Source organism: Saccopteryx bilineata, chromosome 11 (assembly GCF_036850765.1).
Source record: "Saccopteryx bilineata isolate mSacBil1 chromosome 11, mSacBil1_pri_phased_curated, whole genome shotgun sequence".
Classification (NCBI taxonomy): Eukaryota; Metazoa; Chordata; class Mammalia; order Chiroptera; family Emballonuridae; genus Saccopteryx; species Saccopteryx bilineata.
The window spans coordinates 45310454-45598811 of record NC_089500.1 but is presented as its reverse complement, the minus strand read 5'-3'; the positions used below and the strand labels follow the sequence as shown (position 1 = coordinate 45598811).

The 288358-nt window shown below is 38.8% G+C and overlaps 1 protein-coding gene across 5 annotated transcripts; it reads left to right on the top strand.

Annotated features, from left to right (window-relative positions):
* Window positions 1–122121: 122121 nt before the first annotated feature.
* Window positions 122122–240764, top strand: RBBP8 (RB binding protein 8, endonuclease). Of its 5 annotated transcripts, XM_066246874.1 has the most exons (21): window positions 122122–122286; window positions 130129–130167; window positions 143102–143185; window positions 145527–145734; window positions 159141–159183; window positions 168396–168491; window positions 189935–190047; window positions 195532–195598; window positions 203636–203811; window positions 206575–206679; window positions 215689–215786; window positions 217705–217814; window positions 218909–219797; window positions 219880–220006; window positions 222577–222665; window positions 223537–223654; window positions 226410–226553; window positions 231147–231216; window positions 235634–235730; window positions 239252–239393; window positions 240666–240764. In XM_066246874.1, exons 4-21 carry the CDS (start codon window positions 145626–145628, stop codon window positions 240761–240763), a joined length of 2691 nt encoding a protein of 896 aa, XP_066102971.1. In that variant the 5' UTR covers window positions 122122–122286; window positions 130129–130167; window positions 143102–143185; window positions 145527–145625; the 3' UTR covers window position 240764. The 5 variants fall into 5 exon arrangements, with proteins under 5 accessions (XP_066102971.1, XP_066102969.1, XP_066102972.1 ...); XM_066246872.1 differs by lacking the exon at window positions 130129–130167; XM_066246875.1 differs by lacking the exons at window positions 122122–122286; window positions 130129–130167 and having other exon boundaries at window positions 142864–143185.
* The last annotated feature ends 47594 nt before the right edge of the window (window positions 240765–288358 follow it).

Sequence of the window (288358 nt, the reverse complement as noted above, 5' to 3'; positions counted from 1 at the left end):
GGAGAGGGGAAGGGAGGAGAGGGAGAGGGTGGTGGGAAGGGAGGGGCATAAAGAAAACCAAATGAAGGGTGACAGAGGACAATTTGACTTGGGTGATGGGTATACAACATAATCAAATATCAAAATGATCTAGAGATATTTTCTCTAAATCTATGTGCTCTAGTTGACCAATGTCACCCTGTTAAAATTAATTGTCTAAATAAAACTATATAAAATAATAATAATAAAATAAAATATAAGCACCATCTGAGATATTTTTATATGCATAAATACACATAGGCAGGCCAATTAGATAAATGATATGTACATAAGTAGATTGATTAAAATTTATTAAAATAGAATTACAGTATACATGCAACATTTTCATAAAAGGTATTAATTAAATCTACCATTGATTTTAAAAGAAAAAACTTGAAGCACACTAAAATAATTGCTGAACTTCAGCTAAATGTTTTTATCACTGTAAAATATGTTGTTTCCTAAAGGACTGTTCCTCTCTCTCTAAAGTTACAAAAAAAAAAACCACAAATTCAAAATGTCAGAATTTTTCCCTCCAGCTCCTCTTGCCTAAAACTAATGTTTCCTCTGGTTCCAAATCTCTCTTCCTCCTGCCTACTCAGGAACCTCAGCCTTTCACCTATTTCCTGTCACTCACAAAACTTAAAACTCTTTGCCCTTTTTTTACAATAAGTCCTTCCCATCAAGACTAGGCTGTCCTGTAAAAATAAACATATAATCTCCTTTAGTGTCACTTTCCTTTTCCTCCTTCAAAACCAAGTTTCTTAAAGATCTACCTAGACTCAACAATCTACATTTACTCAATTCTGACAAGCCCCTTAACCACTTTAATGTTTCTGATCTTAATGTTCCAACAAACACTGATCACGGCAGGTCACCAATGATTTCTTATTGCTAAACACAAAAAATTTCAGTCTGACGTGTGGTCTCACCAGCATTTGTGGTGGTTGATCACTATTCCTCTCAACAGTCTTCCATTGACTTCCATTAGGACACACCAAATCGGTTTTCCTTCTAGCTCTATGATTACTTCTTTCTTAATATAGTTGGCAGTGTTTGCTTCTTTAGCCTGTCCTTTAAATTTTCTGTTCTATGAGGATCACTCCATATACTCTCAGTGTAGGAATCTATTCACTCCATAGCTTCTATTGCATCTATCTGCTATTAGCTTCTAAATTTATAGCTTGATAGTTAAATGTCTTTCACATATATCAAATTATTATTGAATATCTCAGTTTGGATTTGTCACAACCAACTCAAATTCCTCAGATTCAAAATTGAGCTCATAATCTTTTATTTCAAACTTGTTCTTCTTCTGGAGTTCTCAGCTTCTCTAAATGTTGACACCAGTTGTTCAAAGTCAGATACTTGGAAATTCTCTTTAAATGTGTGTATTTCTTCTAATTCAAAGCAATATACGCACCCTATGTTCATTGCAACATTATTTACAATAGCCAAGATAAGGAAGCAACCCTAATGCCTATCAATAGATGAGAAGATAAAAATGTTGCAGTACATATATAAAATGAAATATTACTCAGCCATAAAAAGAATGAAATCTTACCATTTGCAACAGCATGGATGGACCTAGAGAGTATTATGCCAAGACAAATCTCATATAATCTCACTTATATGTGGAATCTAAAGAACAAAATAAACAAACAAACAAAATTGAAACAGACTTGGAGAATGGACTAGTGGTTGCTAGAGGGGAGGAGGGTTAGGGGACTGGGTGAAAAAGGTGAAGGGATTAAATACAAATTGGTAATTACAAAATAGTCATGGGGATGTAAAGTATAGCATAGGGAATATTGTCAGTATTGTGATAACTATGTAAAATGTGTTGGGGAGTATTGCTTCTTCTTCTATTTTTCAGAAAACTTTGAGAAAGATAGGTACCAAATCTTTGATTGTTTGGTAGAATTCACTAGTGTAACCATCTGGTCCTGGACTTTTGTTTTGGGGGAGTTTTTGATAGTTGTTCCTATTTCCTTTCCACTTGTAGGTCTACATAGGTTTCCCACTTCTTCATGACTCTGTCTAGGAAGACTGTATAGTTCTAGGAATTTATCCATTTCCTCTAGGTTGTTGAATATAGTGGCATATAATCTTTCATATTATTCTACTATGATGTTTTATATATCTATGATGTCTGTAGTAATATCCTCTTTCATTTTGGATTTTGTTTATATGAGTCCTTGCTTTTTTTCCTTAGTGAGTCTAACCAATGGCTTGTCAATTTTATTAATCTGTTCAAAAAACCAGCTCTTTGTTATATTAATTTTTTCTATAGTTATTGTGTTCCCTATTTCATTTAGTTCTTCTCTAATTTTTACTATTTCCTTTCTTCTGCTGACTTTGTTCTTCTTTTTCTAGTACCTTAAGGTGTGATGTTAGGTTGTTTACTTGGGATCTCTCTTGTTTCTTGATATAAGCCTGTAATGATATGAGCTTCCCTCTTATTACTGCTTATGCTGCATCCCAGAAATTCTGATATATCATGTTGCCATTTTCATTTGTCTGTATATATCTTTTGATCTTTGTTTTTATTTCTTCTTTGACCCAGTCATTTCTCAGAAGTATGTTGTTGAATTTCCACATTTTTGTAGATTTCTTTATTTCCTTTTTTACAGTTTAATTCTAATTTCAAAGGCTTATGATCAGAAAATATGCTTGGTATAATTTCAATCCTCATGAATTTGTTGATGTCAGTTTTGTGGCCCAACATATGCTCTATCCTTGAGAACATTTTATACATACTAGAGAAGAATGCATAATCTTACATTTAGGGATAAAATATTCTATAAATGTCTTTTTTGTCCTTTTGGTCCAGAGTGTCATTTAAGGCTGATATTTCTTTATTGATTTTCTGTTTGGGTGATCTATCTAAAGCCATCTCCAAATATGATTGTGTTTTTGTCTGCTTCTATTTTTAGATCAGTTAGTAGATGTCTTATATATTTTGGTGCTCTCTGGTTCGGTGCATATATATTAAAAAGTGTTACATCTTCTTGATACAATCTCCTCTTTATCATTATGAAATGTCTATCTTTATCTCTGATTACCCTTGTTATCTTGAAGTCAGCATTGTCAGATATGAGTATGGATGGTTAAACCTGCTTTTCTTTGGATATTATTTGCTTGGAGAATCATTTTCCAATCTCTCACTTTGAATCTACTTTTGTCCTTGCAGCTTTGATGTTTCCCTTGAAGGCACCATATGGTTGGGTTTTGCTTTTTGATCCAATCTGCTTGTCTGTGTCTCTTTATCAGTAAGTTCAGTCCATTTCCATTTAGGGTAATTATTGACACTTGAGGATTTTCTTTTTTTTTTTTTTTTAATTTTATTTTTTTAATGGGGTGACATCAATAAATCAGGATACATATATTCAAAGATAACAAGTCCAGGTTATCTTGTCGTTCAATTATGTTGCATACCCACCACCCAAAGTCAGATTGTCCTCTGTCACCTTCTATCTTGTTTTCTTTGTGCCCCTCCCCACCCCCTATCCCTCTCCCATTCCCCCCTCCCCCCCGTAACCACCACACTCTTATCAATGTCTCTTAGTTTCACTATTATGTCCCACCTACGTATGGAATAATACAGTTCCTGTTTTTTTCTGATTTACTTATTTCGCTTCGTATCATGTTATCAAGATCCCACCATTTTGCTGTAAATGTTCCGATGTCATCATTTCTTATGGCTGAGTAGTATTCCATAGTGTATATGTGCCACATCTTCTTTATCCAGTCATCTATTGATGGGCTTTTTGGTTGTTTCCATGTCCTGGCCACTGTGAACAATGCTGCAATAAACATGGGGCTGCATGTGTCTTTACGTATCAATGTTTCTGAGTTTTGGGGATATATACCCAGTAGAGGAATTGCTGGGTCATAAGGTAGTTCTATTTTCAGTTTTTTGAGGAACCACCATACTTTCTTCCATAATGGTTGTACTACTTTACATTCCCACCAACAGTGTATGAGGGTTCCTTTTTCTCCACAGCTTCTCCAACATTTGCTATTACCTGACTTGCTAATAACAGCTAATCGAACAGGTGTGAGGTGGTATCTCATTGCCGTTTTGATTTGCATTTCTCTAATAGCTAAAGAAGATGAGCATCTTTTCATATATCTGTTGGCCATTTGTATTTTTTCCTGGGAGAAGTGTCTATTCATATCCTCTTCCCATTTTTTTATTGGATTGGTTGTTTGTTTGTTGTTGAGTTTTATGAGTTCTTTGTATATTTTGGATATTAGGCCCTTATCTGAGCTGTTGTTTGAAAATATCATTTCCCATTTAGTTGGCTTTCTGTTTATTTTGTTATCAGTTTCTCTTGCTGAGCAAAAACTTCTTAGTCTGATGTAGTCCCATTCATTAATTTTCGCCTTCACTTCTCTTGTCATTGGAGTCAAATTCATAAAATGCTCTTTAAAACCCAGGTCCATGAGTTGAGTACCTATGTCTTCTTCTATGTACTTAATTGTTTCAGGTCTTATGTTTAGATCTTTGATCCATTTTGAGTTAATTTTTGTACAGGGGGAGAGACTGTAGTCCAGTTTCATTCTTTTGCATGTGGCTTTCCAGTTTTCCCAGCACCATTTATTGAAGAGGCTTTCTTTTCTCCATTGTGTGTTGTTGGCCCCTTTATCAAAAATTATTTGACTATATATATGTGGTTTTATTTCTGGACTTTCTATTCTGTTCCATTGGTCTGAGTGTCTATTTTTCTGCCAATACCATGCTGTTTTGATTGTCGTGGCCCTATAATAGAGTTTGAAGTCAGGTATTGTAATGCCCCCAGCTTCCTTCTTTTTCTTTAGGATTGCTTTGGCTATTCGGGGTTTTTTATAGTTCCATATAAATCTGATGATTTTTTGCTCTATTTCTTTAAAAAATGTCATTGGAAGTTTGATGGGAATTGCATTAAATTTGTATATTGCTTTGGGTAATATAGCCATCTTGATTATATTTATTCTTCCTAGCCAAGAACAAGGTATATTCTTCCATCTCATTATATCTTTTTCGATTTCCCTTAACAATGGTTTATAGTTTTTATTATATAAGTCCTTTACATTCTTTGTTATGTTTATTCCTAAGTATTTTATTTTTTTTGTTGCAATCGTGAAGGGGATTATTCTTTTGAGTTCCTTCGCAGTTGTTTCATTGTTGGCATATAGAAAGGCTATTGACTTCTGTATGTTAATTTTGTATCCTGAGACCTTACTGTATTGGCTTATTGTTTCTAGTAGTCTTTTTGTGGATTCTTTGGGGTTTTCGATGTATAGGATCATATCATCTGCAAAAAGTGATACCTTTACTTCTTCTTTTCCGATATGGATGCCTTTTATTTCTTTGTCTTGTCTGATTGCTCTGGCTAGAACCTCTAGTACCACATTAAATAAGAGTGGAGAGAGTGGACAACCCTGTCTTGTTCCTGATTTAAGGGGGAAAGCCTTCAGTTTAGTGCCATTTAATATGATGTTAGCTGATGGTTTATTATATATGGCCTTTATCATGTTGAGATATTTTCCTTCTATACCCATTTTGCTGAGAGTCTTAAACATAAAATTGTGTTGTATTTTATCGAAAGCCTTTTCTGCGTCTATTGATAAGATCATGTGGTTTTTGTTCTTTGTTTTGTTGATATGGTGTATTACATTAACCGTTTTACGTATGTTGAACCATCCTTGAGATTCTGGGATGAATCCCACTTGATCATGATGTATTATTTTTTTAATATGTTGTTGTATTCGATTTGCTAGTATTTTGTTTAGTATTTTAGCATCTGTATTCATTAGAGATATTGGTCTGTAGTTTTCTTTTTTTGTGCCATCCTTGCCTGGTTTTGGTATGAGGGTTATGTTGGCCTCATAAAATGTGTTTGGAAGTATTGCTTCTTCTTCAATTTTTTGGAAGACTTTGAGTAGAATAGGAACCAAGTCTTCTTTGAATGTTTGATAAAATTCGCTGGTATAGCCATCAGGGCCTGGACTTTTATTTTTGGGGAGGTTTTTAATGGTTTTTTTCTATTTCTTCTCTACTGATAGGTCTGTTTAGGCTTTCTGCTTCTTCTTGACTCAGTCTAGGAAGGTTGTATTTTTCTAGGAATTTATCCATTTCTTCTAGGTTGTTGAATTTAGTGGCATAAAGTTTTTTATAGTATTCTACAATAATTCTTTGTATATCTATGGTGTCCATGGTGATTTCTCCTCTTTCATTTTGGATTTTGTTTATATGAGTTCTTTCTCTTTTTTCCTTGGTAAGTCTTGCCAAAGGTTTGTCAATTTTGTTGATCTTTTCAAAGAACCAGCTCCTTGTTCTATTAATTTTTTCTATAGTTTTTCTGTTCTCTAATTTATTTATTTCTGCTCTGATTTTTATTATCTCCCTTCTTCGGCTGGTTTTGGGTTGTCTTTGTTCTTCTTTTTCTAGTTCCTTAAGGTGGGAAGTTAAGTGGTTCACTTGGGCTCTCTCTTGTTTGTTCATATATGCCTGAAGCAATATGAACTTCCCTCTTATCACTGCTTTTGCTGCATCCCATAGATTCTGATATGTCGTATTGTCATTTTCATTAGTCTGTATATATCTTTTGATCTCTGCACTTATTTCTTCTTTGACCCATTCATTTTTTAGAAGTATGTTGTTTAGTTTCCACATTTTTGTGGGATTTTTTTCCTCTTTTTTGCAGTTGAATTCTAGTTTCAAGGCTTTATGATCAGAAAATATGCTTGGTACAACTTCAATTTTTCTGAATTTGCTGATGTTGTTTTTGTGGCCCAACATATGGTCAATTCTTGAGAATGATCCATGTACACTGGAGAAAAATGTATACTCAGTCACTTTGGGATGAAATGTCCTGTAGATGTCTATCATATCCAGGTGCTCTAGTGTTTTGTTTAAGGCCACTATGTCTTTGTTGATTCTCTGTTTGGATGACCGATCTAGAGCCGTCAGCAGTGTATTGAGGTCTCCAAGTATGATTGTATTTTTGTCAGTTTTTGTTTTAAGATCAATAAGTAGCTGTCTTATATATTTTGGTGTTCCTTGGTTTGGTGCATATATATTAAGAATTGTTATGTCTTCTTGATTCAGTGTCCCCTTAGCCATTATGAAATGGCCATTTTTGTCTCTGAGTACTTTTCCTGTCTTGTAGTCAGCATTATCCGATATGAGTATTGCTACACCTGCTTTTTTTGGATGTTATTTGCTTGGAGTATTGTTTTCCAGCCTTTCACTTTGAATTTGTTTTTATCCTTGTTACTTAGATGAGTTTCCTGTAGGCAGCATACAGTTGGATTTTCTTTTTTAATCCATTCTGCTACTCTGTGCCTTTTTATTGGTGAGTTTAATCCGTTTACATTTAGTGTAATTATTGATACTTGTGAGTTCCCTATTGCCATTTTATATCTTGCTTTCTGTTAGTTTTGTGTCTTGTTTGATCCTTCTCTTTCGTTTTTCTATCTTTTGTTTTTATTTGGTTGTATTCCATACATCTTTCCTCTGTTGCTATCTTTTTTATCTCATGTGCTTCTGTGGTGGTTTTTTTAATGCTGGTTACCTTTGAGTAATGAAAAGGGTCCCTACCCTGTTCATTGTAGCAAACTATTTTGTGAGTACTTTTGCACTCCATCGTCCTTTGCTACTGTTAATCTCCATCTTCTCCCCCTCTTTCTTTTTGTTGTTGTCACAGTTTAAATTTGGTTTTATTGTGTTCTTCTTGGAGCTTTTACTTGTGGCTCTGTTTTTTTTTTGTTCTTTGTATCTGATTGGAGAACCCCCTTTAGTAATTCCTGGAGTGGGGGTTTTCTGATGATAAATTCCCTCATCTTTTCTGTATCTGTGAATGTTTTTATTTCTCCTTCGTATTTGAAGGATAGCTTTGACGGGTATAGTATTCGTGGCTGAAAGTTCCTCTCTTTCAGGACTTTAAATATTGGGGTCCACTCTCTTCTAGCTTGTAGAGTTTCTGCTGAGAAATCTGATGATAATCTAATGGGCCTTCCTTTATATGTTGTATTCTTCTTTTCCCTGGCTGCCTTGAGTATTTTTTCTTTGCTGTTGGTTTGTGTCAATTTCATTATGATATGCCTTGGAGTAGGTTTGTTGGGGTTAAGAAAACTCGGAGTTCTGTTTGCTTCTTGAACTTGAGGCTTTAGTTCTTTCCACAGGCTTGGGAAGTTCTCATCTATTATTTGTTTGAGTATGTTCTCCATTCCATTTTCTCTCTCTTCTCCCTCTGATATACCTATTATTCTTATGTTATTCTTTTTGATGGAGTCAGATAATTCTTGTAGGGCTATCTCATTTTTTTTTAATTTTTGAGTCTCTTTCTTCTTCTCTCTGTTGTGCCTCAAGTTGCTTGTCTTCTATTTCACTAATCCTCTCTTCTATCTGACCTGTTCTATTAGCTAAGCTTGTTACTTCGTTTTTCAGCTCGTGAATTGAGTTTTTCATCTCTGTTTGATTTGTTTTTATAGTTTCAATTTCCTTGGACATATATTCTTTGTGTTCGTTGAGTTGTTTTCTGAGCTCCCTAAATTGCCTTTCTGTGTTTTCTTGTATATCTCGGAGGATTTTTAGGATTTCTATCTTGAATTCTCTGTCATTTAGCTCCAAGGTTTCCAATATATTAAATTTTTTCTCCATAGATTTTTCCTCATCTAGCTGTGTTACCTCTCTTTCTTTTGTATCCATGATATTCGATTTTCTCTTCCTTAATGGCATCTGAGGGTGGTTTTGTTGATAGTATTAATGAGATTTAATAAAGAATAAAAAGTTTTAAAAAAATAAAAAATATAAAAAATCGAAAAGAGTTGTTTTTTAAAAAAAATATAATAATGAAATAAAGAAAAATAAAATAAAATAAAAATTTTTTTAAAAAAAGGAAATTATTCCCCCCCCCTCCTTTTTTCCTCTCCTCTCCTCTCCCCTCTTTCTTGAGAAAATCTTGTGGTGGACTGTGAATTATAACAAACAATGCCTGTAATGGAGGGCCTGAATTGGGGAAAAGTAATAAAGGGGCAAAAAAAAAAAAAAAGGAAAAAAAAAAGAAAAAAGAAAAAAAAAGAGCGTATGGACCCACAAAAAGCAAATAAGGAAAAAATTTGGGTCAAGAATAAAATGATTTGCTTTCAGGTGTTGGTTGTCTAAGAGTTATGATGAGAGGAATAAGAGGAAAATGGAAAAATGGGGGGACAAATTAAAAAATTACTATTGTATTTAGTGGAACAAGAACTAGATAATATGGAGAGCCAGGGATGGGAGCACTGCTAGTGAGTTAAAAAGGTGAAGTAAAAACCCCCCAAAATGCCACAAACATAGGTTTGAGTCCCAGATAAGATAATTTGTTTGTTATTGAGGTTTGAATGAGAGGAGATGTAAAGGAGAAAGGAAGAAACTAATATAGAGGGAGAAAAGAAAGAGAGAGAGAGAAAAAAAGGGGGAACCACTAAAAGAAGAAAAAAGAAAGGAGAGAGAGAGAGAGAGTTAAGGGTTTTGGAGTGCAACCCTCATAGAGAGAAAGGAAGAGAAGAGAAAAGATAATGGGAGATGTAACACTTATGGGTAGTGTAGTTCAAGGAGAGGAGAGAGTAAGACCGGTAGAGAGTTAATCGGCCAAATGGGAGGAGGAAAAAAAAGTATCAAGAATGAAGATAAGAGAAACAAACGAACAAATATAATAAAATGGGATAGGTTATAAAGTCTGCAGATTATTCTTGATTTTGAGAGGTTATCTTCTTGCTTTTTCTTTTCTCTCCCTCTTCCTGGTCCGTGACTCTGTACCCCGGGTTCTGCCCCTTTGGCACGCTCAGGTAGAGGTTTGCAGTTGATAAGTCTCTATGGCAATGTCATGTATTGTGCTTTAGTCTTATTGGCAGTCGAAGCTCATTAGCATTTATAGGCTCTGACAGTGAGAGAGTCCGTGTTCCTGGAGCCTTTCTCCTAGTCTTTCCTTCCTCAATTAGTTGCCTGAGAATCCAGCTATGGGGTTGCTGCTGCCTCTGCCTGGATAGTAAGAGGCTCAAAGAGCTGGCAACTCCCCACTCTATTTCCACTCAGCACAGGGCTCTGGGTAAGGCTCAGTCAGTCAGAGCTGCTAGCATAATCTGGCGGGCTTTCCGCCCACTCAAAGACCACTGGCTCTGCCACTCTGTCCAGTAACACAGGCGGGCGCCCACTTCCGGGGCGCTTGGAGGAAACTCTCACTCACTGTCTGCGACCAGGATATCTGGCCAGCAGTCTCACGCTCTGAGTGAAACCCCCAACCGCAGGGAAAAGTTGCAGCGTTGGAATTGAGTCTCGCTCCGTCCCCGTGCGCGGCTTTTGCAAGGCACTGGGGCGGCTCGAGATTCCGCTTTGGCCCACACAAAGGCCCCTGACTCTGCCCCTCTGTGCGATAACACGGGCGCGCACTGCCGAGGTACTCGGAGGAATCGCTCACTCCTTATCTGCGCGCGCAAACCAGGATATGAGGCCGGCCGCGGTTCCCTCTGAGTGAAACAGCCTCCAGCACGGAAAATCTCCACCGTTGGGATTAGTTCTCACTCCCTCCCATGCGTGGCTTTCCCAGGGCACTGGAGCTGCCCAGAGACTCTGCCCTCGGCCCACAGAAAGGCCTCTGACCCTGCCTCTCCGTGGGGCAACACGGGCACCACACTCTAGGAAGAAATTCTCGCCCACTAACTGCGTACCGACCAGGAGACCGGGTAAAATGGCCGCTCCGCTTGTCTTTCTTTGTTTGGGTTTGGCGCGAGTGTTAGCTTGTATTGCCCGGGTTGCCACAGGATCAGATTTTCCTCGGCTTGGATCTGTGTGCCACAGCCTGGTTCGGCCCTTTGTGCCGTGGCGGCCTGGATCTATTCACCCCGTTTTCCCGCCTCAGTTTCTATATTCACAGTTACCAGAGAAAGCCGCCCTGTTTAGGTTAGTGAGGAAGGCGGAGCATTTCTTACTCCCTATTTCCTTCGGGGTTTGGTTATATATTTAACCAATTTTTCACTCAATCATACCTTTGGGTGTCTTGCGAAGCATCTGGAAGCTCCAAGTATAGGTTTTTCTGTTTCTGGTTGAAGATCTTGTTGAGTTTTGGGGGAGATTTATCGGTATCGCTTCCTACCCCGCCATTACTCTGACGTCATCTCCTGAGGATTTTCTATAGCCATTTTGTTTTGTTTCTGGTAGCTCTGTGTCTTGTTTGGTTCTTCTCTTTTTTGTTTCTGTCAGTTACTTTTGTTTGGTGATATACTATACTTGTTTCCACTGTCTCTTCTTTTTTTTAACTGTGTATTTCAGTAGTGGCTTTATTGTGGGTGCTTATCATTAGGTTAAAAAAAATGTTCATATGTATAAGAGTCCTTGTCTTATGAGTGATTTTGCACTCCATCCTCCTTTGCTACTGCAGTTTATCCTCTCTCCTTTTATGTTATTGTTGCCACAGATTATCATTGTTTTTATTGTGACCTTGTTGGAGGTTTTACTTGTAGTTTTGATTTGTTTTTTTCTTTGTGTCTGGTTGAATAACCCTCTTGAGTATTTCCTGCAGTGGAGTTTATCTAGTGATTAATTCCCTCAGCTTCTCTATGTCTGTAATATTTTTTTTATTTCTCCTTCATATTTGAAGAATAACTTTGATGGATATAATATTCTTGGCTGGTGATTCTTCTCTTTCAGTACTTTGAATGTTTGAGTCCAGTCTCTTCTGGCTTGTAGAGTTTCACTGAGAAGTCTGATGATAACCTAATGAGTTTTCCTTTATGTGTTATGGTTTTCCTTTCCCTAGCTGCCTTGAAGATTCTTTCTCTGTTATTGATTTTGACAATTTTATTACAATGTGTCTTGGAGTAGGTCTGTTTGAGTTATGCTAACTTGGCATTCTGTTTGCTTTTTGGATTCAAAGCTCTCTTTCCTAGGCTTCAGAAATTCCCATCAATTATTTGTTTGAATAGGCTCTCCATTCCCTTATCCCTCTCTTCTTCTTATGATATGCCCATTATTCTTATATTGCTCTTTCTGATGGAGCGAGACAATTCTTGTAGAGCTGTTTTTGTATTTTTTTAAATCATGAATCTCTCTCTTCTTCTCTCTATAGAATCTCTAGTTGCTTGTCTTCGATGTCACTGATTCTTTCCTCTATTTGGCTTGTTTTATTACCTAACCTTGCTACCTCAGTCTTCGATTCATGTATGGAGTTATTCATCTCTGTTTTTAAAGTTTCGATCTCCTTAGTGAGGTATTTGTTTTGTTTATTAATTTGTTTTCTGAGATCTTTAAGTTGCCTGTTGTCTTCTCGCATCTTGTTGAGTATTTTCAGAACTTCAATTTTTAGTCCTCTATCATTTAACTCCAAGGCTTCCATATGATTGAGATTTTTTTTTTCTAGAGATTTTTTTTTCTTTCTTAAATACATTTCTGTCTTGGTAGTAATGATATTCAATTTCTTCTTCCTTGATGGCATTTGAGAGTGGTATTGTTAAGAACCCTAACAAAAAATAAATAAAAAATTTGAAAAATTAAAAAAATACTATAAAAATATAAACATTTAAAAATTAATGACAAGTAAAGAGTAAAAATGACAGGAAAGAAGATCAAAAACAAAAAAAGAAATAAAAACAATACACACAAAAAATAAAAATATAAAAATTAAAAAAATAAAATTCAAAAATGAAAAAGAGAAAAAAGAATAAAAAGGAAAAAAGGGGGTAAAAGAAAAAATAAATTTGGTTTAGAGAGGTTTCTTCAAATAGGTGTCACTGTATTGCAACTTTTAATTCTGTGAGGTTCCTGGGCTATCTGCTGAGATGTTCCTGTCGCAATGATGTAGGCAGGGCCACAGTCACATTGGTGAGCAGGACATGTGAAGGCTTTACGGCTTCAGCCTTATGGCTTCTACTTTACTGCTTCGGCCTTCCTGTTTTACGGCTCTAACTATGGTGACCTCGGGCTTCCAGGCACTCCTTCCCACATCTCCACAGATATGAAGACTGAACATGGAGCACCTCTGTTCTTCATGGGAGAGAGCTGCTCTGGAAAGCTAGCTGCAGGGTTAGTCTCTGCCCCTCTCCCTACTGAGATGTGAAGGAGGTAGGATCTGGGAGGCTGGGGGGTTGCACTTTAGCTTTCTCTCTCTCTGCCGAGTGCAGGCTGCAGGCAGACCACAGAAACACTGGCCATGACCCCACACATGGGGCTCTTTGGTTTAATCTCCCCCTCTGCCCCTCTGTCTCACCACTCCTCCCAGAAGAAGAAGCCCTAGTCACTCTGAGTTTCCTTCTCCATACCCCTCACCCAAAATCCAGAGAGCCCAAGCTTCCATCCTCCCCATAGTCCAACAGAGAAAAAAATTCAGTCACTGTAGGTTTGTTTCCTCTCCTCTCCAAAGCCCACCATGATTGCATTTTATCTTCTACCCCCCTTTTCACCTGTCCCACCTTTAGTCCATTCAGTGTGTGGATCTTTCAGGCACACCTTTGAGCCCAGCTGGGGTTCCTTCACTGTGTTATAGTTGTTCAATTTGTTGAAATTTCAAGAAGAGAGAGCAGGAATATCTCTCACACCACCATTACTCTGACATCATCTCTGTTTTGGTTAGTTCTTGATAGAAAATATTAGGTTTAATCATTTGGGATAAGCAATATATAAACTTTTTTACCTACAAAAGGACAATTTTATATAGGTCAACTTAATACATTCTAGTGGTTTGACACATGTTTAAAAAACTATCAGATCTGTAGAGACCAGTATCCTGATACTGATAAAAATTGGGTGGAGCCACATCACTGAACTTTAACCTCCTTCTGTGGCCTTTAATCTGCTAATTTTGAAAAATCAATTGAGTACATATCTCCATCAATAAGATATGACTGAAACAATTAAAGTTGAACCACTTTTAGACAAAACATGTACTGCCCAAGTACAGCCCTACTACCAGTCTAGAACCTTCAAAGCATTTGAGTTTGAAACCCTCAGGAACTATACTTGCTTTTTCCTGCCCCAGAAAAAAAGTAGACTGGGTTGGTCTAAGCTCTAAGATAAGTGTTTCTGGTTTCCAGGTGCATGGCCAGAGGGTAAGCCTGATAGTTTCCTCTAAAAGCTACCCTTAATTTTTGATGAGTATCTTAGAAGGGAGGCATCTCTGGGACCACAAATAGTGACTTATTAACATACAGAATGTTCACCAAAACCTCATATGAAAACTGGTATTTAATAATTACTTTTAAAGCTATTCACAGTGACAGAAACAGAACGATTTAGTTTCCTTATGTACATAAGCAAGTCCAGAGTCTATGGCTTCTTTATTAGAGGTTGCTGTTCTCACACCATGTATATTGAGAACTGCAAGAAATACAGAGAGGATTAAGATATGCTTTATTTCATATTTACCTGTAACAAAACCACTAAATTGAGTGAAACTAGAATTGTCATTAATTTTTGAGCAATCAAATAAGTTTTATGAAGTTAAATATTGGGCCTGAATTTTCTCCATTCATCTCTTATTACTAATATGGTTGATCTTGTTTCATACAGGTAGTATATATTAAAGAATAAACTGGACTGCTGAGGGAAAAAAGCTAGGAAAATTAGGTAATAACCAAACTGGATCATATATGTTTCAAATGTTCCTTTTCATCCACCAATGGTTTTCCACCTGAAATGTTCAGATATAACCTTCCCTATAATTGGAGATTCATACTAATTTGGCACAATTCCAATACTACTAGTTGGTTTGGACAACTAGTTTTACTAGGGTAAAACCCAGTCATTTGGGACTATTTAATGAAACAACTGATTGAGCTGATTGATCGAGTAGTCATTTTAATTGGAATGTAACATTGTTATATCATCAAATCAAGTATAGAAAGAATCCTTCCTTATAAGAAAGAGAGAGAGAAAGTATGTGTGTGTGTGTGCGTGCGTGCGTGTGTGTGTAATATTTAACCAGAATGGTCTCTTGTGAAACAGAACTCTTTTCTGTTTTATTCACTATTTGTCTAGTGCCTAGACTGTAAGCACTCAGAAAATATTTGTTGAAAGAATTAATTAATGAAAAAATTATCAGTTGCCTGTCTATCCAGATAAAACATTTGTCTATAGAAAATTTGACCAGTCACATTTGATATTTCAAGTTTCTTCAACGCAAAGATTCCTAGGTAATTACAAGACTGAAAAAGTCCTGTTGGCTCCAGTATTGATTTGGGCTTACGACAATGGTTTTCAAACTTTAGCATACTGCATCAGAATCATCTGAAGGACTGGTTAGAATGTAGACTGCTGGGCCCCAGCCCTAGCATTTCTGTTCACTAGGTTTGGGCAGGGCCTGAGGATCTGCATTTATAACATGTTTTTAGGTGAAGTTGATGTTACTGGTCCAGAGACCACATTTGGAGAATGATTATTAAGAGTACCAGACTGCTTGGTAAGAATAGCTTTTTATTTTGTTGACTGATATACTTCCTGCAAAATCATATTTACAAGCAGATTTCTTGTACATGTAACATAATCGTATCAGTTCTGGAATTTACATTGTCTCTATCATTTTGTATGTTATCCAACAGTAAATCTTTCTGGTCCAATTAGAACCTGCAATTAAGTAGCAAGAAAAAATTCTGCAAGCACACCATTTCTTCCTGATACTACCAGATTGTCAAACATTCCCACTTTTAATGTGCTTTGCTAGGCATTAGTTCTTAGACTAAGTTTGTCCTCTACATTAGCAGACCCTGTCTAAATAACTTTGTCAGTAAAAGCATGAACAAACTACAGTTGCTCTTTTTCAAACTGAGGTGCACTGATAGTTAATACCTCCAAAGAGTAACAAGCCATATGGACAAAATGCTTGCACATTGGTAAAAACTACACTTGTATTAATTTTATTAAAGTTTCTAGTTTCCTCTTTGGAGCCTAACCAGTAAGACATACTAATCTTTGTTAAAGATTTTGCAGATGCTTCAAAAAGGCTGAATAATACTCCTCTTTTAACAAAAGCATGACCTCTTACAGGTTTTAGAAGTATGAACCTATTAATGCTTGTTTAACAAATGTAGTGTTAAATACACGATAAGATCCTTAGCTGCTTTAGCGGGAAGTTTAACAAGAATTAAAGAACAAAAGCCTAGTAGATTTACTAATCCATACCTTTCTTTCAAAGGTATCACTTTCCTTAGAAGCTTTACATATGTCAATAGACAAGTAAAATAGAGAAGTGAACATTTAATCTGGTTATTCAACAGCACCTTCAAAATTGTTCATGGTGGGAGTCAGGGTGGGAAACGGTATGACAGAAGAAAATCACTCTGCTTTTCTCCTCAAAACACTCCCTGGAAGGGCCATGGGTCTGCATTAGCCATGCCTGCACCTGCTCCTGAATGTCCTCCCTTCTACACCTGGGGAAAGTGCTAAGCAAGAAACGATTTACTTCAAATGCTGCCAAGGTCAAGTATCCAAAGACTGGTTTGAGTTGCACATAGGAAGTAGGTTTAGGGCAAGTGCAAGCATCTGAGGACAGCACAGGAAGGCTCTTTGACAGCCTCCAGGTTGGAGATTTTCTCAAAAGCTTTGCAAGATGCCAAGCTAATCTTGAGGTTTCTTGCTTCACCTCCTTTTATGTCCTTCCCTAAGCATTCCTGTGTAAACTTGTCCTCAGGATGTCTTTTTGCCTCTTATAAACTCCCACCTCTGGGTAGCCTTGGCACCCCTGCCTTACCCTGAGGCTCTTGAAATACTTGTTCATTTCCACATTTCTGTGATTAAAAACTTCCTTTTGAGGCAGGACTGCACGATCTCTTTCTGGGTCCAGCAGAGAAAGTGGAAATTACCAGGCCAAGTAGATTTTCACTCAGGCTGTATGTCCTTTGTCCCAGAAGACTTCCACCCCTCCGGACATGAGAAAATGAACTACCTTGACAATTAATTACCTAACAAAGGCCAAGTGAGGGATTCAATCTTTTGAAGAACCAGTTTCCATACCATTTCAATTCAGAGAAAAACCCTGAACTGAATCCAGAGAGAAAAAGAGCCAGCACACGAGGCTGCACAGTGCATCTCTCCAGGTGTTCCTGGCTCCCAGCATCTACCTTTGTTTGCTTGGAGTGCTCAAACAACAGAAATTTATTTCTCATTTTTTGAAAAATAGATAGGCTAAAATTTTCCAAACCTTCAAGTTCTGGTTGTGCAATTTTTTAACAATTCCTTCTTCGATCCATCTCTCTCTCCTCTCTTTTTACTACAACAACGCACTCTTTCAACACTTTGCTTAGATCTCCTCAGCTATAAATATGCAGTTTAATTGCTTATAAGTTCTGCCTTCCATAAAACACTAGAAAGTGAACACATTCAGCCAGTTCTTTGCCACCTTTATAATCAGGATTGCCCTTCCTCCAATTTCCCATAAGGAGTAACTCATTTCTGACACCTCACCAGAATGGCATTTAATGTCCTTATTTCTACCATCATTATGTCCATGATTATTGATGCATTCTGTAAGAATATGGAAGCTTTCTCTCCAGTTCTCCTTTCTTCTGTATGAACTGTCATCAGAATTTCCCTTAATGTTCATATTTCTCTCATGCACCTTGGAACTCTTCTGGTCCCTACCCATTGTCCAGTTCCAAAGCCATGCCCACATATTTAGATTCTTGTTAAAGGGGTCCCTCACCTCTTCCTCCATCCACCACCAAGAACCCCCAGTGCCACCTTCTCCCTCCATGCAAAGTCCTACCAGCTAGATTGGGATTTTATACGTATTTGTTCCTCTTTCCATGGCTCCAAAATAACAAAAGTTTCTCAATTATCCTTGTCCTTTCCTTTTTCCATCTAAATACTTTTCTGCCTTTCTCTTAACTCTTTAGCTTGAAGTATTGCTTCTGTTGGCCTCATAGATTCCTATTGCTTTCTCTTTATTAATTCTTGACCTCCTCATCAAGACCTTTTTCTTGCTGGCCCCTTAAATGTCTCTATCTACAGGTGTCTTTTCTTGGCTCAGATCTTTTCAGTCTAGAGATTAACGATTCTACCCTTTAAGCACTTAATAAGAAAGAAAGGAAGCATTCATTTCAGTCTGTTGGTATCTTGCCTCCAGGTATATCCTCTTTTTGGCTCAAATAAATTTTTATTAAAGAAAAAGAATAAATAAAATAAAAGCTACGGAAGTCTTTTCAGAACATATATTTATTAAATAGCTTTTTAAAGTCTCTTGTGTCCCAGGCACTGTTCTAGTTGCTGAGTATTTAAGAGAGAATAAAACAGACAGGATCCCTATTCTCATGGGGAAGACAGACAATAAGTAAATAAGCATAAATATATGTATGATTTCAGACCATGATAATTGCTATGAGGAAAAACAAGGCAGAGTAGGAGACTCCTGGAGAAGAAAGACCTGCCTGGGACAGATATTTGACCAAATGCTATTTAGAGCCATGACTCCAGATGAGATCACCTAGGGAGGAGAGCAAGTAGCGTAGGCAAGCTGAAGACTCAGCTCTGGGGCATGTCACCCTTTCCATTTCAGTAAAAATAGAAAGACCCAGTGAGGGAGACTGAGAAGGGAGCAGCTGGCGAAGTAAGAAAGCCAAGACAATATGTGGTTCTGGAACCCAACAACTATAAAAAAAGTGTATCAAGAAAGAGAGTGTAATCAACTATGTCACACACTGCTAAGAAGATGACTAAGATGAAGTTTAAGAATTGTATATTGAATCTGGCAAGAAAGAGATCTTTGCCAATCATAAGATTGGTTTTATTGGAATCAGAGGAAAAGAGCCTGGCTGGAGTATGTTCCAGAAATAATAGGAGGTGAGAGAGTAATTATAGACAACTCGTTCAAGAGAACTGCAGTGAAGGAGAGCAGGGAAATGGGAGAGGGGCAGTGGACTGGGAATGTGTGGTCACAAGAGAACTTCTTCAGACCAAACACATTATACAGCAAGAGGATGGGATGAGTAAAAAGTGATGCATGCAAAAGAGAAAGGGCATGATCTCAAAAGCAAAATCCTTGAGTGGAAGAGAGGGGACAATCTAAGACTTAGATTCTAAGTGGAGGGAGACAGGAGCTAGAACAGTTTGCCTGTTGAAAAAGGAATAGACACCAAGTAACTAGTAGGTTTGATGGTGAGAATTTGAAGTAGTTCCTGGTCCCTCAGTCAACCAGAGGCCAAATCTTTAGCTATGTGTAAAGAGAGGTGAAGGGTTATGAGAAGTTTGAGAAATAAGAGCTCTGCACTGCCATGGAAAGATGCCCTGAAATCGTGTGGGCATAGATTTATGGTAGGACCAGTCAGCACAGCAGGGCATCTTCCTCTAGCTCCATTTAGTGGAACCTCTGAAATTAAGAATTTCTGATCTACAGCCCCTTCCTGAGTGACTTCACCAGACCCATGACTGAGCCAATACTTGTCTCATGATTCCCAAATCTGCATCTTCAGTCCAAACCTATATTTGGAATGACGAACTCATGCCTTTGAAATTTCTCAACTTAAAATCTGCACGTATTTCTTACACTCAACATACTCAAAACTAAAATAGCAATTTAAAAGCTACTCCTCTGATCATTCGCTTTGCGAATCATCCAGCACCTATCTAATACCTAAACAAAGAAATGAAAGTCCCACTACTTTCCTTCCTTGCACTTGCCATTTCTTGACCTCCAAACAATCAGAGAATCTTATGGATCCAACCTTCCTCACATCTTGCACATGTGTTCCCTCTAATTTCACTTCCATTTGCCTAAATTCAGTACCTCATCCATTTTCACCTAGGGTAGCCACGGCTTTGGTGTCAATCTATCCCCACTTTGCTCTGTCTTCACACTGCTTCCGGGCTTCTCTACAAAATATAAAAATTAAAAAAAAATGCAAATCTCATTACCTCACTCCCCTATTTAAAATATTTCAAAAGTTCTCCTTTTCTCAAAAAGTAAAATTTACTTCAAGGTGTGAGCCTGACTGCCCTTTAGCCTAATATCCCACCAATTTGCCTCATAGTCTTTTCTTTCAGCCATTCCAAACTCCCTGCAGTTTGTGTACAGTCATGTACCTTCAGACATAGCCCTCATTTGAAACATCTTCTCATTTGCTATTATTATGAGCTCCAGGGCCTTCCTCTAAACTCCATACTAACATCTACTGCAAGAAAATGTTTCCCACAGTGCCCTCAATACACTTATCACACTATTTCACATGACCCCATGTCTCTTCCAGCTTCCTCCCTGTTTCTCTGTGCCCCTTTGTAGCAAAACCCCATCAAAAATTGTCAATACTAATCACCATCCTCCCTTATGGTCTCCCTTTATCTCTATAACACACTTAAATTGGTCTTTTTCCTCTTGACTATTCTAGCAAAATAACTCTTCACAAAGTCACAGATGTCTTCAACATGGTCATAAAAAGTAGACTGTCCTTAGTCCGCATTTTACTGATCTATCATAGTTGTAACACTTGATACAATTAATCTCTCCTTCCTTCCTGAAAGACTTCTTCCTTTTGGTTTCTAGGCAGTACTTCTCCTTGGTTCTCCTCCTATCTCACTGCAGCTACTTAGTACTCTGTCCTCTTTGCTGCTGCTTCCGATCAGCCGATCTCTAAAGCCTGGAAAGCCCTTTTCTATGGTCTATCTACTCATTTTCTAGGTAATATCATCAATTTCATAGCTTTAAATACCACCTATAAAGATAATGGTGCCCAAATATGCATCCTAGCCCAAACTTCTATCCTGAACTCTAGAGTAGAGTACTCAAGTGCCAACTTAACATATGCACTTGACTGTCTAATAGGCAGCTTACCAAATTCCTTCAGCAATCTTACCCTTTCCAGTAAATGGCAATTTCATTCTTCTAGTTGCTCAAGCCAAAAACCTTGGAGTCATCTTTGACTTTTCTCTTTCTCTGACACCTCACATGCAATCCAGCAGCAAATCTTGTAAAATCTATCTTCAAAATATATCCACAATCCAACCACTTTCTACTCATCACCCTGGTCAGTCCCATTTTTTCTCACCTGGATTATTGTAACAACCCCCATTACAGAGGCCATCCTTGTCTCCCTTTATACAACAGCCAGAGTGATTTATGTCTCTTCTTGTCACAGAATCTCCAAGTTATCTCCTTATACAGGCATTGCAATGGTTTACAAGATTCTACACTATTTATTCCTCTTCCTACCTTCTTTAAACTCATCTCTACCAACTCTCCCCAACACTGCTCCAATTACACTGGCCAACCATAATCCTGCCCCAGGCCCTTTATACCTGATACTTCCTCTTCTGAGTATGTTCTTCCTTGGGGACAGCCACATGCTCACTCCCTCTCTTCCTTTGCATCTCTGCCACTATCTCAAAGGAGCCTTGTCTGACTGTTTTCAATTATACTTAGCACTATCTCTTATATTATTTATTTACTGGTTTATCTCTGGCTCACTCCATTATAATGTAAGCTCTATCAGGACAAGTACTTCATTTTATTCATTCCTAAATCCACAGCACTAGAAAAGTGCCAAGCATTAGACAGATGTTCAATAATAAATCAAATGGATTTAAATATGAATTTACTTATGTGCCTCCCCCACTAGAATCAGTTCTTAAAAAAAAAAAAACAAGAACCATACCACATTCAACTTTAAATCCCCTTTCCTTAGTAAAATGCCTAGTAAGCGTTCAGTCTATTCATAAATAAATGAGTGAATGAGTATATAACTGAAATACAAGCATGAGAATGACAAATAGTTCTTAGGAAAAATGGTTAACAAAAAGTTGACACTGTCAGCCAAGTAAAAAGAGAAAATCTACTCTTAGGAGAACCTGGGCTCTAGGGATGGCCAGAGACTCAGGCTAGCTACTTGGATCTTTGCACCTCGTGGCCACGGTGATGATTCAGACATGGATCTCCATCAGAGCCATGGCTTCCAGGACAAAGACAAATGTTCTGCTTACTAGAATACAAAGTGAGGATGTAAGTTCTGATGTAACCACCTTGCTACCACATGAAATTTTAGACTGAAGACAATACCTCAGAAGACAGAACCAGTAAATAGAGAAACCAAATCCTGAAGGCTTGCTTGAGCTCTGCATTCAGTACTTGAATACCTATACTCCCTAGAGTTTTAAATTATATGAGTAAATACATTCCTTTTATTTTTTTAAACTGGTTTAATATTGCTTGCTACAGAAAAAAAAAACTTAATTGATTTAGGATAATTAAAAAATTAGATTCCTGAAAAGAGATTTCAAGATGGTGATGGAGTGGGTGGATATTCCAACTGCCACCTCCCAGGACCAAATTGGATTACAACTTAATTTAAGAACAATCATCTTGAAAAACCAACTTTGGACTATATGAAGAGGAATCTACAACCAAGGATCACAGAAGAAACCACACCAAGACCAGTAGGAAGGGTGGAGATGCGGAAAGGGCTGCTCCGCTCCCAGGAGCACGCTGTGGCTAAGGGTCCGGAGGGACTCTCACTGCAGGAAGGGTCACCCTGAGAGGTGTGAGTCCTCAGCCCCAGGCCTGGAGCCCCAGCCTAGAGTCCCAGAGCCTAGAAGAGGCATCCACACTGCATTTGGCAGTGATAAGAGCAGGGTTTCTGTCTGCGAGAAAGAGACAGAAGCTCTCAGAAACACAGGCTCCATTTTAAAGGGCCAGCACAGAAAATCTCGTTCACAGCCACTTACCAGGGGATCCAGCATTGGAGGGCTGAGAGAACTATATTTGCGTGAGCAGAGTGTGAAGTTGGAGGTCCAGGGAGAGACACTGTGGGGGAAAGTCACCAGAATCCCTGTGCTGAGTCATTCTCCAATAACACAGACACCATCTTTCTTGGGGAGAGTAGTCCCTTCTGAGCTGCATCAGCCTGGGGAGAAGCAACTGCCTCACCCTCAGGAATTACTCTTGCCCACCCCATAGAGACCTGGCCATTCTAAGAATTCAGTCAGGAAGCAGAGGGTGTGTCATTGACTCAGTTTTCTTGTGTTGAGGCAGGAGCTTTCCTCATACACTCCTGAATCTATGACTGGTGCTTTTGACCCAAAGGAGACTCAGTTTAAACTGTCCAGACTGCCCACAGACCATACCTCTGGGTCTCAGAGGCCAGACCCACCATACTCCTGAGGCCACAACTGCTGAGGTCTGTGAAAAAATTCTGGACAGACTGACACCTGGGGCCTAGGGGTGAAGTCACACTCACAACCCTTCCTAATCCCTGAACTGCCACAGGCTCTAGACTCTACCAGAGGATTTTCCAGTGGCCTAGCCCAACAAGCAGCCACCTGACAGAAACTGCAGGAGGCAGGACTCAAGGAACCTTGGCCTTTTAAGTGGACCTTCCCCCAGACCCAATGTGGGTAAAAGCCAGCCTTGGTGTGCAGCTTGGTATTTCCGTGTGCACCTGGACCCAGCAGAGGCATCAACAAACTCTATATTACTTGTAGCTCCAAGAAGATTGCTGAGGGCCAGTCACAGGCAGTGTCTCCTGCTGGTCTGTGCTGGGTTCCCTCCAGAGAGGCCCAGGGATGACACATCTGGTGGCCAGCTGCAGAGAGCATCAGTTTAGGACCTAACAACCCCTGCTAGAGTGGTATCCTAAGGAAGGGCTCCTCACAACTGACCCCACTGAGGTGAGTTCTACTTTTTGTGATCAGCATCTGCACAGCAGCTCATATGCATTGGATAGGGTGGAGCTTCACAATCATCAGGCATGGGTGCTAGATATCCTGCCCTACTGGGCTAGATTTTATAGGGGGAAGGGAGAAAGACTTGGAGCATGGACATTTAAAGTGTGGGACCCTGTGAGCCTATTGTTGGGTCTGGTCAAGGGACTTACCCACTTTCTGAAGGGGTCACAGTCAGCCCCAGAAGAGGACTCCCTCAGTCTTCCTCCCTGAGACCAGAGCCTTACCAGCTGTAAGAACTTATACAGAGGGAACTGTCAGCTCCACTCGATCTGAACCTGCTGCTCACCTTGCTGGGGAAAAATAAAATTTGAGTATCCAGCAATGGCTGAGAGATAAGGCTCTGAAGTAGAGGCCACTTTCCCCATACTGAGCTCCTGACCAAGAGACCCCTGAAGTAGGGGGTCCCACTAAAGTTGTATTCCGAACCTTAGCTGCCCTAACCCACCAAGTTTGCAACCTGTGGAGGAATTGGTTGAGTGAGGCCAGTCTGAGCCCACACTTCAGTCTTTTTACAAAAGACTCTGGGAAAACCAGGCAGCTGCAAGAGGAGGTGGAGCAGCTGAAAAGTGGAGGCAAATCTTAAAGAACTTGGGGTTTTTATGGAGCTGCTTTAATCTCTAAGCAGGAGGAAGCTGATCCTTATACAAAGGTTAGTCCCTTCCACACTACCCAGTCACAGGAAACAGACACAAACAGGAAACAGTAGCTCCAGACAGGTAGTCCACAGAAAGTTACAAACAATGGTTGATGCCAACCCAAGAAGACCTGGAACCAACACAACCAACAGTGGGTGGCAGACAGCACCAACCCTAGACTCAGTTAACTACACAAGCAGCACACAAAAAGGAGGAGTACAGCAGGAACCAGACACTGTGGAGAATAAATACACCCAATAGGCAGACACTGCACAGTGTGTAATACACATGATCAAGGTTGACCCTTAGAGCCAGCCAGCCTGAAGGGATAACCACTCTCATGAAAGGATCAACTGTATTCAATACATACATACAACAGGAGGGAAAATACTACCTTAAAGAAGCATTCTTAGAGGAAGGAAATAAGGTGGCCTGGAAGTGGTACCACCGAGCCCATCTTCCACATAAAGATACCACAACAAATTTCAAAGTCAGACAGCACTACCTAATACGCAGACAAAATCGGAGACAAAGAAATATGATCCAAATAAATCAACAAGAGAAATCCCCAGAAAAAGAACTAAATGAAATAGAAGTAACCAAACTACCAGACATGGAATTTAAAATAATGATTTTTAGGATGTTCAAGGATCGTAAAGCAACAATGGATGGTCATAATGAGCACCTAAATAAAGAGATAGCAAGTATCAAAAAGGACATTGAAATCATTAAAAGGAAACAGTCAGAAATGACAGACTTTATCCAGAAAGGTTAAAGTCCTTTAAAACAAAGACTATATCGAGGGATAAAGAAGGTCACTACATAATGATAAAGGAAGCAATCCAACAGGAGGATATAACCATTGTAAATATTTATGTGCCTAATATAGGAGCACCTAAATATATAAAGCAGATTTTGATGGCCATAAAGGGCAAGATTGACAGCAATACTATAATAATAGGGGATTTTAATACCCCACTAACATCAGTGGATAGATCCTCCAGAGAGAAAATTAACAAAGAAGAAGCAGCCTTAAATGACACACTAGATCAACTGGATTTAATAGATATCTTCAGAAACTTTTACTCTGAAGCAGCAGAATATACATTCTTTTCAAGTGCTCATGGTGCATTCTCTAGGATAGACCACATGTTAGGATACAAAATTACATAAATTTTTTTAAATAAATTTTTATTAATGTTAATGGGATGACATTAATATTTCAGGGTACATATATTCAAAGAAAACATGTCTAGGTTATCTTGTCATTAAATTATGTTGCATACCCCTCACCCAGAGTCAGATTGTCCTCCGTCACCCTCTGTCTAGTTTTCTCTGTGCCCCTCCCCCTCCCCCTAACTCTCTCCCTCCCTCCATCCTGCATCCTCCCTCCCCCCACCCCTGGTAACCACCACTCTCTTGTCCATGTCTCTTAGTCTCGTTTTTATATTCCACCAATGTATGGAATCATGTAGTTCTTGTTTTTTTCTGATTTACTTATTTCACTCCGTATGATGTTATCAAGATCCCACCATTTTGCTGTAAATGATCTGATGTCATCATTTCTTATGGCTGAGTAGTATTCCATAGTGTATATGTGCCACATCTTCTTTATCCAGTCTTCTATTGAAGGGCTTTTTGGTTGTTTCCATGTCTTGGCCACTGTGAACAGTGCTGCAATGAACATAGGGCTACATGTGTCTTTACATATCAATGATTCTGAGGTTTTGGGGTATATACCCAGTAGAGGGATTGCTGGGTCATAAGGTAGTTCTATTTGCAGTTTTTTGAGGAACCACCATACTTTCCTCCATAATGGTTGTACTACTTTACATTCCCACCAACAGTGTATGAGGGTTCCTTTTTCTCCGCAGCCTCTCCAACACTTGCTATTACCCGTCTTGTTGATAATAGCTAATCTAACAGGGGTGAGGTGGTATCTCATTGTAGTTTTGATTTGCATTTCTCTAATAACTAATGAAGCTGAGCATCTTTTCATATATCTGTTGGCCATTTGTATCTCTTCCTGGGAGAAGTGTCTGTTCATGTCCTCTTCCCATTTTTTTATTGGATTGTTTGTTTGTTTGTTGTTGAGTTTTATGAGTTCTTTGTAAATTTTGGATATTAGGCCCTTATCTGAGCTATTGTTTGAAAATATCAGTTCCCATTTAGTTGGCTGTCTGTTTATTTTGGTATCGGTTTCTCTTGCTGAGCAAAAACTTTTTATTCTGATGTAGTCCCATTCATTTATCTTTGCCTTCACTTCTCTTGCCATTGGAGTCAAGTTCATAAAATGTTCTTTAAAACCCAGGTCCATGAGTTTAGTACCTATGTCTTCTTCTATGTACTTTATTGTTTCAGATCTTATATTTAGGTCTTTGATCCATTTTGAATTAATTTTAGTACAGGGGGACAGGCTGTAGTCGAGTTTCATTCTTTTGCATGTGGCTTTCCAGTTTTCCCAACACCATTTGTTGAAGAGGCTTTCTTTTCTCCATTTTGCGTTGTTGGCCCCCTTATCAAAGATTATTTGACCATATATATGTGGTTTTATTTCTGGGCTTTCTATTCTGTTCCATTGGTCTGAGTGTCTATTTTTCTGCCAGTACCATACAGTTTTGATTATTGTGGCCCTATAATATAGTTTAAAGTCAGGTATTATAATGCCCCCAGCTTCATTCTTTTTCCTTAGGATTGCTTTAGCTATTCGGGGTTTTTTATAGTTCCATATAAATCTTATGATTTTTTGTTCCATTTCTTTAAAAAATGTCATAGGAATTTTGATGGGAATTGCATTAAATTTATATATTACTTTGGGTAATATGGCCATTTTAATTATATTTATTCTTCCTATCCAAGAACAAGGAATATTTTTCCATCTCATTGTGTCTTTTTCTATTTCTCTTAGCAATGTCTTGTAGTTTTCGTTATATAGGTCCTTTACATTCTTTGTTATGTTTATTCCTAGGTATTTTTTTGTTGTTGTTGCAATCCTGAAGGGGATTATTTTTTTGAGTTCGTTTTCTAATATTTCATTGTTGGCATATAGAAAGGCTATGGACTTTTGTATGTTGATTTTGTATCCTGCGACCTTACTGTATTGGTTTATTGTTTCTAGTAATTTTTTTGTGGAGTCCTTTGGGTTTTCCATGTATAGGATCATATCATCAGCAAAAAGTGATAGCTTTACTTCTTCTTTTCCGATATGGATGCCTTTTATTTCTTTGTCTTGTCTGATTGCTCTGGCCAGAACTTCTAGCACCACGTTAAATAAGAGTGGAGAGAGTGGACAACCCTGTCTTGTTCCTGATTTAAGGTGGAAAGTCCTCAGTTTTACGCCATTTAATATGATGTTGGCTGATGGTTTATCATATATGGCCTTTATCATGTTGAGATATTTTCCTTCTATACCCATTTTGTTGAGAGTCTTAAACATAAAATTGTGTTGTATTTTATCGAAAGCCTTTTCTGCGTCTATTGATAAGATCATGTGGTTTTTGTTCTTTGTTTTGTTGATATGGTGTATTACGTTAACCGTTTTACGTATGTTGAACCATCCTTGAGATTCTGGGATGAATCCCACTTGATCATGATGTATTATTTTTTTAATATATTGTTGTATTCGATTTGCTAGTATTTTGTTTAGTATTTTAGCATCTGTATTCATTAGAGATATTGGTCTGTAGTTTTCTTTTTTTGTGCCATCCTTGCCTGGTTTTGGTATGAGGGTTATGTTGGCCTCATAAAATGTGTTTGGAAGTATTGCTTCTTCTTCAATTTTTTGGAAGACTTTGAGTAGAATAGGAACCAAGTCTTCTTTGAATGTTTGATAGAATTCACTAGTATAACCGTCTGGGCCTGGACTTTTATTTTTGGGGAGGTTTTTAATAGTTTTTTCTATTTCCTCCCTGCTGATTGGTCTGTTTAGGTTTTCTGCTTCTTCATGACTCAGTTTAGGAAGGTTGTATTGTTCTAGGAATTTATCCATTTCTTCTAGATTGTTGTATTTGGTGGCATATAGTTTTTCATAGTATTCTACAATAATTCTTTGTATATCTATGATGTCTATGGTGATTTCTCCTCTTTCATTTTGGATTTTATTTATTTGAGTCCTGTGTCTTTTTTCCTTGGTGAGTCTTGCCAAGGGTTTGTCGATTTTGTTGATCTTTTCAAAGAACCAGCTCCTTGTTTTATTGATTTTTTTCTATAGTCTTTCTGTTCTCTATTTCGTTTATTTCTGCTCTGATTTTTATTATCTCCTTTCTTCGACTGGTTTTGGGTTGTCTTTGTTCTTCTTTTTCTAGCTCCTTAAGGTGTGAAGTTAAGTGGTTTACTTCGGCTCTCTCTTGTTTGTTCATATAGGCCTGAAGTGATATGAACTTTCCTCTTATTACTGCTTTTGCTGCATCCCAGAGATTCTGATATGTCGTATTTTCATTTTCATTTGTCTGTATATATCTTTTGATCTCTGCACTTATTTCTTCTTTGACCCATTCATTTTTTAGAAGTATGTTGTTTAGTTTCCATAATTTTGTGGGTTTTTCCTCCTCTTTTTTACAGTTGAATTCTAGTTTCAAGGCTTTATGATCAGAAAATATGCTTGGTACAATTTCAATTTTTCTAAATTTGCTGATATTGTCTTTGTGGCCCAACATATGGTCAATTCTTGAGAATGTTCCATGTACACTAGAGAAAAATGTATACTCTGTTGCTTTGGGATGAAGTGTCCTGTAGATGTCTATCATATCCAGGTGTTGTAGTATTTCGTTTAAGGCCACTATATCTTTATTGATTCTCTGTTTGGATGACCGATCTAGAGCCGTCAGCGGTGTATTGAGGTCTCCAAGTATGATTGTATTTTTTTCAGTTTTTGTTTTAAGGTCAATAAGTAGCTGTCTTATATATTTTGGTGCTCCTTGGTTTGGTGCATATATATTAAGGATTGTTATGTCTTCTTGATTCAGTGTCCCCTTAATCATTATGAAACGACCATTTTTGTCTCTGAGTACTTTTTTTGTCTTATAGTCAGCATTATCAGATATGAGTATTGCTACACCTGCTTTTTTTTGGGTGTTGTTTGCTTGGAGTATTGTTTTCCAGCCTTTCACTTTGAATTTGTTTTTATCCTTGTTGCTTAGATGAGTTTCTTGTAGGCAGCATACAGTTGGATTTTCTTTTTTAATCCATTCTGCTACTCTGTGTCTTTTTATTGGTAAGTTTAATCCATTTACATTTAGTGTAATTATTGACACTTGTGGGTTCCCTGTTGCCATTTTATAAATTGCTTTCTGTTAGTTTTGTATCTTGTTTGATTCTTCTCTTTTGTTTTTCTATCATTTGTTTTTGTTTGTTTGTATTCCATACTTCTTTCTTCTGTTGCTACCTTTTTTAAGTCAAGTGTTTTTGTGGTGGTTTTTTCAAGGGTGGTTACCATTAAGTAATGAAAAGGGTACCTACCATATTCATTGTAGTACCCTTTCTTATGAGTATTTCTGCGCTTCATCGTCCTTTGCTACTGTTAATCTTCATCCTTTCTCCCCCTTTTTTTCTTTTGTTGTCACAGTTTAAGTTTGGTTTTATTGTTTTCTTGGTGGAGCTGTTACTTGTGGTTTTGTTTTCTTTTGTTCTTTGAATCTGGTTGGAAAACCCCCTTTAGTATTTCCTGGAGTGGGGGCTTTCTGATGATAAATTCTCTCATCTTTTCTGTATTTGTGAATATTTTTATATCTCCTTCATACTTGAAGGATAGCTTTGATGGGTATAGTATTCTTGGCTGAAAGTTTCTCTCTTTCAGGGCTTTGAATATTGGGGTTCACTCTCTTCTAGCTTGTAGAGTTTCTGCTGAGAAGTCTGATGATAATCTAATAGGTCTTCCTTTATATGTTGTATTCTTCTTTTCCCTGGCTGCCTTGAGAATTTTTTCTTTGTCATTGTTTTGTGTCATCTTCATTATGATGTGCCTTGGAGTGGGTTTGTTGGGGTTAAGAAAACTCGGTGTTCTGTTTGCTTCTTGAATTTGAGGCTTTAGTTCTTTCCACAGGCTTGGGAAGTTCTCATCTATTATTTGTTTGAGTATATTCTCCATTCCATTTTCTTTCTCTTCTCCCTCTGATATACCTATTATTCTTATGTTATTCTTTCTGATGGAGTCAGACAATTCCTGTAGGGCTTTCTCATTTTTTATTATTTTTGAGTCTCTTTCTTCTTCTCTCTGTTGTGCCTGAAGTTGCTTGTCTTCTATTTCACTAATCCTATCTTCAATCTGGGCTGTTCTATTAGCTAAGCTTGTTATCTCGTTTTTCAGTTCGTGAATTGAGTTTTTCATTTCTGTTTGATTTGTTTTTATAGTTTCAATTTCCTTGGTAATATATTCTTTGTGATCGTTGAGTTGTTTTCTGATTTCCCTAAATTGCCTTTCTGTGTTTTCTTGTATATCTCTGAGTATTTTTAAGATTTCTATTTTAAATTCTCTGTCATTTGGCTCCAAGGCTTCCAGTATGTTAAATCTTTTCTCCATAGATCTTTCCACATCTATTTGTGTTACCTCTCTATCTTTTGTATCCATAATATTCTATTTCCTTTTTCTTATTGGCATCTGAAGGTGGTCTTGTTGATATTGTTAATTAGAATTAATAAAGAATAAAAAGGGGGGAAAAAAAGAAAAAAGAAAAACACTCCACACTCAAAAAAAGTAATGATTTATTATTTTCCCCTTTTTCCTTTCTTCTCCTCCCCTCCTCTCACCTCTTTAGGTAAATATTGTGATGATCTGTGAATTATATTATGCTAAATGGAACAAAAACTGCCTATAACAGAGGGCCTGATTTGGGGTGAAGAGTTCAAGGGGCAAAAAAGGGAGTAGGGACCTACTAAATGCAAAAAAAAAAAAAAAAAGGAGGATATCTTAGACAAGCATAAAATGATTTGCTTGTAAGTGATGGTCGACTAAGAGATATAGTGAGAGGGATAAGAGGGAAACTGAAAAAAGGAGAGAAAAAATAATATTTAAAGAAGAAAAAAATAAAAATAATAAGTAAAAATCTGTTGTATTAAGTGGAGTGAAGACTAAATACAATGGAGACTTTGGGTTGGGAGGAATGCTAGTGAGTTAAAAAGCAATGCAAAAAGTACCCAAAATGCCACAAAAACAAACAAACAATGGAAAACGAAAAACAAAAGCAGAAAATAAAAGAAAAAAAAAAAAAAAAAGAACAAGCAAGAAAAACAAAAAAAAACTTGAGTCCCAAATTAAATAATTTGTTCGTGATTGAGGATTAAATGAGAGGAAAAGTAAAAGGAGAAAAGAAGGAACGAATAGAAAGGAAAAAATAAGAAAAAGAGAGAAACGAAGGAAGAAAAAAAGGAAAGGGGAAAAAAACAAAAAAGAACAAAAAGAAATCAAAAGGGGAGAGAGTGAGAGTTAAGGGTTTTGGAGTGTAACCCTAAGGGAGAGTAAGGATGAAGAAAAGAAATAAAATGTAACACTCATGGGTAGTGTAGTTCAAGAAAAGGGTAGCATAAGATGGGCAGAGAATAAAAGGACCGAGATGGAGGAAATACAAATAAAGGCAATAAGAAAGAAGAGAGAAACAACAACAACAAAGAATTAGTGGAACAAGTTATAAAGTCTGTGGATTTTTCTTGATATTGAGAGGTTAACTTCTTCCTTTTTCTTTTCTCTCCCTCTTCCTGGTCGGTGACTCTGTACCCCAGGTTCTGCCCCTGTGTCACGCTTAGGTAGGGATTTGCAGTTGATGGGATTCTATGGCAATGTCATATAATTGGCTTTAGTCTCGCTGGTAGTCAAGGCTTGTTGGCGTTTGTAGAGTCCAACAATGAGAGAGAGTTTGCTTTCCTGGAGTTTCTCCCCTAGTCTCCCCTTTCTGAAATAGCAGCCTGGTGATCCAGCTATGAGGCTGCCACTGCTTCTGTCTGGGGAGTAAGAGGCTCAAAGAGCTGGGAAATCCCCACTCTATCCTCACTCAGCCCAAGGCTCTGGGTAAGGCTCTGGCAGTCAGAGCCTCCAGCGTAATCAGGTGGGGCTGGGAGTCAATTGTTGTCAAGGTGACTGTTCAGCGCCTACCATTCAGTTGGACCACTCAACCCAGGCTTTCCACACTTTGTAGCCTGTTTTGGCTGGAAAGAAGATGCACTATTCGCTGCTTGCTATATAGATCTTAATATCTGCCAAGTCCCTCTTGTTAGGTATATCCCTGAATATGGAGGCTCTGTCAATCAGATATTGCTCCCGCCCCTTTAGCGAAAGGCACTGAAAAATATTATGCCTCTTGTCTTGGATCACTGAACTGGGAGAGATCTTATCAATTAGAGCCCCGTGGGTGCGTAGATTTCGTGGGTTAAGCTAATTTCAGTGATTGGATCTGCAGCTGTGCTCCAGAGAGTATTTCAGGCTGCCTATGCGCCCCTCGCCCAATGCTTGATTGTTAGCTCGAATGGCTGGGTGAGGTGCCCCGTCCACGGAGAGAATCTCCTGACTAGGAAAGACAGGTTTGGCGTCCCTCCCAGACTATGGCACGGGGCCGCGGCTTCTCAGAGCACGCCGGTGGTTGCCGGCACGGACATGGGGGCTCAGGGCGCGCGCGGCTTCTCAGAGCACGCCGGTGGTTGCCGGCACTCCCCGGGACGCGGCGGGGGGGGGGGGGCGCGGCCTCTCAGAGCATGCCGGTGGTTGCCGGCACTCCCCGGGACGCGGCTGGGAGGGGGGGCGCGGCTTCCCAGAGCACTCCGGTGGTTGCCGGCACGGATGTGGCCGCTCGGGGCGCGCGCGGCTTCCCAGAGCACTCCGGTGGTTGCCGGCACAGATGTGGCCGCTGGGGGCGCGCGCGCGGCTTCTCAGAGCACACCGGTGGTTGCCGGCACTCCCCGGGACGCGGCTGGGGGGGGCGCGGCCTCTCAGAGCACGCCGGTGGTTGCCGGCACTCCCCGGGACTCCGCGGCTCGGGGCCCGCGCGCGGCTTCTCAGAACGCGGTTGGGGGGGGGGCGCGTGGCCTCTCAGAGCACGCTGGTGGCTGTGGGCACTCCCCGGGACGCGGCTGCGTGGGGGGGGCGCGGCTTCTCAGAGCACGCCGGCGGTTGTGGGCACTCCCTGGGACGCGGCAAGTGGGGGGGGCGTGCGACTTCTCAGAGCACGCTGGTGGTTGCCGGCACTCCCCGGGACGCCGCGCAGGCAGCTGCAAGCGTGGGTTGACTCACCACAGGCGTATTCCCTCCTCAGCAACAGTCCTTTTGCTTTCAGTGTGTGTGTGGAACTCTAGGATGCTCCGAAGATACGTTTTTCTGTTTCTAGTTGACAAATTTGTTGAGATTTTGGGGAGATCTGTCGGACGCGCTGCTCACAGCGCCATCTTCGTGACGTCACTCTCGGTAGTCAAAATTACATAAATTTAAGAAGATTGAAATCATATCAAGCATCTTCTCTGATCACAATGGTATGAAACTAGAAATCAACTACAATAGAAAATGTGAAAAACATTCAAACACTTGGAAATTAAATAGCATGCTATTAAATAAAATGGATTAACAATGAGATCAAGGAAGAAATAAAAAATTTCCTTGAAATAAATGAAAATGAACATACAACAACTCAAAATCTATGGGACACAGAAAAAGCAGTCCTGAAAAGGAAGTTCGTAGCGTTACAGGCATACCTTAAAAAGCAAGAAAAAACTCAAATAAACAACTTAACCCTGCGCCTAAAAGAACTAGAAAAAGAACCACAAATAAAACCCAGAGGAAAAAGAAGGAAGGAATAAATAAAGATTAGAGTAGAAATAACTGACATAGAAGCTAAAAACACAATACAAAAGATCAATGAAACCAAAAGCTGCTTCTTTGAAAAGGTAAACAAGGTGACACACCTTTAACCAGACTCATCATGAAGAAAAGAGAGAGGACTCAAATAAAAAAAAGTTAGAAATGAAAATGGAGAATTAATAACTGACACCACAGAAATGCAAAGGATTGTAAGAAAATACTATGAAGATCTATATGCCAAAAAATTGGACAATCTAGGCAAAATGGATAACTTCCTAGAAACATACAATTTTCCAAAACTCAATCTGGAAGAATCAGAAAACCTGAACAGACCAATTACAACAAATGAAATTGAAACAGCTATCAAAACACTCCCAGCAAACAAAAGTCCTGGACCAGATGGCTTCACAAGCAAATTTCACCAAACATTCAAAGAACTAACACCTATCCTTCTCATACTATTTTAAAAATTCAAGAAGAAGGAAGACTTCCCAGCTCCGTTTATGAGGCAAACATTATCCCCATTCCAAAACCAAGTAAAGACACTACAAAAAAAGAAAACTATAGGTCAAGATCCTTGATGAACACTAATGCTAAAATTCTCAACAAAATATTAGCAAACCAGATCCAGCAACACATCAAAAAGATCATACATCATGATCAAGTGGGATTTATTTCAGGGAGGCAAGGCTGGTACAATATTCACAAATCAATAAATGTGATTCATCACATAAACAAAAGGAAGGAGAAAAACCACATGATTATATCAATAGATGAAGAAAAAGCATTTGATAAAATCCAGCACCCATTTATGATCAAAACTCTCAGCAAAGTAGGAATACAGCGGACATACCTCAACCTAATAAAGGCCATCTATGACAAAATGACAGCCAACATCATCCTCAATGGGCAAAAATTTTAAAGCAATCTCCTTAAGATCAGAAACAAGACAGGGGTGTCCCCTTTCACCACTCTTATTCAACACAGTACTGGAAATCCTACTACAGCAATCAGACAAAAAGAAGAAATAAAAGGCATCCAAATTAGAAAAGAAGAAGTAAAACTATCATCCTTTGCTGATGACGTGATACTGTACATAGAAAACCCTGAAGTCTCAGTCAAAAAAATACTAGACCTGATAAATAAATTTGGCAAGGTGGAAAAATATAAAATTAATATTCAAAAATCACTGTCACTGTTACACACCAACAATAAACTTTCAGAAAGAGATATTAAGAAAACAATCCCCTTCACCATTCCAACAAAATAAATAAATAAGAAAGAAAGAAAGAGAGAGAGAGAAAGAACCTAGGAGTAAATTTAACCAAGAAGGTAAAAGACTTGTACTCAGAAAAGTATAAGACATTAAAAAAAGAAATCAAGGAAGATACAAACAAGTGGAAGCATATACCGTGTTTATGGATAGGAAGAATAACATCATTAAAATGTCTATACTACCCAAAGCAATCTATAGATTCAATGCAATTTCTATTAAAATACCAATGGCATACTTCAAAGATATAGAACTAATATTCCAAAAATTTATATGAAACCAAAAAAGAACACTAATAGCCTCAGCAATCTTGAAAATGAAGAACAAAGTGGGAGGTATATCAAGTTCCTGATATCAAGTTATACTACAAGGTCATTGTAATCAAAACAGTTTGGTACTGGTATAAGAACAGACATATAGATCAATGAAACAGAACAGAGAACCCAGAAATAACCCACACCTTTATGGTCAATTGATATTTGACAAAGGAAGTAAGAGAATACAATGGAATAAAGACAGTCTCTTTAATAAATGATGTTGGGAAAATTAGGTACATGAAAAAAAATGAAACTAGACCACAAACTTACACCATTCACAAAAACAAACTCAAAATAAATAAAATACTTAAATGCAAGTCACAAAGCCATAAACATCTTAGAAGAAAACATAGGCAAAAGAAAACATAGGCAATGAACTCTCCAATATCTATGTAGCAATGTTTTTGCCGATTTATATCCACTGGCAAGTGAAATAAAGGACAAAATAAACAAATGAGACTATGTCAAACTAAAAAGCTTTTTCACAGCAAAAGAAACCATTAACAAAATAAAAAGACAACCCACACAATAGGAGAACATATTCGCCAACACATTTGATAAGGGGTTAATAACCAAAATTTATAAAAAATTTCTAAAACTCAACACCAGAAAGGTAAACAATCCAATTTAAAAATGGGCAAAGAAACTGAATAGACACTTCTCCAAAAAGGACATACAGATGGCCAATAGGCATATGAAAAAATGTTCAACATCACTAATCATCAGAGAAATGCAAATTAAAACCACAATGGGATACCACCTCATACCTGTCAGAATGGCGCTCATTAACAAATCAACACACAATAAGTGCTGGCAAGGATGTGGAGAAAAGGGAACCCTCCTTCACTGATAGTGGGAATGTAGACTTGTGCAGCCACTGTGGAAAACAATATGGCATTTCCTCAAAATATTAAAAATGGAAATGCCTTTTGACCCAGCTCTCTCACTTTTAGGAATATATCTTAAGAATACCAAATCACTGATTCAAAAGAAGATATGCACCCCCATGTCTATTGCAGCATTATTTATAATAACCAAGGTCTGGAAACAGCCCAAGTGTCCGTCAGTGGATGAGTGGATTAAAAAGCAGTGGTACATATACACAGTGGAATACTACATGGTAGCGAAAAAGAAGGAAATCTTACCTTTTGTGATGGCATGGATGGACCTGGAGATTATCATGTTAAGTGAAATAAGCCAGGCAGAGAAAGACAAATATTACATGATCTCACTTATATGTGGAATCTAATGAACATGGTAAACAGAGGAATGCAACAGAGACAGAATTGGGGTTATGGGGAGCAGAGGGACAGCTGTCAAAGAAATGGGGATGAGGGGATGGGATCAGAGAAGGTGAAGGGATTAGGAATATTTATATATATAACACAGGGATACAGATAACAAACAGGACAGCGAATCTCAGAAGGAAGGGGGTAGGGAGTTAGGGGGAGGGGGGCAAAGAGGGTGTAATGGGGACATGTGGTGGGTGAGGATGTTATATTGAGTGGGACACTTAAATCCCACTCAATTGTGTAAACACAATAAATTAAAATTAATTTTAAAAATTAGATTTCTGTGTCCTTCACCAGGTATTCTGGTTGATTATGTCTAGGCCATAGAATCTGTATTTTTTTTTCTGAAGCTGGAAACAGGGAGAGACAGTCAAACAGACTCCCGCGTGCGCCCCACCAGGATCCACCCGGCACGCCCACCAGGGGCGACGCTCTGCCCACCAGGGGGGGATGCTCTGCCCATCCTGGGGGTCGCCATGTTGGGACCAGAGCCACTCTAGCGCCTGAGGCAGAGGCCACAGAGCCATCCCCAGCGCCCGGGCCATCTTTGCTCCAATGGAGCCCCGGCTGCGGGAGGGGAAGAGAGAGACAGAGAGGAAGGCACGGCGGAGGGGTGGAGAAGCAAATGGGTGCTTCTCCTGTGTGCCCTGGCCGGGAATCGAACCCGGGTCCTCCGCACGCTAGGCTGACGCTCTACCGCTGAGCCAACCGGCCAGGGCCAGAATCTGTATTTTTTTAACACTACATTAGGCAGCTTACAAAATAAATAAAAGGGCTGGAAAGACAAGCAGGAGCTACATGGCAAGGACTGAAGCCCAAAACCATGCTGCCAAACTCATCCAGTGAAGCAGTCTCTGAAGTTGCCAAGAACACAGAACACCATGACTTGCACATCCGCCCCCAGGCATTCACTCTCGGGACAACCACCATCACCTCTAGCATTGCTGCCGCTGCTACACCATAGATTCAGTCCTGTTGCAGCTAACAGTGAAAACCAGCCCGCTGCCTCTGCCAAGCTTGATGTTGCTGCTAATGCTACTAGAAATCCAGAAAGATTTTTCTGTGATCTCCTTTGCAACACTAGTTCTTCCACATGAGATTTTCAAAATCTAGAAAACAGAGTAGGTTCTGCCTTAGAGTTATAGTCATACACTGGGGAAACCTCCAATTATACATTCCCCCCAACTCAGGTTGTGAATGGAATATAGGCACCACCAACCACAAGGAATATGATATTCTGCCAATGAGCAGGCCATAAAGAGTCCCACTCTTCGCTTGGGGGGCTGGAGTTAAATTTATACCATTGATGTTATTTCCCTCTTTCTCATATCAAAGGACATTTTAAATATTTCTGTTCAGACATACCAAGTAAGCCATTTTGATCAAACTGTTAGAGCAATAGAGACAAATAATTTTACTAATATTTTCACCAGATTTTTCATTGAATTTAAAATCCAAACAACCTACTGCTCCAGTGCCCATGCGCTAAAGATTAGAACTACCTGAAAAGAAGTTATTTTAGTCACATGTTCCAGGAATTTGACATAGTATTTAGCATACCTACCAAAAAGCTGGTCAAGAGAATTTTCTATAAAGTTATAGTGGAAATAAACATCAAGATTTTTTCTCTATAGCCCCTTCTTAGTTTATTATGAGAGTGGAATGTTTTTCTATTCTTCAACATGGAAGTTTGTTCTCAGCAATGCTTTTCAAATCTTTCCAGACAAATAACTGGTCTCATCTCTAAGGATCCATTGCTAAGCTCTGCTACCTGTGTTCCCTCGTGGTTTTCACTGTAACTCTGGAAAAATGAGTTATGTGTCTTCAGCAAACTCAGTATGAAGTGTGGTTGGCATGCTCCCTGCTTCTTTCAACATACAACCTGTTACCCACTATTTGCTTTAAGCCAGAGACACAGTGAAAACTCTCAGGTAATGGGTCACATCAAGAATGAAGACTTTTCTGGCTCTCTTGCCACAATAAATTGCTTCTCAGTGTGGTACCTGGACAGCTGACAAACTCCTAGCAGAGAAGTCATCTTCCCCCACCCCTGTTAGGCATGCAGACCTATATGCTGACGAGTAACCTTTAGTCACTTTCTTGAACACTGACAATACTTTTGACTAAGACTTCTACCTCCACCCTATACCTAATTTGTATACTGCTATAAGACCATTGGTGGGAGCTGTTGCAATCCACCTTTTCCCTTCCACAGTTTGTTTCAGTGGCTCCCACACACAGCTAAGGCTCTGAGTCATTGTCTGTCTGTTTTTCCATTATATAACCTCAGGGAAGGGCTTTGCAAGTGTTTGATGATGGGGCTTTTACCTGCACCTTGGTTGGATCCCCTTGGAAAACTGCTAGGAGGTTATCACTGAGCACTGAGCCTGTACCAGCTCTTTGTTTCTTTTCTCATCTCCGCTCTCTGACTTCTAGGCCTTTTCCCCATGGCCTGTTTTGTTCTGTTTAGGTTATATTACTTCATGTGTAATTAGATTTGTAAAGTTCTTTTCTGGTTGCAAAAGCAGTTGTAGGTTTCTTTTATCCAAAGACCTGAACGTCCTTGAAAAACTTACAGGAATCTCTGGATCATAAACCTTGAATTTACTTTACAATAAACACATTTCATATCTTACTTTAATCAAACTGAAGGGTATATCAGATTTATTAAATTGTAGAGATAGAAGCCTCTAAGAGACTTTCTAGCTATTTCCTTCATAAGAAAACAGAGATTCAGAGAGGTAAATTCTTTTTAAAGTAGCTGTTCCTTTCTTCTATGTGTAAACTTTCTTTTAAAACTCATCTTTTCTAACCATTATGTTGTACCTGAAACTAATACAAAATGATATTGGATGTAAACTGTAATTGAAAGAAAGAAATAATGTTTGCATGTAGTTATTTAATGAGTGATTTAATGGGAAGGAAGGAAGGAGGAAGGAAGGAAGGAAGGAAGGAAGGAAGGAAGGAAGGAAGGAAGGAAGGAAGGAAGGGAGGGAGGGAAGGAATATACAACAATGCTTTATGCAATGGTGTCGTAAGATGAATAATGCCCCCCCCAAGATGTCCATATCCATAGAACCTAAGAATTTGTTACCCCACATTGCAAAAGACACTTTATAGGTGTGACTAAATTAAGGATCTTGACATGAGGTGATTATTCTGGATTATCTGGGTAGACCCGATATAATTCCAAGAGCCCTTATAAGTGAAAGATGGAGGCAAAGTAGAATTTGAGAAAAAGATATAATGACAGAAAGAAGCTTGGAGTGGTATAATATGAGAACTCAATCTACCATTGCTGGCCTTGAACATGGAAAGGAAACATGAGCCAACACTGGCAGCTTCTATACCATAGAAAAGACAAGGAAAAGGCTTGTCCACTAGAGCCCCAGGCATCCTGATGACACTTTTATTTTAGCCCAGTGAAACCCATTTTGGACTTCTGACTTCCAAAGATCATAAATTTGTGTTGTTTTAATCCACTAAATTTGTTGTGATTTATTATAACATCATTTTTTATAATTTGTTTACAATAGGAATTAATACAAAGTTTGGTACCAGAAGTAGGGTGCTCCTATAGCAAATATCTAAAAATGCACAAGTGGCTTTGGAATTGGGTAGTGGCCAGAGGCCAAAAGAATTTTGAGAAGTGTGACAGAAAAAGTCTAAATTGCGTTGAACAGTCTGGTAGTGGAAATATGGATGTTAAGAACTCAGCTAGTAAGGGCTCAGATAGAAATGAAGAACATGTTACTAGAAATGGAGGAAAGAGATTTCTTGAAATACAGTGGTAGAAACTTTAGATGAATTCTGTCTTGTAGTTATTTGGAAAGCTATGTTTGTGAATGATGAGCTTGACTATTTAGCTGAGGAAATTTCCAAGAAAAGTTTTAAAGGAGCTGCCAGGTTTCTTTCAGTTGCAACAATAAATGACAGGAAGAAGAAATAGATGGAAGGAAGAACTGTTAAGCAAAAAGGAACTAACTGATGACTTGGGAAATTCTCAGTCTATCCAGATTGCAAAACATGCTACAATTAAGAGAGTCACTGACAGGAAAGTGTGGTCTGGAAAGAAATCTAAGAATGTACCTGGAAAAACTTTTTGGCTAGTATCTTGGATAAATCAAAATGAGTATCACGTCACTCAAAAGGATCTTTGGCCCTGGCCACATAGCTCAGTTGGTTGGAGCATCATCCCGGAGCAGAGAGGTTGCCGGTTCGATTCCAAGTCAGAGCACATACAGGAGCAGCTCAATGTTCCTGTCTCTCTCTCTGCCCCTGCCTTTCTTAAATAAATAAATAAAATTTTTTTTTTATTAAAAAAAGGATCTTTGAAGAGATTGGCCATGTGATTTATAAAGCCCCTCAGCCATCTCAGCAGGAGCCAGGAATAGAAATGAGGTTATCCAGAAAAATTCGTAAAGGATCTTTTTGTATAATGGAGTAAATCTCATGACACATATGGGAAACCCACAGGGTTCTTGAGAATGCCATACCAACAGAAATGCTGCCAGCTTTGACTGAAAGGGGCCAAGAAAGTGTGAAAATCAAAGGTAATGGTCATGCTGCAAAAACTACTCAGCTGCAAATATGTGCTATCTTTTAAGAAAATGAAAGGATGGTTCTAAGGACAGAGATGCAAACCCAAAGGGCATGATCCCAGAGGCACAAGTGTGGACTACAGAGGCTAGATTTTGAAATTATTTAGAATCTGTTCCATTTTCACCTTTTTAAAAGGAGAAAGTATATATTCCTCTGTATCTATTATTCTATCTCTATCCCAATTTGGAAGTAGACAAATTGTTTAATCGTTTCACAGGAACACAGTTGGAGAGAAATTTCTCTCTAGACTGGATCATATCCAGAATTCCATCTATACCTGATTTAGTAAATTTAGTAAATATAATCAGATTTGGGACTTCTGAGGTGATAAAAATTAGATGAGATTTTAGACTTGAATTAATGCTATAAGGGTTGGTATCTTTAGGGACCTTGAGATAGGGTGAATGTATTTTACAAGTTAAATGAATATGAATCCTAAAGGACCATTGATAGGACTATAGTAGGCAGAATTATACCCCCCAAACTTGTCCACATTCTAATTCCCAGAACCTAAAATATATTACTTTATATGGCAAAAGGAATTCTGCAGATGTAATTAAAGATCTTGAACTGGGAAGATTACTCTAAAACATTTGGATGAGCCCAATGGAATAACAAGGTTTCTTATATGTGAAAGACAGAGCCTTTGTCAGATAGCTCAGTTGGTTGGAGCGTCATCCTGGAGTGAGGCAGTTGCAGAGTTTGATTCCCCTGTCAAGGCACATACAGGAGCACCCTGATGTTCCTGACTTTCTGTCTCCCTGCCTGTCAAAAACAGAGACAGAGAGATGAGAGCCAGAATCACAGAAGAAGATGTGACAATAGAAATAATGTGGGTTTGATGGGATGATAGGACTCAAACTTCTATGGCTGACTTTGAAGACAGAAGGTGAACACAAGCCAAGGAATGTGAAAGCCTCTACAAACTGGAAAAGTTAAGAAAATAGATTATCTTCTAGAGGCCTCAGAAAAAATGTTATCTTGACAATACCTTTATTTTAGACTACTTTAGAGTTAAAAGTCATTTTAGAATTCTGAATTCCAGAACTATAACATTAATTTGTATTGTTTTAAGCCACTAACTTTGTGGTAAGTTGTCCCAAGAACAACAGAAAATTAATATAAATGGTTTTTTTTACATAAATTTAACATAAAACAATAATAATGTTTTTAGGATTTTTTATATGTGGCAAGCACTATGCTAAGCTCATGATATCTATTACTGTACCTCATTAAATCCTTGGAACAATTTTACAGGTAAATAATACTGTTATTCTTACATTACAGTTAAGAAAAATGAGGCTTAGAGTTTTCTCATTTACCCAAAGTTATTTGCCTAGTAAGTATTAGAACCAAGAATCTGTTATATTTCCAAGTGCGTATCTTTAACCATCATGTCATATATATATATATATATATATCATTGAAAATATTGTTTTATCTTAAAAAAAGTATCTAAGAATCTAATAATTTTTACTTTTACTCTAGAATACGATGAAGTAACTGAGACCAGATTTATCCTACCACAACCTAACCAAAATATATGAAATAAATGTTTTCAGTTCATTGAACATCAAACTATGCAAGAGAGTGATCTATAAGAAAAGGAACACTAATGAGGATAGCCCTATAATCACCATGGATTTCTGTCTGGAGACAATTTTTTTTTTTTGCTGTGGCATAGACAGTGGGATCCCAAACACAACACAGCAGTCTTTCTGAATTGAGACAGAATCAGAATTCAAGGAAACTGAGGGACAGAGTACCAGAATGGAGTTTTGGTACAGGGTTCATGTACAGAAAGAAATCTTCATGGGGTACCTGGAGTCTGTTTCTGAATACCAAATCACATATAGCTAAAGGTAAATGTCATGAAGCAAGGCAAAAAGTGACAAGAGTTTCAGGAAAGTAAGAAAGTCTCAGAACTCAAAGAGGACTGGAAGAAGTTTGTGTTCTTAGCGTCAGAGTGGAGAGTCTTTGTTAAATATCTGAGAATTCAGTAGAAATGCCATAAAGGTCATACACTAATAGCAGAACTGAACTAAGCTTAGATTAAAGCCTATTCTAAATTCACCCTAACAAAACTTATAAAGAATTCTCAAAAAGGATCATGGTGATATGCAAGTAACTTAAATGGTTACTTGAGCAAATTTCATAAGGCTTTAAAAAATATAACAAAATAGAGCATATCACAATGTAAAAATTACAATGTCTAACATGCTGTCAAAAACCACTAGATACTCAAAGAATAAGAAAAAATGTGACCCATAACCAGAAAAAAAACAAATCAATTAGAATAGACCCATAAATTATAGAAGTAGCAGACAAAGAATTTAAAATAGCTGTTACAAATATGTGAAAGTATTTAAAGAAAAACAGAAATCTCATGAGGAGAGAAATGAATAAGTTAAAAACAAATAAATAAAAAAATACAAATTCTACCATGAAAGACTCATTGTATTAAATTTAAAGCAGAATAGACACAGCAGAAGAAAAGATCAATAAACTTGAAGATACAGCAATAAAAATTACTCAAACTAAAATATAGAAAAATACAAAAACTAAAAGTAAAATATACATAGCTTCATTTATCTTTGTGGCATATTGAGCGGTCTAACATATGTGTAATTGAAGTCCCAGAAGGTTAAGGGTTTAAAAATAGAAAAAAATATTTGAAGTAATTTTGGCCAAAATTTGATGAAGACCTTAAGTTTTATATATGCAAGAGGCTCAAAGATACTAAACAAAATTAATTGAGAGAAAACTACTCCAAGGCACATCATAATCAAATAGCTAAAAAAAAGTGACTAAGAAAAACTATTAAAAGCCATCATAGATAAAGGGACAAATACATACAGATGAATAAAGATATGAATGGAAGCAGATATCTTAATCAGAAGATAACAAAATGAAATGCCACCTTTAAATTAAACTGAGGAAACAAGACAACTACCAATCATGTCTTCTATATTCAGCAAAAATGAAGGTGAAATAAAAAAGTTCTACAAACAAAAGCTGAAATAATTTATATTCAGAAGATCTGCACGATAAGAAACATTAGCACCAAAGGAAATATAATATCTTATGAAACTAATATCTATGAAAACTTGGATCCAAACCAGATATAAAGAATATCAAAAGTCAATAGAAAAGATGTTCTCTTTATTAATTTCTTAAAAAGTTAATTGAACTAAAAAGTAATAATAATTGTGTTTTGGGGATATGTATCATATGTAAAAGTTAATTGTATGACAATAATAGCATAGAGGACAATAGAAAAGAAATAGAATTACCTCATTCTAAGGATACTATATTACAGGAGAAGTAAAGTAGTGCATTATAACTTCAAAGTAGACCATCATAATGTAAAGAGGGATACTGGAAATACTAAAACAACCACTAAAAATTAAAACAGACAATACAGTAAAATGAATATAAAATGGAATTTTTAAAACTATGCAATTAATTCAAAATAAGGCAGGAAAAAGGAACAAGGAGCATATGGAACAAATAGAAAGCAAATAATAAGACAGAGCAATGCACAGCTTCAGAGACCTGTGGAACACCATAAATCATGCCAGCATGCATGTAATGTAAGTTCTAGAAGGAGGAGAGAAGAAAAGGAGCTGAAAGAATATTTGAAGAAATAAATGGCAGAAAACTTCCCAAATGTGATAAAAGATATGAATCTTCAAATCCAAGAGGTTCAACAAACTCCAAGTTTTATAGACATCACATATAGAATAAATTTGACTCCAAGACATGTTAGAATCAAACTGTCGAAAGCCAGAGGCACAGAATCTTGAAAGCAGCTACAGAGAAGTAACTTGTCACATATAAGGGATCCTTAAACTTTCTCATTAGAAGCCATGGCAGCCAGAAGGCATTGGAATGAGTTTTTAAAAGGCTAAAAAATAAACAAACAAAAAAACACTGTCAACAAAAACTATCTTTCAGAAATAAAGAAAAAAATTAAAACAGGTTAAAACCAAAAGTTAAAGGAGTTTGTTATGGGCCCTGGCCTGTTGGCTCAGCAGTAGAGTGTCAGCCTGGCATGTGAAAGTCTCGGGTTCGATTCCTGGTCAGGGCACACAGGAGAAGCAACCATCTGCTTCTCCATCCCTCCCCTTTTTCCTTCTCTCTCTTTTTCCCTCTCTTCTTCTCCTAAAGCTATGGCTCAAATGGTTCAAGCAAGTTGGCCCCAGGTGCTGAGAATGGCTCCATGGTCTCACCTCAGGCACTAAAAAAGCTCGGTTGCTGAGCAATGGAGCAGCAGCCCCAGATGGGCAGAACATCGCCTTGTCGGGTGGATCCTGGCCAGGGCACATGCGGGAATCTGTCTGTCTGCCTCCCTACCTCTTACTTAATAAAAAAATAAATAAATATATTGTTGTTGTTTTTTTTAAAAAAAAGGAGTTTGTTACCAGTAGACCTGCCATACAAGAAATGCTAAAGGAATTACTTCAGACTAAAATGAAAGCATACTAGATACTGACTCAAAACCATATAAAGATATAAAGAACTCTAACAGAGGTACTACATAAGTAAATGCAAAAGACAATATTATTTTATTTTTGCCTTGTAACTTCTTTTGTGTTCTATATGACTTAAAAGCTAAATGCATAAAAACAATTAAACTTTTCTGTTAATAGGTAGACAATATATAAAGATATGGTTTGTGACAATAACACAAAGGAAGCGTAGCTGTATAGGAGCAGAGTTTTCATGTGCTTTAATATTAAATTATCAATACAGGCTAGACTGTTATAGTGTAGGATTGTTCATTGTGATGACTACTATGAGAATAACTAAAAGTCTATACAGAAGAGGAAATTAGAAGAGAATCAAGACAAAAAATCAATTAAACACAATTAAAGGCTATATTAGAAGAACTGGGAAACAAAAAAGATATGATGTATAAAAAACAAATAGAAACTGGCAGAAGTAGTTCTTCCCTATCAGTAGTCACTTTAAATATAAGTGGATTAAACTTGCCAATTAAAAGACAGAGACTGGCATTATGAATTAAAAGAAAAGAAAAATGATCCAACTATATGCTGCCTATAGGAGACTCACTTTTGACTCAAAGACAAAACTCTTATCCTGAGTTGTCAATTAAAATGGGAAAGACTGTGAGTATGAGGAGCACAGAAAGGGTGGAAATCAGGAATTCAACACTGAACACATTAGGTCTGGGGTGTCTATTAGACATTCCAATAAAGACATTGAGGAGGTTGGATACACTAGTCTGAAGTTCATGGGAAAGGTCCAAGCTGAAGACAAATATTAATACACATCATCACAGATTCATTATTATCATTTTTATTTATAATTACAGTTAACATAAATTATTATGTTACTTTCAGATGTACACACCAGTGACTAGACATTATAATAACTTACTAAGCCCTGACCATCCCGATAAAACTCACACACATCTGACACCATACAGTTATTTGAATATTACTGATTATATTCCCTATGTTGTACTTTACATCTCCATGACTATTCTGTTAATAACCAATCTGTACTATTTAATCCCTTTACCTTTTTTATACATTCCCCCAACCCCTTTCCCATCTGGCAACAGTCAAAATGTTCTCTGTGTTCTATGAATCTGTTTCTGTTCTGGGTTTTTTTTCTTTGTTTTGTTTTATATTCAATTGTTGAATATAAAACCTAAATGGGTGGGGAAATAAAGGACAGAGAAAACAAAAAATTATAAATGAGTGCATTTAGAGTAATGGCAATTGAAAGAACTCTTTGGATATAAAGATAATGCAGCTCCTCAATCAAAGCCCCTTCCCCAGCAGTATCACAGCTCTCACCTTCTTGTAACTCTTACAGACCTCTTTCCACATCATTGCTCCTATTAGCCCTATTAGCACTTACCCCTGGTAATAAAAATCTGTTACAATAGGTATTTCCATTTCAAAAGCATGAAGCTTCCACAGGGAATTTGCTTTTCATGTTACTGTGATTGTGAGGGTAGATTAAGTTATATTTGGGGGAGGGGGTGTTGGGAGGCAGGAGGAGGAAAAAGGAATTATAAGACAGAGAGGCTCATGAGATAAAACCATCTGAGAGCCAAACTCTCTGAGAAAGCTAAGTTGGTCAATTCTTTAAGGCAATCTTCGCAACAGCCTCTTTTGACGTGGTGTCTTCAGTATGCCTCCTTGCTTGCATCATTTAGGTTGAGTAATCAAGAAAAAGAAGTATGGAAGGAAGTGCATTAAAAATGTTTTATGATACACTGTCATATCACAGAAAGGGCAGGACAGTCTTAGTTATGTCACAAAAGATAAATGCTCTTCAAAAACTACATATACCATAGTTGATAGCCCTATCTGTTACAGTTTGGGAACTCAAACTTAGTAGTGCTTATCAGCTTACCTGCATGTCCCAACTGCTGACTCTAGCAGAATTTCTGTTTTGACCCTGAGATCATATAACTGTTTATTCACTTAGACTCAGGGAATTCCCACAGCCCTGAACAGAGGTCATTGAAGTTGTAATCGCTCCTTTCTTGGCCTTATCTTGTAAAGTAACCATACCTCAATTTTGCGGGTATATGTAGAGACACCAAATCCAGATGACTTTTGAAGATTTTTATTAAAGGAGGAGATTTATTAAATATGCCAGCCATATATGGCTGACATGGGGCAGTTGCAAACCCAAATCATGTGCACCAAATACATCTCAGGGGCTAGTTATATACCCTTGATCACACACAGGCTGGGGAGAGCATGACATTATGGCACAAGCTTACAACATTTGTTTAGGGGATACACAGAAACATTAAGACTTTCAAGGTAACACAATCAAAGATGTTCACAATCTTTTAGGGTTCATCTTCCCTCCTTTGCATAGAGGTATGTTACTCTCAAGATTCCAGGAAGAGGGGAAGGAACTACAATCAATGCAGGGTGGTATGCAAATTCTGTCTCCCATTGAAAGAGAAGAAGTTTCCCAGTTAACCTTTATTTTAGATTTAAAACTAAATGACCCATTGTTCTTGCAAGCCAGAAACTTCTACATTCTTCTCCTTCCCTTCCCCAAAGGAAGGATAGGACAGGAAAGCCTGATCTTTCCTCCTAGAATATCAATATTAATTTTGCAGCTTTTTGGTACCTTACTACAATCTCTATTATAAATCTAAGGTGTCTTTGGATATGGACAGGTACCAAGTTATCTGACTTAGCTTGGCCTTACAGGCATCTGGGGGAATTTCTCCAAGAACAAAGAAGTCTCCAAAGTACAATGAACATATGCAAAGCTATGCTCCACCATTCATATTTTTTTTCTACCCAGCATCTATTATACTCCAAAAACACCAAAGGAGAGAGAAAATAGAGATACCAACAGAGGAAATAAACTTGGAGAAACATTAGAAAAAAAATGACTTATTAAGATAATAGGGGAAAACAACACACTCCAGCAGTCTAAGAAAGTTACCTAACAGGACACAGGTGAAGATACCTAACAGAGCCGGAGAAACCCCCTGGACTGCCAAACAACAAAGAACATCCTTATTATCAATCTCACTGGTAATTACCAAATTATTTTGTATGGTGTCTGAACTCTAACTTAGGTGGTGAGAAGAAAACAGAGGCAAAAGAATGAATACAGAGCTAATAGATCCTTAGGATAAAAACACGTGTACATGCAGGAGTCGGGAAGCACTCTGCTTGAAGCAATTGCTCTGCATTGCAGAGCAGGAGGCAGGATTTTGACTCTGATAGCCCCTTCAGTAGGTCCAAAACTCCACAGTGGTATTGGCAGTGACCATCCGGATGAGCTGAAACAGTCAGTCAGAGTGAAGCACACCTATCTGCAAAGTGACACCTGAATGTATCAGGCCCAAAAAGCCACAGGGGAACTGGAGAGAACGGACATTTTTGGTTTGAATGGTCTGAATGCTCTAACCCAGGCTAGATTTGTCATTCCACTTAACTATAATGCAAATTGTTCAAATACATTTACTTCCTTCGCCTTCATCTTTAAAATTAAAAAATGGAAACAGCCATCCAAATGCTGCTAAAATAGCTATTCCAGAAGGACCTACTTAGTCTCTCGGCCATTTTAAACAGTAAAACTCAAATATATCTAACCAAGTGAAGACTAGAAATTATTAGCGGCTTAGTTTGCTGTATATCACAGCCATGACAACACTCCTCTTAGATCTCAGATTCTGTCTCTCTGAAGCCGCGTTTCCCCTGAGGCCACACTTCCCCGGAGCTGCTCCCAGGCAACACCAGAGCACAGCAGAGGTACCAAGGCAGGCCCACTCTGGCAATATGCGGAGCTCCTCAGTGACTATGATTTCAGGACTCTATTATCCTTTCTCCTTCTATACTGACAGTCTGATTACTACTCCTCCTGCCTCCCCTTGCTCCCTCCCTCAGTAAATTACTCCATTTTTAATCACACCTTGGCATTTGCCTTGAGTGGATTCAGACTAATACTGTTGGTACAAAGAGTGGTCTGGGAAAACAGGCAGAAAGATGGAGATTTTGGACTGGCTTTCTCTCCAAACAGTAAGTTAAGAGGGTGTCCGGTATGGTAAATAAAGCACTGGAGGTCTCTGACACAAGGTGGGGACCCTATTGCCAAAGATTTCACCAGCAATGACCTGGGGAAATGTTCTGGTGGAAAAGAACATTGAGACAGTTTCAATCATTTAGGCATTTGAAAGACACAAAATAACAAAGACAATAAAGTTGGCAAGCTATTTTGCTCAGTTATATCAACTGAGGACTGAGGACTATTGACAAGCAGTTAAAGGGAATTCTTTCACAAAGAGGCTCTTATCACTTGCACTAGAAAAGAATAAAAGGAGCAGCAGACCACAGATCTGATGGTTAAAGTTGCAGAGCACCAGTGATATTTAATATCAGCCTAGGCAGGTCTGTTATGCTAGGGGTGAGGGCATTCATTAGGGAAAACTGGGACCCAGAAAAGCGGGATGGGAGCATCTGGATGAATGTTCCCCGAATTTATTGGCTGTGCAGATTCTCTCAAGCTCTCAGAGTTCGATGAGATGGCCTACCCATCCTTAGCCAGAGGAGGCACCGCTACTGTGCTGGAAGATGCTGCAGAGGACTGTTCCTGACAAAGAACAGCTGCCACCTCAGGAAATGCCCTCTGGCTCACGTTGCCTACTCAGCTGAAGACCTGCTTGTCCTGATAAAAGAAGAGAGAGAGTCTACACCAAGAAGTTTCAAGAATTACCTATCACGTACTAGCAGGAGCCAGAAGGGTCACCCTGGGATTGAGTTTGGGGTATTAGAGGAAAGCAGCCCAAATATAAGACTGGGTTGGGTAAGCAATAATTCATTGACTTGAAGGTAATTTCTTGAGACACAGGATTTAAAACCTGACAAGGATCCCAGAGTATGGGAGAAATTCACTGCTAGGATGGATCTGAGAAGTCTGATAATGACGACGACCTACACTCAGCAAAGCGGAAACACTTGAATTGCTCTAACAGATGCTGGAGATAAAAATAAAAAGACTAAGAGAAGTGGACAAGGCCAAGATGAGGGTGAAGCAAGAAAGGTACACAGGGGTGAAATTTAAGGAGTCATTCACTCTGAAATTCGGACAAGAACAGCCTCTTGTCTCTCTTTTATCCTGAACCTGGAAGTGGGTATCCTGGAATACACATGAAATGTACGGCCAAGACTTCCCAGGGGATGGTTCCACGGGATAGCCAGAAAGCATCTTTCCCCCCAGCCATCAGGAATGTGCTCAGGGGCAGCAGCGTCACTAAGGAATTTGGTAGTGGATCCTCTGCAGGCCAGGGTTGATAGAGCATGGTTTTCCTCAGAACAAAACAGAAGGGCAGACAGGAAGTTTTCTACTTAACATCTATAAAAGGAGGATCAGGAGGAGGACTGCAAGAACAAGAGAGCAAAAGGCCAACAGCAACACCTATAAAAAGTCACAAACTTTTGCTCAGTTCCCAGACCTGAGCAAATTTTCAAATCCAGAACCCTTTGACTAAATACCCCAGAAAATATATACCGCAATGATTCCTATGAGACCTTCTGAGGCAACTTGGAAGTTGGAGTAAGCCCTACCTGGGCCCTCAGCCTATGGAGTAAGAACTGTCGTAGTACAGAAAGCCTAGTAGACATTTTTGAATTGTCCTTCCTCACAGTCAACATAGTAAGTAAAAAACAATAAACAGTGCCTCTTGGAGATATATGGATATTAGTACTGCCACTAAAGATCTAAAGGTAGCAAAGCTGATGGCTATCAGCACATCTTCATTTAATTCACTAATCTGTCCCTTGCAGAAGCAGTCTTGGAGAATGATTAGAAACCAAGTTTAACCAAGTAGTATCCCTGATCATGGCTATGGTGCCAGATGTGGTACTACTACCCTCTCTTCTAAATTTCCCCTCCGAAAGAGGAGCCCAAAGGGAACTGCACCCAGACCTATAAGAAGAAGTAGATCTGTATGGTGTAAGGAGTAGACTGAGGCAGTCATGAAAATGCTCATCTTAGACCTCTTGTCTTGGGGAAAAAAAATTGACTAACAGCTTCAGATCTAGTCTCTCTGGATCCACCACTGCATTTGTTCCAGGACCACACTTCCCGTGGACTTCTCTCAGCCAAATACAGAGTGCAACAGAAGTATTAAGGCAGGCCCATCTGGCAATCCTCAGGACTCCCCACGACTGTGATTCTGGGATTCCCATCAACCTGGCCGTATCCTTCTTGGCACTGCACTATAGTCTGCAACCTCGCCTGCCCAGTCCTCTGTCCTTCCCTCTGTTCTTCAGAATCTGACGATTCTCACTCACCTTCTCCTGCTCGCTCTGCCAATAAATCTGTTTCTTAGTGGACTGAACTATGTATGTTTCCTGAAAGCCTGAAAAACTGTGGGGAAAGGGATCTGTGTTTCCACTGATAACCAAAATGTTTTAAACTCACCGAAAGGAATTAGAGACTTTTTTTTTTTTACATTTTTCATACATGAAGGTAACCAGTTAAGGAGTTAAGGAAAGCAGACTCTAAAGATGATTAAGAAAATAAACCTAGAACAAAAATGGCTTTGTATCTTAAAATTTGCATGAAAACATAGCCAGAGCACAAGGAGGAAGATGCAGCCTCAGTGCCAAGGTAAATGCTTACTAAACTGTTGGTGCCAGTCACACAAATGGGATCTGTCCAGAGCTGGTCTTACCTGTGTTCCTAACTTGTCTGAAAATGTTTAGAGATTGTCATTCCTGGATCAGCACTTTTAGTTTGGATCTTAATGCCAACAACATCTTTAATTTTGTGGTTTCCATTCATCTGCTATTGAGTTAGCTGTTGATGCATGCAGCCTCACCCATGGAATAATAAATGGTTCCCCACTTCTGGTGAAGTAAACCTCGTTTAGAAGGCATAGTTTGGTGGATTCTGCTCAGATGTGTCAGGTTCTGTCAGGTTTGTGGTCAACATAACCTAAAATAAAGTGCAATAATCACTTTCCAGATATATCCAGGATTCAAGGAGTGGCCCAAGGTTAATTTGGATCCATGAAATGTGTGGCTGGCAGAGTACTGGCTGGGATCTGACAGTGAACAAAACGGACAATTCCTGCTCTTTTGGAATTTGTAGATTGTGCATATAAAGATAAACTATAAATATATTTGCAGGCAGCCATAAAATATTATTTTAGTTGACTATAAAATGAATCAGATAGGCTGTCCAGTACATCCAAATATCTGTGGTGGCTCACTGGATAGAGCATCGACCTGGAATGCTGAGGTCGCTGGGGAATCCTGGGCTTGCCTGGTCAGGGCACATAAGGGAAGCAACTACGAGTTGATGCTTCCTGCTGTCCACTCCCCAAAAATGAATACATAAAATCTTTTTTTTTAAAAGACAGAAAGAAAAAAAATCAGAAATCTGTGGCTAATATTTTTAAACCATATCTCAGTGTTGATTTTCTTTTCAGTAGACATAAAGCAAAACAGAAAGAAAAAATACTTAGCTGAACATTTGAGGTAAAGGTAAGAGCCAAAGTAATTAATCCAAAAGTAAAACAAACAAAAACACATTTAATCTGATTGTCTAGGAAATTGCATCCGTGTTCCCTTTTCACCTATAGGTCTTCGTGGATTGGAAACCTCTGAATATTCTAGGAACAGGATGACTACTCTGGCCCCAAGTGCAATGTCATGTTTCATATGACAGAAAAGCTATAGAAACCAGGGAAGGTAAAGGTGCACAGGATGGCTTCAGTTGAATAGTATGTGTTTATGAACAAAAATGCCAACTGAACACATTTGTCACGAGGAAAAACACCATAAAGAGATTTTCCAAAGAAATCCCGGAGCCAAAACTCTTTCTTAAGTAAAAATATTATCTCATGACACATTCCTCTCCTGTCATGCATCATACATGAGCAGAATGTTTTATGTTGAAAGCGCATTCTGAAAATGAAGTGCAGCCCCATAATAAGTCTAGCTTCTCATGAATGCAGGACACAGTGAACAAAATAATCCTCATTTTGGGTATATTTACTTATTTTAGGTAGTATCTAGAATGTTCAAGGAATAGACTTTGAGGAATTCTGACCCTTTGAAATACAGCCACACCAAGTAAGCTTGGCCAAAAGTTTTTAAATCTCATTTTTTAAAAACTCAGGAGCTTAAAAATAAATTAATCAAATATTTCTTCATAAGGTTCCCCATCTGACATTCAGTGGAAATTATTATCTTTTAACATGATCCAAATGTTCCCTGAACTAAACTGGTGAAGCCACATGCGCAGACATGATCCCTTTCCAATAACTTCAAGTTCAACCCATTTGATGTGTCACTTTTACTTTAGACATTAATTCCTTTCTCCTCATCATCTTTAAGAAGAGCTCTGTCTCGTGATAAGGAATGTACTCTTTGACGGTTTTAGATTGTAATTTTCAATCATTTTTAGCCCAGTAAAACAGCAATTTCACCTGGTTCAACTCAAGCAAGGTTTCATTTTCCTAGATGTCTCTTCACCTGTAACTTGAGGATGTTCAACAAGATAAGCTCAAAGACACTAGTGTAATATTTATGATTCTAAGTGTTACAGGATCAAGTTCATTCATAGACATACAGGGAATGGATGCATCGGTGCCATCTGCTATTGTGATTATGCTACCGAATAAAAACTAATTCATTTAACCAGTATTATACACCTACTTTGGGCAAGGCCTTACTAAATAGATACATTTGTGATATCCAAATGCCAGAGTTTATTGGGCTATTTATGGAGAGAAAATTCTTAAATATATTGGGGGCTTGAATTCCTTGAGCTTTAAACTAAATTTAACTTTGTGTATGTCAAATGCTTGGTCATGTTTAGGAATTTAAAGAGTAATGGTTAATAATTAAAGTCATAATTTTCTCTCAATGCCTTCTGGAGCCCTGGGCTGACTCTGTGAATGAAAAGGAACAAGCTGCTCCATGAGAGTTTTACAACTTCTTTCAGGCACTCAATTAAAAAAGGGTAATTTATGAAATTATAAGTGTGTCAGATTATCCCTGAGGAGGTGCTCATTCCTATGAATAAGCAATAAGCCATTAAAAGTGTATTGATTCGTTAGGCAATCAATCATTCATTCTGCAAACATTGCCCAGGTGTTTATTATGTCAGGCACTGGGCTAAGATTTGAAATATGAAAATAAAAAGTTCCTCTCTGCAAGGAACTCACGTTCTATTGAGTAAAACAGATAAGTAAACAAATACTTGCCCTGCCTTGTAACAAGTATGTGCAAGGTACTGTAATGCCACAACATAGTAGAAGAGGGGCATTGGACACTTATATACTTACTTACAAGGAAGGTGACATCTGAATTGGAAACTGAAAATAAAAAAGTTCACCATGTGTTAAGGGTGTGGGGAGTGGAGCGGAAAATGGATAATGCCATATAATTAACAGGATGTGCAAAACATGAACACCTGAAAAAAAATTCTATACTCAGAAAAAGTTGGGAACACCTACCTATAAGTTATAGAGTATAAAGTAAAGATATTAAAGGAAATAACACCAGTAGGTAGATTGAGACTAGCTTTTGTAGTCCTAAAGGCCAGCTAAGGAAGTGAACTGTTTTGTATGTAATAGAAAACTACAGAGGGGCCTTTAAGCAGTATAGTGGCATGATTAAATTTTAAAATTTTTAAAAATTATCAAATAACAGTGCACATGGTAATTTGAAATGGAATGAGTTGGAGTCATAAAGATCAGCTAAAAGATTATTCTTTTTTTTTTTTTAAGTGAGAGAAGGGGAGATAGACACTCCCATATGGATCCTGACCAAGATCCACCCAGCAATCCCCATCTGGTGCCGATGCTCAAGTCTACTGATCTATCCTCACCACCCAGAGCACAGGCTTGAACCAGTTGAGCCACTGGCTGTGGGAGGGGAAGAGGAAGAGAAAGGGGAAAGGGAGGAGGATACAATTAGATGGTTGTTTTTTTGTGTGCCCTGACTTGGAATTGAACCTGAGATGTCCACAGGCTGAAGCTCTATCCACTAGCCAACTGGCCAAGGCCAAAAGGCTATTCTAACAACATTGAAATAGATAAGGAAGGACTAAATATAATCTAAACTATCACCAACTAGCACCCAGAAACTTAAAATAATTCATGTGCTTCATTCAACCCCGAGTTCATTCTATTCACAAATTGATCAATTTGAATCTTTGTAACGCCAAAATAACCGATTTAGCTGATTTTTTTTCAACTAATTGGCTAGTTTTTGTAACATAGCAAAAGAATCATTATCTGTTCATTAATTGCCATAAAATCATTCAGGCTGGGAGACAAAAAGCAAATTTTTAGCTTATAGAAAGGTTTTTATGATAAAATGGATACCTCCAGCATATTTGTTCTAGGTGAGGAAAAATTCTAATATCACATTTAAGTCCTCCTGTTTACTTATCACATTAATTCATTAAACTAACTTTTAATATTCTATGTAAAGAGGAAGCTGAAGGGATTATCTAACAATAGAGAAACAAAAATTCAGAATTTATTTGGAATCTTTCAGGTAAATAATTCTTAGCAACAACAGTGTCATCTTATGTTTTTGCTTAGCTTAATTTTAAGATTTATTTTCCTTATTTGGAATATGCCTATAAGAGGCAGGACACAAGCATCCTAGGTTATAGCAAACCTGAAATTCAGCATTTGCTACAGATAATACACAAATGCATAAACACATGACACAAATAAAATTTTATTCTCAATTTCTAGATATCAGATAACTGGTTGGTAGTATTCTCATGCTAGTTATTAGACAACTATTTAAGATAGAAAGACTGAGGCGATCAAATGAAAAGAGTTAATTAGCTGCACTCTCATGAACTGTAAGTCAAAAAAACATGCTTCTCATGGCCTAAGGCAGACCTGAGTGAGAGAGAGCTCTTGGGGTCTACCTTTATAATGCTAAGAAGACAACCAGGAGATGAATAAAAACATGTCCTGAGGTCAAAGGGCTGAATTTTAGCACAATAAAATAAAAAAAAAGAAAAAACTGTTACCTATTTAAGTGAATTAGCATATTTTGAATAATTACAAGATATTATCTTTTCATTCTTTTCACAGTATCTTATGCAAAACAATAGTTTTGAATTTTGATCAAGTCTAATCAATCAGTTATTTCTTTTACAGAGTACACTTTCAGTGTCACACCTAAAAATTCTTTGCCTAACCTCAGGTCATGAATATTCTTTCCTATCTTTTCATCTAGAAGCTTTATGGTTTTATATTTTATATAGCACTTCCAGAGTTACGATGCATTTTGATTTAATTTTTGTAGAAGGTATGAGGTTTAGGTGAAGGTTAATTTTTTTTTTTTTGGGCATGTCTCTATCCAATTGTTCCAACAACATTTGTTGAAAAGATGATCCTTTCTTCATTGTCTTAGTAGCTTTTCCTCAATATAGATCCCTTTAACCTCCCCACAACATGTTGTTTTTGTCTTCTGTATTACATCTACATATATTACCCCTGTCCCAGTAGAGCCCAAGCTCTACCTCGATCAGGCATCCCTGATTCAACTTCCCCGTGCAGTGGGACACTCCTGCTCATCAGCAGGACTGGCAGCTTCTTCGAGACTACTCTTGAGGCAACTATGAGGATTCTACTTACCAGTGCCGACAAGAACTGCCACCGGAGGAAAGACACGACCGACACACTAGTTGCAAGAATCACACAGGCAGTTTGTTACTCACAAATATCCTTTTGGATATTTGCCTGGGTACAGCTTAAGGGGGCCCTATTGACGTGTTCCTCTCGGCTGTCTTTGGTCAGAGTAACGTGGAGACAGTCTAAGTTCACATTGGAGTCTGGGCGACTACCGCAGCAGGGGGGCCCCTCAGCTTTAGTACCTTTTCTGGCCAAGGTCTTCTGACAGGTGTCAATCTACAAGATTATCATCTCAAACCATCTTTTTGGAAGTTCCTTGCAGGGAGCCCTTTTTATGTTAATCTACTGAAATGTCACATCAAGTCACTTTTAAGATGTTCCTAGAAAAGACTCCCGTCTATGTCAACCCACAGAGTTATGACATCAAGCCACTTCTTATCTCTATATAACCAAACACACTAACTGAGCCCCGCGTGAAAGGCAGAGTCCGTTTATCATCTCTGTACATACTATATTAATTCCTATCCAGATGGTATAACTTTATTTAATTTCTTTAATTGCTTTTAATATTATATCTTAATTATTTTTATATATCTTCCATATATTTCTATATATTTAATTACTATAACCTTATATTACTGCAACAACCCCTTAGCCCAAATTTCTATTTCACTTGACATTTCACTATGAGAATCATATTTATTTGAATGGATAATTTTCATGCCTTTTAGATTTCTCTTTAAAAATGCAATCTCTTTCCTACTCCCCACTCTGGCAGGGGGTAGATAAAGGATGTTGGCAATGTATCAGTGAAGTATCCTTAGTTATTGTAAGTCCAGGAGCTTCGATCATCACAGCTGCCTGGCTCGTGTAGGTTCACATTAGATTCGAATAGATCATAATGAAACAATGGAGCCAAGAACTGGTGGGCCATTACCTTTATTCTAGATTCGTATCGGCCAACCAGTAAAAAACAAACACATGCCACCAAAACCCATTCCTATATTCTCCAGTTCCACAGCCAGGAGCATCTTTCCAGTTTTTCCTACAAAAGCCTCCACCAGCTCACTCAGTCCTCTCCTTTCCCCCATCTGCACGCCTCCATCTTGGCTGCTTTTCCTCCTGCAACCACGTGGCCTCTGCCCAAAAATGGCCTCCTAGGTCCTCTCTTTTTCTTAAAACTTTTCAGTGAGAAAGCCCTCCTCCAGCACACATTAGCATAACCAAGCCCCTTCCCAAGCATGAAGGTAATTAGCCGTATCACCTGGGTGATGGCCATTCACACGGGCAGCGCCATTTTTAACAATAAAGGTGAGCAAAACCAGAAAATACAGATTTTACAAACTTATTTGCGCAACAGTTATATGTACAGAAACTGAATTTGACTAACTTAAGCAAAGGACATGACATTGGAAGGAGACTGGTGGGTTCACTAAATTGAACAGAAAAAAGAGGTGAACAATTTTTCCTCAGAAAGAGTAGAAAGCTGGGAAGACTTAGGTGGTCAACAGTGGGAACTTACGGAATTTCTCCATTAGTGTCAAGAGTAACCTGGCACTGATGATTTTCTACCCTTCGGGATCTCTAATCTAGAACCAGATCCTTGGCAAAAAAAAAAAAAAATTCCAATCATGCCTGAGCAGGTGCAGTGGATAGAACATCAGCCTAGCATGCTGAGGACCCAGGTTCGAAACCCTGAGTTGACAGCTTGAACATGGGCCCACCAACTTGAATGTGGGCTCACCAGCTTAAGCGTGGGATCATAGACATGACCCCATGGTTACTGATTGGAGCCCAAAGGTTGCTGGCTTGAAGCCCAAGGTCACTGGTTTGAGCCCCAGGTCACTGGCTTTAGCAAGAGGTCACTGGCTTAGTTGGAGCCCTCCAGTCAAGGCACATATGAGAAAGCAATCAATGAACAACAAAGGTGCCGCAACTATGAGTTGATGCTTCTCATCTCTCTACCTTCCAGTCTATCTATCTCTCTTTCTCTCTCTTTCTATCTCTATCTCGCTAAAAAAAAAAAAAAAGTCCAATCAGCCTAGCACAGATCACTGGCCCACCATAGTGCTTAGGAAGAAAGATGTGCTGTGACTGACAGCCCCACCAGAAACATACCAGAAGGAGAAAGGGAAAGCCTTTGAACATAATAAAGATGTTTAGTTGGTACAAGAGGGAGAAATGGTACATGGCAGATTCACAACCTTGAAAAGCTAATTGAAAAATGTTATGGTTTTTATTTTAACAATCAGATATTTTTAAATTTTCCATTGAATTGAGACAAAGAGAGAGAAAGAGGAAGAAAGGCAGGGAAGGGAGAGAGAAAAGTATCAACTCGTGAGAGAAAAGCATCAATCTGTTTTTCCACTTAGTTGTGCACTCATTGATCGCTTCTCGTATGTGCCCTGACTGGGGATCAACCCATAACCTCAGTGCATCAGGAAGATGTTCTAGCCATTGAACCACCCAGCAAGGGCCCTCAAATATATTTTAAAGAACTGAAAAGGATAGGAATTGTATATTATATTATATTATATTATATTATATTATATTATATTATATTATATTATATTTACTTAGATATTTGCCATTTATATTGCTCTGCCTTTGGTATTGATATTCTCCCAATTTCTTTCTGGTGTTATTTCCTTTATGACCTAACAACTTCAATTAGTAATTCTTTTCAAATAGGTCTGCTGGTGATAAATTCTCTTCGTTTTCATATATCTGAGAATGTCTTTATTTCACCTTCATTTCTGAAGGATATTTTTACTGCAAATAGAAATCTGGGTTGACAATTCTTTTCTTTCTGTGCTTTAAAAATGTTCCATTTTCTTCTTTCCTGTACAATTTTTTAATTTAATTTAATTTTTTTTATTTTTTATTTATTCATTTTTTAGAGAGGAGAGGGAGAGAGAGAGAGAGAGAGAGAGGAGAGACAGAGAGAGAGAAGGGAGGGAGGAGCTGGAAGCATCAACTCCCATATGTGCCTTGACCAGGCAAGCCCAGGGTTTTGAACTGGCAACCTCAGCATTTCCAGGTCGATGCTTTATCCACTGCACCACCACAGGTCAGGCACCTGTACAATTTTTAATGAAAAAATTGTAGTCATTTAATAATAAGTCATTTTTCTCTTGCTGCTTTCAAAATATTTAGTCTTCAGTTTTCAACAGTTTAATTGTGATGTGCCTAGGCATAGATTTCTTTGTACTGTCCTGGTTAAGATTCACAGAACTTTTAGAATTTGTAGGTTCATGTATTTCACAAAAATTGAGAAAGTTTCTGCATAATTTATTAAAATAATATTTCTTCCTCGTGCTCTTTCTCCTCTCCTCTGGGATTCTAATCACATGGATATTAGACATGTTGGTATTAACCCACAGATTTTGAGCTCTGTTCAGTTTTTTTTCCCTTCAGTTTTTTCCTGTATTTTACAGATTGGACAATTTTTATTAATCTCCCTTCAAATTCACTGACTCTCCCCTCTGTCATCTTCATTCTATTTTAAGCCAGTTTACTCAATTTTTTTTTATTATAGTTACTACTTTTTTTAGTTCTAAATTTTCTATTTGGTTCTTTTTTCTATTATCTATCTCTTTATTAAGAGTTTCTATCTTTTTATTATTTTCAAGAGTATACTACAGGCAAAACAATCATATATATATTACACACACACACATACACACACTGCTCACAAAAATTAGGGGTTCAGGGAATGTGCAGATATTCCATTACTTTCGGCCTTTTGTATGGTGCATTTTCACCAATAAAATAAAAGTTGGTTTTGCATCTCATTTGCATAATTTGACAGCTTTCTTTGACTTGTCATTTGCTTTTCTGATGTTCTTGTTTAATAAAAAAAAATCAAATGCTTCTTTTTTTATCACTTCATACTCATTTTGAAATATTCCCTAATTTTTATTCCATCCTCTATTAAGATGAATAAACAAATTCAGTAAAGTTTCAGGATACAAAACATACAAAAATTATTTGCACTCCATACACTAACAATTAATTATCTGAAAAGGAAATTAGAAAAACTATACTATTTATAATAGCACTAAAAACATAAAATACCTATGAATAAACTTAAGGAGGTAAAAGATTTACATAATGAAAAGTACAAAACATTGATAAAAGAAATTAAAAAGACACAAAGAAATAGAAACATATCCATATTCCTGAGAGACTTAGTATGTTTTTAAAAAAAATCCAAACACACAAAGCAATCTACAGATTCAGTGCAATCCCTATCAGAATCCTAATAGCATTTTTAGAGAAATAGAAAAGTCAATTCTATAATTCATATGGAACCAAAAAAGACCCTAAATAGCCAAATCAATTCTGAGAAAGAAGAACAAAGCTGAAGACATCACATGGTCTGATTTTAAAATATATTACAAAGTTATAGTAATCTAAACAGTATGTTACTGGCATAAAGATAGACATATATGCCAATGAAATACAATAGACTGCCCATAAGTAAGTCCACATATATATGGTCAACTATTCTTCAACAAGGATGCCAAGAATACACAATAGAGTAAGAATTATCTCTTCAAAAAATGGCATTGGGAAAATAGGATATCCATGTGCAAAAGAATGAAATTGGACCTTTATACCATACACAAAAATCAAGTCAAACTGGATTAAAGTTTTGAATGAAAAACCCAAAACTATAAAACTTCTAGAAGAAAAACATAAGCAATAAACTCTCTGACATTTATCCTAGTTTATTTTTTTCTGATATATCTCCTTGGATAAGGGAAACAAAAGAAATAATAAACAAATGGAACTACATCAAAATATAATGTTTTTGCACAGCAAAGGAAACTATCAACAAACTAAAAGACAACCCACTGAATGGAAGAATATATTTGCAATAGTACATCTGATAAGGCATTAATAACTAAAACTTATAAAGAACTCATACAACTCAACACCAAATAAACAAACAATCCAATTAAAAAATTGGCAAAGGACCTGACTAGACACTTCTCCAAAAAGAACATATAGATGGTCAATAGACATATGAAAGGATACTCAACATCACTAATCATCAGAGAAATGCAAATTAAAACTACAATGAAATACCACCTCACACCTGTCAGAATGGCTATTATCAATAAACCAACAAACAGTAAGTGTTGGCAAGGATGTGGAGTAACTCTCATGTACTGTTGACGGGATAGCAAACTGGTGCAACCACTATGAAAAACAGAATGGGGTTTCCTCAGAAAAATAAAAATAGAACTACCTTATAACCCAGCAATTCCACTTCTGAGTATTTATCCAAAGAAATCCAAAATACTAATTCAAAAATATATATGCACTCCTACACTCATTGCAGCATTATTTACAATAGCCAAGATATGAAAGCAACATAAGTGCCCATCAAGAGATAATTGGATAAAAGAAGATACACAATGGAATTTTACTCAGCCATGAAAGAAAATGAAATCTTGGCATTTGCACCAACAGGATGGACATAGAGATTGTTATGCTAAATGAAATAAGTCAGACAAGGAAAACAAATACCATATGATTTCACTTCTATGTGGAAGCTAAAGAACAAAATAAGTGAATAAACAAAACAGAAACAAACTCATAGATAGAACATTTTGATGGTTGTCAAATGAGAGGGGGGTTTAAGAATGGATGAAAAAAGGGAAGGGATTAAGATGTGCAAATTGCCAGTTATAAAAACAGTCACGGGTATGTAAAGTACAGCATCGGCAACATAGTAAATAATTTTGTAATAACTATATTTGGTGTCAGATGTGTACTAGTCTTATTGGGCAGATCACTTCATAAGTTATATGAATGTTTAATCACTATGTTATATACCAGAAACTAATATAATATTGTATGTCAACTGTACTTGAAATATTTTTTAATTTTTTCAAAAGAATCTCCTACCATTCAATAGCAAAAACTAATAGTAATCCAATATAAAAATAAGCTAAGGAGTTAAATAGACATTTCTCCAAAGAAGACATGCAAATGGCCAAAAATTATGTGAAAAAAATGTTTAACATCTCTAATCATCAGGGAAATACAAATCAAAACCACAATGAAATATCAACTCACACATGTCAGGGTGCTTATATCAATAAAAAAGATGAGACAAGAAGTATTGGCAAGGATGTAGAGAAATATGAACCCTTACACATGGTTGGGAGACATGCAACTGTGGTTGGTACAGCCACTGTAAAAAACAGTATGGAGTTTCCACAAGAAATTAAAAGTAGAACTACCATATGACCCAGAAATTTCACTGCTAAAGGTTTATTCCTTCCTCTAAATGAAATCAGGATCTCAAAGAGACATTAGCCTTCCAATGTTTATCGCAGCACTTTTCACAATAGCTAAATTGTGGAAACTACTTAAATGTCCATCAACACAATAATGAGTAAAGAAAATGTGGTATGTATATATATAATGAAAAACTATTTAATCTTTAAAAAGTAGGAAGTTTTTCAATATGTGATAACATGGATGAACTCTGAGAACATTACGCTAAATTAAATAAACAGCCACAGGAAAAAAAATACTCTATGATTCCACTTATATTAATTCACAGAAATTCACAGTCAAATTCATAGAATCAAAGAATGAAATGGCAGTTCCCAGGGGCTTGGCAAAGGGAGAAATGGTGAGTTACTAATCAACAGTGTCAATTAAACAAGATAAATAAGTTCTAGAGATCTGCTGTGCAACATTGTCCCTATAGTCAACCATAGGTATCGTGCACTTTAAAAATTTCTTAAGAAGGCCTAACTAGGCAGTGGCACAGTGGATAAAGAGCATCAGCCTGGGATGCTGAGGACCCAGGTTCAAAACCCCAAGCTTGCCAGCTTGAGCACGGGCTCACCATCTTGAGTGCAAGGTCACTAGCTTGAGCATGGGATCATAGATATGACCCCATGGTCGCTGGCTTGGGCCCAAAGGATGCTGGTTTGAAACCTAAGGTCACTGGCTTGAAGCCCAAGGTCACTGGTTTGAGCAAGAGGTCACTTGCCCTGCTGTAGCCCCCCAGTCAAGGCACATATGAGAAAGCAATCAATAAACAACTAAGGTGCTAAAATTATGAGTTGATGCTTCTCATCTCTCTCTTTTCCTCTCTCTCTCTCTCTTTCTTAAAAAAAATTTTTTAAGAAGGAAGATCTCATGTTAAGTGTTACCACAATAAAAAATATTTTTTAAAGAAGTGTGTGCTCTTACTTCTCTGAGCACATTTTGTCAGCTAATCCAGCAGCTGTGACACAGTAGCATCTGTCAATTCTTATGAAGTTGAGGCTTTCCTGGTACTCAGTTCTGTTTTGTTTGTGCCACACAATGACCAGTAACTGAGCACTATCCCTATGTTTGGTCTGCTGTTTAGGATCAGATCCATGCATGCATAGCTCAAGGATGAGCCCAGGGGTTCACAGACAACTTTTTGGGTTTTCATGCCAGGCTCCTACTTTCTGTACGCTCTCCCTGGTATTTCTGGTGTCCTGGAACCCCTTTTTCAATTTTATGATAAAAATGCTGAGCTTTTCTCCACACTTCCTGAGACTGGCCCTTCCTTGAGCCTAAGAATTAGGATAACAAAGAGAAGGAAAACAACATGGATTCACCTCAGCTTTTTGGGACCACAGCTGCTTCAGTCATAGAGAAATGTTCCCCTCTCGGTTTCAGTTGCCGAGGCCCCAGCTGTTGCTGCTGTTCTTGCTGCCACTACCTCAGTGTGACTGTCTAAGGCAGTGATGGACAATCTTTTGAGCTTGGTGTGTGAAAATTCGCAAAAAAACGAGCATAACTTGGGTGCTGTGTCACTTCGAGATAAAAACCATAATTTTGCGATATTTGTAGTTTAAATAACAAAAATGTATAATTGTAATATATATAAATATATATATAACTGTATTTAATAAACTAAAAACTAATTATTTAACTTACCTGCTTAGTGACTTCTTTGCTCAATCTTCTCGGCATGTGGCCCCATACTTCTCTCTGGTATGTGGCCGCTTGCGGTCGCGTGTCATCGAAAATGGCTACACGTGTCAGTGCTGACACGTGTGTCATAAGTTCGCCTTCACGGGTCTAAGGACTGGTGCACAAGAGAATGAATGAGAGATTCAAGAGAGGAAACGGAGGAGCAGGACCTCCCCCCCCCCCCCCCACCTTCCTCTGAGTGTTAGCGGACCTGTTTCCAGTTCCTCACACCAGAGCTAGGGGTTTGCTCCTGGAGCTGTCTGTCGTTCCTGTGACTGCGTCTTGATTTGGGGCTCCGTAAGTTCAAACTGCAAGTCACCAGAGGACAGGAAACAGTCATCTTACCCTATTTGGAGGTGTTCTGAATTCTTTTCCTGTGCCATCTGCATACTATTATTTATTTTTCAGTCTTCAAGTATCTGCTCCATGTGTTCTGTCCAGGTTTACAGCTGCGGTCTGTGGGAGAGACAAGATGGAATGGGCTCGCTCCATCGTACTTGGAACCAGAAACTTAATAGACATTTGTTAAAAGTATGCCTGCACTTTGAAAGAATTAAAATTGCTTCCATTAAGCTGTTATCTGGTTCTCCATTTGCTTAAATATATAACCTAGTTCAACTATAATACATGTGAAATTTGATATCCATTGACCCACCAGAGATAGTTTTATTCTTTTTGATAATTTCCAAAAAATATTTGGCCAATATTGTTTCTATTTTCTTCTGCTGTTTCCTGTTTTATTAGGCTGAAAGGCTGAAATACATTTAGTTATATTAAGATAAAATTTCTATTTGGGACAAAAAAAATAGGATAATATATTGCTTGACTTGACAGCAATTTGAATCCTTACATGGCTGAGCCATTTGATTATGCTATTTAAAGCAACTAACAGCAACATAAAGTCCCAACATACCTAAAACTAGCCAACTGAATGGTCAGTGGTACTATTTTTAAAGTTTGTGCCACCATCTAATATTTGGAATTTCTCCACAATGTTGAATAATTTTTCAAAATATTTTTCTCTTTGCATGCCTGGTTTTTCAATGCTAATTACACTTATTAAATCTGAAGACCTTCGTGGTTTTTTACAAAATAAAAAATTTCATGAAAAGTGCATACAGGAAGGTGCTACTTATCCCAAAAGTTACATATCTTGTGCACCCAGATAGAGTGCTCTTTGAGAGCAGAAATCACATTTCTGTGCATATGTGCTATAGGGCTAATAATGCCTGGCAAATGGAACTGCCGAACATAGAGGAAATATGGATTATATGCCGGATATTAAAGAGGGCATATAAAAACAGACCATGCTGAAAGAACTGATAGAAGTAGGTTTCCTATATCTCAAGGCAAAATGGAATTGGCTAGAAGTGTGGAGGAGTTAAATGAAATTAACCTCCTGTTGTGAAGATTATGGCAGGAAAAGAAGAGTGGCTGCAGGTGGATACAACCAGCTTTTCAGATAACAAAGAACAAAATTCATGATTCTGTCTTAGCATGTTAACCTGATGGTAATAGTTTAATAAACTGTGTTTGTTCACAGACTTTTAGACATTAGAAATATGGTTCATTTTTATGATGTAAATAAAGTATCCTTTATCCAACAAAACTTTGATGGATAGCACAGGTTTTCAAAAGAATTTGTATAAACTTTTCCCAAGGCTCCCTCTCACTGCACACATGAAAGGCAAATATGGTTTGAAACAGCGACACCAAATATACAGTGTGTTCGTAAAGTCATGGTGCACTTTTGACCGGTCACAAGAAAGCAACAAAAGATGATAGAAATGTGAAATCTGCACCAAATAAAAGGAAAATCCTCCCAGTTTCTGTAGGATGATGTGGCAGTGTGTGTGCATGCACATATGATGACGTAACACCGTGTATACAGCAGAGCAGCCCACGGCCATGCCAGTCGAGATGTGGATGGTACAGAGGAAAGTTCAGTGTGTTCTGTGGCTCACTAAATTCGAATCCGTGACCAAAGTGCAACGTGAATATTGGCGCGTTTATAACAAAGCAACACCCCATAGGAATAACATTACTCAGTGGGATAAGCAGTTGAAGGAAACTGGCAGTTTGGTGGAGAACCCTGTTCTGGTAGGCCATCAGTCAGTGACGAGTCTGTAGAGGCTATACGGGATAGCTACCTAAGGAGCCCTAAAACATCTGTGCATGAGCCCACATCGAACTGCACTGAATAGGTATGAAACTGGGAGAGTTTTCCTTTTATTTGGTGCAGACTTCACATTTCTATCGTCTTTTGTTGCTTTCCTGTGACCGATCAAAAGTGCACCGTGACATTACAGACACACTGTACATACACTGCTTATTACAATAGATACTTATAGAACTGTAATTAGAAAATGCTGAAAGGGGGAAGATGGGCCTCCACCAGTCACTCAAATTAAAGGTAGGAAAGTGATCACAGCAAAAGATGTATATAGAGGCCCTGGCCGGTTGGCTCAGCAGTAGAGCGTCGGCCTGGCGTGCGGGGGACCTGGGTTTGATTCCCGGCCAGGGCACATAGGAGAAGCGCCCATTTGCTTCTCCACCCCCACCCCCTCCTTCCTCTCTGTCTCTCTCTTCCCCTCCCGCAGCCAAGGCTCCATTGGAGCAAAGATGGCCCGGGCGCTGGGGATGGCTCCTTGGCCTCTGCCCCAGGCGCTGGAGTGGCTCTGGTCACGGCAGAGCGACCCCCGGAGGGGCAGAGCATCGCCCCCTGGTGGGCAGAGCGTCGCCCCTGGTGGGCGTGCTGGGTAGATCCCGGTTGGGCGCATGCGGGAGTCTGTCTGACTGTCTCCCGGTTTCCAGCTTCAGAAAAATACAAAAAAAAAAAAAAAAAAAAAGCATTAAAAAAAAAAAGATGTATATAGAAAGCCTACAAATAACTATGAAAGATGAGATCACAACTCACCAATTTACGGTTTATAGAATGAGCTTGCTACCTGATACACAGATAGGAAGCTAAGACTTAGTAAAGGGGATCATCTGCTTATAAGCAGAATGTTTCTCAGAAAAAAAGGAAATAACACAGATTTCTCCTTGAGAAGCTGTTGAAGATATCTGCTCTCACATCAACCTAGTGATTTGAGTCCAACCATTTTATTTTTAGGATTTTTTCATTATCTAGAATGATGTTCTGCACATTGTAAATTCTCAATATAAAAGAATCAAATTCATTATTTTGTAGTCACATTACGTGTATCTGTTGTTTTTATTCCCTTAAAAATATTACAGTGGATTTTTCCAAAATACATAGGACTAGCATATGAAATTTATAATGCACTGCTAGTCCTAATTACACTATTTTACTCACCACCATAGTGATTTTGAATACGGTGGGCATTCAATAACTGTCTGAAGGATAAGGGTATAAATAAATGAATAGAACAGACCACAACCCTTGCTGAAGGAAAGGAATTGGCCCATTCTTTCTTGTGGCTTCCTGCAAGAAACTTTCAGAGCCAGTGTGCCCACAATGAAGGAACACTATCTGAATGAAGCTTCACAACTGCCTTCTCATTACCACTGGGCTTCTGGCATCCAACATACCTTAGAGTTCTAGTGTTAAGGAATGCATTCTGAGCCTCTGCCCGCACAGGCATGTCACAGTGATGCTTCTAAAACAAACTGGAGCTCATATTTGCTTCAAGTCTTCACTTGTTTTTGATGGAAAGTGCACTGGCAGCTGTTGTCATCATTAGCCTTGTGGCAGTACTTTTCCCCTTAAGTGTCTTATGTCTCATATGAAAGCTTAAAGCTAGTTAAATAGGGAGGGACTTTGGAATACATGCCAATGTCAAACAGTAAAGTTTTTATTTTCTCTTGTTGTAACAGCTTTAAAGGTCTGAATATCCAAATCTCAGTCCCTGAATCCACTCAGGATTTTAAGTTAGTTAATGGAGTAAGAACAGGAGGATCCTAATTCCTTCTCTTTCTTTTATGATCTTTCCCAGAAAACTGGTTAAGATTTAGAGTGTGTTAGGCACTTGGGTATGGAATTCTCCAGTAATCTGGATGTTTAGGGAATGAGTCCATCCATGGTTCTGTAACCTGGAAAGCCGAGATACCGGAATCTACATGAACAACCCAGTACAGTCTTCAGTGGCATTAACATTTCCCAACAGCTGACCCCAGTGGCACACTGGGGAAATCCACAATAACTACTGTTCTCTAGATACTTACCATATGCCAGGCAATATCTTTAGTACTTTATTTACACCATAGAATTTTCACAAAATGCTCTGAAATACATATTGATCTCCATCTTACAGATGAGAAACCTTAGATTAAAGAGGTATGGACCTTGTTTATGTTTTTATCCACTAAAAGGAAGGCTTTTTAAAAAGATTAATTAGCACTACCTAATAGTATGAAAACATCCACTCCACTAGACTGTATAGGTTTTTTTACACAAAAACTATTATTTACTTCTTTGTATCCCCCACAATAACTAGAACAATGTCTCACACATACAAACGTTTTCATTAAAGTTTACTGAGCAAATGAAAGTCCCCAGAGTTCTGAAATGGCTGCATGTTTCTCTCTTCTCTCTTTTCTGTCCCTCTGTTTTCATTTTTTTTCATAATAGGAAATAAGCTTAAGTCCACAACACTCAAAGTTATTCATACTCATACATATTCGTTTATCAAGTTTGCCAGATCCCTTCTTCAAATCCCAAAAGATACAAGCCTCTGGGGCCAAAAGCAACAGCTGCTTAATAGGTGAACTTCAACACCAAGCAACAGGTTGGGACAAGTAATTTAAGGATATAAAATCCATTTGAAATTGCAGGGGAAATTTTGGGAAGTTGAATGTATTTATCAGAGCTGGAATTTGGCCAGGATTCTAAGGAAAACATCAATTACTCTTTGATAATATAAAGTAGCATATAAACACTGCTTAACTAAATTTCTGTCTAAGGTAAGAACTTCAGAGACCCACAGAAGGGACAAATCATCACTGGACAGATTCTTCCATTAAGAAGAGTTCTTTGTACTTTCATAGTAACCTCTCATATCTAACAAAGAAAACCTCTTCAGGTCAGTTGCATAAGTGAGCATTAGTTAATGTTGAAGGAAGTAAGAGGTCATTCCAGCAGTTCAATTTATTGTGCACATTAAATTCTTTTAGATAGCTCCCTTCAGCAAAGTAACTCCAAGTCTCAGATATCTCAATGTGGAAGAGATCTCAAGAGAGATGACCTCATCAAAATTAGAGAGGTCTGTCAAAAATAGGCTAGGTGTGATCTTGCTTGAAGTGAAAGTGAGGGGATGGATTTGGGTAACTTTCCAAGATCTCCAACCACCTTCAAGATAAGACTTCTATTAAAGGATCTAAACCAAAATATAACAAATAAATAAGAGAAGAGGATTGATAGATTTAAGAGATATACTAACTAAGTACAATATGTAAGCATCATTTGAAATTTAGCTCAAAGCAATTATTTTTTTAAAAATTGAACTTATTAGAGAAATTGAACACCAACTGAATGTTTGATGACATTAAGGAATATCTATTAACTTTTAAGTGTAACAATGATAAGTGTGTTTTAGTGATGCATACTGTAGTATTTGTAAATAAAATTATATAATGTCTAAGGTTGTTTCTGACATAATAGAGAAGTTGGTAAAAATATAGATGAAACAAAATTGTCCATGTATTGATAATACATAAAGGTCAATGATGGATATACATGAGGATTCATTTTACTGTTTTCCTTCACATTTGCATGTTTAAAATTCTTCAAATTAAAATGTTTTATAAATTACAATGACTATTCACCATATGTTTGACCAAAGTTTTTAAAAATTTACCCTAAATCAAGCAAATCACATTATTTTTCTAAACTCCACTTGAGCTGAATCCAATCAGTTAATGTTTTATTGACCAACAGATAAAGCCAAAGCACTTTGGTAAAGTTTTTCAGCATTTTTGTTTATGAATATGCAATAAAACAATTCATTGTGTGTTTGTAAACATTCAAATAAAACACTGAATTTCACCTGACCAGGCATTGGTGCAGTGGATAGAGCGTTGGACTGGGATTCGGAGGACCCAGGTTCAAGACCCCAAGGTGGGCAGCTTGAGTGTGGGCTCATCTGGTTTGAGCAAAAGCTCCCCAGCTTGGACTCAAGATCGCTGGCTCGAGCAAGGGGTTACTCGGTCTGCTGAAGGCCTGCAGTCATGGCACATATGAGAAAGCAATCAATGAACAACTAAGGTGTCGCATGATTGATGCTTCTCATCTCTCTCTGTTCCTGTCTGTCTGTCCCTATCTATCCCTCTCTCTGACTCTCTCTCTCTCTGTAGAAAAAAAAACTTACTGAATTTCTACATGCTTTTATTAATATGCTAAAAGATATTGTGAATACCAGAGAAGTAGAAAATGGTATCTGCCTTTGAGAACTTATAGCCAAAGTAAAAAAAAAAAAAAAAAAAAAAAAAATTATATAGGAAATAATTAGAGCACAATACAGGTTTGAATACTCAATAAATTAATTTTCAATGTTAATCAATTAACCTATAGCTTTTTAAATGATCTCTAAACAAATCTGAACCCAACAAATTAACCAGATTCTTATATCTCTCTATTTACTTTACGATTATTTTTATTTTATTACTGCTTCAATTTTTTTTAAAACAGTCTGTTCTGCCTGAACCTCTTTAAGCCTATGTGCAGGCAGACTGTGAGTTGACTCAACATGGTCCCCTTCCTAGTGCTCACATTTTGCCTGATCTCCTCCCCTTGAGTGTGGTCTTCTAACCAATAGAATATGGCAACGATAATGGGATGTCCTATCATTTCTCTGATTGCATTATGTCATATACCACTCTCTCTTGCTAGCAGACTTTAGAGACTCTTCTTTTGGCATTATGAATTAAACAGCTATCCTGAGAAAGCCCACATTGCAAGAACCTGTGGGGAGCCTCAAGGACCTGCAGGCAGCTGCTAGGAGCTGAAGGTGGCCTCCAACTGACGGCCTGCAAAAAGCCAGGACTCTCCGTCCTACAGTCACAAAGAAATTAATCCAGCCAACAAACTGAGTGAGTTTGGAAGTAAATTCTTCCCCAGTCAAGCCTCCAGATAAGAATGCAGCCCAGCCAACACCTTGATTACAGCTTTGGTAACACCCTAAGCCAGTGGTCTCCAACCTTTTTTGGGCCACAGACCGGTTTAATGTCAGAAAATATTTTCACAGACCCGCCTCTAGGGTGGGGCGGATAAATGTATCACATGACCAAGACAAGCATCAAGAGTGAGTCTTAGACCAGGGGTCCCCAAACTACGGCCCGCGGGCCACATGCGGCCCCTGAGGCCATTTATCCAGCCCTGCTGCACTTCCGGAAGAGGCACCTCTTTCATTGGTGGTCAGTGAGAGGAGCATAGTTCCCATTGAAATACTGGTCAGTTTGTTGATTTAAATTTACTTATTCTTTATTTTAAATATTGTATTTGTTCCCGTTTTGTTTTTTTTACTTTAAAATAAGATATGTGCAGTGTGCATAGGGATTTGTTCATTGTTTTTTTTTATAGTCTGGCCCTCCAACGGTCTGAGGGACAGTGAACTGGCCCCCTGTGTAAAAAGTTTGGGGACCCCTGTCTTAGACGGATGTAATAGAGGAAATCTGGTCATTTTTAAAAATAAAACATTGTTCAGACTTAAATATAAATAAAACGGAAATAATGTAAGTTATTTATTCTTTCTCTGCGAACTGGTACCAAATGGCCCACAGACCAGTACCGGTCCGTGGCCCAGGGGTTGGGGACCACTGCCCTAAGCAAAGAACTCAATTAAGCCATGCCCAGACTCTTGACCACAGAAATTATGAGATAATAAGTGTGTAATATTTTAAGCCAACAATTTGTAGGTAATTTTTACAAAACAACAAAAAACTATCATAGTAGAAATTTTTTAAATTGTTATATTCAAGAATACAATTGAATACTGCTATGCTTTTAGAGAGAGAAAAATGCAAAGCCAAAAGATTTGCCTGACTAAAATCAGAATGTCTTTTAAAAAGGACTTCTATTCTACCTGAAGAAAAAAATTTTTTTAGCTTTAGTCAGATTTTTAGAAGGACACAGTAAATTCCAGAGGAAAAAATCTAGGAAAATTGGAATGTGCTATATCTGAATTATAAAAGAAAATGAATATCGCCTGACCTGTGGTGGCACAGTGGGATAAAGTGTCGACCTGGAAGTGCTGAGGTCGCCGGTTCGAAACCCTGGGCTTGCCTGGTCAAGGCACATATGGGAGTTGATGCTTCCATCTCCTCCCCTCCTTCTCTCTCTCTGTCTCTCCTCTCTCTCTCTTTCTCTCTCTCTCTCTCTCTCTCTCTCTCTCTCTCTCTGTCTCTCCCTCTCCTCTCTAAAATGAATAAATAAAAAAATTTTTGAAAAAAAAAAAAGAAAATGAATATCTACTAATCTTTACATTTTAAACCAACTTTGCACTCCTGGGATAGTCATAATTTATACTCCTTTTTTTATATATTGTTGGGTTTAGTTTGTTAAAACTTTAAGAATTTTTTAATTTATGCCTATGAAGAATACTGGTCTGTAGTTTTCTTATACTGTAATGCCTTTATGTGGATTTGGTATCTGAATAATGCTGCCCTCATAAAATAAATTGAAAAATATTCCCTCTGTTTCAATTTTCAAGTCTTCTATATACTTCTTTTCTCTTCTTGTTCTGTCAATGTGTAGAGAATGTTGAAATCTCTGACTAAAATTGTGGACTTGTTTGTCTACTATCCCTTTCAGTTATGTCACTTTTTGCTTTGTGAGTTCTGAAGTCTGTTACTGGCACATAAACATTTAAGATTGCTGTGTTCTCTTTATAATTGAATTGACTCCCTTTATCATCATCAAATGAGCCTCTTTATTCCTGATACTTAATGGGGAATGAACACGCTATACTACTTCAAGTAGTCTAACTAATTATAGAAAAGAATCTACATAAAGCTACCAATATGAATCTTAGTAGATGTTAAACCCAGCTTGTTACTCTAACTTGGTCTTTTCTCTCAAAACTAAAGCTTGAATGTTAAAAGTTTTTTTTGTTTGTTTTGCTTTTTTTAAGTTCATTTTGCAGAAGTCAACAGTTTCAGTTCCTGTGTGAACCTAAAAAAAAGAATCCAACCTTCAGACATTCTAGCTCTGGGAGATTTGCTGACCTTCAACAACTTATCTGAACAGAAGGTGCTGGTCTGCACGTGGAGAACATTTCAACACACTTCCCTTGATTTCTTTGTTCTGCTTTCCCTCTTCCTTCTTATAAAAGCCCCTGCCTGCACTGAGATGTTAGGATGGGCTTTGGGACGAGAGTCTCCATCTTCTCAGGCTGCCAACTCTTGAATAAACCTCCTTTCTATTGCAACAGCTCTTGTCTGTGAGTTCAGTTTTTGTTGTAACAGGAGGTCAGATGTGGATTCAGTAACAATAAGTCTTTGCTCTGAGTTCTACTTTGTTTGATACCATTAGTGCCACTATATCTTACTTTTGATCAGTGTTAGCATGGTATATCCTTTTTCATTTTCATTTTTAAAAGTATGTGTGTCTTTATATCTAAAGTAGGCTTCTTGTAGACCATATGCATTTCATACAAATATTACTGTGGTTGGGTTTAATTTTACCATCTACCCAGCAGGGAAGATATGATGATCATCTTGGTCTATTTCAATTTAGCCAACCTGCTCTTTGTACACTTCACCTTCTTTTTCTGCCTTTTCTAATTTTTGAATTGATTTGTATGATTCATTTTTATCTCCATTAAAGAGATTTTTTTAAAAGAAAAAATGTCCTATATTTGCTACCATATTTACCTTTTCTAATGTTCTTCCCCTCCTTTGCATAGATCCAGATTTTCATGTTACTATTTTCCTCTTGAGCATTTCCTATAATGTAGGTCTCAGTGATAAATTATATCAGTTTTTGTGTGCCTCACATGCATTTTTCCTTCATTTCTGAGAAATATAGTTACGTGGTGTTGAATTATAAGTTGACAGATTTTCATTTTCAGCACTGCAAATGCTGTTCCACTATGTCCTGGCTTGCAATGTTTCCAACAAGAAGTCTGCCATCATTCCAACAGGAAGCCTTGTGTTACTGTCACAAGGATATAAAATATCATTTGCATTCTTTATGTCAATAAATACCTTTATACTTCTGGACATAATATATTTTTTTTACTGAATATTTCTAATATTTTTCCTTTGTCACTGGTTTAATCTTTTGCCCTTATCACTGTTTTTAATATAGTCCTTTTAGTATTGTTTTATTGTGGTGTTCATTCTTCATAAGACTTGTATTTTGACTTTGTTGAGATTCTTGGATCTGTAAGTTTTATGTTTTCAGCTGTTATTTCTTCAAATAATGTTTTTGTTCCTTCCACTTACTCCCCTCCTTTGGCAATTCCAAGTACATACATATTAGGCTGCTTGAAGTTTCCCATAATTCACTAGTGCACTATTAATTATTTTTTAAATACCTTTTGTATATTGTTTCCTGTGGCTGCCATAACAAATTATTTTGAACTGGTGCTTAAAACAACAGAAATTTATTCTTTCACAGTTCAGGAGGCCCCAAATCCAAAACCAAGGTATTATTAGCATGACTGGTTCCCTCTAAATACTCCAAGGGAGAAACTGCCCTATGCCTTTCTCCCAGCTTCTGGAAATTGCCAGCAATTCTTGGCATTTCTTGGCTGGTAGGTGCATCAACCCAATCCTTGCCTCTGTCTTCACATGGCCCTCTTCCCTCCTTAGAGTTTTCCACATTTGCTTCCTTTCTCTCAGGGATTACTGTGCTTCACTACCTGATATCCATTGTCTGAAAACTACCCTTTCACATATATTGTTCTCCCATCCAGGTACTAACCAGGCCTGACCCTGCTTAGCTTCCGAGATCAGACGAGATCGAGTGTGTTCAGGGTAGTATGGCCGTAGCACATATATTGTTGTTTTGTTTTGTTTGTTTTGTTTCAGTTGGAGATTAAATACAGTCTCTGTTTTCTATCTTGTCCAGAGGCAGAAGTCTCCCACTAAACTTAGGGAGTACACAATTGGTGTAAACACCTTCTCCATGAAGTTTAGTATTTCCCATCTTGAAAACTACATGTACGAAAACTACAATATCTCACATGGAATTAAATCGCTAAAGAAAAATCCAGGGTTGTTTATTATGACAAATAATTTGGACAGTTACACACATTCCTCTTTTGAAAAACTGAATGTTTGAGTTATACATATCAGAATTATTGAAATACACACCAACAACTTTGTTCTAGGGATTGATATTTTTACCCTGTAGAATTTAATATTTGTAACCTCCCAGGACCTTTAAAAGAGGGGAGAGATTGAGTAAAAATCATTAAGTATATTCTATCTTTAAACTTTTCCATTTTGGAAAGTTTTCATTAGTGGTTTTGCTTTAGTTTCACAAAAGCCTTTATGTTAGAACATGGCATTTGGATACAAATAATTCTACAAAGTAGATAGAAATTGATGCTAGTGTATCTACCTACATCAAGATTATTTAAAGTCTAGCAAATGACAGAAAATCTTCTATTTGGGGAATGCCCAAATCCCATTTCATCTCAGTCTCTGTGCTTGCAAAGGGTCCACTTTAGTGAGTTATGAGGAAGGAAAGATGTATCATCTACCCACCTGTTATTTTCTTCAAAACATTTGTTGGGCGTTTTCCCCAATGAGAAAATAGATAATAAGTTTGAATGTTAAAAATTTCCCATAGTGAAGTTCTGTCTAGGGATACACAGAGAAAAGTTTAGGTATAAGAAAGCACTGAATGGCAAATCCCTGAGCATTTATTTCTAGATGATGTAACTGAGCACCAATACAAGAAGCCTCACAACACTACCCACACATCATAAGCCTCTAAAATATCTGTCTCTGCAAGCCCAGGCATTCTTTTAGCCTACAGCTGCTTTGGGTAGTGATATTGCTTGACTTGCCATGGCAAAGTTCCGTGTATTATGAATATACAGTGGGGAAAATGATTTGAATGGGCCCGATTGTATACTATGCCATGTCCCACTAGGACTGGTTAGAGTAAAGAGAACGACAGACTGTTCCTTCACTATGTTGGGAAAAGACTATTAATTGGCACATGTAGCCTTTTACAATGGGTGCCAAAAAATGGAAATAATGACAATCTGAGTCATCCGTATGTCAGATGGTAGGTATTTATTCCTTCAGGAACTAAATTTTTAACCAGAAATTAGTTATAATTTCATAGTCTCAACCCTATAGAAAGTTTCTCCTCAAACCCAAGATATTTCTATTTCCAGCAACAATTTTAGGTGAATCGGGGAAGATAGTCCTGTTATTACCTGCTGCTGAGCTACAAAGGACTTTTCTTGTTTCTTATTTTGTTCTCAAAGGAAAACTTCCCAAAGAAAAAGATTTTTCACTTATGTCTGTAGCTTTGAGAAAGTCTTCCTGGTTCGACTGCCTGATGAAATACATAGCAATTAAAGCCATTATTGAGCAGCCTAGGTAAACTGGATCTCATTTGTTCCCTTATCTGTTATATTTTATTAGAATTAGTGATACTATTTTTCAGTCTCTGAGAGGGATATATTTGTTTATTACTGGGAGTGCTGGAGTTTAGCACCTTTCATTTAGAAACCAATATTAATAAAGCAATTATTAATAGTTATATATAATGATGCTAAATATTAGACCCTATTTTTGACAGTGTTCATATTTATTTGGTTACCTTGAACAAACATGAATATGATGGAGCAAAAATCCAGTGCAAAATAAAAATTTGGGGCCTTTGTTCAATTATTTTTTAATTTTTTTTAAACAGAGCATCAAACCAAGCATAAGCCCTTTTGAGTGCAGGGCCCTCTGTGACTACACAGCTCAGACATACATTGAGACAAAAGTCACTCTTTTGCTAAATTTTTTACCTACTTGAATTATTGTCCACATCATTTTATGATACCTTTATACCAATCCGGAGAAGTTTGCAGTAGTATCACTAAGGAAGAGGAAAAGAGTCACTCATGATAAGAAAAAGAAAACATTTATATTTTATAAACCAGATAATAACAACTATTTAATAATGTGTTAAATGGTACTTTGGGTCAGATCATTTTAAATGGATTTTTAATGTTTAACCTACCAGTGATCCCCAAATTGTTAAGCACTTTTATGGGTCTCAATTTCTCATCCTGAAATCAGTTAGTGAATGTGGAAATCAACTTTAATTCTGAGAGCCACAGGGTAGGGGAAGGCAGTGGAGCTGTGGCCATTAGCATTTTGCTATCTCATGACTGCGTTCAGCAAATCGCACGCTGTGGCGCCTCTTGTCTTAGTCCATTCAGGTCGCTCGAACAAAATACCACAGACTGGGCGGCTTGGTGGAGTGCGCAGCTGGAGACATTCCAGCGCGACCACAGAAGCCATTTTAAAAACAACAGACTTATTTATTATCAAGAAAACAGCTGCCTCTGATGGTAGTCCTTTTGTTTTTAGGGTTTTTCCCCCTCATACTTGCTCATTGGTTTTGTTTGTTTGTTTTTGCCTTGGTGTAAACAAAGGGAAGCTTAAAGTATTTTCAACGTCCTCAAATAGCCCCTTCAATGCCCCCAAACTTCAGGCATTGTGTAGTCTAGACTGCCTCTGACCAACCAGAACTGATGCCTACAAGAAGGGTGTCGACAGGGAGAGGGGTAAAGCATCTTGGTGGTGCCTCTTATCCCTGCGTTGAAGAGCCCAGTGCTCTCCGCCAGAAAGGAAAACCTAGAAAATTGACAGCTTCAATACTAAATCTATGACAGATGCTTACAATTTCCTGACTATTGGAAAACACTATTAAGTTTTGGGTGAGTTGATAATCAATCAAGACTTGTCGTAACTGAAATACAAGGCTGAATATAAGGATGGTCTCTCAGCATAATGCAGAGGCAGCTATTACTAACTAGTCTTGATGCCGTTTTCATCAAGGGCCAATAATGAGACTATGCTAAATAAAGACAATGGAATCCTTCCCAGCCAAGGAGAAATAGAACGTAAAATTAAAAGCTAAAATGTCACCCTGTGTTATGTAAAGAATGTAGCGCATCTCAGATTAATGAATAACTTACTTGAAAAAATGTACAGATGAGTGTTTAGTCTATGTTTAATTGTGGAAAGCTTGTATCCATTCTGACAGAGATTTCAAACACCCAATTTATATGAAAAATGAGAAAGCTCTCAAGAAACATACCAACCCCTAATTATTTTATTTATTCCCTCAGCTTTTAGTAGTTTATTTTATTAAAATATATACAGCATTTTTATTTTTTGTGGGATTTTCATTAAATTTGAAAGATATATGCATTTTTTTCTGCTTTATTAGAGGAAAAAGTGATGAGATGTCAGAAATAGATTAGCTTTAGATCAGTTATTTAAATCAGAATCTCTAGCCTAACCAGTGGTGGCGCAATGGATAGAGCATCAGTGTGGGACACTGAGGTCCCAGGTTCAAAACCCCAAGGTTGCCAGCTTGAGCACAGTCTCACCAGCTTGAGTGCATGAGGGCTTGAGCATTGTATCATAGACATGACCCCATGGTCTCTGGCTTGAGCCCAAGGTTGCTGGCTTGAGCAAGGGGTCACTGGCTAAGCTGGAGCCCCTTGGTCAAACCATGTATAAGAAGCAATCAATGAACAACTAAAGTGCTGCAACTATTAGTTGATACTTCTCTCATCCTTCCTGTCTCTCTCTCTCTCTCTATCTCTCTCACACACACACACACACACACACATACACACATACAAACAAAGAAAAAATCAGAATCTTAATTGCTTCATTACTTAGAAAAACGGAAGTGGTCATTGTTAACATGAATATTCTCCATTTATTTACTTATTTATAGGTAAATTTCTAAGGCTATAATCACCTTAGCATTTTAATTCCTAATACCAGTTTAAAAATCAAACCAAAAAATTAATCAACCTAGATGGTCATCAAGTTTCATCACCTTTTTTGGTGTTCATAGTGTTCATCTATGAAATTGGGCATAACACTGTATTCTTCAAAAGTTGGATTATGATCATAATGATGCTATATAAAATGGAAAAAGAATGAATGCATCCATATCCACTAACAAACACACTAAATTGGATTATTTGATCAAATAACAGAAGTTGTGTCAGTCTAAAGATGAACAATTGTAACCCCTTCTTCCCACAATTTTATTTGCCTATTCTTCTGAAAATAGCTGCTTTGCTCTAATTGCACAAAAACAGTATGACTCTAGCCATTGTTTAACTACTATGATTCTCAGACATGAGACCTAAATGGATACTGTGAGTTTGGGAAAACAGACATTTTCAGAATTGCTGGTAGGAATGAAAAATAACATAACCTTTATGGAGAAGACTCTGGTGATATTTAGCAAAATTATATACACATTTTCCCACTAATCCAGCAGTGCCATTTTTAGAAATTTATTTTAAAATATACTTGCAAAAATACTGCAGTTGATTATGTGATGGATTACCCAGATGCCTTCGTTATGACAGAGGCTCTGAAAGATCTATTCTTTTATTTTTTTTACTATGTGAATGGGTTATTTTATGATCATCCAAAGAAAAGGTAATATAACTTATGGAAAGACCCAGTGGTCACTGTCAGAAGATGTGAAATATCCTTTCAGCCAAAGAATACGGGGCATAAGGAAAAGTTTCCAAGAGCAGAAGATAAACAAATACGCCTCCAAGCTGAGGTCCTTCTGAAAGCACCCAGGTTCTTCGCCTGGAAGCACCCTGGTTGTCTCTCTCCTTGGATAATAGTATATTAGTTTCCATACATTTTGCCATTCTTGAAACTTTAAATCCTCTAAGAGTGTTGTCATTTTTCTGACATTTAGATTACTGTTCCATTGAGACAAGAACGGAATTGCCTAATGGAAATTGTAATTTTTAAAGAAAGTTATTTTAGCAGTCTAGGTAAAAGGTAATAAGGTATACTGGGAAGTGTGTTGGGCTAATGAAAAAACGACACATAAATATTAACTCTGTCTAGTTATATTATATGGGGAGACTTACTTAGTATGAAGGGAGATCTTATTTGTATGAGTTTGGCAGCAGATGGCTCTCAACTGAGACCCTCTCTAAGAACCGCCTTTTGCTGAAGAGAGCTGCCTCCCAATCCACATCCAATGACAGCTCTATTCAGAAGCATGAGGAACTGTACCCTTGCTTCCAGAAAGAACAACTTTAAAACCCCATCAAGCCCCCGAGCTCTCTACGGCATTGGCTGAGGCCTTTGTGCAGCTCCACTGCAGTTCAAACCTTCCCAATGCCCAATTCTTCACTCCTTCAGAGGTGTTGATCCCAAGAGTGCTCACCAGTAACTTCCTACATGTAAATCTCTGCCCAGAATCTGTTTCCCAGGGAACCTAATTGGTTGGTGCCAGGGTGATCCAAGAAAGCAGGCACTAAAATGGGATGGAAATGTGGACCTTATCACTGCTAGTAGGTGAAGCACTGGCCATGCTTGACATGCTGTATCGGTGCAACTGCTAAAAGTTTTATGTGTAGTGAACTAGGATAGGACACCAGTGGAAGGGAATGTGTTGACAACTGGGATACCTCAGACTTTTATGGAAGCATTAATTGTAAGGACAACAGAATTAAATCACTGTTGCCGAGTGCCACTGATGAACTGGAAAAAAATAAAACAATCAAAAGCTAGGGATAACTATTAATTTAAATGAAAATGCAGAACTCAAAATTCAGAGATCCTCCTTGGCAGTAAATAGAGAGACTCTTAATTCCTATAGTTAGAGGACAGAAAAATCTGAAGGTCAGTCTCAGGGTTTAGTTATGAGTAGCAGAGTTCCAGAGGAAGGTGAGTTCTCAGTTCTGCAAGGTCTAATATGTCTATGTCAGGCCCTGGTAGGAAAGGCTGTCATAGTCAGAGCCCTTTTTGGGTCTGTGAATATCTGAGTTGATTTTACTCAAAAATCTTAAAACTTCTGATCATCTCCCTGAACGTCCTGGGCCTAGAGAATGGTGTATACCTCTCAGTTAAAAGCTAGCCTTCCACCTCACCACCCTTGTTTGGAGATAAGCATGTCCTCCCCAACCCACTCCAACATTGAACCCCTCTTCTCCTTATGACCCTCACAAATAACTAGGGTCAGACCTCAGTAGAACACAGAAGAAGTGCTGGACCAGCTAAAGGAGGAAAAGGACTATATAGCTGAAGGAACTAGAGGATCTAGCCAACATGTACTGGCAGGAGCTGGAAAAGTACACATCGGAGTGGATCCAGAGACTAACGAATCAATAGAAATGGAACATCATGTTGGACAAGGGAGAATTTTTCAGCATGGGAGCACTCTCTCAGGATATAGGATTTAGCAGCTTGGCCAGAACCCTAAAACTATGTTGACAAGACAATTCTTAAGGATAGAAAATTCAATGGTCTACACCAGTGGTAGTCAACCTGGTCCCTACAGACCAAGTTTCATAGTGGGCGGTAGTGGAGCAACCAAAGTATAAATAAAAAGATAGATTTAACTATAGTAAGTTGTTTTATAAAGATTTATTCTGCCAAACAGCAAAAATCCAACATAAAGTACTTGGTAAGTAATTATTATTATATGCTTTAACTTGCTGTAACTCTGCTTTATAAATTTTATGAAGTAAAGTTACTTCCCTACTTTATAAATCACTATTACTGTAGAACAGGTGGGTGGTTAGAAAATTTTACTAACAGAGATACAAAAGTGGGCGGTAGGTATAAAAAGATTGACTACCCCTTGTAAGGTTGATGGATAATGGGGGATGGTCATGTGGGGGACCCAGACTCGGGAACTTTGGCTAGGACCACCCACAACCAAGCGCGCCAAAAGAAACTTCCCAGGAACCCTTTGGAAAACAGCAACCGTCTGCCAGCCAGTGAGATTTCACCATGTCATATTAGCTCAACCACCCTAGGGACCCTTTAAATATCTCCCACGTGGGTCACCACTTGCAACTTCCCTGGCCTCCATCTTTCCTCAGGGCCAGGGAACCTCGCCGGGCGGGATGCACGCTCTGTACTCAATAAAGCCTTTTACTATTCCACACATTCCACACTTCGTGGCTCCACCCCCTTCCTTCTTCCTCGGCGGGGAAAAATACCTTACACCCCTGGTCTACACTAAGTTAAGTGGAAACACCAAAACTGCCTTGGAAAATGTTGCAAGAAGTAATCAAAAGACTCAGAAATAGGCCAGAATGGTACATTGTATAAAACCAGACACTTAGAACTAAATATGTTCCATGTGAGAGCCTAAAGAACTTGTTTTCCAATGTGGTAAAGAATGAACTAGTAAGACAAGCACCAGAATCTTGAGAAGCTCAGTATTGACTATTTTCTATAGTCCAAAATGGAGTGTAGGAGAAACTGTACTATACAGCTAGTCTTATAGATGGCAATGGGGATGATCATCTGGCAAATTATAAAGGCTAGGTGACAAAGTTAGCCACTAGAAAAAAAGTAGGCACAATTTTCACAGGGAACAGCAAGTTGATTATGGAACTTGGATGTCGTGGGTAGGGGTGGCCTGAACCACAGAAATGGAAAACCTGAGTGACGTCACGGAAATGGCGCCGTGAGAAGCGCGTCCGACAGCTCTCCCCTAAATCACAACAAATTTATCAACTAGAAACAGAAAAATTTATCCTCGGAGCATTCCGGAGTTCCACACAAACTGAAAGCGAAAGGACTGTTATCACTTGAATCTGAGAGACGAGGGTGTGGAGGAAGCTACCGCAGCGACGCTCATTCAAGCCGCCAGGGAGTGCGCCTGCGGTGAGTCAGCCCATATACTTGGGAACCGCGAGCCGCCGTGAGCCCCCCGCCCAGCTGCCGCGAGCCCCCGCGAACCGCCACCGCGAGCGGCCGCCACGAGCCGCCGCGCGCGCCCGGTCCGGTTGAGCACCGCTGACGTTCCCAGCGGCCCGCACACTGCGACTGGGGGTCGCCGGCCACCGGTGCCCGGAGCGCCCCATTCACGCGCGTGTCTTGGGCATTCCACGCGCCCAGGGCGCCCTACTGGCCCGCACACCCAGGGGGCTCCATTATCCTGTGCCTGGTGCGGTCCAGCCGCCAGCGGTGGGGCAAGCGGGAGAGGCTTGGGAGATTCTCTCCGTGGGCGGGGCACCTCACCCAGCCATTCAAGCTAACAATCAAGCATTGGGGGAGGGGCGCGCGCAGGCAGCCTAAAATACCTTCGGAAACACAGCTGCGACCCAATCACTGAAATTAGCTTAACCCATAAAATCTGCGCACCCTCGGTTCTAATTGATAAGATCTCTCTCAGTTCAGCGATCCAAGACAAGAGGCGTGATATTTTTTAGTGCCTCTCGCTAAAGGGGCGGGGGCAACTTCTGATTGATAGAGCCTCCATATTCAGGGATAAACGCTAACAAGAAGGACTTGGCAGATAATAAGGTCTATACTACACTAGTCGTAAGCAGAGACTAGTGCCTCTTCTTCCCTGCAAAAACAGGCTACAAAGTGTGGAAAGCCTGGGTTGAGAGGTCCAACTAAATGATAGGCGCTGAACAGTCACCTTGACAACAATTGACTCCCACCCCCGCCTGATTACACTGGAGGCCCTGACTGTCAGAGCCTTTCCCAAAGCCTTGCACTGAGTGGGGATAGAGTGGGGATTTCCCAGCTCTTTGAGCCTCTTACTCCCCAGGCAGAAGCAGTTGCAGCCTTATAGCTGGATCACCAGGCTGCTAATTCAGAAAGGGGGGACTAGGAGAGAGAATCCAGGAAAGCAAACTCTCTCATCGTTGGACCCTGCAAACGCCAACAAGCCTTTACTTCCAGCAAGACTAAAGCCAATTATATGACATTGCCATAGAATCCCATCAACTGCAAATCCCTACCTAAGAGTGACACAGGGGCAGAGCCTGGGGTACAGAGTCACCGACTAGGAAGAGGGAGAGAAAAGAAAAAGGAAGAAGTTAACCTCTCAAAATCAAGAAAAACCCACAGACTTTGCAACTTGATCCACTAATTTTTTGTTGTTGTTGTTGTTGTTTGTTTCTTCTATCTTTTTGCCTTTATTTCCTCCACCTCGGTCCTTCTATTCTCTGCCCATCTTATGCTTCCCCTTTCTTGAACTACACTACCCATGAGTGTTGCATTTTATTTTTCTTCTTCATCCTCACCCTCCTTTAAGGTTATACTCCAAAACACTTAACTCTCACTCTCTCCTCTTTTGTTTTTTTTTGTCTTGCTTTATTTTGTTTTTTTCTCCTCCTATTTTATTTCTTCCTTCGTTTTTCTTTTTTTCTTATTTTTTTCCTTTCTATTCGTTTTTTCTTTTCTCATTTTACTTTCCTCCCATATAATCCTCAATCACGAACAAATTAGTTAATTTGGGACTCAAGGCTTTTTTTTGGCTTTATTTCTCTTTTTTGCTTTTGTTTTTATATTTTTTTTCTCTTGTTTGTTTATTTTTGTGGCATTTTGGGTCCTCCCAACCCAAGGTCTCCATTGTATTTAGTCTTCACTCCACTTAATACAACAGATTTTTACTTATTATTTTTATTTTTTCTTCTTTATTATTCTTTTTTGGTCCTTTTTTCTGATTCCCTCTTATCCCTCTCATTATATCTCTTAGTTGACCATCACTTACAAGCAAATCATCTTATGCTTGTCTAAGATTTTCTTCCTTTTTTTTTTTTTTTTTTTTTTTTTTTGCATTTAGTAGGTCCCTACTCCCTTTTTTTGCCCCTTGAACTCTTCACCCCAATTCAGGCCCTCCATTATAGGCACGATATTTCCCTGAGGAGGGGAGAGGAGGGAAAGAGAAGAGAGAAAAAAAGGGGGAAATAATAAATTATTACTGTTTTTTTTGTGGGGTGTTTAACCCTTTTTTTTTTTTTTTTTCTTTTTACTCTTTATTAATTCTAATTAGTGCTATCAATAAGACCACCCTCAGATGCCGATAAGAAAGAGGAAATCGAATATTATGGATACAAAAGAAAGAGAGGTAACACAAATAGATGTGGAAAAATCTATGGAGAAAAGACTTAACATATTGGAAGCCTTGGAGCTAAATGACAGAGAATTTAAAATAGAAATCTTAAAAATACTCAGAGATATACAAGAAAACACAGAAAGGCAATATAGGGAGATCAGAAAACAACTCAATGAACACAAAGAATATATTACCAAGGAAATTGAAACTATAAAAACAAATCAAACAGAAATGAAAAACTCAATTCACGAGCTGAAAAACGAGGTAACAAGCTTAACTAACAGAACAGCCCAGATTGAAGATAGGATTAGTGAAATAGAAGACAAACAACTTGAGGCACAACAGAGAGAAGAAGAAAGAGACTCAAAAATAATAAAAAATGAGAAAGCCCTACAGGAATTGTCTGACTCCATCAGAAAGAATAACATAAGAATAATAGGTATATCAGAGGGAGAAGAGAAAGAAAATGGAATGGAGAATATACTCAAACAAATAATAGACGAGAACTTCCCAAGCCTGTGGAAGGAACTAAAGCCTCAAATTCAAGAAGCAATCAGAACACCAAGTTTTCTTAACCCCAACAAACCCACTCCAAGGCACATCATAATAAAGATGACACAAACCAATGACAAAGAAAAAATTCTCAAGGCAGCCAGGGAAAAGAAGAGTACAACATATAAAGGAAGGCCTATTAGATTATCATCAGATTTCTCAGCAGAAACTCTACAAGCTAGAAGAGAGTGGACCCCAATATTTAAAGCCCTGAAAGAGAGGAACTTTCAGCCAAGAATACTATACCCATCAAAGCTATCCTTCAAGTATGAAGGAGATATAAAAACATTCACAAATACAGAAAAGATGAGAGAATTTATCAACAGAAAGCCCCCACTCCAGGAAATACTAAGGGGGGTTTTCCAACCAGATTCAAAGAACAAAAGAAAACAACACCACAAGTAACAGCTCCACCAAGAACACAATAAAACCAAACTTAAACTGTGACAACAAAGGAAAAAAAGGGGGGAGAGGATGGAGATTAACAGTAGCAAAGGATGATGAAGTGCAGAAATACTTATAAGATAGGGTACTACAATGAATATGGTAGGTACCCTTTTCATTACTTAATGGTAACCACCCTTAAAAAAACCACCACAAAAACACTTGACTTAAAAAAGGTAGCAACAGAGGAAAGAAGTATGGAACACAAACAAACAAAAACAAATGATAGAAAAACAAAAGAGAAGAATCAAACTAGATACAAAACTAACAGAAAGCAATTTATAAAATGGCAGTAGGGAACCCACAAGTGTCAATAATTACACTAAATGTAAATGGATTAAACTTACCAATAAAAAGACACAGAGTAGCAGAATGGATTAAAAAAGAAAATCCAACTATATGCTGCCTACAAGAAACACATCTAAGCAACAAGGATAAAAACAAATTCAAAGTGAAAGGCTGGAAAACAATACTCCAAGCAAACAACACCCAAAAAAAAGCAGGCGTAGCAATACTCATATCAAATAATGCTGACTACAAGACAGAAAAAGTACTCAGAGACAAAAATGGTCATTTCATAATGATTAAGGGGAAGTTGAATCAAGAAGACATAACAATCCTTAATATATATGCACCAAACCAAGGAGCACCAAAATATATAAGACAGCTACTTATTGATCTTAAAACAAAAACTAACAAAAATACAATCATACTTGGAGACCTCAATACACCGCTGACGGTTCTAGATCGGTCATCCAAACAGAGAATCAATAAAGATATAGTGGCCTTAAACGAAATACTAGAACACCTGGATATGATAGACATCTACAGGACACTTCATCCCAAAGCGACAGAGTATACATTTTTCTCTAGTGTACATGGAACATTCTCAAGAATTGACCATATGTTGGGCCACAAAGACAATATCAGCAAATTTAGAAAAATTGAAATTGTACCAAGCATATTTTCTGATCATAAAGCCTTGAAACTAGAATTCAACTGCAAAAAAGAGGGGGAAAAACCCACAAAAATGTGGAAACTAAACAACATACTTCTAAAAAATGAATGGGTCAAAGAAGAAATAAGTGCAGAAATCAAAAGATATATACAGACAAATGAAAATGAAAATACGACATATCAGAATCTCTGGGATGCAGCAAAAGCAGTAATAAGAAGAAAGTTCATATCACTTCAGGCCTATATGAACAAACAAGAGAGAGCCGAAGTAAACCACTTAACTTCACACCTTAAGGAGCTAGAAAAAGAAGAACAAAGACAACCCAAAACCAGCCGAAGAAAGGAGATAATAAAAATCAGAGCAGAAATAAATGAAATAGAGAACAGAAAAACTATAGAAAAAATCAATAAAACAAGGAGCTGGTTCTTTGAAAAGATCAACAAAATTGACAAACCCTTGGCAAGACTCACCAAGGAAAAAAGACACAGGACTCAAATAAATAAAATCCAAAATGAAAGAGGAGAGATCACCACAGACATCATAGAAATACAAAGAATTATTGTAGAATACTATGAAAAATTATATGCCACCAAATACAACAATCTAGAAGAAATGGATAAATTCCTAGAACAATACAACCTTCCTAGACTGAGTCATGAAGAAGCAGAAAGCCTAAACAGACCAATCAGCAGGGAGGAAATAGAAAAAACTATTAAAAATCTCCCCAAAAATAAAAGTCCAGGCCCAGACGGTTATACTAGTGAATTCTATCAAACATTCAAAGAAGACTTGGTTCCTATTCTACTCAAAGTCTTCCAAAAAATTGAAGAAGAAGCAATACTTCCAAACACATTTTATGAGGCCAACATAACCCTCATACCAAAACCTGGCAAGGATGGCACAAAGAAAGAAAACTACAGACCAATATCTCTAATGAATACAGATGCTAAAATACTAAACAAAATACTGGCAAACCAAATACAACAACATATTAAAAAAATAATACATCATGATCAAGTGGGATTCATCCCAGAATCTCAAGGATGGTTCAACATACGCAAAACGGTTAACGTAATACACCATATCAACAAAACAAAGAACAAAAACCACATGATCTTATCAATAGATGCAGAAAAGGCTTTTGATAAAATACAACACAATTTTATGTTTAAGACTCTCAACAAAATGGGTATAGAAGGAAAATATCTCAACATGATAAAGGCCATATATGATAAACCATCAGCCAACATCCTATTAAACGGCATAAAACTGAGGACTTTCTACCTTAAATCAGGAACAAGACAGGGTTGTCCACTCTCTCCACTCTTATTCAACGTGGTGCTAGAAGTTCTGGCCAGAGCAATCAGACAAGACAAAGAAATAAAAGGCATCCATATCGGAAAAGAAGAAGTAAAGCTATCACTTTTTGCTGATGATATGATCCTATACATCGAAAACCCGAAGGACTCCACAAAAAGATTATTAGAAACAATAAACCAATACAGTAAGGTCGCAGGATACAAAATTAACATACAAAAGTCCATAGCCTTTCTATATGCCAACAATGAAATATTAGAAAACGAACTCAAAAAAATAATCCCCTTCACGATTGCAACAAAAAAAATAAAATACCTAGGAATAAACATAACAAAGAATGTAAAGGACCTATATAATGAAAATTACAAAGCATTGTTAAGGGAAATCGAAAAAGATACAATGAGATGGAAAAATATTCCTTGTTCTTGGATAGGAAGAATAAATATAATCAAAATGGCCATATTACCCAAAGCAATATACAAATTTAATGCAATTCCCATCAAAATCCCTATGACATTTTTTAAAGAACTGGAACAAAAAATCATCAGATTTATATGGAACTATAAAAAACCCCGAATAGCCAAAACAATCCTAAGGAAAAAGAATGAAGCTGGGGGCATTACAATACCTGACTTTAAACTATATTATAGGGCCACGATAATCAAAACAGCATGGTATTGGCAAAAAAATAGACACTCAGACCAATGGAACAGAATAGAGAGCCCAGAAATAAAACCACATATATATAGTCAAATAATCTTTGATAAAGGGGCCAACAACACACAATGGAGAAAAGAAAGCCTCTTCAACAAATGGTGTTGGGAAAACTGGAAAGCCACATGCAAAAGAATGAAACTCAACTACAGCCTGTCCCCGTGTACTAAAATTAATTCAAAATGGATCAAAGACCTAAATATAAGACCTGAAACAATAAAGTACATAGAAGAAGACATAGGTACTAAAATCATGGACCTGGGTTTTAAAGAACATTTTATGAACTTGACTCCAATGGCAAGAGAAGTGAAGGCAAAGATAAATGAATGGGACTACATCAGAATTAAAAGTTTTTGCTCAGCAAGAGAAACTGATATCAAAATAAACAGACAGCCAACTATATGGGAACTGATATTTTCAAACGACAGCTCAGATAAGGGCCTAATATCCAAAATTTACAAAGAACTCATAAAACTCAACAACAAACAAACAAACAATCCAATAAAAAAATGGGAAGAGGACATGAACAGACACTTCTCCCAGGAAGAGATACAAATGGCCAACAGATATATGAAAAGATGCTCAGCTTCATTAGTTATTAGAGAAATGCAAATCAAAACTACAATGAGATACCACCTCACTCCTGTTAGATTAGCTATTATCAACAAGACGGGTAATAGCAAATGTTGGAGAGGCTGTGGAGAAAAAGGAACCCTCATTCACTGTTGGTGGGACTGTAAAGTAGTACAACCATTATGGAGGAAAGTATGGTGGTTCCTCAAAAAACTGCAAATAGAACTACCTTATGACCCAGCAATCCCTCTACTGGGTATATACCCCAAAACCTCAGAAACATTGATACGTGAAGACACATGTAGCCCCATGTTCATTGCAGCACTGTTCACAGTGGCCAAGACATGGAAACAACCAAAAAGCCCTTCAATAGAAGACTGGATAAAGAAGATGTGGCACATATACACTATGGAATACTACTCAGCCATAAGAAATGATAACATCAGATCATTTACAGCAAAATGGTGGGATCTTGATAACATTATAAGGAGTGAAATAAGCAAATCAGAAAAAAACAAGAACTACATGATTCCATACATTGGTGGAACATAAAAATGAGACTAAGAGACATGGACAAGATTGTGGTGGTTACCAAGGGTGGGGGGGGAGGGAGGACATGGGAGGGAGGGAGGGAGGGAGAGAGTTAGGGGGAGGGGGAGGGGCACAGAGAACTAGATAGAGGGTGACGGAGGACAATCTGACTTTGGGCGAGGGGTTTGCAACATAATTTGATGACAAAATAACCTAGACATGTTTTCTTTGAATATATGTACCCTGATTTATTAATGTCATCCCATTACCATTAATAAAAATTTATTAAAAAAAAAACAAAAAACAAACAAACAAACAAACAAAAAAAAAGAAATGGAAAACCTGACCAGGTCGTAGCACAGTGGATAGAGTGTCGGCCTGGGACCTCAAGGTCACCAATTTGAGCATGGACTCACCAGCTTGAGCGCAGTATCGCCAGCTTGACCATGAGGTCACTGACGTGACTCCATGGTCACTGGCTTGAGCCCCAAAGTTGCTGGCTTGAAACCTAAGGTCACTGGCTTAAGTCCAAGGTTGCTGGCTTTAGCAAGGGGTCACTGGCTTGGTTGGAGTCCCCTGGTCAAGACACATAAGAGAAAGCAATCAATGAAAAACTAAGATGCTGCAACTATGAGTTGATGTTATTCATCTCTCTCCCTTCCTGTCTGTCTGTCTGTCTCTCTCTCACTAAAAAAATTAAAAAGAAAGATAAAAAGCTTTTTAATCGAGCACAGTTTCTTTGAGGCTATATAGATGGGCAGCCAACACAGATATTGTTACATCTAAATGATAAAAAGAAACCAAAGATGGATGAAACAAGAAGCTGAAGGAAACTACTCCAATAAAAAGATACACACAGCCTCTTGCTTGGTTCCAAGACCTTAGCCTTTTCTCAGACCCAAAACTACTGGCTAAGGGAGAAGGCAGCATTCTAAGGAGGAATGATCTTAAAACCCCACAGCAACTGTATACAGGAATAAATTCTCTTATTCTTTTCCAAAGACTAGAAGCAACATAGAACTGGTTGGCTAAGCCATAGTACATCCAAAGATGGAAAACTGTGTAGCTGCAAAAAAACAATGAAGCACCTCTCTGTGTACTTACAGGTAGGAATCTCCAGGAGATATTTAATATAACAAAAACACCCTGTCTGGATAGCTCTGTTGGTTAAAGTGATGTCCTGAAGTACAGAGGTTGCTGGTTCGATCCCCAGTCAGGGCACATAGAGGAACAGATCAATGTTCCTGTTTTTCTCTCTCTTACCCTTCCTCTCTTATTAAAATCAATAAATAAATGTTTCAAAAAAATAAATTTCTAAAAAAATATGAAAGAAACAAGGTGCAGATAAACGTATATAGTATGTTAAAAGAAAAGAAGAAATACTAAAATATACACATGTTTGCTTTTATTTTCAAAGTGAATTAATGAAAAGTTAAACTAAAAAGAAATATAAATGGTACTTTGAGGGTTCACAGAGTGAAAGAAACAAGCATGAGAACACATTTCTCTGAATATACCCATTTTATGGCATCAAAAGGAACAGGACTCCCCTTGAAGGGTTTTTACTGGACAAAGAGGGACAATTTGAGTGTGAAAAATAATACTAACTCCAACTGATTAAAATACCACAAATATATATAAATCCATGAATTCATAATTAAACCAATAAAAACCTTCATCGCCATTTGAGGTTTATTAAGGCACACAAACCTATTCTGAAAAATTAATAAATGAAGGGAAGGAATCAAGTATTTATCCTGCTTTCATATACAAACTATATTTCAGAGTAAAAAAATAATTGATGAGGTAAAGTTTTTCTTTATAGAATTCCAGCTAAAACATTATCATTTTAGAACCCCTAGTGAAATAATGGATGTAAGCAACAATCATCCAATGGGTGCTAAAACCGTAGGTAAATCGTTAATGGAAGCTTTTTAATGGATGGATCAGGCTAACGGCACTAACAATGGAAAAATCTTAGCTATCTCGTGACATCATGTAATAAGAAATACAAGGTACCACCTATGAAATACCCTGCCTCCCCCCCAATCAAACCTGATAATAAACAAGCCTTTATAAACTAGTACCAATTTTTAGGAAATACAGGGTATAGAAAAACAAGTGAAATGACACCATGAGGTAAAAATGAGCAAAGTCCAGAATGCAGGAGATTTTATCGATAAATGACCCAGTTTCTTCTACAAATTAGAAAAGAAAAAGAGTTCAGACTATTACAGATGAAAAGAAACGTGAGAGCTATAATGATCCAATGTAACAATTTTGAATCCTGTATTTTCCTGTTGCTACTATAGCAAATTATCACAAACCTAGTGGTTTAAAAGAGCAGAAATTTAATATCTTATAAAGTTATTATTTTCTGGAGGTCGGAAGTCCAAAAATAGGCTTTACAGGGCTAAATTCAAGATGTTAGGACTGCATTACTTCTGGAGGCTTTAGGGGAAAGTCAATTGCTTGCCTTTTTCAGATTCCAGAGACTGTCCACACTCCTTGGCTAGTGGTCCCCTTCCTCCAATCACATCACTCCACCATCTGCTTCCATAATTATCTCCTTCTCCAGCTCTGATCCTCCTACCTCTGTCATATAAGAACTGTTGTGATTACACTGAACACATCCAAATAATCCAGGATAATGTCCCTAGCTCAAGATCCTTAAGTAAACCATATTTATTCATAGGTTCCAGGGATTAGGTGGAGTTCCAGGGTGTACATTTGGTGGAGGTAGGAGTGGGTTAGAGGAGAATTATTCTGTCTACCACAGATTCTAATTCAAACAAAGCAGTTATAAAAAAAAAAGGTTTTCACAGAATTGGGAATATTTTGCCATAGATTGGGTATCATATATAGGAATTGTTAATTTTCTAAGGTATGATAATGTTATTATAGTTTTGTTTTTTAGTATAGGCCATCTGTTGGAGATGCTTATTGAATTACTTATAGGTAAAACAATATTATATCTGGTATTTGCATAAAAATGTTTAAAAGAATAAGTGAAAAAAAATCGGCAAAATACTAAAAACTGTTAAGTGCTAGATTATGGTCACACTGGATGGGAATACTTTTTCTTTACTATTGTTTGTATTTGAAAATTTTTATAATAAATTTTTTTAAATCAAAGATTATTTAATATGGCTTAAAAGGAAAATAATGGAAGGGAAAGGGAGGTTGTCTAGAGTTTCAATGAACAATTCTTGTCCACATATCTTTCCATACCAGTGTGGATATATGGTAGAATAAATTTTTAGACACAGAATTGCAATTAAAATAGTGATCATAACTGTCTTATATGTATACTAAGTTTGAACTATTAAGTGAACAGATGGTAGATGAGACAGGTGTCTCACAGTCAGAGATGGAAATTACAGGATAAGATGAACCACATGGTGCTGGATTAGAGTCAGATTTTTAAAAATGAAGAAATGTGCGCTTGTTTTTAACATGAAGTTGCAACACTATACAAGACCTCTGCAGAGACCCAGAAGAGAATGACCTGTTTCAAAATTCAGATTAGATACATTTGTTAAATTGGACAAAGAAGCTATAATATACACGGTTGAGTATGTTACATTCTTTTTTTTAATCAACAAAGCATTTAGCACAGTATGCTAAGCAGAACACCACAATTAGAAATAGTAAGGAAGCTAGATTCTTTACCGTTATTCACTATTTTCATATAAACTTTCTACCATAAAACAGAAGCTGAAATTTTAAAAACTCTTAGCCAATAGGAATCATGAAATCCTAAAATATATGCACTATATTTTGCTGAAGTACACTTCAGTAATAGTAAATGACAGAAAATGGGAATTACACAAAAAATCTAGAGACATGAATAGGAATTATAAATTGCTTGTAACTTCGGGTTACACAGCTAGAAAATACCGGTAGAAGCTTTGATAAGTAACATCAATGACGACTTTTTGCACTGAAGAAATTAAGTCTCTAAGTGATTCTGCTCCCCTTTTCCCTTCTCAGCTATAGCTTGCTCAGTGATCTGAGAGTCAGACCATCCTCCTTCCCTAGGGGATAACATGAAAGTGATTGTTTGAAAATAAAACGAGGGATTGAAACACTATACTTCAGAAGACAGAATCAGTTACCTGACATTCAATACCAGTTCTCACTGTGTTAAGAATGTCAGTGTTTCATATGCCCCACTCAGGAAGAGTTCTTTCAATACGTGCTTCTGTGACTTTATTCAGTTTAGTTACACCTCAGGGAGTTTAATTTCATGCAAAGCTTTCAAATAATGCTTTCCAGTGACAGGACCAAGTCCAGGTACCGAAAGACAGCTATTAGAGGTTCAGGGAAAAGGAAAGCAGCTGGGTTGTTAAAGCTTGATCAGAACTTTGGCATTGTCCTGGAGGTTAGCCTTCGAGAACTGAGAAAAAATGTAGTGTTGGCAACTCCCGAGGTAAGCATAGTGAAATGAAAGGTGATCTGGTTGGCCATAAAGGGAAACAGCAATGAGAAGTGGATGTCAGAGATTTAACTAAACTGAATCGATTTCATGAAAGGCTTAAGAATCAGCCTGGCTGGGAAAAGAGAGGCAAAACACCTGCACTACTAGTCCACACATGAACAATGCATTTATTTTCAAACAAAGAACAGATCATGCTCAAGCTTTGGAAGGGGAGATCTATTTTTCAGAGAAAGTATGGACATCTGAAAGAAACACATGGGGCATTGTGTTTAGGAATAAAACATGTGATCTAGGGAAATGCCAGTTTATCCAAGCTTTGTCTGGGTTACTGCTTCATTAAGAGAAGGGACATATTTTTGAAACAACTGTGATTAACTGAGGTTTAATGTACCTTCTTGTAATTGCCTATAATTTTAAAAGATTACATTGTAGCTTGTAAGCCTGGTTTAAAAAAAAAACAAATCAGGTAATTTTTTTAAAAAAAATACAACATCACATGTGTTTTATTGCTTAGAATTTATCCCCAAATACAGAGATATTGTACTAAGAGTAATTTTGTTGATTCAATTTGTCTTCTCTCTACATCTTTGGTTTCTTTTTATTTTCTTTCTTTTTTTTTTCTTTCTTTTTTTTTTTTTTTTTACAGAGACAGAGAGAGGGATAGATAGGGACAGACAGACAAGAACGAAGAGAGATGAGAAGCATCAATCATCAGTTTTTTGTTGTGGCACTTTAGTTGTTCATTGATTGCTTTCTCATATGTGCCTTGACCACGGGCCTTCAGCAGACCAAGTAACCCCTTGTTCAAGCCAGTGACCTTGGGTCCAAGCTGGTGAGCTTTGCTCAAACCAGATGAGCCTGTGCTCAAGCTGGCGACCTCGCAGTCTGACGCTCTATCCACTGCGCCACCGCCCAGTCAGGCCATCTTTGGTCTCTTAACATGGTAATATATGTCATCAATTATTTAATATTTCTCAAAGTTTATGTGATCATGCTAATTGACTGAAAAATCATTCCACGCAAATAGAATTTCAAGTACTATAAACTTCATAATTTCTCTTTAGTATTCCATGTTCTCCTTAATTTAAAGGATAATACCTGAGTGAATTTTTCCTATATCATGTAGAACTGATAGACACAAAAACTCTCTGAGTCACAGACTAGCTCAAAGAATGAACAGAAATTGTTGGTACTGCTCTCTGAGTTTGATATCATTTCTGAACAAGAGGTCATTTCTCTTAGAACTATTCTTCTTTAGCTGTGTGACCACACAAGTCTGATAACTTAGCTGCTCTACTCTTTTTTTCTCTATCTATAGAAAAGGAAAGTCAATTATTTCACAGGGTTATTATCAGTATTGCACTTTATAGTTAGTTTTATAAGAACTTTTCTCCCCTTTTTGCCTTTATCAATATATTTATGAATCTCTTTGGTCAACATTATTTTTTTATATGTCAGTCCTTTCTTCTACATTCAGTTTTCTTCTGACTGAAGTACATCACATAATGTTCTCTCTGGAAAGATATGTGAGCTTTTCTTTCTTTCTTTTTTTTTTTAACAGAGGCAGAGATAGACAGGGACAGACAGACAGGAACGGAGAGAGATGAGAAGCATCAATCATCAGTTTCTCGTTGCGTGTTGCGACTTCTTAGTTGTTCATTGATTGCTTTCTCACATGTGCCTTGACCGCGGGCCTTCAGCAGACCGAGTAACCCCCTGCTGGAGCCAGGGACCTTGGGTCTAAGCTGGTGAGCTCTTTGCTCAAGCCAGATGAGCCCGCGCTCAAGCTGGTGACCTCGGGGTCTCGAACCTGGGTCCTTCCGCATCCCAGTCCGACGTTCTATCCACTGCACCACCACCTGGTCAGGCGAGCTTTTCTCTTAAGTGATATTTTAGTTATTGATGTTTAAGTAACAGTTAATTTACCTCAGCTTTCAGAAGATATTATTTCATTGCTGTACATGTATTATATATTGATGCTGATGAGAAATCTTCCATTCCATTCCAGACTGTCATTCATTTACAAGCAATCAATATTTCCTCTCTAAGATTGGAGGAGTATAATGAACTATCAGAAAGAGAAATTAAGAAAACAATCCCATTTACTACAGAAACAACAACGACAAAAAAAAAGGGTACCTAAGAAAAAATTTAATGAAGGAGGTAAAAGACCTGTACTTGGAAAATTATGTTACTGAAAAAAGTCATTGAAGAAGATATAAATGAGTGGAAGCATGCACTGTGTTTATGGACAGGAATAATTAACATCATTAAAATGTCCATAGTACCCAACACAATCTACAGATTCAACACAATTCCTTGATCTAGAAAAAATGTTCCAATAATTTATACAGAACCACAAAAGACCCAAATAGTGTCAGCAATCTTGAGAGGGAAAAAAAGTAGGAGGTATCACACTACTTAATATCAAACCACACTACAAGGACATAGTAATCAAAAGAGCACGGTATTGGCATAAAAACAGGCATATAGATCAATGGAACAGAATAGAGAGCACAAAAATTAATATTTGTCGATTAATATTTGGCAAAAGAGGCAAAACATACAATGAGGTAAAGACAGCTTTTTCAATAAATGATGTTCGAAACATTGGAGATACAAAAAAAAATGAAACTAGACTACCAACTTACACCATACACAAGAATCGACTTAAATGAACTAATGACTTAAATCTAAGTCACAAAATATAAAAATCCTGGAAGAAATCACAGGCAATAAAATCTCAGACATTTCTTATAGCAATATTTTTGCCAATAAATCTCCTCAGGCCAAGAAAACAAAGGAAAAAATAGCCAAGGAAACAAAGGAAAAAATAAACAAATGGGACTACATACAACTGAAAAGCTTTTGCACAGTGAAAGAAACCATTAACAAAATTAAAAAGAAGCCTTGAATGGGAGAACATATTTACCAATGACACATCTGATAAGGGGTCAACTTTCAATATAAAAAGAACTTATACTACTGAATACCCACTAGACAAAAAAAAAAAAAAAAAAAAAAAAGGCAAAGGACCTGTATAGACACTTCTCCAAAGAGGACATAGAGATGGTCAACAGACATATAAAAAGATGCTCAAAATCCCTAATCACCCAAGAGATGAAAATTAAAACTACAATGAGATATCATCTCACTTCTATTTAAATGGCTATCATCAATAAATCAACAAACAATAAGTGCTGGTGAGGATGTGGAAAAAAGGGAACCCGTATGCATTATTAGTGGGAATGCAGACTGGTGCAGGCGCTGTGGAAAACAGCCCAAGTGCCCATCAGTAAATGAGTGAATAAAAAAGCTGTGGTACATTTACTATTAGCACACTATAGAAATGATCCCTGAAAGTACAGTCTTAGTAGTACATTTACTTAATGGAATACTAGGTGATCGTAAGAAAGGGAAAAGGGTCATCTTTCCTTTTGCAACAGCATGGATAGACCTGGAGATTATTAAGCTAAGTGAAACAAGCCAGTCAGAGAAACACAATATGATCTCACTTATATGTGGAATCTAATGAACAAAATAAATTCTAAATAAACTGATGAATAAAATATGTATATAAACAGGGGTATGGACACATAGACTGACAGCTGTCAGAGGGATAAGGGGGATTGTGGGGAGGGGCTGGATGAATGAAGGGGAATGGATTAAGCAAAAACCATATATATATACATATACACATACACATATACATATATATAACACATAGACACATTGTCATTTTCTGTGCCATTTGATCACATATACATATTCATGGAGCTACCAGCACAATTAAGACAAAACTATCACTACAAAAATCTCTCTTGTGCTTCCCATTCATAGTCACACCCTCCCCCCCACCATCCCTAAACCCTGGCAACCCCTAGTTTGTTCTCCATCTCTATAATTTGGTCATTTTCAGAATGCTATATAAATAAAGTATATATTATGTAGCCTCTTTTTTTCATTTATTTATTCACTTTAGAAAGAAGAGAGACAGAGAGAAAAGGTGGGGAGGAACAAAAGCATCAACACCCATATGTGCCTAGTCCAAGCAAGCCCAGGGTTTCAAACCAGCAGCCTCAAGGTTCCAGGTCAATGTTTTATTCACTGTACCACCATAGGTCAGGCCAGTATGTGGCCTCTTAAGACTAATGTTTTCACTCAGCATAATACCCTTGAATCCATCCAAGTTACTACGTGTATCAACATGTAGCTTATTCCCTTTATTGCTAAGTACTATTCTCTGATACGGATATACCACTGTTTACTTAACTAGTCACCTATTGTAGGAACTTTTGGTAATTTACAGTTTGAAGCTATTACAAATAAAGCTGTCACAAATATTTATGTAAAGACTTTTGTGCAAACCTTAGTTTTTATTTCTCTGGCATAAATGCCAGGAGTACAACTGCTGGAGTATATGCTAAATATATGGTTAGTTTTTTTAAGGAACTTCCAATTGGTATTGCCACTACTTTTAAATTTTTAGCTGCTATAATAGGTGTGTTAGAATTATCTCACTGTAGTCTTAATTTGCGTTTTCCTAACAGCTAGTGGTATGAAACATCTTTTCATGCACTTATGTACAATCTGCATTAGTCTCTTCAGTGTAAAGAAGTTGTCAAGGTCACCTTGGAAGAAGATCACAAAGGATAAGAGAAACTGTTGCTGCCATTTTTAGACAATATAGTCCTGAACAAGTGGAACTTGAACTAGGATTTGGATAGGCAAATAGCAAGGAAAGGCATTTTAAGTGTATACTGTTCTATGCACTCTGTCATTGAGAAATTTTAGAGTACAGTATTTTTATTCAATCAAAAGTGTATAACCAGGCCCTGGCCGGTTGGCTCAGTGGTAGAGCATTGGCCTGGTGTGCGGAAGTCCCGGGTTCGATTCCCAGCCAGGGCACACAGGAGAAGCGCCCATCTGCTTCTCCACCCCTCCCCCTCTCCTTCCTCTCTGTCTCTCTCTTCCCCTCCCGCAGCCAAGGCTCCATTGGAGCAAGAGGTGGCCTGGGCGCTGGGGATGGCTCCATGGCCTCTGCCCCAGGCGCTGGAGTGGCTCTGGTCGCAACAGAGCGACGCCCCAGATGGGCAGAGCATCGCCCCCTGGTGGGCGTACCAGGTGGATCCCGGTCGGGCGCCTGCGGGAGTCTGACTGCCTCCCCGCTTCTAGCTTCAGAAAAATACAAAAAAAAAAAGTGTATGACCAGAATAAAATATAAGGAGATAGAAAGGGAAGACCACACAAATTTCACAGGGTAAAACCCCCTGCAAAGATCCTTTATTCATCTCTTCCTTCCAAATCTTACTCCCTCTGGTAACTGCCCACATCATTTTAACCTCCACTCTTTCACCTCTTCTTTGCAGCCCCATACATCAATCTGTTTCTCTTCTTCTTTATTGTAAAAAGCAAAGTGTTACTTCCTTAACTTCTACCAATCTCTTCCAAAATCAAATTCAGGGGAAAAAAATTATATTGTGACAGTTCATCTTTTGAATGTTAGGACAGACGTAAGTTCCATATGATTTGTACGGTAACATGAGGGTAGAATAGGAGTTTCACAAATTAAAAGAGATAAAAAGGGAACCCTAATTTTTCAGGGATTTCAGTATATAGCAATGTATTTCTGTCTATATGTGCCCAATCAAGTGCATCTATGGATTACTAACCTAACCTTCACACGATGGCTTTAAAGGCAGAGGAACATTAACAGCAGGGGTCCCCAAACTTTTTACACAGGGGGCCAGTTCACTGTCCCTCAGACCATTGGAGGGCCAGACTATAAAAAAAACTATGAACAAATCCCTATGCACACTGCACAGATCTTATTTTAAAGTAAAAAAAACAAAACGGGAACAAATACAATATTTAAAATAAAGAACAAGTAAATTTAAATCAACCAACTGACCAGTATTTCAATGGGAACTATGCTCCTCTCACTGACCACCAATGAAAGAGGTGCCCCTTCCGGAAGTGCGGCGGGGGCCGGATAAATGGCCTCAGGGGGCCGCATGTGGCCCGCGGGCTGTAGTTTGGGGACCCCTGATTAATAGGAACAAAGCAAGCACAACACTAAGCAACAAGATAGCATTGTTCTTCATTGACCTATCTTCATTTAAAAACAGTAACAGGATGATCAAATCTGGCAAGAAGCCAGCAAAAATAATTTGAAATTACTTTTAGAATTATTTTAAAATAATTGAAATGATCATTAACAATGGTCTTTATTGTGCATTGAGATATTCCTAGAAATATAGATACATGTATATACTTTATAAATAAATAAATGTCAACAGTCAAAATGGTGTAGAGACCACTGGCTAAAGCATTGGTAGCATTATCCTTCCCACCTCTCTCACCCTACCTCCCATTAGGCTGCTCTTATGGAGGTCAGGCTGCTGATTTGAGCTCCTGTCCAGATCTTTTGAGTTCCTAAACTTCTCTTTAGATGCTTGGAGGACATCTAGCCTTCAGTACTAACTGAATGACTTGAGTCTGTTTTTCTTTGCCTCCATGGATACTTTTCCTGAGTTTGCATCTCACATTCTAATAGTTCCTCCTTTCAAACTCCAAAGGTGAGCCCAGAGACAATCCTCTAGTCTAGGCTGATATGCTCCATCATTAGAGCTTGATGTCCACCTGCCTGTCCTCTACCTTATACTTAGCAAAGAGCCTGCAGCCTATGTGGCTGGGAAAGAATGAAGAACGGACAAAGAATACCAACACTTACAGTTCTAATTAGTCATTTATAATAACTTTCTCTGAGGATAAAATTCTTAAAATCCAAAGTCAAGAATAAACTTTACTTATTTAAAAAATAATAACAAGAATGTATTGCTCAATGGAAATAGCAAGAACCTCTGTAAAGTACCAAGTGTTTCCCCAATAGAAAGAAACATTTACAGTGATGCCTTTTGAGTCTGTTGGTCTATGAGTTCCTTCAAGACAGGGATATACCTCATTCATTTTTGTTTCCACAGGTCTAGCATAGAAAATAATGATTAACATTTTTTAAAATGCTTATTGCTACTACTTTTTAAGCATTTACTATGTGCCAGGCTTTTGCCAAGCATGTGGCAAATATTATCCCATTTAATCCTTGTCATAATCTTATTATTCCTCTTTATGGATGAAGCAACTAAGCTCAGAAGCCCAGTAATTTATCAAAGAATTTACTCCTAGTATATGACTGAACTGAGATTTGAACCCACGACTTCATAATTTTGAAATCCTAACTCCTAATAACTATACTATAAGGCCAAGGAAGAAAGAATTTGAGGGATAGGAAGAGAGATACAAAAGCTTGCCACTGCCATCTACACCAGAAGTAAGGGCATGTTGCTACTTAGAAAATGTGACTTCCAGCCATGTTTCCAAGTAATTACAATTTCTTTGTCATTAAAGACAGTGGTCATGGCATCCTCAGACATAGGAAATGTCTTACTAACACATGTCACATAAAAAAATAAGTTGTAGTGACACAAGTATAAAGTGAAGGAAGGAAGGAAGGAAGGAAGGAAGGAAGGAAGGAAGGAAGGAAGGAAGGAAGGAAGGAAGGAAGGAAAGAAAAAGAAAGAAAGGAAGGAAGGAATAGGAAACATGAACTTTTGTAAAGGTAGCCAAGGTTACTTTTCCTTAGGGAGTCTAGCTATTAACGCTGGCACATAAAATAAAGCTACTTGCAAATTCATATATCTTAATTTGGCACAAGGTAGTAATTTAAAGGAAAAAATTATGGATGGAAAAAGAATCACTTCTTACAACAGCACTCAGAAAGAGAGTGATGCAATTTTCAATGCATGTCTCCTCAGGTTGGAGAATTCATTAGCACCTATATAATACTTAGGTAATTTGAGACAAAGCAAGTTGCAATATTTAACTATAAGTTCATTTTGCTTTGTAGTTCTATAATTTCATTTTAGAAGTTTAAGTACACCAATTATTTCAACATTAAATATAGATATAAAATAATCATTTCCAAGTTCTTTCTCTTTTAAGTCTTGATCAATCATAAAATTTTCTAAGCAATAAATTCGCAAAGGTTTTTTTCTACTAATGAATTAGTTTTAGCCACACACACACACACACACACACAAATTGTTTCTGTGCTGCATTGCTGTTTTCTATTTAATTCTAAATAAATTCTAATTTACACTGGTCTTTTAATGATGCATAATGCTTAAGGTAACTGACCAGCTCGTTGGTAACAAGGATGGGCCCATCAGCCGGATATGTCATCAAGGGTGGATAAAGAATCTAATCTCCATCAACCTGATTCTCACTCCTGGGGACTGGGAATGGAAACCCAATTCCAATCAGCTAAGTATGCTTGCTAAATCCAGTTGTTCCAGGGAGGGCTCCCCCCCCAACCCCCATACACACTAAGAAGCAAAAGTAATCAAGGTAAAAATTTATTATCTTACTGATAAACACCAGTGCTATGAGCTAAAGTATGTTTCCCCAGAAAGTGATACGTTGAAATCCTAACTCCCCAGACCTCAGAATGTAATTGCACTTAGAGGTATGGTCTTTAAAGGAGTAATTAAAATAAAGTCATTAGGATGGGTCCTAATCCAATGTGACTGGCTAAGAAATTTGGATATTGATACACAAAGAGGGAAAACACATGGTGAAGACAGCCCTCCACAAGCCAAGGAGAGAGGCTTGGAACAGATTCTTCCCTCATGGCTCTCAGAAGAAACCAATCCTGCTGACATCTTGATTTCAGACTTCTAGCCTACAGACTGTTTTTTAAACCACGTAATCTGTGGTAATTTTTTAGGGCAACCTTAGCAAACTAATACAACTATAAAAATATGTGTCCTTGTTTGAGTTCCTTAGGATAGAATATAAAATCCTGAAAGCTAAGTATCAGAAGAGACAGAAACAAAGGACATGGTAAAACTACTCTGTATGACACCAGAAAAATTTATTTCCTTCTTAAGGAGAGAAGGAGAAAGATTCAGCAGGAAAGTTTAAAGTGAAAGGACTTTTGTGGGTGAAGTACCAAAGAAAATTTCTCAGGGGTCACTGAAGTTATCACCAGCAGTCAGTGCTGATTATAATGCTGTGATATAAACCCCCAAACCAAAAAAAAACAACAAAAAAACCCAAACCTTCAACAAAACCTACTACATATGGAAACAGAAACCAAAGCCAGAGGTGACTAAAAGAATATCACCCCCATCCCTTTATCTTATTGCCCTTACTCAGAAATCTGTATAAATCTCATAGAAGCTTCCAGGGTCCCAATGAATGTGAAATATGGTTTATGCCAATGTTATCTAAATTAAAGGCCCTGGAATAGCGTCGGTGACATTTGGGTCTAAAAAGAAAGAAAAATGAAGTAGACTTACAGATAGAGGCAAAAATGAAAGCCCATGTACGAGAGAGAAAAGAGAGAATAAAAGTAAGGAGACTTTCTATTTCCTGGTTCTAAGTTCTCATTTGGCCAGACTGAATCTCTGTTTTTGAAATACTTACATCCCTATATTTCTCTTAGGATACCATTATAGCCCCCAAATAAATCTCTGTCTTTCTTGGCTTAAAGTGGCTCAGGTTAGTTTCACTGGTGACCAAAATTATTTTAACTAAGATTTGTATAACTTATATATGTAAAGGAGCATAAAAAATAAAGAGCAAAACCATGTTGATAATTATGGGAAGTTTTCATCATACCTGCTGCTATTCCAGGGTGGACATTTGATAGCACAACAGAATAGTGAGTAGTAGCACTCCTCTTTTTTCCAAACTAGGGGCCTGCAGAATAAATACTTCAAACAGTATTAGGTAGGCCATTGAGAAGTATGCTAGTATGCTATTAAAAAGGGTGTTATGAGATCAAATATGATTGGTGAATACTAACCCAAAATAAATTGCTTCTGAGCAGTAGAAAGAAACTTTTTTTTTAAAGAAGATGAATATAAAACCCTTCCATTCCACTTTGGTAAAAAAGAAAAAGTAGGTTATTGAAAGGAACTTAAAAAGTATCTTCTTAACAATAACAAATATAAATAGAAGTAATTAAATGACAGAATCTATAATAATAATATTGATTTGAGGATCAAAATCTAGTTCAGCTCTAAGGCACAATAATGTAATGATTAAACACAAGAGTCTAGACTAGAGCTAGGTTGTCAATATCGCTATTTCCTCATCTCTAAATAGTACCTATGGTACTTTATAATGTTTTGTAAGAATTCAGTGAGTTACTATATAAAAAGTGCTTAGAAGTGGCAAGCACCTTAAATAATAATTATGAAGAAACTATAGTCCCAACACAATATTGAAGAAGAACAAAATTGGAGGACTAACACTACCCAACATCAAGACTTACTCTAAAGCTACAGTAATCAGGACAGCAAGGTATTGACAAAAGAATAAACAAATAGATTAATGGAATATAATATAGAGCCCAGAAATAGACTCACATAAATATAGCCAAGTGATATTTGACAAAGAAGCAAAAGCAATACAATGGACATTTTGCCTTTTCAACAAATGGTGCTGGAACAACTGGACATGTAAAAAAATATATGAATCTAGTCACAGACCTTACCTCTTCACAAAAATTAACTTTTTTGATTATAATACTGTGATATAAACCCCAAAATGTAAAATGCAAAACAATGATGTTCCTGTGAGATAATATAGGAGAAAACCTAGATGACTGTAGATATATGGATGACTTTTAAAAGTTGTATTGAGTATAATTAACAAATAAAATTGTAATGCAGTTGAAACATACAATGTGATGATTTGATATTGATAAAAAGGGATTCCCACCATCAAGTTAATTAACACATCCATCACCTCACATATTTACTTTGGTAAGAACACTTTCTTAGCAAATTTCAGTTACATAATACAGTATTATCAACTATAAGCATCATGTTGTATCTTGTACCTCAGGCTTTATTCATCTTATAGCTAGCTGGAAGTCTTTACCTTTTTACCAACCTTTCCTATAATATTTTCCCAGTGCTCCCCCACAACCCTGTCCCTGGAAACCACCATCTACTCTCTAGGTGTTCACCATTTTTGTTTTTGTTTTTGAGAACACATATGTTACATACTATGCAGTATTTGTTGTTGCTGTTTCAGTTAGCATACTGCTCTCCAGTTTCACTCATATTGTTGCAAATGGCAGGATTTCCCTCTTTCTTATGGCTGAATAATATTCCAGTGTGTTTGTTTATGTGGAGATATCTCCACACACACATATATGTATGTATTGTATCCCTTTCTATATTTATACAAATTTTCTTTATCCATTTGTTCATTGATGAATACTTAAGTTGTTTTCACACCTTGGCTATTTGTGAATATGTTGCAATGAACATCTGCATGCACATAACTCTTCAAATTAGGATTCTTTTCCTTTGGATATATACCGACGATAGCATTGCTGGATCATATAGTAGTTTAAATTCTAAGTTCTTGAAGACCTTCTGTACTGTTTTCCACGTTGGCTGTATCAGTTTACATTCCCACCAACTGTGCACAATGGTTTCCTTTTCTCCATATCCTGGTCAGTTTTTGTTATCTCTTATCTTTTTGGTAATAGCCATTGTAACAGGTATGAGGGGATTTCTCATTGATTTTGATTAACATTTTTTGTGATGATTAGTAATGGTGAACTACTTTTCATGTATTTGTTGGTCATTTTTATGTCTTCTTTGAGAACAATGTCTGTTCAGGTCCTTTGCCCATTTTTTATTTGGCTTATTTGGGGTTTCTTTGCTATAAGTTGTATAAGGGCCTCATATATTTTGGATATTAACCATTTATTTACTATGTGGTTTGCAAATATTTTCTCTCATTCTATAGATTGCCTTTTCATTTTGTTAATAATTTTCTTTTCTGTGCAGAGGCTTTTTAGTTTGATATAGTCCTACTTCTTTATTTTGCTTTTGTTGCCTTTGATTTGGTGTCAAATCAAAAAATTATTGCCAAGACCTTACTACCTATTTGTCCTTCTAGGAGTTTCATGGTTAGGTCTTATGTTTAAGTTTTCAATACATTTTGAGTTTATTTTTGTATATAGTTTAAGATAGTGGTCCAATTTCATTCTTTTGCATGGGGCTGTATGGTTTTCCCCAACATCATTTATTAAAGAAACTATCCTGGGCCCTGGCCGGTTGGCTCAGCGGTAGAGCGTCGGCCTAGCGTGCGGAGGACCCGGGTTCGATTCCCGGCCAGGGCACACAGGAGAAGCGCCCATTTGCTTCTCCACCCCTCCGCCGCGCTTTCCTCTCTGTCTCTCTCTTCCCCTCCCGCAGCCAAGGCTCCATTGGAGCAAAGATGGCCCGGGCGCTGGGCATGGCTCTGTGGCCTCTGCCTCAGGCACTAGAGTGGCTCTGGTCGCAATATGGCGACGCCCAGGATGGGCAGAGCATCGCCCCCTGGGGGGCAGAGCACCGCCCCTGGTGGGCGGGCCGGGTGGATCCCGGTCGGGCGCATGCGGGAGTCTGTCTGACTGTCTCTCCCTGTTTCCAGCTTCAGAAAAATGAAAAAAAAAGGAAAAAAAAAAAAAAAAAAAGAAAAAAAAAAAAAAAAAAAGAAACTATCCTTTCCTCATTGTATATTCTTGGCTCCTGTGTAGAAAATTAATTGGCTATATATGCATAAGTTTATTTCTGGACTCTCTATTCTGTTCCAGAGATGTTTTCATGCCAATAAAATGTCTGTTTTTATGTTTATGTCTGTTTTTATGTTTATGTCTGTTTTTATGCCAATACCACACCATTTCAATTACCATAGCTTTGTAATATAGTTTGAAATTATGAAGTGTGTGATGCCTCCAGTAGTCTTCTTCTTTCTCAAGATTGCTTTGACAACTTGATGTCTTTTGTGATCCTATACAAATTTTTAGGATTGCTTATTCTATTTCTGTGGCAGGGGGGAATACCATTGAAATTTTGATAATGATTGCATTGAATCTGTCGATTGTTTGGTGTACTATGGACATTTTAACAATATTAGTTTTCCTATCTATGAACATGAGATATATTTTCATTTATTTGGTTCTTGTGTCTTATTCAATTTCTATCACCCATGTATACTGTTAGTGTATACATCTTTGAATATTTTGGTTAAATTTATTCCTGAGTATTTTATTATTTTTGATGCAATTGTAAATGAGATTATTTTCTTAATTTTTTTCTTATGGTTTGTTCTTAGTGTATAGAAATGTAACAGATCTTTGGATATATTGATATATTGAAGGCCTGACCTGTGGTGGCACAATGGATAAAGCGTCAACCTGGAAAAGCTGAGGTTGCCGGTTCAAAACCCTGGGCTTGCCTGGTCAAGGCACATATGGGAGTTCATGCTTCCTGCTCCTCCTCGCCCTCTCCCCTCCCTATAATGAATAAATAAAATCTTTAAAAAATAAAAATAAAAAACTTTCTGTTATAGAAAATTTCTTTAAAAAAAGATATATTGATTTTATATACTGAAACTGACTTCATTTATTAGTTCTAATAGTTGTGTGTATGTATGTATGTAGACTTTAAGATTTTCTATAGATAATATCATGCAATCAGCAGACAATTTTACTTCTTCCTTTCTAATTTTAATGCCTTTTATTTCTTTTTCTTGCCTAATTGCACAGGCTAGCTCTTCCAGTACTATGTTGAATGAAAGTGATGAGAGTGAGCACTCTTGTCTTGTTCCTAAACTTAGAAGACAACCATTTAGCTTTTCACCATTGAGTATAATGTTAGTTGTGGACTTGTCATATAGGGCCTTTTATACCTAATTTCATGAAAGTTTTTTTACCATGAAATGTTGAATTTTTTCATATGATCTTTCTACATCTATCAAGATGATCATATGATATTTTTATCCTTCATTTTGATTATGTGGTATATTATGTTTATTGATTTGCATATGTTGAACCATCCTTGCATCTCTAGAATAAATCCCACTTGATCATGGTGTATAAATCTTTTTTTTTTTTTTTTCATTTTTCTGAAGCTGGAAATGGGGAGGCAGTCAGACAGACTCCCTCATGCGCCTGACCGGGATCCACCCAGCATGCCCACCAGGGGGCGATGATCTGCCCCTCTGGGGCGTAGCTCTGTTGCATCCAGAGCCATCCTAGCACCTGAGGCAGAGGCCACAGAGCCATCCTAAGTGCCTGGGCCATCTTTGCTCCAATGGAGCCTTGGCTGCGGGAGGGGAAGAGAGAGACAGAGAGGAAGGAGAGGGGGAGGGGTAGAGAAGCAGATGGGCGCCTCTCCTATGTGCCCTGGCCGGGAATCAAACCCAGGACTACTGCACGCTAGGCCGACGCTCTACCACTGAGCCAACCGGCCAGAGCCTATAAATCTTTTAATGTACTGCTAAATACTGTTTGATAATATTTTGTTGACAACTTTTGCATCTGTGCTCATCAGGGATAGTGGCCTGTAATTTTCTTTCTTGTAGTGTCTTTTCTAGCTTGTATATCAGAGTAATGCTGGTCTTATAGAATGAGTTGAAATTATTTCCTTCTCTCCACTTTTTTAGAAGAGTTGGAGAAATATATGTATTAATTATTTCAATGTTTGGTAGAATTCACTAGTGAAGAAGCCATCTGATCTTTTATCTTTTTTCTTCTTTTTTTTTCTTTCAGTGTTTGGTTGAATTCACTATTGAAGGTATGTGGTCAAAAGTCCAGGCTTTTCTTTGTTGGGAAGTTTTTGACTACAAAGTCAATTACCTTACTAGTAATTTGTTCAGATTTCCTATTTATTTATAATTCAGTCTTGATAGGTTTTATGTTTCTAAGAATTTATTCATTTCTAGGTTACCTACTTTGTTGGTATATAATTGTTTGTAGCAATTTCTTATGATATTTAATAATTTTTGTCTTAAATGTCTCCTCTTTCATTTCTAATTTTATTTGATGTTCTCTTTTTCGTAGTTTAGGTAAAGGTTTGTAAATATTTTACCTTTAAAAAAACAATATAATTAAACTGATATTTTTATTGTCTTTTTAGTTTCTATTTCATTTATTTCTACTCTGATCTTTGTTACTTTCTTCTACTAATTTAGGACTTAGTTTGTTCTTTTCCTAGTTCCTTGAGATGAAAAGTTAGGTTATTTGAAATTTTGCTTTTTTCTTAGTGTAGGCATTTATCACTATAAACTTCCCCCTTAGAACTGATTTTGCTACATCTGGTAAGTTTTGGTATGTGTGTTTCCAATTTCATTTGTTTCACTATTTTTAAATTTTATGTTTTTATTTTTTTTAATTAAGTGAGAGGTAGGGATGCAGAGACAGACTCCAGCATTCACCCTGACCGAGATCCACCTGGCAAGCCCCAACCAGGTGATGCTCTGTCCCACTGGGCTGCAACTCCATTGCTTGGCAACCAAGCTATTTTAGTGCCTGAGGCAAAGGCCATGGAGCCATCCTCAGCACCCAGGGTAAACTTTGCTCAAAACTACTTGAGCCATGTCTGCAGGAGGGGAAGAGAGAAAGAGAGATAGAGAAGGTGAGATAGAAGGTGTGAGTGGAGAAGCAGATGGTTGCTTCTCTTGTATACCCTGACTAGGAACCAAACCCGGGACTTCCACACACCATGCTGACACTCTACTGCTAAACCAACCAGCCAGGGCCTGATTTTTTATGTGAATCACTGGTTGTGAAGCAGTATCCTATCTAAATTTCTACGTTTGTGAATTTTCTAGCTTTTTTCCTGTTGTTGATATCTAGTTTCATACCGTTGTGATCAGAAAAGATATTTAGTGTGATTTTAGCCTTCCTCCATTTCCTAAGGCTTGTTTTGTGACTTACATATGATCTGTGCTGAACAATGTTACACGTGCACTAGAAAAGAATGTGTGTTCTGCTGCTGGATGAAAGATCTCTGTATATTTGTTAGATTCATCCAGTCTAATGAGGCTGAAATATTCTGAATATATCTGGTATGTCCATCTGGACAAATGTGTACAGTCCAAATGCTTCTTTATTGACTTTTTGTCTGAATAATCTATTTATTGTATTCATTGCTGAAAAGGGGTATTGAAATACTCCACTGTTTTATTTTTCATCAGTGAGAAATGTTAGTGGGAAGGGGACTGAGTTTTAAGGAAAGTAAACTATAAAATTTCAGAACTGAGAAGGACCGTAGAGAGTATCTAGGCTATAACCCTCGTTTTACAGACAGCAAAACTGATGCTTAAAGAAAAGACTGAATTTGGCCAGGTCACTAAGTCAAATAGAGTTTGGTTCAATTCATACAATATATATTTTTTGAATGCTGACTTTATGCTGGGCAGACACTGTGCTAGGTGTTAGAAGCATAGTGGAGCAAAAAGGCAGAGATAGACTCTGATCTCATACAGCATTTTTGTTTGTTTGTTTGCAAGCAAATGTTTATTCTGAAAGTCACAGAGATAGAAAAAGTGAGCCAGCTGGGCATAGACTCAGGAAACAAGTTATAGAGGCAAAAAGAAAAAAGAAAAAAAGCCATTAAATTTAAGCAAAATAGAGAGGCAAGAAAAATGTGCCTAAGGGAAGGGTGTGGAGAAAGGTGTGGGGTGCTCCATAGAGAGAGCCATTGAGTTTATTTTTAGTTGAGATATTACCAACATGTACATTCTATTAGTTTCAGGAGTACAACATAATGATTTCATATATGTATATAGGGAAATGATCACCACAACAAGACTAGTCAACACCCATCACCACGCAGTTACAAACTTTTGTCTTGTGATGAAAAATTTTAAGATCTACTCTCTTAGCAACTTTCAAATACACAGCACAGTATACAGCTTTTTAGCTTGATGTAATCTCACTTGTTTATTCTTGGATTGTTACCTTTGTTTTTTATATCAAATCCAAAAAATTATCACCAAGACCAATGTCGAGCAGCTTACTGCCTATGTTTTCTCCTACGAGTTATATGGTTTCAGGTCTTACTTTCACGTCTTTAATGAATTTTGAGTTGATTTTTGTGTGTGATGTAAGAAAGTAGCTGAATTTCATTCTGTTGCATGAATGACAAAATGGCTGTTCAGTTTTCCAAACAGCATTTATTGAAGAGACTATGCCTTTCCCCTTTTATATTCTTGGCTCTTTTGTCATAAATTTATTGATCATACATGCATGAAGTTCCCTACTATTATTATTTTGCAGTCTCTCCTTTCAGATCTGTTATTTGCTTTATATATTTAAGTTCTCCAAAGTTGAGCCATAAATTTTTTAAGTTGTTATATAATTTACCCCTTTATCACATTACATAATGACCTTTGTCTCTTGTAGATTGGGACTTAAGGTCTATTTTGTCTAAGTATAGTAGCCCCTGCTTTTTTTTTGTTTTCTATTTGCATAGAATATATTTGTCCACCTTCACTTTCATTCTATATTGTGTGCTCTTAAAGCTGAGGTGAGTCTCTTTTAGGCAGCATATAGTTGGGTCTTTTATTTTTATCCATTAAATCACTCTGTGTCTTTTGATTGGAGATTTCAGTCCAGTTACATTTAAAGTAATTTTTGATGAGTGTGGACTCATTATTGTCATTTTGTTCATTGTTTTCTGGCTATTTTATAATTCCTGTGTTACTTTCTTCTTCTCTTACTTTCATTATAATTTGGTAATTTTTTATTTTTTTATTTTTTTTTATTTTTTTTTTATTTTTCTGAAGCTGGAAACAGGGAGAGACAGTCAGACAGACTCCCGCATGCGCCCGACCGGGATCCACCTGGCAGCCCACCAGGGGCGATGCTCTGCCCATTCTGGGCGTCGCCATATTGTGACCAGAGCCACTCTAGCGCCTGAGGCAGAGGCCACAGAGCCATGCCCAGCGCCCGGGCCATCTTTGCTCCAATGGAGCCTTGGCTGCGGGAGGGGAAGAGAGAGACAGAGAGGAAAGCGCGGCGGAGGGGTGGAGAAGCAAATGGGCGCTTCTCCTATGTGCCCTGGCCGGGAATCGAACCCGGGTCCTCCGCACGCTAGGCCGACGCTCTACCGCTGAGCCAACTGGCCAGGGCATAATTTGGTAATTTCTGTAATGGTATGCTTGGATTCCTTTCTCTTTATCTTTTGTGTTTCTACTATAGGTTCTTTGCTTTGCAGTTATGATGAGGCATACATAAAATATTTTATTATAGTCTAGTTTAAGCTGTACACAACTTAACTTCAAACACAAATACTAAAGCTCCACATTTTTATTCTCCCCTGACCAACATTTTGCTTTTGACGTCACAATTTACATTTTACCTGTGCATCCATTAACGAATTGCTGCAGTAATTTTGAATATTTTTGTCTTTTAACTTTCTCACTAGTTTTCTTTTTCTTTTTTTTTTTTTTTACAGAGACAGAGAGACAGTCAGAGAGAGGGATAGATAGGGACAGACAGACAGGAACGAAGAGAGATGAGAAGCATCAATCATTAGTTTTTCATTGTGACACCTTAGTTGTTCATTGATTGCTTTCTCATATGTGCCTTGACCGTGGGGCTACAGCAGACTGAGTAACTCCTTGCTAGAGCCAGCAACCTTGGGTCCAAACTGGTGAGCTTTGCTCAAATCAGATGAGCCTGCGCTCAAGCTGGCAACCTCGAGGTCTCAAACCTGGGTCCTCCGCATCCTACTCCAACTCTCTATCCACTGCGCCACTACCTGGTCAGGCTCTCGCTAATTTTATCATTGATTTACACACTGCCATTATAATATTAAAGCATTCTGAACTTAACTATATATCTACCTTATAAATGTTGTGTTTTCATTATCATTTACTTCAAAATACTTCCTGCCCTGGCCGGTTGGCTCAGCGGTAGAGCGTCAGCCTGGCGTGCAGGAGTCCCGGTTAGATTCTCGGCCAGGGCACACAGGAGAGGTGCCCATCTGCTTCTCCACCCCTCCCCCTCTCCTTCCTCTCTGTCTCTCTCTTCCCCTCCCGCAGCCGAGGCTCCATTGGAGCAAAGATGGCCCGGGCACTGGGGATGGCTCCTTGGCCTCTGCCTCAGGCACTAGAATGGCTCTAGATGCAACAGAGCTATGCCCCAGAGGGGCAGATCATGGCCCCCTGGTGGGCATGCCAGGTGGATCCCGGTCAGGCGCATACGGGAGTCTGTCTGACTGCCTCCGCATTTCCAGCTTCGGAAAAATGAAAAAAAAAATTTTTTAAATACTTCCTAATTTACCATTTTATTTAATCATATTTAGAAGTGTGTTATTTAGTTTATCAATATTTTGGGATTTTTTCCATACATTATCATTTATTTACTTCTCATTTAATTCCATTGTGGTCAGAAAACACTCTTTATGACCAGAGGTGGATTTAACAACAGGCGCACCGGGTGCATGTCCTGGATCCCAACTTCTGACGGACTCCACAAAACCCCAACTGTACACTTTTTTCTAATGATGCCAACTTTGGTTTCATATGTGAAATTTTAACTTTAATAGTAGTACATAACATTTTTTATTTATTTTAAAATATGGTTAACATGTATTTTTATTTTCCCTGTCTCTCTCTTTTTTTAAGGGGCCCAATATTTTCTTCTGCACCTGGGGCCTCAACTGACCTTAATCCGTTTGTTTACGACTCAAATCTGTGTATATTTGGCACTTTTTAGGACCCAGAATATGGTCTGTCTTGGTAAATGTTCTATGTACACTTAAAGAAAATGTGCATTCAGTTTTTTTTAGGCCAAATGATCAAATGTCAAGTGCATCAAGCAGGTTAATTGTGTTGTCTTCTATACTCTTATTGATTTCTTGTGTATTTATTCTAACAATTATTGATAAGGGGATGTTGAAATCTCCAGATACAATTAATATAATATGATTATGAATTTGCTCTGTTCTCCTTTCAGTTTCAGTTCTATTAGCTTTTGCTTCACATATTTTTTATTTGTATGATTAGATGCATAGATATGTAGAATTATTAGGTTTCCTTTGGTGAACTAACCCCTTCATCATTTTTGACATGACCCATTTTGTCCTTAGTAATGTGCCATTATCCAAATCTATTTTATCTGATATCAATATAGTCACCCCAGATGTATTTTGATTAGTGTTAACATGGCATATCTTTTTCAATCCTTTTACTTTTAACCTATGTGAGTCCTTATCTTTAAAGTATGCTTATTGGAGGCAGCTTAGCATTAGGTATTTCATTTTTATCCAAACAGACAATCTCCAAGAGACCACTAAACTCTTCCTGGTTACCCCTCTCCTCACCGTGGCCTGGAAACTCTAGGTGGCATGCTGAACTAAGTGTAGGGCTCACCTTGTTTGTTTACTCTCTCTTAAAAAGATAACTGTTCTTTGTTAACTGATGTACAGTGTCTTAAAAGCCATTATTTTATACATTTTGTCCTTGTTGTTTATTCAGGTGGTAAGGTATATCTGATTCCTACAACTCCATCTTGGCTGGAAGCAGAAGTCTTAATTCTCCACTCTTAATGTATTATACTGCCTGCAAACTTCTTCAAAGGAATATTCTTGGGTTACTAGAGCCACAGCTCTTGAAGAACCGAAAGTGCTTGGAAGTTTACAAATCTGTGGAGTAGCCAGTAGCTGGTATCTGGTTCAGGCATAAGAAAGACTAGTTCTTTTGCTTCCAGGTGGGATAGACTGTTTCTTTGTAATTTATGTTCTGGATCTCCCTGGGATCAGGCTGGTTCTGAACTCATACCCTTGCTTTTCTCATTTTCCTTTCTGTTCCTGCCTTCCTGACTCCCTTACTGGTTTCGTATTGGAGCAAATTTCTGATAAATCCCTTGTATCTGCATCCATAGCTCAGTGTTAGCTGTTGGAGGACACGACTTAAGATTAGCTTGCATTTTAAAATTGCTCTTCTGTAACATGTCTCCTTGATTGGTCTATTTTGCTTTTGCTTTCAGTTTTTGAATTGTTCACTTGCCCTAAAGAACTTCAAAATAAAAGGATTGAGTTAAATAGATATTTAAAATATATCCAGTTAATCTCTCATTTAATAAATGAAGCAACTAAGGCTCAGGATATTAAGTAAATAACTAATCCATGTTTGCATACCCTAAGAGTAACTGAGGCAAGCTTAAAATGAGGTCTCCTGATTTGGGCTTATTCAGGTAAAACATGCTCTTAACTTCAGAGTGATCAGGTTTTACTAGCTGTTGAATAGTATGTTGCAAACCCTTACTTATGAATATTGCCAGATGTAAATGTGCACACTTTCTGCAAGTGCAAGTTTGTACTTGTAACAGTTTGATCAGCTTCTTCATTTTATGATCTTTGAACATTAACCCTTGATAAGTGAACTTAACATTTTCAGTATAAAAATGTTTTAAATTCAGAACTAATACCAAAAACCGATCATATTATCTCCTTCTCCTTCTTCTTCTCTCTCTTTCTCTCTCTCCTCCGTATCTCTCTTCTTTACTCCCTCCCCAATCTCTCCCTCTTTTTCTTCTTTCCTTCCCTCAGTCATAGTCAACGCAATTTTTCAGTAAGCATCAGAGAGTCTTCATAACTTACTGGTGTGCAATGACCCTATTTAGTGCTGTGATCTTGGGACTGATGGCTACATTGAACTTTAAGCAAAGAGGAGTGCAGATACTTCTAGATTCCATGTTTTCATTTTCTTAATTTACTCTTATTTTGTAGCACATCCTTCAGTAGTTTATTAAGTTTATATTCTAGTAGATATCCTCAATTTTATTTTCCAACTACCATTGATTTTATTTCTGCCATCATATTTTTACTTTTCAGAATTCTTTTTATTCTCCAAAAGTTCCACTTTTAGATAGCCTCCTGTTCTTGTTTTATGTTAGTATCTTCTATTTCTTTGACGATATTAAGTGGGGTCTATTATTATTAATATTATTCTGCTCCCTATATGAACTATTTTCTGTACGTTCTTTTTATCTGTTGTTTCCTTTTTGTCCCTTTCATGTTAGATACTCTCAGTATCTTAGGATGGAACACAGGCCCTGACCAGTTGGCTAAGTGGATAAAGCGTCAGCCCAATGTGCCGACATCCTGAGTTTGATCCCCAGTCAGAGCACACATAAGAAGCAATCATTTGCTTCTCTCTCCATTCTTCTCTCCATTCTCTCTGCTTCTCTTCCCCTTCTTCTCTCCCTTCTCTCTCTCTTCTCCTCTCGCAGCACTGCAGACTGGTCTGAGCGTCCACCCCAGACAAGGGTCGCCAAGTGGACCCCCATCAGGGGGAATGCCGGAGTCTGTCCCACTATCTCACCTCCTCTCACTTAAAAAAATAATAATAAATGAAGCATAGAAATGCTAATATGAAACTCTGTGTGCCAAAAAGAAAAAGAAAAGAAAAAAAGAAACTCTGTGTGCCTTGGTGGGATTTATTTATTCAAATATAATGATGTTGACTGGTAGGCTTAATATTAGACTAGGATTTCTCATCTTTGGTGCTAGTGACATTTTGAATGGATAATTATTTGGGGGAGGGGGAGAGGGAGAAGAGAGAACAGAAAAAGGGGAGGGACAAGGGAGGATGTACTGTCCTGTGCATTTTAAGATGTTTAGTAGCATCCCTGGCTTCTCTCCACCTCTTTTCTTCCCAATTGTTTACAATCAAGAGTTTTCCCAGACATTGCCAAATGGCTCCATGGGCAGAATCATTCCTAGTTAATAACTACTGCATTAGAGTAATGAGAGTTTTAAGATTTTCTTGAAGAGTAATTTTCCAGTTCCCTGCTTTCTGAGTGAGGAGGTGAACCTGGTCACTAGCATTCAGAAACCAAGCAGAAGAATGGACTTAGGCCTCTCATCATTCAATATAGAGACTTTGAATTAATTTCTGTGATAGACAGAATAATGGTCTCTCAAAGACTTCCACATTCTGATCTCTGGAACCTGTGAATATGTTACGTTACATGATAGAGAAGAAGTAAGGCTTCCGATGGAATTAAGGCTGATAATCAGCTGATTTTAATATGGGGATATTACCTTGCACTACACAGTTGGATTTAAATATGGAAGAGGAAGGCAGCAGAGCAAGTGGCAGAATGATGCAATGTGAGAAAAACTAGACTGGTCATTGATAACTTTGAAGATGGAAGGGGGCCATGAGCCAAGGAATGCAGGCAGCCACTAGAAGCTGGAAAAGACAATAGAACATAATCTTTCCCAGAGTCTCCGGAATGGAACTCAACCCTGCTGCTACCCGATTGTAGTTATTGAGATCCCGTCTTGTAAAAGGCAAAAGAGTTATACAATCTTAAGAGAAACCAGAGTAGTACTGTATGCGAGACAAGACCCGTTTTGGACTTCCAACTTCCAGATAGTAAATGTGTACTCTTTTAAACCATTAAGTCTATAGTAATTTGTTACAGCAGCCATATGAAACAAATACAATCGCACTGTTTTCAGTGTGGCACTTCGTCATTCACCCGCAGCTCTGCCTCGTACTTTCAAGGCCAAAACCAATCTGGGACAATCTCTCCCAGAATGAATCAAGTCTCACCTATCTTCTGTCAACCAGTCTTCCCACTTAAAACCCCACCAATTCTTCAAAACTATTTGAAGGTACCTTGTGCCTCAAATTCCTGAAGTTTTCTAAGGTTCTGCAGCAAAGATTGACTTGCTTTTATTTCTGCAAATACATTTCCTCTTTCTCTGTTCTGTTAAATTTGTCATTACTCATCCTCATTCCTTCTTCCAACATTTATGGACATCTCTTGTCTGCTATCTCTCTCATTTTTTTTTTTTTTGATCCTTAAAAGTTCATGCTGTTTTGATTCTTACTATCATGTGTGGGGCTTTAAGAACTAATGGAAATAAACACCCATGTTCAACTACCATGTTTAACTAGTTTTATTTTTAGCTGACATTTTACTGTGTTCTTACTGTGTGCTAGATTTTTAATTAAAGCTTCATGTGAATTAAATTATTTGAATCTTACAATATTTTAGGCAGCAGCAACTGTTACTTTCTTCCACATTTTATAAAGAAAACACATGCCTGACTCAGGTGACAAAGCTAATATAGAATAGAACTAGGATGAATCCCACATCTTCTTGACTTCCAAGCCCATTTTCTTAACCGGTTGTAAAATCTTGTTAATTTTCCTAGTTTTATTAGAGAGCAGGGGTCAGCAAATTATGGTCTACTGGTCAAATCTAGCCTGTCACCTCTTTATATTGTTTTATTGGAACACAGCCACACCCATTCATTGTCAGTTTTTGTGCTACCGTGCTAGAGTTCAATAGTTGAAACAGAGACAATACGGCACACAAACTCTAACATATTTACTTTCTGACCCTGGTGGGAAAATGTGCTGAGTCCTGCTCTAGAAAGTAACCTTATTACTAAGTTTTCAGGTCTTGGTGTCTTCAAGTACTTAAAACTTTTACATCTGTTTCAAATCAAAGGCATTCTTTTTATTATTCCGTCAACCTTTAGTTATCTTGCAGATAGCAATCTTTGGTCATGGTAAAGAAAGAAAAGTTTCTAAAACCCATCTCTTTTGTGAAGTGTTTCCCATACCTAGTCATACCTGCTCCCTTTTCTGCGCTCTTACCTCAATTATTATAATTATAGTACTTAATGTAGTTTGATTCACATAATAGTTACTAGTTATGATTTCCCTTGGATCTAGGAAGTCCTGGAGCTGAGTAGATACTTAATAAGCATTTATTAAATACTTTCTAAGTGTCAGTATTCTGGACACTAGAGATACAAAAATAAATATAGCAATTTTTGATTATTATGTCTCCTATTTAATTAGGTACAAAAAAAAAATAGAAAAGAAGCTCAGCATGGAGTCTGGGCCTATGGTCCCTGCAACTACAGCAGTGTAATTGCCATGAGGGCTTGGTAACATCAGACTTACTGAGTCAGAATCTCTGGAGGGGTGGCCCAGGAAACTGTGTTCTTAATCAGCACTTGATACATCATAAGCAGGAAAGTTTTAGAATCACTACATCAGTAGATAGAAGAGACTTCCTAAATGTTCAAGTATGAGAGAATAAGAACAAATCTCACATGATCTCCCTTAATATAAACCAATTTCTGTCAAAATGCGATCTTTTGTTGCTTACTTCTTCCTTCCAAAAGATTACTAGACATACTAAACCAAGAACCTGAACAGTGCTCCCATCTCTTACTAAACTAATCTTTTTCATCACTGTAACCCTGTACCTGATGCAGTTCCAGGCACCTTCTAGATATCAGTACTTTGTGCTCAATTGTTGAATATTCAAAGTAAAACATCTCCAAGCTGCCCTAGTGTGTAGAGGTAGAAGTTCTTTCATTGTTAGACTGAAATGGTATGGGGATCATTTAAGTACAAGGAAGATAACACACCCAGGCAAATGTTTAATCAACCTCCATCTGGTTCCCCTCCCTCTAAAAACGCTTCCTTGTACCTCTCAGGGCCACTACTCATTTGGGAGTATCAACCTCCCCCTCAAGGCTAAGCTAGACCAAACAGAGCCAAGTGGACCAGTGAAAAAGGCCAGGCAATATGAATTCTTTATTATTGTAGATAATCTCTTTCTAGAGGCTTTAGTCTGAAGAGAGCCTGAAGTACATTTTAAAAAGGATTACCAACCTCTGAGGATGATAGATACTCAAGTATCCACAATGAGAGGTTTATAACAATGGACTCTTGCTCTGCCTGACTCAGATCTCCCCTCCCACTAGAACTCGGAATTATTTTGCTGGAGGCTACAACATTCTGAGCAGTTTGTTGGGAGCTGAAGGCAGGTAGGGATAACTCACCCCGTACAAGTTTAGCAGAGCTGAGCCGCTGCAGCTTGTTGGGCTAGCCTTTGATGCAGACTGGTTGGACAAGTTCTGGATCGACAGAAGAACCGGTTTGACTGGCCTGTTATGCCAACATATTCTGGTTTGATTCCATGTTCCACAGACTGTAGAAACCTGCCCAGCCAGTTAAATGAAAGGCATATTAGGTTATCCATTGCACACCGTATATAGCTTAGATGCAGCGGAACTCTTCCACATAGCAGTAGTGTCTAGCAGACTCTAGCATGGTCCAGAGAGGTGGCTTCCACTGATTTACTGTTCAGGGAAAGTTAGCAGTGAAACATCTTCTGCTTTTGACCAAGAGCAGTTTTCCAAATAAACTAAAGGGTAAGTGAATAAAATTTTTAAAATATTTTTCAATTTTTCTCTGCACTTATGAAGCTTAAATTTAATGATATTTAAGAAGCTATCTATTTTTAACATGATAATACCTGCTTTGCACCTTTTACATAAAGTTGGTTAGATATGGTTTTGTAACACTTGCATATATGTTCACTGATTTGTTTGGATAAAGGCTATTTGGTATATAATACACTTTTGCTATACTTTTTTTGTAAGTTGAACATGGCTACAGCCATTTAGAAAATGAGTTGAATAATTTTGCTAAATATATTTCCTCTATTAATGATTCATCTCAAGCATCTATTTCTTTGCTAATACACTATTATGTTTTATAGGCTGTTGCCTATTAAATGGTAAATCTAATTGTGGATGAAATAATAATTGCTTTTTTAAGGTATAAAAAGAAGGTGTTGGCTTCCTTGGTGATCCTAAGTACACTAAGAGGAACAATTCACAGCAAGAATTGAGGAGCGTGAAAAACAAAGATGTGGAATCTGGTAACTGATTAACTATTAGAACTCAAAAACACTCACTGAGCTGAACAGAAAGGAATGAAGACAGGTTTTAGTCATGCCTTATTACATCCGAAAAACTTTTGGGATTAAAAGAAAATTTTGATCTTCCTTTCCTTTATATTTTAAAATAATTACATTATATCTTTCATGTATCCAATTAATTTATTTTATTAATTGTGTCATTTAAAATGGAAGTTGTCAATCCCTTTAGATTTATTTTGGCATACTAAACTACCCCCTTAATAGTAGATTGAATTCAATGCACAAATCTTCTGGGCATCAGATTTAATGTAACAGTTGACCTATTTTTATGGATTTATACTGAATATTCTCCTGTTAAGAGCTATCTGTAGGCCATCTTAATATAACTTTGCCTTGAACTGAGCAAGGCTGATGCATTCTTTTCATTGTCTCTAGTGTCCTCACTTTGTTCAAACTCAAAGGGTACAAGGTTTCTTTAGAATGTTAGCGAAGGATTTTTTAGGTGAGATTAAATATTCAGATGAAATTTTATTTTTTTTCAGGGAAATCCTTTGGATGCTTTTTAATCCTATTCTCCAAAGCAATTCTGCATAAAACTTCTGGTAGTTCAGCTAGACTTCTAAAAAGCCATGTGATGTTGAATCTGCAAAAAGAATGTGCTGATTCAGCAGACTAAAATTTATTTTTTTTTTCAGCATAAACTGTATTCTGACAATTTGGGAGGAATATGGATAAAAATTTTCAGGTGGTTGAATTTTTCTCTTTTCAATAAGTTTTCAGGCAAGATATAGGTATACATCAAAGAGTATACTGTTAGTGTTTCTAGTGAATCTACTATATATAGTAATGCAGATGTTTTTAAACTATATGGTGTTTAAATACAGGGATTATTGTTTAAAAACAAACTTAGTTTAGGATTGCACTTTACTGAGTATTTTTGTTTATGGTTTTGAGAAACCTATTTAAGAGCTAGATATATTTTTCATATAAAATCTATGGATAATAAATATTTAAAGCTTAACTCTACATTTTGGAGAAGGATTTTATAGTTCTCATTTAATAGGATTTTTAGTTTCACATATATGGAAATTTTAGTAAATACTTTTTATATATTTTCTATAAATTGATTCCTTTAAGATATTGATACATTTTGATACTTTGATTAAAAGTAAGGTTATATAGATTTATCAATCAGATTAGGAGTCTGTGCTTTTGTTGGTGTGTGTGTGTGTGTGTGTACTTTACACAACCCTAAATTTTTTCAGGCCCCAGGTCAAAAAGTGTTCTAGTCATTTAAAAATTTTTTCATTCTTCAAGTCTAGTTGGGGATACATTCCTTTGTCTTTATTCCTAGCCACACAGTTTCATACAATGACTCTTTTTGTCAACAGTGCTAGCTTTCTTAACAGTAATTGCTTCTCTTCCTGAATATCTTCATGTGTTTCCTACCAAAAAAAAAATTAGAATCATAATAGTTTTGAGCTAGAAGGACTCTTAAAGATAACTAATGAATACAACTTCTCATGCTTGAGTTGAATGAAAAGTCCCAAAATGTAGCTAAATCACTACTATCTAATCTAAGGGTAGATCTGGGACCAGAACATCTCAGTTTCCTGAATACCAGCCCAGACTAAAAGTTTTTTCACTACCCTACATTGACTCTTCTGAATGCTATATGAAATCTTATCTACGTTTCCTAAAGGATTTGTACAAAGATAAAATTGTGTTGCAGAGTTATGTTAATGAGTCTTTGCTGAACTAAGAAATTATTTGCATTTATATTTTAATCTATGTCATTATTGCTCCCAATCTTTTTGTGGCATAGTGGATAAATTTATGGAGTTGCCATTGGTAATGAAGGTGATTACTATTTCAAACCTTAGTCTCTTAATGCCATTATAAAATTTTATATCAAACTGATAAGAGTACCTCACGTTCCTTCATATTTGGGGGTCCTGCTATCATTTTCTGACTTAATATTACTTTAAACTATCTCAATTGTTTATTTTCTTAGAATGTATATATGTATGTATGTATTTTTGTATTGTTTCAGTCACTCCTATATGGACACAGTGTAGGATTTTCCCAGAAAGCTACCTAAAATTTGGTTAGAACTCACAAGAAAATTTTAATAAGGTTATGAAGACCAGAATTGCAGGATTCAAAACCCATGTTAGAGGTGCTAGAACTTGTATTAAGGAGTGAGCTCTTAATACAGTGCTTTGCACACAAGTACTCAAAAATGCTTTGAATGTTTTTAACTTGAAGAATTCCAAGAAAAAGGAATAATAGAAGACTTGAGAACCAAAGGCTCAAAAATTTCAACTTTGATTCTTTGAACTCAATGATAATTCTCCTAACCTTATATTTTTCACAGGGAAACATCTTATCTGAGAGAGTCTTACTATTTTTTTTCTTCTTCTTCTCCTTCTTCTTCCTCTTCTTCTTCTTCTTCTTCTCCTCCTCCTCCTCCTCCTTCTTCTTCTCCTTCTTTTTCCTCCTCCTCCTCCTCTTGCCCATTCCCCCCTCCTCGTTCTTCTTCTTCCTTTCTTCTTCTTCTTCCCTCCTTCTTCTTCTTCTTCTTCTTCTTCTTCTTCTTCTTCTTCTTCTTCTTCTTCTTCTTCTTCTTCTTCTTCTTTCTCTTTCTTCCTCTTCTTCTTCTAATAATGAAATGAAATGTTTTAATAGAGTATATTAAAAAATATATACTCCACAAACAAGTGGGGTGTATTGCAAGAATGCAAGGCTGGTTCAGAGGGATGCTTCTAAATTTGGTAAATTTAGTTCAGTCCAAGTAGAGACTCTGGAAAGTAATCACTTCCATTATCTTATCTTTACAGTCAACAGAAAGGATAGTATGTTGAAAAACATATAGACTTTTGAGCCAAATTGAAATGGGTTGAATACTGAATCTGCTACAAACTAGTTTACCGCTAGAAATCATTGAACCCTCTGAGTTCTCTTTTCTTCATCTGTAAGTTAAGAAAACTAATACCATTCTTTAAGAGCTGTTGGGAAGATTACACGATATATAGTATGCCAAACACATAGTACAGTTCTTAGAACACACTAGGTACAGCAAATGTCAATATCATTTCCACTTCATTAATAGAATATTTAATAAATTTCAACAAATAGCTGAGTAAGAGAAGCCAAAGCTTAACTTAGAATATACATTTTATTTTTTTCAGAGACATAAAAATTAAATTAGCAACCTTGAAAAGCATTAAGATTTATTGTTGAAAAATATTTTAACCATATTAAATTTTAAAAATTAGAAACTCATATAACTGAATCCAACTAAACTGACAAGAAGCCATTGTCAAACATATTTTGAGAGCAATATATCAAAGTTATTAAAATGCTTCAATAATTTTGAAAAATTAAAATTTCAATCATCTATACCAAAGAAAAGTTCATAGATCAACCAAATTACACCTTACATGGGCCCACTACCTGAGTTTCTCAAAGGCATTTTATATCTATTATCTTCTATGACAGAGACGTCATTGTCCAAGTTTCTATATGCTCTAAGGATTATGCTCTTTCTACGATCAATTCAATTATTTTTTCAGGGCTCTAGAATACGTTATTTTCCTCTAAAAGATTCTCTTCCAAATTAAATTTACTGGAGGTCAATGTTGTTTTATATTGCATTTCCTTGTGAGTAAATGATAAGAAGAGTAATTCAAACATGTTTTGGGTATAATAAGACAGAATAAGATTTAATATTTTCTAAAAAATAATGTTAAATTAGTCTCAGACTCAATTGATTATGAACAAAGTTCACATGCAAGGTACTTATGAAATATATATATATATATATATATAATTAATCAGAAGGGAGTTCAGAATTCTGTGACAAAACATTCTAAGACCTAAGAGCAGGATATAAGTTATAACTTAATATTAGAACCAACAAACAGATCCACTTATAACACAAACAGATCTTACTGAGCTCTTGCAATCAATTTTAATTTCTTGAAATATGTTTAATTGCTGTACAAAGAAGCTTTGTGCTGATAATTTAAATTTATATTCATGATAAGTGAATTTTGTTTTTCTCTTAAATATAAAGCTTGTATGTAGATAACATACCTAAAGACAAAGGTACCACTTAACAATTATGCCCACTAATTATATATTCTTATTAAAACTTATTATACATAAACAATTTAATCTTATGTGACAATTCATTAAATTAGTATTTAACTTGCATTTATTTTCACAGATTTAAAGTGAATTGAAAGGAAGGCAAGGAGTAACACAAATTTCAAAGATATTTTTTAAGTGTTTCTATATATAGTAAATACAGATGCTTCTCAACTTATGATGGGGTATAGCCTGATAAACCCATCAAAAGTTGAAAATATTTTAAGTTGAAAATAGATTTAATACTAACAGCACACTGTAGAGTATCTGTTGCTTATCCCTTGTGATCACATGTCTAACTGGAAGCTCAACATCACAGGAGAGTATAGTATTGCATATTGCTAGCCCTAGAAAAGTCCAAAATTTGAAGTACTGTTTTTACTAAATGCACATTGCTTTTGCATCAGAAAGCCCAAAAAAAGAAATCTTAAAACAGACCATAAATCAGGGATCCTCTGTAACTAATTTGGAAACTTCAGGACTAACAACCAAACCTACTATGCATCAAAAAATGAACCAGGAAACAGAGAACATTATGGCTTATCAAGCTAAAGACATATAGCCTTAAAGTAATCATTACACTATTATCTTAAAAGTTCTTATTACTGACAAAATAAAAATAGAACTTGCATGGTAAATTTTTAGTTTCAAAGTTCTATCTTAAGTTTATTCCCTTGAAAGTTTTTTGCTTATAGGTTTTGAAATGATTTACTTTAGGAGTGAAAAAAATTTCCTTCCAACACAAAAACATTTTAAATTTAATGAATTGCTGAATGAATTTTGAAACATTGAGGAATACAAGATTAATAACTTTATGTAGCTTTTATTTTATTTTATTTTTTTCATTTATTTTTTTTTTTCCCTGAAGCTGGAAACGGGGAGAGATAGTCAGACAGAGTCCCGCATGCGCCGGACCGGGATCCGCCCAACCGGGATCCACCCGGCACGCCCACCAGGGGCAACGCTTTGCCCACCAGGGGGCGATGCTCTGCCCCTCCGGGGCGTCGCTCTGCCACGACCAGAGCCACTCTAGCGCCTGGGGCAGAGGCCAAGGAGCCATCCCCAGCACCCGGGCCATCTTTGCTCCAATGGAGCCTTGGCTGCGGGAGGGGAAGAGAGAGACAGAGAGGAAGGAGGGGGGGTGTGGAGAAGCAAATGGGCGCTTCTCCTGTGTGCCCTGGCCGGGAATCGAACCCAGGACTTCTGCACGCCAGGCCAACGCTCTACCACTGAGCCAACCGGCCAGGGCCTTTATGTAGCTTTTAGTACAATATTTTTGAAGTAATTTAGAGAATTCTGTGATGAGGTCTTCTATAAAAATTTTCATTTAACATATACTTGGAGAGTAGGGGTCTCTTAACTAAAAGTTGATGAGATACAGTCTAAGAAAATACGATCATTCACTTTTCTGAAAATATTAATATTCAAATCAACTTTCAATAATATATCAGTAATTAGAACTAAATCATACATACCATCTATATAGCATTTTAGTGATCTGTTAAATTCTTTTGAAGTCACGTTCCAAGCAACTGTCTAACAAAATTTTAAACAAATGTTGCTCAGAAACAAGTATATGTACTGTTGTTTTTTTTTAGCTCTAATATAGAACTAACCACTGGAACCTATCTATAGGCTAGAAACCTATATACTGGACCCAGAAACTGGCTAGAACAGAACCTAGCTACAGGCCATTCAGTAAGAAAAGTTGTTCAGTCCATTCCCGTTTGACATCAGTTTCTTTTTCTTACAGTTTTACTTTCTAAGATGTGAGTATTTACTTCTTTGAGATGAATGACCTTTTCTAGTTCCACCAGTTAGCACACATTAAACACATCTAGCATAAATTAAATTCTCAGCAGTTCCCTGGTGTCATAACAAACCACATGTTAATACTAATGTTAAAGCCAAGTAAGTAATATCACATCAAATTTCTATAAAGGAAGACCACAGTGACTCTGAAATAAAAATTGGGTTATCCTTTTCATCTGACTTCTCAGACTGTTGTTTTAGCTTAGTTTATTAAACATATGATTAATGGTACTTTGATACTAATTCAGACCCTGTGGAGTCAGTTCATTTTAAGTTACTTAATAGTCATAGATTACAGCCAGCAGTATTACTACTATAATAATTTCACAATGTTTCTCAGAGTGTAGTCTCTGAACCATTGACCATCTGACTCACCTGGGAGATGCCTATTAAAAAGGCAGATTTCTGAAAACTGTGAAATACACATACATAACACACAATGGAATATTATTTAGCCATAAAAAGAAAGAAATCCTGCCATTTGGGACAGGATTTTGAGACAACATGGATGAACTTTGAGGGCATTTTGCTAAGTAAGGTAAGTCAGAGAGAGAAAGACAAATACTATATGATCTCACTTATACATGAAATCTAAAAAATATAAAAGGCCAACTGCTAAAATCTATCTAGATGTATCACATTAGAATCTCTGGTGGATAGGTCCTATAAGTCTGCATATTTACATATTTTTCTAGATTATGCTGATATCCAATAAAGTTTAGGAAGCAGCAAAAGAAAAGATTCTCTTGCCTATAAGAAAATGAGTTTCTTCAAATCCAACCATTATCACTATCAGAAAAATAGCCCCAAATGCACATGTTCAGAGAAGAAAAGTGGGGGATTAGGAGAAGGAAACAGGGAGGGAGGGAAGGCCAGTGCAAGAGTCCATTCTGGAGCTCATTCCCCACTCTCAGCAATTGAGGTTCAATCCCAGCACAATCTTAGGAGCCATGAAACTGAAGACATGAACAAGGAGCATTTACCCACCAGTTCTGACTTCTATCAGTTAAGGGTTGCCTAATGAGTTGTTATTTTTCTCACATTTTCATGTTGTGCTTATATTTCCAAAGGCTTCAGTGAATGAAGCCCCGGGGACAGAAAGTCCAGGGGAGGGGGCTGTCAGGTTTCACCTGTCCGAATCTGGTTACCCCTGTAATGACTGGAGTAAGCAGGGCCCGAAAGGTGTCCAGTCCATCACCATTACAGGACAAATATGCTCAAACTGCTTTTTCCTTAGTTGGTCAATATAATTTTAACACACTATATAATTAAAATGGATTTTCTGAGAAAGGAATACAGTAATTTCAAATAGGAAGTGAGGGACTTGAGCCTGTTTTTGTCTGATGTATTTAATCCATTCCCACAGAACCTGAGATGCACTGAAACTTGATCTTCCTCGAGAAAGGTATTTTCTAATAAGCTACATTTCATTTCCTAAATTTGGTGGCCAATTTTTAAAGGGCCAAATAGCAGCAAAATGAACAATTAATATGTACTCTGAAAATACTCTGTGTCCAGCATTGATCCAAAAACTATTGTTTAAGTTTATACTGGTAAAATTATAGTAAAAACAGATTGAATACATTGGACCCTCAAGTAACTCTTCTTATTGTAGTGAAACACAGAATTTTGAATAGTACAAGTTTGTCTTGTACTATATCTAAGAGGGTCTGGTTACAAGAAATAATTCATTATAATCTATAATGTGATCCTACGGCATGACTCCAAAGAATACATTCGAGGAAGGCTCTAGTCGAATAACTTAAAAATAGAAAACTAAACAGCCAGTTGTGTGGTTTTTTTGTTTGTTTGGTTTTTTTGCACTTTTGCACTTTTCCAAAGCTGGAAATGGGGAGGCAGTCAGACAGACTCCTGCATGTGCCCAACTGGGATCCACTCGGCATGCCCACCAGGGGGTGATGCTCTGGCCCTCTGGGGCATAGCTCTGTTGCATCCAGAGCCATCCTAGTGCCTGAGGCAAAGGCCACAGAGCCATCCTCAGCGCCAGGGCCATCTCTGCTCCAATGGAGCCTCTGCTGCGGGAGGGGAAGAGAGAGACAGAGAGGAAGGAGAGGGGGAAGGGTGGAGAAGCAGATGGGCACTTCTCCTGTGTGCCCTGGCTGGGAATCGAACCCGGGACTCCTGCTCTACCACTGAGCCAACCGGCCAGGGCCCAGTTGTGTGCTTTAATTAAGTAAATATCATATTTGTTTGCATAATGATAGAACCTATTGAGCTAAATAAGGAAGAAATAGATGTAAATAAAAAAGTCTGATTATCTTTTTATTTAACTTGAACTATTAAAATAATTATGCTTTTTCAAAATAATCCTCTTTCTCAGAAGTTAGATAAATTACTAACAAATTGATAAGGATAAAATAAAGAAATTAAACTGAAGAGGGCCTAGAAATAAGAAAAAGTGGGGATACACACTGATGAACAAAGGCCAACAATAACAGACATTATTTTCAAAAGAAAGAATCAAATATGCTCAGGTCTTCACTAAATTAGCCCAGATCACCATCAATTTTATGCCAATACTTTCTTAATTGGACTTGAAGCTGAGTTGATCATAAATCTCTGTTAAATAAATGATTTCTTACAACTACCAATTTCTGAAGAAACAAATAAATTTTTTTCTATGCAATTTTGCAGTTAGGCTAGCTGATTTTTAAATTCCCTTGGAATAAAATGGAAATAGCAATAGAATACTACTACATGATTTATTTAAACTTAATAATGTGAATCATATAAGATATGTAAAAGCACTTAACAAAATGTAAGTGAACCTCTTCTATAATTATGACTCTTACAATTTACATAGCAATTCAACAATTTCATTATAATTATATAACTAGCAATTGGAGAGATCTATCTGATTAGCTGTAGCTCTTAAATTTATCTATGATTGACAGTCTCTTACACTGTTTGTATATATATAATCATTCAGTCTTATCAACAATCCTATGAAATACCCAAGATATTATTTTCTTCGTATCATTGGTAAACAATTGAGGCACAGAGAAGTTAAATTACTTGCTCAATAGGATAATTAAAATTAGAATTCATCAAACAAACTAAGTGGAGCTCCTGCTGATTTTCCAATAGCAACCTATACAAATACATTACTATTGATATATATAAATACTTACAGTCTCCAGGATTCACAATGACTCCTCAAAACAAAACCTTGCACATGCCTTCTGCTCCCAATGGGCAAGGTTCTCCTACCATTCTGCTTGCTGTTTCAAACTTCTGTGAAGACTTCTTTAAGAAATTTCACATATGTTATTTCATCCCTGCAATAGCCCCTTTGGATACAGTAAGTATGAGTATTCTCAGTTTTTAGTTGGGAAAATAAGAGTTGTCCAGGAAACATGCAGATAATCAGAGATAGGGCCAGAGTTGAAACACTGGTTCTATCTCCCAGCTCAGGACTTGCTCAGTACCATGTCTGGGAATGTGTCTATGTGCCATCATTGATTGTAGAACACAGTAACAGTTTTTTGGAGCACTTCCTGCTCTGGCCCATTCTGAGATTACCACATAATTCAAGGCCCTTTAATCTATTTAGTTTTAAATTTTCTACATAGAAGAATCTACAACTTGGGCCAGGGAAAGGCTGATAAACTCCTCACAAAATTAGGGGATATTTCAAAATGAATATGAAGCTATAAAATATCTTCTAATTTTTGTGAGCAGTGTATAAACATGTTTGCTAATTCCATTAGAAGTCAATTTATATTTGTCTCTCAAATACCCACACCTATGGTAAGGCAAGTAAAAAGCATGTGTGCCATAATTATTAAGAAATACAATTATTAATGCAAGAAAACTCTAAAATATCAACTGAGATTGGTCCATATAATAGGTGCTTTACTCTAACCCTCAGTGGGAGAGCCCGGTTTATTTTTCTCTTCTCAATTATGATTTAAGTTGCTATCAAATTTAAAAGTTCTTTTAGTAACCTCATAAAACAAGGCTTTCTGAAGTAAATAAAAAAATGTACAGGAACTGTAAATAGCCTATAGGTAATAGGAATTTTTTTATCAAAATTCAGAAACTTTATTTGGATATTCTCTCAGAAACATAATAAGGTGGCAATAGCCAGAGAGAAAGGGGAGGTGAGCAGAGTGTGGGAAATGGGGACGGAAAGGGACTTTGCTGGGGGCAGAGGGTGCACGCTCAGTGTGTGGATGGTGTTATATCGAGTTGTACACTTGCAACCTGTATGGTTTTGTGAACCAATATCATACCAATATATTTTTAAAAATTAAAAAGCATAGGATTTTTTTTTAGATTTTTAAATTCATTTTTAGAGAGAGAGAGAAAGAGAAGGGGGGGGAGGAGCAGGAAGCATCATCACCCACATGTGCCTTGACAAGGCAAGCCCAGGGTTTTGAACCAGTGACCTCAGAGATCCAGGTCAAAGCTTTATCCACTGCACCACCAAGGGCCAGGCCAAGGATTAGTTTGAAATAGATTTTACCCTCAAAAATAGTAGGTGTACTACAAAGAGCATAGCTATTTATAGCAAGAAGATTGGGTTTGAAGTCTTAGATCGACTTATCTACTAGTTTGTGCATATAATGCTAGTCAAACCACCTAAATTCTCAGCTTTTGTGGAAAGATGAAAACTGTACCCATTCTGCTTTTATGACACAGTTATTTTTAAATTCCAAAGAGAATATATGTAGGAGAAACAATTGTATTTTACCACTACTAACTGTTCTTGACTTTATATTCACTTCTAAATTCAAGAATTTTAGAGTACTATCAATAGATCAAATAATATTATGACTTATAGTATCTATACCATAATATTCTTTAAAAAGAGTTGATAGGTCTATACATAGTTGAGAAGGAAATACTTCTGACTATAAAAATTATAAAAGGTCATTTAAATCTTCCCTTTTTTATTAGTTTATACTTCAAATTCTTTAACGCTTCTGACCATATGATTTATAACTAGAAACAGAACATTTTTATTTTTATTTTTTATTTATTTATTTATTTATTTTTGTATTTTTTCTGAAGTTGGAAATGGGGAGGCAGTCAGGCAGATTCCCGCATGCGCCTGACCGGGACCCACCCGGCATGCCCACCAGGGGGCGATGCTCTGCCCATCTGGGGCATTGCTCTGTTGCAACCAGAGCCATTCTAGCACCTGAGGCAGAGGCCATAGAGCCATCCTCAGCACCCGGGCCAACTTTGCTCCAATGGAGCCTTGGCTGTGGGAGGGGAAGAGAGAGACAGAGAGGAAAGAGAGGGGGAGAGGAGAAGCAGACGGGCGCTTCTCCTGTGTGCCCTGGCCGGGAATCGAACCCGGGGCTCCTGCACACCAGGCTGACGCTCTACCACTGAGCCATCTGGCCAGGGCCCAGAATATTTTTAGAGTAAACAGAAGACCTATTAATAATTAGCGAACAACAGGAATCAGCCAGGACTGTTGCTACTAAGCCAGGGCATATGGTCACTTTATATAAGAAGCATACTGGATTTAGGAAAAGGATGTCTATTTATTTCAGTCTTGACATCCACAAAAACATAGTTTGTAAAAACTATAGTTAAAACAATCATCTACAAACACACATTGTCACCAAGGATATGAAGTTAATTAAAGCATAATTTAATTTCACTATACATTTCTAATACTTCTGATTATAACTTAAGTAAAATGGAGAAGTATTGGGTGATGGAGCACTTGCTCCCCAGCCTATGTCATCAGTTTTCGCTCAAATAAAATCTTATAAAAATTAAAAAAAAAAAAGTATTGACTGAAACTGAAGGTAACTATCAAAGCTGCCTTAACCTTAGACTAATATCTACATTAGGAAAAGCACAAATTCAATATTTAAACAAAGTGTGTTTTTCTTAAGTATAGTGTGAATGGGAAAAACTGGGCGAGGGAGAAGGGGGAGCCAGCCAGTGAGCAAGTTTGAAGACCTAGCTGTAATTTCTAAAGCATGAGTACATTAAAAATCACTATTTGCCAGCAGTGAATAAATTAATTCACAGATGGAAAAATTACCTTTTAAGATGTGAATCATTGTATTCTTAGAAGTAGACAAAACAGTGAATATTTTTTTAATTTATTTTTTATTGATTGATTTCAGAGGGAGGTGAAGGGAGAGAGACAGGCACATTGATCTGTTTCTACATGTGCCTTGACTGGCGCTTCGGGATGATGCTCTCACCAGTCACGCTATCCAGCCAAGGAAAGCTGTGAATGTTAAGCATGTTTTCTCTTGTGAACCTGTCAAGTAATGTTTTAATTAATAGACTCCATATGACTTGTTCCTACAGTTAACCTTTCATAATATTTTCCATTTACATTATTGTAAATTAATATTGTTCCCACTGTTGCTGGTAAAAATAGGGTTCTTCTAGAGTCTCAAGAAAAGCATTTCAGGGATCCATGCATGGAGGATGAGGTGTAGTTGGTAGAGCAAACACTAAGGACTGTTCCCAGGTGCCCAATGTCTCTTCCATGACCAGGTGGCTTAGTTTCATCTGGCTGTGGAATAACTCCAGCCTTGTCTTCACTAAGCCAGGAAGAAGGGCCAGGGTCCAGAGGTATTGTGCCATTACTAGGCATTGGCAGGGCATCCAAAGCTGCTATAGTTTGGTTTAGTCCATGCCAACGCTTAGTCCAGCTTAGTCTCTGTCCCCAATTGGCTGGCTTAGTCTCTGTACCCAGCTGTGCATCGTTGGCACTGTGCTGCTACACCCAAGCCCATGCTTAGAGCCCACACTTGGAGCCCATGCTTGGGTGTGCATGGCTGCTACAAAGACAGAAGGAATGTACAAATCAGTGAACATTCAGACAAACGTGTACTACCCAGAGGAGGCCCTTGTTAAGATTTGATTATACTACCTCAGGCTTGGGAAAGGGTAAACTTTCTTTCAATCTAACCAATCCCTTCCCTGGCTCTTGAGAGTTTATAGAGAGTTCTCCCCCATCCAACATCTTTCCTTGGTCTTCCAGAGGCTCATGCCCTCATCCAGTCTAATTCCTTCCTTGGCTAGGCACTTAGGTTCTCCACCTTGGCTCCTACTGCACATGCCTCAAAGTAGAAGGACCTCCCCCTGTGCCATCTTGGCTTCTACTGCACATGTGCTCAGCAGAGGGATTTCCCTTGCTGTTTTTATCTATCCTTCCATAATCCTGGTAAATGACCAGTAACCAAGTCTTCCCAGCCACTTTGGGGATTAGGTCCTCTTTGCAGAGGATGGAGCAGTCACCTGGGGAACCTGTGACTCTTGTGGCTTCTTAGTGAATGAAGCTTAATTTCCCATCCAGTTCCCTCATCTATTAGGCTTAATGTCTGAGTCCCTTTGCTCCCTTCCTTTATGAATAACTAGCTACCTAAGCTAAAACCACAGCTTCCATCATGGTAGCATTATACCTATGTACATAGGACAATGCAGTATAGTACTATATTTACTAGATTTAAAGGTGAAGATTAGTTTTTCAATATCCCCAAAATAAAATCCACTTTCCTATTCTTAGTGATCAGTGGTAATTTTTTTTAAATGAGAGAGAGAGAGAAAAAGAGGAACAGACAGACAGGAAGGGAGAGCGATGAGAAGCATCAATTCTTCATTGTGGCACCTTAGTTATTCATTGATTCCTTTCTCAAATGTGCCTTGACCTGGGGTGGGGATGGGGGCTGGGGACTCCAGCTAAGTCAGTGACTCCTTGCTCAAGCCAATGACCTTGAGCTCAAGACAACAACCTTGGGCTTCAAGCCAGCGAGCTTTGGGATCAAGCCAGTGACCATGGGGTCATGTCTATGATCCCACACTCAAGCTGGCAACCCTGTGCTTAAGCCGGATGAGCCCATGCTCAAGCCCGTGAGCTCCAGGTTTCAAACCTGGGTCCTCTGCATCCCAAGCCAATGATCTATCCACTGTGCCACCACCTGGTCAGGATCTTAATAATCACTATTAAATTCTTTTATTATCTCTACAGCAGTTAAGCTCTAAGGTTCTTATAAATGCCTGTGTTAACTGGCAGTGTTAAGCATTAAGACCAATCTTATAAACACCAGAGCTTACTATCTAACAAAAGTCCTGGGCTTCATAAACTTCATATATTAAAAAGATATATATATATATATATATATATATATATATATGCGCATAGGTATGAAATATTGCCCAAATAGCCACTACATTATAAATGGGTGACCTGAAAGAAAATGGTGCCCCTTTTCATTGATAATAAATCATTTAGCAATAATAGGTCATTAACATTCTTGGTCAGGTCACCATCATCTAAACCTAGGCAACTAGGCAATTTTATTGTATACTGTACTATCTTTACCAAATATAAAATCATAATTCCTAAATTTGGCAAAGTATATATCTAGCAAAATTTTTCCCATTACTGATGTAAAATAAAGTAGTTAAGTGAATGATTTTTACAAACACAAAACTACTTTAATGGTTTATAAAAGGAAATGAAGAAGGTATATGTAGCCATAGTGAAAATCAAAATAAATAAAGCTTCTTTATCTTGTTGGAAGTTGGCCAGGGTATACAAGGCTAATTTTTCTAGTTGGAAAGCCATGTATAATCTATAATATGTGTTGTGGCACTTTAATGACCACCTAAGACTGTCAAAATAAAAAGTGTGATACTTACACCCTTCATGGATGTTAAATATATCTTTTAAAACAATTATAAAACTAATCAATCTAACTGATCTTGGCATCATCAACTCAAATCACAGACAAAACATTCTGGCACTTGGGGCAAGATCCTTAGTTGATGTATACGCCTACCCACAAACAACACTTAGTAATTACTATAAACAACTTTTTAAAAATTAAATCGAGTGTTCCTGTTGATATAACTGTTGACAGTTAACATCATTTTCTTTTATCTTAAAGACCTCACTCTCAAAAAACCTTTCTGTTTTATTCTTACAATAGTTCTTTTGTCTTATTCTTAAATCAGCTCACCTCTGTGTTCATTTTAAGGGTGCTGAACAATATTATGTATTCATAACGAGTTTAATCACTTTAAAATTTTTGCCTAAAGATACAAGCCCTCTCGGCTGGGGTAGAGTGAGAATGGGATGATGTGAGGAGTGGGAGAGAGATGTGAAATGCTCAGCACAAATAGCGGAAATAGCCTTAGACTGGGAACCAGATATCCTTGTCCCAGTCCCAGCTCTTTCCTGGTTGCTCAGGTAAACCATATAACCCCATTTGTTCACTAAATATTCATTTGTTCATTATATATGCTAGGTCTGTGAGTCCCATAAAGTAGCCATAGCCACATGTGACTTTGAGTACTTGAAAGGCAGCCAACCCAAATTGAGATGTTCTGTAAAGATAACATACACACTGGATTTTTAAGAATCAGCACAAAGAAAAAGAATGTAGAAAGAAAGTCTCATTCATAAATTTTTATATTGGTTACATGTTAAAATAATACTTTAGTTATTAAATAAAATATATTTAGTTAATGTCACCTGTTTCTTTTTACTTTTTTAAATGTGGCTACTAGAAAATTTTAAATTATATATATGTATTTGCTCTGGCTGTAGAGTGTTGGCCTGGAGTGTGGAAGTCCCAAGTTTGATTCCCAGTCAGGGCAAACAGGTGAAGCGACCATCTGCTTCTCTACCCACCCCTCTTTCTCTTTCTCTTCCCCCTCCTGTAGCAATGACTCAAATGGGTTTGAGCAAGTTGGCCCTAGGCACTGAGGATGGCTCTGTGGCCTTGCCTCAGGTGTTAAAGTAGCTCGGTTGCTGAGCAACAGAGCAGCGAACCCAGACGGGCAGGTGGATCCCAGTCAGGACACATGCAGGAGTCCGTCTTTCTTCCTCCCCGATTCTCACTTAAGAAAAATTTAAAAAAATAAAAAAGGTAAAAATCAGTATACTATAGTGGGGTTTTTTTTTTCCTTTTTACTGAATTTGTTGCGGTGACACTGGTTAACAAAATTATACAGGTTTTAGGTACACGATTCTATAACACATCATCTGTATACTGTATCGTGTGCTCACCATCCCAAGTCATCTCTGTCCAGCACCATCTTTCCCCCAAACTAGCTTCTCTTTCCCCATGCCCTTACTCCTGGCAATCACCACACTGTTGTCTATATCAGTGATTTTCAACCTTTGTTTCTCACGCACTCATAAACTAATTACTAAAGAAAAAGGGGCCCTGACCTCTTCTTCCTTAGTAACCAATTTATTTGTGCCATAAGATGAAAATGGTTGAATTTAGTCAGGGGCACTGAACTTAGTAATTAGTGTGTGTTTGTGCCATGAAAAAAAAAGGTTGAAAATCACTGGTCTATATCCATGAGCTTTTACTCCCTTTTTCCCCTGCTCAATCTCTTTTATCTTAGTCTTCAATCCCTTTTATCTTAAAGTCCTCTGTCAGCCTGCCCTTATGATAAGAATTCTAGCATTTTTACTGTTTCCACACAATATTTTTATTCTGGTTAAATGTACATAATATAAATTTTATCACTCTAGTCACTTCACTAGGCATTTTTTTTGTCTTTTTTATTTATTTATTTATTCACTTTTCACCAGGCAATTTTTAAACAAGCATCCTAAGCTTCCAATGGGTTTTAGGTATGATGGCACAGTAAAATCCCAGCCCTCAAAATGGCAGCACTGGGCCTGGGGTGGCTGGAGTCCTGCCTTCTGTTGCCTCTGAATGGAAGCAGCCTCATCTTTTTCTCACAATATTCATTTTCTAAGTGTTGAAAAAGTCTGGGAAGCATTGTTCTAAGCCATAAAAAAATGAGCAACCCAGTATTACAAAAGGTTTGAAATAGCTGCTTCTATGTTAAAATGTTCGCACTTCTTCAGGACTTCGGAACCAGGTAGGGGCATAGAGCTCCTTCCTGCAGGCAAATATCTACGAGTATGCCCACCATTTCCACTGGTAAAGTAACCATCACAGAATCTCATAAAGACAAGCCAAGAATGAATTCAAAGATTTTCTCCACCTACATGAAAAACTGGAATCCCGCAAGTGATGCCCAATTCATTTATCTACAGAGTGACTTTTTGGCAGGCACTGAGTTAGTTTCTGGAGATAAAAAGGTGAACAAAATATGGTTTTGACCTCAAGAAACTTATGATTTAGCAGAGAGACAGGATCAGTTTAAACTGCAATAATTGTAAGATGGGAAGTACATAGTGCTGTAAGTATCTAATAGAAAACACTATTAAAACAAGATAAAAAGATTAATAATGTTGGTCAAATATGTTTGTAAATATGATATATATTTGCTCATTTATAGTTTGCATTGTGTGTGGGGGACAGGCTGTAAGCAGGCCCGTCATTATAGCCTGAGGCTTAGTTTTAAGACTAAGCTTTTCCCCACACCCTTGACTGTTGCATGATGTGGGGTGGTGCATCTTATGAGGAATCCCATTATGCCTCAGATAAGTGACTTTGTATCAGAGACTTCTTTGTTTGTATATTGGATTAAAGGTTTGATTTCTATACTATAAAATGGGGCAGACCGGAAGCTTGCTCTCTCTGGGTTCCTGAGATTAGCATGAGAAGAGTGATTAAGTTCTAGGACAGTGATGGGCAATCTTTTGAGGTTGATGTGTCAAAATTCGCCAAAAAACCAAGCATAACTCGGGTGGTGTGTCACTTCGAGATAAAAACCATAATTTCATGATATTTATAGTTTAAATAACAAAAATGTATAATTGAAATGTATAACTGTATTCAATAAACCAAAAACTAATCATTTAACTTACCTGCTTAGTGACTTCTTTGTTCATCTGTCAGTCGGTTTCTTTTGTTAGTCTTGATATTATTTAACTTGTGTGGGGTGCCGTGAACTAAGATAAGTGAGGGGGAGGGGGAATTCTTTAACTAACCTGCCTATTAGTGACTTTTTGTTGCTGAATTTCATTGGCTAAATCTTTAATTGAAGGTTGGCATTTTGTACACTTCAAACCCAAGCAAACGCTACTAACTTCATCTGTCAATCTGTTTCTTTTGTTGGTTTTGATATTATTTAACGCTGAGAATAAGGTCTCACAAAAGTACATAGAAGGAAAAATTGTGAGTAAAGCCATTGCTATATTTTTCAGGGTGCTAAAAGTGTCTGGTAATCGGTTCCAGGCACTCCAAATTTCCTGTTGGTAGTGGCACTCCTCTTGATTCTCCAATCAGCACCTTTCCAGATTCTCAAGCTTTGACCTCAAGTTGACAAAACACCTGAGCCCAGATGCTGTCTTGAAATTCTGCAAGTTGCATCTTATGTAAATTAAGATGGCTGCTGCTATTTCTAATGGCGGGAAACAGCACCCATAGCACAGGCCCTCGCCTCTCCCAGCCTCCCCCTCACTTATCTCAGTAATGATGGTCAATTAGAAATCCACACACCCCAGAACAGTAGATTGGATGATGGTTGCTGTGGTTATGTGGTTGCTGGTAATGGCGATCACAAGGCCCCCAGAGATGTGTCTCCCACGGCATTCCACTGCTCCCTGCTTTGTCGGCAGGAAGTGAGGTCAAAGATTCCCTAAACGGCCTAACTGGAAGTCCCAGAACTAGAAGCTCTGTGCCGGAGTTCTGTTGTTTTGGCCTAAGACCTCCAGCACGGAGTGTCTACACTACAGCAAATGTTTTATCCTCGGCTACTGCACCTGGCTGTGCTGGAACCGAGGATGAAATGTCTTTCTCAGCATGTGGCCCCATACTTCTCTGGTATGTGGCCGCATGCAGCCGCGTGTCATCGAAAATGGCTATGTGTGTCAGTGCTGATACGCGTGTCATAGGTTTGCCATCACAGTTCTAGGAGAAGCCCATGCTGTAGGAGAGCAGAAAAAGACAACATGAATAAGGCGAGGAGAAGCAGCCAAGATGGCGGAGTGCTGAAGGAGAAGCCAGTTTGTGTGGAGAAAAGGAGATGGGGAACAGAGGTGAATAAGGCTAGTGAGCTAGAAACCTTTGATTCTAGGAAACTTGGATAAGTCAGTGGCTTTGGAAGCCCTGAATGGAAAGGGAAGTGTTTTCCCACTGTGTGTATTATTGGCCCACGAGTTCATGGCTCTGTTGTTTCATTACTGTCTGTTGGATTCCAATGCAAACCTGCATGGGCCAGGCGGCTATGATAGTGGCCATGGCTACTGGCTTTACAGCCACATATTCTTCTTTTATAGAAATCCAAAAGACTTCAAGAGACAATTCCTTCCTTATGTTCAATCATCAATCCAAAACCCCCACCATACATATCATGTTAACTTTACACCAAAGGACAGAAGAAACTTGCCTCCAGTCTTTCCAGGGAACATGGGGGGGTAGTGTAAACAATCCAACACCACAGCTTAACAGCCTTTTGCAATCTAATCAGGCAAGTGAGGTGGGGGGTTGGGCAGACTGTCAGCTTACAGCCAATTCCCCACACCTCTGTCCCTCAAAAATCTAAACTCCAAAAACCCTGTTGGTTTTTTGGTCCCCAACAGGCACATATTTCTCTGGAATACCATAGGGCACACCTGGAAATCTTCTAGGGCTCACACTTTGAGAACAACTGGGTTAGAGCGTCATCTCAGTAAGCCAAGTTGCAGGTTCCACCCCAGGTCAGGGCACATACAAGAATCAACCAATGAATGCATAAATGAGTACAACAACAAATCGATGTTTTTCTCTTTCTTTCTCCCACTCTCTCTAAAAAAAAAAAAAAAAGCAATCAATAAAAAAATCACCCAATAAAAATTAAAAAGACAAACATTATAGGTTCTTTCCATTTGTAAAAAAAAAAAAAACAACTCTCTATTTCCTTTACAAACATTTATTTATATGAGCAATTATGCCTATGTTGTATTAAAAAATGGCACGGTCAATTTTTCACCCATTTTTCTCTAAAAGTCTATTAATGAAGTCTTATAAAATTTGGAAGTGAATGATGGTTGCTATCACAGACTAATGAAGTTTTAACAGCCCTCTCCTTTAAAGATGCCAATATTCCAATAGCATTGCTAAATTGGTACAGGAAAATCCTGTTATGTCCAATCACAGGAAGCTGTGATATTCACTCTTTAAAATCAACATTAAAGTTTATAAATATTGTCCTGTCTTCCTCCCAAGTGTTAGAAGGATTATAGAAAAGTATTGAGCTGGTTTAACAGATAGTTATTCTAGTCTGTTTTGTTTACTTCCTTCATTTGTGTTATTTCTAATGCTAAAACGCTTCTCTTAGAAGTCAGCATAAATAGAAAAACATTAGCAATCTGAGAGTTGTTACTGTCACAGGAAATGTTGACTTTAAAAGATATATTACCTAATATATTGTTCCAATAAATAATGCTGGTCATTTCTGATTCCTTCTCATTTCAGGTTCTCCTGACTTCCCATTTAACCTCAGCAAAACAGACATCGCTCTACCACCCAGTCCTACCAGGTCACATCACTGAACTGCAGGTAACAGCTAGAAGGCAGCACTGCGTCAGATAAACCGGTGTTCGTTCCCTCACCATTTAGTTTTAACTTTCCATTTAGTACAGGCCACTCTCACGACTTTTCCCTGAAATGTGTTTGTCAGACCCATCTGTAACTTTCGCTTTAACACCAAGGAATCGGAACTTCCCGAACAGAGCGGTCTGAGCTTTCTCCAGGGCGCTGCCAAATCGCCGGGGCCGCGAGCCGCGGGCTCCCGGAGCCGCTGTGCTCCGCTCTCCCGTCACCGCCGGCGGTGGGACAGCCCGCAGACCCCACCCTTCGGGGGAGCCCGAGGGCCGCCGCCCCGCAGGCCGGGAGGGAAGGGCGTGAACTCCCAGGAACACCCGCGTGACGTCACCCAGGCTGCGGGTGGGGCGGCTCGGCCGGGGGCCCTCCGGCTCTCCCCCCGCCCCCGGACCGCGCGGCTGCCCTGAGGGGCTGGCTTTCCGGCTGGGCGTCTGGCAGACTGGTGAGGGAAAAGGAAACAAGCGAGCCGCCTGCTCCTCAGAGCCCGAGTGGGCCGGCATCCTTGCCGGGGCTTTGGAGGCCGTAAGAGGAGTCTTCCCCGACCCGGAGCTCTGGATCGCAGAGGCCGCTTCCGGTCTAGAGCTGCGCGCTCAGACGGCGCTAGGACTCCCGGGCGATAGGCCGAACCGCGCTGGGGTTGAGTGTGAGTAAATCGGATGCAGCTGGGCTGAACTTGGGTGGCAGCGAGGGGAAGACAGGTTCGCGCTCCGTCCGGCGTGTTGGTCTCCCGCGCCGGTTTTGGACGAGCTTCCCTGCGCCGAGCCCGCCCCGCGCATGCGCAGACGATGGTCCTGCGCGGGTGTCGCCCCTCCGCTCTGTGGGCGGGTCGCGCTGTTAGCCTTTGGGCGCGAGTTGAGGCTGAAGTTGCTAAGTTGGCGCCTCGGAAGGGAGCCTTCGGACCTTTTCTTTGCCAGTAAGAGGACAGCTAAAAGTCCGTGTCCAGATTAGGGCTCCTGTGTATCTCGAGGGGCGCTCCTTGTGTGAGAATTCGTGTGAGGGTGACAGGAAAGAAATATTTTATGGAGCATCTTCACTGTGGTTTGCACGGCTAGAGAATGCCCAGAAACGTATTACATTATTACTACAGGCCTTTGAGCTCAGAACGTAGCTTCAGAGGCAAGATGCACATTTCTGAGATCTTAGGGCACCATTGTGCAGTGAATAACGGTTCCATTACCAGAAGAGATGCCAACAAAAAGTGCTGGGCGTGCAGGATAGGTTGGAGATGGTTTTGTGAGCCAGAATTTGCAAGCTCAGTACTGATAAATTGTTTTTGTGTGGGAAAAATAACTTTTTTTTGTTATTACCTCTGAAGTAGATATATTTCTTAAAGGGCACTTTTTTTTTTTACACTACTGGTTTTAAATAATTTACTACCATGCATTTTAAATTAATTATTTACTTATTAGAGAGACCGAGAGGAAGTGGGGGAGGGAAAGAAACATTACTTTGTTGTTTCGTTTATTTATGCATTCATTGGTTGATTCTTGTATGTGCCCTTAACCCCCAACCTTGGTGTATCCAGATCACACTCTTACCTAGCCAGTGCCCATACTGGGCATTTTAAAATAAAGTAACTAAAACCTTGTTTACACTATTTACTCAATATAAATAATTAAGTTACCTACTTTTGGTTGTTGGCAGTATTTTGTAGTTATTGGCATCACAACCGGAGCTCCATCTGTGGGGAATCCTTTTCCTAGCATTGTGTTTCTGTGTTCATAGATCTTTGCTGTGTGTCTTGCTCACTGATTATGTGAGAAACCTATTCAGATACTCAAGTGTTAATATGTCAGTCATCTTTCTTGCTCTTTTTAATGTCTGTCTCTGTACTTATACAGATGTGTTATATGTGAATATTTGTTAAATCAAGAAAATTTTAGAATGTTTTTTCAGTTTTTGGTTCAATATTGTTGCACTCTGTATTGACTTAAAAGTGTAAAGAACAGTAAATGCTTATAGAAGAGTGTATCAATACTGACCGTGAATAATTACAAACCTGTCTTATCAGAATCCTTTCAATTTAACATAATTTAGGTAGTTACTTCCTTCTAGTAGGCGCAAGAGAAAGTTTGCCGGAAAACTTATCTTAACTGAAGTCCAGATTGCTGAAATCAGGGCTTTTCTCACCATAATTATCTTCTTTCATCACCCCCCCACACACACACACACACATACACACATTCTCAAAGTTATTGATTGTAGGTAAATAAGGAAAACTTGTGAAGAGCTGGCTGGGCTCAAATTACATAAAGGTAAATGAAGGGTTTATTTATGTTGCAATCTGTCGTTTCAGGTGTTTCAGCTGTCCAAAGGCAATTTCATACCTATATAATGTAACAGAAAAGGTCAGAAAACATTAAACAAATAGAAGTGTGGAGCGTATTAAAGCAAGATGAACATCTCTGGAAGCAGTTGTGGAAGCCCTAGTTCTGCAGATATATCTAATGACTTTAAGGATCTTTGGACAAAACTAAAGGAGTTTCATGATAAAGAAGTCCAAGGTAAAATCTTTTCTTCAATACTTACAGCAGTACTGTGCTGACACTGTGATGATAATAATAACTAATTTTGTCTAACAGCTCAAAGATCTCATTGGTTTGATACTAAGGTTTAATATACCTATCTAATTCTGTGACTTTAATGTAATAAACTTTTCCCATGTGTGGGAAATACTTCATATTTTATTTCTTTCTTAAAGCCATAGATACTTTATAGTACTTTATAGTTTTAACATTATAGTAAAGTACCATTAAAACATGATTCACCTGAATCTAAAGTATAATATGTGGGTCTGTGCTGGAACATTTTCATGGTACATTTAGGTTTTGGCAAAACCTCATGATAATGGACTCATTAATTAATAGGTTCTGAAATATAAACCCAGAAGTATTCTTGCAAGCCCCAGTATATTTGGAAATACTTGTTCAAGAAATATTTTGGGGGGCAATTACTATGTGCCAGACCTTGTGAATAAAAACAAATCTTGTACAGTCTTAGTTTTAAGGGATTTTGAAGTATACCATTTTATTTGGGAATATCTAGAACCAGGTGTGTGTGATGGGGGCAGGGAGGGATTATGCTTTACTGATCGACCAGGCTTTATAATTGAATTAAGTCTAACCAGTATGTACCGTGCTGAAGGCAGTATTGTCATCGTGCCTTGTCTTTAGGATTAAGTCTGAAACTTTCATCTTGAGTGACTACTCGTTGAATGCAAGTGGATGGGAATAGTGCTGTGCTGAGAAAGAGGCCATGTGATGCGGTGGTTAAATCCATGAATTCTCTATCTAGACCAGGGATCCCCAAACTTTTTACACAGGGGGCCAGTTCACTGTCCCTCAGACCGTTGGAGGGTCGGACTATAAAAAAAAACTATGAACAAATCCCTATGCACACTGCACATATCTTATTTTAAAGTAAAAAAACAAAACGGGAACAAATACAATATTTAAAATAAAGAACAAGTAAATTTAAATCAACAAACTGACCAGTATTTCAGTGGGAACTATGCTCCTCTCACTGACAACTAATGAAAGAGGTGCCCCTTCCGAAGTGCAGTGGGGGCTGGATAAATGGCCTCAGGGGGCCGCATGCGGCCCGGCCCGTGGGGCCGTAGTTTGGGGACCCCTGGTCTAGACTATCTATATCCGAAAGCCATATCCACCACTTGAACAGAGGTGGTAACCTTGTGCAAGTTATTTAACTTTATAGTGCCTTAGACTCCTTACTCAAAATAAATATACTAATTATAGCTACCTCATGCAAAATAGCTTAATACCTGTAAAGCATTTGGAAGAGCATCTAGCACATTGTCAGCAATATATGTGTTAGCTGTTGCTATCATTCTGAAGCAGCAGACATTGCATACTATCAACTCCTGCTGTGGACCATACCAATTAGAGACAATGGGTTACTACAAAAAAGTTGTAGATGTTTCACATACTGAGTACTTATTATCCCCTTTGTGGTATCTTTAAACTGCTGATTTCTTGGAGGAAACAGCAAAAGAATGACCAAAATAATAACACGAAAAAATTTAAATGATTGGGAAATCTTAGAAAATTCTTACTTTCCACCTTTTTGTTGAGGGGGAGGAGTGTGGATACTTACTTTAAAAAAGAATTGTCATAAGTCTGACCAGGTGGTGGCACAGTGAATAGAGCATTGACCTGGGATGCTGAGGACCCAAGTTCGAGACCCCGGGGCCGCCAGCTTGAGTGCAGGCTCATAGCCATGACCCTTTCTCCTTCCCCGTCCTTTTGATCGGCATAGCCTTCCTACTGGATGTGAGGTGGTATCTCTTAGTGGTTTTATTTGCATTTCCTCAAATGATTAGTGATGTTGAGCATCTTAGTCTGTATTTATTGGCCATTTGTGTATCTTTGGATAAATGTTTATTCAAAACCTTTGCCTATATTTTAATCAGGTTGGGTTTTTTTGTTGTTGAGTTATGGGAGTTTTTTTTAAATGTTCTGGGTATTCTCTTATTAGATAAGTGGTTTGGACATATTTTCTCCCATTCTCTGGATTGCTTTTTCACTCTATTGCAGGAGTAGTCAACCTTTTTATACCTACCGCCCACTTTTGTATCTCTGTTAGTAGTAGAATTTTCTAACCGCCCACCGGTTCCACAGTAATGCTGATTTATAAAGTAGGGAAGTAACTTTACTTTATAAAATTTATAAAGCAGAGTTACAGCAAGTTAAGCATATAATAATAGTTACTTACCAAGTACTTTATGTCGGATTTTCGCTAAGTTTGGGAGAATAAATCTTTATAAAAAAACTTACTATAAGCCCTGGCCGGTTGGCTCAGTGGTAGTGTGTCGGCCTGGCGTGCAGAAGTCCCGGGTTCGATTCCCGGCCAGGGCACACAGGAGAGGCGCCCATCTGCTTCTCCACCCCTCCCCCTCTCCTTCCTTTCTGTCTCTCTCTTCCCCTCCCGCAGTGAGGCTCCATTGGAGCAAAGATGGCCCGGGCACTGGGGATGGCTCCTTGGCCTCTGCCCCAGGTGCTAGAGTGGCTCTGGTCGCAGCAGAGCGACGCCCCAGAGGGGCAGAGCATCGCCCCCTGGTGGGCGTGCCAGGTGGATCCTGGTCGGGCGCATGCGGGAGTCTGTCTGACTATCTCTCCCCGTTTCCAGCTTTGGAAAAATACAAAAAACAACAACAACAAAAAAAACTTAGTATAGTTAAATATATCTTTTTATTTACACTTTGGTTGCTCCACTACCGCCCACCATGAAAGCTGGAATGCCTACTAGTGGGCGGTAGTGGACCAGGTTGACTACCACTGCTCTGTTGTGTCCTTTGTTGCACAGGAGATTTAAATTTTGGTATAGTTTAATTCATCTCTTGTTGTTGCCTGTACTTTTGATATTATATCCAAGAAATTGTTGCCAAATTCAATGTCATTAAGCTATTGCCTTATGTTTTCTTTAAAAGTATTATTATAGTTTTAGCTGTTATGTTTAGGTCTTTGGTCCATTCTGAGTTAAATTTTGTGTGTGGTGTAAGATCAGGGTTCAACTTCATTTTTTTTGCATGTGGATTTTCAATATTCCCAGCATCATTTGTTAAAGAGACTGTCCTTTCCCCATTAATGGTTTTGGCACCCTTGTCTAAAATGGATTGATCATGTATGCAAGAGTTTATTTCTGGCCTCTATTCTGTTCCATTGATCTGTATGTCTGTCTTTATGCCAGTATTACAGTTTTGCTTACTGTAGCTCTATATTAAGTTTTGAAATCAGAAAGTACGTGACCTTCAACTTTGTTCTTTTTCAAGTTTTTTTTGGCTATTCAGAATCCCTTGAGATTTCATATGATTTTTAGTACAGATTTTTCTGCTTATGCAAAAAACATCATTGGGATTTTGATGGAGCTGGCATAGACTCTAGATCACTTTCAGTAGTATTAACATCTTAGTAAGTTTTCAGGAGATGTCTTTCCATTTATTTATGTTTTTAATTTGTTTTAGCAACACTTTGTAGTTTTTATTGTATACATCTTTCATCTCCCTGATTAAGCTTATTTCTAAGTATTTTATTCTTTTGGATACTATTGTAAATGGAATTGTTTTCTTAATTTCCTTTCATATTGTTCATTGGGAGTCTATAGAAACACCTCTGATTTTTATATGTTGAATTTGTATCCTGCAACTTTTCTGAATGTCTTCATTTCTTAATTGTAGTTTTTGAAATTCTTGCTGAGATAAACTTTAAAAACTCTTAAATTTTTTAATGAAAAGTTGGAGTTTAACTGCCTTTACTACTTCATCGCATTCTTTACTGCTCTGTTATGTTCATGTATTTTTTATTATGCTCATTTTTTGATAGGTTATTCTGATCCATGTTTTCATTGAAAACCTCTTTCAATATACAGAATTGCTGATACAGTCAGGGCACAGTAGTGTTCATTTTGAAATCCAGATATCATGGAATTAGTATTGTTTTATCTATTTTTTTTAAACTTTAAGCTTTCTTTCTAAAAATGTCAAAACACAAGCAAGTAGAGAAAAATTATCCCTTTCCCCCACCCGCACATACACATATTTTTGTGTGTGTGTTCATCCATGTTTTTTTCTCATTTAAGGTTTACAAATTTTTTTTATTTTAGGAACTATTATACATAAATAAATCTAAAGGAAATAGCATAATGATACCCTCACTCGACTTTAGCCATTGTCAGTGCACAGCCAGTCTTATTTTCCCTGTATTCCATGTACTTCTTCAACCCTCTCCCACTCAGTTATTTTGAACTCTTTAACACAATTTCATCTCTAAATACTTATGTATAGTCCAATAATCTTTCTTTAGCAAAAAAAAAAAAAAAAAAAAAGGGCATCACACTAACAAAACAAATTCTCTGGTATCATGTAGATAGATAGGGTTCAATGTTCCCACTTATCTAACATGTCTTTCTTAGTTGGTTTCTTCAACTTAAAAGACATCTCCATGCTGTATTTGATTAATAATTTTTTTTTTTGTATTTTTCTGAAGTTGGAAACAGAGAGGCAGTCAGACAGACTCCCGCATGCGCCCGACCAGGATCCACCCGGCATGCCCACCAGGGGACGATGCTCTGCCCATCTGGGGTGTTGCTCTGTTGGAATCAAAGCCATTCTAGCACCTGAGGCAGAGGCCGTGGAGCCATCCTCAGCACCCATGCCAACCTCGCTCCAGTGGAGCCTTAGCTGCGGGAGGGGAAGAGAGAGAGAGGAAGGAGAGGGGGAAGGGGTGAAGAAGCAGATGGGCGCTTCTCCTGTGTGCCTTGGCCGGGAATCGAACCTGGGACTCCTGCATGCCTGGCCGATGCTCTACCACTGAGCCAGCGGGCCAGGGCTTGATTAATAAATCTTGATTTTTTTCCAGTGTAGTTCCAAATTTGTTGTTAGTGATAAAGGTCTGATTTTAAAGTGATGTTCTTTTGGTCATATGTCCAGGGGCAAATATAAATATTTTACATTAATTCTGCTCTTCACTTAACTAAACTATTTTCTCATAGAAAATCTAGTGTGAAATATTGAAGAAAGATTCTAAGTTTTAGTATTAATTATTCATTCAATGAGTAGTTATCAAATTATATACTAGGAATAGTAGCAGTTGCTGAAGATATAACAGTGAAGAAGGCACAGGAGATTTTTGTGGGCATTGTATTTCTTTTCTTCAGGAAAAATATTTATACAATGTAATTATATAATGAAATAATAGTAAAAATAAGCCAGTTACCGGACATCTGTCTTGATAACTCTGATTACAACAATGTAACTAGCTACTTGTACTTTTTTTCCTTAACTGGGAAGGTATAAATAATGTATCCCAACTTTTGTCTAAGAACAGCACTCTCTTCCTTTTGGTTTATAATACTGTAACCCCAACATGTAGACTTACTAATAAGAATAGCTTCAAGCAGCTATTACCGGAATTGCGTATTATATGTAAAGCTTATTCTTTGTGACCTGGAAGTGAAGCAAATGCAATATTTTGAATTAATTTAAATAGAACCAGATGTACTTGAGTTTTTATTAAACATTTGATACTGAAGAATTAGTATTCTGCCATCTTCAAGCGTAAGGTTAAATACTTTATTCTTCATATAATTACTTTCTGTTTTATAACTGGTTATAAGGCAACCATTAAATATTTATTATTCAGAGTCTGTATCTTATTCACCTCCACATCCCCCGTAGGTAAAAGTGCTTGGCACATAGTAAAAAAATTAGTAAATAGTATCTGAATGAATTGTATAGCTTATAGCTGGGTTAATAGATAATTTTCATAACGTCAGTTTTTAAAGTCTCATAATATATGAAAATATCAAAATTATATATCTAAAACTGAAGTACTACACTACTATTTACTTCAAATATTCTGTTTTTAGAAAATACTATATAGTATAGAAAGTTGGGAAAGAAAAAATAAGCCACCATTCAACAGAATGACATTTGTTAATTCTTTTCTAGTTTTAAAAGATATGCACGTAGCTTACTGTATTGTTGTGATCATTGTACATAATGTTTGATACTTGGCTTATTTTTGCTATTATTGATATTTTACTTTATTAAACCATGCTTGTTTTTCATGTTGCACATCATTGTCATTGTAGAATTTTTACACATACCCACTTAAAACTCAGCCAGTTTTACTCTTAAGCCTTTAACAGGGATAATATATATGGCAGATTTCTTCATGTTTCTTGGTATTACAGGATCTTTAGGAGACCTATTTTATGATGAGAAAGCATTCAGGAAAATAAATATTTTTTATTTTTATTTTTTTGATATTGTTTGAAAGGAGCAATATGCCATATTCATCAGATTATAGAAAATGTAAATCTCACAAATGTTACATAGTACATAACTTTTTAAAATTGTTCTTTTTGTAGCTACACTTAGTCCTCACACTCCTGGGTGTCTTTATATTCCCTGAAAAACTTTAAGAGAGGAATACAGCAGTTGTTAATATATTTGGTTAATATCCATGTGCTTTATGAATGATAGGTGTTGGGTATATGTTTGAGCTGGTGAGAGAAGATAATCTCTGGTATGTTATAATATATTGATCAGGATACTGTTTCAATTTTAAATCATTTTACAGGTATTGAATGAGTACTATTTTTTAAAATTTTAGTTGGAGCTAGGCAAGTTCGCTGAGAGCAGGATATTTTATTTTTTATTTTATTTTTCCTTATTACTTTTTATTCCTCCTATACCCTCCTCCATCATTTCCCACCTTTCCCTCCCCTTGCAGTCACCACACTATTGTCCGTGCCCGTTGAGTTTTGTTTCTTTTTGCTCAGTCCCCCCAACCAGCCCCTGACTCCCCCACCCCGCAGCTGTCAGCCTGAGAGCAGGATGTTCTAGGAGTCCTCTGTCAGTGTGTTTCACATAGTTCCATTGAAAATTAGATCCTCTGTGGGATGACATCAAAGACATGCCTAAAGGGTGCTTAATTTTATTTTAAGGTAGGGGATTCACTTGGAGAAACCAGTATTTGAGGCTATTTGAAAGACATCAAACATGGACTTGTCCAGACTTTACAGGTTTTGAAGTATACAGTATATAGAAATCAGAATTGACTCATTAATTTTAAACCTTAACATCAGTTTAAAAAAAAAGAAAAGTAATATTATGAATGGTAGTACTTGATATATATATAATTTTTACTTAGATATCCAAGAAAGTCTACCCATAGAAACTTAGATCCATCTGAATACCCTGCTGTATATATCTCAAGCTTTTTTTTTACTTGACCAAAAACATAATAAACCGATAGCAAAAGCATATCATATACAAGGTAATATGTATACTGATCACAAGAATATAATAAGCTACATGCATTTATTTTAAAACTAGGAAATAAAGTCTTTGAACTTTTGTTGAAGAAGAATAATATGCTAACCAGACCATTTTGTTGTTGATAATATATAGATAGTCTTTACACTTTGAATTCAGAATTAACAAGTTTTAATAGAATTTAATAGAAACTTCAGAATTCTTTAAATTTTAAAAGTTTTAATAAAGTATTCATTTGAGTACAGTTTTCTTTTGACTTTTTAAGGCTTTTTGAGTATCAGGTTTATATTTTAAAAATCCTCACAAAATGGAATTTAGAATATTTTTCAGGATGCCACCATTTTTTTTTATAACTGATTTAAGAGAGAGAAGAGAGGGAGAGAGAAACATTGATTTGTTGTTCCACTTATTTATGTATTCATTGGTTGATTCTTGTATGTGCCCTGACTGGGGATCAAACCGGTAACCTTGGCACATGGGGACAACACTCTAACCAACTGAGTTACCTAGCCAGGGCTACAGAATGCCACGTTATAATAAATGGTCTCTTGCCCATTACAAGTTCTGCCATCAACAACTAATGATATTTTTTATATTGGTAAATATTGTTATCCATTTCATAGAATATCAGGCAGATTTTGGGGGATAATTGGAACCCCTTTGAAGAAATGGGAATATATGCAGGTTCTAATATGACAGGATAAATATTTCTTGACTCAGTTTTGGATTATTCTTTTTATTATTTTCAGATGTTTCCTCAAAAATTCCCAAAAGATTTTTGGATACCATTCATATTAATACTGCACAAATTAACAGTGAAAGAAATTGCATGTAATTTTGGTCCATAACATCATTGTCCTTCTTGTTATTAAGAATACTATCAGTAACTCTCACATGTTATTTTTCCATTTGGATCAACATTCATAAATTCAATAAAATCTACAAAAACTAATTTACCCATTTTGGGATAATTAAATCTTAAGAGCGAACTAAGCACACCCTACATATTGCTGTATCTCATAAAGACAAAGAGTTTTCTCTTTGGAATTGAACTAATTTCTTAGGCAATTACAGAAATACCAGTAGTGGTATTTTTGGTAGAAGTTAAATTATTTGGGCTTTATATAAAGCCACTGTTTGTCAAGAAGTATGTTACTAGGCTTATAATTTATCATTCAAAACCAAAATAACTTGTTTCAAATGACAGTAGGTATGTTACACATGGTCTGTTCTGGATAGACAACTAAAACAAGTAAAAATTAACAGCAGTGATTTTTATTTGGAATGATTTTCTTATATTTGAATTCCTAAATTTGTTTCATATTTTATAACTATATAGATGGGCCCCTTAATTTTCATTTTCTCCAAAATTCACATACGAGTGGGTGTAGGGTTAATTGTAGTACAGTGCTTGGTCTTTTGAGCACTCTTTCCTCAATAGGCATCTCAGGTTGCCAGTGTTACAATCCCAAATACTTTGCTGAACAGACTACCTGTTCATACAGGAGCTGCATTGTTGTATAGCCTCATTCCTTCCGATGGGTGTGGAGCAGGATTAAAGCACTTTATAGGGGTTCTAATTGTTGGTGCCTAATTGACTTGATGAATAGCAAATGCTAAAATTTAAACACACACACACACACACACACCTCTGTTTCAGGGCTGATCTGCGTGACAGAACAAATGCCTCACAGGTGTTGAATGCTTACAAGATAAAATAGTCTTTCCATATTTCCTAAGAATTTTCTTTTTAAGTTTATTTGTATTTTCTATTGTTTCTTTTCTTTTTTTTTAGTGGTTCATGGCAAGAATCCATTTTATCTTCGGGTGCACTTTTCACTTCTAAAGGCAGACCTGTTTTATTAGTCAACCAAAATCAGAAAACAAGATAATCTGCCAAAAAGTAAATTTTCACATACTTTGGGAAGGGTAGAAGAGAGTGAAAAACTGCAGACTGTAGTTTAAAAAAAATCAAAAGGTCACACCAGTTTTTATTTTTAACATTCTTAGAGAATATTTTCCCTTTATTTTATTTTTTATATTTTGTTTTCCAACTCTCCTAGGGCAATTATATTTTTATAATTTCTTTTAGCTTTTTATAGATTTACATTAACTGTAAGAAACAGTACAGACAGATACCTTATACCCTTTACCTAGTTTTCCCCAATGTTAGTGTCTTGAATAACTATAGTGCAATATCACAACCAAGAAATTGACATTGGTGACATTGGTACAATCTACTAACCTGATTCAAATTCCTTCAGTTTTACATGCACTTAAGTGTGTGTGTATATAGTTCTTTGCAATTTATTTATTTATTTAAAGTTTTGTTTATTCATTTTAGCAAGAGAGAAAAAGAGAGAGACAGGAACAAAGATCTGTTCCTGTATGTGCCCTGACTGGGATTGAATAGGCAACCTCCATGCTTCAGGATGATGCTCTAACCAACTAAGCTGTCTGGCCAGGGCAGTTCTTTGCAGTTTAATCAAAGACATGCCACCCTTTTAAGTGCCCAGCCACCTTCCTACCACACCTCCAACTTCTGGCCACCCATAATCTGTTCTCCACCCCTATCATTTTGTCATTTAAAAAATGTTATTTAAGTGAAATAATACAGGCTATACCCTTTAATATGGGTTTATTTACTTAGTGTAATTCCCTTGTGATCCACCTAAGTCCCTGAGTATAGAAAGACTTCATTCCATTTTATTGCTGAGTAGTACAAAGATGTCCCACAGTTTGGTTTTTCAACAATTAACATTTAAGGACATTTGGGGTGTTTCTGGTGTTTGGCTATTAGAAATCAAGTTGTTGTGAACATTTGGTTTTAGATTTATTTATAAAATTTTTTCACTATTTTATTCATAATATTTTATTTATTCATATTATAGGTCATAGAAATGAGGATAAAATGTATCACAGCAGTTAGATATTTCCTAGAAGCGGAATTTGAGGCTCACTCTTCCTACCAGGAGAACACCTTGTGCCTTTTCCTCTGCCTCTCTTCTTCTCCCGCAGGCGTGCATTCCTAAACATTAATGGTCCCCAGGAAGACCTGCAACTGGGGAGGCAACGGACGGCAGCATCCCATCAGGGCTAACCCCCTGAACCTGTCTCCATGGCCCCTTTGCTCTGACTTCCCAGGGAGCCAGAGCAGCCCCGGCTGGGCTCTCCTGTTGCCACTTACATCCTAAACCTTTCCTTGTTTCACTGTCCCCATCTTTAATAAACGTACTCTCAAAAATTTTTTAAAAAAAGAAATTTGAGATATAGGGCAAAAGTGTAATGCTAAAAAATTTTCTAGGGCCTTTATTATTTCATAATATCTGTATTTCCTGACATTAAGTTATTTTCACTTGGTGTAATACGAAGATGTGGCTTTCGAATCAGTATCTATGTGACTTAACTTCATCACTAGTTAGCACCATGGAAGAGGAGATGATGGGGAAATATATAGGTTTGTTTTTAAAACTCTTTATTTGTATTATATTGTTCAAAATATTGTTCTAAATTAAACATAATTAAAATCTTGTTCTTAGACATGACAGATTTATTAATGTTTCTCTTTACAGTATATGGAAAACTTTTCTAAATGTATAACTTATTCTAATCTATAAACTACCAAAGGCAAATAATACTTAAAAAATTTTTTTTAGAAATCAGTAAACTAATAACTATTTATTGGGGACTAACTCTGCCCCAAATAAAATAAATTCTTGAATAGATACAGAGATTTAAAACTTCCTAAGAATTTTTTTTTACTATGTAACATCAAAGTTTCCCAAGTTTATTTTTTGTACAATGTGTAGACACTTTTGGGACAATGTATTACAATTTTTTAATTGAATTTCTTGGGGTAGCAGTGGTAATTGTACAGGTTTCAGGTGCCCAGTTCTACAGCACGTCTCTGTGCATCATATTGTGGGTTCAGTCCCCCAGTCTAGGCATTATTTCTAAAAAGTAAGTAAATATTCACAACTGGGAAAATTATAGAATAGTAAAAAAAAGTTGATTTAGGTACCAAAGAAAGTACACACAGAAGCCTTCCCCCCCCCTTTTCTTTTTTTTTTTCCTCATTTTTCTGAAGCTGGAAACAGGGAGAGACAGTCAGACAGACTCCCGCATGCGCCCGACCGGGATCCACCCGGCACGCCCACCAGGGGGCGATGCTCTGCCCACCAGGGGGCGATGCTCTGCCCATCCTGGGCGTCGCCATGTTGCGACCAGAGCCACTCTAGTGCCTGAGGCAGAGGCCACAGAGCCATCCCCAGCGCCCGGGCCATCTTTGCTCCAATGGAGCCTTGGCTGCGGGAGGGGAAGAGAGAGACAGAGAGGAAAGCGCGGCGGAGGGGTGGAGAAGCAAATGGGCACTTCTCCTGTGTGCCCTGGCCGGGAATCGAACCCAGGTCCTCCGCACGCTAGGCCAATGCTCTACCGCTGAGCCAACTGGCCAGGGCCTCTCCCCTTTTTGATAATCACATTGCAGACAATAGCATAGACAAAACCAAATAGTTTAGTATTGTTTTGGGTTTTTTTATTTTTTTTATTCATTTTTAGAGAGGAGAGAGAGACAGAGGGAGAGAGAGAGAGGAGAGACAGAGAGAGAGAAGGGGGGAGGAGCTGGAAGCATCAACTCCCATATGTGCCTTGACCAGGCAAGCCCAGGGTTTCGAACCGGCGACCTCAGCATTTCCAGGTCAACGCTTTATCCACTGCGCCACCACAGGTCAGTAGTTTAGTATTGTTAAATAGACTTAATTACTTTATTTAATGATGTTAATAGCCATATATTAATCAAATTTTACTTAAACATCTGATTTTAAGCATATTATATTGCTATATTGTTTACTAGTCTTTATGAGTTTCTTTATATTATAATTTGGATTATATTCTTAAGTTAGAATCCAAGATGTAATATAATTCTTAAAAAAAAAAAAAGTCCTGCCTAACCAGGTGGCGGTGCAGTGGATAGAGCATCAGGCTGGAACACAGAAGACAGAGGTTCAAAATCCCAAGGTTGCTGCGCCAGCTCGCCAACTTGAACACGGGGTCACTGGCTTGAGCTTGGGATCATAGACATGACCCCATGGTTGCTGGCTTGAGCAAGGGGTCACTCACTGTGCCTCCCAGGTCAAGGCACTAATGAGAAGGCAATCAATGAACAATGAAGGTGCCACAACAAAGAATTGTTGCTTCTCATCTCTTCCTATTAATCTGTCTGTATGTCCCTGTCTCTGTCTCTGTCACACACACACAAAGAAAAGTCCTAAATTGCTTTCTAAAAGAATTGTGTCAATTTATAATATATCCAGCCACGTATGAGAATATAGATTTATAACACTTTTGTCAACATTGTGTATTATAATTTTGCTAAGTAGTTTCTTTTTGTTTGGATTTATTTTTAGTTGTCAGTGATGTTGGATATATTTTCATGTTTGTTTAATGGCTGTATTTTCTCCTTTTAATTATTGTTTCTGAAAATGTAAGATGCCACTCTATTTTGTCTATTTCTTCCTAGCAGTTTCAATGTCCATCAGCCTGCATCTGTCACAAACTACCCGAATTCCATTGGCCGTGGTCTTCTCTTATATTTTGTGTCACACTCAAGATTAAAAATACGTAGAACGTATCTTGAGATAAAAACACAAGTGCCCTTTGTTAAGTACATACTTTTTGTAAGCAGTTTTGCTTCTAGTCCAGGCCTTCCTGCCACAATCTATTTTAATCCCAGAAGACTTGAGCCTACATAAGCACTTGTTAGCAAATGCATGGGCCATGTTAGAACATAGGCCTTCATTTATACTGAACTTCTAATTACACGCTTGCCCCTGCTATTAGAAAGGAAGTAACTCACTTTAGGGGGAATAGAATTTCATTCTAGTTGGCTGTCATATAGTAGACTAAAAGCAATAATGTTACAGAGAAAGTTTTGCAGCTTCAGAGTATAAGTAAGAGAAAGAACTTTCGGAAACTAATGGGACCTGGCTCATTATTCAGAGGGCAGTCTGAAGTGACTTAATAGTGGAGCATTAGACTCATAAAGGAATTTAGATTAACTGCTTTAAAAATGGTAAAATGTATAAATAAAATAGTTTTTTCCTTTATATTTTTCAGGTTTACAAGTAAAAGTAGCCAAACTGAAGAAGGAACGGATTTTGTAAGTATCAATACATAACACTAATGTCTTATTTGTAAAGTAATTGATACTGATGTCCTATTTGGTCTCAGTGTCTTATTGATAAATTAGCTTTGCTTATTGTGGCTAGTTGACAGTAAGTTTTTCAAAATTCTGAAGCAAAAAGAATAACTTAGTTTGAGTATAGTCTTAGTTAATATTTTCATATAATTTTTTTCCAAGAAGTATTTACTAAGATGGGAACTGATCTGTAAACTCATTTTGATCTGTCAAGACCATTCTTTTCTCAACTATGATCAACACCTGGAAGAGTTTAAGATACTGTAAGAAGGGAGACAGAATAATTTTTGGATTTCTAAAGTCATGTAGGAAATGGGAACTAAATACTCTAGACCCCTTTTAATTTGTTTGAAATTACCAGTGGTTCCAAATTGTTTTGGTTGTTAAGCCCAGAATCAGTTGATTTTCTAAGTCAGGAGTAGATTTTTACTCATGGTTCTTTAGAGCTCCCACATCCAGGAATCTGAAACAGCGCTGAGTAGAATATTATTACCTATAACAAGAATTAATGTCATTTTGACTAATATTGCATTTGTTTTATGGCATATATCAGTGGATCTCAGTCATTTCCTATTCATAAAGCTTCCAAAGCTGCAGCCAAAAGCTAGAGTTTACCGAGCACCCATCAAACAAAACTAGCTGTTTTCCCCATTATAATCTGAAAATGAAAACTGTAAGTTTTTCTTTACACCTAGAAAGTAATGTTAGAAGATGACTTAGATTCAGAAATATAAATAATAAATTTTTAAAACAATTTTTAGGAATAATTTTTTGATTATTTTTAATTAGTGACACTTTTAAATGTTTTTGCATTGTTGAAAGTATATATGTGTTCTAACCTTAAAGATGGTATTTTAAACATCCTTACCTATAAATAATCCATTTCTCTGTTTCTGTGGTAGACCTGTGTTTAGTTTCCACATGGGGATGTTTCTTTACTTGAGAGGAAATTATTTCTGAATAGTGAGTTTAGGATGTGTATCTTTTAGGATTATTTTGTACTGTGAGGGGGAAAACACCACCAGAAGTGGCTTATTCTTCCTTAGGGAGATTCTAGGCCTCGTTATTCAGTGACTTAGAAATCGTTGAAGACTTAAGCTATTTCTGTCTTTTTTGTTTCCTGCCCTCTTTGGTGTTGTGGCTTGTCCTGTTAACCTTCAGTCACAGCAAAACATGGAGGGTAGCCGTCATCATTCTAGTTACCACTTGCAGAACTTCCTGTGTCCCTTTTTACTAAGTATAAAAGTTTGCCAGAAGCAACCCCCAGCAGACTTACTCTCACTGATGATTATTGTGTGCTCATTCCTGAACAATACCTGGCAAAGGAAATGAAATAAACATGGTTCCCTTAGACTAATAACTGTACTTCATATGTATTCTAGGATTGAGCAAATAAGTAAATGCGTTATTGATAATGAGGGACAAGTTTCTGACTGTCAGGGGAAAGGAGTTACAAATAAGAAGAAGGAGAATGCTAAAATGAACCCTGTGCTGCTGGATAGGAATTAAAGTTATTAGTATGAATTCATGGTTTTTAATACATATAAAAATAGATATAGGCCCTGCCGGTTGGCTCAGCGGTAGAGCGTCGGCCTGGCGTGCGGGGGACCCGGGTTCGATTCCCGGCCAGGGCACACAGGAGAAGCGCCATTTGCTTCCCCCCCCCCCTTCCTCTCTGTCTCTCTCTTCCCCTCCCGCAGCCGGGGCTCCATTGGAGCAAGGATGGCCCGGGCGCTGGGAATGGCTCCTTGGCCTCTACCCCAGGTGCTAGAGTGGCTCTGGTCGTGGCAGACCGACGCCCGGAGGGGCAGAGCATCGCCCCCTGGTGGGCATGCCGGGTGGATCCCGGTCGGTCGCATGCAGGAGTCTGTCTCTCCCCTTTTCCAGCTTCAGAAAAATACAGAAAAAAGGAAAAAAAAATAGATATAGATATGTATTCATGTGTGTGAGGACACATGTATTTTCTAGGCTTGACCCCTTGAGAGGACCTAGAAACAGTGATTCTCTAAGAAGATTCTCTAGTAAAAGGAATCAAGGTTATTTGCAAAGTACAATATGAGCTGGGACCATCTTGTAGTGTCAGAAAATAAGGAAATGTTCAAAAGGTATTGGGGGCATATTGAAAAAATGTGTAAGAGAACTTAAAAAACCTCCTAATGGCAAAATCTAGGACAACTTGAACAATGAAATAATAATGAATTATTCTACCCATGGAATAAATGGATAGTTCTTTTTTTAAGTCCAATTACTAAATGTAGAAAGAATGTTAGAAATAGAAAATCATTTGACAAAAGTGACAGCTGTATAATTGTTGAAGGCACAAATCATCATTGAAGTTAAAACTAGTGAAAGTATGATGAAAAACAATAATTGTATATTTTGCAAATTACTCAAAAGTTTATCTCCCATAAGATACTTAAAAATTGCCAACAGAAAATTAGTATTACATTGGAGGAACCAGGCAGACTTCATCTCAATCAAATGATCAAAGTTAACATCACTAGTAATCAGATATGTCAATCTCATGTATCTCCTGATATAATGCACCAAGAAGAGCACATTACTTCTGTTGTATTTTTACCAAAATACACAGCCCAGATTTTATCGTGGGAATCATGAGACGACCACAAGTTGAAGGACAGGCAACAAAATAACTGGCCAGTATTTTCCATACGTGTCAAGACAGTGAAAGACAAAGAAAGATGGAGAGACTGTCCCAGATTGGAGGAGACATGACATTAAATACAGTGTAGGATCCTGAATTGGATCCTGGACCAGATATATTTATTAGAGGGACATTTGGCAAATTCGAGTAAGGCCTACGATTAGTTAATAGTATTGCATCAAGTTAATTTCTTGATAATTATAATCATGCAAGATATTAACATTTTGAGAAGTTGGATAATAGATACAGAGGCACTCTTTGTTCTGTGTTTATAACTTATTTGTAAATAAAACTGAAATTATTTTAAGATGAAACATTTACAAAAAAATTTTTTTAAGATCTGTACCTTGAATTTGGAGAGATCAAGTTTTCTCTAAGTAGCTGCTGGATATTGAAGAAAACCACTATTTTTTTAAAAAAAACAATTAAGAAGGAAATGACTGTTGGATAGGCCACCAAAACTGTAACTAGAGTTAGACTAGTCCTATTCGTGTTGCTCAGAATAGCAGCCAGAGCAGCTCCTTCCTTTTGCACAGATTTTTTGTTTCTGTGGGCAATAAGGATTTCAAAACCTTTTCGACCTTTTAATGCACTTTAATTAATATTGATGTTAACTATGTATATATGTATGTTAGATTTATCTGAATAGTTACAGAAAATGATGTATAAATTCTCATTATATATACTCTGGTTTCTCTTCAGATCGCATAAATCTTTCGCTTTTTAAATTCTCATTATAAAAATTATTTCAAAAATAAATACTATAATGAAACTGCACCAGTTGCATGAGAAAAATACATTATTTTCTTGATTAATAAGTAAAATTTCCTTTTCTATTCACTTGGAATCAAAAGGGAAAATATCTTTGTTTCCCTTAAAAATAAATACAATTATCTTCAATGATAAAATATTTTTAGTGATTTGACATTAAAAATTATGAAATACACTTACTCTGGTGTTTTCTTTATATTATTATTATTATTTTTTATATTAAGTGAGAGGTGGGAAGACAGAGGCAGACTCCCACATGTGCCCTGAATGGGATCCACCTGGCAAGCCCCCTACCAGGCAATGCTCTGCCTCTCTGGGCTGCTGCTCTGTTGCTTGGCAACTGAGCTATTTTAGCGCCTGAGGTGAGGCCATGGAGCCATCCTCAGCACCCTGGGCCCATTTTGCTCGAATTATTTGAGCCATGGTTGCTAGAGGGGTAGAGAGGGGGGAGGGGTAGGGGTAACGGTGGAGAAGGAGATGGTTGCTTCTCCTGTGCGCCCTGATCGGGAATCAAACCTGGTACTTCCACACGCCAGGCTGACGCTCTACGACTGAGTCAGCCAGCCAGGGTCTATTCTGTTGTTTTCATCTTCATTTTTGTTTATAGTCCAACTAGGGATCATTGCTATAAGAGTTGTTAATCAGAAAATGAATACCAGCAATGACTTGGTATGGTAATTTAACACATACCAAACTAAATAGCTAATTACTGTTCATTGGGGTTATTTCAGGATTTTAAAATATCCTATTTTATGTGTATAAGAATTCTTGTTCTCTCTGACATTTTTCTTTTTTTATTCTTTGATTTGTAGATTTTTATTTTTTATTTAAGTATAATTGGTATATAATCATATATTGGTTATATTAGTGGTTTCAAGTGTACAGTACATATAGTGATTTGACATTTTTATGCCTTACAATGTGATTACCTCACTAATTCTAGTAGTCATCTGTTATCATGTAAATTTATCACAATATTCTTCTTCCTCTTGTAACCCACCTCTTATCCCCCTCCTTTCTGGTAAATATCCCTTGGTCTCTGTTTTTTCTGACCTTTCTTGATACCCAAAGTGTAATGTTTCAAAGTTGATTAGTAGTTAAGCCCAATCCACAGGGACCTGAAACATTGAAGACACGAACAAGGTCCGTCGATTACACACCAAAGCTTTATTGTCTAGCTTGATCAAGTGGCAGCAACTCCGACAGAAATCTGAGGGAGAGCGTGCTGGCCCTTTGTTCTACCTAGTTTTTATAGTTTTGTAAGTGGGAAGTACAGAAGCAAAAATTGCAATTAGGAGCCCCTTACCACTATTGGTTATAGTCATATGTCCTTTAACATGATAGGACCATGTTCAATTTGCAAGCCATACATCATTTTGGAGAAAACAAAATTTACAAATCAACACAATGATAGAAAGATGTCTCTTTACATATTAAAAGGCATTCCTATATTTTCTAGTGTTCATCCGCTATCTCTCTGTCCAGAGTCACACGTATTAACCACATGCCTTTACATAGGAGAGGTAGTTTCCGTGGAGACAAATGCCCGTGAATGGCTCATTGCTATAAGAAAAAGTTTATTTGGCTTTTCTCTTCCTGCACCTGGCTAGCCATTCACCCCTTTCCCACAGGTGTGGTGGAATGTCAGGGAATCCATGTTTTCCTCCCCTTTGCATTTATAATACAATGCCAAGGGCCATTCTGGTCATGACTGTGACACAGTACAGAGACTATTCTCACAATTTCTCTACACACCTTAACCCAAATTAATAAAATGTTCTTCAAGCCTCTTAAAATATTAATATTAATTCTGTAGTTTTTGGTACCTTACAACACCTGCGGGTGAAGTGGCGCAGTGGCTCCTCAGGGCTCCTCAGTAGAATGAACTCTTCATATTGTACCTTGGTTCATTGTTGAAGTTAATGATCTTGTAAATGCTGGATTAACAACCATTAATTAGATTAATTAGAATGACATCTTTTATAGTAAAAATGTTGGTCACTTTTTTTTAAATTTTATTTAGAAAATTGAATTTAACAGGGTCACATTGATCAATAAGAATACATAGTTGGTCCTTTTAAGAAGCAATATTAAACCCAGAAATAGCTGTGTTTGCTGTTTGATTATATATTTTAAGCTATGTTTACTAAATTTTTGAAGGAATTTAGTTTTATTAAAATGAATTCTTTATATAGGCCTATTAACTTTATTTTCTAAAATATTCTTTTTTTTTAATTCATTTTAGAGAGGAGAGGGAGAGACAGAGAGAGAGGAAGAGAGAGAGAGAGAGAGAGAGAGAGAGAAGGGGGGAGGAGCTGGAAGCATCAACTCCCATATGTGCCTTGACCAGGCAAGCCCAGGGTTTTGAACCGGCGACCTCAGCATTTCCAGGTCGACACTTTATCGACTGCGCCACCACAGGTCAGGCTAAAATATTATTCTTTTTAATGATAGATTTATACCTATAAAGTAGTATTTTTCTCTTAGCTAGAAGCAGAATCATTTCCCTATAGATTGAATGATTAGACATAATTAGATTTGCTTATGACAAATGCACTTTTTATAACAGAATTTTAACACAAAATACTATTTCTCCACACCTCTAACCAAATAACCACATAAAAAACCTTAGTCTGACCAGGCTGTGGCACAGTAGATAGAGAGTCAACTTGGGACACTGAGGACCCAGGTTCAAAACCCCAGCTTGGGTGCAGGCTCATCCAGCTTGAGCACAAGATCACTGGCTAGAGTGTGGGATCATAGACGACCCCATGGTCGCTGGCTTGAAGCTCAAGGTCGCTGGCTTGATCAAGGGGTCACTGGCATGGCTGAAGCCCCCCCCCCTCCAGTCAAGGTACATATGAGAAAGCAATCAATGAAAAATTAAGGTGCTGCAACAAAGAATTAATGATTCTCATCTCTCTCCCTTCCTATCTGTCCCTGTCCTCTCTGTTTCTCTGTCTTGCTAAAAACCAAAAAGAAAAAATCCCTTAAATTTGTAAACTATTGAGTATTACTTTCTAAAAAAATCACCTATAACATGTCTGAATTTTAAAGAAGGAAAACATGGCTGCTTATTCAGTAGTTCATAACAGTACCTTCCTTCACTGTGTAGTTTACAGTCATCTGATCCTCTTAGCAACCTTTTAATATATATTGTAATTAATCTATAACCCTTAGGTAGCTTGGGGTTGTACATTTAGGAAGCACAGGTAACTAAATTCCCCAAGTAATCAGAGAATTAAAGGGATGCTTTATGTTATAGTAAGTTAGGTCTCTGCATTGTGGGACCAGGAACTTGGGTTTGCCTATATCACCATAATTCCCTTTTTCTGGTATATTTTATAATAGACAGCCAGGGGTAAGTAACAGCCAAAATGTCTTATCTCCATGTTGTTACAATAGCTGTATTTGCATGATATCACTGTCCTTAGTGATTCCCACCTAGAAGAAGCAGTTATAAAAGTACAGGGCATCCTCAGGTTACCACACAGTTCTGTTCCTATGACAGTGATGTAACCGAAATTTTGGTGGAAGTCGAAACACACCGTAGCCTAAGTCACTTACCTATCCTGACACAGTTGTAAAATCATAATCTAGAACTTAAAAACAACTAAGCCACAGAAAAAGGAAAAGGACGTAGATACACTGTACTGTGTATTTTTTCATTGTGTGCAACCAAACTAGTTCGCCCATGTAGCCCATAAGTACTATGCTAACAGTGTAGGCCGAAACATTCAACATCTAAGTTTTTTTAAATTTTTATGGGAGTGAGCATTGTAAACTCAAAACGTCATATGTCGAGACTGTAGTAACCAGAGGACCCTCTGTATTCAGTAACTATATTACATTTGTTCATTACTAAGTTGTATCAGACCTGTGTTTTGATGATAGTTGTCTGTACACATGGCTAAAGCTTCTCTTTGACACAAATTAATTTACAAAATGAAACATGTAGAAATATTGAATATTTATAGTATTTGTTGAATACTCCCAAAATGGGACCAGTGAAAAACTGATGCTATTTCTAAAGTAAATATATTTCTTAGAACTATTATAAATATTTTATTATTACTAAATGAGAAACAACCAAATTAACAAGTTTCAGCCATCAGTTACTGTTATTTCCAATTTTAGATATATACATATGCTACCAGAACTAACTTTGTTACATCATAGGAGGATTTCACTGTTAGATGTATTGGTTTTTCATTTAATATCAACTATTAACCAGTATTTTTTTTGTATAATTTTATTTGAACCAACTGACAACAATGCTGGGGAACAAGATCTCAAATACTCTTATTCAACCAATATTCAAGAAGTATACCTGAATATTGATGCTATGACTTGAAGCAGTTTTACTTCTACATTTTGCCCATTTTGACACAATCATTTGGACAGCTTCGTTTGGGGCAGACTAGTTTGTCATTTTTATTTGATATTTTGACACTTGAGGGAGTTGGGGGAAGATATTTAAGCCAAAATAATCATCCTATATTTTCAACTTTGAGACCACACAGAAAATTCCAATTAAGTGTCTAATGGGTTATCTTAGAATTAGAATATAAGCATACTTTATGTAATGTCATTTTTACTATTTTTATGTTTTTGACTTTATTGGTCTGACATTGGTTCACCAAACCATACAGATTTCAAGGGCACAGCTCAACAAACCTGTTTGCCCACCAGGTTATGTGCCCCTTGCCCCTAGCAATGTCTCTGTCTGTCCCCATTTTCCCTTCCTCTTCCCCCCTCCACCTAGCCCCACCCCCTTTCCCTCTAGCCATCACTACACCGTTGACAGTGTCTATGCATTTTACATATAAATAAAAACATATATATATGTTTTTTGGCTAATCCCTTTACCTTCTTTCATCCAGTCCCTACACCCTCTCCCCTCTGATTTTTAAAAATATAATGACAGAGGGATAAAATATTACCTGGAAAGAAGCCAGGTAATCTACTAAAATAAAATTTTAGATGTCTTTGTGTGTTTTTTCCTGACTGTAAAATCATAATGATAAACACCTTAATTCATCTTACTATGTACTAGCTCTATTCTGCATGCTATATATGCATTAGTACTTAGTCTTTGCAAGTAGATACTAAAGTATTCACATTTTTTAAAGAACAGAGATTATAGGTTACAAGAGAGTGTTGGTGCTGCAGCTAGACAATGCAGAGCTGAGATTCAGTTGTAGGCATCAGGATTTAGGGTTCGTGTACTTCCACACCACTGTAAGCCCTGGCTTAAAATTAATACCAGGTAGAAGTTTAAGTAACACACAAATTAATAAAATAGAAAGTATAAATACCCCATAATGGGAATGAATAGAGATGAAATGAGTAGAGATGTCTGTTAGTTACATTAACAAATGCAGACAAAATAAAAAACAAAACAAAACAGTGTGCATTTTATTGGCAGCTTTGATAATGTTGAGTCAGGGTGGCATCATAATCTACTTACTTCACCTGTGCTGCAGCATTGCATAATGAATGCCTGGTACTTAGACATCATACCTCTGTAGTACAAAAATACCGCAGAACAAATTCTATTTGAACTCTTATTAACAAGATATTCAGACCTCACCTGTTAAGTTGTGTGTTTTGTTATAGCAAATTTATGATATATATAAGTGGTAAGACCATACCTTGGAGTTCTTATATCAGAATTATCCTGTTGAAATATTTTTCCTTAAAAGAACCCAAAAAACTTATTATTATTTTTTTTTAGAGATGCACAAAGACTTGAAGAATTCTTCACCAAAAATCAACAGCTGAGAGAGCAACAGAAAGTTCTTCACGAAACCATTAAAGTGTTAGAAGATCGGTGAGTCAGGTTCTTGAGTCTTCTTGAGTAAGAGATGATTTTCCCCCTTAATAGAAAGTACATTGGTCTTAATTCGTAACCAGCTCTGGGACCAAATTGATTTTTTTTTTTCTTCTGATCTTATGTCAACTTTGGATACTTTGTGAAATTAAGGATATTTGCATACTTTTTTTTTCATGAATTACAGTAATCACATCAAGTTTACCCTTTAAATAATGTTTCTTTCTTTTTTGTGTGTATGTGTGACAGAGACAGAGAGAGGGACAGATAGGAACAGACAGATAGGAAGGGAGAGAGATGAGAAGCATCAATTCTTCATTGCGGCACCTGAATTGTTTATTGATTGCTTTCTCATATGTGCCTTGATGGGGGGGGGGAGGTGGCTACAGCAGACCGAGTGATCCCTTGCTCAAGCCAGTGACCTTGGGTTCAAGCTGGTGAGCTGTGCTCAAACCAGATGAGCCTGCACTCAAGCTGGTGACCTCGGGGCCTCGAACCCGGGTCCTCTTTGTCCCAGTCTGACACTATTCACTGCGCCACCACCTGGTCAGGCTACATGATGTTTCTTTATCTGGTGTTCGATATGTTCTAATTAAGGAATATTTGATGATTTAATTTTGTTAATTTTAGAAAGAAATTTTATTGATTTTAGAGAGAAAGGAAATGAGATACACAGAATAACTTGGATTTGGTGTTCCGTTTATTCATTCGTTTGTTGATTCTTGTATATGCCCTGACCAGGTATTGAACCTGCAACCTTGGTGTGTCAGGACAACTCTCTAACCAGCTGAGCTACCTGACTAGGGCCTGTTCTGTCTTCTTTATCCTGCCATTCTCTTTTCTTTTCTGCATATTCTTCATTTCCAGGCTGACTAGTGACTCTCCTTTCTGAATATTCCCAAAATAATGCCTGTCACTTTGTTCACCTTCACAAACTTGTTTCTTTTTTACTCCTATGAGGTTAACACCCAATATTAGAAAAGGCTTCCAGATTTTGCTACATTCTTTTTTCTGAACTGTAAGTGCTATTTAGGATTTTTAACTATCTATAATATAATAAACAATGTTTCTTTATACTTAATATTTTTCCTTTATTACTACATATTTTTGTTTATATTACAGAAGGTCTAGTGATTTGAATTTGTTACTCTGCCTTTAGTGGTAAATAATCTAATATTCTGCATGTATGCAAACTGAAGATGAGTACTCTTCTTCTATAACTACTATCTCAGTGGATGCACATTTACTGGAATAGTCTATAGTAGAATAAAGCTCCATGTGCTTTGGAATCATATACATATGTGAATTTGAATTTTAGCTTCACATTGTATCCTTAATTACTGTTATTTACTCAGTAGAGATAATACTATGCCTAGTATGTCATGGATCTGATATTTAATTTTCATGGATTGGAATTGAGCCACACAAAGATTTCAGATTTTAAGTGCTATGAAGTAAAGTTGAATTATGAAATTGAGTGACCACAGGCATCAGGAAATGAAGGGATACTGATAGATGTCAGCCCTTTCTGAGGAGGAACCATTTGAACTGAGACTAGAATTATATAAAAAAGAGCCAGTCGTTTGAAGAATGGGAGATTCAAAGAGAATAGACAAATGCAAAAGCCTAAGGTACAAATAAGTTTTGAAATATTTGAGGTATAGAAAGTCCACTGTGATTCTAACTTAATGCATAAGAGGATGCATGATAGGAGAAAAGATGGTGAAGGTGGGAAATAACTAGATTATTTGCAGACATAGTAAACTTGGATTGTAATTGTGATGGGAAGCCATTAGAAGCTTTAAGCAGGGGAATTCCAAGGGGATGTTAGTACTTATCACATCTCCTGTATCCAAATTTAGACATTACATAGATAGTTGTATATATATATATGAGTCTGAACCAACTGGAGGGATTAAAGCTAGAGAAACAAATTTTGAAATCATTAACAACTACATATAAATAGTATTTAAAACCTTGAAACTAGATAAGATCTCCTAAGGACATTTCTTTTTTTAATTGAATTGGGTGACACTGGTTAACATAAAAGTTTCAGGTGCCCAACTCTGCAACACATCTCTACACCATGTTGTGTGTTCACCAACCATCCCCGGTCAAGTCCTCGTCTATCACCATTTATCCCCCATACCCTCCTCCACCTCCCCCCCTTTCTATTTGTTATGTTTTTTTTTTTTAATTATTGTTTATATATTTTTCTTCTTTTTATTTTATTTTTTCTTTAAAACTTTTTTTCTCCCTCCACTCTGTCCCCCCCCCACCACCACCACCACCACCAAGGATATCTTAAAGACTAAGAAGGGAATAGAGAGGTCTTAAGGCTGAATCATTGGGCATACTAATTAAGGCCTAGTAAAGAAGAAGGAACCCAGTCAGCAAAAAATATCGAGAAAGACAAATTATCAGAGTATGAAAAAAACCAGGAACACATGACATGACACTAATAATACCTTCTTCACAGGGGTTGTTTTGAAGATTAAATAAGATAATGCAATTAAAAGTATATAATAGAAATTTTAAAGCCTCATAATAGCCCTCATGTGGGGAATATGATTCCAGCCTTTAGCACTGTGGTCTTATACTTACCACAGCCAGATCAGGGTTCTCTCCAGCTGAGGTATCAGGAAGCTAGAAGGCCAATTATCCTTCTTACCTGTCCCCCACCTCAGTCCAGGATTATAAAGGAAATCATCAGTTATTCTTCCGTTAGTGTGGTGAGGCATTTCTTCTATTTTCTCTATGTATGTAGTAGAGGATTTAGGAGGAAGGGCAGAAAGCATATATATCTCAGCCTTTAATTCTCTAGTGATTGAAGCACCTCCTCTTATTTCACCACTTTTTTCTTTCATCTCTACCACTCTACCACTTTCCACAAGCAATGGGCTTTTTCCTTCACTGTACTGATGGTAGTAATGGCAAGAGATTAGGAACTCTCTGTTCTGTGATTCCTACATAAAGAAAATTTTAAGTTTGGCTCTAACTAATCTGAGAAGCAAACATTCAAGAGATCCTGGAAGATGCAACTGTAGGGCAAATAAAGAGGGACCTGGAAGAGCCATGACATTTCCATGCATCTAATCCTTTTGAAGAATTGAGAGAAAAGGAGGGTCTTAGACTGAGTTGCAGTTTTAAGAAAGCTTCAGCAAGGAGTCCTGCAGCCGTAATATACCTGCGCCACTCATTCATTGGCTGGCGCCTGTCCCTGGAATGTCTGGTGTGTTCACCTGTATAAACAGGTGAAGAATGTCAGAGCACACCAGCTGGAGCCAGGGATTGTACTTCCCACAGGAGATGCATTTTTGTGGCTGCCACTTCCAGCAAGTGATGGTATTTATTTCCAGCACCCTTCCTGCTGCTTTCATTTTTTTTAAAATTTCTTTTCCTAGCACACTTCCTATTTAGTTGGTCATTAGTAAATGGTTAATACACTGAAAAAACATCACAGGATAAAGTTTTCATTATGTTTTGTTTGAATAGGCTTAATAAGAATTAACTCTCAATTTCATCCTGAAGATGCAGTGTTCTTCATCTTAGCCCTTGCAGACACTGCTTTCCAGTGTCTTCTGTTTATTTCTTCACTTTATGATTTCTAGTTTGGGATTCCAGTTTTGTTAATTTTGTATTTTGAGTTTCCTCTCTTAAGAGAAATTTTCTCTTCCAGACCCATTCTGAGAAAAAAATGTTAGTGGATAAATGCCCTGACTCTTCCCATTAAAGTATCCTCTAAATTACTGTCTTTTATCCAGTTAATATATTGTGAAAATTATCTTTTTGTTGAGTTTCTGGATTGGTGAACATGTCAAGATGTAGGGAGTATGGTGTGCCTGGGGAGGGGAAAAAATATATATACACACACATATGTATGTATATATATATGTGTGTGTGTGTGTATATGTGTGTATGTATATATATAAAAGATATATATGTATATCTTTTCTGCAATTTCTTGAAACTAGATTCTTTCCTATTTTTGATATGCGGTCATTGATTTCATGTGGCTGTGATGCTTCTCTGCTGTTTCTTACCTTAAATGTTCTCTAGCCTTTTATTCCTTTCACCTCTAGGTCCTTCATAGGTGGTATTAATTTGTTTTTGTGTGTGTGTGGTTTTTTTTAAAGCTGGAAACGGGGAGAGACAGACAGACTCCCACATGCGCCCGACCGGGATCCACCCAGCACGCCCACCAGGGGCGCCGCTCTGCCCACCAGGAGGCGATCCTCTGCCCCTCCGGGGCATCGCTCTGCTGCGACCAGAGCCACTCTAGCGCCTGGGGCATCTTTGCTCCAATGGAGCCCTGGCTACGGGAGGGGAAGGGAGAGACAGAGAGGAAGGAGGGGGGGGGGTGGAGAAGCAAATGGGCACTTCTCCTATGTGCCCTGGCCAGGAATTGAACCCGGGTCCCCCGCATGCCAGGCCGACGCTCTACTGCTGAGCCAACCGGCCAGGGCCGGTGGTATTAATTTGGTGGTGGGAGTAGGAGTGGGGCAAGGAGTGTAGCTTATTTCATGTTTTTTTATATTAATTGATTTCAGAGAGAGAGAAACATTGATTTTTTGCTCCACTTATTTATGCATTCAGTAGTTGATTCTTGTATGTGCCCTGACCGGGATCAACAGTGGCATATTGGGAGGACACTCGAACCAACTGAGCTACCCAGCCAGGGCCTCATCTCCTTATACATATACTTTTTCTCTCCTTATTTCAAATGTAACTCAGAAATTTTCTACTGGGCATACTCGAAGATTTATCCCTCAATTCAGTAAGCCTCATGTAATTAAACCAAGGATGATCTATATCTGACTTTTATTTGTTTGTTTATATGATTTTAGGGAAAGTGAGGGAAAGAAAGAAAACACCAATTTGTTGTTCCACATACTTATGCATTCATTGGTTGATTCTTGTGTGTGTCCTGACAGGGGATCGAACCCACAACCTTGGCATATCAGGACTGCATTCTAACCAACTGAGCTACCCAGCCAGGGCTGACTTTTTTTTGTGTGTGTGTGTGTGTGACAGAGACCAAGTCAGAGAGAGGGACACATAGGGACAGACAGACAGGAAGGGAGAAAGATGAGAAGCATCAATCATCAGTTTTTCCTTGTGACATTTTAGTTGTTCATTGATTACTTTCTCATATGTGCCTTGACCGGGGGGCTACAGCAGACCGAGTGACCCCTTGCTCGAGCCAGTGACCTTGGGCTCAAGCTGTGAGCCTTGCTCAAACCAGATGAGCCTGTGCTCAAGCTGGTGACCTTGGGATTTCGAACCTGGGTCCTCCACATCCCAGTCCAACATTGTCCACTGCGCCACCGCCTGGTCAGGCTGACCATTTTTTAATGGAAGAATTGATAGGTGTTGAGGGCTCACTTTTGGACCCAGCTATCCAGCACTTTAATCTTCACATTAATGCTATAAGATGGGTGGTAAATCCATTTTACCTGTGAGGAAACTGAGCTGGGAAAGAGTTAAGAAACCCCAAGATCACACAGTTAGTGTATAATTAAGTTAAATCTGACCCTCCACACACCCCCAGTTTCTATTTTTTATGATGCTTTGTTGGTTTGTTGTCTTAATTTTATAAGTTTCTTAAATTTATAAAGACTTTGATCATCTCAAAGTATTTGTGCTGGACCTAAAGTCACCAAGTTGCTACTCTGAATAGTCTTCACTGTTGCCTGTTAGTCTGTTTTCTACGGAGGTTTTTTTTGTTGTTGTTATTTTTTAATTGCTATTAACTGAATACTACTTTTAAATGTCTACATAGGTAACATTTGGTAAAAACTCTGCCTTATATAAAATTTCATTTTAACTTTATGTCATATATAAGAATGGTGCCTAGAGAAAGCTTTATAAATGTATAAAAATTAATGTTTTGCTGAGACTTTTAAAAAAACATATTTTGTTAAAATTTCTAAATAGTAATTTTGAAACTTGCCATCTACTCTTCATAAGATGAAGTGATATTTATGATGCTAATGTTGTAACAACATTGTGCGATATTTAGATGAAAGGAATTAACCAAGAAAGCTAAATTAGATTATAAAAAGTTCTAATTTTATATGGCTCATTTTTATTTTACTACTACTATTACATTTATACAAACTTTCTTTTTTCTCCCTTTTTTTTTTTTAACAGAGACAGAGAGAGAGTCAGAGAGAGGGATAGATAAGGACAGACAGGAACAGAGAGAGATGAAAAGCATCAATCATCAGTTTTTCGTGGCGACACCTTAGTTAAGTTCATTGATTGCTTTCTCATATGAGCCTTGACTGTGGGCCTTCAGAGACCGAGCAACCCCTTGCTTGAGCCAGTCACCGTGGGTCCAAGCTGGTGAGCTTTTGCTCAAACCAGATGAGCCCAAGCTCAAGCTGGAGACCTCAGGGTCTCGAACCTGGGTCCTTCCGCATCACAGTCTGACACTCTATCCACTGAGCCACCGCCTGGTCAGGCTACAAACTTTTCTTTTTTAAATATCTTTTTTTTTTTTTTTAATTTTATTTTTATTTTATTTATTCATTTTTAGAGAGGAGAGAGAGAGAGACAGACAGAGAGGAAGAGAGAGGAGAGAGAGAAGGGCGGAGGAGCTGGAAGCATCAACTCCCATATGTGCCTTGACCAGGCAAGCCCAGGGTTTCGAACCGGCGACCTCAGCATTTCCAGGTCAACGCTTTATCCACTGCGCCACCACAGGTCAGGCACAAACTTTTCTTTAAGGAAAAATTAGGGGATATTTCAAATGAATATGAAGCGGTAATAAAAAGAAGCATTTGATTTTTTTTTCCATTAAACAAGAACATCAGAAAAGCAAATGTTAAGTCAAAGAAAGTTGTTTGATTATGCAAATGAATGCAAACTCAGTTATCATGGTTGAGTAGCAAGTGACATATTGGTGGGGGTGAACAGAAGCATGTCAAACTGGACAAGAGTGTCACACATTGACTGTTCAGTAGGGTGTATGGTCATCCAGGACTGCAAAACCACACTGACAGCGATGGGGCTTGGACAGGATCAGACTGTCCAACAGTTCTTATGGGATTCTCTGCCACTCTTGCTCCAGGACAACTTCCAGCTCAAGAAGTGTTGTGGGGGGCACTGGACAGTTTGCCAGACGTCTTCCCAGTGCATCCTGAGCATGTTCGATGGGATTCAGGTCTGGAGAGTGTGAAGACCAGTCCATGCGTTCAGTTCCTGCCTCTTGAAGCGTGTTGTTGACAAGATGTGCACAGTGGGGCCTTGCATTATTGTCCATGAAAAGAAAATTATTTCTAACTGATCCTGCCTAGGGTACCACTATAGGATGCAGGACCTCATCTTGATATCTGACAGCAGTCAGCGATCTGTTTCTGATGACATGGAGGTCGGTATGACCACAAATGCTGATGCCAGCCCACATCATGATTCCACCACCACCGAAGGAGTCCCTTCTTGCATGAAACTTGGAATTTTCCGTGTTCCTCGTTCACGCCAGATCAGGACAAGATGATTGTAAGGCTGCAGACTGAACCATGACTCATCAGAGAAGAGTACCATTGGAACCCTCATCACAGGTCCAGTGACGGTGCTCATCAGCCCACCTTCTATGGGTTCTGTGGTATTCAGCAGATAACAGAATGTGTACCGTTGGTCACCGAGCATGCTGTCCAGCATGATGGAGCCGATTTCGTATGGTCTGGGTGCATCCGTTGTCTAGCAGCAGCAGGAAACTGTCCCCGCAGCTCTGTTGCACTACCTGTTCCTTCTTGCCAATAAGGTCAAGTAGCAGTCATCTCTTGCGGTTGGGCCAGATGGGCGACCCTGCCCTTATCTTCTTCGTACTGAGCCAGTCTCTTGAAAGCGATTCCACAGTCTGCTAATCACGCTTTGGGATGTTCCAAGTGCTGTTGCCACTGTTTTCTGAGTTGATTAGCTTCAAGACATCCTATGGCTCTCTAGCCTTCACATTTGGGGCATTTCAAGGGCTGAGAAATTGCAGGATGTGCACTTTCAAGATCAGGGAACATGCAGATACTCCAGTACTTTCAGCCTTTTGTATAATGCATTTTCACCAATGAAATAGAAGTTGGTTTTATTTTGTGCATCTCATTTGCATAATTGGACAACTATCTTTGCCTTATTGTTTGCTTTTCTGATGTTCTTGTTGATAAAAAAAAATCAAATACTTCTTTTTTATCGCTTCATATTCATTTTGAAATATCCCCTAATTTTTGTGAGCTGTGTATTTCACTATATCTAAGAAACAATCACTGTGCTGGATAAGTAGATTTAATGTGTTTTTTAGAAATCTGAACAAAGCAGCCTGACCTGTGGTGGTGCAGTGGGTAACGCGTCCACCTGGAATGCTGAGTTCCCCTATTCAAGACCGTGGGCTTGCCCAGTCAAGACACATACAGAAGCAACTACTATGAATTGATGCTTCCTGTCTGCCAGCTCTCCTTTTCTCTCTCCTCTCTCTAAAAAAATAAATAAAAATCAATAAAATCTAAACAAAGCAGTTAAACCAGAGTTGTCCAGTAGATTTTAATATTTTTAAAAGCATTTTTGGCAGTCATAGGAAACTCGTATTTCAGCTGTCATTAAAAGGGAAAATTGGTACTCATAATCAGACGATTTGTGTTTCTGCAGTTATTTTTCAGATACTGGACCAGATGTTCTCTTTTGTCTTCCTAACTTTCTTACTCATAGATTTGAATTTAAACTTAATCTCCAGGAGCCTTTAGACTTCCCAGAGTAGGTAAAGTTCTTTATACTTTATAGTATCCTGTATTTCTTCTGTCATGATACTAACTGCCATGATTTACTCATACTTTGTTGTAATTATTTTTTTTTTTTTTTTTTTTTTTTGTATTTTTCTGAAGCTGGAAACGGGGAGAGACAGTCAGACAGATTCCCGCATGCACCCGACCGGGATCCACCCGGCACGCCCACCAGGGGCGACGCTCTGCCCACCAGGGGGCGATGCTCTGCCCCTCCGGGGCGTCGCTCTGCCACGACCAGAGCCACTCTAGCGCCTGGGGCAGAGGCCAAGGAGCCATCCCCAGCGCCCGGGCCATCTTTGCTCCAATGGAGCCTTGGCTGCGGGAGGGGAAGAGAGAGACAGAGAGGAAGGAGGGGGGTGGGGGTGGAGAAGCAAATGGGCGCTTCTCCTGTGTGCCCTGGCCGGGAATCGAACCCGGGTCCCCCGCACGCCAGGCCGACGCTCTACCGCTGAGCCAACCGGCCAGGGCTGTAATTATTTTTTATTGTCTGTCTTTCTAGAGCTGTTTTTTTTTTTTTTTTTTTTTTTTTTTTTAATATATAAATAAATTTTTATTTTAATGGGGTGACATCAATAAATCAGGGTACATACATTCAAAGAAAACATTTCCAGGTTATCTTGTCATTTAGTTATGTTGCATACCCATCACCCAAAGAGAGATCGTCCTCTGCCACCCTCCATCCAGTTCTCTCTGTACCCCTCCCCCTCCCCTCCCCCTCTCCCTCCTTCTCTCCCCCCAACCCCCATAGCCACCACACTCCTGTTCATGCCTCTCAGTCTCGCTTTTATGTCCCACTAATGTATGGAATCCTGCAGTTCCTGTTTTTTTCTGATTCGCTTATTTCACTCCGCACAATGCTACCAAGACTCCACCATTCCGCTATAAGTGATCCAATGTCATCATTTCTCCTAGCTGAATAATATACCATGGTGTATATGTGCCCCATCTTCTTCATCTAGTCCTCTATTTTTTTTACAGTGATTAAAAGCCTTTAAGCAAACTCTTGGCCAATACAGCAAGAATCCATAAATGAGTAGTGCCCTTAACATGTTCCCCAAGTCCAAGTTGGCCCCCTCACCATGCCAAATCCCTGAAAAATGCAACCCAACCACAGTTCAGTCTGTTAGGAGCTGTCACAGGGAGCAGGAGTCCAGGAACGTTCCCCACAGGAAAAGTCCGTATGGCACTGGAATTGTTGTCACCATTCTATACTTTGCAGCTCATGTCCAAGTCCCAATGACCGCTGCTTCTAGCTGGTAATGATTCAGGTAGACTGGAAAAAGCCATTTGCAGCATGCGTGGATATGGAGCTTCTGTTCTCCTCTGCCTGGAGAGTTGAGACCAGGTTGCTTTTCCCTGGAGCTCTGTGACTGTGGCCTGGTAAAGAGAACCTTGGGATACACTAAGCTGGGTGGCAAAGGTAAATTCATAATACAAGTTGGCAAAAGGAGGAAAGAGAGCTCTAAATTAAGAGTAGGTCCCAGCCTGAAATATGAGTGGGGCATTGAGGTAGGAGGAATAAAGGAAACACTATATATTAAGCAAAGCAGCAGAAAATAGGACTATCAACACCCACAACAGAGATCTTTGAGGGAAGAATAAAGAACCTGACTATTCAGGCAAAACATAGTTAAGTGGCCCTTGTGCAAATGAGATCAGTTTACCTGCTTCTTGGAAGAAATACCCTAGGCTCGTCCACAGTGTCGTAGATGGGGTCGACGGCCCTGGGCACCTTCAGCCTTCAGTGGCAAACCCCAGCATTCTGGGCAAGGTTAGGTCATAGGTGGCTGGAGCAGGCCTGGAAGAGACTGAACCCTCCCTTAGAGGAGCGAGGGGGAAGCCCACCTTCCAGTGTCCCTGTTTCCTCACAGTAGAGGTGTGTAAGCCTGGCAGGCTTTAGCTCAATGACCTTCCTTTCCACTATTGAAGCAGGACCCAGATGGCATCCTATGAGACCCCTTTGTGGTGCTGGAGCCTTTAAGGGTGTATCCTAAAAGCTGATAGTTCCCCCTGATCTCTATTGGGTTTTTTCTGCCTCTAGGTATCTTAAAAGCCATTCTCAGAAGATCTCGCTGAGGGGTTTGAGGATCCCCATCCGCCTATATAAATCTTTTCCATATATCTGGAGCTATTTGGAAAAAAGACAGAACAGTGTTATTAGCTAGATCTAATAAAGAAGGTAGATTTGGTGTCTCCTGTTCATCAGCTTTCAAAAGAAATGTAAATTTTTTTTTTTTTTAAGTAAAAAGCATGATATGGTAGACCCATCGGAGTCATTGGCCTGGTGTGCAGGATTCCCGGGTTCGATTCCCAGCCAGAGCACACAGGAGAAGCGCCCATCTACCTCTCCACCCCTCCCCCTCTCCCCCCTCCCGGTCCCTCTCCTCCCGCCCACAGCCAAGGCTCCACCGGAGCAAATCCACCCTGGGCACTAAGGATGGCCCCATGGCCTCCGCCCCAGTTGCTAGAATGACTCCGGTTGTAACAGAGCAACATCCCAGATGGGCAGAGCATTCCCCCCGGTAGGCATGCCAGGTGGATCCCAGTCAGGCGCATGCAGGAGTCTGTCTGCTTGCCTCCCCATCCCCATCCTCAGAAATATACAAAAATAAATAAATAAATAAAAGAAAACATACCAAAAAAAAAAAAAAAAAAAAAAAAAGGGGGGGGGGGCATTCCCTTGTGCTAAAGCACCAGGAAGCATGGAGTGAGCTTGAGTATGTCCTATGAAACATGGAGCTCTATGTTTACATATAAGTCTTTGAAGAAGGAGGAACTGCTGAAATAGTTTGTCAGCATTTGTCCCTAAGACAGCAGTCTTTATAGTGGGAACACCATACGTAAATATTTGCTGTCTGTCTATAGATTAAGGGGGGAATATGGCCAATGCTGAAAAGCCATGATCTTTGTGCCCCTCCCCTCCCCCAACCCCCTCCCTCTCCTCCCCCCACCCTGTAACCCCAACACTGTTGTTCATGTCTCTGAGTCTCATCTTTATGTCCCACCTATGTGTGGAAACATATAGTTCTTAGTTTTTTCTGATTTACTTTTTTCACTCAGTATAATGTTATCAAGGCCCATCCATGTTGTTATAAAAGATCCTATGTCATCATTTCTTATGGCTGAGTAGTATTCCATAGTATATATATACCAAAGCTTTTTAATCCACTCATCCTCTGATGGACACTTGGGCTGTTTCCAAATCTTTGCTATTGTGAACAATGCTGCCATAAACATGGGGGTGCATTTCTTCTTTTCAAACAGTGCTATGGTGTTCTTGGGGTATATTCCTAACAGTGGTATAGCTGGGTCAAAAGGCAGTTCGATTTTTAATTTCTTGAGGTATCTCCATACTGTTTTCCACAGTGGCTGCACCAGTCTGCATTCCCACCAGCAGTGCAGGAGGGTTCCCTTTTCTCCACATCCTCGCCAGCACTTATTCTGTGTTGTTTTATTGATGAGCGCCATTCTGACTGGTGTGAGGTGATATCTCATTGTGGTTTTAATTTGCATTTCTCTAATCATTAATGATGTTGAACATTTTTTCATATGCCTATTGGCCATCTGTGTGTCCTCTTTGGAGAAATGTCTATTCATTTCTTTTGCCCATTTTTGGATTGGATTGTTTGTCTTCCTGGTATTAAGTTTTACAAGTTCTTTATAAATTTTGGTTATTAACCCCTTATCAGACGCTATGTCAAATATATTCTCCCATTGTGTAGTTTGTCTTTTTATTCTGTTCTTATTGTCTTTAGCTGTGCAGAAGCTTTTTAGTTTGATAAAGTCCCATTTGTTTATCCTGTCTTTTATTTCACTTGCCTGTGGAGACAAATCAGCAAATATATTGCTGCGAGAGATGTCAGAGAGCTTACTGCCTATGTTTTCTTCTAAAATGCTTATGGTTTCATGGCTTACATTCAAGTCTTTTATCCATTTTGAGTTTATTTTTGTGAGTGGTGTAAGTTGGTGGTCTAGTTTCATTTTTTTGCAGGTAGCTGTCCAGTTTTCCCAACACCATTTGTTGAAGAGGCTGTCTTTACTCCATTGTATTGTCTTACCTCCTTTGTCAAATATCAGTTGTCCATAGAGCTGTGGGTTTATTTCTGAGTTCTCTGTTCTGTTCCATTGATCTATGTGCCTGTTCTTATGCCAGTACCATGCTGTTTTGAGAACAATGGCCTTATAATATAACTTGATATCTGGAAGTGTGATACCTCCCGCTTTTTTCTTCCTTTTCAGGATTGCTGAGGCTATTCGTGTTCTTTTTTGGTTCCATATAAATTTTTGGAATATGTGTTCTATGTCTTTGAAGTAAGTCATTGGTATTTTCATTGGTATTGCATTGAATTTATAAATTGCTTTGGGTAATATAGACATTTTAATGATGTTTATTCTTCCTAACCATGAGCACGGTATATGCCTCCACTTATTCGTATCTTCCCTGATTTCTTTTATCAATGTTTTATAATTTTCTGAGTACAAGTCTTTAATCTCCTTGGTTAGATTTATTCCTAGGTACTTTATTTTTTTGGTTGCAATGGTAAAGGGGATTGATTCCCTGATTTCTCTTTCTGACAGTTCATTATTAGTGTATAAAAATGCCTCTGATTTCTGAGTATTGATTTTATATCCTGCCACCTTGCCAAATTCTTTTATCAGGTCTAGTAGTTTTTTGACTGAAACTTTAGGGTTTTCTATATACAATATCATGTCATCTGCAAATAATGATAGTTTTACTTCTTCTTTTCCAATTTGGATGCCTTTTATTTCTTTTTCTTGTCTGATTGCTGTGACGAGGACTTCCAGAACTATGTTGAATAAGAGTGGTGAAAGGGGGCAACCCTGCCTTGTTCCTGATCTTAAGGGGATAGCTTTTAATTTTTGCCCATTGAGTATTATGTTGGCTATGGGTTTGTCATAGATGGCCTTTATCATGTTGAGGTATGTTCCCTGTATTCCCACTTTGCTGAGAGTTTTGATCATGAATGGGTGCTGGACTTTATCAAATACTTTTTCTGCATCTATTGAAATTATCATGTGGTTTTTCTCCTTTCTTTTGTTTATGTGATGAATCACATTGATTGATTTGCGAATATTGTACCAGCCTTGCCTCCCAAGAATAAATCCTACTTGATCATGGTGTATGATTTTTTCCATATATTGCTGGATCCGGTTCGCTAATATTTTATTGAGGACTTTTGCATCTAAGTTCATCAGGGATATTGGCCTATAATTTTCTTTTTTTGTGTTGTCTTTGCCTGGTTTTGGAATCAGAATTATGCTCGCCTCATAAAAGGAGTTTGGAAGTCTTCCTTCCTCTTGAATTTTTTGAAATAGCTTGAGAAGGATAGGAGTTAGTTCTTCTTTGAATATTTGGTAGAATTCACTTGTGAAGCCATCAGGCCCAGGACTTTTCTTTTTTGGGAGTTTTTTGATAGCTGTTTCAATCTCATTTGTTGTAATTGGTCTGTTTAGGTTTTCTGATTCTTCCAGATTGATTTTTGGAAGATTATATGATTCAAGGAATTTGTCCATTTCATCTAGGTTGTCTAGTTTTTTGGCGTACAGTTCTTCATAGTATTTTCTTACAATATTTTGTATTTCTGTTGTGTCAGTTGTTATTTCTCCACTCTCGTTTCTAATTTTATTTATTTGAGTCCTCTCTCTTTTTTTCTTGGTGAGTCTTGTTAAAGGTTCATCGATCTTGTTTACCTTTTCAAAGAACCAGCTCCTGGTTTCATTGATCCTCTGTATTGTTTCTTTAGCCTCTATGTCACTTATTTCTGCTCTGATCTTTATTATTTCCTTCCTTCTACTAGCTCTGGGCTTTACTTGCTGTTCTTTTTCTAGTTCTTTTAGATGCAGGGTTAAGTTGTTAATTTGAGCTTTTTCTAGCTTCTTGAGGTATGCCTGTAATGCTATATACTTCCCTCTCAGGACTGCTTTTGCTGTGTCCCATAAATTTTGAGTTGATGTATGCTCATTATCGTTCGTTTCTAGGAATTTTTTAATTTCTTCTTTGATCTCAATGTTAACCCATTCATTGTTTAATAACGTGCTATTTAGTTTCCAAGTGTTTGAATGTTTTTCAATTTTTTTATTGTGGTTGATTTCTAGTTTAATGCCATTGTGATCAGAGAAAGTGTTCGATATGATTTCAATCTTCTTAAATTTGTTGAGCCCGCTTTTGTGCCCTAACATGTGGTCTATTCTAGAGAATGTCCCATGAGCGCTTGAAAAGAATGTATATTCTGCTCTTTTAGGGTGAAAGGTTCTGAAGATATCTATTAAATCGAGTTCATCTAATATGTCCTTTAAGTCTGCTGTTTCTTTGTTAATTTTCTTTCTTGAGGACCTATCTAATGATGTTAATGGGGTATTGAAATCTCCTACTATTATAGTATTGCTGTTGATCTTGCCCTTTAAGTCTATCAAAGTCTGCTTTATATATTTAGGTGCTCCTATATTAGGTGCGTAGATATTTATAATGGTTATATCTTCCTTTTGTATTGCTCCCTTTATCATTATGTAGTGACCTTCTTTATCTCTAACTATGGTCTTTGTTCTAAAGTCCATTTTGTCTGATATAAGTATTGCTACCCCAGCTTTTTTTTCATTTCCATTTGCGTGAAATATTTTTTTCCATCCTTTTATCTTCAGTCTGTGTGCATCTTTTGATTTAAGGTGTGTCTCTTGTAGACAGCATATGTATGGGTCCTGTTTTCTTATCCACGCAGCTACCCTATGTCTCTTGATCGGATCATTTAATCCATTAACATTTAAGGTTATTACTGATATGTAACTGTTTATTGCCATTTTTTTTCTTTAAAACTGTTTTTCTCTTTTGCTATATTCTTTTTTTCCTTTGATCTGTTTACAACAGGTCCCTTAGCATTTCTTGCAGCCTTGGTTTGGTTGTAGTGAAATCCTTTAGTTTTTTTTTGTCTGTAAAGCTTTTTATTTCTCCTTCAATTTTAAATGATAGCCTTGCTGGATAAAGTAGTCTTGGTTGTAGGTTCTTGTTCTGCATTACTTTGAATATTTCTTGCCATTCCCTTCTGGCCTCAAGTGTTTCTGTTGAGAAGTCAGAAGTCATCCTTATGGGGGCTCCTTTGTAGGTGATTGTCTTTTTTTCTCTAGCAGCTTTTAATATTTTCTCTTTATCATTAAGCTTTGGTAATTTAATTATGATGTGTCTTGGTGTTGGTTTCTTTGGATTTCTCCTTAATGGAGTTCTCTGTGCTTCCTGAACATGTGAAATATTTTCCTGCCTTAATTGGGGGAAGTTTTCCGCTATAATATGTTTGAACAAAGTCTCTATCCCTTGTTCTTTCTCTTCTTCTTCAGGAACCCCTATGATGCGGATGTTATTTCTCTTCATGTTGTCACAGAGCTCTCTTAGAGTTTCCTCAGACTTTTTGAGTCTCTTTTCTTTTTTCTGCTCTGCTTCCGTGCCTTTATTTATTGTGTCCTCTAACTCACTGATTCGATTCTCTGCTTCATCCATCCTGCTTTTAATTCCTTCCATTGTATTCTTTATTTCAGATATTGTATTTGTCATTTCTGTCTGATTCTTTTTTATTATTTCAATGTCCTTTTTTATATTTGTTATCTCTTTATTTAGGTTTTCGTAATGGCCATCTATGGTGGTTCTAATATCTTTGAGCATCCTAACAATCGTTATTTTAAACTCTGCATCTGGTAATTTGGTTATATCTGATTCACTTAGGTCCTTTTCTGGGGATTTCTCTTGGTTTATTTGTGTTGTATTTCTCTGCCTCCGCATTTTCTCTTCACGAGAGTGGCTTTGATCACGTGCTCGGGTGCACAAGGGTTGGTGGCCTTGGCCTTTGCCCCGCCCCCGTGTGTGATGTTATGCTCGGTCCTGAGGGCACTGGCGAGCACCTTTGCTCAGCTGCGGGTCTCCGCCTGTTTCCGAGCTTTCGCCCTGCCTTTGCAGGATGATCCCACTCAAGGAACAGCTGCTAGCCTTGGCTCTACCACCAGGAAAGGCTGCGTGCCCAAGCTCAGCTTCGTAGCGGAACTCTGCCTCTTCTGGGCTTTTGGCTCCACCCCCGCGGGAGGAGCCTGCTACCAAGTCAGACCGCAAGCCTGGGTTGCACGGGTGGGGCAGGGATGTGCTCCTCTGCCCTTGCTCCGGGGCTGGTTTCTACCCTTTCTGGGTTTCCCGCCCTTCTCCCGGAGGCTGGATTACAGGCTGCCGGCAGCTGAGCTTAGCCGCTTTTGCACGCCCCCTTCTCCCTAGCCGGGCAAGATTGAGCTCACACCTGAGTCCAGTGGTGGCCAGCCGGCTTCCGCCCCTGCCAGCAGAACCGCGCTTTTGTCTCCCGCTGCCGCCCGCTCTCCGGTGCACCCTCAGCCGTGTGGGTGGGGGCGTTGCAGCTCGGACCCTAAGACTCACTACCGTAGACCCGAAAGCTCCCTCCTTCTATGCGACTCTGCTCTGAATGCCGCGGGGGGGGGGGGGGGGGGGCTTGTTTGGCTGCTCTCCTGCTTCCCTTTGCTGGTATTGCTGTTTCCGGGGGAAATATTCACTTCAGCTTTGGGGAGTGACTCGTCCCAGGGGTTAGAGTGGCTATCTCCCAAAAATGTTTCTCCCTATGCCTCCTAGATTGCACTCTCTTCCTGATACTGTGGTTCTCTCCCCTCTCCCTCCGTCTCCAGGAGCCCCGGGTGAGTGTTTGTGAGAGAGATGTTCTGCGTGGTCCCTTTAAGAAGGATCCTGGGTCTGAGAAATCAGACTCTCTCACAAACAGTATCCTGACTTGTTTCAAGCTAAATACTGTCCTTATGCTTCTTCTGGGCTCTGGGGCTGCAGGCTGGGGCTTTGTTCCTGGGGCTCAGGGCCCTTTCCCCTCTGCTAAACTCACTTCCCGCCACGCGAGTCTCTCCCTGGTGCCGTTCGCTCCGAGAAGCTGGGCAGCCCTCTCCGCGTTTCCGCTTTTCCTACCAGTCTCTGGGTGGCTTCTTCAGCATTCCTGGGTTGAAGAGTCCTTTTAGTTTAGTCCAAAGTTGGTTTTTCCAGTTGATAGTTCATAAAATTAGTTTGTAATCCACATTGGTTCTGGGAGGTAGATGCTGGTACGTTCGCCTACTCCAGCGCCATCTTGTCTCTCTAGAGCTGTTTTTTGTAAGCTCTTCAAAAGAAGGGACATTATAGTGTCCCCCTCCTTTTTTTAGTGAGAGAGGAAGGGAGGGAGAGAGATGAGAAGCATCAACTCTTAGTTGCATCACCTTAGTTGTTCATTGATTGCTTCTCATATGTGCCTTGACTGAGGGAGGGGGGTATCTCCAGCCAAGCCAGTGGCTCCTATGGCTCAAGCTAGAAACTTTGGGTTTCAAGTCAGCAACCTTTGGGCTCAAGCCAGCAACCATGGGATCATGTTGATGATACCGCACTCAAACCGCAACCCCGCCCTCAAGCTGATGAGCCTGCGTTTAAGCTGGATGAACCCACACTTACCTCGGGGTTTCCAATGTGGGACCGCATCATCCCGGGTTGACGCCCATCCACTGCACTACCACCGGTCAGGCTTAGCAGTTCTATTTTATTTTCTTATTTAATGTTACCGGTTTGCTTTATACACTAGTTAGTGATCTTTGCTTTTGCTTGTCTGTGTTTAAGTATGAGACTGTGTTGAACTTTCTGCATAGTTAACATGCTGTGCTTTTAACTGTATAACTGTTTTAGCCCAGCTCTTCTGCTTTTCCCCTCCCCAGGAGTTTTCCTATAAATAGGGAAGTGAACTGAGAGCTCTATGTATGTCATGGGAACTTTAGTTTTTGCTAAGAAAATTGGGAGCTATCCTTTAGATTGGAGAGCCCCCAATGGGTAGAATTTTACACGGAGACACTGGCACTCAGCTGCGGCTCTATCTTTATAATTTCCCTTGTGATTTCTTCTTTAACTTATTGTTTATTTTAGGAGTGTTTTGTTTAAGATTAATGTATTTGTGAATTTCCAGATTTCCTTTTATTGATTGCTAAATTCCATTATGGACAGCTGTGGACTCGGAGCTTCTGTAGGATGATCTGCCTGGTTTATTTCATTGATGATTATAATGTCTGTATCTTTAGGTCTTTACTGTTAGGCTGGCCAGATTTCTTAGAAAATATACCTAATTCTGCTTCCGGGAATGTGTAATAGGGCTGGCTACCAATGTTCTGAAAGCCAAGTTGATGATGAGGGCCTAGGCTAGGGTTTGAGAATTTGGTGTGCATATACATTCATTTTGTTATTGAACTCCTACCTTTAACTGTCTCTAGTGCCTCCCAGACCAGACACTCTTTTAGACTCTCTAGGACCATCTCTAGTCTTCTGCTGGAAATGAAAGAAGTAATCACTTGTCTGCTCAGAATATAGGGAAATATGTTAGTATGATAATTTCTTGAAACATGCTTTAAGTTAGTCATTGCTGGTACCAATTTTTGACCTTTTAGGAATTCTACAATGTAAATCAGGTTGGTTCTAAGTCAGTGCTGTCCAAATTTTCTGTGATAATGGAAATGTTCTATATCTGTACTATCCAGTATGGAGTTACTAGACTCATGTGGTTGTTGGCACTTGAGAGTGACTGAGGAGCTCTATTTTTATTTTATTGTATTTTACTTTATTTAAATTGAAACAGTCACATGTGGCTGTGGCTACCATGTTGGACACCTCAGTTTTAGGCTTTTCCCATCAGTAGTTTAAGATTCAGTGTTCACAGGTCACTTTCTGTTTGTCTGCCACTTATCTTGCTTTTAATAGTACTTTTGTCTTCTCTCCCATTCCCCCTGGGAACCAGGCAGATCATCCTACAGAAGCTCCGAGTCCACAGCTGTCCATAATGGAATTTAGCAATCAATAAAAGGAAATCTGGAAATTCACAAATACATTAATCTTAAACAAAACACTCCTAAAATAAACAATAAGTTAAAGAAGAAATCACAAGGGGTCTACATTTGCTGTAGAGTTTTGGGATTTGGGGAGGGGATGAAAATAGATGCAAATGTTCACTTTGTCATCTCTACTTAGATGTTACTCATCATGTATTATAGTTTCAAAGATTTTCATTGTCCTAATTCCTGTTGGCTTAATATCCAGTTGAGCCATGATACCCAGTTCTTTATTCTTTCATTCTAGAAATTCTAATTCCATTAGTGCAACCGATGATCTCTAACTTTTATTTTTACATCCTTAGCAAAACACTGGTTATGAGTTAGACTTTCATATAAAAGAACCTCTAGGTTCTTTTTGTTTGTTTTAGTTGTACATTTTTCATATATTTATATTCATGGCATATACTATCATGCTGTGACTTCCATAGATGCTTAAATACTTAGTATCTTATTCATTTAGATTATTGAAATGAAATTACTATCTAAGAATATATATTTCCTAAATTCCTAATATGGGCATATGTCTTTTTTTTTAACCTTTTTAATCTGATTATATGAATAATGAAATTAGAGAAATTTCAAAACACTAAGAAGAAAATCTTCTATAATACTGATACCTGCAGCCTGACCAGGTGGTGACACAGTGGATAGAGTATCATTAGCCTAGGATGCTGAGGACCCAGGTTCGAAACTCAGGATCACTGGCTTGAGCACAGGCTTACCAGCTTCAGTGCAGGGTCACTAGCTTGAGCCCAAAGGTTACTGACTTGAAGCCCAAGGTCACTGGCGTAAGTCCAAAGTCACTGGCTTGAGCAAGGGGTCACTGGCTTGGCTAGAGCTCCCCAGTCAAGGCACATATGAGAAAGCAATCTATGTGCAATTAAAGTGCCACAACTATGAGTTTATCTGTCTGTCTGTCTCTTTCAAAAAAAGAAATACTGGTACTTGTAAGATAACTATTACTAACATTTTGGAGTGCACCTTTCTCTCCACATTCCCCTCCCCCATACAATATATGTATTTTTCTCTCACTTTTAGCAATCACTCATAATTAATAAAAGTTATTTGTAATCTTTTTTTTACATGGTAGCACATTGTGAATTTTTACTAACACTGGGATTTTTTAAATGTTGAAGAGAGCAAAGTATGAGGTGACTTTTTTTAAAAATTTAAGTTACTTGATCTATAGTATTTATTGTTGAACACTCATTATATGTTATAATCTATGCTAAGCAAAGCAAATACAAGCTTGCTTAAGATGTGATTCTGCCCCTTGGTTCATATTTTGGCTATAATAAATTAAAACAAGGTTAGTTCTTCAATAAGTAAGTTCACTTGAGTAGAGTTTAAAATTGGCAGATTTTTACAGAATTTCACTCAGAATTGCAGTCTGTAGAAAGTGATGTTGTAGCATGATTTCAGCCTATTTCAGAATTTATTAAAGGTATGAATATATCATTAAACAAATTATTTTTCTTTTTATTTGCCAAGTCAATTCCTTATATCTTCATAAAGTATAAAAATCTTGGGGTTCAGATATGAAAAAATATCTTGGGGTAGTTAAAAATATTTTTTCTTTAAATTTCAGCTTTATTGAGGTATAATTGACAAAAGTATAAAATAAATTGTATATCTTGGTGATTTGATAGATATATATATACATTGTGAAAGAATTCCCACCCTCTGGGGTTAACATATCCATCACTTTACTTATTTTTTTTTATGAGAACATTTAAGTTCTAAAAATATTTTGTTTTTGCTTCATAGATTAAGAGCAGGATTATGTGATCGCTGTGCAGTAACCGAAGAACATATGCGAAAAAAACAGCAAGAATTTGAAAATATCCGGCAGCAGAATCTTAAACTTATCACAGAGCTTAGTGAGTTTCCTTTCTTCACTTATTAAGTATTTAAAGCATAACATACTGTTGTTAAAACCTATCAGTAAATTGGTTACAACCAAATAAATGGATTGTTTACCAATATTTTTGCTTATTTAGGCAAAAGTTGAATTGTCCTTTTTTTCTTTGTGTAGATTTAATGTCATGATTATTTTAGTAAGAAATACTTATCAAAAGGTTGTGCACATTCTGTACACGTTGGCCTTAAAGTCTCACCAGCTGTTAAGACCAGATGCAGATTTCCTAAGGATATGTCCACATTTGCTTCTTTGGTTTTATTATTATGTGATGGAACTGTTTAGTTAAATTAAGTACAATTTAGTGTTCTATAAAGGTGTATTTATATTATTTTGATTTTATGACATATTACAAATATACCATTTTCAGTTAGGCTTCTTTAATGTAGGGTTTTCTTTCATTTTAAAAAAATTCTCTTGATTGATTGATTGATTTTAGAGAGACAGAGAGAGGAAAGGGGTTTGGGGGAGTATTCATTTGTTGTTCCACTTAGTTGTGCATTTATTGATTGCTTCCTGTATGTGCCCTAACTGGGGATTGAACCCGCAACTTTGTTGTTTCCAGACAACACTTTGAGCTAACCAGCCAGAGTCTGTGTTTTCTTTCATTCTTAGCTTTTTTCTCTTCTACTACCTCTTGTAACCTTTTATACCTGTTTATATACTCCCTTAGTTACCCTTACCTAGATTTCCTATAAACTACTCATAATCCACATGTCCAGGACTGAATCTTCTTTTCTAGCCTAGTTCCATCTTCTGACTACTGTTTTTCGATTATATTGCAGTCTTCTGGTTGCTCAAGCAAGAGTATAGTATATGCTCATTATTTTAAACACAGAAAACATAGTAGTTACTACTAACAATCTGAATAATATCTTTCCAGGTCCAAGTTTGTCTGTCTTTCTGTCTGTCTCTGGGTTCTTTGTTTTCCTCTCTTTTCTCTCTTCCCTTTTAAATTTTATTGGAATCATACCATACTTTTTGTTTTGACATGTGTTAGTTGTATTTTATATTATGTCTTAGAAGTCTTTACGTGTTAATATATTTGGGTCTATAAGATTCTATGGTCTATGTATGAATATATGTTGACATATGAATATATATGCATGTGTTTATTTAGGAATGTAAGAATATTACTGATGAGTAGAAATGAGCATTTATTACACCTCAATAAACATAGTTGAGATCCACCATTATATTATTAGTACTAGAAATAATCTCCAGAAATGTCTACATATCTAATAGATTTCCAAGTAACTTTAACTGTCTGAAATAGCCAAAAACTCCAAAAAAGGCAAAAACTTAGGTTTAAGACATGGGACAGTGTTCATTTTCATTGCTACGTTGTATTCCATAGTATAGATGTGATTTATTTAGCCATTCTCCTACTGATGGACAGCCTAATTTTATGTTTGTTAGAGTGTTTGAAAATGTTTCTTTCCCTACATCATCTTCAGCTTTGGACAAATGTAGTAACTAATAATATCCAATCTGGTGGGTAAAGAATGATACCTTTTTAAGATTACCATCCTCTTTATTATTGTTCAGGTCACATATCTTTTCACATGATACTCAGTTTGCATTTCTTCTTGGGTAAATGGCTGGAATATTGTTTTGCCTGGTTTTCAGATAAATAAAATGGTTTATGTTGAAAATTAAAGACTATAGATCTTTTACTAACCTTTTCTCTAATAATATCTATAGCTCCTTTCTTCCAACTTGAGTATTCTGATTCTCAAGAACACAGAAATAATACATTTAAAATATCTCCTAGATACTCATGTTTTAATATCATGTTACTAGCTAGTAGCCTCAAAATAGTACCACTAATAGTACCACCAATATGATTGCTGAAAAGGTTAGGAAACCTCACTTTACATTAAAATGAGCAACAGAAAAATCATTGAAGTCAAATTTCAAAGTTATTGCAAGAATAAAAATATTAAGAACTTCATGTTTATGAATTTTTGGTGTTCCTATCTTATTGCTACTTTTTTCTTCCTGTCTTGCCTCTCTTTCTTTTTTGTTATTACTCTTTCCAGTTACTGAATTTTGAGGATGTTTTTCTTCTCATTTTCATTTGATTCTTTTTTTATTTGTACCAGCAGTTTATTGAAGGAAAACCATTGAAGCAAATGGTTGTGCCATTTGCTTTTGGACACACTCCAAGTGTTACAGCTTTAATTTGCTTCTTTACTGTTTTTTTAAACTCTTATTTCTATTCTTTTTGATCAACCTTGAAATTTTACCGTGCATTTCTAAAATATAAGGTTAATATCTTAACCATGTTCTGAATCACTTTAGTTTTGATCTGCTAGTAACATCCTTCCTGGCTTTTTAGTATTGCATTTGACTTCTCTTTAGAGTTGTTTTGTCATTTTATTGGATACGAACAGGGAGAGTCAAGTAAACCATTTTTAAAAAATATTTTTAGCCCTGGCCAGTTGACTCAGTTGTAGAGTGTCAGCCCAGCATGTGAAAATCCTGGGTTCAATTTCCAGTCAGGGCACACAGGAGAAGCACCCATCTGCTTCTCCACGCCTCCCCCTCTCCTGCCTTTCTGTCTCTCTCTTCCCCTCCCGCTGCCAAAGCTCTATTGGAACAAGTTGGCCCGGGTGCTGAGGATGGTTCATGGCCTCTGCCTCAGTTGCTAGAATGGCTCTGGCTGCAACGGACCAGAGCCCCAGGTGGGCAGAGCATCGCCTCCTAGTGGGCATGCCAGGTGGATCCTGGTTGGGCATATGTGGGAGTCTGTCTGACTGCCTCCCAGCTTCTAACTTTGGAAAAGTACAAAATAAAATATTTTTATTTATTGATGTTACAGAAAGAAGAGAGAGTGGAGGTGGTAGGGTGGGGGAGCGAGAAGTATCTCATAGTTACTTCACTTTAGTTCTCACTGATTGGTGGTCATGTGTGGCTTGACCAGCAAGCCCAGGGTTTTGAACTGGCAACTTCAGTGTTCCAGGTTGACTATCTACTGCACCACCACAGGTCAGGCTCAAGTAAACCATCTTAATCAGAATCTTTGACTTCTTTCACCCTACAACAGGTGAGCTGCCAAATATATTGCTCACAAAAATTATGAGATATTTCAAGATGAATATGAAACAACAAAATATCCTCTAATTTTTGTGAGCAGTATGATTACTGATTCTGCCTGTCACAGCTGTTTTGCCTTTTCTCATTATTTCTTCACCTTGCAAATTAGACGAGGTACTCAGTGCTTCTCAGTTTTGTATATATAACTACTAACAAATCAGGCCCTGGCCCATTGGCTCAGTGGTAGAACATTGGCCTGGTGTGTGGATGTCCAGGTTCGATTCCTGGTCAGGGTACACAGAAGAAGCAACCATCTGCTTCTCCGCCCCTCTCCCTCCCCTTTCTCTTTCTCTCTCTCTCTCTTTCTCTCACTCACTCTACCCTTCCCGCAGCCATGGCTCAATTGGTTTTAGGGAGTTGGCCTCAGGCACTGAGAATAACTGTGGCCTCTGGCACTAAAACATGGCTTGGGTTGCTAAGCAACGGAGCATTGCCCCCAAATAGGTTTGCTGGGTGGATATTGGTCAGGGCGCATGTGGGAATCTGTCTCTCTGCCTCTCCTCCTCTCACTAAAAAATAAAAAAAATTTAAAAAATCAACCAATCTTCTCATTATCTATCTGTGAAAAATAACTGATAATTGTTCTAGGTAAGTTTCAGACTCCTTAGCCTACTTTTGAAGGCTTTTTACTACTTATTATACCCAGTCTTTCTTTCTAGTTTTGTTCCATTAATTCTCTGCATAGAATAGTCACCTATCCAGTGCATTTGTCCTCTCTGTGATTAATTCTTTCCTGATCTCCTCAAGGGCCCAAAGCAACCTTTTTCTTCCTTGAAATTATCTGTACCTCTCTGACCCTTGTCCCTTTCATCTGTGTAAAGCATGTTCATATGAAAGCTTGTCCCTCATTACACTACACTTTTCTTTAGGTCACTGTCCAAATCTCAAGTTTTTTTTAGATATTCTACAGGAGGTAGTCTAACAACCTCACATACTATAACTAGTCCCAAAATTTTTGTTTATTCAATGTAAGAAAATATGTTTAGATTTATTTTAAAAAACCCACTAAATTATTAACAGATATTTAGAATATGATTAACTTTCTTTAACAGAGGTTAATTGTATCTACTGTGACTTGATCTCTTGTATATATTCCTCCTAGTAAAACATGCTTAACCAGTGATGTCATACTAAAGATTGATAAGAATTTTATACTGGCTACAGTGGAAATTATAGCCCAAAATGAAGTTTCTGCTTTACAAATTAAAGATGGATAGGAAAATTTAGTTGAGGTAGAATCAAACAGTTATTACTTCAATGGATATGCTTAGATTATTGATACCATAATTATTCATGAAATATAGAGTATGACTAAAGAACAAAATATGACTTAAGTGTGTTTATGTTATAAAAATTATGCTGATATTCAGTGTTATATTACTTTTATGATCAGATTTATTTCAAGATAAATGACTCACTAAAACGGTTTTTCAAAATAGTAGGACTGAGTAACTAGATGGAATGCTTTCTTGTCCTCAGTAAGAATAATTAGACTATTCCCCAGTACATGAAGTACTCTTTTCTTTTTTGCCCACAAGCATGACATAAAATTATCAATCATTTACATGGAACTGGCACAATCTGAGATGTAATCACTTCCTAGTAACAAATTAGTTTTGCATGGTAACATTAACCCTAATATTTTGACTTAAATTTGAAATCCCAGCCCTAGCTCAGTTGGTTAGAGTGTCATCCCAATATGTCAGGGTTGAGGGTACAATCTCTCTAGTGAGGGCACAAGAATCAACCAATGAATGCATAAATGAGTGGAGCAACAAATCAATGTTTTTATTTCTCTCTCTTCCCCCTCTCTAAAATCAGTAAATTAAAAAAAAAAAAATAGCACTGGCCAGTTGGCTCAGCGGTAGAGCGTCGGCCTAGCGTGCGGAGGACCCGGGTTCGATTCCCGGCCAGGGCACATAGGAGAAGTGCCCATTTGCTTCTCCACCCCTCCGCCGTGCTTTCCTCTCTGTCTCTCTGTTCCCCTCCCGTAGCCAAGGCTCCATTGGAGCAAAGATGGCCCGGGCGCTGGGGATGGCTCCTTGGCCGCTGCCGCAGGCGCTAGATTGGCTCCGGTCACAACATGGCGACGCCCAGTATGGGCAGAGCATCGCCTCCTGGTGGGCAGAGCATCGCCCCTGGTGGGCGTGCCAGGTGGATCTCGGTCGGGCGCATGTGGGAGTCTATCTGACTGTCTCTCCCTGTTTCCAGCTTCAGAAAAATGAAAAAAAAAAAAAATAGAATTAGCAGTCTTAATGTCTCCATAATTGTTGAAATTATTGAAAAAACCTGACATACATGTTAATAGAATTATAATATATGCCTTCTTTTTCACATTGTATTTAAGTGAATGAAAAGAATATGCTACAGGAAGAAAATAAAAAGCTTTCTGAACAACTGCAGCAGAAAACTGAGTAAGTACTTTTTCTAAATTGCAGTAGAAAATATAATATTTTATCCCAATTTTTCTTTCCTCATTTTACTTAGCTATACAAACTAAAGATTTGTTAAGAGTTTCAGATGGGAAGGGCTGGGGGGTAAAGGAGGGTTCCGGGGATTAATGGTGACTTGGGGTGGTGAACGTACAATGCGGTGTACAGATGAAGTTGTGGAATTGTGCACCTAAAACCTGTATGATCTTGTTAACCAGTGTCACCCAATAAATTCAGTAAAAGAAAAAGAAGGTTGCAGATTTTATTTTAAAAAATGATAAAATGTTCTGCAATAAAAAATATAAAAAGACCACTATATCTTTGTTCATATTTTGGGAGTACGTTTGAAAAGTGCTTTTTCATCTCCTAGACTCATTTGCAGTATATAGAGAAAGTATCTGAACATTTTAATTTAAATCATTTTAATTTTATTATTAGAAATAATACATTTTTAAAATACTTATATTTAAAATAAATATTTAAGTTTTGTCTCCCTTCTTCCAGCCCTGTCCCAGAAGCTTCATAAAAACAAACTGAATAAGTATTTCCTTTTGCACACTCCTTAGGCCTGAAAAACTTTCTCTGTCCAGTCTCTCTACTCTCCCACCATTTCTTTTAAAGAATAGAAATAACTTTTACCCTGTGTACCAGTTACTCTTCTTTGTGTTTTATGTCTATTATTTGTATTGTTCACTCTGATTCTTCAAGTAGTTTTACCTTCTGTACTTGGTGGAAAAGGAGACCAAAGCTCACAAAAAGTCAACTTGTGTTGGTCTTACAGCTACTGGGTTATAATACCATCACTCAGACACATATCTTTTGACTTATTGGTCTCTGTTCTTGTTATGTGACAGTGTCTCAAAAAATAATCTGTGTTGACTAATACAGAGCAGAGAGATGACCACCTTTTATTTTTAATTTTCATGAAGCTTATATTTTTCTAAGAATTAGGATTCACATCGTCTTATTGGTTGTTTTTTTTTTTTTTTTTTTTTTGTATTTTTCTGAAGCTGGAAACGGGGAGAAACAGTCAGACAGACTCCCGCATGCGCCCGACCGGGATCCACCCGGCACGCCCACGAGGGGCGCCGCTCTGCCCACCAGGGGGCGATGCTCTGCCCCTCCGGGGCGTCGCTCTGCCACGAGCAGAGCCACTCTAGCGCCTGGGGCAGAGGCCAAGGAGCCATCCCCAGCGCCCGGGCCATCTTTGCTCCAATGGAGCCTCGGCTGCGGGAGGGGAAGCGAGAGACAGAGAGGAAGGAGGGGGGGGGTGGAGAAGCAAATGGCGCTTCTCCTATGTGCCCTGGCCGGGAATCGAACCCGGGTCCCCTGCACGCCAGGCTGACGCTCTACCGCTGAGCCAACCGGCCAAGGCTCGTCTTATTGGTTTTATAGGGCTCTTAAAGATTCTATTACATTTGGGTAGACATCTATAATAATTTTGGTACAAACTATGTAGATGTAACATTATTTTAACTGAGAAGAGTTATTATCTTATGTGTAAACACATTTCACAGGTGAAATTCATGTTCTTATCAGTATTTAGGTAGTGAATGTCCCAATAGGATTATATATTCCTGTCAGTGTGATCAATCATTGTATATTGGTAGCCAAAGGTAATTTTGAGGAAGAAGAATAAATGAGGAAAGAAGGCTAGGGAGTCAGAGTGAGGTGGTCAAGCATCTGTATGAAAATGTTAACACTTATCTAATTTTCCTCATGCTGTATATTGAAGTGAGGCTAGAACACAGATCCACAATCTTTTATATACGATTCCAAAACTCAGAAGATTTTTTTTGAAATGTTACTCACAACCAAACTTTACCTCAACTTATAGAATGCTATTTATAGTTCCTATTTATTCCATCACTTCATGTGAGCATTCAGTGCTTTGCTGTGAAAATATCAATGTGCTCTACTACACATTGATGCCTTAGGCTCTACAGGAGGTCTTATGTAATAATCTCTATATGCTGGATATTACCCTCTTTGTAAAAAAAAAAAAATCTGAACTCTGAATCACATCTGCTACCAAAGATTTCAGAAAAATGACTGTTGACCTGTATTAACCCTTTGAGTAGTACGAACATTCATGTATGTCCTTGTGCCTCCTGACCATCCAGAGTATGATCGTACAAAAATTTTTATTTTAAAAATGTGTAAGGCAACATTAAAAAAAGGCAAATGTATGTTCTTCTTGTTTCCATAAATTGGTTATCAAACAAATATGATTTTAAGTTAATAAAACTGGAACTGGAACTAATTTCATTAAAAAAAAAAAACCTCCCGGAGGTCCAGGAAAAAAACTCACTACTCAGAGTAAATGTTATGTGAAGTTATTTAGCACAGGTAACTTATGATATTTTGAACACATCAACCTTGATACTTATGAATACTGAAGAAAATAAGATAATATTTATATAGAGGTTAATACAGAATTAGGTGATCACCTCAACAACCATGGTGTATAAAGTATATTGAAAGCAAATAATGTCATTTGCTTGGTAGAATAACTCCAATTAGTTTAGGATTAATTTCTTTTTAGTGTTCTCAAATTTACATACTTTTCCTGTTGAGGCTTATTAATATTTTAGGAAAGATGTAAAAGCTGAAGTTTAAATTATAGTAAAGATTAATGTTTACTTAGGCTATGCCTTAGAATAGTGTAAGAGGTAGTCTTTTGTATCTTTCAGTTCTCTTCTGAAATTTAAGATAGTCTATGTTTCCATAAGACAATTCTTTGTAGCTTGCTCTTGAACAAATTGTCTTTTCCTTGGCAGTTTTAAAAAAGTGAGTATTACCTTTAGTTTTGTCAAAATGTTCAGTAAGAACTCAATATTCTAGGTATATAGTCTTGCTAGTAGAGTAATACATCCATTTTTCTGTATCTTTTTTACTTATATTAATGTGGTCAAAACATATATATAGTACTGGTTGTTCCTTATGGGTTTACTACTCCATGTTCTCTACTTGTAGACTTGTTTTAGCGATAAATAGAGGAATTCTGAGTTGTGGCTTCATCATAGATTTTTGAAGAAACTTGATCATTTAGCCTACTCCTTAATTTTAAGGAAGTAGCACTCCTGATTAAATAACTATTTTCTGGGCATTGAACGATACTTTACAAATTTTTTCGTTCCACAACTTCCCTACAAAAAAGTAGTAGTAAAATCTAGTACCATACCTACTTTAAAGGTAACTGAGGAAACTGAGGCTCAGAAAGGTTAAATATCAATAACTTGCCCAGTATAACTAGTAAGTGTCAGACCCGGGATTTAAACCCAGGTCTATCTCACTTCAGTTTGTATACCCTTTTTATAGTTTTGTGCTACAATGGCCTCACATGTTTACCAATATAGTATCATTGTGTAGATCAGGGGTAGTGTAAAGCCAGTGGCCAAGGTCAGGGCTACCATCACAGCAGCCTCCCGGCCCATGCAGGTTCGCATTGGATTCGGACAGTCGGTAAAGAAACAATGAAGCCAAAAACTGATAGGCCATTTTCTTTAATCCTAGCTTGCACCTGGCGGGCAAGTAAAAATACACACTGGGCTCCAAAACCCAGTCACATTCAGTGCTCACAAAGCCACTGATTTATCCAAGTTTCCTAGAATCAAAGGTTTCTAGCTCACCAGACTTATTCACCTCTGTTCCCCATCTCCTTCCTTATCCCAAATACAAACTCTACACAAACTGGCATCTCACTCAGCACTCCGCCATCTTAGCTGCTTCTCCTGGCCTCCTCCACGTGGCCTCCTTCCGCTGCTGGCTCTACTCTCTCATGCTAATCATCCCAGGAGCCAAGAGGGCAAACTCCCGTTTTGCCCCCACTTTATACTGTAGCTTCACAACCTCTAATCCAATATACAAAGTAGGGAAGTCTCCAACCCAAAGTCACCTTCTGAGGCATGATTGGATTGCACCACCCCACATCAAAAAAGGTAGGAAAGGCTTAATCCCAAAACCAAGTCCCAGGCTACAAGGATTCTGCCTGCCTTTAGCCCACCCCAACATTAATATCACCTGAGCGATGGCCTCCTCCTGTTATCTTTAACAAAGTGAGCATAATACATTTTATCTGCCCAACAGGTAGTCAACCTTTTTATATCTACTGCCCACTTTTGTATCTGTTAGTAGTAAAATTTTCTAACTGCCCACCCGTTCCACAGTAATGGTGATTTATAAAGTAGGGAAGTAACTTTACTTTATAAAATTTATAAAGCAGGGTGACAGCAAGTTAAAGCATATAATAATAATTACTTGCCAAGTACTTTATGTTGGATTTTCACTAAGTTTGGCAGAATAAATCTTTATAAAACAACTTACTATAGTTAAATCTATCTTTTTATTTATACTTTGGTTGCTCCGTTACCGCCCACCATGAAAGCTGGAACGCCCACTAGTGGGTGGTAGGGACCAGGATGACTACCACTGGTGTAGGTGGCTGAGCCTGGATTCTTTCTCTTCAGACTCAGTTCAGTGATGCTTGGATCTCATTTATCTTGTATTTTGCTTTGTTAGATTTGGCTTATCATTCCAACTTGGGGGGGAGGGTTCTTCTCATATGTTGGTCTTGTTTTCTGCTCTGTATTAGGTTAGCTTTTACTCTCAGCTTTGTGTCTTCCATTATTTGATAAATATTCCATCAGTGCCCTGCATTAAAAACTTTTAATAGAATATTGAACAAAACCTGCCTGAGGGTGGAGCCCTGAGGCATGCTATTACAGATTTCCTTCATCAGTGATAACTCGGTGATAGGTTTAGTCAGGGAGGAGTCAGTCTTTATTATACCAAGTTTATATTTCTTCTTTTTGTTTACAGTGAGAAGATAGCAAGGGAGTCATTATCTGATGCCTTCCTGAGAGTGGGTTGCAGAATAAAGCATTTCTCAGAGCAGCTGGTTTCACACTGCTGTTTTTAAAATTCGTCTTATTTGAATTATTGATATAATAAGCTGATACTCATTTTAAAAGATCAGGGTATTTGACTCAGTAGTTTGTATTTTAAGGAGTTTTCTTCCTTTTTCTGAAAATCATTTGTTAAGTGAACTTGAATATTTAAGTGAACTTTATTAAATTAAAATTATTAAATTAAATATTTTTGATTGGAAATACCTAAGTTCTTCAGAGTACAGCAGGAGAAAGCTGAATATTAAAAACTTTTTTATAGACTTTGGGAGACCCTGTATCCTTATAGGTCTTTGGAGGGAGGGGAGAGAAAACATCTAAAACTATTTTAACAAGATTTTAAGGGGAAGCCTACAAATAGCCAAAAAACGTGTTCTCTCTGTCCTTTAGAATAAAAAATGAAAGGAATAAGGTGACTTAAATGTGCGTAAAAATGTTACTAGGAGCTGTGGTGTGAATTTAACTTCACCAGATCAGAGTGAGACCTAATACTTTAAAGAAGAAAACTTGGCCAATATATGATGTTTTTTCCCCCCTTCTTTTTTTAAATGACAAAGGAGGACAGAGACACCTTTTGTTTACTTAGTTTTTAAGGACAGGTCTGGTTAGATCTAGCGTGTGTGTGTGTGTGTGTGTGTGTGTGTGTGTGTGTGATCCCTACTACTTCTAGATCAGCTCTCCCAGGAAATCTGTTTCTTCTCATGACTCATTCATGTTTCAGGTTGAATTTTTATGACTTAGGCAGGTAGTCTGTGATGTGATTAGAGTGAGGTCAGATAGATTTCACACTCCATTAATTTATAAGGCTTTCTCATGTGACTAGCTTACTCTGTTTTTCCAGAATAAGATAGAATTTGTAGGGAGAGATTAAAAATAAGATATTAGCTCTAAATAGCTCTGATCTTCAATACAGAATATAGGATTATAGACCACAGTAACAGTGATACGATCCAGGAAATTAAGATGTAAGTCAGTGTTGGTAAGAATTAATCTATCATCTAATGATTTTTTATTTTTTTATTTTTTTTTATTTCTGAAGCAAGAAGCGGGGAGGCAGAGAGACTCCTGCATGCGCCCAACCGGGATCTACCTGGCAAGCCCACTAGGGGTGTTGCTCCATTGCAACTGGAGCTTCTAGCACGAAGCAGAGGCCATGGAGCCATCTCAGCACCCAGGCCAACTGTGCTCCAATGGAGCCTTGGCTGCAGGAGGGGAAGAGAGAGACAGAGAGAAAGGAGAGGGAGAAGGGTGGAGAAGCAGATGGGCGCTTCTCCTGTGTGCCCTGACCGGGAATCAAACCTGGGACTTCCACACGCTGGGCCGACGCTCTACCAGTGAGCCAACCAGTTAGGGCCTCATCTAGTGATTTTAAAAAATTTGTTGCTCATAGTTTAAGTGGGAAAGTCAATTGAGTTAAACTTAATTAACTTAATAACTACAATTTAATCCAAACTTGGTCTTTAGGTACCCTTCATTCTGAATTGAGTTGGACATATGCATAGATTAGCATAAACTTATTTTTTTTTTAATGGAATCTGAGACTCTCTCATATTCACTCATTCAGCAAATATTCATTGAGTACCTACTGTGTGCCTATTTTTATGGCCTCTTATGATGTATTGGTGAACCAAAGACCCTTATGCTCTTGGTATTTACATTCTAGCAGGCGAGCAATGGATAAGTCAATTTACATTATATTAGAAAGCAGAACAAACTGTGGATAAAGTAAATAGAGCAGAATAAGAAAAACCAGGAGTACTAGCATGTAGGAAGTAGAGTTGCAATTTTAAAGTGTGTTCAAGGTAGGCCTTAATGAGAAAGTCGAGTTCTGGCAAAGACGTCCAGGAGAGGAGGTAATTAGCCTTGTGATGTATGGAGCTTTGCATTCCAAGCAGATAGAACAGCTAGCACAAAGTAGCTAAGGCAGGGCTATGCATGGTGTGTCTGAGGAACCTTGAGGAAGCTGGGTGGCTGAAGTAGAGCGTGATATGAAAACATCAGAAAGGACAGAGGGAAAGAGGACAGTCAGATCATGTAGGACCTTGTATATCATTAAGAGGACTTTGGTTTGTGTCTTATGTGAATTGGGAAGATGTGGCAGCTTTTAATCAGACATAACTTAAGTTTTAATAGAGTTTCAATAAGACTGTTCTGACTGATGTTTTGAGAGTAGATTGTAAGGGCACCTGGATAAAAGCAGTGGCAGAAATGCAAAAGTTGCACCCTACTTGTAGTCAGTCATAAAGGTACCACATTGAGTGGTTAACTACTGTCCTGGGAGTTAGGCTGCTGGGATTTAGACCTGGTTCTGTTATTTACTATTTTAGTAAGTGACTTAACTTCTGTAACTCCATTTTCTCATTTGTAAAATGAGAGTATTAGTAATACCTGGTACAGTTACAGTAATTGAACTGATTCATGCAGCCCTTTTAACCGTGACTAGCAGTGTAAACATATGAAAATGTTGGTAGTTATTATTATTCATCACTCTGTTTTTGTCAGTTGCCAAGTCGTGTTTGTTCTGCTACCGCAGTGTTGAGCACTAGTCCCTGTCTTTCCATAGCTGTTTTCAACTCGCAGTTCAGACCTACGGAAGCTCTTGGCTAGGCCATTATAGCCACTGCTTCATTGATTTCCTTGCCTCCTTTCTGACCCAGTCAATCTTGCACACTGTTGCTAGAATGTCACATTACTTCCATGCTCGAACACCTTAACTCTTCTCTTGCTTTCTAATCTGTGTGCACACTTAATCAGCTCTCCTTCGTGTAGTTCAAGCTTGTTTTTTTTTAACCCAAGTATACAGTACGTACAGTGTGCCTTTACCTGGACTCTGGACCCTCTACTGATTTTCTCTGCCATTTGAAATTCTTTTAATTTTACTGCAAGTGACAACACCTACACTTTGTACTTGTCACAATAATATTCCCCACTCGAATCATGTGTGTACTTCTCTGATCCTTATATTCAGATTTTGAACATTAGATGGCAAGGAGTTACATCTCTTTATAGCTTAATACCTATGTTTTGCTCTAGCTCCATACCATATGGTAGATGTTTCAGTAAATGAATTTATTGAATTAATTTTCTTTCATTTGTCATTATTTTCCTATAGGAATGATCAACAGCATCAAGCCGCTGAGCTTGGATCTGAGGAAAATGTTGTTCCAGATTCACCAATAACAGCCTTTTCCTTTTCTGGCACTAATCGACTACGGAGAAAAGAGAACCTTCATGTTCAATACATGGAGCAAACACATTCTAAACCAGAGCACTCTGTGTGTACAAATGGTAAGGATTAGGGTTGGAATTTAGTTATTTAGTTTTATAAAAATATTATGCCCCTATTGTTTTCGTGTTACCTAAGATAATGGAATTTAGATAGTCATTGTTCAGGTAACTTGATGTTAACACCATAAATTTAACTTCCATTAGTGAAGTGACTAGGAAGTCATTTTCCGCTTCTGTAATGTATAAATATGCATTGCTCTTCTCAATATATAAATGCCTAGCATTTTATAAACATAGTAATAGTTTCCTATTATTTAAAAACATTCTTGTCAGGGCACACAAGAGAAGCAACCATCTGCTTCACTCCCCCACCTCCTCCCCCTCTCTTCCTCTTCTCGAGCCAGTGGCTCAATTGATTCAAGTGTTGGCCCTGGGCACTGAGGATAGCTCAGTTGGTCTGAGCATCGGGCCCCAGGCTCTGAGGATAGCTCAGTTGGTCTGAGTGTCGGGCCCCAGGCTCTGAGGATAGCTCGGTTGGTCTGAGCGTTGGGCCCCGGGCTCTGAGGATAGCTCGGTTGGTCTGAGCGTCAGGCCCCGGGCTCTGAGGATAGCTCGGTTGATTTGAGCATAAGCCCCAGACTGGGGTTGCCAAGTGGATCCCGGTTAAGTCACATGTGGGAGTCTGTCTCACTATGTCCCCTCCTCTCACTTAAAAAAAAAAATTCTTATGAGCATCTATCTGAGAGGGATAAAAGGAAAAAGGAAAGGAACTTAACAATTATTACCTACTGTGTGCCAGGTATCATGCTGAGTGATTTAAATATATTACTACTATATTTTAATTCTCATGACAGGCTTGCAAGGTAGCTAATAGCACCTATATTTTATAGATGATGAAAGATGCTGTTTAGAAGCATTAAATAACTCACTCTTGGTCATCTGTCCCTATCCAGTAAGTAGATGAGTCAGATTCAAATGTAGATCTTCCTCTCCCTTAACTTTAGTTATTTTCCAGGTCTTGCCCATAGCTATTCCATATTGAGAATCCTATCTTAAACGGGCTATTTTTACTTGTTATAATTTGTAGCAATTGGTGGTAATCAAGAAATGGTATTGTTGCCTGACCAGGCAGTGGCACAGTGGATAGAGCGATAGGCTGGGATACAGAGGACCCAGGTTCAAAACCCCAAGGTCACCAGCTTGAGCGTGGGGTTGCCAGCTTGAGCATGGTATAGACATGACTCCATGTTCACTGGCTTGAGCCCAAAGGTTGCTGTCTTGAGCAACGGATCACTGGCTCAGCTGGAGCACCCCCCCCCCCCCCCCCCCCCCCGTCAAGGCACATATGAGAAAGCAATCAATGAGCTAAGGAGCCACAACAAAGAATTGATGTTCCTCATCTCTCTCCCTTCCTCTCTGTCTGTCCTTATCTGTCCCTCTCTGTGTCTGTCTCTCTGGTGAAAGAAAAGAAAGAGAGAAAGAGAAAGAAAGAGAGAAAGAAATAGAAGAAAAAGGAAGGGAGAGAGGGGGGGAGGGAGGAAGGAGGGAAGAAGGGAAGGAGGGAAGGGAGGGAGGGAGGGGTATAGTAATGTATCTGCTTTGTGGCTTAACATTTTTATTAAATGTTTTGGAACTACCTTTTCATGTAGTCCTGAAATTTATCATGTGACATGATTCAAAGATTATTTCTTTTAATATTGATCTAAAAGTAAATGGTAAAGACTTTTTTAACCTAAACTATTTGTAACAAGGAAAGCATTTTGGGGAGAAGGGGTGTGTATAGTTCTAGATGTATTTTTATAATGCAAATAAATTGTTCACAGTAGCTGTGCCTCTGAAAAAATAAGTTGATCTTATTCTTTGATACTGAAAAATTAGCATGATTTTCATCATTTTGTATGACCTTGCATCACCATCTAGTGGAAAACAAAAGAACTGTTAAAAATCGTACACATAATTAGGAACTAAAGTAAAATGTAAGATCACAGATCTAGAATGAACATTCATTGGTTCTTTTAGTCTGCTGTGAGACAGAAGAGTCACTGCAGATAAGCATCTGCATGGTTTAGGCCAGGTTTAAATCTATCTATGAGAATATTCAGAAAATCAAATCATAGCAATTTTCTTTATTGGGAAAGTCTTTTGTATCATAAAAGCTTCTGGCTTATTACGTCATTATAGGAGAATAACATGTAACTATATATTTAAAAACTTGATTTTTCTCTTTTAATCTTGTTCTGATCATTTTTACTTTGAATCTGAAATTTTGATTTAAAATACAAGATATCTTTTGAGCCACACAAGTTATTTTAAAACTGAGTTCATGACTACTTAGTTATTTTTTCTTTCTAACCATATTTGCTTGTTTATTTTAAAGTTTATACTGCTTTTTTGCATATATTACATTCAGGTTATAATTAGTAAAAGTCTATTTCCTTTTACTTTTGGGTTTTTTTTGAATTTTTCTGTAAAGCATGTTTCAGGATTTCCTTCCAGGAAATACAAACTTGAAAACAAAGATTTTGGAGATATGTGATTCAGTCTTCGTTTTAAATTAACCTAATGATTTTTAACAAACACATAAGGAAAAGATACATTAAAATGGTACAGCTCTCTGTTCTAGTTCTCTCCCCCACTGTCCTGACTACTGTGGATCAAATTCCAGCCTTGTTTCTAGTTAAAATATAGGGATGAACTCTTTTACGATAATATGAAAATTGAATCTATAAAATAGCACTTTTAATACATATAAAATTAGGTTTGTTAGCTTATCAAAATATTTTTATCATGAATGTTTATAGTAATCTTTTTTTTCCCCCTTAGAATTGAGAAAGGTTCCAAAATCTTCAATTCATCCACAACATAAGCCTAACGAAAATGAAATTCTAGTGGCTGACACTTGTGATCAAAGTCAGTCTCCGGTGGCTAGTAAGTAAGATATTGAGGTTACTTTAATAATTTAAAATTGTGGTTATTGGTGGTAAGAGTGGCCAACAGTCTGAATTAGACAATATTTTAAAATATTTTTTATTTTGTTTGTATTATTAGTTTAACAGTCTTTTTTATATTAGGAAATAATGTTTTCCTATTAAATAATTTTAATAGCCTTATCCATATTAATACAAATTGCTAATACAGTGGTACCTTGAGATACGAGTTTAATTCGTTCTGTAAGCAAGCTCGTAAGTCAGTCAACTCGTATATCAAACAAATTTCTCCCATTTAAAATAACTGAAATATATTTAATCAGTTCCAGCCCTGTGAAACATCCCCAGATCATCCTAAATTATGAAAAAAGACATGTTTTTAATTAAGAAACACATATGTATACTTTACCGATGAATAACAAAATACATGAAATAAAAGAGAAAAGTGTTATTTAGTACTGTATTCTTACCTTGGAGACAGACGAGTGCGGCTAACGGAGGTGAATGGTGGAGGAGGAGGGAGGGAGGAAGGGATGCAGGCACTGTAGACACGTAAACTAAAACTGCACTTTCTTAACACTAAATGTAAACTAAAACTGCATTTTCTTTACTTTAAACAAAACTAAAACTGCACTTTCTTTACTTAAAATGAAACCACAAAAACTTAATTATAAAAAAAAATGCACTTTCTTAACTTAAACTTAACCTAAGCTTAACATTACATATTTTTCATTTAATCATCACCTGTTTTTGCCTTTTTGGCAGCACTTTGGGCACTTTCACTTGCAGGACTTTTGAATAAAAATCTATCCAAAGAGGTTTGCTTTTGCCTGCCTTTTAAAATGTTACAGAAATGTGACAAACATGTCATTAAAAAGTGCTGAAGCTGACCAGTTGGAACTTTTTCTGGGTGTTTCTTTTCAATGAAACTTGAAAGCTTCTCCCACATTGCCAGCATGTCTTTAATTCCACTTGTAGAAATCACTTCCTTCGACTCTACCTCCTCCTCACTACTAATCTCTTGCAGAAGCTCCGTATGTTGCATCATCTGTAGCTCCTTCAACTCCTCAGTTGAGAGTTCCTCCTCATGTTCCTTGACAAGCTCGTTTACATCACCCTCATCTACCTCCAGACCCATCGACTTTCCGAGGGACACAGTCTCCTCCAATGCTTCTGCCTCGGTCTCGGTCTCTGGTTTGAATCCTTCAAAGTCCCTGTCTGCAACAACATCAGGCCATAACTTTTTCCATGCCGAGTTCAAGGTTCTTCTTGTAACCTCTTGCCATGCCAAGTCAATAATGTGTAAACATATCACGATGTTGTAGTGATCTTTCCAAAAATCTTAATGGGTTAGACTTGTATTCTCAGTCACCTCAAAACAGCAGCAGAACAAGTGCTTTGTGTAAAGCTTTGTAAAGTTGGAAATGACCTGCTGACCCATAGGTTGCAAGATTGAAGTCGTGTTGGGTGGGAGGTAGAGGACTTTCACAAATTTGAACTCGAGAATGTCATCTTCAATACCAGGTGGGTGGGCTGGAGTATTATGAAGGATTAGTAATACTTTCATCAGGAGTTTATTTTATTGAAGATATTTCTTCACTGCAGGACCAAAGACAAGATTTACCCATTCAATAAAAAACTACAGCGTAACCCATTCCCTAGCATTGATGCGCCACATAACCTGCAGTTTTTCTATAAGAATTTTTTAAGTCTTAAAGGCTCAAGGATTTTCGGAATGATACACTAGCAGTGGCTTTACTTTACAGTCACCACTAGCATTTGCACACAATGCAAGGGTCAGACGGTCCTTCATGGGTTTATGGCCTGGTAGCTTCTTCTCCTCTGTGGTGATGAAAGTCCTCCAGGGCATTTTTTTCCAAAATAATCCTGTTTCATCACAGTTGAACACTTGTTGGGGGATGTAGCCTTCCTTTGCGATAAGCGCAGCAAAACATGCGCTGTACTCCTCAGCTGCCTTAACATCAGCACATGCAGCTTCACCATGCCTCACCACCGAGTGGATGCCAGATCTCTTCTTGAAATTTTCAAACCAGCTGTGACTTGCCTTAAATGTGTCTTCTGCTGCCTCTTTTGAGGTTGATGGTTCTTTCTTCTTCAAGTCACCATAAATAATACGTGCCTTTTCGCATATTACAGTCTCCGTCACTGTATCTCCTGCCAGCTCTCTCTTTCACCCACACCAGCAGAAGCTTCTCCGTTTCTTCATGGATATTTGTCCTTCATTGGGACAGAATTATAGTTTCTTTCACTGGATTTGCTCTTTTGGTGGCATCCTTTTGTTTAAGGATGGTACAAATTGTAGATGCATTGCAGTCTTACAGCCTTGCCAGTTCAATCACTCATATACCACACTCATATTTTTCTATTGTTTCTTGCTTTTCTTTTATCAAGATCATTCTCCTTCTCACTATCCTTTACACTCACTTTCTTCGGTCCCATGATAGCACACAAAAAAAGTTAGTAAAAAAATGCAAAAATGATGCAAGAATGAGTATAGCGCACGAGATTCAAATTGATTCTGCGGGTTAACACGTGAGAAAGAACGAGATGCTGGTGTTGTGCTGCTGATACTGGACTCATGCGCCAACACATCAACTAGTGGCAGCTTCCCTAATCATGACTCGTATCTCAGAATTTCGCTCGGATCTCAAACAAAAAAATGGACCGAGTCGCAGCTCATATCTTAAAAAAATCGTATGTTGATCTGCTCGTATCTCAAGGTACCACTGTAATTTTAAGTAAAGCTTTATTCTGATTTACTCATTGATTCAACAAATATTTTAGTGTTTGCTTTATACCAGGCACTGAACAAAACAAAGCTTTTAACCTCACTGAGCTTACAGTCTAGTTAGGAAGAGGAAAAAAATATATATTATGGTAAGAAGAGATATTGGAAAACCTCATTTAAAAGTGACATATGAGTAAAGACTGAGGGAAACGAGGGGGTCAAATGGCTATCGGGGAAGGGCACACCAGGTGGAGAAATTGGCGAGCACAAAGACCGTGAGGTGAGGTGCTTTTTATTTTATTTATTTTTTTATTATTATTTATTTTTGTATTTTTTCTGAAGTTGGAAACGGGGAGACAGTCAAGACAGACTCCTGCATGCGCCCGACCGGCATGCCCACCAGGGGGCGATGCTCTGCCTATCTGGGGCGTCGCTCTGTTGCAACCAGAGCCATTCTTGCGCCTGAGGCAGAGGCCACAGAGCCATCCTCAGCACCCGGGTCAACTTTGCTCCAGTGGAGCCTTGGCTGCAGGAGGGGAAGAGAGAGACAGAGAGGAAGGAGAGGTGGAGGGGTGGAGAAGCAGATGGGCGCTTCTCCTGTGTGCCCTGGCCGGGAATTGAACCTGGGACTCCTGCACGCCAGGCTGACGCTCTCCCAGAGGTGCTTTTGGTTGTTTGAGGAACCTTAATGGTTCTGTGTGGCTGGGGCAGACTGAGGGAAACTGTTTACAGTTTCTGTTTACTGAGAGAAGAGGCTTCCAGCAGTAGGTTTACAGGGTGAGGTGGGGGTGGTTAGAAATTAGGAATTTGGTTTTGAGAATGTTCTGTTTGAGGTGCTAGATAGACATTCAGACAGATTTGGCTGGGTAGGTGGATATGAGTTTGGAGAAGTCTAGGATAGTGGAATGGAAGTTGTTAGCATGTAGATGGTTGTAAGCCATGAGACTGGGTGAGATTACCAACCAAGTCATGTAGATGGAGAAATTCAGGTACTTAGCCCTGAGGCAGTATATTGTGTGAAACAGTGAGTCACAAGTTCTTTCATTATTACCTCTACCCCAGCCTTTTTAGGTGTTTTTTTTCCTCTAATCACTTCCCCTATGAAATTTTAATAATGTGGCTGTCCTGTGTGAATGTATGTATATCTGTGTGTTACACATAAAAAGATATTTTTATCCCCCAACAACCATTTTTACCCCCTTGGAGGTGATATTACAGTCGTAGAAGTGGTGACTAGAGGTGGTTGAAATGAAGAAGAGCCAACAAAGCCAATGAGGGAGCTACCGGTGAGATAAGAGAGCTAAGATAACTTGGTGGCCTTCAAGCCAGTGGAGAAAGGAGGAAGAGGTCAGCCACGACAAGTGCTATCAGGTCAAGGAAGATGAAAACTCAGAATTGACCATTGAACATGGTCACGTAAAAATCACTGAATGTTAAACTCATAACATGAACTGTTACTGTAAGGGTGATCAGCTACACTTGTTCATGTTCAAGAGGAACTAGGATCAAAGAAAGTGGAGAACACTTCTAAACAAGTCCTTCAAAGGATGGGATTTTATAGTATATTCAGCATTTTTTTATGTTGATAGGATGATTAAATAAAGAGAGGGAAATGAATAATTCTGGAGAAAGAAGGAACCATTGCTAGATCCTTGAAAAGCTGAGTGGAAATGGGATCCAGAGCCCAATTGGAAGGGATGGCCAAGGTTAATCACTTACTCATTTTATGTTAGTATAAAACGTACACTCTGAAAGCTTCAAATCATTTTATATTTGTGTGTGTGTGTGTGTATGTGTGTGTACAGGCTATCTGCAAAGGGTGCCAGGGCTGCAGCACCCAGTGTGGCAGCCCTTGCTTCTCAGCACTCAGGGACCCGTTCTGTTCTGCTGCTCAGGGCTTTCCTCCATCAGTGTCCTCTTTTCTGGTGTCTCCTCTAGCTTCTCTGCAGGTTCATTCTTTCTTTTCAATATGTACACAGATGTTATCTTTCCTCTTCTCAAAATAACCATCCTTGCTACAGCTTCTCTTCAGAGCTGAAAAAGCAATCTTTCAGTATCTCTTCTTTCTCAACTCCCATTCACTTCAGTGGAATCCACCATCTTCTCCCCACTCCCAGCCCTAGAGAGAGGGGCTGGTTAGAGAAAGGGGTACAGGAGAGAGGGAGAAGGAGATAAAGAGAATATATTTTCACACATTCTTCTCTCATTAATTACATTGGAATTGCTCTGGAAAAAGTCATCAGTGACTTCCTGGTTGTTAAATATAATGAATACTTTCTGGTCATTATCTTGACCTCTCTGGCATTTGACATTATTGAGCACCCTCTATTTATTGAAGTGGTGCTACTCTCCTGGTTCTCTTCTTGTTCTTCTTTCACCTTCCATTGTTGGCTGTTCTTTCTCTGTCTTTTAAATGTTACTGTCCCCAATATATATGGTTCTTGTTCTATTCCTGTCTCACTTTCTGTCTTCTTCTGGAGGAATCTCACCTAGAGTTAGTTCTCCACTACGACCTTTATGATAATAAACCCCAAATCTATAGTGCTGTCCAAGGCTTTTCTCCTGGCTTCTAGACCAGAGTATCTGCCTGCTGTTGAACATCTCTATCTGGATATCCTTCCACTTCAGTGTGTCTGAAAGTGAAATTTTTCTGTCTAAACTACTTCTCATTCTTTTATTTATATTCTAATATCTAGCTGAGTTATCTAAACCAAAAACCTTTGAAGGCCCTGGCTGGTTAGCTCAGTCAGAGTATCATCCCCAAACACCAATGTTGTTTGATCCCTGGTCAGGGCACATACGGAAGCAACCAGTGAATTCACAACTAAGTGGAACAACAAATTGATGTTTCTCTCTCTCCTTCTCCCCTTTTCCCTCTCCCCTTTTCCTTCTCTCATTGTCTCTAAAAATCAGTTATAAAATTTTTTTTGAATTACTCTATACTCCTGCTTCTTCATCTCTCATATCTACCATGTTTCCCCATGTATAAGATGCACCCTTTTTCAAAAATTTTGGGGTCTAAAAACTGGGTGCATCTTATATAGCAGTTGCAGATTTTTTTTTTACTTGCATTTCTCACTTTTTCACACTTGTTTTAGCGCTCGTTATAAATTTTTTTACTTGCATTTCCTGCTTTTTCATGCTTGTTTTTGTGCTCTTTGTTTCGCACTTGTTACCGGTATATTATGGTAGGTTACATGTTGCCACATTCTGCCCAGAAATGACTCAGAAAAGATTTTCCTACAGTGCTGAATTCAAGTTAAAAGTGATCCAGTTTGCAAAAGTGAATGGAAATCATGCTGCTGGACGTAACTTTGGTCCTCCTCCAACTGAGAAATCAATCCAAGACTGGCTACAGGAAGAAGAAACCCTACTGAAAATGCCATGGCAGACTCTGGCCAGTTGGCTCAGCAGTAGAGTATTGGCCTGGCGTGTGGAAGTCCCGGGTTCAATTCCCGGCCAGTGAACACAGGAGAAGTGCCCATCTGCTTCTCCACCCTTCCCCTCTACTTTCTCTCTGTCTCTCTTTTACCCTCCTGCAGCCAAGGCTCCATTGGAGCAAAGTTGGCCTGGGCGCTGAGGAAGGCTCCATGGCCTCTGCCACAGGTGCTAGAATGGCTCTGGTTGCAATGGAGCAATGTCCCAGATAGGCAGAGCATCACCCCCTAGTGGGCATGCCTGTTGTATCCCGGTTGGGCCCATGCGGGAGTCCGTCTCTGCCTCCCTGCTTCTCACTTCAGAAAAATACAAAAAAAAAAAAAAAAAAAAGCCATGGCAGAAGAAGGCCATGAGAGGCAATTCAGCAAAATGGCTTGATTTAGAGAGGGAATTGAAGATACAGACTGAAGAGCAAAGGGCAATTGGAATTCCTGTTGGTTCAGCATGAGACATGGAGAATTCCTGATGAAAAGACATTACTTATTTCAAAGGAGGACACAGTTGGTGTTCAGGTTCATGAAACAGAATGGACTAAGCATGCATACATGCACCAGACTTGCCCACAAGATGCCTGAAAGCTATGAGCAGGAGGTCCTTGAATTTCATCATTTTTCATTCAGTATTGGAAGACAGACACATCAGTCTGAGTTCAGACAGATTGCAATTATGGATGAAGTCTCCCTTCAGTTTGATGTCCCAAAAAGCAGAACTGTTGATAAGAAGGGGGTGAAAACTGTAACTATAAAAATTAGTGGACATGAGAAGAGCCATTATACAGTTGTTCTAGCTTGTTGTGCTGATGGAACCAAGCTGCCTCCTATGCTGATTTTCAAACATAAAACAATGCCAAAAGAGGACACTCCTCAAGGAGTGATGGTCTACATTCATGACAAGGGTTGGATGGATCAGGATGGGATGAAGATCTGGTTTGAGAAAGTTTGGAGGAGATCAGGTGGGCTCTTATACAAACCTGCCCTGTTGTTGCTTGATCAGTTCAGGGCACATATAACAAAAAACACAAAGAAGATTGCTGCTGAGCAAAACACAAAATTTGTTGTCATTCCTGGAGGCTTGACATCCCAGCTCCATGCACTTAATGTCAGCATTAAACCTTCAAAGCTGCCATGAGAGATGAATGGAACCAATGGATGAAGTCTTCTGGGGATAATTTGATACCAGCAGGAAGAGTGAATAAACCAACTATAGGAGAAGTCTGTACCTGGGTGAAAGATCCTGGGATAATATCAAGATTGAAATCATTGTCAAGTCATTTAATAAGTGTGGCATTTCAAATGCCATAGATCAGGGGTCTCAAACTCAACTCAGCATGTGGGCCGCAGAGCAAGATCACAGCTGTTTGGCGGGCCGCACTAGGTCTACAAAAGGCAACTGTTACGCAACACTTTTCTTGAACTTCGTGGATTAGTCTGCGAGCCACACAAAATTGTTTGGCGGGCCGCAAGTTTGAGACCCCGCCATAGATGGAACTGAGGACGAGGCAATATATGAAGACTGATTCGTTATCAGTCACAGATGAGGACAAGCTAATGGATGGGAGTTTTTGACAGTGATGAAGAGTTGTATGAATTTTATGATGAATAAAACTTGAGTTCAGTAACTTCAGTACATTTTTTTTTTCAAATTTTGGGCCCCAAAATTAAGGTGTGTCTTATACATGAGGAAATACAGTACTCTCCAAATCTTAATGATTCTACCTCCTACTCATTTGCCACATTCATCTTTCTATACCCTCATTGTACTAGTTTAGCATCCCTCATAAAATTGTTTTAGTATCTAATTAATTCTTTTGCCTGTTATAACTGCTTCTTGCTCTATTATCCTGTCATGTCTAGAATTACTTTTTAAAACCAAGTATTGCACCTGTCCTCCATTAAAAGTTCTTAGATATCTCTTCATTGCCTACATAATATATTTTAAACTTTTTAGCATAACGTGATCCCTCACTGACTTGTCTGGCTTATGTCCTACTACTGCTACATCCTTTGCACTTTGATTTCCAGCAATTGAACTACATACAGTTCCCTGAACATGTAATTTTGTTTCACACACCTAGACCCCCTTCTCTCTGCTCCCAGCCCAACTGACCTGTCAAATTCCTCTTTCTCTCAAGAGTCAGCTGAGACATCTTTTGATGTAGCTTTTCTTGATTTTCCAAGGCAGATTTAGGAGTCCTTCTTCTATGTTTAAATCACTTCTTTTTAGTGTACCTCTATTGTAATATTTACTACATTTTATTGTACTTCTATTTTCCTTTCTATTTCAACTATAGCTTATAAGTTCCTCGAGTACAGAAATCTTTTCATCTAGAACCTAGCACAATGTCTGGAACATAGTATGTGTTCCCTAAATACTTGGGTTATTGGAATGTACTTGACTTCTGTGTAAATATCTGTTAGCTTAGAACTTGGGAATTATGTAATGCTGTATGTTTTTATGAAGGGTACTATAAATAGGGTTTGATAGTCGTACTATATCTTAGTTCACAGTAAAGCCATTATAAAAATTATTTTTTATGATTGTTTTCAGTGGCAATAAGAAAAATAATCTACACATTACATTCACTTCACTTAGGATAAATAGAAAACTTAACTGAAAATGTCTAGTGTCTAGTTTAGTAGACACTAGATATCTGCAACTTATTGCTGTCTATAGTAAATATTTTGGACCCTTTTGAACAGAATTTTAAAAATTGTTCAGTGCCATCTTGTAAAATGGTTCTGTGAGCCTTTTATTCTTTTATTGTATTTTTTTTATATACATCTAGTTTCTACAAATGTATGATTGGGTTTTTATTTTTCTTAGAAACACATGGAACAAGCAGTTATCCCACTGAAAAGTCATCTTTCAATTTAGCTACAATTGTTGCTGAGACACTTGGCCTTAATATTCCAGAAGAATCTGTAAGTAATTGTTTAGTTTGATGATTATATGAATTAATTGATGTTTTTTAGGTCAGTTTTTAGAGAATTGAGCAAGAGAAGAAATATTTTTTCCAAATATTGTTGGATAAAGGCCTAGAACAAAATTGATGTAGCTAGCAAGGCTCATTTATATTATCCACACAGGCAGGCCCTAGAAATCTAGAGTCTAGAATTCTTGGGATATAGGTTGTAGGTTCAGTCAAAATTTTAAAAAGTGACAGTGGCTTAGAGGGCTTGGCCCGATCTCTTCCCCCCTTTCCTACCCTGTTTCATCTAGCAGAAGACCTAAAGCTTTAGGTTTATCTCAGAAGTTATTGGGTCTTCTCAGCATCCGTTAAACAGGGGTATGACTTGGAAAACAGCGTGAATTTTTGGGACTAACATATATAATATATACTGCTCACAAAAATTAGGGGATATTTCAAAATGAATATGAAGTGATAAAATATCCCCTAATTTTTGTGAGCAGTATACTTTAGTTCTGTTCTTTAAACGCCAGTCCAAAAAGACCTATTTCTTAGGGATGGGGTCAGCAACTGACTCCATGAGTTTTTTCATTATTTTAGTACTTCCTTACATCAGATACATTTACTCTTCTTAACTGATCCCTAAAGGCCCGACCTGTGGTGGCGCAGTGGATAAAGCGTCGACCTGGAACGCTGAGGTCGCCGGTTCGAAACCCTGGGCTTGCCTGGTCAGGGCACATATGCAGGAGTTGATGCTTCCTGCTCCTCTACCCCTTCTCTCTCTCTCGCTCGCTCTCTCGGCCTCTCTCCTTTCTCTCTAAAAATGAATAAATAAAATCTTTTTAAAAAATCCCTAAAAATAAAAAACTTGAATTCTTCAATCTTAAGGAAGTTTTACTTTGATGCAACTTTAAAATAGTATTCCTGTGCTTTTAGTTGGTACATGTGTATGTGCTTTTATAAAATTATGCTGTTATTTATTGTATTTGTAAAAATTGAATTCATTTTTCATTACATTTGCATAATTTGTTGTTCTTTCTAGTTTTAAATCCGTATTCAAGTAGTAGTGGGTACTTTTTAACCTTTGAACTTTAAATGTGTTTTAATGGTTTTTAATATTTCTCTTGCCTGTAAGCCTGGCAAGACAGTAGTTTAGACACCAAGTATATTAAAGGAACTGATCTCCAAGGATTTAGTGCTCAGGTGTGATCCACAGGCCAGTAGAATCTGCATCACCTTAAAGGTTGTTAGAGATTCAGCACCTCAGATGCCACCCCAGGCCTACTGAAGGAAAACCTACGTACATTTTAACAAGATACCCAGTTGGCTTGTATGCATGTTCAAGTTTGAGGACCACTGCTTTCTAAAGAAGCCTTTTAAATTCATCTCCTGTCAATATAAATAATCATATCTATTCCCTTCCCCTAGTCTTAGTAAATCTTGAAATTGGAGTTTAATATACCAGTAATAAAATGTACCTACCTAAAATAGTAAAATATTAATACTTTTCTTTCTTTAAATTTAAAATGTGCTTCACATATTTTATTGTGATAAAAATACACAAAACAAAATTAAATTAATCATTTTAAAGTGTACAGGTCAGTGGCATTTAGTATAGTCACAATATTATACAACTACCACTTCTGTCTGGTTCCAAAGCATTTTCATCACCCTGAGGAAAGCCTGTTACACATTCAGCCTGTTCCATGCAACTTGCAGCCTCCGGCACCCACCAGTCTGCTTCTGTCCTTGTGGCTTTACCTGTTTGAATGGTTCCGATAAATTGAATCATACATTATGTGGCTTTTGAGTCTGGCTTTTTTCACTTGTCCTGTTTTAGAGGTTTATCCACATTGTAGCATGTGTCAGTATTTCATCATTTTTAAGGACAAATAATCTTTCGTTGTATTATGTATTTTTTACTATTGAAGGAATGTCAAGGTCCCATGAGCCCTCTTGAAGAGGAGCTCTACCACTGTCTGGAAGATTACAAGAAACAACCTGTAGAGGAGTCTACAAGAAATAATGAAGATAGTTTAAGGTAATTTAGAGCACTTTGGTGAAAATTTATAAACTATTGGTGAAATTCCATTACAGTGAGGTCTATATAATTCAACTCTTTATCTCCATCAGCATATATGTAGTTTGTTATTCTGGTTGTATTAATTTTATTTTTTAAAAAGTCTTTTCCAATTTATGACTGATTGAGGGCTTTTTGCATTACTGTAGAGAAGGATATTGTTTTTAGATTCTTTCTGTACTTCTATCCAGCAGTAGTTAAGCATCCCCAGCCTTGTTACTCGACCCCTTTAAAGATCCAGTCATCCCTTCTGGGTTTGCATTTCCAAAAACTGGTACTGTATGTTGTTTTAATGCTTGGATGAGATTATAGAAAGATTGTATTGTATCTCTCTTTTACTAATTGCAAAACATCCATTAACTAATAACACCACTATTATGTAACATTTTGCTTTTTCAAAGAGCTTTTGATTTTAGGTAAGTATACCACATTTAACTTGCCATTGTAGTAATTCAGTGAAGTAGGTTTTATTACCCCCATGTTTTATAGTCTACAAAAATGTAGCTTCAGAGAAGTTAAATGTCTTGTTTAAGCCCACGTAGCTATTCAGTACTAGGGACAGAGCTCTTTCCCATCCCGTGTCTTCAAACTTAAACCTAATCGTGTTCTACCAAAGATGTCTCCTCTGCTAGACGCAGGCTGGGCCTTAATTTATGTTTCATACTGGAGTATATGAATTTTATTTTTTGGAGTTACTCATGACAAGATTTTATACCAAAGGAAGTTGGGTCCCCAGTGAAACCTACTAAAACTTATTTTCTTATATACCAGTAGTGATGTTATTTAAATTATTTAGGAAAAAATGGTTATAGGTAGAATATCTTGGTATTGAGATAGGGTAACTATCATTTTCCTCTGCTTTTTGTCAGCTAAAGGAAGAGAAGCCAGCAACTTTTGCTATGGTAAATGCTGGTGAATCATCTATCTCTAATAGGTGGATAAGACCTCACTATTAATAAGTCTGTATTTAGTATATGTTTTATTGTTATGCTTGTTTTTTTTTTTTACCCTGTTTCTTTCATCAGTCAAGGTTTTACCATTCTTTACTTTCTTAGATTTTCAAATCCTAATTCGAAGACGCCTCCTCAGGAAGAACTGATTCCTCGGGCATCATCTCCTGTATTTGGAGCTACCTCTAATGTGAAAAGTAGTTTTGGTTTGAATACAAGTTTGTCCCCTTCCCTTTTAGAGACTGGGAAAAAAAGCCACCTGAAAATAGCACCTTTCAGCAGCACTTGTAATTCTAGACCAGAGAAAACTAGATCAAAATCTGAAGAGAGTTCCCTTTTCACACATCAGAATCTTGGGTCCGAAGTGAACAAGATCATTAGCCAGTCTTCTAATAAACAGATACTTATAAGTAAAAATATAAGGGAAACCGTAAGTGAACAGAACAGTATTGATCATATTAAAGATGTTATTACTGATAAACATGTGGTACCCCAGAAATCGTTGGGTTGCAAAACATCCAAAAGGAAAAAAATTGAGGAAGAAAGTGAAGATGAAGCAAGCTGCCCCCAAGCCTCTTTTGATAAAGAAAATGCTCTTCCTTTTCCACTAGATAGTCATTCTTCTGTGAATGGAGATTGTATGATGGATAAACCTCTGGATCTGTCTGATCGATTTTCCGCTATTCAGCGTCAAGAGATAAGCCAAGGAAGTGAGACCGCTAAGATCAGATTTAGGCAAGGGTCTCTCTGTGAGGCTTTGAAGCCCATTCCAAAGGGCTCTTCCTCAAGCCAAAAGGCCTTGAGTGGGAGCTGTGTGCTAACCAAAGATTCCCCCAAGGAGCCCTGCATGCAGGAGACTGTCCTTCAGCCCCTGAGTAAATCCTCACCGGATAACAAAGCACCATTACAAATAAAGGAAGAAAATCCTGTCTTTAAAATTCCTGTGTGTGCACGAGAAAGTTTGGAGACCGAGAATCTATTTGATGACGTGAAGGTATGTATTAAATATTCAAGGATTTTGGTCTAAATAGTTGTTTGTGATCTCACCTAAATGCTAACGATCCTTTCTGTTTTAGGGTACTAGTTCTCATGATCCAGTAAGAATAAAAGCCAGGTCAGTTCATGGAGCATGTGAACTTGCCTCAGTTCTTCAGTTAAATCCATGTAGAATTGCTAAAACAAAGCCTCTACAAAACCCTCAAGGTATGTACACTATAGATCAGGGGTCCCCAAACTATGGCCCGCGGGCCACATGCGGCCCCCTGAGGCCATTTATCCGGCCCCCGCTGCACTTCCGGAAGGGGCACCTCTTTCATTGGTAGTCAATGAAGGGAGCACATTGACCATCTCATTAGCCAAAAGCAGGCCCATAGTTCCCATTGAAATACTGGTCAGTTTCTTGATTTAAATTTACTTGTTTTTTATTTTAAATATTGTATTTGTTCCCGTTTTGTTTTTTTACTTTAAAATAAGATATGTGCAATGTGCATAGGGATTTGTTCATAGTTTTTTTTATGGTCCGGCCCTCCAACAGTCTGAGGGACAGTGAACTGGCCCCCTGTGTAAAAAGTTTGGGGACCCCTGCTATAGATAGTACTTTCACACTTTCTGTATTGTGTTGATATATTATATATTATATAAGATAGAAGATACTGTATAATTGAATTGTTTTGGGAGAAAATATTTTCTTCCTGCATGTTCCTGTGTTTACAGAATAATTTTCATTGGGTTCATTTTACATGTGATTATCCTTCTCTTGTGCTTTTAGAAAAAACGCATTGAGATTTTTTTTTTTTTTTTTTTTTTTTTTCTGAAGCTGGAAACGGGGAGAGACAGTCAGACAGACTCCCGCATGCGCCCGACCGGGATCCACCCGGCACGCCCACCAGGGGCGAGGCTCTGCCCACCAGGGTGCGATGCTCTGCCCCTCCCGGGGGTCGCTCCACCACGACCAGAGCCAATCTAGCGCCTGGGGCAGAGGCCAAGGAGCCATCCCCAGCGCCTGGGCCATTCTTGCTCCAATGGAGCCTCGGCTGCGGGAGGGGAAGAGAGAGACAGAGAGGAAGGAGGGGGTGGGGGTGGAGAAGCAAATGGGCGCTTCTCCTATGCGCCCTGGCCAGGAATCGAACCCAGGTCCCCCGCACGCCAGGCCGACGCTCTACCGCTGAGCCAACCGGCCAGGGCCACGCATTGAGATTTTTAATACCTACTCTTATAGATGATTTTGTGGATTTAGCTGTTTTATGTAGTTATTTCTTATTTTCTTGACAAAAGCTTTAAAAAATTTTATACAGAATTTTAAAACATATAAAATAGAATTTTCATCATCTGAACCTTGTTCCCCACCCCATACCCTCTTTTTCTTTGCATTTACATGTATATCTATAAACATATATACATTTATATGGGTTTTTCAGCTTGTTTGAAAACATTGTTTGCTCTCTTATGCATGTTAATCTTTTCATAAGTCTGCTGTCTTTAAAAGGAGTCTTTTGTTTTTTTTAGCCACCAGATATTTCTGAACTTCATATGCAGTATTTTTCCTTCTATTCTTTATTGAAAATCTATTCCTTCATACTATTCTGGGTTTATTATATAAACCTTTTTTCCTGAACATATTCTTTAGTTGCTTTTCTAACAAGAGTTTCAGTCTCCGTATAAAAACATTTTTCTTCCCTCTCAATCCTTTTTTAAATTCTTGTACTTTCTTGTATTTGTTCTAATGATTACAGTTATATACCTACTTACTTAACCATTCGTAATCTACTTAGAGTTAATGTTATACCACTTTATGTTCTATAACTATTTCTTATGTGGTTGTCATGTATATCTATGACATGTATATATTTTGTCTGATTGAAAGCCCCTCCAACCAGTAATAATTTTCACTTTTAAAAATAAATTTTTATTGGCATAAAAATCACATATTAAAATTTATAAAATTTACTGGTTTCAGCATACTCACAGAGTTTGTGCACCATTACTACAGTCTAAGTATAGAAGATTTTTATTATCCCCCCCAAAACAGGAAGAATAGTATCCACTAGCAGTTACTCTTCATTCCACACTCTTCCCCAAGCCTAGCCAATCACTAAACTACTTTGTCTCTGTAGATTTGCTTTTTCTGAAGGTTTTATATAAATTAACTCATATAATGTTATGTGACCTTTTTCATTATTTCACTTTTTTTCTATTATGAATAATGCTGCTCTGAACATTGATGTACAGTGTTTTGTAGATGTCTGTTTTCTTTTTCTTCTTTTCTTTTTTTGAGTTATACATAGTAGTAGAATTGCTAGGCCGTAGGCTAACTCTGTTTAACCTTTTGAGGAACTATGTAACTGTTTTCCAAAGCTACTGTATCATTTCACATTCCCAACAGCAGAATATGAGGGTTTTTCCACATCCTCACTAACACTTGTTATCTTTTTGCTTCGAGCCATCTTATTGGGTATAAAGTGGTAAGTCTGCGGTTTTGATTTGCCTTTTCCCGGTGGCTAACAGGGTTAAACCTCCTTTCATATGCTTTTTTGGCCATTTGTGTATCTTTTTTCAAAGACTATTTATTAAGAGCCTTTGCTTATTTTTAATTGAGGTATTTTTCTTATTATTGGATTATGAGAGTTCTTTATATTTCTTAGATACAAGTCCTTTACCAGACATATGACTTGCAAAACTTTTCTCCCATTCTGTATATTCCATAATGTTTTAAAGCGATGAGAAATTTAAAATCTGTTCTTAATTTTGTTTTTTTTTCCCCCTCCTTATCTAAGATGTGTCTTTTGAAAATATGCAGTGGAGTATAGATCCAGGAGCAGACCTTTCTCAGTATAAAATGGACGTTACTGTAATAGATACAAAGGTAAGGGTAGGTTAGAAAGAAACACATGTGGTTATTCTGGTGAGCTCTTAGTCACTCTCCTCTCTTTCTCTGTGGCCTTGAGATAATCACATACCTCTTAAAACTTGCATTTTTTTGATTTAGAGAACTAGAAAAATGCTTATCCTTTGAACTTTATGGTATCTTTGAAAGAATAATAATACTATCTGACTTCAAAGGCCTATGCTGAAAAATAATTATCAGTTTAAAGTAATATAAAATGCTAGTGATATATTTTAAATAATTATCAAAATAGTTCATCGTATGCTTTAACTTTTTAAAAAAATGTACCATCAAGAAGGAAATTTATTTTCCCAGTTGGCTGGATTTTGAAGTACTGTATTTATTTAAAATTCAAAGTAGCAATAACTTTTTTGGCTTATATAAATATTTAGGTTTTATGTAGTTTGAGAAGTTCTCTTTTACTTGGTGGTATATCGATAAGGTATTTCAGAGTTGTTAAAGTCATACGTGTCTATTTAGAGGTCAGATGTGATTTATGAGACTGTTACCTCTGTGCCCATGGATGCTCTGTACTGCGGGCAGAAGGGAGGGGCAGCGGGTGCTCGCGGAGCGGGGCTCCCTCCCTCCTGGCAGCGGCCTCCTGCCCGGGGCTTGAAAAAAGGCGCTTGCATTGTACTCTGACACTAAAATGTTTTACAGGCAATAAAATCTGACTCTATATTCCTAAAATATTTATATAAATATAAATTAATGCTACTGAAGTGTACACTTAAAGAAATGGTAAATTTTATGTTGTGTGTGTATATATATATTTACCAGAAATGTTTTTTAAAATAAATATAAGGCCTTAAAGGGACAATTGTTAAAATTTTGAATTTTGAATATTCAGGATGGCAGTCAGTCAAGATTAGCAGGAGAAGAGACAGTGGACACGGACTGTACGTTGGTTAGTGAATCTGTGCTTTTAAAAATGAAGAGGCAAGAGCAGAAGGGAGAGAAAAGTCCAAGTAAGATTCGCTTCTTTTTTATTATTTTAATTGAAGTGTGGAGGGAGGTTTATAGTCATACCATTGCATTGATCAGCATAAGGGATCCCTTCCCCATAAACCAAGTGGTTTTTTCCCACTGCTCTGATAATAGTAGATTTCTCTTAGTCAAGCTCAGTTTCAGTGTTTCAGGGAAGCAAAAGTCTTTAGCCAAAAAATTTTTACTTTAGAAAGAGTTCAAAGTGTTTGCTCATTTTGTAGGAAAGTAAAACTAGAACTTCAACTAATGAACTTGAATAAATAATTTTGTTTAAAGTATTGTGTGTACTATCGATGTATGATAAATTAATCCAGTAATTGGAAGGATTAAAACAATAAACATTTTCTTAGCTTTTGTAGTTTCTATGGCTCAGGAATTCAGGATGGCTTGGCTGCATGGTTCTGTCTCAGAGTGTCAGGCACTTGTCGGCAGGCGGTGGCTGGAGCTGGGGGAGCAGAGGGCTAGACAGACGGGGCTGACTTGGCATCTCTCCTCACTGCGTCTCGCAGGACTTCTCCGTAGGATCTTTCCACGGGGCTCGTTTCCGCTTTCTCGTCATACAGAGAGTAGTTTCCCAGAGTGAGACTCCCAAAAGAGCATGGTAGAAATGAGTGACATTTTATGATCTGTCTTCTGAAGTTGCATAGTGTCACAATGACCTGCCTAGGTTCAAAGCAAGAGAAATGTGGCCCTCACTACCTAGTGGGAGGGGTGTCCAGACCACTTTGTGAGAAGAGCACATGGGATAGGATGTATCAGTGAGGCGTATTTGGAAAAAACAATCTGCCCATTATACCCATAAGGTAAACCTTTTTAATACTTCAAAACAGTTAAAAATGAAACACACCAATAAAAACTCCCAAATGCTGCTAATATTTCAACTCACAAAATGTGTTTTGTATCCCTACTCTGTGTTAAGACTTATAGTTCCTGTAATAGATAGATCAGTAGGATATGTGTAGTCTGTACTCCAGTATTTTATAGCAGAAGTCAGAAGTCAGACAAAAAAAAAAAGATCAGCGACTTACTGTGACTTACTAACAGGGTACATAGACTACTCTGGGAATGCCTAGCATACTTCCTGGCACAGAGCAGCTCTATTTTATCTAGTAACTTGACTCTCAAAATGAAAAATAAATGTTTAATCATTTAGTAAATATCGAGCTACGGTTCTATACCAGGAAGTATTCCAGGACTAGAGACAGTGAGTAAACAGAACGAAAGTACCTACCTCATGGAACTTACTAGGGAAGAAATGAACAAATATATAGTATGATAGATGATGGCAGGTGCAGGAGGAAGGTAAAATGTAGTGTGGTACTAGAGCACCATGGTTTGGGGTAGAGGGTAATTATTTTGTAGTATGATCTCAGTAGGCTTCTGTTCTGTTGTATTGTTAGCCAACTGGTTCTGTTTCTGCTTTTTAGTAAATTCTGGTATTTTTTTGTTGTGTATGTGGTTTTTTTTGTTTGTTTGTTTTTTAGTGAGAGGAGGGGAGGCAGAGACCGACTCCCACATACGCCCCAACTGGGATCCACCCAGCAAACCCGCTAGGGGGCGAAGCTGCCCATCTGGAGCCATGCTCCATTAAATTCAGAGCCATTTTTTGCCCCCTGAGGCAGAGGCCATGGAGCCATCCTCAGCGCCAAGGGCTAATTCACTCTAATCAAGCCATGGCTGCAGGAGGGGAGGGAAAGAGAGAGACAGAGAGAGTAACACAAGAGGGGAAAGGTGGAGAAGCAGATAGGCACTTCTCCTGTGTGCCCTGACTGGGAATCAAACCCGGGACTTCCACACACCAAGCCAGCGCTCTACCACTGAGCCAGCCAGCCAGAGAAAATTCTAGTGTTCTTTTTAAATGTGATTATGTAATGGGAAATGTAGTTAGTACTCTGAAGATAATTAATACTCTGCATGTCAAATATAGAATAGATTTCATTATATCTATCAACACTACCAAGTGTTAATGATATGCAAGAAAATACTTTTTTTTTTTTGCTGCCACATTAAAAAAAAGCAGATAAGCAAATTTCTATAGTTTTTTTTTTTTTTTTTTTTTTTTTTTACAGAGAGAGAGAGATGAATAGATAGGGACAGAGAGATGAGAAGCATCAATCATTAGTTTTTCGTTGCGCATTGCGACACCTTACTTGTTTATTGATTGCTGTCTCATATGTGCCTTGACCGCGGGCCTTCAGCAGACGGAGTAACCCCTTGCTCGAGCCAGCGATCTTGGGTTCAAGCTGGTGGGCTTTTGCTCAAACCAAATGAGCCCACGCTCAAGCTGGCGACCTTGGGGTCTCGAACCTGGGTCTTCTGCATCCCAGTCTGACGCTCTATCCACTGTGCCACTGCCTGGTCAGGCTATATAGATATTTTAATGTGAGTTATTTATACACTTTTTATTAAACAGTATTTTTTATTCATTATGATACACTTTTCCTCACAGTTTATGTGATAGGACTCCTTTTGGTTTAGTATAAATTATATAAGATATGATAGAAAAAGATTTTTAATGAAAATGACAAAAACTAGCCTTCTCTTTAAAGAGTAAAGAACATTTAAAGCCACAACATGCAGTTTTTTTAAATGTACAGTAACCACCGAAGCTTGGGGGTTTCTTCTTGCCTCATGCACATCTGAGTTATTTTGTGGCAACTGCTATAGGTGTCATACTGGTCTACATAGAAAGCAAAAAGCTCGCACGTTGTCCTGAGTCAGTGCTCTTTTACATAGATGGAGAAAGAAAAATGAATGATAGCTTGGAAGATATGTTTGATCGGACAACACATGAAGACTACGAGTCCTGTTTGGCAGAGAGCTACCCCCAAGTAGCAGAAGAAGAGGAGAACTTGTCCACCACCACGAAGAAACCAAACAGTAAGGCTATTTTCTCTGTAATTATGGCTTCTCAGTTACACTGAGCTCAGAAAGTTAAATCATTAACAGAGGCTAGATGAGGTATATTAACAAAGTTTCATGTTGATGGTATAAATCTCTTTTTCACAGGTTTCTTTTTTTCAGACTAATAGAAGAATTACAAAAATAGTTTAGAAGTTCCCCTGTACTGTTCACTCAGCTTCCACTTATGCTAATGTCTTATATAGCCATTAAATGTGTACTCATCAAGACTTAGAAATTAATATTTATTTGATACTATTGATTTCTAAATAACATATGCATAAAGTATAAAAGTTTTGAGAAACTGTTCTTTTTGAGAAACTTTTTTTAAGTAATAAATATATGATTGTAATAGAGTGAAAAGAGTTTTGGAAAAAATTCAGGCTGGTGTTCTGTTTAAATGCTTTACCTGTCCAGACAAAATACATACTATAACTATATATAAGGTCTACTGGAAAGTTCTGTCCATTTCTGTCATAACAAGTTTCGACACATAAGCACATGTTTATTTGGCGCATGTGTGCCTCTCTATTTTTATCACTTAATGTATACATACTGACGTAGCAAATTAACTAAAACAAAGTTGATTCACGTTAGTCTTATGTGTGAAGCGATAGTGTACCCATGGCTACTGATAAAGTTCATTTACGCCACTGTAATTTTTACGAATTTCAATAAGGAAGAAATGCTACAGAAGCATGTGTGTCGCATCCACCATATTCCCCGGACTTAGCACCCTCCAACTATCATTGTTTTTGTCCTTACAAAATTTTTTGAAGGGCAAAACATTCAAAAATGAAGAAGATATCAAACAAGCACTGGTTCAATTTTTTGCATCAAAAGATAAAACATTTTTCAAAAATGGGATATACAAATTGCCCTCACGCTGGCAAGAAATCATTAATAATAATGGCAATTATATCATTTACTAAACTTTATTGATGGTAAGAAAAATTTGTATTTTGTTTTATTCCAAAAACGGACAGAACTTTCCAGTAGACCTTATATATCAGTCTTCTTAAGATCCGTATTAGAAGCAGTAGTTTATAAATGAAGGATAGCAACCAAAAGAAGAAGACTCTTTGAAGCTCTAAAGTAAATTGAAAATCAGTTAAAATTCTTGCTACATATCTCCTTACCATGTGCAGAACGGTCAGAATTTTTAATCTTGTGTGGTTTTTATTTGTGCTGGTTTAAATGAGCACACCTGCTGTGATCCCGTCTATTTTGATTAGTTTTTCCTTTCATCAGGTTTTTAAAATGACAGTCCTGAGCTCATAGAGACTGAGAGCCTAACTTAAAACATGGAGCAGTATGCTCTGCTTGCTCGATTATAGCAAAAACTTGGTCAAGTTAATGTTGTGATAAAAAAATCTACAACTATTCACTTTACTTTGTTCTCTCAAGAAGACCTTTTTACAAATTGGTTTCAAAAGGGGAAGGGCATATTCTTTTACAAGATATAATTAATTTGTGCCTCTGTTTTTTAAGTTACATTTCACCCTGACCATCCCAGAATTTTTTCTTAGCTTTTGATGCTGCTGCCCTGTTCTTTGAACTCGGAGAACTTTTCCTAGAGTATCCCCAGAACTGTGTTTGTCCCTCCTGCCCCACCTTTTTCAAAAGGTGCTTTTATTAACTACCTTTTGAAATTATCATCCCAAATCTGCACCTCTTGTTTGACTTCTCAAATGAATCTCAGTCCTGCATTTCTTGGTATTGCTACTTTGGTGTCTCTTCAGCACCTTAAATTTAATGCATCTAAGCCAAATTCCATTTGTTTCCTGCCAAGAGACCTTTCAGACATTTTTATTTTTCCCAGTCACCCAGGCGTATAATTGAGAACTTACTGGTCATTCATTTCATTTTCTTGAACCTTATTATCAAAACGTTCTACAAAGTCTTCTCTCACAGGAAGGAGCAAGTTTGGGGGAGGATATCAAAAGCTGAGTCCTAGACATGTTAAACTAGACATTGAAATGCAGGTGTTAAGTAGGCAGTTGGTGTTTGTTGAGTTTGGACAAAAGAATTCAGAATAAAGAAATGATTTGGAGGCAGGAGATCAACAGCAAGTAGGTGGTGCTTAAAGCCGTGAAACTGAATGAGGTCATCAAAGTATTGAATATAAGTAGAAAAGAGAAGCATTCTGAATTCTGACTTCTAAGGTATGGCAACTTTAAAAAGTCAGAGAAACGAAGAAGAACCAGCAAAGGAGACTGAGAAGGAGCTACAGCCTGTGGAGTAGGAGGGAAGCGAGGGAGTGTGTGGTTCTGGGGCCAGATGAGAAAGATGCATCTGTGTACTTCGTACTTCCGGCCTCATCCTCTGTCTTTTGAACTCCAGATTGGAATCCAACTACCTTTGACATAAACACCTTGAACTTAATGTATTCAAATTAGAAATCTTTATTTTTCTGCCCAAATTCGATCCCACCCCCTCCCCTCACTTTTCTGGTTCTTATTAAACCTCATTACCTAGGAGGAAACTTTCAGGTGTGATATAAATGTACTTCATCTTGATTTGGGTACCAGTTACAGTGGGATATACATTTGTCAAAAGTTATAGTACATTAAGCTGACCTGTGGTGTTGTTGCACTGGATAGAGCATCAACCTGGAATGCTAAGGTTGCCGGTTCGGAACCCTGGACTTGCCCAGTTGGGGCACATATAAGAAGCTTCCCATTTTTACACACACACACACACACACACACACACACCGCCTTTCTCTCTCTCCCTTCTAAGATCAATAAAAAGGGGAAAAAAAGAACTTCAATTTTTTTTTTCCATTTTTCCTAAGCTGGAAACGGGGCAGGCAGTCAGACAGACTCCCGCATGCACCTGACCGGGATCCACCCGGCATGCCCACCAGGGGGCGATGCTCTGCCCATCTTGGGCATCGCTATGTTGCATCCAGAGCCATTCTAGCGCCTGAGGCAGAGGCCACAGAGCCATCCTCAGCGCCCAGGCCATCTTTGCTCCAATGGAGCCTCGGCTGCGGGAGGGGAAGAGAGAGACAGAGAGGAAGGAGAGGGGGAGGGGTGGAGAAGCAGATGGGCACTTCTCCTGTGTGCCCTGGCCGGGAATTGAACCCAGGACTCCTACACGCCAGGCCGACGCTCTACCACTGAGCCAACCAGCCAGGGCAAGAACTTCAAATTTATAGTGCACTTAAAAATCACTGTATTTTATGTCAGTTATACCTCAGTAAAGTAGATTCTTTTAAAAGTCTTCAGTGGGTTCCTTTTGCCCTTAAAAATAACATTCAAACTCCTTTTGGCCTCCAAGGCCCCTTGTGATCTGACACCTACCCATCTCTCCAGCCTTATATCCAGCATCCCCCTTTATTCACTAAATCTCAACCACACTGGATTTATAACTTACAGTTTTTATAACTTACACTTTTCTATATCAGGACCTTTGCATAGAACATTCCCACTCCTGCCTCTTCTCATGGCTGTTTTCTTGTTGCTCATCAGTTACCACCTCACATGTTCTTCCTCACATAAGCCTTAGCTAGTCTGTTTCCCTCACTGCCTATAAACTCTAGAGGACAAGAAACGAGTCTCTCTTGTTCTACACTTTCTGCCCAGAACTTAGCACAATGCCTAGTAAATTTTGATTATTTGAACAGATGATAGCATTGGCTCTTTGAGTCTAGACAACTTGGGATTCAGGTCCATGAGCTCTAGTTCTTGTTTTCTAGTTCTTACTCAATTTTCTGATAAAAAAATTTTAATCTATTTCCTAGTTCTAACCTACTTTAAAGACATCATAAAAATTAACAGGACTAATAAATGAAACATATTAAAATGTGTCTTATTGTTGTTTGGTGTCAATGATAACCAGTAGTTCTTTTAAAGTCTAAAATATTTTTATAAAAGACTATCTGTAGAGACTTATTTTGGTTCTCTTTTTAGAGTTTTATGTATGGTTTTTAGTTTTTATTTTATTATTATTATTTTTTTGTATTTTTCTGAAGTTGGAAATGGGGAGGCAGTCAGACAGACTCCCACATGCGCCTGACTGGGATCCACCTGGCATGCCCACTAGGGGGCGATGCTCTGCCCATCCGGGGCATCGCTCTGCTGCAACCAGAGCCATTCTAGCACCTGAGGCAGAGGCCATAGAGCCATCCTCAGCGCCCAGGCCAACCCTGCTCCAATGGAGCCTTGGCTGCGGGAGGGGAAGAGAGAGAGAGGAAGGAGAGGGGGAAAGGTGGAGAAGCAGATAGACGGTTCTCCTGTGTGCCCTGGCCGGGAATCGAACCTGGGACTCCTGCACACCAGGCTGACGCTCTACCACTGAGCAAACTGGCCAGGGCCTTATGGTTTTTAAATCTAAAATACTTTTATAGATATCATTTTTATCTCTTCAGTAGTAATTTTTAGGTGAGATAATTAGCACTTTGCTCATTCTGCAGATGAAAAAGAAAGGGAAAAATTAGTTATAAAAAATGTAAATGGTTGCCCAGAGGTCTAGAGTATGTTCTGGTACATGTCCTGTTTTCCCCCAAAACTAATTATTTCTCAATAATTCTGCATTCATTTTGTGGTATGCTTCTTCTGTTTATAGTTCATGGTGATAAACAAGATAAAGTCACACAGAAAGCATTTGTGGAGCCATATTTTAAAGATTATGAAAGGTAAGTGGTCTTGATAAATATCAGCAATGTGACGGAAAGTTAAACAGAGCTTTCTTTGTCAGAACGTCTCTGAACTATTAAAATTGCTACTTTGGTTAAAGTGCAATGTTTCATTTACTTTATTACTCTAACAAAACTGGAACTCAAGCTTTACAAAATTTATAAATAAGGAAATATTTATCACCACTACCCTTTTTTTTGAACAATGGTGATAGTTACTTTCTCTCCTTTATTTAACAAGTATTTTTATTCTATTTTATTGTCAAGTATATTTGAACTTTGATAATTTTTTAAATTTTAAATTATATACTGTACCTTTTTTTTTTTTTGTATTTTTCTAAAGTGAGAAGCAGGGAGGTAGGGAGACAGACTCCCACATGCACCTGACCGGGATCCACCCAGCATGCCCACTAGGGGGTGATGCTCTGCCCATCTGGGGCTTTGCTCCGTTGTAACCGGAACCATTCTAGCACCTGAGTTGGAGGCCATGGAGCCATCCTCAGCGCCCAGGCCAACTTTGCTCCCATGGAACCTTGGCTGCTGGAGGGGAAGAAAGAGAGAGAGAGAAAGGAGAGGGGACGGGTAGAGAAGCAGATGGGCGCTTCTCCTGTGTGCCCTGGCCAGGGATTGAACCCAGGACTTCCACACGCTAGGACAATGCTCTACCCCAGAGCTAGCTGGCCAGGGCTGTATACTGTAACTTTTATGTAGTATAAGACTTTAGGTCACAAGCCTTGTGTTGTGTTTCAGAATTCATTTGTAAGGATTTTTAAACCTTCGAAGTAAGTTGATTTTGAACCATAATGCTACATTCTGCTCAATTATGTAACTTTCAGTTATGATCCACTCATTCAAAAGATGAATTAAGAAATAGTAACTCATTTCAAAATTTTTTGTGCTTTCCCCTTTAAGTTATAATGTTGACAAATTGATTCACTCAGTAAGCAAAGTTATTCCTTACAGTTTTATTTCTGTGAAGAATTTCAGAAATCTGATAGACCAAGAGAGATCTTTTTTTTTTTTTTTTCATTTTTCCGAAGCTGGAAACGGGAGGCAGTCAGACAGACTCCCGCATGCACCCGACTGGGATCCACCCGGCATGCCCACCAGGGGGCGATGCTCTGCCCCTCTGGGGCGTCGCTTTGTCGCATCCAGAGCCATTCTAGCACCTGAGGCAGAGGCCACAGAGCCATCCTCAGTGCCCGGGCCATCCTCGCTCCAATGGAGCCTTGGCTGCAGGAGGGGAAGAGAGAGACAGAGAGGAAGGAGAGGGGGAGGGGTGGAGAAGCAGATGGGCACTTCTCCTGTGTGCCCTGGCCGGGAATCGAACCCAGGACTCCTGCATGCCAGGCCAACGCTCTACTGCTGAGCCAACCGGCCAGGGCCGAGAGATTTTTATTGATGCTTATAAGACTAATAGATAAAAGCTCTCATTTTGTGGTTAAATAATTGTTTTCTTTATTTACCAGTTTTCAGTAGTATCCTAGCATATCAAGCGTGTGACTAGGGAGTTTTTTTTGTTTTAAGTTTATCATTACGAACCCTGGATTTATATATATTTGATGTTTCAATCCATTGCAGTTATTATCCTTATTGGTATTGAAATTGTCCCATCTTTGCCCAGTGAAAGCCTCTTTGAATGGACACTGCCCTAGTCATCTTTCCTAGCTCTCTTGCTTCTGCTGTGACAGATGTCCCTTGTACACTTCCTGCTGTAGGCCTAGAATCTATCCTTTCTCCTGGAGCCCCCGTTTTCTTTTTGTTTCTGTTTGTTTTTAGTGAGAAATGGTATTTAGGCCACAGTCTAGCCACTAGGGTTGCTCATTGCAGCTGCTAATCATTATTTCTAGACCATTTAGGTAGACAGAGTTAAAAACAAAGTTTTTGTTTCATTTTATTTTTTAAAATGAACCACACTTGTTTATACTGATAGTTCCAATTCAAGTTCAGGACTATAGGATTTATACATAACTTCCTGTGTCACATCTGTACCTTCTTTCCACCTGAAAATTCCACTTGGTGCCACCAGCATTATTCCTCATTTAACTTTATTCTGCAATGCATACACAAAAAAATCTCAGAATGATACAGACTGTCACTACTAGCATGGTTTAGGAAAATGGGTTAAGACTTTTTGCGTCCTTTTGTTTTTAAGATATGTCCTATCAGAAATGTACAGTCAAATCACTGTGTTTTAAAGTCACTACGGATTATTTTCTGTGTAGTTATGTCACCAACTCAGTACCCAGGCTTGTTTTATTTTGCTTTTTGTTTTTTTAGGAAGTATTTTATATTTAATTTTCTAAAAATTTGGTAAATTATGTACATGGTTTCAGAGGCTATAAAACAAGGTATATTCAAATAAGTCTAACTTCTTATCTGTTAGCTCCATTTGCTTAAAATTTATGGCTTTTTATCTATTTTAAAAAATGAAGCCAAATTTTTATCTATAAATATATATATATACTGCATATATACAATACCTATGTATCTATTTATACTGTGTGTACATATTTGTATATATCTCAGTATTGATATTGGTAGCCACACTCTCTCTTCCCTTAGACAGATAGATGGTAGAATGCTGTATGTGCTTTTCTCATTTAAATCACTCATCTTAGTATATAGTGCTTTCCTCTTTTTTTTTTAAGTTTCATTAACAGTTAATTGGCTGTACCATAGTTTATTCCCTAGCAGTGGGCATTTGGGTTGCTCATAGTTCTGCTAGCATGCATAGTGCTGCAATGAATAACTTTGTGTATTTTCTTTCAAATATACCTGTGGATCAGGGGTCTCAAACTCGCGGCCCACCCACCAATTTTGTGCGGCCGCAGACTGGCCCGCAGATTAATCCACGAAATTTGATTAGTCTGCGGGCCGCACAAAATTGGTGGGCGGGCCGCATGGCCGCGAGTTTGAGACCCCTGCTGTGGATCTTTGGGGTAGATTCCTAATAGTAAGATTGCAGAGTAAAGACTCCGTTTAAAATGTTTCATCTTAGAGCTTCACTAACTTTTTAAAAAATATGTGAGTAGTTTTATTCTGCAACCATTAGATATCTGGAGATATAGGAAGTGGATGAAAGTGTAGGCATGGTAACGGTTTCAGAGTTCATGTGGTTCTTCTCCCAACAGAGAATACCAGCAGACCCTGGGAAGGTGGCTTGTGCTGTGTCAGGGACAAGAATTTTAGTAACCTTGTAGGTGATGCTTTGAGGTCTACTAAAGATGCCACTTTACTAGTTGACGCACTGCTATGTTATAAGACACATAGAAACAATAGGTTGTATTCAGAAGAAAGAATATGGCCAAATTGCATCCTATATAAGCTTAAGATTCTGTAACTATTTGAAAGAAAACATAGTTAGGGCAATATTTTTGATCTACCCTTTATTGATCCTCCTCTTTAAATTCACAGATTACTCTAGAGTTGAGAGTTCTTGGGTTTAGGCATAAAAGGGTCTGTAACTTCATGTTACAGAAATAGAACAATTAAAGATTTTTTTGAATGAAAGTGCTTGCCAACTAGCAGGGCCTGTGACCAAAATATCACAAAGTAGTGTATGTGTTACCAGCAAGTGATTTTTTAAAAATCAGATTTCAGGAATCGGACTGTTGAAACTCATTGGAAATGTTTCTGTCTATCCATCTGTGTCATCATATAACTTTTTATTTACCTATCTTGTCAGTATGGACTTTCCTATGTTGGGCTTTTTAAAGCAGGGTACACATATATTAATAAAAAAAAAAGTTCTGTGCTCCCTGATGGTTTTTCTTCCCACCGTACTCCATACCTCTTTAATCACATATCAGTGGCCTTAACCCTTCCTGGGTTTCCATAGGACACGATCCATTAAGGACAAATAAGAATGATCATTTTGCCTAATATTATGAAGAATTTAGGGTGGTTAGAAGCAACATAACAAATGTTTAGGGAAAATAGCAAATGACATAAAAATATTGATAGATGAATCTGTTCTTTGGCAGGGAGCAGGTTAGCACTGCATATGGGTTCTTAGTACTGGGAAGTTGAGTTAACAGGCAGTATTCTCTTTCTTGGTTATGTTATAGAATACCAATTCCTGGGTTTGTATTCCTTTTCAATTAGACTACTTTAGATTTTATCTCCTAATCAAATTACTATTTCAGCCAGTCAGAGGCAAAAATAGGAAGTAATACTTATCTTTTTCAGAAGAAAATATTCATAAGAATACCTTACATACAGTAGGCACCTAATAATATTTAATGGAGAAATATTTGTTTTTCTAACATATGGAATATACACTTCAAATAAAGTGAATGAATGTTTTGGGATTATTTCTTCCCCGATCTCTCACCTTTGTTAATTTAAAACCTGAACCAAAGAGCTTTGTAATAACAAATGGATTAATTATAAACCTAATTCATTTTTCCCACAGAGAGACTGATTTACAAAAATTTCCTCATATTGAGGTGGTTCGGAAAAAGGAAGAGAGAAGAAAATTGCTTGGACACACATGTAAGGAATGTGAAATTGTAAGTACTACTATAATACTGTCCAGTTGAGTTTTTTTATAGAATAGCTTTATAGATCATGAATACATGATTTAAAAATTACAGATACAAATTATATTTATATCTATACAACTGCCTACGTTAAGCCAGGAATAACAGTGAATAAATAAAGAGTATACTGGCTGGGACACGAGAAATATAAGTAGATGAAAATGAAGTTTTCTCTTAGATTTTTATTAGTGACCCTGTAGTCTAAACATTTTTCTTTTCTATATTTGTATATCTTTTTATTTTTTCCCCTTGAGTTATGTTACAACAAAGACATATATATATAAGCCTTTATATATATATTTACCTTTATATATATATATATATATAAAAAGACACAAGCACACACACACATATATATACACATACACACACACACATGCACACTCTTTGAGGCAAATTTTAATATTTTAATAGGTAACTTTATAAAATTTATTACTCATACCAGCACTCTCTCAAAATGAGATATACTCATAATTGGTTTTCTTTTTTCTTAAATAATGAGTACAACCATAAACTCTAATTTTTTTTCCAGGTATTTTCCTTTCTAAACAATACATAATGAATAGATTCTACTTGATCCTTGGAACATAATTATATTTTTCTTTTGCACATTGGCTGTCTTGGATAATATAATTGTAATATGTAGATAGTCCTAATCATTCTGTTACTAAATAGTGCCAGGCAGGTTCTGTTTTCTTGAAACATGCCATTTTTATTTCTTCCCTGTTATCATTAGCTATCAGATATCAGCTTCTAGGAATTTACTTTCTTTTTTAAATTCCTTCTTTAACAACTATGCAGTAGAGAATTTAATAACCAAGCACATTAAAGTTATGTATCAGTAGATTGCAGAACAGGTAAGCATTTGGTGAGAAATATGTTCTCATACACTAACTGTGGAAACTTAATTTGTCAGTTAGTTTATTTGTTTTAAGTGAGATGAGGAGAGATAGTGAGACAGACTCCCACATGTGCCCTGACTGGGATCCTCCTGGCAACCCCCATCTGAGGCCGATGCTTGAATCAACTGAGCTATCCTCAGTGCCCGGGGCCAACGCTGGAACTCGAGCCACTGGCTGCAAGAGGGGAGGAGAGAGAGAAGGGGGAGAGGGAGGGGAAGATAAGCAGATGGTCACTTCTCATGTGTGCCCTGACCAGGGATCAAACCCAAGACATCCACATGCCAGGCTGACGTTCTCTCCACTGAGCAAAGCACCAGGGCTAACTATGGGAATTTAAATTGGCATCACTATTTTGGAAAGCAGTTTGGCAATACAAGCTAATAAAATTCTTATATCATGAGTTTTTACACAAATTGACTGTGTCATGATTTCTTAACTAAGGTACATAATCTATACTAAGTAAAACCTCCAGTTTTTAGTTATAACCATTACTCTTGACAATCGGGAACTAATATTACCAGTTAGAAAAATATCTCCTTTGCTAGAAGCACTGTTAATTGCTTTTCTTCTTTCAGGAATAATTTCCTGTGCTGTCTGTTATCTAATATCTGGAAAACATTATTTCATAATTTTATTTTATTTTTTAAGTTCTACCTCCAATTCCCAAACCTCACCTCTGAGTTTTGTACATGATCATCTTTCTACTTGTTTAAAACAAAAATCTTATAGTTTTCCTCTGTTCTTTCTTTGATATCTCAATAATTGATCTATCAGCAAATCCCACTGATTGTGTCTTCAAAAACTATTCTATTTCCAGTTCCTTATTATCTCTACCACTAACCCCCAGACCAAGGCATCATGTCTTGTCTGAACTATTGAAATAGCTTCTAAGTACCTTCCTTGTGTGTGTGTGTGTGTGTGTGTGTGTGTGTGTGTGTGTGTGTGTGTTTTATCAATAAATTTTTTTTTTTTTTACAGAGACAGAGTGAGAGTCAGAGAGAGGGATAGATAGGGACAGACAGACAGGAACGAGAGGGAGAGAGATGAGAAGCATCAATCATCAGTTTTTTGTTGTGACACTTTAGTTGTTCATTGATTGCTTTCTCATATGTGCCCTGACTGTGGGGCTACAGCAGACCGAGTAACCCCTTTCTCGAGCCAGCAACCTTGGGTCCAAGCTGGTGAGCTTTGCTCAAACCAGATGAGCTCGTGCTCAAGCTGGCGACCTCGGGGTCTCGAACTTGGGTCTTCCGCATCCCAGTCCGATGCTCTATCCCCTGTGCCACCGCCTGGCCAGGCTCAATAAACTATTTTTTAGAACAGTTGTGGGTTCAGAGCAAAAGTGAGTAGTGAGTCCAGAGTTCCCATACACCCCACCCCCATTCTCCTTTTCATTCTTCTTTCTTCACAGTGTATTCTCACAGCAGGGCATGGACTTTTTTTCTAATGATCATTTTAGAATAAAAGTTAAATCATGCAACTCCTCTATTCAAAACCCTTAAATGCTCTTTCGTGTCACTAAAATAGAATTTAAAGTCCTTATGAAGGACAGCAGACTCTAGTACCCCACTTTTTCTCTAATGTCACCTCCTCTCACTCTCCCACTTGCTTACTGTGTTACAGCCACTCTGGCCTCTGTTGTTTCCAATATTTTGTAATTTGGGGTTAGTGTTTCTCTGACACTGATTGATAACCATGATTTTCTAAAGACATCTCATTCTGCTTCCCAGGCTAAGCTAACAAAGGCTTACATTTGTGGCAGTGAGAATGATGAAAAAGATACCCCAAAAAAAGTTGTTTCAGAGATACTCTTAAAAGCATTTAATTAAACTGCATAAAAGAAAAATGTGTGAAAACCCTTTACTTCAAACTTAAATTTTAGTCCGAAGTCTGCCACTTTTAATAGGTGATATCTTTGGTAAATTATCACTTTGATTTTTAATTTTCAGCTACAAATGGTATTAGCTGGACTATGTAATCCTGTAATCTGTTAAACTTTACAATGCTTTGGTTTTTTTTAATCCAGAGCTTGAAGACCTGTACAGTTTGTACATAAAGTTTTATCCTTGTTTACATGAAGTTGAGGTTCTTTATGATTGTAGTTGCAAAAAATTATATGCCTTTAATCCTAATTGAAAACTATAGAGATAGGAATATTACTTCAAAACATACATTACATCCAAATAACGATTGAGGAACTGCTCTTCATAGTGCAGGCCCCTGCGTTTCTGGTACTGGCCTGACAGAACCAGCTGTGTCACTGAGCACCAAGTACAGTTCAGCTGGCATTTTTTCCATTGTAGGACTTCATGGATGGAAGAGGTAGTACTGTTATTTACATTGTAATACAAGTACTGTTATTTACATTGTAATACAAGCTCCTTTCCTCATTTGTGAAGCAAACATTTCACAGAGCAACACTAATTACTCTTTGTAAGTAATTAATGCTACTATCATCAGGGAGTGTTAAGTTTCCTTAGTACGCCTAATACTTTAATAAATAGCTTCCTCAGCTTCAACTTTATAATCAGTAAGCATAACACTCCATTTATTTACCTATGTGAAAAACTTACCAATTTTTATTATTAGTATTATGCAGACATTCCAGCAGAAGAAAGAGAAAAAAAATTGGCTTCCTGTTCAAGACACCGATTCCGTTACATTCCACCCAGTACACCAGAGAATTTCTGGGAAGTTGGATTTCCGTCCACTCAGACTTGTATGGAAAGAGGTGAGAGAATAGATTATAACATTCTCAAATTAATTTTTAATACAGACATTCGTACCCAAGTCTAACTTTTTCTCCATGGTTCTCTTTACCTTGGGTAAGTTTTGTGACTTAAACACAAATTTCTAAAGAGGTTTACCTTCAACTCTTCAAGTAATTTCATTGGAATTAGGGCTGTTTATAATCACGTCAGCATAATTGTGTATACATTATCCTGATTGGTCATCTAGATTTCAGAAAGTAATTGCTCTTCCATGCTAGCATCAAAACATCTTTTAATAAAATAGTTCTACAGAATTTGTAAGCCAAGTTTTATCTTTTAAAGCAACTACTCTGAATTTTACATTTTAAAACCTCACTTATCCAGAATGCTGGTTCTTTTTAAACCATGTAAGAGTGAAAGGACCTTTGTTTGCTTGGAAAATTGTTGACATGTGCCACTGCCTCCTTCAGATATGGCACTTATATTTAATATAACATGAGAACGGATGTAACTTTAATGCTCCAGATATTTAGTGGTAAGATCGTTTTTCCAAAAGATGCGAAGTCTTTGACAGCCATCACTAACTATATTTCCACTTTCCCCATTAACAAGCGAGATTAAGTCCTCTCTGACATTATGTCTCTGCCTGGACATCATGTAGAAATAGTCCAGATAAGAGCCTGTGTTTGCACTGCTAATACGGCCTAGGATAGTCCTGCCCTGCAGACTACATTATTGTACACTTCTTACGAGAATTGAATAGTCTAAAGAGTATAGGGGCATGCCATCTAATGAAATAGCTACTACAAAAAGGGTTTTTGCCAAGCACCTAGAATTTACCGCAATAGTAACAAATTTGTGTTTAGCCATTGTTCTGAGTACAGTATATGGAAGGCAGATCGGGGAGGTGCTTGAGAGCTCTGGTTCTGGAGTCACAGACACTGAGCAAGGTCCCAGCTCTTCCACTTCCTGTCTCTGGGAACTTGAGCGATTTAACTTCCCTGGGTCTCCATTACTTCATCTGTGAGACAGTATGGTGAAAGCTACTTTAATGGAATGTGAGTGCTATCTGAAATAATGTAGATAGCACATTTGATAAATGTTTGCTGCTGCTGTTAGTATAAATGAGGAAACGATGCTAAATAGTGAAATCATTCAGCATCACTCAGCTAATAATCAGAAGATTCATGTTAACTTACAAGGCATTAAATAAGACTGATGTTTACTGGAAATGTGCTGAAAGAAATATATGTTGCAAATATAGTCTTCTAAATTTGTCATTTGTTTTTAAGGTTACATTAAGGAAGATCTTGATCCTTGTCCTCGTCCAAAAAGAAGGCAGCCGTACAATGCGATCTTTTCTCCAAAAGGCAAAGAGCAGAAGACCTAGATGTGGAAGCAAAAACATGATAGAGAACAGTTTTTTTCTTTCTAGTTATTTATAGCTAAAGTTGGTATTAAACATTGATTTTTTTAAATCTTCTGTAAACTGATTTATAAATCATTTTTCTATTGAAAATGTTTTTAAATGGCATGTACCCACCACATCGCTACTTAAAACATGGATAAGTTTTATATTGTTTTCTTGCTTTTGCACCTTTAAATAATAAGGTGCTTTCAGTTTGCACGCTAACTTAAGAGTTGTTTATTTACTTTATTTGGTATTACCAATTACAATTTTGAAAATATGATAGCTGTAGTCTGTGATTTGTTGCTTTTCAGATCTTTTTTTTTTTTTTTAAGTGAGAGGAGGGGAGATAATAAGACAGACTCCCATATGTGCCTCAACTGGGATCCATCCAGCAGCTCCTGTCTGGGGCCAGTGCTCAAATCAACCAAGTTATCCTCAGCAGCTGAGGTCAATGCTTGGACCAACCCAGCTATTCTTAACCCCCGGGGCCAACCCTCGAGCCAGTCAAGCCATTGGCTGCAAGAGGGAACAGGGAGGGGGAGAGAAGCAGATGAGTGCCTCTCCTGTGTGCCCTGACGGGATCAATCCCAGGACATCCACACGCTGGGCCAACGCTCTGTCCACTGAGCCAACCAACTAGGACCAGATCTTTTCTTTATACTCCATCTTCCCTTGGTTTTTACATTTAGTAGTGACTTTATGTTAATCATTACAAATTTTCATTCTCTCAATTAGTTGCTCTTCTGTAGGTCATTCCAATGTCTGACATTTTAAGTCTTAAAAAAAAAAAAAGGAGGCAAAATTTTAATAGTTCTTTTAAATTTCCAGCTTTTTTCTTTTGTTGACTTGAAATAAGTACTACTGTGTAGTATATTCCTTTGGAGGTGACCACAAATACCAACTTTTTTCTTTTTGCATATAGTTTAAATTAACATCGTCTTCTAGTCTGATGCTAATATTCAGCTTCTCACGTGGTTTCTTTTTATTATACTTTTTATTCTGATGCAGTTTTGAAGCTGAATTTATTGCATTCTCTGCCCATAAGTTCAAGTTCAGTTGTATTGTTTCTCTGGATAAACTATAATTTATAAACTTCCTATTGGGAACAAAATAGATTTCTCTATTTAGCAACTTTCTGCTCATCTTGGACAGACTGTCTGAACATTAAGATGACTGAGCACATGTGTTTAACAGTTTCTAGTGGTATTTTGTTTATCATTGTATTTCTTTAACCCATAGCTTGATAGTATTATATAAGCAGGGCCACATGAGACACTGAATGGACTGTCTCACAAAAATCTAAATAATCTTACAGGTGTACTTTTTACTTCTTAGAGTTCATCAAACTGTCTGCTTAGTTTTGTCTTCCTCACTGATCAAGGTTCTCACATGAGTAAGTCCCACCAGCTTGTGTTCTCACAGAGAGGACTGAAACGGAAGTCACATATACTGTGTCTGCTGTGTGGCAGATGCCCTGTGGGCATTGTTTAGCTCTGAATGTGATTCTGAATTTTTACAACCTTGTCACAGCTACTATTCAGCACTTTTCTTCCATTCCTGAATTGTTTATCTTTCCTACGTTTGATTTTTGTTCCTTGCTGGCATGACATGATCTCCCCCAAAATAACAGAAACCACTCACTGGTCACGCACTTGATGCCAGGAACCATAATATGCTTTTCAGAGTGATTTTTCTCTTTTAATCCTCAAAGAATCTTGTGGATTATATATCAGCTTCACATTAAGCTGCCAAAAAAATGGATCCAATATACAGATTAAACAACAAATGACTGGTTTTCTTTTCCTCACATGAGAAAGTCTGGAGGTCAGCAGCCCAAGGCTGGTGATGCAGCTCTGTGATGCCCCATGGACCCAGGTTTCTTCCAGCTTTCTGCTCTTTCGTGCTGTGTGTGTAGCCTTCATGCTGGGGCTGCAGAATCATTAGACCACCTCAAACATCATGCCCATGTTCTAGGCAGAAAGAAGGGAAGGGGGGGAAGGCATACATCATTTCATACATCATTTGTTTGGGTTCCTCTTTAAAAAGCTTTCCTGAAGGCTCCACCCCATAACTTTCTCTATTTCTCAATGGCCAGAATTGTCACTTGACTACATCCAATAACTAAGTGATGAAATTACAGCCTAATATTGCCTCATTCCTGAACCAAATCTTGTATCTACTATATAGATGCTTCTGAAGGCTGCATCTGAGAGGTACCTGGACTTGAGTAGGGCACCAGGGCTGTGCAGTTGGAGTTCCAGTGGATTCTATTTTTTTTTTTTTAGATTTTATTCATTTTAGAGAGAACAGAAAGAGACAGACAGACAGAGAGAAGGGGGCAGGAGCAGAAAGCATCAACTCCCATATGTGCCTTAACCAGCCAAGCCCAGGGTTTCGAACCGGCGACCTCAGCATTCCCGGTCAACGCTTTACACACTGCACCACTGCAGGTCAGGCCAGATTTTGCTATTTTAAAAGCAGCCTAAGCAGACATAGCAAGAGACTGTCTTATGTGATAGCTTGACAGCACTCCAACCCTTTATAACTAGCATTTTCATTTTATCTTTAGTCACCCTTGTGTAAGATTGGGTAAACTGAGAACTTCCTTTTCTAAAAAAATATTTTTTATTTTAGAGAGAAGGGGGAAAGAGAGAGAGAGAAACATTGATTTGCTTTTCCACTTATTTATGCATTCATTGGTTGATTCTTGTATGTGCTGACAGGGGATCAAGCCTGCAAACTTGGCTATCATACCAACACTAACCAGCTGAGCTGCCCAACCAGGATCCTCTCTCCCTTTTTATCTGTTACTGACTCGCTCTACCGGTAAGAGAAGTCATGAAATACTTTTTAAAAACACTTGACTCAGAAGAATGCATGTAAATACAGAACTGTGGTGTATGACATATTGTGGACTTTCAAAACTTTTGACAAAGATAACACTGGGGAACAAACTTTTTGTTGCATCCACAAAAACACTTGTTCTCACCTAACTCGAGTGTGCTGATCTCAAATCTGACATTAGTTTTTCTCTGTAAGCTACAGTTTTTTTGCAATTCAAGATTTTAGATTCTCATCTTATTGTAAAATTCTCAACATTTAGTTTAACATAATGAAGTAGAATGTCTTCTTCGGCATCATCTTTGTGAAAATATTTAATGCAGTAAATACACTAATACACTAAAAGATATGATTGCATCAGAATTTGTCTACAATTTAGAAATAGAACATATTAAAACACTTATTTTAAGTCATAAAATTTGCGTAAAACTTATTTAAATTCTATTCAGGCAGAAATTAGCATTTGTAGCTCTTGTATTTGTGTACTTGTTGAGGACAATCTCGTTTGATGCTCCAGCAGTAGTCTGCTCATCACTAACAGCTCCAAGATTTTCAGGAATCTTATCAAGGTGACTGTTCAGGAAGTGAATCTTAATGCTCATGTTACATCCACTGTCACGGAAAGCCAAAAGCATCCTTTGAACCAGAAGTTCATAGTTTTCTGCTTTTTTGTTGCCAAGGAAGTTCTTTGTACCTGCCACAAAAGACTGCCATGCTGCTTTCTCCTCCTTATTCATCTTCCTGGGAAATTCTTTGTCATGTATGACAGTTCAAATTTGAGGTCCATCGAATACACCTGCTTTTATCTTCTCGAAAGACAAGCAGGAAAAGCAGAAATAATATGTTGAAAGCATTCAGTTTCTCTATTCAAAGCCTGAACAAACTGCTTCAGTAAGCCAAGTTTGATGTGAAGTGGGGGAAAAATGATCCTGTCTTGATTAACTACAGGTTCATTCACAGTATTTTGCATCCCTACTTCCAGAGCTTCACGTTTCGGCCACTCCTTCTGTGTCCAGTGTTTTTCCCGAGCTTGGCTGTCCCACAAACAGAAAGCAAGGATACTTTGTGAAACCTCTCTGTTGTCCTAGCAGGAAATTTACCATTTTAAGATCCACACAAATGATCCAGTTATGCTCCTCATACTTCAGAAAGTCAAGGACAATTTTTATCTTATTATACTTGCAGATGAGTTGAATAACCAAATGGAACTGCATAAACATTACCATTGTGTAGAACACATTCCAGACTCCATTTAGAGCTGTCAAGAAATAGCCGCCATTCTGTTGGACTGTAAGTGGTAACACCTAGCTGGCTGAGAAGACTGATATGACAGTAAACAAAGTGTTTGTCTTTGGAAAAAAGTCCACAAAAATTTGTTCACACTTCCTGAAATGGGATACTTTAGCTGACCGGTGAAGTACATTCTTTTCTTGAAACCTGGAGGCTAATAACTCAGCTGCTTTCTTTGTACCAAATCTCTTACTAAGTCATTCAATTGGGGTTGGCTAAACTGCTGAGAGGTTCATGACTGCTTGGCATCAGAAGAAGACCCTTCAGATTCTACAACCATTTCCTCATGCATCTTATCAAAATACACTTGATCACCATGTTCACTTTCTTCGTCCTTAAAAGAAATCAAACCATTGAAAACTGGAACCGGGAGTGTCTCAGAGTATGGGATAGGTTGTATTGCTGAAGGAATATTAGGATATGAGATCATATGCCGTTTTTTCTTGCTGAGGCCCTTTGTATGGATCAGACAGAAATAACAGTCACTGCTGTGGTCCTTAGGTTCACGCCAAACCACAGGAATACCAAAAGGCATTCCTTTGTGTTTTTCTTTTGTCCAATCACAGAGCATTTCCTCACAATTATAACACACAATACGAGGAGCCCAATTCTTGTCTTGATTGCCAAGGGGGACTTGAAAATAGGCAATATATGCACGTGTCACAAATGATAAAATATTGCGCCTTTGACCTTGAAGTGTGTAATAGCCACATATATAACAGAAGGTGTCAGGACTATTCTTACATTTACGCCTACTCGAAGAAGCCATGATTCAATCTTAAAATAACAGAGTTTTTCTTATCAGATAATTTTTTTACATTTAAAAACAACTACAATTATGTAAAAGTGATGTTTGTAAAACATTAATTGCCTTGTGGTTATGTTCAATCCAAGAGTTGTTGCCCTTTAATTCCAATTTAAAAACCAATGCATGCCACTAACTAACAAAAAAATTAAAATTGCGTAAAAACTAGAGCAAGCACCCCAAAAAAAGATTTCAGATTTGGAATCAGTGGTGAAGAAACATAGAAACAGTTCTAAAACCTCATACAACAGAAAATGAAAAAAAAAATTTGTTCCCCAGTGTAGTGTATGTAAAAGGGCTTTACTCATTTGGAAAGCATTATACATGACACAGTATTATCACACAGCAAATATCATTCACAGATTATATATAGAAATATATAGTTTCAGGTTGCCTGTGAGCATTTTAAATTTGAAGACCTCTGATTTAAACCTTGAACTCTGTGTCAGCACTTAAATTTAAGTAATACTTCTTGCCTGACCTGTGGTGGCGCAGTGGATAAAGTGTTGACCTGGAAATGCTGAGGTTGCCGGTTCGAAACCCTGGGCTTGCCTGGTCAAGGCACATATGGGAGTTGATGCTTCCAGCTTCTCCCCACCTTCTCTCTCTCTGTCTCTCTCTCCTCTCTCTCTCCCTCTCTGTCTCTCTCCATTTCTCTCTCCTCTCTAAAATGAATAAGTAAAAATTTAAAAAAAAAGATTTATTCTAATTAATATTTCTTGCCTTTAAGCAAGTATTTTGATTAAACCATTTGAAACCTAAGATTGTCAAAGGCAACAGTTGAATGAATTAACCATGGGTGCCCTAATGCAGTGGTCCCCAACCTTTTTTGGGCCACGGACCGGTTTAATGTCAGAAAATATTTTCACAGACCAGCCTTTAGGGTGGGGCGGATAAATGGATCACGTGACTGAGACAAGCGTCAAGAGTGAGTCTTAGATGTAACAGAGGGAATCTGGTCATTTTTTAAAAATAAAACATCATTCAGACTTAAATATAAATAAAACGGAAATAATGTAAGTTATTTATTCTTCCTCTGTGGACCAGTACCAAATGGCCCATGGACTGGTATCGGTCTACGGCCCAGGGGTTGGGGACCACTGCCCTAATGTACGTAGAAGACATAATGTGCTCCATCAAGAGCAGAATGAAGCAGAAGTATTTCCTAACATCTTTCATGTAGCGAAACATTTTCCTAAACAAAGCCCTGTTGGAAAGGCTGCGTCAGGAGTCTTAATGTGTCAGTAACTCAGTTTAAACCACATCTAGCATGTGCATAAAAAAATGCATGGAGGATGATCTTATCTAAAAGAAATAATTGAATGCCTGCAAAGATTACTCCCAGGTGCTCTTTATTTATTCACTTTTTTTTTTTTTTTTTTTTTAGAGAGGAGAGGGAGAGACAAGAGAGGAGAGACAGAGAGAGAGAAGGGGGGGAGCTGGAAGCATCAACTCCCATATGTGCCTTGACCAGGCAAGCCCAGGGTTTCGAACCGGCGACCTCAGCATTTCCAGGTCTACGCTTTATCCACTGCGCCACCACAGGTCAGGCCAACCCAGGTGCTCTTTAATTCATAATTCAGTTACCAAAACAGAGTGTTACATAAACCAAATACTGATACATTTATTTAACGAATATTTATCAAGCACTTTACAAATTTCCTTCAAAGGAGTAAGCTTTTAAAGAAACACGCCTAAGAATCTTATTTTATTATCCCTGACATCTTAACGAGCATGAATTTCATTTTGAAAAATGCCACTTTAGAAATAAGCACTTGAAATATATCTCAAATTTTACCATCCAGCTGTCTGTTTTTAACAATTCTAGCAGTCTGAGATACCTCAGAATGTTTCTGTTTGCTGAGTTGATGCTGTTAGAATGGTTCCTCATAAAACTGAAGCGACCTATGCTGGAGCATGCATTTAGGCAAACAGGTGTGTGCTATCACCAGCAGAGGCCAGCAGAGAGCTGTTTTTGGAGAAGACTTGGGATTTGCAAAGGAACATTTCTAGAATAAATAGATGATTTGGGAACCTTTGGTATGGTAATGAAAGCTTATTGGGCAAAAAGCAAGCTTTAGACATCGCTCTCCTTGGAATGAAACAAATGACAGGCAATAATTCATGGTGCTGAGGAAAAAATTATCAGCAAGCATTGCATACATATGCTAGACATTTAGGGATGAGGTATATGAGATCCTGTTATTACCCGGTGGGAGACCAGACTTAATCATTAAAAACGAAAGAAGATCGACCCAAAGCACAGAGGTTGCCAGTTTGATCCTCGGTCCGGGTATATACAGTAACAGGCTGATGTTCCATGTCTCTGTCTTCCCCACTCCCTCTCTCTAAAATCAATAAAACATTTTTTTTAAAAAGGATGCCTAAGAGGTTAAAGAAGCTTACACTGAGAACCAAGGAATATTAAGGATAATTAGAACCTGCACTGTGCCTTAGGAGGAGTTAACCTGGGGAAGTAGAAAGGAAGAAACAGTGCAGTCTAAGTTGGGACGCTAACCTGATTATGAAAATGTTAAAATACCAAAAGACAAAAAGAGCCTTAGAGATTATTTGGTTCTAGGCTCTCACTTTATAATGAAGAACCAGAAAGTGAAAGAGAATTAGTGACTTGCAAGGTCCCAGTGGGCTGGAACTCATCTGGAACCTGAGTCGGGAGCCTTTTCCCCTTCCTGTATCCCAGGAAGCAACCACACACGGGTATGTGTTAGTAAGAGGAAGGAAACTTGTGTCTTAAAGGCAACGCTAAAGAATTTAGACTTGAGGCTTTAGGCCTTCAAACCATTAGTAGCGGTTTCCTTTATTCAAATCTTACACAGAACCCTCTAACAGCATCAACTCAGCAAACAAATATTCTGAGGTATCTCAGACTGCTAGAATTGTTAAAAACAGACAGCTGGATGGTAAACAATAATGTTTTAAAGGCATAAGTTTATTTCAAGCATTCGAATTTATCACCTTATTAATTCAGTAAGAGTGGATAAGTACAAAATTGTGAGATGAGTTATGGATGGAAGGTTACATCGTCCTCAGCATCCATGACATCACAGACATGTTTGCTGCAAATTCTAGGCATCAGTGCTTTTTTTAAAGTTCCTTGGATGATTCAAGTGTGCAGCTGAGTTGAGAACCACTGCCCTAAATCAGGGGAAGACTTGTTAAGCCACAGATTGCTGGGCGTTAGCTCAAAGTCGGCAAGGCCCAAAATTTACAGCCAAAGGATGCTAATGCTGCTGGTACAAGGACCACAAGTACCTTATCATAAAAATCACCCAGATGCTTGATAAATAGAGATTCTCAGGCTCCTCCTATAGGATTTTGACTCAGGTATATTACCAGCATTTATACTTTTAAAAAGTTATCAGAAGGCCCTGGCCAGTTGGCTCAGTGGTAGAGCGTCGGCCTGGCGTGCAGGAGTCCCGGGTTCAATTCCTGGCCAGGGCACACAGGAGAAGCGCCCATCTGCTTCTCCACCTCTCCCTCTCTCCTTCCTCTCTGTCTCTTCTCCTCCTGCAGCCAAGGCTCCATTGGAGCAAAGTTGGCCCCGGACGCTGAGGATGGCTCTGTGGCCTCTGCCTCAGGCGCTAGAATGGCTCTGGTTGCAACAGAGCGACGCCCCAGGTGGGCAGAGCATCGCCCCCTGGTGGGCATGCTGGGTGGATCCCAGTCGTGCGCATGTGGAGTCTGTCTGACTACCTCCCCACTTCTAACTTTGGAAATTTACAAAAAAGAAAAAAAAAATGTTATCAGAAGATCATTAGTATGAGGCAAATCTAAGAAATGATGCTTGAGACAATAGGGTTAACTAGCAAAAAGTTAAGTTTTTAAGCATCCTCTGACTGAAAATATTTTGAGTTGTGTAGCAATACATTCACTTAGATATAATCATCAGGCAGCAATATACAGTGGGTTGCTGATCACGTGTTTGGGCTGCACAGGCCCACTTAAATGTGGAATTTTTTTCAGTAAATACACAGCTGGCCTTCATACTCCTACATTTAGCATCCACAGACTTAACCAACTTCAGATTGAAAACTGTTTTCCATCCATGGCTGGACCTGTGTGGATGCAGAGGGCCTCCTATATGCACTGTTCTCCACCATTTTATATAAATGACCTGAGCCATCCGAGGACTTGGATGTCCACAAGGTGTCCTGGAACCAATTCCCTATGGACACTAAGGGACAACTGAAGATTTGGAGGAATTAAAGGCTCTATGCAGATTTTTTACTGTACTGGGGTGTCAGTGTCCCTAACCCCCACATTGTTCAAGGGTCAACTATTAAACTTGATGATTTGGGGGCATGGCATAGAATAGTCAAGCATAGAGTCAGGCATGCAAGAAAAAGTTCTGGTAATCTATTATAATCTAAGCAGGAAGAACACCTGGAGAGAAGAAATTTAAGTAGCCACTTAATAATTGTTACACACCGGAACTGTGGCAGCTGAAGATATAAAGATAAATATGACAGTTTCTTCATGAGCCTGTAACCAACTCAATAGTAACAAGGAACATTAGAAGAACTGACTGGACAAGGTCTCCCACTAATGGGGAGAGAACCTTGTTTTATATGCCATTTATAATTGTACAACTTGTAAAAATAGGAATGAATTCATAATTCTAAAGTGAACTTTTTAAACATATCAATACTAAAGAATTCAGCAACATTTACATAGTAGATATTTGCCCAGCAGAAGCAATTTATTAAATCATAGACAATATTATTTTATAGATTGCAATAACTGGCCTAGAGAGAGTATTCTTTCTAATGCATTCCCCCTAATATGTATTGCCTTCCACTCAAATTTAAGGGAGCTCATTATTCAGGTGGAGATTTGTCCATGAGATTTTTTTTAAATTTATCCTTCTATTTATTTATTTATTTGCTCAGATAATCATTCATTCATAACTTACCATCCCTGTGCCCTATGGTGTTTATTACCGTTTCTGTCTAAAGCTGGCAGGACTAATAACAGATGAAACTCGGACAACCTTAGACCATCGCTTTATTTTGACAAGATAACCAGAGAGAAAATGTAGGCTCAAAATTTGAAGGATGATACGGATTACCAGGGATCCAGGCATGACAATGTCAGTCAATAATTCTTGAGAAAACAGATGCAGGCAAACTAGGGAAAGCCTCTCGATTCAAATTAGAGAAGGATATTTGTGTTTCCGGGTAGGATCAGTTAGATTAAAAGAAAAATCCTCTTTTTCAATGCACTAGAGTTGCTGAAGCAACAGTGGCTAGAGATACTAAGATTATGGAAGGAGGAGAAACCTCCGTGAGGTGAGCTGGATTTTGCTAATGGCGTTCCCCTGGGGCAGGAGGCTAAGAAAGTTTCACCAACCAGAGCTGCTGCTGGGAAGCTGAGAACCCAGCAGAACTGCTGGTGGTCTCACAAGGCTGGTGACAGACTTGGAAGACAAGCTTGGTGAGTTCTGTATACATATATGTGACAGCAAAAGCCTAACAAAGTCTTGGAATTGAATTAGACTTAGTTGACAAAACTAGGAGTCATGTTTCCTGTTTTCTAATGCTGGTTCCTGAAATAGTTACTTGAGCAGCATTGAATCATCATCAACAGGGCCTTTAACACTCTCCACATTACATTCTTTTTCTTTAAAAAAAAAAAATTAAAGCCCTGGCCGTTTGGCTCAGTGGTAGAGAGTCGGCCTGGCGTGCAGGAGTCTGAGTTCGATTCCCGGCCAGGGCACACAGGAGAAGCGCCCATCTGCTTCTCCACCCCTCCCCTTCTCCTTCCTCTCTGTCTCTCTCTTCCCCTCCTGCAGCCAAGGCTCCATTGGAGCAAAGTTGGCCCGGGTGCTGAGGATGGCTCTGTGGCCTCTACCTCAGGAGCTAGAATGGCCCTGGTTGCAACAGAGTGACGCCCCAGATGGGCAGAGCATCGCCCCCTGATGGGCGTGCTGGGTGGATCACGGTCAGGCACATGCGGGAGTCTGTCTGACTGCCTCCCCATTTCCAACTTCATAAAAATACACACAAAAAAAATTTAAGTGAGAGGAGGGGAGATAGACTCCTGTATGTGCCTCCACCAGGATCTACCTGGTGACCCCCATCTGGGGCCGATACTCTGTCCATCTGGGGCCATGATTACAACAGAGCTATTTTTTGTGCCTGAGGTGGAGGCTCCAGGGAGCCATACTTAGCACCCAGGGCCAACGTGGTTGAATCAATCAAGCCATGGCTGTGCGAGGGGAAGAGAGGAAGAGAGAAGGGGAAGGGGGAGGAGAAGTAGATGGTCACTTTTGTGTGCCCTGACTAGGAATCAATCCTAGGACTTCCACATGCCGGAATAGATGTTCTACCACTGAGCCAACCAACCAGGGCCTCCACATTACCTTCTCAACAAACACCCTCTCCTGTGGATCTGCAGCTGCTCTGAGAGTGGGCCAGGCCAGTAGCCAGGCTCCCGTACTGGGGCCCCCAGTGAGCATGGCCCTTCAGCACAGAGCAGCACTTGCGGGGGGGGGGGGGGGCTACAATCAGTCCCGTGTAAGGCAGCCATGTGTGTGGATTCATTAAACTCATAACAGGATCACCCCGGGAAGGTGATGTCAGGAGAGATCCTCAGGGCCTAACACAGTGCCTTAATCATAGAAGGGTTTAATACGATTGTTGAATAAATAAATGAAGAATGCATCTGAGAACCAGCAAAACAGAACTGCCCAGGCTTTGCCAGCACTTCACTGCTATCTTGAGTCAAGTCTCTGCCTTTGGGGGCTTTAGGTACCTAATCTGTAAACTGAGGGGACTGGGTGATATAACCTTGGAGGCCCCACCTAGCCTCATCAGCTTCTCACAATGAGATGATTAGCACCTTTGAGGAGGGAGGACTAGACAGCAGTTAGTGTGGCCTTCGGAACTGGGCAAACCAAGGCAGAAGTTCCAGCTGTGTCACTTAGAGCATGACATGGCCAGCGCACTCAAATTCTCCGAGCTTTCGCACCTTCCGGGAACAAGGTTATTACAAGGTTTGAATGAGATGCTACCGGAGCTTGCTGCAGAGTCTGTCTGGCACATAGTAACTGTTCGATCATTATCAGCTGTCATCATTGTTGTCAGTATTGCAGAGTTGGCGGTGACAAATCAGAAAGAAGGCTTCTTAGAGAAGTCAGAAACGAGTTGAGGTGGGCCTTGAATACTAGGTAAGATTTACAGAGGTGGAAAGGGAAAGGGTCATGTAAACCAAGGCCTGGGGGTAGAAGGACAAGAGGGGTGGTGCAGGTTGTGGTGGAGGTTGCAAGAAGACAGAACTGGTTAGGAGAGTCCATCCAGCATGTGAGTCAGAGCCGTAGAGCACAACAGGTGCTGAAGCCAGGGTCTCTGAGAAAGGTTGCACAAAGGGGCCTCCCTGAGACCAATCATCTAAGCTCCTGGATTCTCCCTACATTCTAAATGTTCAAACTGTGGAGGAGGGATTACAGAGCAGGCGTCACTTCTAGGCCACAGAGTTACTTCAAATACTGTCTTTTTTTGTGTGTGTGTGTGTGTATATATATATATATATATATATATATATATATATATATATATATTGTATTTTTCTGAAGCTAAGAACGGGGAGAGACGGTCAGACAGACTCCCACATGTGCCCGACCGGGATCCACCCGGCACGCCCACCAGGGGTGATGCTCTGCCCACCAGGAGGCGATGCTTTGCCCATCCTGGGCATCGCTATGTTGTGACCAGAGCCACTCTAGTGCCTGAGGCAGAGGCCACAGAGCCATTCCCAGCGCCCAGGCCATCTTTGCTCCAATGGAGCCTTGGCTGCGGGAGGGGAAGAGAGAGACAGAGAGGAAGGAGAGAGGGAGGGGTGGAGAAGCAGATGGGCGCTTCTCCTGTGTGCCCTGGCCGGGAATCGAACCCGGGACTTCTGCACGCCAGGCCGACGCTCTACCACTGAGCCAACCGGCCAGGGCCCAAATACTGTCAATTTTGAAGAGTGAATTTAATTCCATAAATTGTATTCTGTAGGTATTAACTGATCATTTCTTATTTGCTCATGAAAAAGTCAGCAGAGACTAGAGGTAGAAGTGGAGAAGGTTTCCCAAGCCCAAATGAAAACCAAAAGACCAAATTAACCTGACCTGTGGTGGTGCAGTGGATAAAGCACCAACCTGGGACGCTGAGGTTGCCGGTTCAAAGCCTGGGCTTGCCAGGTCAGAGCACATACAATAAACAACTACTGTGAGTTGATGCTTCTGTTCCTCCCTCAGACCTTTCTCTCTCTCCTCTCTCTAAAATCAATATATAAAATCTTTTTTAAAAGTTCACAAAATGTTTTTTAAAAAAAAGACCTAAAAATTAGCACTTCTGGAAGAACACCCACAAAGGGATTTTCCAGAAGGTGCAGCACCTTGTTTCATAATGCAAAGCCTGAAAGAGAAGCCAGTGTGCCTGTCGGCAGCCGCAGCGCACGGAACACTGATAGCTCCGCCGGTGGGTGTGCATTTCAGTACACAGTGTCCGATCGGCAGCACCACCTGCCTCCCAAACTTACCTTCCTGGGCACCCCGTTTGTTCCAGACAAGGAGTAGCCAGGTTAACCTGACACAGCTGCTGAATTATCCAGAGATGTTCCTGGCACACCCCTCCCTCTCTGTGTGTGTGGAAAACAGGTGAAGCCTCCTTAGTCACAAAGACAGTGGGGAGGCATGGGGAGGAGACTTGTCCCCAAAATATTAAAGCATGACCGACTTAGGTAATGTCCAAACATCAAGGGAGAAGAAGAGTATGGGACTGTGAGAAATACGATCACCCATGATATCGGCTGTGTAAACTGAGACGTAGGTCACGGCGCTATTTGTTCTTTAACATTATAAACATTGCATATTTTCATTCATTAGAAACTGAAATAAAAAACCGTAGCCTTCATCTCACAAGGAGATAAACCATGGCTGGGTGGCTCTGATTCCCTCCTGCAATCATTTAATCATCCAATTCCCCTGACTTTGTCTCAGCTGAGAATCACCTCCCTTTTCCTGTGGCCCTAACCTGCAGTGCTCCCCACCACAGAAGTATTTCTTTATGTTAAGGCATTCTACCAGGAGTCTCCTGTTAAAACGTGAACCCGCCTGACTACCACACTGAACTCTTCAATGGTCAGTCTCACCTGGGCAGCAATTAATTTCTTAGGCAACCAGCCGTTTCCTTTGGGTCCCTAGAGTTGCATGTAGCGGTAGAGAGCACAGCCGACTTGCTCTTCTGTATCTGTTTTTCAAAGCTATGCTGCACAACTGGGGCCCCTGTTGAGTGGCCTTGGGCAGCAGGAAGCTCAGGGCACCTGGGATGTTGATAAGGAGACACTGAAGAGAAGGTTCCTAGGAAGAAGCTGAAAGATTAATGGGTTCCTGCAGGCTGCTAGTTTTGCTGTTTCATCTGGACAGAAATTGTGCTCATCGTCGGGAGCTTTGAATAGCTATGCCCCAGCTGTTTATGCTCCTGCATAACCCTGGCATGTTAGGTGCTAAAAAACAAAATCTGAGTAGCTCTACCTCACTGGAAGTTTGCATGATAATGGTCCATAGACCCAAGGGGGTCCAGCGAGGTCATTTGCATAATAATACTAAGATGTCATTTGCTTTTTCCTCTCTTAACATTTTCCCCAGTAGCATAAAGCAGCACTAGATAAAACTGGTGTCTTAGGCAGTAAATCGTAGTCTTCTTCACTGCCATGTGCTGGCAAGGGGAAAAGCTATTTCCACTGAAGAACATCTTTACTAAAGCAGTAAGAAAAAGTTTTTTTTAATTTCAACATTTTGATATTCTACATAGGGATGGTTGTCTTTAAGAAAAGCACTTGTGCAATGAGTTGCAAGCTGAACTAGCCGCCCTTAGCGTGAAATATCATTGTGAAAGAGGACTAACAGAAACATTACAAATCGCTCAGACTTCACCATCTGGCAGACATTTTCTGGAAAATGAATGAAGTAAGTGTCACTTCAGGAAAAAGCTATTCATATTTATTGCCAGTGATAAAATTTGAGCTTTCCAATAATTTTGGATAACTTGTATCAGGTACTTAAAGACTTTTCAGATGAGACCGGTGATGAGATTAATGCATGTCATTTGTTTTATCATATACTGAAACATGTCAACATCTAGGAGATCCACATACTTCAACTGAATTGGTATTTTCCAAGTGATCAGTGATTTGTTCCAAATCATGCATGGGTAAAGATCTATGAATTTTAATGCAACAGGGGGCAAAATAATTCATCAATATGATTTCAGATTTTATATTGCAACTGACCTTTAAGAAACTACAACTTGCCCTGGCTGGTTGGCTCAGCGGTAGAGCATCAGCCTGGCATGTGGAAGTCCCAGATTCAATTCCCAATCAGGGCACCCAGGAGAAGCGCCCATCTGCTTCTCCACCCTTCCCCCTCTCCTTCCTCTCTGTCTCTCTCTTCCCCTCCTGCAGCCAAGGCTCCATTGGAACAAAGTTGGTCCGGGTGCTGAGGATGACTCCATGGCCTCTACCTCAGGTGCTAGAATGGCTCCGGTTGCAGTGGAGCAATGCCCCAGATGGGCAGAGCATCGCCCCCTGGTGGGCATGCTAGGTGATCCTGGCTGGGCGCATGCGAGAGTCTGTCTGACTGCCTCCCCGCTTCTAACTCCGGAAAAATACAAAAAAAAAAAAGTTATATATACATATATAAAAAAAGAAACTACAATTTGTCAAGTACTGACATAGCATCAAAGGCTAATATCCAGAATTATCTGAAAAACAAAGGACTGTGGGGTCTGATTTTCTTCCTGTACCTCAAACCAAAATTATATGTCACAAATTGAATGCAGAAGCAGACATGAGAATCCAACTGTCCTCCGTTAAGCCAGACATTAAAGAGATTTGAAACATTTCTTCTCACTGAGTTTGGCAATATAGTTATTATTCATAAAATTTTATATTAAAATGTAATGGGCTAATTTTGTGATTTTTACAGTGTTGGTCAAATAAGTTTTTAAATATATATATGTTTGCTCACTTATAGTTTGTATTGGGTGTGGGGGACAGGCTGTAAGCAGGCTGGGTCATTATAGCCTAAGGCTTAGTTTTAAGACTAAGCTTTTCCCCACGCCCTTGACCAGTGGTCCCCAAACTTTTTACACAGGGGGCCAGTTCACTGTCCCTCAGACCATTGGAGGGCCGGACTATAAAAAAAAACTATGAACAAATCCCTATGCACACTGCACATATCTTATTTTAAAGTAAAAAAACAAAACAGGAACAAATACAATATTTAAAATAAAGAACAAGTAAATTTAAATCAACAAACTGACCAGTATTTCAATGGGAACTATGCTCCTCTCACTGACCACCAATGAAAGAGGTGCCCCTTCCGGAAGTGCTGCAGGGGCCGGATAAAACAGCCTCAGGGAGCCGCATGCGGCCCGCAGGCCGTAGTTTGGGGACCCCTGCCCTTGACTGATTGCATGATGTGGGATGGTGCACTCTCATGAGGAATCCCATTATGCCTCAGATAAGTGACTTTGTATCAGAGACTTCCTTATTTGTATATTGGATTAAAGGTTTTGATTTCTACACTATAAAATAGAGGCAGACTGAGAGCTTGCTTTCTCTCGGTTCCTGAGATTAGCATTAGAGGAGAGAGCAGAGAAAGGAGAGCAGAGAAAGGCCACGTAGAGGAGGCCAGAAGAAGCAGCCAAGATGGCAGAATGCTGAAGGAGAAGCCAGTTCGTGCAGAGTTTGTGCAGAGAGAAGGAGATGGGGAACAGAGGTGAATAAGGCTAGTGAGCTAGAAACCTTTGATTCTAAGAAACTCAGATAAGTCAGTAGCTTTGTGAGCACTGAATGAGTAGGTTTTGGAGCCCAGTGTGTGTTTTTACTTGCCCGCCGGGTGCAAGCTAGGATTAAAGGTAATGGTCTACCAGTTTTTGGCTCCATTGTTTCATTACCGACTGCCCGAATCAAATGCGAACCTGCATGGGCCAGGCAGCTGTGATGGTGGCCATGGCTACTGACTTTACATACAGGATTAATAAATATTTAAAATATATTTTTAATTTCTAATATAGTAAGTATCGATTGATGTAGTCCACATTAACCAAAACTCTTAAAGGTCCTCAATAATTTTTAAGTAGAAAGGGGTCCTGACCCCATTAAGTTTGAGAACTACAGGTTTAGTGCAGAAAGAATATACTTTGGGTCAAATCAACCCAGATTTTGTCCTGACTCTGCTACTTACTAGCTATGTGACTGTTGGTCAAATAAGTTTGTAAAATATGATTTTTATGTTTGCTTGCTTATAGTTTTCATTGGGGGCTGGGCAGCACCAGGTATATGTGGTCTGTGAAATTGCAAATTATTTTCCTGCTTGGGAAGGGCCATTGATTTGCTAATGTTTGCTGGAGGAGTTTTCAAGGTTTTCATGCCAGAACATTTTGAAAGAAGAGAAGAAGGAGAAGAGGCAGAAAGAAGCCAGGTGCAGAGAGAGAGAAGTTATGTTTGCAGAGTGAGAGCAGAGAGAATGCAGGATGCTGAGGAAGAAGCCATGTTGGCAGAGAAGGGAGAAGGTGTGCAGATGGGGAACCAGAGGTGAGGGGCTTTTGCAAGCTCCACTGAGGCTGGTGAGGCCTTTGATTCTAGGAGAAACCGGAGAAGATTCTCCTGGTTGTGGAACCAGAGAATGTGTTAGGGCTTTGAGAGCTCTGAATGAAGAGGGAAGTATTTTCCCTGTGTGTTTGCTCATCGGCCGGTGCGAGACTTGAATAAAGGAATGGCCCACCATTTTTTGGCTCCATTCTTTCTTTACCATCTGCCCGAATCCATTGTGAACCTGCATGTGCATGGCCACAATGGCCACTACTACTGGCCCTGCAGTGACCACGGGCAAGTGGTTGGGCCCTTAGATAGATGATAGATAGATAGATGATAGATAGATAGATGGTAAGGATAGCATAACTAAATCTCCCTCATAGGCTTGTTAAGAACATAAAACAAGGCCCTGGCTGGTTGGCTCAGCGGTAGAGCGTCGACCTGGCATGCGGGGGACCCGAGTTCAGTTCCCGGCCAGGGCACATAGGAGAAGCGCCCATTTGCTTCTCCACCCCCACCCCCTCCTTCCTCTCTGTCTCTCTCTTCCCCTCCCGCAGCCAAGGCTCCATTGGAGCAAAGATGGCCCGGGCGCTGGGGATGGCTCCTTGGCCTCTGCCCCAGGCGCTAGAGTGGCTCTGGTCGCCGCAGAGCGATGCCCCGGAGAGGCAGAGCATCGCCTCCTAGTGGGCAGAGCGTCGCCCCTGGTGGGCGTGCCGGGTGGATCCCAGTCGGGCGCATGCGGGAGTCTGTCTGACTGTCTCTCCCCGTTTCCAGCTTCAGAAAAAACAAACAAACAAAAAGAACATAAAAAAAAAAAACAAGTCAAAGTAATAAGCCTAGTGTCTGGCACATAGTAGGAAGTAAAAGAAGAAAAAACATTTTGAGAAACTTGTCTCTTTCCTATAAAAAGATTTTGTTTCCATGATAAGACTCTTCTCTTAGTAGCTATACAGTCTTAATCTTTTTTATGCTATGAGGATCATCTGTTAGACAATTTCAAGTTGTCTGAGTAAGGAAATTTCTTCATGTGAGATTTTAGGAGCTAGAGAACAATTAAGGGCTGTCAGTCTCAGGATCACATGAGCCACAGATTAATTCATCAACATGGAAATTACCTAGTGCATTGTTCTACTCTAGAGTTAGTATGAAGAGGATGGAAGGAGGACTACAAAAGAGAAATCTGTTTTAGCGGGGAAGAATGAGTACATCTGAACAGATGTATTGCAAAGAGGATAATTGGAAGTAATGTGATTTTCAGAGAAAGATGTGTAGCATCCCATAACAAAACTGAAAGTTTGCCTTGGAGTTTTTCTGGACTTATGCCTTTTAAATAAAAATGTGCTGATGATTAATGTTTTTTAATGAAAATTTAATGAGCTAATTGTAGATTTACATGCAACTGTGAGAAATAATACAGAGAAATCTCATGGACCCTTCACCCAGTTTCCCGAAAGGTAACATCTTCTAAAACTGTAGCTCATGTTACAATAAGGGCATTACCTTTGATACCATGTGCCAGCATGTTCAGATTTCCCAGTTTTATTTGTACAAATTTGTGTGTGTGTGTGTATTTAGTTCAATACAAGTTTATCACATGTTCAGGTCTCCACCACAGGTAACCTTACAACCAATAATCTATTTTCTATTTCTAAAATTTTGTCATTACACAAGTGTTCAATAAATGGAATAATATAGTATGCTTTTGGGATTGGCATTTTTTTACTCAGCATAATTCATTCAAATTGTTACATGTATCGACTTTTATTGCTGACTGGTGGTCCATGGTACAGTTTCACCTGCTGAAGGACATGTGGCCTATTTCCAGTTTGAGGCTATTAAATAAAATTGCTGTGACTATTTACATACTGGTTCCCATGTGAACAAAAATTTTCATTCCTCTTGGAAAATGCTCAAGAGTGTTGTTACTGGATCATGGTGATAACGTGTTTCGTTTTATAAGAAACTGCCTCGCTGTTCTCCAGAGTGGCTGTACCATTTTACATTGTCAGTAGCAATGTATGAGTGATCAGTTTCTCCACATCCTTGTCAGCGTTTGGTTTTGTCCTTATTTCTTTTCTTTTTTCTTTTTTTTTTGTATTTTTCTGAAGCTGGAAACGGAGAGAGACAGTCAGACAGACTCCCCGCATGCGCCCGACCGGGATCCACCCGGCACGCCCACCAGGGGCGATGCTCTGCCCACCAGGGAGGGGGTGATGCTCTGCCCATCCGGGGCGTCGCTCTGCCGCAACCAGAGCCACTCTAGCGCCTGGGGCAGAGGCCAAGGAGCCATCCCCAGCGCCCGGGCCATCTTTGCTCCAATGGAGCCTTGGCTGCGGGAGGGGAAGAGAGAGACGGAGAGGAAGGAGGGGGTGGGGGTGGAGAAGCAGATAGGCGCTTCTCCTATGTGCCCTGGCCGGGAATTGAACCCGGGTCCCCCACACGCCAGGCCGACGCTCTACCGCTGAGCCAACCGGCCAGGGTCTGTCCTTATTTCTTATTTTAGCTACTCTGGTAGGTATACAGTGATATGTCGTTATGGTTTTAATTTGTATTTCACTGACATCTAATGATGCTGAAGATGTTTTCATGTGTTTATTTGCCATTTGTATATCCTCTTCAGTGAAATGTCTTTTTACATCTTTTGCCCATTTTCTAATTTGATTGTTGGGCTTTCTTTTTTTAACTGTGGAAAATGCTTTATATTGAAGTGGAAATATTCTCACTTTTTGTCAATCAAAAGCAATCCCATCTATATTCTTGCTACATTTATTTTATTTTACTTTTATTAACTTGTTATTTATTTATTTTAGAGAGAGAGAGAGAAAGGGAAAGAAAGAGGAACATAGATTTGTTGTTCCACTTATTTATGCATTCACTGGTTTACTCCTGTATGTGCCCTGACCAGGGATCGAACCCTCAATGTTGGCATATGGGAACAACATTCTAACCAACTGAGCTACTGTGCCAGAGCTGGATAAGTTCATTTTAAATGAAAGTCAGCTTTACCCCATAATAATTTCAGAGGTGCTGATAAGCACCAGGTTTTGAGACAGGGTCAGAAAAAGATAAAGCAAGTAGACTCCCTGCTGGGGCTAAGGCTTCACACTCCCCACACCCCAGCTCAGCTGCTTCAGACCCATTTCCTTGAGCAAAGTGTGCCAAGTCCAGCTGAAACTGCCTCAGGTGAAGATACGGACTTGAGGTGGTTTGTTTCAATCCAGAGTGTCTGCCCTTGCCCCTCCGTGATGGCCTTGAAGACTCAGTTGGGCATAACTGAGCAGGTTACTCAGCGTTGATGATTGGTTTACTCTATAGAAACTGGACCCAGATCGTACTCAGCTTCCAGAGAATCACATGACAGTGGGACCGGGTAAGAGTTACGGAGTAGACTGAAAAAGGCTCTCAGTGGGCGTCTTGGAGGGTAGAAATTTAAGGGCAGAAAGCGTGGAGGTGGTTGCTGTGTTAGTACCATTTGACCTTAGTCAACCATCCCAATACTGCAGTAGTCTGGCCCTCCCTCCCTACCTTATCAAGGCTCTCAACAGCTCAGCACAGGCCAGCACTCCACAATTTGGGACACTTTTTTTTTTTAAGCCTGACAAAAGATTTTAAAAATATATCTGAAAGCGCTCTTCATTTCAAGCTTTGATTCCACCGTCTGCACATCCTTTGCTGTCACAGAAAGACACTCATCCTGCTGCCTTTGCCCTGCTGGCTCTGCCGTCTGCTCAGAAGAACTGAAGGTGGCTGTTTTCTCCTTCCGAGAAATACAGAAACATCTCCTCATTTCATTTCACTTTCAGTTCTTTTGAGAAAATAAGCTGACGCTGAAACACACTGATCAGTTATGTTATTTTTAAATGAATTTTTAATGGCAAATAATTTGTTCCATCTGGGAAAGGTTGATAGCATTTTCAGCAACCAGGCACAAATCAGGATTATTTCCAGTGTTAGAAAAAAAAAAAAAGTTTACTTAAGTCCACATCACACTGTTTGCTCAGTGTCAGTGGCATTTCCTGACCCTGAAGAGGGGCTAAGCCCTGGCTGTTTCTCTCATCCCTTGAGGCCACTTGCTTCTCACAGTGTCACAGGCCTTTTGCTCACCACACCCCACCCCTCCATGGTCTCTGTCAGCCACTTTCGGAGAGGGGACGACTGTGGTTCACACTGTGGTAACAGTTCACACTGAACTTAACCCCAGCCATTGGCAAAGGCATCAGGTGGTGTCATGAATCAGCAGCTGAACTTGGCTTCTCTGGGTGCTGTCTCCATAGCACACAGCCTCATTTGAGAAGAAACAGCCATCAGGCATTTGGGGACAACAAGGGATTAGATAGTCCTGGGACCCCATTTTGACCCATCCAGATCTTATGTGTCCCCCGGGAGTACTAAGATTAAAGGCATTTATAAAAAGGAAGGAAAAAAACAGTTTATTTGTACACCCATGTCCCAAAGAAGCATTATTTACAATAGCCAAAAGGCAGAAACAACCCAAGTGCCCATGATGCATAAGTGGATAAACAAAATGTGGTATAGACATGCAATGGAGTTTTATTCAGCCTTGAAAAGGGAGGATATTTTGACACATCCTACAAAATATATGAACCTTGAAGACGTTATATTCAATGAAATAAGCCAGACACAAAAGGACAAATATTATATGATTCTACCTCTATACCGTACCTAGAATAGTCAAATGCACAGAGACAGAAGGTATCATAGAGGTTAGTAAGGGCTGGGGGAAGGGAGCAGTAGGAGGTTGTTTGATGGGTACGGTTTCAGTATGGTGTGATGAGAAGCTCTGGAGATGGATGCTGGTGATGATTGCATAACAATGTGAATGTACTTAATGCCACTAAACCATACACTTAAAAATAGTTGAATGGGGCCTTGGCCGGTTGGCTCAGTGGTAGAGCGTCGGCCTGGCGTGCAGGAATCCCAGGTTCAATTCCCGGCCAGGGCACACAGGAGAAGTGCCCATCTGCTTCTCCACCCCTCCCCCTCTTCTTCCTCTCTGTCTCTCTCTTCCCCTCCCGCAGCCAGGGCTCCATTGGAGCAAAGTTGGCCCGGGCACTGAGGAGGGCTCTACGGCCTCTGCCTCAGGTGCTAGAATGGCTCTGGATGCAACTGAGCAACGGCCCAGATGAGCAGAGCATCGCTCCCTGGTGGGCATGCCGGGTGGATCCCAGTTGTGCACATGCAGGAGTCTGCCTGACTGCCTCCCGTTTCCAACTTCAGAAAAAAAAAATAGTTGAATGGCTTCTACCATAATTTTTTTATGTCTGTGCTTTTCACTGCCCCCAGGTCCTTTTCTAAAAGAAGGCTTTGGGGTGTCATCGTTGCTACATGAGGCCATGGTTAGTGACCAAACAAGCCAGTGATCAATTGCTGGCTTTCCAACAAGTACAAAGATACTTGTATGCAAATATTTTACATAAGTTTATTGTAATCTTACTGAGATAAAGTATATGAGTCACACAATTTATAAATAATAAAATAGACATTTTATTTTATTATTTCTTTTTTTTACAACACTTTATTTTTAAATTTATTTTAACTTATTGTGTTTATATAGATTCAAGTGTCCCACCGAATACATTTCCCCACCCCCGTGTTCCCCTCAACATCCCCCTTGACTCCCTCCCTTCTACCCCCTCCCCCCTTCCCTCCAGGATTTGCTTTTCTGCTCTCTATAATGCAGTCAACAACACTTTATTTTAAATTCCACATAGGCAATCAATTTTCACAGAATGATTTCACTGACTTGTGCAAACTCATATCCACAGTAAACACTGGTTGTAATTGATGAAAAACTATGGACCTGACATGAATGTTGGTTGATATTTTCATTTGTTTTAGTAAGACAAAAGTGAAATAACAAAGACATATTTTGGAATGTCACTTAGTCATCAATGATATAAGGAATTTTTTTTTATGAATTAAGTAATAATAGTTCTTTAATTTTTTTCTCATGTTATTCACAATGCAACAGATACAACAGTTTCATTTTTTCATTATTCTTTTTTTTTTTTAATTCACTTTAGAGAAGAGAGAGAGAGAGAGAGAAAGGGGGGGGGAGTAGGGAGCATCAACTCCCATATGTGTCCTGACCAGACAAGTGCACGGTTTTGAACTGGCGACCTCAATGTTCTAGGTTGACGCTTTATCCACTGTGCCACCACAGGTCAGGCCAACACAATTTAAAGTTTAAGTTGAATTTACATTATTTTTTCCACCATGTTGTTATACCTACACAATCAATAACAATATTTTAAGCCTTGATTTATAATATTTGTTGATTTCTGTGGTCTAAATACTCCCACTGTGGCTGATTTTAATCTACCAATATGAAGGCACTAGATGGAAGAGTTCGTAAGGGGTATGCAGGAACAACCCATTGTATAGTATTGCCACACAACAGATGGAGATACATTGATAGATGCACAGATAGTAAAATATACTGAAATATAGAAAAGAAAGGCTCTTAGCATGAATAATTTTTGGCAGAACTTACTTTCTCTAAAACAAAGAGACTTTTAGCAGAACTTACCTTTTCTAAAAAGACTCCTTACCCCTGTCCTTGAGTCTGGGTTCCCAGGCTGTGGCTTTAGATAGTTCTGCAAGTTTGCAGATGTTCCTAGAATATTTCTCCCTAAATTAACCTTATAGATAAACATTGTAAGAGAGCTTGTTTCTCTGCTTTGTTTTACTGCTATGCTTCCTCTCCTCCCCATTCCTCAATCAGTATGTAATTTTGTCTTTAAAAGCTAGCCCCAAACTGTTCAGGGCTGCATTGATTTGAACAGCTTAGGTCTCCATGTGGTCGCCGGCATTAAAGACTCTTTAATTTGGCCACTTAATTGTGTGGGTGGCAAGACATCTGTTTCTCGCTATTCTGATACAACAATACTAAAACAATTAGAATGAGATATTGTGTAGTATTTCTAATGTTAAAATTTTTTTTTAAAGTTTTTAAATATAAATATATAGATTTTTTAAAAATTTATTTATTAAATTTAATGCAGTGACATTGATAAATCAGGGTACATATGTTGAGAGAAAACATCTCTAGATTATTTTGACATTTGATTGTGCTGTATACCCCTCCCCCAAAGTTAAATTGTCTTCTGTCACCTTCTATCTGGTTTTCTTTGTGCCCCTCCCCTCCCCCAATCCCTCTCTCCTTCTTCACCCCCTCCCCCCTCCCCCCACTCCCCACCCCCACCCCTGTTGCCATCACATTCTTGTTCATGTCTCTGAGTCTCATTTTTATGTCCCTTCTATGTATGGATTCATGTAGTTCTTAGTTTTTTTTTCTGATTTACTTATTTCACTCTGTATAATGTTATCAAGGTCCATTCATGTTATTGTAAAGGATCCGATGTCATCATTTCTTATGGCTGAGTAGTATTCCATAGTATATATGTACCAAAGCTTTTTAATCCACTCGTCCTCTGACGGGCACTTGGGTTGTTTCCAGATCTTCGCTATTGTGAACAATGCTGCCACAAACATGGGGGTGCATTTCTCCTTTTCAAGTCGTTCTATGGTATCCTTGGGGTATATTCCTAAAAGTGGGATAGCTGGGTCAAAAGGCAGTTCAATTTTCAGTTTTTTGAGGAATCTCCATACTGTTTTCCACAGAGGCTGCACCAGTCTGCATTCCCACCAGCAGTGCAGGAGGGTTCCCTTTTCTCCACTTCAAAGATATAGAACACATATTCCAAAAATTTATATGGAACCAAAAGAGAACACGAATAGCCTTAGCAATCTTAAAAAAGAAGAATGAAGTGGGAGGTATCACACTTCCTGATATCAAGTTATACTACAAGGCCATTGTACTCAAAACAGCCTAGTACTGGTATAAGAACAGGCATATAGATCAATGGAACAGAACAGAGAACCCAGAAATAACCCACAGTTCTATGGACAACTGATATTTGACAAAGGAGGCAAGGAAATACAATGGAGTAAAGACAGCCTCTTTAACAAATAGTGTTGGGGAAATTGGACAGCTACCTGCAAAAAAATGAAACTAGATCACCAGCTTACACCACTCACAAAAATAAACTCAAAATGGATAAAAGAATTAAATGTAGGCCGTGAAACCATAAGCATCTTAGAAGAAAACATAGGCAGTAAGCTCTCCGACATCTCTCGGAGCAATATATTTGCTGATTTATCTCCATGGGGAAGTGAAATAAAAAACAGGATAAACAAATGGGACTATATCAAACTAAAAAGCTTTTGCACAGCTAAAGACAACAAGAACAGAATAAAAAGACAAACTACACAATGGGAGAACATATTTGACAATACATCTGATAAGGGGTTAATAACCAAAATTTATAAAGAACTCGTAAATCTCAACACCAGGAAGACAAACAATCCAATCCAAAAATGAGCAAAAGAGATGAATAGACACTTCTCCAAAGAGGACATACAGATGGCCAACAGGCATATGAAAAAATGCTCAACATCACTAATCATTAGAGAAATGCAAATTAAAACCACAATGAGATATCACCTCACACCAGTCAGATTGGCACTCATCAACAAAACAACACAGAATAAATATATAGATTGAGAGGAAGAAAAACATATAGATAGGAAGGAAGAGAGATGAGAAGCATCAACTCGTAGTTTTCACTTAATGTGTTCATTGATTACTTCTCATATGTGCCTTGACTGGGAGGCTCAAGCCAAGCCAGTGACTCCTTGCTCAAGCCAACGACCTTGGGCTTCAAGCCAGTGACCATGGGGTCATGTCTATGATACTACGCTCAAGCTGGTGAGCCGCACTTAAGCTGGCGAGCCTTGTTCACGTCGGTGACCTCAGGATTTTGAACCTGGGACCTCAGAGTCCTAGGCCGATGCTCTACCCACTGTACCACCACCAGTCAGGCTCTAATGTTTTAAATATCATGTATTTAATTATAAGTTTATATTATTTAATTTTTTTAATAACTTTGACAACTAGCTCACAAAAATTACTAAAAATTTAACAATTCGCTTTTCCAGGCCAGGTTTGGCAAACATCTTGTTCCTTCACAGGAATGGGAGCCCCAGAGCAGCCCCTCCCCTCAACACAACCCCAGGAAGCCCAGGAGTGGAGCTTCACAACGGAGTCAGGACATCTCTCTAGATTTTTCTTCTTTCTCTATTTTCTTTGTGCTTCCTCATTTCTCCCACATTCCACTTCCTTCTCAATGTGTCCTCGGTTGCTGTCCCAGGTATTGCTGTCCTCTGTCTGTTTCCTTCTTGTGCTCACTGCAGTCTTGGCTCACCCTCCACGGTTCCCCTTCAACCTTTCCATTGGCCAGACACAGCTTTTCAGTTGCCATGTTCCATGGTTTTCACCAATCTTTCCTCTTTTTTTCTCTAGCCTAGCAGGGGCTTGTGTCTGCAGAGGAGGCCACAGGAATCCATGCTTACCCAAGAATTATGAGGAACTCTACCGCAGGCTCAGCGTTCCGGGGCACTTCCTTCCTGGTTTTCTGACGTTCACTGCAGCGCTTTCATGAACTGAGCGATCAGAAGAGAGGGGGAAGCTCTCCAGATGTATCCTAAGTGGGGCCCTGGTGGGGGCTGCCCATGAAATGGGATTTCATAAGTGAGAAGAGCACAGCCCAGGAGGAACTGATGGGAAAAAATAATAAAGCCCATAATAAAACGAGGCAATAAAAATGGTGCAAATTCCTAGAGGACTTATGAAGAAAACATCTTTTTTTTTAAAAAAAAAAAAAACCTCAATGACATCTGGTCATCAAATATTGTGTAATTCATGGACCCATTTAAAGAGAAAATAATTGTCATAGACCCATTTAAAGGGAAAAGAACTCTCACAGACCTTCAATATTGCCTTAAGTAATTTTTATGATGTTACTTAAATAGTCGATGTATAAACTAGGCATAAAGCCATATGCTTGAAACCCTCATTTAATTGTAAAAACATATGTACAGAAAATACAAACAAAACCACAAGAACCAATAAGATTTTAATGAGCAACATTCATTTAATGTGATGAATGACGTTCTTGAAAGTAAGTTGCCCCTGTTCTAGAGACACGTGTCAATCTCTGACACCACAGCATCCGGTACAGAGCCTCACCCAGATCTGCCCTGCATGGATGTTACTGGCCTGAGTGATTGAAAAAGGCACTGGTGTCCATCACAAATCAATCATGCTAGTTTAAGATTTAGTTCATTGAAGAAAAATTAACAAGTGAACAAATCTTTACTTCGTTCATTGGTGGCAGGCAGCATCGCTGTTCTTCCCCGTCCCCAGCCCGTCACTGCCACATACACGTTAGGCAGTGGCAAGCACTAGCTGTCATATAAGGGTTTCTTCTCTCTTACATTCTCCCAATTTGCCACTATTAATAAACAAACAAAGGAAGAGAAAACAAGGAAAGCATGTGCATCACATAGCTCATACATGTATTTGGTATTTAATTGTACAGTTTTAAAGGGGTCTAGGGGAAAATTTTAAACATTCTTTATTTTTTTTTCCCTCTGTAACTGATTTTCTCTCTTGAGCCCCCATTTCTGCCCAGCAATGGGAAATGTCAGTTACCAACCCAGCCCTCCCATGGAGAATAGTCAATTCTCGCTTCTCTCACTCTTCTCCTGGAAAATCATCTAAGTTGCTGGGTCACCAGGCTAAAAGCTGGAAAAGCAGGTGTTCTGGTTCTTTAACTCCTGGATCTGAGATGCCTAAGACCCCAAACTAAAAAATAAAAGATAAGAAAACCTTAAATATCAGGACTATCTTTTATTCACAAACAATAATAGACTATTTGAGGTACTCAGAGTGTCTTTCCCTAGAAACAGTGAGGAATAATTAAAAGTGAGAAGTGACAAAGACATTAGATTCCCATTAATTTAACTGCTGGTAGCTTTCGGAGCCCAGAGAAGTGTGGCACCTAGCCCAGCGACTTCTCTGTTTTCTAGGTGTGTGACTCTGCAAAAGTTGCTTAGCATCTCTTAGCTGCGGTTTCCTCATCTGTAAGTGGAAACGATCCTTACACTAGAAAGTCAATGTAAAGAACAAGTGAAATTTGATATAAAAGAGTAATTTGCAAACTAGAGTTACATACAGATGTTCGCTATTGTTTTTCTACATTGATTTCCTGAAAAGCAGAGATACCTGTTAATCTTTGAAACCACTCATGCCCTTCATGAATGTTATTGGATTGAATAATTGATACAGCCACTTGTATCAGTCACAAATCATACTAGTTGTTTTCACAGAGATCATCTAAAACTGCATTGGTTTAACAGTTTTTATAGGGGGAGAGGTGAGGTCAGAAAATGGGGTAACACAGGGCCCTGGCCGGTTGGCACAGTGGTAGAGCGTTGGCCTGGCGTGCAGAAGTCCCAGGTTAGATTCCCGGCCAGGGCACACAGGAGAAGTGCCCATCTGCTTCTCCACCCCTCTCCCTCTCCTTCCTCTCTGTCTCTCTCTTCCCCTCCCGCAGCGAGGCTCCATTGGAGCAAAGATGGCCCGGGCGCTGGGGATGGCTCCTTGGCCTCTGCCCCAGGCGCTAGAGTGGCTCTGGTCGCAGCAGAGCGACGCCCTGGAGGGGCAGAGCATCGCCCCCTGGTGGGCAGAGTGTTGCCCCCTGGTGGGCGTGCCGGGTGGATCCCGGTTGGGCACATGCGGGAGTCTGTCTGACTGTCTGACTGTCCCCGTTTCCAGCTTCAGAAAAATAAATAAATAAATAAATAAAAGAAAAAAGAAAATGGGCTAACACAGATGATACCCACTGCAGGGAGCAGCTGCCACCCCGGGTGGAGAGAGGCCAGGCTGGGGCTGGTATCTCTGGGGGAGGAGGTGCCAGGGTAGAAACCTGGAACCTGGAACTTCTGGCTTCTGGAATCAGCTGTGGCTCCCAGGGAGACTTCATTGCTGTGGTGGCTCTAAGGGGAAGAGCAAGCAGCACAGGGAAGGGCTCCTGCCTTCCCTGCTCCAGTCACCCTCTCGCACACACATTGGCAAAGCCAGCAAGGATCCAGCTGACAAAACAACGGTAGCGGCCAAGGCCCAGCCTCACAGGGCCCAGGAGAGGGGGAGTTGAGATGAGCGATAGCTGAATAACCTCAGATCTCTATCTGTGATGAATGTGGGAGGCTTGGGCCCTTGGGGGGGGGGGGCGAGCTCGTGCACTGCCAACCAGGAGTAACGGACACGCACACCCACCCCCAGAAAGCTGCGCTCACCCTGTGGGCCAGTGCAGAAGGAGTCAGGGGGGCACAGCCCTGGGATGCCCGGGGCGGGTGGGGGCTGGTGTGAGAAGCGGAGAGGTCCTCTACAGCTGCAGGAGGCAGGAGCGCCCGGAACTTTCTGGCTGGTGATGTGAACTGGCTCCCGCCTGGCATGGGGCAGACTTACGACAAGAAGACACAGCACTTTCGGGGATTGTGTATGCCCCTCCTCACCTCTTCCACTGCGAATCCCTGATTATGCTGAGGCTCTGGGAAGGCTGATAGGAAGAGTAACTCCCTGGCTCAAACCTGAAAAGATGTGTGTGTGTGTTTTCCTGTTCAAGTCAGAATCTAAATGAAACTGTTATTTCTCACACACTGCCTGAGCTGATGTTGAAGAGCTCTAGCCCATCCGGCACATGTCAGCTGACAGCCAGAGAACAGATTGCCCCGCAGCTCAGGAGCTGAGGACAAGGCCTGCTGCTCCCTGAAGGTGACACCCAGGTCTGACTCCTCTGTTAAAAAGGTCAGACTGGTCCTGTTGGGCAAATAAGTTTGTAAAATGTGATTTTTATGCTCACTTCGTTAGAAATGGCTCTGCCCACGTGAATGGCACTGCCAGGTGATACTGCTAATTACCTTCCTGCTTGGGAAGGGGCTTTGTTATGCTAATATGTGCTGGAGGAGGGGTTTCACGCCAAACAGTTTTAAGAAGAAAGGAGAAGAAGAAGGAGGCCATGCTTTTGCAGAGTTTGTGCAGAGAGTAGAAGGGAGAAGGTGTGCAGATGGAGAACAGAGGTGAGAGCTCTTGCGAGCTCTGCTGAGACTGGTAGGGGGCCTTTGATTCTAGGAAAAACCAGAAAAGATTCTCCTGGTTGTGGAACCGGAGAACATGTGAGTGGATTTTGGTGCCCTGTGTGTTTTTACTTGCCGGCCGGTGCAAGGCTAGAATAAAGGCATGGCCCACCAGTTTTTGACTCCTGTTTCTTTACCGTCTGCCTGAATTCAATGAGAACCTGCATGTGAATGGCCATGATGGCGGCCCCTGGCCTTACAGGCCCCCCGCTGGGAGCTCTTCCAGTGCGCTGTCCCACATTCCAGGACAGGTAGGACGTACAGGATACTCAGAGATTCCACCCTGGGGATCATGGTCAAGCAGGACAGTGCTGGCTTCGGGTCCCACTCCCCTTTCTACCTCTTGTTAGCAGGCCTGTTTCCCTCCCACTCTACCCGGAAGCATCGTGTGCTTTCGTGCTGGCCCCTGGCTACCTGGCAGCCTGACCCCAGCCCAGCCCCGCCTTGCAGTCAGGTCTTCTCTTCCCTAGCAGAGCTCTGTGCTCCCTGGGTCCCTCACCACACTCCCCACCAACCACAACCAGTTTCATAACTCAGTGGATAGGTCTCTGTTATCTGTTTCCCAGGGGCTGGGTCGGTTATCTCCAAAAGCAGGGGGTGGGAGGGGAGGCTGCAATTCAATGAACAGTAGAAATTGGGGGTGGAGCATTTCTTCAGACCATAGGCACAGCTTTGTTTGTTTTTTTTTTTTGTTTTGTTTTTGTTTGTTTGTTTGTTTTTTGTATTTTTCTGAAGCTGGAAACGGGGAGAGACAGTCAGACAGACTCCCGCATGCGCCCGGCCGGGATCCACCCGGCATGCCCACCAGGGGGCGATGCTCTGCCCCTCCGGGGCATCGCTCTGTTGCAACCAGAGCCACTCTAGCGCCTGGGGCAGAGGCCAAGGAGCCATCCCCAGCACCCGGGCCATCTTTGCTCCAATGGAGCTTCGGCTGCAGGAGGGGAAGAGAGAGACAGAGAGGAAGGAGAGGGGGAGGGGTGGAGAAGCAGATGGGCGCTTCTCCTGTGTGCCCTGGCCGGGAATCGAACCCGGGACTTCTGCACGCCAGGCCAACGTTCTACCACTGAGCCAGCCGGCCAGGGCCTATAGGCATAGCTTTGTGCTAAGTATTAGCTCTATGGTGATTTCCAGAGAATTCTGTGGAGCCCCCTGACAGCCAGCACCGTGTCAGCTCCCTGAGTACAGTGAGTGGCTCGAGGTGGGCACTGTGCTTCTGCCGCAGTGGCTGCCATATGTGGCCTGAAGGACACTTGCATGCACAGGTACTGTCAATCACAACTGAAGCAACCATGAATCAGAAGAGAATGAGTACAATCAGCCATCTGCAGAAGCAAAGGACTTCAAACATTGTTGTAAACATGGGCCAGCAGCTCTGTCAAATATAATCAGGAGATGAGAGTGCCTCTTGAGCCAATAAAGAGACCAGAGTGCCGCTGGAGTGGGGACACTTTGTGCCCTGCGGACTGGAACTTTTTTTAAAGTGACCTAGTTTATCATGCCATGAGCCTGATGGTGCTCTGTGTGAATTCTAGAACCTAGGAGAGGGAGCCAAAGAGTAAGTACTTGTTGGTGTTTATCCTATGCTGCCAGTTTTCTGTTTGATGGGTCACGGGATACATTAAAAGCTAACATTTGCAGGACACTTCCTATATGTGCCAGGCCAGAGGTAAGTGAGCTTTATATCCACTCTCCCATTTAATCCTCATAAGCACATTATGAGGCAGGTTTATCCATCAGCCTTCTGTGAGTTTCTGGGATTCAGTCTCCAAAAGCCTGCTTTGTTCTGGGGACCTGATGATACTGAGTATCTAAAGTTGCGAAGTTAAGAGCTGGGGACATGGGGACTCCGCCAACATAAAGCCACCCCAGGATGCCAAGCTGAAACAGATGGCTGGACTCCCTTAAATCGTCTTGATTACAAAAGAGATCATCTATCCCAGCCTTTGGTTGGCCCGGGCAGCTTATGAAAGTCATTTTTTGCAAGATGCAAGACTCCAGATATGCAGATTGGAAGAGTGACATGACATAGAGTTCAAAAGGACAGCCTCTGGAAACTCAAACTGTTTCCATCATACATGCTTTGCTTTCAAGGGCTTGTAAATAGAAACAAGAATGCATTCCACTAAAGACAGGTGACCTGTCTCAAACAGCCTGTAGGAGACAAAAGAGGGCATGAGTGGAGTGCATGGGCAAGGATTCTAAACTGCTCAGGAAAGAAGAGGAAACCCCACTCCCCCCAAAAAACCATCTTGATGGAAGATTTGAAGCTTAAATTATCAAATTATGATCTTACCACAACATATGAATATCTAAAAGCAGAGAATCATTATTGTTCTAATACAGCTTTTAGCCTAATTTCAGTCTGAACTGAGGACCCCAAGACAACCGATTGCTCTGCTGCGTTTTGATGACCCATCCGCTGCCCTTGTGTGTTATCTAAATCAGCAGGGTTGGGGAGGGGCAGGTACGTTGTTAAGGCACCAAGATCAAAGTGGCTGGCTAAGTGGGTCTGGACTGGTAATTAGACCCTTTATTACAGCTTTCAAAAGTAAAGCCAAGCTCAGCAACTTTCTTTGATAGTGAAATATTCCTTTCTTCTACCAGACACAGATACTGATCGAAGATGTATATGTTTATAGTAACAAAGGGATAAGAAATAGATATTGAAGACCTGAGAAAACTTGTAACACAGTACATGCCTATGATCTGAAAGACAGTAAGACAGCCTCCAAATATATATACCACACGGAGGAATGAATGCAGACCCCAGACAGCCTCCAAATATATATACCACATGGAGGAATGAATGCAGACCCCAGACAGCCTCCAAATATATATACCACATGGAGGAATGAATGCAGACCCCAGGATATCACACAGCATGGACTTCAAGGAGACATGGAAAGGAAGAAAAAGGAGTATTTAAAAATATATTTTCTATATTATATATTTAATAGATATTAATTTTACACTCCTTTCTTCTCCTAACCATGTCTCCTTGAAATCCATACTCAATGCAGTGTCCTGGCATTCCGATTCATTCATCCCCTCCTCTCTCCTCTCCTTCTACAATCAAATATGGGAGATAAGCTTGCAGACAATGACCCGAGGATGAGTATTTGTGGTATTTTAGTTTCCGGATGTGGAGAGTGGTACAAAAGGGCAACTATTTCTAAGACTGTGTCTCTACACACAGGAACAGAAAAGTCCCAACCATTCTAAATGTCTCTTTCAATCAAACCAAGCATAGTGATCTGTTCACACCCCAGTGTGATCAGAACATCTAATCCTCCCAGCTCTCCATGGCCGTTTAGACAAAAAAACATTGATCAATATGACATACAGCCTGAGTTATTCTTAACATTTCCCTATGGCAGTTAGTTTAACAAGCAGTTTCAGAAGGGTAGGAATTGAGTGAAAATTTGGATGAGTCTGTGAAAATAATTATAGGTAGAAAATTTTTCTTAAAGTTTCACAGTTCAAAATATTTTAAACTTGAGTTTTAAATAATGCAGCTCATTGCAGAAAATTCAGCAAAGCATAAAGAAAACAAGAATCTCTAGTAACATGGCTGTGAAGAATTTTTTCAACCTAAGAGGCAGAGCTCAATGACTCTACCATGGTCAAGAAACCTTCTAAATAAAATGCTGTGGGATCTGCTGTTCATTCCCAGAGTTTCTTATCCAAAATCCCAAAGCCAATGTTGACCCCTCCTAGGCCAACCTTAGTCTTGGGCAGAAGTGGGAGCCCCTATAAAGTGAAAGTTCAGGATCCTCAAAGAGGCTTCTGCACAGAAATACTCTTTTCCAAGCTGCTTCCCAAGATCAGAACTCAGGAAACAGCACTTGTTATTTCAGTTAAAATTGACTAACTGTAAACATGCATTGTCTTAAACTCATTCACACTAAAATGTAAATGAGGACGTTTTGTGTTTCTAACAAGGAGAAGGGGACACCACGAATCTCCTGACAGCTGGGTTAAGAAGCAGGATGCTGTGAAGGACAAGCATTCAGGAAAGAGCCATTCTAATGTTAGGCAATCCTTTTCCTTAATGATGCTTGTAAAGCCCAGCTGGGCCCTACAGTAACTTTGTGCATGGCTATTCTTCGAGCAAAAGCCAGAGAGGTGCTTGTCCTCCAGTAAAATGGCACTATGACATTTCTGTCACCTGGGAAAGCTGGTCTGGCACACAAAAGTCAAATTGCAGACATCATTTTTTTCTACCTCCTTCTCCTTTAAAAATAGCCTCTTTCTCTCATGACTCCTAACTGTTAAAATTAATTTAAAATAGCAATGAGTCTTAATCAGGCTAACTTGTCCAGTTTCACGTGAGAATTTCTCATCTTTCCCTAGCACACAGATCTTCACACGGTTTGTTTTTATGTCTGATTAGACATGGTTTTGGGGTCATTGAACCCCAAATTGATTAAATCCTTTAAATTTTCTTTGGGAGAGTCATCTTGTGTGTTTATTAAGTAAAATTATCTAGTCTTTTAGATTCTTTTACAATGAACTAATCCCCTTGTTCTTTTGGAATTCTTTGATGTTCCAAAAGCCTCTGGCACATTTTACATGAGACTTTTCTAGGTTGTTCTTCTTTAGAAACAGGAAGTTGACAAAAAGCCCCAAACATTTATTTTAGTTCCCAAAATTGGGATGGGGAATGTCCAATGAATTCTAAAAATATCAAAAGCCGTTTAACATTGAATTTGGTTTTTACCAAAAGAGTCAATGGATTTAAATTTAGTCCGCAACGTGTCCAAAACTCTCCTGGTTAAAGTTTGGAGGCATCTTCACATTCCTTAATATTCTTGGCTCTGAAAATATTACTTCTGGGAAATTGTTTATATCTATTTCTCAACAAGATAAATTATTATAGCAACAACAAACATCCCTGACAATAAAAACTGTTAATTGAAATAACACATTATTGCTTTTATAATAGGAGCTGGCATATTATAGTCTATGGACCATAGCCATCCACTTTGTTCCTTAAAAAAAAATAATTTATTGAGCTGCAATTTACATAGCATAAAATAAGCTGTTTTAAAATGAATCATTCAGAGGCATTTAGTAGATTCACAGTGTTACGAAACCACCACCTCTATCTCAACCCAAACATTTTTATCCTTCCAAAATAAAACCTTGTACCAGTGAAACCATTTATCTCTACTCTCCCCTCCCCCATGGCCCCTGGCATCCACCAATCTGTGTTCTGTTTCTGTAGATATTTTATTCTGGGTCTTTCATGTAAATTAAATCATATAATATGTAGCCTCTTGTGTGTGTCTTCTTTCACTTAGCATAATGGAAATTCATCCACATTGTGGCATGTGTCAATACTTTATTGCTTTTTATGGCTTAATAATATTCTATTGTATATGTATAGAACAATTTGTTTATCTATTGATGGACATTTGGGCTATGTCTACCTTTTAACTGCTGTGAATAGTGCTGCTATGAACATGTAAGTGCATGTACCTATTTGAATCCCTGTTTTCATTTCTCTTGGATATATACCTGGGAGTGGAATTGCTGGGTCATATCATTATTCTATATTTCTTTTTGAGGATGTGCCAAACCATTTTCCACAGCAGCTGCACCATTTTAAATTTCTACCAAGGGTTCAAATTCTCCACATCCTTGTTAATACTTGTTTTTCTATTTTAAAAATTGTTATAGTTATCCCAATGTCATTGACTGTTTTGTAAATAAAGTTTTATAGAAACATAGCCATGTTCATTTATTTACACATCTATGGGTCTTTGCTACAAAGGCAGACACTATATGAATCTTAAACCTAAAATATTTACTATCTGGTACTTAAAAAAAAAAGTTTGCAGAACTCTATTTTAGAAGATTAGTCCTTCTTTTTTTTCTTTGTCACTTTTTTCCACAGTTCCCCAAAATAAGACCAAATCATATCATTGTGACCTTGGGTGACTTGGCTTATTTTTAGTCTTAAATTTCCTTACCCATAAAAGGATGAGGGGGAAGCACCTACCTGAGCCACCATGTGCCCACATGGCTGACCCACAGTGGATGGCTGTTCCCCTTGGGCCATGCTGCAGAGGGAGAGGGAACCCCTGACCAACCCTTGTCCCAAGAAGAACCCGAAATCCCCAGCCCAAGAGATCAAAGCGAGGAAGAGGAACATGACGACAATGATGTAGGGGAGTAAAATGGTACGCATGATCTTCTCAAAGTGATATTCAACTTCTTAATCATCTACTCAACCCCCTTAGTATCTAGTGCAGCTTTGCACAAAGCAAGCATGCAGTTCAAGGGCGGGAAGGATCCCCAGTGATATATTAAGGTGTCCTCTTACTTACCTGACTTTGTTTCAGTCTGTAGAAAGAGTCTCATCATTGAAGGCAAAAGGGAAAAGAAAAAGAATAGCTTCACAATGCAAGTGTCCTCTTTACAAAGAGAGTCATTTACAATTGCACAAGGGAAGAGGCAGAAACTTTGTGAAATTGAAAGAAAGCATGTCTTTCTGAGGAAGTAGAAAACAGATGAACTTAGACATTTACATAAACTACTTTACAACAGACCAGGCACAGTAAGATCCTTTTATATCTCTAACCTAGTAGCATATTTATTTATTAAAATACCTCCCAACAGAAGCATAATTTTAGTCCTGGAAAGAACGTTGGTGACTAACTAGTTCAATTTCCATACCATGCAAGTGAGCAAACTGAGACACACACTTTTTAAATGACTTCTCACAGAATACATAGCAATTAGAATTGCAAAATCTAAGACTCTTTCCATTGAAGTAGTTTTTATGCCAAACTGAAATATCTAATTGTGATGACTTTAGTGATTTTTAATTGTATAGGAAATTATTTTTTGGACTTTTCTAGCCATTAAGAATAAATGATATGGTATAAATGTAAAATACATACATACATACACACATACATAGTGTAGGACAAGTTGATTTCAAAGTTTTCTTTGGGGACTTTATAAAAATCTCAAAACTATGAATGGGTAACTAATTTTCAGTTTATATTTTCTTATGCAGTCTGTAACTTGCTCAGTTTTCTTCTGGCTTATATTAATGGTATCCTTCATAATTCTCTGTGATCCATTTATCAGGGAACAGTAGCCAGTTTCTACTTCATGTTGTTCTTTCTCTATCCCAAATTGCAATGATTTGGTGGGATTGTCTGGGAAGGTAAGAACAGAGTGTCAGGTAGAAATTCCTGGCTCCTCTTGTGTGGAAAAGAAAGGAATCCTGTCAAAACCAAGGGACACCACTGATGATTTCTTAAATATACAGCTGTGCCCCATGTAAGACCAAGCCCTCTTTCTGCAGCTCCTCAATCTGGGGAGGAGGGGCCAAGAAAACTAAGAGGAAGAGAGAGAGAAGGAATAGATTATTTAATAGTATGTCACTAAAGGAATGCTGAAGTTGAACATCTTATATTAATGATCCATTCACTGCATTAGAGGCCATGAAGATGAGTGAGATACTTAGCTGGTGCCCCAGTCTGAACATCTGCCAAGAGTTGAGTGTGGACAAGACCCTAGAGACTCTGGAGCAGCCCTTCATTTTCAAAATGTGGAAACAGAAGTGAAGGCCCTGTCCCAGACATTAAGTTAACTGAAGAACAGAGGAGACCCAGGTGTCCTGATTCCAGTACGGTGAAAGCAGATACCAACGTGGAGAGAGAAGCAGATGTTTTGACCTTTGATGTTTGGCCTTGAGCAGTTGTAACTTACTAGCGTGAATTGCAGAGGGCAGCCCAGAAGTAAGGAGGAAGTGCTAATGGTTTGACCATTCTAATGTCAGAATAAATATTGCCTGCTGTGGTCAGGAAGGACTCACCTGGTCCATAGGTAGCAATAAAACATACCTGGACACTTTTTATCCTTGGATCTCTAAGATGGATTGAATGAATCTGTATCAGGAATCAAGCACTGTGTTATGATTTACTCATCAACTTGCTGAAGTGTGCTTGGTGAACAAACTATAGTCACTCTGTAGAGGTCTCAGGAGGGTCCTGTCTGTCCCTCAGCCAGTTCCATAAGTGGGCTTGATCTCACTCAGCTAGACTTCTGTCATCAGCAGGTACTGCCTGTGTATTCCCTGCAGTCCTGTTGGTGCCATTCAGAATTAGGGTGACTGCTACCGATGTGAGACTCTTATTATTATTGTAGAACAATTTCTTGTTCTGAAATTGCCCCAAGTTCTTTTTACCCCAGCTTTATTGAGGTATGATTGACAAATAAAAATTATATATACAGGGGTCCTCAGGTTATGACACAGTACTATCCCTACAACAGTGACATAACCCAAATTTTGGTGTAAGTTGAAACACACCCCAGACCCAGTCACTTACCCATCCTAATACAGTTGTAAAATCATAATATAGAACATAAAAATACAACTAAACCACCGAAAAAGGAAAAGGACATAAACATACTGTACTGTACACTATATTGTAGTAACAGAAAAAAATGACTAAAAGTAAGTGTAAAAAATAGTCCTTGCCTTTATTCCTGCGGTTGGCTTGCACACTGGAAGGGACATTGCAAGGTGGGAGAGAGTGACCTATTGGGGGGAGGAAGCTGGAGAGGCAGGAGAACCTGCAGAAGGTGCTGGAGATACTGGGTCAGGTGAACCAGGATTGCCTAAGGAACATGCAGGAGACACTGGAGATGATTTTTTTTTTTTTTTTTTCTGAAGCTGGAAACGGGGAGAGACAGTCAGACAGACTCCCGCATGCGCCCGACCGGGATCCACCCGGCACGCCCACCAGGGGCGACGCTCTGCCCACCAGGGGGCGATGCTCTGCCCATCCTGGGCGTCGCCATGTTGCGACCAGAGCCACTCTAGCGCCTGAGGCAGAGGCCACAGAGCCATGCCCAGCGCCCGGGCCATCTTTGCTCCAATGGAGCCTTGGCTGCGGGAGGGGAAGAGAGAGACAGAGAGGAAGGCACGGCGGAGGGGTGGAGAAGCAAATGGGCGCTTCTCCTTTGTGCCCTGGCCGGGAATCGAACCGGGGTCCTCCGCACGCTAGGCTGACGCTCTACCGCTGAGCCAACCGGCCAGGGCTGACACTGGAGATGATTTTACCTGTACTACAGGTGTTTCATCTTCAGAAGCAGCAGATATAGAGGGTACAGGATCTGTTGCAGCCTCCCTGCCTTCTTAAAGAGTTGTTCCAGGCTAGTCTGGAAGGTTGACGACTTCTTCTCTTCCAAAATCTGCCTATAGCATTGCAAGGCATCCATAACAGCTCTGTAGACCTTACTGAATCTGTCATCACTGGGGTCCTCAGCCTGAAATTTTGCCAACCCATCCTCTACCATAGAAAAATCTTCTGCCAAGCCCCTGATAGTACATCTCTTGGGTTCTGGGGTTTCCATCTCTTTCTCTTCAATCAGCTGCTTCTCCAGCGGAATGAGGTCCTCAGCGGACAGCTCCTCTCCATGTGATGCCGGTAGCTCTGAGACATCCTCAGCCTCCACCTCCAAATTAAGCTGTTTACCCATGACACCAACCTTCTCTGTTACAGCCTCCACTGACTCCTCAAAGCCATGGAAGTCATACACAAGGTGGGGACACATTTTTTTTCCACACATCATTTAAGTTTGTTTACCTCACTTCATCCCAGGCAAAAGCAATGTTTTGTACAGCATTGTAAATGTTATAAGACTTCTAAAAGTCTTTGAGTGTTAGGATCTTGTCCTTGTCAGTTGCATTAAGGTCCATAGCAATGTCCTCTGGAAGTAGTAGGCCTTAAAAGAGGCAATGACACCTTGGTCCATGGGCTGTAAAAGGGCAGTGGTAGTAGGTGGAAGGTGAACCACCTTGATATTGGGGTTAAAGTCACTCAAGTGGGCAGGGTGACCAGGGGCTTTGTCCAGCATTAGCAACACCTTAAAATTTAACCCCTTGCTAACACGGTAAGTAGTCTTTTACAGCTGGCACAAAAATGACTTGAAAACCACTCCTCAAAAATCTGAAGCATCACCCATGCCTCTTGTTAGATCTCCAGCCAACAGGCAGTTAACCCTTCCAAGTGCCCTTTAGTGCCCTTGGATTCTCTGCCTGGTTCACCAACAGAGGCTTGAGTTTAAAGTCACCTGCAGCATTCCCCGCAAGAAGCAAAGTCGGTCTCTCCTTGCCAGCTTTATGGCCTGGTGCGATCTTCTCCTTCTTGGCGATATAGGTCCTGTTAGGCATATATTTCCAAAAAAGGCCTGTCTCCTCTGCCTTAAACACTTGTTCAGCACAGTAGTCCCTCTCTTTAATTAATTCAGCCAACCTATTAAGAAATTCCCTTGCTGCTTTCTCGTCCCCACTAGCAGCTTCGCCCTGCCCCTGAAGGTTATGCAAGTTGGCATGAGCTTTGAAACACGTGAACCAACCCCTACTAGCCACAAACTCTTCACTCCCTTCCCCCTTTTCACTTTTTATTGCCTCAAACAATCATTCACCTTGTCCTGAATTAACATTGGACTGGTATATGCCACTGATGCTGGTCCTCCAGCCACAAAACTAGCAGTCTTTCCATCTCAATCATTATGCCACTTCACTGCTTGGTAATCACAGTTGATGTCATAGGGGCTGATCCCTTTACACGCTCTAGGACAGGGGTCCCCAAACTACGGCCCGTGGGCCGCATGTGGCCCCCTGAGGCCATTTATCCGGCCCCCACCGCACTTTTGGAAGGGGCACCTCTTTCATTGGTGGTCATTGAGAGGAGCACATTGACCGTCTCATTAGCCAAAAGCAAACCCATAGTTCCCATTGAAATACTGGTCAGTTTGTTGATTTAAATTTACTTGTTCTTTATTTTAAATATTGTATTTGTTCCTGTTTTGTTTTTTTACTTTAAAATAAGATATGTGCAGTGTGCATAGGGATTTGTTCATAGTTTTTTTTATAGTCTGGCCCTCCAATGGTCTGAGGGACAGTGAACTGGCCCCCTGTATAAAAAGTTTGGGGACTCTTGCTCTAGGATATGGTCTTTATCCTTGATAATTGTTGCTATAGTGGAGTGGCTAAGGCCTAGCACATGGCCGATGTTCATCACTGATTCTGCTATTTCTGATCTCTTTCCAACGTCTAATTTCACTTCCATCGTGATGGCTTTCCTTTTCTTGGAAGCACTACCATCTGGAGACTCTGACTTTCATTTAGGAGCCATGATAAGGGCCAAAAAGTCACCAAACAAAGCAACACAAATGGAATACTCTACTACTGAGCCAACCAGCCAGGGCCAACTTCTACGGTATTTTTAAGTCTGGGGAAGAGAGACAGCTTTGCAAACATAATAAATTAACCCAAACACGACAAGGTAGTTTTAGACAGGGACCCATCAAGGAAGGTGAAGCAGGTAAGTGTGCAGCCTGTACATGCATCAAGGGGCCAGGCACAGTGACTGGGCTGCCACCCCGGGTAAGGGCAGCTCAATGACAAGGCAAATGTTGGCAACTGCTATGGACTCAACTGTGTCCCCCAGGTGCACATGTTGAAACCCTAACTCCCAATGTGAAAATTTTTGGAAATAGGACCTTTAGGAGGTCCTTAAGGTTAAATGAGGGCATAAGGGTGGGGCCTTAATCCAGTAGAATTGGTGGCTTTTTTTTTTTTTTTTGTATTTTTCTGAAGCTGGAAACAGGGAGAGACAGTCAGACAGACTCCCGCATGCGCCCGACCAGGATCCACCTGGCACGCCCACCAGGGGCGACGCTCTGCCCACCAGGGGGTGATGCTCTGCTCCTCCGGGGCATTGCTCTGCCGCAACCAGAGCCACTCTAGCGCCTGGGGCAGAGGCCAAGGAGACATCCCCAGCGCCCGGGCCATCTTTGCTCCAATGGAGCCTTGGCTGCGGGAGGGGAAGAGAGAGACAGAGAGGAAGGAGGGGAGGGGTGGAAAAGCAAATGGGCGCTTCTCCTGTGTGCCCTGGCCGGGAATCGAACCCGGGTCCCCCGCACGCCAGGCCGACGCTCTACCACTGAGCCAACCGGCTTCTTTATTAAAAGAAGACACACCTCTTTCTTTTTCCCCTAACCCCCTCCTTCTGCCTCAGAGGAAATGCCACATAAAAACAAGGTAGCCATCTGCAAGTCAGGAAGAGTTCTCACCAAGAACTGAAACCTGCTGGAACCTGGATCTTGCACTTTCCAGCCTCTAAAACTGTGAGAAAATAATTTCTGTTGTGTAAACCAACCAATCTGTGATATTTTGTTATCACGGCCTCAAAAGACTAAGGCACTAAAAAGTTTTCATTTTTATTTTCAGTTAAAAAAAATCATGTAAGTAATGTATTTTCTCTGAAATATGTTATCTCTGCAGCTTCTTCCCAATACCCCATGAAAATGAGAAAAACAAATTCCAGTGGAAAAGTCTTATCAAAGTACCCTTTTGTCTCAAGATGAAGGAAAAGTGGAATTTCACAGTATACTGCCCATCAGTTCGCATCAAAATCAATCTGTCTTTCAAGATTGATTCACAAAATCTTTGGATGTCAGAGTTGCAAAGGATTTGACATTTTCTGGTCAAGTCATTTACCAAAGTTTCAACTTTATTCCCATAGTGCAGCAGCTAAAAACACACATGTTATATTCTGACCACCTGAGATCATAGCCTGGCTTTCTTAGCTCTTAGTTCTGGAAAACTGAGAAACTTAAAAGAATTTCCAAACTCCAGTTTTCTCCTCTACAAGGTGAGAAGAATAATAATAATAACAATAGCACATGCCTCAGGAGTGTTCTAAAGAGGAAATAAAATAACATAGTCCGGTGTAGTGCCTGGCACCTCATAAGAGCTCAGTGAATATTACCTATTACTACCAATCTTAGAAAAGTTTGATGTAAAATACAAAATACCCTGTGATCAAGTTAAAGCTAGACCTCCCATTGCGGGGATCAACCCTGGCACTCTGTACTCTATACCGGCCAGTTAGCTATCTATTGATCCGTAAAACCAATAAACTGAGTAGTCGTCAGTTAGAGTGAGGGGAGAAAAAAGGTATTAGAAAAGAATGATAATAAAATTCACTTAAAGAAATCCAATTCATGCCTGTCTGGTGGTTGCTCAGTGGATAGAGCATTGGCCTGGGATGCAGAGAACCCAGGTTCAAAACCCCGAGGTCGTCAGCTTGAGCGTGGGCTCACCAGTTTGAGCACAGGGTCACCAGCTTGAGTGTGGGATCATAGACCTGACCCCATGGTCGCTGGCTTGAAGCCCAAGATCGCTGGCTTGAGCCCAAGGTCACTGGCTTGAGCAACGGGTCCACTGGCTCAGCTGGAACTCCCCCCTCTCACCCCCCCCCCCAAGGCACGTATGAGAAGCAATCAATGGACAACTGAAGTGTCACAACTACAAGTTGATGCTTCTCATCTCTCTCCCTTGTGCGGGCGGTCTGTCTCTTCCACCTTCCTTTCTCTGTCTCTCTAAAATCAATCAATAATAATAACAAAAGCAAAACAAAGTATGAAACTTCTAAGAACTTTCTAGCATGCTGTATTTGGTTTCCAGCTGTGCCTTCAGTAGGACAGAAGCTGTGAACTCCGCTCTGCCAGGGAGTCTGAGGTGGGGGGCAGAGCCCCAGAGCAGGGGCAGGCCCCCCTACACACACACACACACACACACACACACACACACACACACACACACACACGTCTCCTGGTCTATCCCAGCAGTCTCCCGCTGCTTTCTCCTCTCTTGTGCAGTGTGATCTTTGTGAACTAAATGTGCACAGGCCATCCTCCTTAAGATAACACCTTCAACAGCTCCCTCTGGCCTATGTGAATTCCTGTTTCTTATCTAGCACAAAGCCCCTCATATTCTGCCTACCGACAGCCTTTTACAGCTCTGATATTCTCTGCTCTGCACACTATACTGCCTCTGCACCTCAACCCTGCTCTCCATGGCTTTCCTTGTGTGGTCTGACCACCTTGTCGTCCTTCCGAGACTGCTCTGCCCCAAACCTTGGCTCCCTCTGAGATCTCATTCAAAGTCCCCTCCAATGGGAAGCTGTCTTTCCCCTCCTCCCTCAAGGTGCTCAGGAACCAGGGCAAGGGTTATGGCACTAAACACAGTCAGTATTGAACTACCAGCATCATCTGGCTGTTTAAATTAGTATTTAACTGGTGTCAGGACGCACTGATTACAATTTTGTTTCCATTCACTCTTCTAGTTTGCAGAGCAATTTTCTTCACAAAGTTGAACCATTCTTTTGAAAAGAAATCTCAGAATTACTTCCAAACAGAATTAAAACAGGAAGTGAGAATCTAAAGTTTGCTCCACTGTGACAAGAGTCACATTATGAAACCTAAGTGTCCTCATCTCAGGCAGCTCCAGTCTCTCAGGGGCAGAATGACGTCTCAAAGCTCCCAGTTTAGGTTCCGTTGAAAGTCACCTCCAGAGTTTCTTCCTGGCTTTTTTTTTTTTTTCACTTCCAAATGCCTTAGGGTTTTGAATGCCAGAGAAAGCCCCTGTAGATTCTCAGTCAGATCGTGGGAAGACGAGGGCTGCAGAGGACCAGGCGAGGGGCCAGCTGCAGCTTAGAAGACATAAAAGTGTTTCCTTTATTTAAAAAAAAAAAATCTTTTATGGAGGAAGTTCTGTGTCCCAAACAAGTTCCAACTTCACTAAAACAGCTGAGCTCAGCTCTGCCAGCCTCTTCCAGAGAAAGGGAAAAGAAAGGTTCCTGTCCTCTCCACACCAGGACAGAGTGAACTTACAGTGAATTCCGATCGTCTTCTAAATAATAAACCAAACTCGACTTGCTTTTACCCCAATGTATTAAAAACCAAAAACTAGCCTGACCTATAGTGACTCAGTGGATAAAGCATTAACCTGGAAGGCAGAGGTCGCCAGTTCGAAACCCCCAGCTTTCCCGGTCAAAGGCACATACAGGAAGCAACCATGAGTTGACAAAGTAAAATAAAACTAAAACAAACAAACAAACAAAACCCAAAATTGCAGTCACAACATTACCAGTTCCCAGGTGCTTCTGCCATTCTGGTTTTGTGTGAAATAAAGTCATTTCTTTATTTTATTGTTGTCTTGTTCTTCTCAAGTTGGCAGTGGACAACGATCAATAAATGATTGAGCAGGAGAAAGAAATGAACACCACATCGTCCTGGGAACACAGGACTGTGCCAAAGTCAGCAGAGAAGGGCTTTGAGAACTAGAGTTGTTTTCTCCCGTTCCTATAAATATGCTAATACTTTGTCCTGTTCCGAATTTTAGAACAGCTCATTCATTTTGTTGTTGTTGATTTGTTGGGTTACCCATCCATTCATTGAACAGTTACTGAGCTACTGTTGTATTGAAAGTCATCCTTTAACACAGATTCAGTGGTTCTTAAACTTTAGAGGGTCACAGTTACCCCAAATGACTTGCTAAGATACAGATTGCTGGACCAGGATCCCAGAGTTTAAACAGTGTGGCAATGCAGTGAGGCCCTGGAATTTGCATTTCTGAAAAATTTCCAGGTGGTGCAGCTGTTACTAGCCCTAGGAGTACCCTCTGAGAAGCTCCAAGTGAACATAACCACCACTAAGTCCCTAAAAAAAATGCCCAAAATTTAGACTCTGCTCAATAAATATTCATTAAACAGAATTGAAGCCATTTTGAGAAAATCCAGGACTCTGAGATAACAGATCAGCTTGTGCAAATATTTACATGTTTTCCTAGCTGAGACAGAGATGTATGTACAAGAACAACTTTATAGAGCGGGGTGCTCTCATTTATGGATCAAATGCTAGGTTGAGAATAGAGTATTTTGCAGCTAACTTATTGGTGAGCTGACATAGGTGTGTATATTGGGGGGATTGTTAAGGGAAACAGGAAAATCATTTTATCATCTTTACCACCTGGCCTCCTTCTTTTCCTCCTCCACTCCCCCCTTCCCTCCCCCCTTCCTCCACCTCTACAGGGTTATCAGTTAATATGTGTACAAATTCTTTGAGTTCTTTGGAAGAGAGAAACTGTGTCACTGCCAAGTGAAATAATTTCTCTCTGTTCTTCTTTAAGAAGGTAAACAGGGCAATATTATCATCCAAAAAAAACCCATCTTCTTATAACATTCTGTTTATTAAACTTTAGGGTAAACAAAAAACCTCATTTTGTTTATGAACTCAAAGTCCATAATCTATGGCAGTGGTCCTCAACACCCGGTCCGCAATAGGTACCGGTCCATGGACCATTTGGTACCAGTCCACAGGGAAAGAATAAATAACTTACATTATTTCCGTTTTATTTATATTTAAGTCTGAACGATGTTTTATTTATTTATTATTATTTTTTTTTAATTTCTTTTTTTTGCATTTTTCTGAAGCTGGAAACGGGGAGGCAGTCAGACAGACTCCCGCATGCGCCCGACCGGGATCCACCCGGCACGCCCACCAGGGGGCGATGCTCTGCCCACCAGGGGGTGATGCTCTGCCCATCGGGGCGTCGCTCTGTCGTGACCAGAGCCACTCTAGTGCCTGGGGCAGAGGCCAAGGAGCCATCCCCAGCGCCCAGGCCATCTTTTGCTCCAATGGAGCCTCGGCTGCAGGAGGGGAAGAGAGAGACAGAGAGGAAGGAGAGGGAGAGGGGTGGAGAAGCAGATGGGCAACTCTTCTGTGTGCCCTGGCCGGAATCGAACCCGGGACTTCCGCACGCCAAGCCAACACTATACCACTGAGCCAACCGGCCAGGGCACGATGTTTTATTTTAAAAAAAATGACCAGATTCCCTCTGTTACATCCATCTAAGACTCACTCTTGACGCTTGTCTTGGTCACGTGATACATTTATCCGTCCCACCCTAAAGGCCGGTCCATGAAAATATTTTCTGACATTAAATCGATCCGTGGCCCAAAAAAGGTTGGGGACCACTGATCTATGGTGATTTGTGTAGTGGGTAGTCCACTTGGCTATTTTAAATAGTACTTTTAAATATGTAATGATGGCTGTATACCTGAAACCTATATAATTTTATTAGCCAATGCCACCAC

Bases quoted from the DNA above. Each gene is read 5' to 3' on its own strand.
- RBBP8 (XM_066246872.1), top strand. From the start codon at position 145,626: ATGAACATCTCTGGAAGCAGTTGTGGAAGCCCTAGTTCTGCAGATATA. The intron at 206,680-215,688 runs GTAAGTAAGATA...TATTTTTCTTAG, and splicing joins AAGTCAGTCTCCGGTGGCTA to AAACACATGGAACAAGCAGT. The intron at 235,731-239,251 runs GTAAGTACTACT...TTTTATTATTAG, and splicing joins CATGTAAGGAATGTGAAATT to TATTATGCAGACATTCCAGC.